This window comes from Thalassophryne amazonica, chromosome 16 (assembly GCF_902500255.1).
Source record: "Thalassophryne amazonica chromosome 16, fThaAma1.1, whole genome shotgun sequence".
Classification (NCBI taxonomy): Eukaryota; Metazoa; Chordata; class Actinopteri; order Batrachoidiformes; family Batrachoididae; genus Thalassophryne; species Thalassophryne amazonica.
In genome coordinates this window covers 68,328,259-68,616,616 of record NC_047118.1, presented here as the reverse complement: position 1 = coordinate 68,616,616, position 288,358 = coordinate 68,328,259, and the positions used below count along the sequence as shown (strand labels likewise).

The 288,358-nt window shown below is 42.3% G+C and overlaps 3 protein-coding genes across 3 annotated transcripts; 2 read left to right on the top strand and 1 right to left on the bottom strand.

The window, feature by feature from the left end:
- Positions 1-15,170: 15,170 nt before the first annotated feature.
- On the bottom strand, positions 15,171-45,766 carry emp2 (epithelial membrane protein 2). The gene is made up of 5 exons (XM_034190813.1): positions 45,593-45,766; positions 23,816-24,083; positions 23,609-23,717; positions 21,642-21,782; positions 15,171-16,282 (listed from the first exon to the last, which is right to left on the bottom strand). Exons 2-5 carry the CDS (start codon positions 23,891-23,893, stop codon positions 16,113-16,115), a joined length of 498 nt encoding a protein of 165 aa, XP_034046704.1. The 5' UTR covers positions 23,894-24,083; positions 45,593-45,766; the 3' UTR covers positions 15,171-16,112.
- Positions 45,767-100,865: 55,099 nt separating this feature from the next.
- On the top strand, positions 100,866-101,570 carry LOC117528751 (potassium voltage-gated channel subfamily C member 1-like). Its single transcript, XM_034191383.1, has one exon. The coding sequence runs from the start codon at positions 100,995-100,997 to the stop codon at positions 101,568-101,570; it is 576 nt and encodes a 191-aa protein (XP_034047274.1). The 5' UTR covers positions 100,866-100,994.
- A 24,977-nt stretch (positions 101,571-126,547) lies between these two features.
- LOC117528750 (potassium voltage-gated channel subfamily C member 1-like) lies at positions 126,548-282,518 on the top strand. Its single transcript, XM_034191382.1, has 3 exons — positions 126,548-127,134; positions 267,317-267,448; positions 281,577-282,518. Exons 1-3 carry the CDS (start codon positions 126,592-126,594, stop codon positions 282,516-282,518), a joined length of 1,617 nt encoding a protein of 538 aa, XP_034047273.1. The 5' UTR covers positions 126,548-126,591.
- Positions 282,519-288,358: the final 5,840 nt, after the last annotated feature.

The following is a 288,358-nucleotide window of genomic DNA, read 5'->3' as shown; positions in this document are numbered from 1 at the left end:
CACTGAGGATGATTTTGCTTCCATCCCTGACTTAAAACAGCTGTACCACACCCGAGATAACCTACAAGTGCTCCGTGGCATCTTGTTCTGTGCTTCTGAGGATCTCTCTTCACCTGCGTTAGTGGTTCCTCGTAACCACCGGGGGTGATGTTGATGCACGGACACAATTCAGCATGCGCAGGTCACAGAGGAACAAAAGCAACATACAATGCGATACGACAGGTGGCATATTGGCCGAAAATGCAGAAGGATGTAAGCTATTACATCAAAGGCTGCTTGGTCTGTTGCCAATTCCAACCTGTGAACCCGATTCACAGAGCTCCCTTACAAAAAAGAGATATTTCCTTCCCTTGGTCAGATCTACAAATCGACTGGGTAGGACCCCTCACGAAGTCTGCAAGAGGAAACAAATATTTCCTCACTGTCACATGTGACTTCACGAAATGGCTGGAATGTCTACCAGCGCCGAACGATACAGCCTTGATGACAGCCTGTTTGTTGATGAATCACATCTTTTCACGATTTAGACTACCTATCTGCATAAACTCGACAAGAGACACCCACTTCACCAGTGAAGTCATGCAACAACTCTGGCAAGTGCTGGGGGTGAAGGTGAACTTCCACATCAGCCACCACCTTCAGTCGTCAGGACAGGTGGAAAGGGCCAACCGAACTGTGGTGACCATCCTGAGCAAATATGTGGCAGACAACCACAGAGACTGGGATGTGAAACTTCCCCTGGTCCTCATGGCCATCCGGGCGACCCCTCACGAATCGATGGGGTTCTCCGCTTTTCAAATGATGACAGGCCGTCAAATGACGCTCCCCCTCCACCTGCTGTACCAGCCAGGGGAGGCAAACATTGCGACAGCGTACACGGCTCAACAATACATGACTGACCTGACTGAACATCTGAAAGCCACCTTCTCCTTTGCTCAAAAACACTTGAACAAAAGCGCAGAAGGTCGAAAAGCCTACTATGACCAGAAGGCGTCCCACCATGAGATACAAGTGGGGGACAAGGTGTGGTACCAGTCTTTCGGGCAACCCAGCCAGAAAACAACCAGGTTAACTCGCAAGTTGCTACCCCATTGGACCGGACCGTATTTGGTGACTGACAAACTCTCCGCCGTCGTATACCAAATCAAGGTCAGCAAGGGTATAAGAGAACCAGTTTTCAAGTGGGTACACCACACCCAAATTAAGCCTCACAAAAACCCCATGGGACTCGCCGGGGACATCACAGTAGCCGATAGAACTTAAAACAACTCATTAGGTCGAGAGGACGCAAAGAAGGAATATCGACACCTGCCGCGTCCCAAACAATCGAATCACACCGATCGAGACAAATTAAGAAAATAACTTTAACTTCCAACAGAACAAATAAAACAACTCAGGTGATCTCACCAGCACCACCATAGTGGGGGTGAACCACCACATGAATTCCGTCCTCAACATCAAAAAGAAAAAGAGGCGACAGCCTAAGACTCTATTTAACAATCAGTCAGATATCTTAAACTCTGTGCTATAAGCCAGAAAAGAAAAAGAAAAAATCTCTAACCATTTTAAGACAAATTCCTAACCATGTTTGTTGTGTTTGCCAGGATGACCTGGCTCGTGACCCTGCTGCTCCTCAGCGCAACCGTCGCCAACAGTTCCCCAGACGTGGTTGAATCCGGACCAGAATCGGGTATCGTCCTGAAGGACCAGCCCGGCTTATTGATAACAAACTGCCGCCTGCACACACAGAGGGTGTTCGTCAGGCTCGACCCCACAGAAGTGTACATGGCCAACTTCGCCAGCAGTACAGTGAAACTGGTCTCCTGGGCAGGTAGCCGGTGGACCAAGTCTGTCCTGAAGCATGCTGAGGCAGACATAGTCCACATGCTATGCCAGATGGAGAAGTTCACAGTAACGCAGACAGAATTGAGTGGACTCAACAAAAGAGAGAAGAGGTTCATTGGAGGTCTGCTAATGGCAGCCTCAGCTGTAGGATCCCTCCTCAGTTTCAGCTTATCAGCAGTTAACACCGTCACACTATCAACGGTAAAGAGACACGTTAGCGAGCTCCAAGAAGTAATCCCTGAAATACAGGTTCAGCTTAACGTACAGAGAGAAGGTCTTGAGACCATCGGACAAACTGTACGAGACACCGTGGTAATCCTTAACACCCATACCAATGTGCTCAAAAAGACCGTGTGCGTAATTGACCAACTAACGTCAATGTTGCAGGAAGACTATGCACACACACAGATGTTGAATATGTTCATGGCAGACATGACCAGGGACGTCGGATCTTCCAATGACAGCCTTGCCGTCAGTAGGATTCCACCCTACATTGTCCCTTTAACCCTGGTCCACCAACTTCTCGAGTCTGCAACCCATAGCCTAGTCACGCCGCTACAAGCTCACCTCGCGTACGCATTGGGAAGCTCAATCCCAATCTATGTAGACCCAGGGGATCTGGAAATGGTGTTTCTAATTAACTTGCTAATTGTCACTACTGAAAACATCTACAGGCTCAGAAGTGTCGTGAACGTAGGTCTCTGGCAAAGAGACAATCACCTTAAGATCCACACACCACCCGTAGTGGCTTTCAACAACGCTAATCCTGAGCTATACTTAGTGCCAAATCTCAAAATGTGCACTGTAGCAAAAGACATTCATTATTTGTGTCCCAGCAAACCGTTCATTCGAGATGACACTGCATCTGCAGTCTCAAAACATTTTCTGGGACAAATTGCTGTCCAACGACCATCACGCCGTTCCGCCAAGTCACAGACAGTCAGGTAGAGATAATAGGACAATGCTGGTTAGTCAATACCCTCGAAAAATCAGCCCTACTAGTGTACAACCCTCATGACATGTCGACACGTATCGATCTTCCACGAAAAACTTTGTGGGTCACGGTACCTGAATGCCCTGCTCTGTATTGGTGAGGTATCTCTCTACCACCTGCATCCTGACCAATACGAAGGAGCCATTGAAGTGTCTGACTGTTACAACCAAACCGCTATCGAAATAGACCAACAGACCCTGGAGAAAATCCAGTATGAAGGTTCTCAAGTCATCGACATGGCCCCAATAGACAAAACTTTGAAAGAGATTTGAAATCAAGATCTCAAACCCTACCAAGCCCTATCGTATGCTTGGTCTACTGCTGACACATTGTTGTTCGTAGCCACAATCGTCGGTTACTTGACTACCCTCGGCTTAGCTCTGTGGGTGCGCAGATACGCCAATACCCTTCAGAAAGGTATAACCAGGTGTTCTCGAACCCTTGCCAGACTAGCCCGACAAAAACGACGTGCGGCCAAACCATCCAAGAATATTGACGCTAACCCAAATTTGGACCAAGAATCCGAAACCGACCAGGTATCCGAGCTACTAAATTTGGATTAGCCAAACCTGCCACGAATAATGTAAATAAATAAGCAAATGTAGGATGTGGTACCATAGTCGGACCACTTTAGCATGTAGTAGTCACCCTAAGCCACTCTTCTAGTCTGACACTAACCCTCCTCAGCCTCACCGCCAGTGGAAGACATCACCCACCGACCGTCACAGCCTTCCTTGTCTTGGCGATTCAACGTTGGAGACCCAAAAAGTCGAATCGAGTGAAGGAATGTAGCGGAAAGCTGTGATCAAACAACCAACATCTTAAGCTTGCATTAAGATGAGGCCATTGAGTTTCTTCAAAGAAAGATAAACTCCATACAGCAAGGCCTGGTATATCTCCAGGTGTCAAAGAGGAGACGCTCTAAGCCATGCACAGCTTAGATCTGTGTCAAACCCCCCACCATATTCAGGATTTAAAACTCACCAAAGTGCATTCCCCACCGAGCTGTGAATTCCCTTATCAGTACCCCAAACCAGATGTCTCAGCTCCCCTCTTACCATAAAGAACTTAAGACTCATTCTTGTTTGGCGCACCGACAAGAATTTATTTTTCTGACAGATAACTTTTGCAACCTTTGTCAAGTTAAACGCAAAGCGCATTTAACTTCCTTTTTCGAATTTTCAAATTAAAACCTTTTTCTTCTTCAAACTCCAAATTCCTTTCACGAACATTTTTCTTCTAAAGTCAGCTATTTTTGCATTGAATTCTGATTTGACCAAGCTTCCAAAAGATGACGACGAAAGACGAATTTTGATTTTTGATAGTTGGTAGAATACATCTCTAGGATGCTCCTGAACACATCATCAGTGATGTAACCTGGGGTCCTCGGGTGTTTCGGGTCTTTCAACATCAGACACCCTCACCCAGGTGACCCAGCCATGGTTGATCAGACCCGGCTTGTGTTCAGGTGGCATTCGCTACTCCCCATGGATCACCTCTCCTGATCCAGAGCCATCTGGAGGCTTTCTCTGCTTCCTCCGTGATGTTCTTGATGGCTCTTTTCCTCTCCATCCCGGTAATGCCCAATGCACTCAAGGTTTTATAGAGTGATTGGCCCGCAAACCCTCTGCAGCCAACCTCGATGGGCATACACTTCGCCTCCCAGCCCTGCTTGCGGCAGTCTATGACCAGCTCCTCGTACTTGGTCCTCTTTCTCTCGTGGGCCTCATCCAGTCTGTCCTCCCATGGCACTGTCAGCTCCATCAGGATGATGTTCTTCGTCTCCTCTGAGACCAGGAGAATGTCTGGCCTCAGCGTGGTTGTGACAATGTGCTGGGGGAACTTCAACTGCTTCTCCAGGTCGACAGACAGCTGCCAGTCCTTCGCAGTCACCAGTAGTCCTGGTGGGTTCCTGGCTCCTGCCGTTTTCCCCAGGCGCTCGCCAGCCTTCATGAAGGCGATCGTCTGGGTGGTGGAGCGGGACCGTCTACTGCTCAAACCTTTATTCTGACAAGCCATACTCCAGAGCGCTGCAGAGAAAAACATCCAGGTCAGCTGAGACGTTCAACAGCGACTTGAACTGCCGCCGCGAAACCACAGCACAATCACAGAAATCATCCCCGCCGCTGACGAGACTGATCGGTTCGGACTGGCAGAGCCTCTTTGTCAAGGTCCCTGATGAAGCTGTGTAGCGGACAGAGCGTTGACTGAACCAGACGATTCCAGCATCAGACCTCATGGAGACCCGCTGCACTGCGCAAAGTAAGACCGGGCTATGTTGTCAGATAAACAGAGTGGCTTTATTTAACTCTATTCAAAATCATTAATCTTCTCTCAGGTTAACAATACCAAAGCAAATTACCTGTTAAATTAGGATGAATCTTACTCCTAAAACTCCCGCTACGAAACCAAATTATCTGAACATCCTATAATCATTGCTCATTGAATGTCGTCATCATTAAATTGCTCACTGTGATATGTCCTGTTATTTAACTCCTGCCAGAGTTAAATAAATATCTTAAATGTGTGAAGTTGTCTGTGATTTTTGTATGGTTTTACAGAGGGTGTCGGATCTGACCTGCAGAGCTTATCCTTTAGAAACAGACTGATTAATTAAATTGAGACTAATCAATTAATGAATGTTTAGACTAAAAGTACCTATACTTTGAACTAGGTGGTGCCCCGAGTTAAAATTATCCACAAGCGATAATTTTCAATATTCCAAAACATTATTATATTCATTCTGTGGCTTTGTCCCTACACATTATTCAAAAACAAAGGGTATTTTCTCTCTCTGTCACTCACTCATACACACACGAGTGACCACTTCCAAACCAACGAGGTTGTGCATAAAATTCTATAGGCTAGACTAATTCATGTTTTAGTCTGACTGAATAAAATGAGTACTGTAATAATTTCCTAAATTTACACTTTTGGCACATAATAATTCTAGCCAGTCATTCATTTCGCCGAGCTACTTCTTACCGGGTTGTCAGTAGCTCTTCTGACCTCCTCAATCTGTCCCATGGGTCACATCTCTCTCCTCCTCCTGGGTCACGTCTCTCCTCCTCCTCGACCTCCGTATACACCTGGATTGCTACTTCTTCCTCTCTGTTTTCCTACTACTCTGTTCCACCGAACTCTGTGCCACCTCGACAGCCTGTGCACATACTTTGTGTTTCAAATAGCATCACGGCCTGTATCACCCTGTACAAAAAAGGTCAGAGTCACCTCCACCTCTGCTTAAGACCTTCTACAACTCCGTTGTAGCCTCAGCTCTCCTCTATGCTGTCGCCTGTTGGGCCCCGGGCAGCAGAAAGAGACTGATTAAGCTGGTCAGGAAGTCCAGCTCTGTCCTGGGCTGTCCTCTGGACTCTCTGGAGGAGGTGGCTGAAAGGAGGGTGTTAATCAAGTTCAAATCCATCATGAACAACTCCTCTCACCCTCTGCTCCGGACTGTAGTGGAGCTGACCAGCTTGTTCAGTGACAGACTGAGGCACCCTCAGTGCAACAAGGAACGATACCGCAGAAACATGGTGTCTAACCAGATCCTTACTCTGGATGGCATTACCCTGACCTCCAGTAATACTGTGAGAAATCTTGGAGTCATTTTTGATCAGGATATGTCCAATGCGCATATTAAGCAAATATGTAGGACTGCTTTTTTGCATTTGCGCAATATCGCTAAAATTAGAAAGGTCTTGTCTCAGAGTGATGCTGAAAAACTAATTCATGCATTTATTTCTTCTAGGCTGGACTACTGTAATTCATTATTATCAGGTTGTCCTAAAAGTTCCCTGAAAAGCCTTCAGTTAACTCAAATGCTGCAGCTAGAGTGCTGACAGGGACTAGAAGGAGAGAGCATATTTCACCCATATTGGCCTCTCTTCATTGGCTCCCTGTTAATTCCAGAATAGAATTTAAAATTCTTCTTCTTACTTATAAGGTTTTGAATAATCAGGTCCCATCTTATCTTAGGGACCTCATACTACCATATCACTCCAATAGAGCGCTTCGCTCTCAGACTGTAGGCTTACTTGTAGTTCCTAGGGTTTGTAAGAGTAGAATGGGAGGCAGAGCCTTCAGCTTTCAAGCTCCTCTCCTGTGGAACCAGCTCCCAATTTGGATTAGGGAGACAGACACCCTCTCTACTTTTAAGATTAACCTTAAAACTTTCCTTTTTGAAAAAGCTTATAGTTAGGGCTGGATCAGGTGACCCTGAACCACCCCTTAGTTATGCTGCTATAGACTTAGACTGCTGGGGGGTTTCCCATGATGCACCCAGTGTTTCTTTTTATTCACCTCTTTTTGCTCTGTATGCACCACTCTGCTTTTAATCATTAGTGATTGATCTCTACTCCCCTCCACAGCATGTCTTTTTCCTGATTCTCTCTCTTCAGCCCCAACCAGTCCCAGCAGAAGACTGCCCCTCCCTGAGCCTGGTTCTGCTGGAGGTTTCTTCCTGTTAAAAGGGAGTTTTTCCTTCCCACTGTCGCCAAGTGCTTGCTCATAGGGAGTTGTTTTGACCGTAGGGGTTTTTCTGTAATTATTTTATGGCTTTTGCCTTACAATATAAAGCGCCTTGGGGCAACTGTTTGTTGTGATTTGGCGCTATATAAATAAAATTGATTGATTGATAGATAAAGAATGATGTCATGTTCAAAAAAGTAAACAATTAAATCCATCATGAATCACCTTGGCCACATCATCAGCCACAGTCTGAAAATAAACTTTTGTAAATAAATACAAATAAAACTACTGCATCGGAGTATTTGAGCATTAATTGTTATAAGTCAATACAATACAGAATGTGAAACAATAAAATGAAAAGTGAAATAATCAAAATGTGTAATAAATATCTTAACATGAGGAACAGCACAAGCACAGGTTTGATCATTTTAGTATAATCATACAGCACTTTTAAAAACAGAACAAAAGCACTCTGAGTACTGTACTTGATTTAAACCCAATAACTATCATGTTGCTGCTTTTTATTTTTTCATGATTTATTATATCTTCAAGTTAGTGATCTGCAATCAAGCTCAGAAAATCACCCCCCTCCCCCCACTACTAAATGGTTGCATGCTTTGTATTCCACTTGTGCATGCTGAATTGGAATTATTTATTATTGGAATTATACATGCATATTCTATTTCTACCTCATTTCTTATGTCTTGTACTGTTACAAGTATTATTATTATTGCTTATCCTTGCACACGTTGTTTGATGAACATTTTCCTCTACTTGCACCCACCTTGTGTGTTTTCTTAAGAGCTGACGTAACATGAATTTCTCCTCTGAGATCAATAAAGTTTATCTTGATCTGAGGATTCTTCAGTTCCACATCAGAAAAATCACTATGGAACTTATTTTATTCCCGAAGTTGGTCCTATTGTGGAGTTGTCCATCAGTGTAAAACACTAAGAATCTGCATCAGATGGGAAAAAAAACATGTGATGTATATACGAGGTCTGTTAGAAAAGTATCAGACCTTTTTATTTTTTGCAAAAACCTGATGGATTTGAATCACGTGTGCTTGCATGAGCAAACCTTGAACCTTCATGCGCATGCGTCAACTTTTTCACGCCTGTCGATTGCATCATTTTCTGGTAAGCAGCCTTTGTGTGAGGACGGGTGTAGTGCGCTTGGCGGATTTTCATTTCAAGGAAAAAGAACGACTGGAGCAGTGCCGCATCAAATTTTGCCAGAAACTGGGCGACAGCCAGGTGGAAACCATTCGGATGATTCAGACGGCTTTCAGTGACTTTTCAGTTGTGTGACTATTCGAGAAATTGTGGAAGAGGTGGGAATGTCACAGCATGTCCTGTGAGACTTCCAACATGGAGGCGCTTTTGCGCCGCCGTCAGCAGCAGCATGAATTTCACCATCACTCTTTTCACGGCCAAATCTTCTGTCACAGTGGAATGTACCGAAAAAGTGCTGATGTCCACCTCTTCCGCAATTTCTCGGACAGTCACACGACGGTCCCGCATCACAATGTTCACTTTGGAAATGATCTGGTCATTTCAGCATGTTGATGGCCGACCGGAGCGTGGCTCGCTCTCCACCGTTGTGCAGACGTCTTTAGACCGGTTGTACCGCTCCTTAATCTGTGTGATGCCCAAAGCATCGTCACTGAAAGCCGTCTGAATCATCCGAATGGTTTCCACCTGGCTGTCACCCAGTTTCTGGCAAAATTTGATGTGGCGTTGCTCCAGTCGTTCTTTCTTTTTCCTTGAAATGAAAATCCGCCGAGCGCACTGCACATGTCCCACACAAAGGCTGCTTACCAGGAAATGACGCAATCGACAGTCGTGAAAAAGTTCACACATGCGCACGAAGGTTCAAGGTTTGCTCATGCAAGCACACGTGATTCAAATCCATCAGGTTTTTGCAAAAAATAAAAAAGGTCCGATACTTTTCTAACATACCTCGTACGCCATCTATTTACCCAAATCCCATTGAGGTTGTGTGGTTAGGTCGGCAACACAGCTGATTGGTCTCAAAATATAAAAGAGATGCTCCAGTGAACATCTCTTAATTCAATTACCAAGGTGATGAAACAAACATGAAAACAACAAGTTAACAGTGCATCCAGAAAGTATTCACAGCACTTCACATTTACCATATTTTGTTATGTTCTATAGCCTTATTAATAAATGGAGTAAAAAATTTTTTTTACCTCAATTCTACTCACAACAGCCCATAATGATGACATGAAAGAAGTTCTTTGGAAATTTTTGCAATTTAAAAAAAAAAAAAAAAATCACATGTACATAAGTATTCATAGCCTTTGCTCAGTACTTTGTTGATGCACCTTTGGCAGGAATTACAGCCTCAAGTCTTCTTGAATATGATGCCACAAGCTCGGTGCACCTATCTTTTGGCAGTTTTGCCCATTCCTCTTTGCAACACCTCTCAAGCTCCATCAGGTTGGATGGGGAGCGTCGGTGCACAGCCATTTTCAGATCTCTCCAGAAATGTTCAATCGGATTCAGGTCTGGGCTCTGGTTTGGTCACTTAAGGACATTGACAGAGTTGTCCTGAAGCCACTCCTTTGATATCTCTTAGCTGTGTGCTTGGAGTCATTGTCCTGCTGAACGATGAACAGTCATCCCAGTCTGAGGTCAAGAGTGCTCTGAAGCAGGGTTTTCATCCAGGATGTTTCTGTACATTGCTGCATTCAACCTTCCCTCAATCCTGACTAGTCCCCCAGTTCCTGCCACTGAAAAACATCCCCACAGCATAATGTTGCCACCACCATGCTTCACTATTGGGATGGTGCCTGGTTTCCTCCAAACATGATGTCTGCCATTCATGCCAAAGAGTTCAATCTTTGTCTCATCAGACCAGAGAATTTTGTTTCTCATGGTCTGAGAGCCCTTCAGGTGCCTTTTTGCAAACTCCAGGTAGGCTACCATGTACCTTTTACTAAGGAGTGGCTTCTGTCTGGCCACTCTACCACACAGGCCTGATTGATGGATTGCTTGGTCACCTCCCTGACGAAGGTCCTTCTCCCCGATCACTCAGTTTAGATGGGTGACCAGCTTTAAGAAGAGTCCTGGTGGATTTGAACTTATATTTATGGATGATGGAGGCCAATGTGATCATTGGGACCTTCAAAGCAGTTTGTACCCTTTCCCAGATTTGTGCCTCAATACAATCTTGTCTCGGAGATCTACAGACAATTCCTTTAATTCATTTTCATTTATTTATATAGTGCCAATTCACAACAAGGTTGCCTTAAGGCGCTTCACACAAGTAAGGTCTAACCTTACCAACCCCCAAAGCAACAGTGATAAGGAAAAACTCCCCCTGAGGAAGAAACCTCAAGCAGACCAGACTCAAAGGGGTGACCCTCTGCTTGGGTCATGCTACAGACACAAATTACAAAACAATTCACAAAACGAACATACAGGAAATGTTGCCGTGCACAGGACAGTTTCCGGAACAGATACCACACCCATCTCTGGATGGAGCTGCACCTCAAACACAGAGAAAAGAAAAAAAGCAGAATCAAGCATCAGAAAGACAACAAATACAGTGTAATTTGTCAGCATTAAGTAACAAGAAAAACAGAAGAAATACTAAGGTGATCGCCGGCCACTAGCCCTAAGCTTCACTAAAAGACCCAGAATTTAGATAAAGTTGAGGCCTTTGACTTCATGCTGTCTGTGCTCTGACATGTCCCACAACTGTGGGACCTTATATGTAGACATGTGTGTGTCTTTCCAAATCATGTCCAATCGACTGAATTTACCCCAGGTGGACTCCAGTTAAGCTGTCAAAATATCTCAAGGATGACCAGTGGATACAGCATGCACCTGAACTCAATTTTGAGCTTCATGGCAAAGGCTGTGAATACTTACGTACATGTGATTTCTTTGTTTTTATTATTATTATTATTATTATTATTTTAAATAAATTAGCAAAAATCTCAAAACTTTTATTTTCACATCGTCATTAGGGGGTATTGTGCGTAGAATTTTGAGGGGAAAAATGAATTTCATCCATTTTGGAATGAGGCTGTAACATAGCAAAATGTGGAAAAAGCGAAGCGCTGTGAATACTTTCTGAATGCACTGTACCAGCAGATGATGCTTGACACATGAGCGTGCCTTCTTGTTTTCTATCAGTTCTTCATTTCAAGAGATAAAATAAGCCGACTGCCTTTAATGCAAATTATTATATATGATTATTTATGTCATACAAGCGGTTCTCATAATTGTCCAACAACACTTGGTACAAAAAACACTTTACCTCATTTAAGAAATCTCAATGCCAGTCACATGAAACTAAAAGTCAATACAGTGGTTTCAAACAATAAGCACCTTTTATTTCCTGTGAAATGTAAAAAAAAAAAAAAAAAAACTTCATTCTGATTTCAAGTTTGGATATCTCTATATTTTCATTTTCAATCTCAGCTGTCACACACATCATCTAATCACCATAAAAACACAGTAACATGATTAAAATACAAACAGGCTAAAATCCAACATATCTCAGCAACTAATTTCTAAAAGACTTGTCTGGAAGAGTGAACATAATTCTCCCCATTTTAGTATTTCACCTTTGAAATATTGTGTGGTTAATTACTTATACTACACGTACATAGCGATTATATACAAAATTAAATCCAGTAGCATCACAAAAATTTTGTGTATCTTTGGGTAGTCCAGAACCCACTGAGCCTAACCTCAAAGACCATCTAGAACTTTCTGCTTTTGTGATCAAATATGTCTCTTTCCTATAAATGGACTTAGAAGAAGGATGCAGGACACAAGGAAAGGAGACATCAGTTTGTTGGAACAGTCTTCTTGTATGGGGTAGGGGGTGGAGTGGAAGATAACGGTCATGCTGTGATTAGCCTCAAACTGAATGACAGACAGTGCCCTCTACTGGCCGCAAGATGTTCTGGCAATTGCATGAAGGATACAATTTTTATTTTTTTTCCAGAAGAGAATGGGGTGGAAGGCAGTATCCCAACTGTGTTCAGTAACCACGTATTATGGTATTATATTCAAAAAAGATACTGAACACCACTGATACATTATTATTATTAAACACAGTTAACTATTAATTCACACTTAATGTTTATTACTGCATTAGCTAACATGAACACCATTTACAAATGATTCCTAAACATTATTTAACTTGTGATGTCAATTAATGTCCACTTATTGTAAAGTGTTACCTGGAAGGGTATACAGAAAATCACCAATACATTTTGTATCAAAAGAAATGAAATTATAAATGAGATGACCGCTGAATTACCTTTGAAACATTTCCAATAACCACTGTTTTGAAACATTTTAAGGAGTGTTATCTTTCATTGCACAGACTAGTAGCAGACCCATGTACTGTAGCTATTGAAATTATTGATTAAACAGGTCTCATTCTTACAACGGCGTTTTAAAGCCACATTGAGGTTTTTCTTTTTTAGACTTCGAGAACAAAGTCATAATATTACTAGAATAAAAATCATAATTTTATGAGAGAAAAGTCGTAATTTCATCAGAAAAACTCGTAATATTATGAGAATAAAGTCATAATATTATGAGAATAAACTTGTAATATTATAAGAATGGACTTGTAATTTTACGAGAATAAAAGATGTAATTTTATGAGAGAAAAACGCCGCATCTCAAAATGAGAGTGGCACATAAGGAAAACACTGGCATCTGCTGCGGCACATAGACATGCCACCGGAAGTGCTGAGACAACATGCCGCTGTCACAAAATGCACTTGCCCCCCTCGCTGATGGTGTGCAGCACCACAGAGGAGGTTGTCACGGAAGCTGTTTTGTGTGCTCTCAATGTTTAATTTCCAGAATCAAGCTTTTTTTCTCATATAAATACAACTTTATTCTAGTTATATTATGACTTTATTCTTGTAATATTACAAGTTTTTTTTCATAAAATCACAATGTTTTTCTTGCAGTATTATGACTTTATTCTCGAAGTCTAAAAAAATAAAGAAAACTCAATGTGGCCCTAAAACACTGTTGTACATTCTAACTTTAATCTAAACTGAAAAGTGTAGTTACAAAATGTGTTTATAGTATTATCTGTTATAACTTTACAGTTTATTTAATATTAAATGCATAATTTTTGAAGAACTATGTCACATGCCATAAAGTCACTTTTGGAACGTTACAATGCCTCACATAAATGTTCAGATACTTACACGTTGTGGTCATGATAATGTGTTGCAGGACTGCACGGACAGGAAAAACATCCAGTTGTGGTTTTGTCAGTTCTGCCAACTTTATTATCACATGCAGAAACCTTTCCAATAAGATAATGTATTGAGCTCTATGTTGTTTGGCTCTTGTTGTTTTGGCTATATACAGTGAGGAAAATAAGTATTTGAACACCCTGCGGTTTTGCAAGTTCTCCCACTTAGAAATCATGGAGGGGTCTGAAATTTTCATCTTAGGTGCATGTCCACTGTGACAGACATAATCTAAAAAAACATCCGGAAATCACAATGTATGATTTTTTAAATAATTTATTTGTACCTTACTGCTGCAAATAAGTATTTGAACACCTGTGAAAATCAATGTTAATATGTGGTACAGCAGCCTTTGTTTGCAATTACAGAGGTCAAACGTTTCCTGTAGTTTTTCACCAGGTTTGCACACACTGCAGTGGGGATTTTGGTCCACTCCTTCATACAGATATTCTCTAGATCGCTCAGGTTTGGAGTTTCAGAAGATTTTCTATTGAGTTCAGGTCTGGAGACTGGCTAGGCCACTCCAGGACCTTGAAATGCTTCTTACAGAGCCCCTCCTTGGCTGTGTGTTTGGGGTCATTATCATGCTGGAAGACCCAGCCATGACCCATCTTCAATGCTCTTACTGAGGGAAGGAGGTTGTTTGCCAAAATCTCACAATACATGACCCCATCCATCCTCCCTTCAATACAGTGCAGTCATCCTGTCCACTTTGCAGAAGAGCACCCCCAGAGTATGATGTTTCCACCCCCATGCTTCACAGTTGGGATGGTTTTCTTGAGGTTGTTCTAATCCTCTAAACATGGTAAGTGGAGTTGATTCCAAAAAGCTCTATTCTGGTCTCATCTGACCACATGACCTTCTTCCATGCCTCCTCTGGATCATCCAGATGGTCACTGGTGAACTTCAAATGGGCCTGGACATGTGTTGGCTTGAGCAGGGGGATCTTGCTGCCCTGCAGGATTTTAAACCATGACAGCATCATGTGTTACTAATGTAATCTTTCTGACTGTGGTCCCAGCTCTCTTCAGGTCATTGACCAGGTCCTCCTGTGTAGTTCTGCGCTTTCTCAGAATCATCCTTACCCCACAAAGTGAGATCTTGCATGGAATCCCAGACCGAGGGAGAATGACACTCATCTTGTGTCCTGTAGTCAATCCCAGCCTTGTGCAGGTCTACAGTTTTGTCCCTGGTGTCCTTAGACAGCTCTTTGGTCTTGGCCATGGTGGACAGGTTGGAGTGTGATTGATTGAGTGTGTGAACAGGTGTCTTTTATACAGGTAACAAGTTCAAACAGGTGCAGTTCTCTCACAGTGGACATGCACCTAAGATGAAAATTTCAGACCCCTCCATGATTTCTAAGTGGGAGAACTTGCAAAACCGCAGGGTGTTCAAATACTTATTTTCCTCACTATATATATATATACACACACACACATATATATATATACACACACATATACATATATATATATATATATATATATATATATATATATATATATATATATATATATATATATATATATATATACACACACACACACACACACACACACACCTCCCCCCATCCCTGGATCTTCAAGAGCCATTTTTTTGAAAGGTGTTATTTACTGTAAATGACGCAGCAATTTATACTCTGGAAAATATGGTATATAATTTCAATTAAATGTCAGCGGCTTGTGAAGAGTCCATAAAATTTTGGCCACCATCTGGATTGAGGATTTAGTTAGCTCTTTTTTTTTTTTTTTTAATCAGATAGGCCCTTTTCAATCTTAATTATAGGTAGAGATTTTACAGTTTCTTGGCTCTTGACTGAGGTAAGTGTTCCGGTGAGTGTTTGTTTCATTAGCTTTTGAGTAACTGTGCTAACTAACAAGCTAGCGAACAAGTGATTGTAAGGGCCTCCGAGATTGAAATTTTTGTGTCCATTCTGAGTTTTTATTTATTTATTTATTTATTTTTTATAGATACTCTGGTTTCCTTCCACTGTCTGGAGAGGAGATGTGCAGAACCTTCGTAAAGAACTGACACTTAAAGTTACAGCTTGATTTTTAGTATTGGCCTGGAGGTGGAACACTGAGCCGTCAGCCTGCAGTATGGATTACTCTTACTTTAAATTGGCCAGCAGGTGTGAATGGTTGTTTGTCTGTATCTGTTTGACTCTGTGACAGTTCAGGGTCCTACACCTTCTGACACCCAGTGTATACTGGACAAGATCTAGCCACTCAATGACTCATAGTGAGATGAACACAACATTTAATGTGACCCCTCAATTTAGTAACTCGTGTGTGTGTGTGTGTCTCATCAAGAATCACAGGGGCGGGCCAAACTGGCCTGCACTGAGGGTGTTTTTTTGTATGAAATTTGAAGAAAATGATAGGAAATGTTTCACTGGTTGATGGTAAACTTGAGACTTGCATGGATGCACGACTCTCTGATCATACTGTAATATGCATGAGTGCCAATAAGAATGCAATCAGGTGCATGTATGTTGAGAAAAACTGTGTATGTATGTATTGCATGTCCCACCCACATCTATTTGCGTTTCCTGAGCACCAGGTACATGAGGCCGCTGATTAGAGTCACGGGAAAGCTGATCCAGGCTAGGATATAGGAGGAGCCGTAGGAGCCGTTCTTGAGATTACCCACATGAAATGTGTCTTTCTGAGCCGTATAGACAGACGCTGCAATCATCACACAAAGAGCTGCAAACAGAACACAAATCACAAAAACATTTGTATAATTTATGCACGTATCATGATAATTGGATGCAGATTCAACATGTAATTTGACATTACAATATACTGTGCTTTCTTTGGTTTTTGAAAAACTAGGTCAATTTCAATTAAATTTCAATTTATTAATTTATACAGCGCCATCTCACGACAGAGTCGCCCCAAGGCGCTTCACATAACACACAGTTTATAAAAACAAAGTAAATTAAAATTAAAAAGGGCACAATAAAAAGGTAAAACACAACAGAATAAAAAGATCATGACGGTATGTTAAATAATACACTTTGAGAGGTTGTAGGTCATAGAGCACATTTACAGAAACAATACACACCACATTTTTGAAATCATTTAAGACGTCCCTGCTGCAATATCTGAGCTGAGTGAAATTATTCTTTGTTGTATGCTAATGGCGTTAGCACTTTTAGCATTTATCAGCAGCCTAATCTGTTAAATCCTGTTAATGCACAATTAAGGAGAAAATAAGTGGCTCATAACTTTTAATGCCCATGACACAGTAAACCATTATGAGAACCACTGTGCAGTCCCTAAAAATATGATTTAATAAACACATGAACCGATGTTAGCCTGTTAGGTTAGCTGGTTCAGACTTAAAGACAGGAGCGCATTAAGGCTTCTTTCGTCTCACACAGTCACCCATGCGCCACCTCTTTATGCATTTATGGGTTCGCTGTGACGTAGTCAGAGTCAGCACTGTCAGTATCCCAATGAGATGATCTACCCATCAAGAGGATCTCCACCACGCAACATGCACACGCATGCGCAGTTCTCTACCCTGGACTTCAACACCTCCACCGTCAAGTTTATCTACCTCTCTTTACAGCGCAACTGCATTTCCCTGTCGCGATGAGCTCTCCGTCATCTAATGACAATATTCGGCTTTAAAGACAGTGTGTGTGTATATGCAAGTCTTTATTTTTTTTTTATTGAAAACAAACAAAAAAAAATTATATTTTTATCTTCATCAAACACCAGAAAAGACTCCTGTGATGCCAGGAATAGTAGCTAGATTTGTCGCTAGTCACTTTTGAGAAAGTAAGTCATCAAGAGTAGAGGAGGGCGGATCGATCTTAATATCGATAACATCGATACCAACGCTGGTATTGATATTGAACGATCCTCGTGTAAAAAGATTGATACTCAAGCTTTTTTTCCCTCTCCTGCACGCACTGACTGCTGCGCACGCAGATTCATCAAAGTCTACTCTCTGTCTGTAAGAGCAGCGTTGCACTGTGTCACACAACACGGAGCAGCGTACCCTCCCCCCTCTGGTCTTTTGTTCTTGCGCCGTCGTCTTGCGCGCTCAGCAGCGCCAGCCAACAGCCAAGCAGGTAGGCTCAGCCTGGCCCGCCCACTCAGCGCTCTCCTCGAGTCAGCCCTCTACCTCAGAAGAGTTTGTTTTAAGTTGTGTTGAGTGATTTTTTTTTAAACAAAAAATGTTGATTATGATAATAAAGTATTTTGTTGTCACATACAATGTTTGGCGAAATTCTATCCTAGGTCTTTTGGATCCTTTGGATCTATAAAGCTTACATATGAAAAAGTATCAGTATCGATATCGGAGATACTGGGCCTGTATTTACTTGGCATCGGATCAATACCAAAATTCCCAGTATTGCCCACCTCGAATCAAGAGGGTTTGGAAAGTTGACAGATTTAGTGAGAAAGTTTCCAAGTTGGCAACACCGGTCCCCCAAAAAATGATTTAATAAACACACGAATGGAGGTAAGGTGGTTCGGATTTAAGAGAGGGGCATGTTCAGGCTTCTTTGGTCACACATAGAGCCACGCACGCTCCACCCCTTTATGCATTAATGACTTCATTGTTTAGCTACTGTGAACATGGCAAAGCCCAGACACTGGCTTTATTTTGGCTCTTCCAGGTCGCAATAGAAAACCAGTGGGTGACGTCCATTATATATACAGTCTATGCATGGGAATAAAAAAAAAAAAAAAAAAGGCCCCCGCACCCAAGCACCACGATGCTCTAAATTTCTGGGGACAGCCCTGCTTTTAATGACATTTTCCCATGTTCAGTGTTGATGAGAGGTAATTTACTGTGAGAGCTTTTAGCTTCCCCTGTGTAATTACATTAATTAGCATATGGCAGTGTTTGCATTCTAAATAATGCACCAGTCCCCCAAGTGAAAAGATGACCCCCAAAATGTCTAAAAATAGACATCAGGGTGAAACATCATTGAGTTCCCCTTTAAACCAACAAATTTAAGATGTTTTCATCAAGACATCATTGATGTTTTTGTGTTTTCTCTCAGGGCAGATACTGGCTGCATTTATATGAAATCACAAACATTTGGTCCCAGTCTAAATAGTTAAATATATTCTCCCACAGGGCTAAATCAACTCAGCATAGTGTAAAATCAACTCTTATTGGAGTAAAACCACTTGCATTGACTAGATGGTGTCGTCGATTGAACGGCCCTCCCTAAAAATTAGTCCGCCCTGTCTTCACTGCACATGCATCATCAGCCACGGATCACCAAATATCACCTCGCTTCTGCTTAAAACTGTACTCCTAGGCATGCCAACCGTCCCTTGAAAAATGGAATCGTCCCTTATTTGGAAATAAAAGTGTGCGTTCCGTATTGACCTGAAACGGGACGCAGTTTGTCCTGTATTTCTGTGAGAATCAAAAAGTCTGTAAAATGTCAATGGAATTGACTGGCGCTTTATATGGAAACTTACGGTAAATATGATCCCAGCCTCTCTCCTGCTCTTCACCAATGACCTGACAGACACGAGTTGACGATACAGAATCACTCTTATCTCATTGGTTGAGGGACATCTGCTCGCGAGAAGATCCCAGACGAGAATCATGAGCCGACGACGGTCGTCGGACGACCATAACAAAGTAGCATGGCTGATACCGACACAGACACCGACACTGGCACTGCAGAGACGCCTACGAACAGCAATGTCTGTAACGTCGTTACTCCTCGAAAAAACAAAACAAAAAAGAAAGCAAAAATACATGGGCAAATGGGAAAAGGAAAATGGCTGGATGGAAAAGGTGCGCGACAACTGCTATAAGTATAGTAAGTATTGTTTACTTTTTCAGACTTTCACTGTTACATTGTTTTGGATGATATTTTTTTTGTTAATTTATACACTTTTAAGTTAAGCAATAACACGACAGAGAAAGATTTATTTTTAAAGAAATGTTTTTTATACTTTGAAGCAGAACAGGATGCTCATATTGAAATTGTGAGTGAAAATTTATTTTGCACTAAAAATAAATTACTAAATATTAATTTGTTTTCCGCATGTTCATATCATAACAAATGCATGTGTGCATCTACTTAAACTCAGTGTCAAGTCAATAGTCAAATGGTTAAAAATCGTTTCACACACACGCTGGGAAGGGTGAAGCCAATGGTCAGTTGGCCGGTCTATGGAAATAGAGACTGGAATGGACGTCACGTGACTAGCGGCGTGCCCCACGGCGCCCATTACTGAGGGTGGAGAGAGACCTTGATCCTGTTAAACAGAAGTGATATGAGGAGAAAAAAGGCAGCCAGTGCTTCACCATCAACTGCACGAACCACAAAAACAAATTCTCCAATACTAAAATGAACTGTACAAGAGCCTTAATGTAATTATGTAAAACAAATGTCTATTTTAAAGTCGTTATGCCGCAATTTAATATCAATATACTGAGACTATAACTCAACGCCATAAGTTCTTTTCATTAAGCTGCGTTCACATGCGGAAACAAAGATGTTTAAATATATTTATGTCTATATATATACTTGCAGCTGTTGTTTAATATGATATGTACATGGTGGTCACAGGAGCCATTTAAATTTGAACAGTGTGGTTGGAGGGGATGGAGGAGGTACTTTTTACCCTGACTGAGGGTCAAAAGTCAAATTCTGAATGGCTTTATATCTACTTGTAATAAAATGTTAGTAAAAATCATATATATGTTGTTGTCATTAAAAGACTAGCAGTAATATTACAGTGGAAAAAGCAGCAAGATAAATGAGCACAATGGCAAGACATACTTCAGATTAATATTTTAATACATAAGGATTTTTTTATCCAGACATGTATGGGTTCGTTAGACCTTTTAATTAGCATGAATACAACTTACATGCGTCATTTATAAAAATCCATCGAGAATTATGATGACAGGAAAAAAAAAAAAAATCACAGTAAATGAACAGAATGGAATATTTTCCACAAATTTCCACACTTTACATAAAACATTTTTTTCTACCCAGACATGTATGGGTTCATTAGAAAGAGCAATTAAAGGGCTTTAAAACAAGTCTACTTTTATTAAAATCTGTTAACAAATAGCGACAATAAAGCGAGAAAAGCAGCACAGTTTGTCGTAATTTCCCCAAATTTCTGCATTTTACATAAAAGTTTTTGGGTTTTTTTCACCCACACATGCATAGGTGCATTGGAAAGAGCTTTCAAAGGGCTTTGAAACAAGCCTACATTTATTAAAATCCATTAAGAAATAGTGACACTAGTGCAAAAAAAGCAGTCAGTTTATTATTGATGAGCTGCACATTTCCACCCTTAGTAATGGTGCCTTCCTGTCCTGAGTGACGCTAATAGATAGAGGCGCGCATGTCCATTCCAGTCTATATTTCCATGGGCCGGTCAGCCCTGCCAGTGAGGTATCCCTTATTTATTTTTCAGAGAGTTGGCAACCCTATGCACTCCAGTCATCATCTGTCTCAGCGACAGATATCTGAAGCTTTTGTACAACAACGATTTCCACATAAATTCAGCATTATTTCATAAGAAAAGGCAGAGGAAGCGATGACAGCACCACAGCTACAAGGCTGCTAGCTGTTGCGTTCACTGACCGTCGGTCATTTCAGAGCGTCATGGAATATCCCCTCGTTCCTGCTTAAAACAGCCTAATTTCTTCTTAAAACTGATTTTAGAATGATTCAAGAGGTTTTACCTTGTCATCTGAAGGTTAATAATCCCATTAATCCATTTGATTGCTTTGGGTGAACACAGTCCGTGAACAGAGGGGGACTGTTCGGTCGGCGACACTGGTAGAGACGATTACACTCTACAATAGTGTTTTTTACTCTATTTAGACTGAGATTAAATGTTATCCCAGCAGAGTAAATTTTACTCAGAAAAATTTCCTGTGTATTTTCTGAAATGGCCATGTTTCCATCATTCTTAATTCACTTCATTCACCATGAAGTGGTGTTGCAGAGCTGCTAAATTCCCTTCCATCTTATTTCTTGACACCACCCTCATTTCAAGAAAAAAATGTTGTGAAAAATAAGTGATGGTTGTGGACGTGCGCCTCACTCACCAGAAAATAACTGGATAATGGCAGTGAAAATGAATCGTTCTCCCTGTTTGAGTCTGAAGAGTTGAAGGATGAAGACAAAGAAGCTGATGCAACATAATATGGTGGCTAGGATCATCGTCGCCTGGACTGCCTGGAGATACGCTGAGGATAGAGCACAAGTGAACATTTAATTTCATTCATTCAACTGTGACATTCTAAACTACAGCCGTAATTCACTCACAGAGATGAGATTTATTGTCACTGTCATTACACAAGTTACATTACAACAACAAAATTATGTTTACACTCCAATTACTTCAGACAAGATACAGCAATTAATCCACAAATTATTACTTGTTTACCGTAATACTGGCACACATCAGAATTAAAGACAACACATGTACATTTGACACTGTTTATGTGCACTAAACTTGAAGCAGTCCGTCATCTGAATTGAGGCAAAGTGGTGAAGGCCGCAGCAGGAGGGGCCTGCACTGCCCAGCTTGGGGAGTTGAAGGCTGCAGCAGTAAAACCATGCTGCCTTCGAGGTGGCAGGGAGGAAGCCAGGGTGAGGGGAGTGTAGAGACATGGGGGGGGGGGGGGGTAATAGGGATGGAGAGAGGGAGACATGTGTCGTGTGCAGATGAGTCAAGTTTCTGACGCATTGGTATTAGTCCATTATATATCAGACACATTTAAAAATAAATCACTGAAAGTCAACATTCTTTCAACATGAAGATCCAAGCTTTCAGTGACTTCCTGGATTCCTGGAAGTGTATTTGTTTGCGATGAAAACTTAAAACTTATCCCGGCAATTATACTCACGCCTTTGGATTACGGGCCTTTGAAATCAGGAGATGCCTTGGAAGACCTTGTGGAGTCATGAGGTTGCTAGACAGAGGTGTTTGGAGATGCCAATACCTCTTCAGAAGAATGAAGGACCAAGTCTGGTTGTGAGATGCAGATCCTAACAAATCATGTAAGTTGAGGACCGTATGTCTTTGGCAGGAGGTGTCATTGCACTCGATTAAATGAGCAGTGACCGAGAGCGACTCGGATTAGAAGTAGCATTTCCACTGTGTGGGAATGTTAGGTCCATCATGTTGGCCATGTGGCGCAGTTCTCTGAGCATGACCCAGCATGCAGGTGCCTCAGTGTAGAAGACGTCCGATATAGTTCTTGTATAGACCCTGCGGCCTGCTGCTTCTGGTGCTTGTCTTCAGATTCTGTAGCATGAGTGGGATTCAAACCCAAGTCTTCATAATGGTTGACGAGCTCCTTGTCCACTACCTGCTCAACATTGTGGATCCCACACTCAAAAAACTGATGCACTGGATGAACTCAATTCATCTATGAGCAGGATTTCCATCTAATAAATATATACAGCCCCAACTCAAATAAAGTGCATCCATGCAAGATAATTTAATTTAATTTAGTTGAGACTACATATATTTATTCAATGGAAATCCTGCCCATAATTGAATTGAGTTTATCCAATGAGTCAGTTTTTTGAGTGTATCACTCAAAAGATTGACTTACTGGATTGGATTATAGCTAATACATATATGTAGTTCCAACTAAATTAAATGACTTTATCTTGCATGGATGTGTTTTATTTGAGTTGGGGCTACATAAATTTATTAGATGGAATTCCTTTCACATAACTGAATTGACAGAGCCATTTGTGAGTGCAGGAATTCAATGGTCAAGTAAACACACATTTAACCTGGCTCTGCTAGACAGATGTCTATTTTCAAGAGCTGAGGATGGACCAGTTGTCTTTTGCCACCCAGGACCCAATGCAGTTCTGTGTATGGTGGATGCGGTGATGTTCCCAGACCTGACTGACATTCTTCTTGCTGGCACAGTGGTGCTACATCGCTGGAGTCTACCTTGCCTCAAGGCATAGTGGTTCTACTGTGAACTCAGGAAAAAAGGAATGATGAAGTAACAGCATTAGCATGTATCCATAAACTCAAAATTCTTACCTGCATCAGCAGTGTGGCTCTTTTCAACTGGGTAGCAGGTAGCATTACAGAAGTACCACAAGTCAGAGTAGGCCACATTGCCTCCTGGTGGTGAGACAACCCACCACGCCTAGAGTAGGGATGGTGAAGGAGAGGTTGCTAACAGAAGAAAGTTACAAAATAAGGAAAACATCCACCACTATGGACTGATTTATGACTTATACTTGCATTATGTATCGTGGCAACAAAGAGCAGGGCAATTGCAGCCACATGGAAGAGGATGATAAAGGCCAAGACAATCAGCATGTTGGTCCTTCTGTTTGGGGTTGTCAGGCCACTTAAATATCAATCAGATGCTTGAGGCTGCCTTTCTCACTGATGTTCACGTTTGTTTGGGCTGTAGGTGTGTCTCACTGGATCAGACTTAATATGGTCATCAGACAGCCTGCTGTCCAAGCTGACAGTCAAGTGTGGATCAAAGTCACATCAAAGGAACCTGTGGGGAGACAACATATAGATGTAATCCCTTAATATGCTCAAATCTTAAATGTTTGGGGTGATTTGTATGACTCATTTATTCTTTTTTTGCCGCTTATCCAGGTTTGGGTCATGATAGCAACAGACCAGTCAGCTCAGCCCGCAGTTCCAAATCCTCTTCATGTGCTCATCTCTCCATGTTTTTCTTTACCTGTCCTTCCATCACCCTCACACCTTGCGTTTATTTAGTATTGTGTGTTGTTGTTTCATTTTTCATCCACTGATTCCCACAGCACAATGTGTAGATTTCTCCCTGGGTTTTAGTTTCAGTCCTCGCGCCTTCGTATTATCCCCTCCATGTCTTTATGTCTCCTTGTTCGTCTTTATCTTGTAATCTGTTTTCTGTCAGTTCTCCTCCATGTCCCAAGGTGAAATATCTATTTTCAACAAAGCCCCTCTATCAATCATTCAATCAAACATAAAATTCACATTTTAGCGGAATCTGCAGGAGGTTTTGCGTGTGTGTACATGAGCTTTTGACAAGAGCGGAAGTTGTGCAAATCAAGGAATATTTGTAGATCATCCTCTGTGCATGTGCAGGTATAAATAAGACTAATTGAACCCATAGGACATTAGCTTTGAGTTTAGGGAAGTTAGCATGCACGGTAACGTCTACAAAATGTCTTAGAAATGACTCCAGAGGTGTTATCACATTACAAAAACAGCATTTTCAGGTTTAGAAGTGTTTAATTCTTGCTAGCTTTACATAATATATGACAAAGAGGTTATACGAGCGTTGCGCCGCGCAGCAGTGCGAGGCTCATTCTACAGTAGACGGAGGCACAAACCGGAAATGGCATAAAAAATCTCCACAGAGGGTAAAAAGCCACAAACCGATGGTAGACAAATATAGACATTATAAAGAAGCGTAGATGCCGCACTGGTTGCTGTGGCGCAAGAAATGTGGCCGCCATCTTGGACCAGTCATCGTAGTGATTCTATCACACGGCCGACGGTAGATGAACCTAGACATTATAAAGAGGAGTAGACGCTGCACTGGTTGCTGTGGTGCAAGAACTGCGGCCGCCATCTTGGAGTGGTCATCATAGTGATTCTATCACAAAGCACAGTGAAGGCTTGATTTTATAATCTTATTTTCTTTCTTAATCTTTCTAACATATGTGTGAAATTTCAAGTGTTCCAATACTTTTGGAGGGCAATGTATCCTAAGATTAATCCTAATACTAAACCTAAAATGTTTTGTTTAAGAATGTTTAATTTTCACTGTTGTTGCACTTGTTGCAAAGCTCCCCCCCCAGAAGCTGAAAGGTTTTAGCCATGCTGATTTAAAAAAAAAAAAAAAGTCTGAAGAACCTAAATGACATGGTGACATGGTGATGCTAAAGAGCTTCACTTGTCATGTCCATATTATTTTACACACAAACAAAATGGGGTTTTGCAGCTAGCTACCAGCCTGTGATGTCACCATGCTTATGTCCACTAAATAACAAGTTCAGAGGTGTTATTAGGTTCTAAAAACAGCGTTTTCAGTTTTAGACATGTTTATTTCTCGCTAGCTTTCGCGTAATATATGAGAAACACGTATACGAGGTCTGTCCGTAAAGTATAGGTCCTTTTTATTTTTTTCAAAAACTATATGGATTTCATTCATATGTTTTTACATCAGACATGCTTGAACCCTCGTGCGCATGCGTGAGTTTTTCCATGCCTGTCGTGACGTCATTCGCCTGTGAGCACTCCTTGTGGGAGGAGTCGTCCAGCCCCTCGTCGGAATTCCTTTGTCTGAGAAGTTGCTGAGAGACTGGCGTTTTGTTTGATCAAAATTTTTTCTAAACCTGTGAGACACATCGAAGTGGACATGGTTCGAAAAATTAAGCTGGTTTTCAGTGAAAATTTTAACAGCTGATGAGAGATTTTGAGGTGATTCTGTCGCTTTAAGGACTTTTCACGGTGCGAGACGTCGTGCAGCGCTCTCAGGCAGCGTCATCAGCCTGTTTCAAGCTGAAAACCTCCACATTTCAGGCTCTATTGATCCAGGACGTCGTGAGAGAACAGAGACGTTTCAGAAGAAGTCGGTTTCAGCATTTTATCCGGATATTCCACTGTTAAAGGAGATTTTTTTAATGAAAGACGTGCGGACGGGACGCAGCCAACGCGGTGCGGCGGCACAGGAAAAACACCTCCGTGTTGATAACCATTTGTTAAAATCCAGTTGGCTTTTGATGGCTTTCAGTGGAGTGAGTATATGAGAAATTGTTTATCAGCTGGAGATGTTCCAACTTGTCCTCAAGGCTTCCAACAGAGGTGTTTTTCCTGTGACGGAGCGTCGCGGTGGCTGCGAGCCGACGCTGCAATCCGTCCGCACGTCTTTCATTAAAAAAATCTCCTTTAACAGTGGAATATCCAGATAAAATGCTGAAACCGACTTCTTCTGAAACTTCTCTGTTCTCTCACGACGTCCTGGATCAATAGAGCCTGAAATGTGATGGTTTTAAGCTTGAAACAGGCTGATGACGCTGCCTGAGAGCGCTGCGCGACGTCTCGCACCGTGAAAAGTCCTTAAAGCGACAGAATCACCTCAAAATCTCTCATCAGCTGTTAAAATTTTCACTGAAAACCAGCTTAATTTTTCGAACCATGTCCACTTTGATGTGTCTCACAGGTTTAGAAAAAATTTTGATCAAACAAAGCGCCAGTCTCTCAGCAACTTCTCAGACAAAGGAATTCCGACGAGGAGCTGGACAACTCCTCCCACAAGGAGTGCTCACAGGCGAATGACGTCACCGACAGGCGTGGAAAAACTCACGCATGCGCACAAGGGTTCAAGCATGTCTGACGTAAAAACATATGAATGAAATCCATATAGTTTTTGAAAAAAATAAAAAGGACCTATACTTTACGGACAGACCTCGTATAAACACACAAAACAAAGCAGTTTTGGAGAGAGCAGCCACTGACATCACAGTGCAGCTTTTCTCTGATTGGCTGTCATCGCTGCCACTCAAAAACAAACAGAATGTGACTTTTTAACCTCTTAAAATAGGTCCATGTTAGCCATTGTTGAACCTGTGCAAGGTCTGTGTCCCAAGAATGTTCCCTGTGAATTTGAAAACTCTGGCAGTAATAGAACTGGACTTGCTGAGCACAGACAGAGGGACGGACGGACACAAAGCCTTCACAATACCCAGTGGTGGGCACAGATAACCAAAAAATTAACTTCGATAACAGATAATCAGATAACCGAAAAGTTATCTTTGCTAAAGATAAACCGATAAACCACCCAAAAATGTAATAGAAGTTACAGATAACCGATAAATTCCAGTATTGTCTCTGGTACATTTGCAACCACTAATAAGCTGAATTTGAATTTTAACACCACAATCGTTTTTGGAAGCATCAAAAGCAACAAAAGACCCAAACAATGAGCCCACACTTCTATGTTTGAACATCCTGCCCCTTGCTAGAAGCTCTTGTTTACTACACGGCTTACAGCACAGAAGCAAGCTGAGAGCAGCCATAAAGCAGACTCTCTATCAATCACAACGCTCCGGTCAGGCGGAGGTCTTGGAAAATAAAGTTATACTGACTTATGGTTTGGTGTGAATACTGATAGAATAACTCCATTAATGTCAATTCTGTCATTTGTGCAAAGTTAAAATATAACATATATCTTTTAATGTTGAATAATGCACTAATTCTGAGGTTTTGTAACAAACACAGACAGATCGCAAAGGATTCTGGGTGAATGTGCCTTTGCTAAACACTGATTGGTCATTGAAGTCATTTATTATGTAAACCAACACAATGTGATGTGTCGTGTGTTGGTGTTTACAGATAAATGTGCTTTTGTAAAATATTCCATTTTCTATTTGTAAAAGCAGGCATTTTACGGAGCCCTGGAAGTGTCATCGCAAAATGTTTTGCATGTGGAGAGAATGTGCGCTCATTTTATTATATTGTAAAACGTGCACTCAATATTGTCTTGATACATAAATGTTGGCTTTACACTGTGTGAGTTTTGGTCCTTTTTCAGATGATTTTTCATTCGTGTGAGAATTTTTTGGACCAAGATTCAGGTTAATCGTGCATCCTGCAGTCCTGTAGTGAGATACGATAATTTGGCCATATTGTAGGCAGAAAAAGAAAAATGCTGAAAAAGGTGGGGGGTCTAAGCTCCCCAGAAGCTGAAAGGCAAAAATAAATAAATAAATAAATAAATAAAATAAAAGGCAGGAGTAACAATGGAGTAACAAGCTGCGTTCAACATTTCACGACCACCTCCTGATCGCCGATCGTATGGTCGAATGAAAATCAAACCTGTTTGATATTATTCTGGTTGGCCGTCGTGAGGGTTTCCTGCTGCTGAAGAGCTACAAGCATCCAACCTCTCGCACTGTGCATGTGCAAACACAGCAGAGCTGTCTTGTAATGTTTTTTTGTCGTTTTGTTTTTAAACTTTGATGTCTCCCATCGAGTTTTTGTAAATTAAGTTTGAAAAAAACTTAACTTGTGATTAAAAATATCATACAGTGTCTGCTCATCTTCAGGACGAATACTGCCATGAACACTACTGGCCAGTAGATGGCAGTAGAGACCGTGAAAACTTGCCAAACAAAATTCCAGATAATCCGTGTCTGCTACATTTAAGATGTGTGGAATTTAACAAACGCAAATACAATAACGTCTATAAACCCAGAGAATATATTCACGAGAGTTTTAGGCACTAGAGTTTAATGCTGTTATCCGTGGAGCCTGATCAGAGTGTCTGAAATGCATTTGTCCTGTCGTGAACGTACTGAGATTAGCCTATCCTACCCATAATGCACTGCTGGGCACAGTATGTGCTCACTAAAACCTTAAAAATTAGCACATTACTTTAAAACTAAAACATATATCTGATATTTCACTTTAGAAAACTTCAGACATGACAGTAATTTTAAATAACTTGTCCAAAATTAGTTTGGTTCAAATTTGAACCACAAGTTAAAAATGTATGCCTCTGAATGACTTGGGTGATATTGCCAGCATATCAGTATGGTGTTAAAGAAAATTATTATTATTATTATTATTATTTTTTTTTTTTTTTGTGACCAGTTCTCCTTTGCTTGCAGAGAATAGAGCAGTTTTTCATAGAAGCAGCTCTCTTCTATTTGCAGAGGGTGGAACTATACATCTTTTAGGAAACTTTTAACAGGTAGGTGCTCAACTGATTTTAAATTTTAAATTGTTTGCTGCTGTTCAGCTTTTTTTTTTTACTATGTTATTGGTCTAAAAGTTATCGGACAAAAATTTATCGGAAGATAATTAGTCAGATAATGGTTTTTAAAATTATTTAAAAAGATAATCCGATAATAAAAATGTTATCTTCGATAATTATCTGTTATCGGATTATCAGAACTGTGCCCACCACTGACAACGGCCATATGTGATGGTCTCGGATAAAAATGAGAATGTAGCACCAACAGACTTGAATAATTCATAACATTTTCGGTAATAGTCCATAAATCAGCCAAACGGAGGATGAACGGACTGTTCAGGTAGAATCTGTGCGAACTGCAACTGCTACATCTGCAAACAATTACTGCTGCTTTTTGAAATAACTATGAACAAGGCGGGCACCGGGAAAGAGACAAAGAAATATTTATAGTGTCAAAGTCTTCCACCAAATTACAGAAAACCTGACTGAGACAAAGCACCGTGAGGTGTCCACATGTATGTCTCCAAATCATGTGTACGTACATGTTTAATTACTACATGTAAGATTGAGAGCAGGCCTGAGTACAGACATGACACGATGATGAAAGAAGTGAAAAGTTAAGGTTACGTTTTCAAAAGAAAACCAGTTTATCTATAGAGAAAAAGATTACAGTTGTGATCTGTAGGGTTGGGTATCAAGAACCGGTTCTTTTTGAGTATCGTTAAGAAATGATTTGATCCACCGATATCAATAGCCTTTTTGCTTAACGATTCCCTTATTGGTCCTTCAGAGCAGCTGTTGTTTTTGAGGGTGTTTGTCGGGAAAATGATCATTCCTCTACGTTGATTACAGACCCTGCAGCGGCTTGTAATCAACTGTTTCTGCAGCACGACACCACTTTGAAGTGAGAACTATTGAAGCAAAGCTTCGATCCACTAGTTCGTTGGTTCTTCGATTCAATGCTCTTCAGAAACGGCAAGTCTGCTTCTTAACCCCTGTCAAAGCCATTAAAATATCGTGAGTCACTTTTGTGTGGATTAAAGTCACTAACTGGAACTCTTGTCTTGTTGCAGTCAAGAAATGAGAATCGTCCTCCATTTCATGGCACAGCTCCAAATACTGCACGGCTCTTTGTCAAGACAGAGTCCGGTCGGAATTTATAAAACGAATTGAGGCTTTAAATAAAATGACACCTTTTTACATACGTTGTAATACAGACAAGAAACTACAATAGACTAAAATGTTTTTTTTTTTCCTCCCAAAATGAGACGAGCTGCATTCTTTATTAATTACATCCTGACATGCAGTGCAGCCGGCTGCAAGAGCTCACTCAGCTCAGGTGAAAGGAAAGACATTCATGCCAATAATGTCTGAAAGGAAATGCTTTTGACAATAACTACAGATTTTGTTTATTTCTATTTATGTCCAGAGATCAAGGATCCACCATGTAGAGTTTATTATGTCCAAAGTTTAAGAATCCAGTGACCAATTTCATATTTGTTTACTTTAAGACTCAATAAAATGCTGTTCAATTTCAATTTAATCGGCTTATAAAGCACCAAATCACAACAAAAGGCGTCTCAAGGCACCTCACATAGAACAGTTCAACATAAAAAATTAAAATAAATAAATAAAAATTAAAAATTCAAATACATAATTAAAAACAGAAGTAAAAGAATAAAACAGATAAATAAAAACTATTCATAAGATTAGAGAATAAAATAGAAGAAATAAAATAGAATAAAAATAGAATAAAAAGTCTTGACTTAAAAATGTCCACGGACTCCGATTGCCTCACAGTCGCAAGAAGACCATTCCACAGAGTGGGTACATGATAAGAAAAAGCTCTTTGACCCGCTGACATAGAAAACCTGTAAAGCCTGCTTTTGGTACACAAAAAATTCTCAAGAGGTATCGATAAGGAATCAGATGGATAAGCGGAATCGATAATGGTATCGACATCGAAAAAAATCTTATCGATACCCATCCCTAGTGATGTGTGTGTAGACAAGATTAAATCCACCCTGGATTAAACAATTTTATGAAAAACTACAGGGTGTAGGATTTAGTCTGAGGTAGTAGTGAGGTTGCAGATTGTGTTATGCTGTCGCCAACTGGTCATGATTTTGTTTCCCTTCACCTGTTCATTTCTTTGGTGATGCAGATTTATAAAAATGAGGGTTTTCAAACTTGTTAGCCTGTGCTAGCAGCCAGTAGATGGGAACTTCCCACATGTCCTAGGGTCCACTGGTCCTAGTGCTAGTATTAAGGAGAGCTTGTTGAAGTTGTTTTTTTACATGTATGATGGGCTATATGTTGCACTAAAGGTGCACTAGGTTAAGTAATGTTACAAAAGTATGACAATTAAAAAAAAACATTTAATTATGGCAAATTACCATTATTACAGATTTATAGACAACAGTACAATTAAAGGTGGTGTATGACAACAGAATCATATGTTTTATTACTGTAAAGTGAACAAAACTGGTATTGGTTTGTTAACTGTTTGAAAGTATTACATTTATTTGTGAACTTTAAAAATCAGTTTGGGATTGTAATATACACCATCAAATAATATAAAGAGGTTAGGACCAGTGGACCCTAGGTCCAGTGAACCCTAGTGGACCGTAGGACTTGTGGACTCTCCCCCACTAGACAATGTTCAGGAGGCAACCATTCACCCCTCTTCTTTTGTTCTTCTTGGCCCAACCTGGGCATTGTATGGCCCCCAGGCCATATCCGGAGTTTCTTTCACCAAAACATCAAATCTAGGCTTGCATCTCAGATGTACCTTCTGGCAAATTGTAGCAGAACTTTCAGATTTTCTTTATAAGAAAATCATCCTCTATACCACTTCATCATGAAGCTGTCCAACTGGTAATACAAAATGCAAAACATGCACTATGTGCAGTTTCTCCAATCACAGCCACAGAAGCCTATAACATCTTCTGGGTTGTCTGGGTGTCTTGGTGTCTTTCCTCACTCTTCTCCTTCTTGCACAGTCACTCAGTTTTTGAGAACTATCTACTCCACACAGATTTACATAGAGTATCATACTGTTTGTATTTCTTCATAACTGATGCAAATAAAGTCCAAGACATATTCAGTAACTTGGAAATGTTCATGTATCCATCCCCTGACCTGTCTAAAGAAAACTGGCAATAAAACTGATTATTTACAGGTATTATGCCAAAGTGGCCCACTACTTAACCATCATCTTGGCTTTTATATTTTTAATTAATTTAAATCAAGTTGTAGAGATTTGCTTTGAGTTTGAGTTTAAGGAAGATAATTTTAGAAACTTTTATAATGAGAAGCCTAATTTACTTTTTGTATTTGAAACGGCATAAACAAATTCAAATATGTGAAATACCAAGGGGCAGAATATTTTTGTAAGACACTGTATTTGTTTCCAGACACAACTTTGTAGCAGTGATTTAACAGCTGCTGTGATGTCTGTGAATGTTGTGAATCTGATGCCACAACAGGTTTGTTCAGTGTACACATCACGCTTTGTCCAAAGATCCCTTTGGGATAATGCACAGAAAACCAGGTGCACACAAACGTAACTTTAGTTTCCTTTACTGCCTGAACAGCCCAGAAACTGAGACGTGCAGTCGTGGATACACAGACGAATAATAAGCCAGATGAGAAGGGAATTAGACCCCATCGCCAAAATGGATTCACAGTAAAAACAGCCACAGGAAACAGGCTACAGTAATTGTTTGCGAGTGTGTGGCTGTGGGTGGCGAGAAAACAGAGCAAGATGGGGGAAGGAGGACATCAAGGGCACAGGAACCAGGTGTCCATAAGCTTCTTCCACACACACTTCCTGACCAAAGGAGTACTGTCTGGTACACGAACTACATCTAAATTCTCTCTTACAGTGGTGCAGCTCAGCTGAAAATTATCGTAAAAATTGTGCATTTTGTGATAAAAAGCACAGAATTAGTCATGGATACAAGTGGCGGAAATGCTTAGTCTACCACCACCACGACCCACAACTGGATAAGCAGCAGAAAATGAATAAATGAAGCAATGAAAAGCAGCAGAGGCCTGATACAAAAACTGCACACTATGATATATCCATGTCTGATAGTTCATGATGAGTTGTACATTCTGGGTTTTCACGTATTCCATAATCCCTTGCGCGCCAGAGAGTCGCTGCAGTCAAACAACATAGAGAATCCACATGATGACAATTGTAATGAATATTATACTACAAAAATGTAATTTTTGATGCTTTTCATCACGTTAATAAGAGACTGCTGCATGATACCCTGAAAACTTGCTAAAACAATTATAACAAATAATCTGTGTCTGTTACGTTTAATCTGCGTGGAATTAATAAGCGGAAACCGAATTTCAGACATATTATATATATTAGTCTGGAACAAAGAAGGCAAACAGTGTTGTAAAGAACATTAATCAAGACGTTACAGAGCAAACTTCACTTTCCCCCAGTACGACGAAGTGAGCGTAGCTCACAGCAGCTCCCATTGAAAATAACAGAGAGACAGCCTGTGATTCTCGCATGTTTACATAAAACAAACGCAATAACAACGTCTATAAACCCAGAGAATATATTCACGAGAGTTTTAGGCACAATATAAAACAGTTTTACGCAGCAGTTAAAGTGCAACGTGATCAGAGCGTCTCAATGCAGTTCTCAATGTTACTGAGATCTCGCAACGCGGCGACCTCTCCGAGGTTTTGCAGGATTTGAAACCTGAAAAGCCTCAATGGAGTGGTGGGCACAGTTCCCTAATCCTCTAAACCGCTGATTAGCAAAGCTAACTTTTTCATTAGCGGATTAGCGATTCAGATAACTTTGAAAACCATCAGCAGACCAATTAGCTTCTGCTAAATTTAGTTCTGCTAACATTTTTTTTTTTTTTTTTTTGCTGGTAAAGTGAGTAAATTTTAACAGTCAAAAATGTTTGTAAACCCTAAAATCATACATGTTAGCTCCTGTTTGTGTCTGCAACAGTCAGGCCGGTGTTCTGTGAGCTACCATAGAGTAAATCGACAGTTAGTGTGTCTGCTTTAAAGACATCGTGTACATGCAAATCTTTACTTTTTTTTAAAGTGAAAAGACACTTATTGCTGTATTTTTATGTAAAGACAAATATTACGTGGGTTTTCTTCGGTGGGGAAGCTCAATGTGCGGGTGAAGTGTAGATTTTTACCAGTCGCATTGAATGCAGCACAGGTGAGCCGTTCCTGTGTTTATAAATACAATACATTGATAACTATTAATATTGTGATTTACTGCTTTTTATAAGATGATGACCGTGTTTGGGATTTTATTTTTATTTATTTAATTTTCATGCATTTGTTTGTGTTTGTGAATGCAGCTCCGTTTAACGGTTTATAAATATATAATATAGAGAAAGTGTGACTTCTAATACTGTGATTTACTGCTTTTGTTAAAGATGATGACAGTGTTTGGGGTTTTATTTTTTATTATCTATTTATTTTTCATGTGTTCTTTTGTGTTTGTGATCCTGCTGCTCCAGCAACCCCTGCAGTGCTTAAACTCAAAACCGGCTTATCAGTAGCCGACAGATGTGGCCAAGACGGAGTCACTAAAAGTAGCTGTAACTTCTGCTAAATTTTAAAAGTTAACTTTTCAGTTAGCGAATTAATGGTCATCGAAGCTAACTTTCCGTTTGCTATGCCCACTACTGTATACATGCAAGATTGTAAGTATGCACAGTTTTTTGCTTACAAAAAGCTGTGGTGATAATTCTTTTCTTAGAATCCTCTAACTTCTTGTTGAAAGGTAACACAACTTCCTATGTTACTTCATCATGATGCCACCTACACCAATAAATCACAAATATTTTGCTGATGACAAGCTGAAGTTTGATGTCAACACAGAAGCCATTGTGAAGCGAGGACAGCAAAGAATTTCTTCTCTGTAAATTGAACTCTTTCTGTCAGACCTGCAATCCTTTGTCATTTTTATCAGTCTTTTATTGAGAGACTTCTGTGTTTTTTCATTTATCTGCTGGTTTGACAGCCTCTCAGTGAAAGACAGAAACAGCCTGAAAAACATTGTTAAAATTTGTTCAAAGATTATCGGAGTGAAACAAAGAGACTTACACTCTTTTTGTAATCAACAGATCCTCCGGAAGGCTGAAATCATTTAGTCCATGTCAGGTCATGTTCTTTTAGGAGAGTTTTCCCTGCTTCCTTTAGGATGCCGTTATGCGTCCCCGGTGTGTAGAACCAACAGGTTTTTAAAGTCGTTTATATCTTCATCGACTCGACTTATAAATGCTGCGTAGGTCTGCCATGTTTTTATTTATTTATTTATTCTTGCTATTCATTTTAACTTAAGTCTGTTTTATTTGTTTTTTATTAGTTTTATTGTTGTTATCTATTATTACTGTATTTTATTTTTTCTTAAATGGACTGCTCAAATGAAATTGCCCCTTGTGGGATTGTAAAGTTGTTGATTGATCAACACGAACTATAGATCATCTCTCTAGCCCTACTGGATATAGCAAAAAGTTTATTGCATCATGTGCTTGTTGATCTTTGACCTAGAGTAAACCTTTAACCAATCCGCTCCCAAAATTAATCATCTTGACAAATCTCAGGCATGCTGCAGTATGTCATAAAAACAGCCAAATGCATATCTGCTTGAAGTAAATAGTAAAAAGTTAGTGTGACGGAGCAAAGACCTCTGGGAAACAGAGTGGCGCTCTGGTAGGACGACTATTATAACACTCGTGCTTTTCAAGCTCATGGTGTCTGAACACACTCACACCCTTTCAGCAAACACAGAAGCACACATTAAGCTCCGTCTGAAGCCTGGTATTCCTCAGGGACTTTTGGGACCGTGTTAACGTGCGGAGCTTTCACTGAAACCCGACAGGAGGTTGTGATATCAGTGTTGACAAAAAACAACAGCTGCACACTAACACACAGCAGAATCATATCCGCACGCTGTACGGCTACTTAAACCATGCGGGTGACACTTCAGATTTGTCAAAATGCTGCATTCACATTTTGATGGTAGGAGAAAAACAACACACATACAGATTCCAAACACAGACAGACACACACACACACACACACACACACACACACACACACACACACACACACACACACACACACCTTTGTCCCTCAGGCCATCAGACTGTACAACTCCCCACTCAGGGGGAGGAGGAGAAACAGGAAGACAGTGGACGGGAAGGAGAGGAACAGTAGTAGCCAGTAAACCAGTATGTCTGGTATTTATGTTGTGTAATTATATAGCAAACTGTTTTTCTTTTTTACTCTCACTTTTGATACTCTGTGTGCTTCTTACCCTGTGTGCTGCTATGCAATGCTGCTGGAACGTCAATTTCCCTAAGGGAGTCTTCCCAAGGATCAATAAAGTTCTATCTAATACAACCCCAATTCCAATGAATACACCACAAAGACAAGCTATTTAATGTTCAGACTGATAAACTTTATTGTTTCTGTGCAAATATTTGCTCATTATTGAAATGGATGCCTGCAACACATTTCAAAAAAGCTGGGACAGTGGTATGTTTACCACCTGTGTTACATCACCTTTCCTTCTAACACAATCAATAAGTGTTTGGGAACTGAGGACACTAATTGTTGAAGATTTGAAGGTGGAATTCTTTCCCATTCTTGCTTGATGTACGACTTCAGTTGTTCAACAGTCTGGGTCTCCGTTGTCGTATTTTGTGCTTCACAATGTGCCACATTTTCAATGGGCGACAGGTCTGGACTGCAGGCAGGTCAGTCTAGTACCCGCACTCTTTACTACAAAGCCACGCTGTTGTAACATGTACAGAATGTGGCTTGACATTGTCTTGCTGAAATAAACAGGGACATCCCTAAAAAAGACGTTGCTTGGATGGCAGCATGTGTTGCTCCAAAACCTGGATGTACCTTTCAGCATTGATGGTGCCATCACAGATGTGTAAGTCGCCCATGCCATTGGGCACTAACACACCCCCCATACCATCACACATACTGCTTTTTGAACTTTGCGCTAGTAACAATCTGGATGGTCTTTTTCCTCTTTTTTTCCGGAGGACACGACGTCCTTGATTTCCCAAAAAATAATTTGAAATGTGGACTCAGACCACGGCACACTTTTCCACTTTGCGTCTGTCCATTTCAAATGAACTCGGGCCAGAGAAGGCGGCAGCATTTCTGGATGTTGCTGATGTTTGGCTTTCGCTTTAAATGGTAGAGTTTTAACTTGCACTTGCAGATGTAGCAACGAACTGTGTTAACTAATAACAATGGCAATGGTTTTCTGAAGTGTTCCTGAGCCCATGCAGTAAGATCTTTACACAATGATGTCGGTTTTTTAATGCAGTGCTGCCTGAGGGATCAAAGGTCATGGCATTCAGTGTTGGTTTTGGCCTTGCCGCTTACATGTAGAAAGTTCTGCCAGAGTCTCTGAACCTTCTGATTATATTTTGGACTGTAAATGATGGAATCCCTAAATTCCTTGCAAGTGAATGTTGAGAAACATTGTTCTTAAATTGTTGGACTATTTTTTATGCAGTTGTTCACAAAGTGGTGATCCTGCCACGGCTGAGCCTTTGGGATGCTCCTTTTATACCCAATCATGACACTCAATTAGTGTCTTCAGTTCTCAAATGCTTATCGAGTGTTGTTAGAAGGAAAGGTGATGTAACACAGTGGTTAAACATACCACTGTCCCAGCTTTTTTGAAATGTGGTTGAAGGTATCCATTTCAAAATGAGCAAATATTTGCACAAAAAACAAAAAATTTATCAGTTTGAACATTAAATATCTTGTCTTTGTGGTGTACGAGGTCTGTTAGAAAAGTATCGGCCCTTTCTATTTTTTTCAAAAACCTGATGGATTTGAATCACGTGTGCTTGCATGAGCAAACCTTGAACCTTCATGCGCATGCGTGAACTTTTTCACGCCTGTAGATTGCATCATTTTCTGGTAAGCAGCCTTTGTGTGAGGACGTGTAGCGTTCTCGGCGGATTTTCAGTTGTGTGAGGTGTGTGTCGTGCACTCTGCGTTTTTTCATTCCAAGGAAAAAGATGGAACGACTGGAGCAGCGCCGCATCAAATTTTGCCAGAAACTGGGTGACAGCCAGGTGGAAACCATTCGGATTATTCAGACGGCTTTCGGTGACGATGCTATGAGCATCACACAGATTAAGGAGCGTACAAACGGTTTAACGACTGCCTGCACAACGCTGGAGAGAGAGCCACGCCTCCAGTCAGCCATCAACATGCTGAAGTGACCAGATCATTTCCAAATGTGAACGCTGTGGTGATGCGGGGGACCGTCGTGTGACTATCCGAAAATTGCGGAAGAGGTGGACATCAGCACTTTTTCGGGACATTCCACTGTGAAAGAAGATTTTGCCATGAAAAGAGTGCTGTGAAATTCTTTCCTGAAGCTTCTGACGCAGAGCAGAAAGTGCATCCGTGTTGAAGTCTCACAGGAGATATTGTGACATGCCACCTCTTCCACAATTCTCGGATAGTCACACGACTGAAAAGTCACTGAATGCCATCTGAATGGTTTTCCACCTGGCTGTCGCCCAGTTCTGTCTTTTCCTTGGAATGAAAAAACATCAAGCGCACGACACACGTCCCACCCAAAGGCTGCTTACCAGAAAATGATGCAATCGACAGGCGTGGAAAAGTTCACGCATGCGCACGAAGGTTCAAGGTTTGCTCATGCAAGCACACGTGATTCAAATCCATCAGGTTTTTGAAAAAAAATAAAAAGGTCCGATACTTTTCTAACAGACCTCGTATTCAATTGAACATACAGTGCGGAAAATAAGTATTTGAACACCCTGCGATTTTGCAAGTTCTCCCACTTACAAATCATGGAGGGGTCTAAAATTTTCATCTTAGGTGCATGTCCACTGTGAGAGACATAATCTTAAAAAAAAAAAATAATAAAATCCGGAAATCAGAATGTATGATTTTTTTAATAATTTATTTGTATGTTACTGCTGTAAATAAGTATTTGAACACCTGTGAGAAGCAATGTTAATATTTAGTACAGTCACCTTTGTTTGCAGTTGCAGAGGTCAAACATTTCCTGGAGTTTTTCACCAGGTTTGCTCACACTGCAGCAGGGATTTTGGTCCACTCCTCCATACAGATCTTCTCCAAGTCTTTTAGGTTTGGAGTTTCAGCTCCCTCCAAAGATTTTCTATCGAGTTCAGGTCTGGAGACTGGCCAGGCCACTCCAGGACCTCGAAATGCTTCTTACGGAGCCCCTCCTTATTGCCCTGGCTGTGTGTTTGGGTCATTGTCATGCTGGAAGACCCCAGCCATGACCCATCTTCAGTGCTCTTACTGAGGGAAGGAGGTTGTTTGCCAGAATCTTGCAATACATGACCCCATCCATCCTCCCTTCAATACGGTGCAGTCGTCCTGTCCCCTTTGCAGAAGAGCACCACCAGAGTATGATGTTTCCACCCTCATGCTTCATGGTTGGGATGGTTTTCTTGGGGTTGTTCTCATCCTCTAAACATGGTAAGTGGAGTTGATTCCAAAAAGCTCTATTCTGGTCTCTATTCTGACCATATGACCTTCTCCCATGGCTCCTCTGGATCATCCAGATGGTCCTGGTGATCTTCAAATGGGCCTGGACATGTGCTGGCTTGAACAAGGGGACCTTGCTGCCCTGCAGGATTTTAAGCCATGACAGCATCATGTGTTACTAATGTAATCTTTCTGACTGTGGTCCAGCTTTCTTCAGGTCATTGACCAGGTCCTCCTGTGTAGTTCTGAGCTTTCTCAGAATCATCCTTACCCCACAAAGTGAGATCTTGCATGGAATCCCAGACCGAGGGAGATTGACAGTCATCTTGTGTTTCTTCCACTTTCTAAAAAATAATCATAACAGTTGTTGTCTTCTACCAAGCTGCTTGCCTGTTGTCCTGTAGTCCCATTCCAGCCTTGTGCAGGTCTATAGTTTTGTCCCTGGTGTCCTTAGACAAGCTCTTTGGTCTTGGCTACTGGTGGACAGGTTGGAGTGTGATTGATTGAGTGTGTGAACAGGTGTCTTTATACAGGTAACAGAGGTCAAACAGTGCAATTAATACAGGTAAAGAGTGCAGAATAAGAGGCTTCTTAAAGAAAAGTAACAGGTCTGTGTGAGCCAGAATTCTTGATGGTTGGTAGGTGTTCACAATACTTCTTTTGCAGCAGTACAAGTGTTCAAATATTATTTGCAGCAGTAACATACAAATATATATATATAAATATACATTGTGATGTTCCGGATTTTTTTTTTTTTTTAGATTATGTCTCTCACAGTGGACATGCACGTAAGATGAAATTGCAGGAGGTGTTCAAATACTTATGTTCTCACTGTAGGTTGAAGAGGCATTGCAAATCATTGTATTCTGTTTTTATTTACATTGTTACACAATGTCCCAACTTCATTGGGATTGGGGTTGTAAAATAAGTAATAATCACAATAATAATAATAAATAAAAACGTGTCATGAAAAATGTGACTCATTTCATGACGGGAGCATGAAAAAAGCGTGAGACTGGGCTGATTCAGCAGTGCTCAAAATCTTTGTGAACCCCTTGAGCTGTTACATGTCTGAATTGTGTAATGACATCAATTTAAGAAACATAATTCAGTATTCTTTATATTAAAAATTCTGAAATGATGCCCTTTAAACTCACAGTGAAAAGTAAATTTTCAATTTATTTTCATTTATATAGCACCAAATCACAACAGAGTTGCCTCAAGGTGCTTCACACAAGTAAGGTCTAACCTTACTAACACCCAGAGCAGCAGTGGTAAGGAAAAACTCCCTGTGAGGAAGAAACCTGTATTTTTACACAGTGACAACAATAGTAATAACACATTTATATTTTATTATTTATTATTATTTAGATTATATTTTATTATTATTTAGATTTTGTTTTTGCTGTGAGCTTAAATGGAATCATTGCAAAAATTTTCAATATAAACCAGCCTAGATTATATTGATTAAATCTGATGTCATTACAAAATTTAAACGTACAACATCTACACGAGGTAGGATGAAATGTCTTGTTGCCAAGGCAAACTATCCAGGAATTTGTGACAATTCAACCAATATCCATGTCCATATAGCTATAGATAGATGGATATACATCTATATAGCTATGTATATAGTGATATGTTGAATTATTTGTTGAATTAATTGTTGAAATCCTGGCATCATAAATTTATGGGGGACTGCCAATGGATACTGGTGGAAACGTTTGGCTGTTTTCTTCAGATTGTGTCATTGGAAAAAAAGGAATGTGGATGAAGTTTAACGTGGATCTGACTCCACTCTATGATTGGTACGTCTTTGGGAGGCATCAGTTAGGAGCTTTTTCAGGCAAACTTGTCCCCATATCGTTGCAGATCGCTTCAGTCTCTATTACAACAAACAAGCAGCTTTTTACTTTGCACACAGTTTGTCTTTTGTTGGCACAATGTCCACTGACGGAAACACTGTCCAACAAGCACAAATGCTGTCATTCCTCCTCTCCAGTCAGCCTTATAATCAGAAGCCGGTGACTGTGTAGACCAGATCCCTTCCTGGGTGAAAAATGCTGATGGTTAATGTGCTCACCCCCACCCCACCCCACCCACTCCAGCCTGTTTCATAAAATGTAAAGTCAAATCTGCCTGTCATTACGCATGGCAAAAATATATTTTTTTCCAGTTTTTAATAATTTTTTCTCCTCGTTGAATGGCATGTTCCAGCTTTCCCCAAATTAAATATTTGTTCCATTGAAAGAATGTAAAAACATTCATTATTTGTTTTATATAAATGCTAAAATAGATGCTTGTCATTTGACATTATATGAATTTATAAACAGAAAAGGGGCGTAAATTTTGGTGTGGTGGTTTGACATCAACAGTCCAACAACAACTTTAAAATAGGAGTCCAAACTTGTTCTCAGTCAACTTAGAAAAACAGTCTGTGATACTGTGTACTTCCTCAGTCCAGTGAAAAACTGCGTCAGAAATTTGTCCAGCTTTCATCCTAACAGCTCTTCATGCCTCCAGACGGCTTATGGCATAGGTGGATTTGTTTTGTGTGTGTTTGAAGAATTAGCAGTGTCAATTAGCTCATTCAAATCGTCGTCCATCAGCAAAACAACCTCCGCCATGTTTAGCTAAACGGCGCCCCCCCTCGTAGGTGTGTGGGTGGGGTTCACAGTGTGCAATGGGACAAAAGTTATGGAACCAAAATTGGCACGCTAAATGGAACCTTATTTGCATGCTAAATACAATGCAACACAAATGGGACGGATAATCCATTTCACATGACATACAAAGCACCAATCAACGACAAGGATCCACTCAGCAGTGATATACATTCATCTATTCACACACACAGTGATGTTCATTAAAAATTTAAGTTATATTCCAATGCATAAAGATCAAATTTTATTTCCAGCTCAATATTCTCATCACCTCTCTAGACTGGATGTCTTTGGTACCAGGTGATCCTTGGGCACTGCTGGAAAGACTTTGTGTCATGTGAGGGAACATCAGCTATGGACATTCTGACCATGTGTTGTATTTCTCTGAGCACGATCCAGCATGCAGGTGCCTTAGTGGTGAGGAGCCCAGCAACTGCAGAAGGCCAGGGACATACCCACGTTTCACCAGGCTGCAGCAGATATATGGTTATTTCCTAGAAGTAGAGATGCTCCGGTTGTCTGCCTGGGTGTTTGCCATCCAAGACCCAAGGGGGTTCCATAGTGCGATGAATGCAGCCATGAGCAACACTGGTGCATGCTCCCAGATTTTATCTGATTCTATCTTTGGTGACTTTGAAGGTATCAAAGTATGACATTTTTTGAAACATTGATGATATGCCTCATGATTACAAATGTAGATATTTTCAGTAAATATATTTCAATCAGATTGTAGGCTTAGCTGAGAACGGCATGTTTCCTATTCTGTTACACAATCTGAAAATCATCCGACACATGGAGTTACGTCGTTTGCCTCACCTCCAAGTTGTTACCTTCTCCCAACACAGGATGGCGCCCTCCTTTAACTATAGCAGATCAGCAAAAATACAACACTGAAATGCTACATCAACAGTATTCATGGCTTAGAGCTACAGTGTGTACATTGATTAATGTGTGTTTGTTTCTTAAATTAGTTTGGGCTACAAAATATCCAAAATAGCACAAAAAATATGAAAAATACCATCTAAATTTTCTAAAATCAAGGTGATATCAAAATATCATTTTAAATTAGATATTTAAAATTTATAATAAAAACAGCAGCACAGTGGATTAGTGGTTAGCACTGTTGCCTCACGGCAAAAACGTCATGGGATGATTCCCACCTTTCGCCTTTCTGTGTGGAGTTTGCATGTTCTCTCCAGGGTGATCCGCTTCTTCTCACATCCAAATACTGCAGGTTCGGTGAATTGGAAACTATTATATTATCCGTAGAGGTGCATGTGGGTGTAGAATGTGTTTGTCTCTTGATATGTGGGCCTGGGTGAAATATGGTGGCGACCTGTGTGCCCCATGTCTGCTACAGTAACCATGAAGTCCCAGCAAGAAACTCTACACCAGTATGGTTACAGGGCTCTGGTGAAGCAAGAAATCCTCAACGCAGATCACACGAAGGCAGGTGATGGGCATGTAGCCCCAATGGCTGTGAAGACTGATGAAGAATGCAGCAGGTCCTCAGACCCAGATGATCTGGGTATTTCCTAGTCATCAGACCAGGCTAAGGATCTGTCAAGGACTGTGTGTATTGTCGGTGTGCTATGTATGACATTTTCTACGTAAAAAAAAACAAAAAAAACATGCACGGGCATAGATCAACCCTGGATTGTGGAATCGATCACAAGACAATCTTCCTTGCCACAAAGGGGTGCCTACTCTGTTTAACACACCTGATCCAGCCAATCATGTGTGGGTGTAACAGGGAGGAATTGGAAAACATGCAGGGGTGGAGATATGCAATGACCAAGGCCAATTTACAATAATTTTTTAGAAAACGCACCTCTGGATTTGGCAAGAAAGAATGTGGATGACCATAATATCTATTATATAAATCCACCCCTATTGAACGTTCAAGGATAGAAGTAGGGATGGGATGGGCAGTCGTAATAGTAGACTACGCCTAGCTAACATCTGACAAGTCGACTAGTCAAAAGCCATTTATTAAGTTAATTTAACCCATAAAAGAACAGACCTGCTGGAGCTGCCACCACTCCCATCACTCAATGAAGAAAGTGTGTGAACCTTGGCAGGCGGGTTAGTCAGTTCAAACGGGTCGTCTGTGCCTAGTAAATGAATGCAGGTATTGTCTTCATGCTAATGCTATTTTCTGTATTTGTGATTTTGTACTTATATTTATTAAAAGGAAGTGGCTATTCGCACGGCCGCCGTGTCCATAACTCTCATTTGGCTATTCGCATGGCAAGACTCTGGTGGTTAAAACTTGGAAACTATTTGTATAAACAAACATACTGCATTAAATGAGGTTATGGACATGGTCGCCGTTCAAATAGGGTTGGCCTTTTGCCACCAGAGTCTTGCCATGCGAATACTGAAATGAGAGTAAAAAATCATATCAAAATCAAAAAATATTAAAAAAAGTTAAGACATCTTGAATGCAGTGTTTGTTTATACAAGTAGTTCCAAGTTTTGCCACCAGAGTCTTGCCGTGTGAATAGCCAATGAGAGTTTTGGAACACGGCCGCCCGTGCGAATAGCCACAGCCTTATTAAAATGTCACATTTGACTTTCACCATGAAGATTCAAAATTGGACCACCTTATTTCATTCAAAGTCAATTTAGTGGCCAACTAGTCCACTAATGATCTTCATTAGTCGTCCCAATCCTAGAAAGCACTATCTCGTGTGAACTTTAATGCGAAATTGTGTAGTGGACTGTAAAATAATAGCTCAAAGGGCCATTTCAGCCAGTGGATATGAAACCACGATTAAACCAATAATACAGATTAATCATGAAAATAATTATCAGATGACTCAATAATGAAATGGTTGTGAGAATATTGTGAACTCATAGTTAAAATGTGAATACAGACACATACAGTGTATATATTGAATACACATAACACGCAGAGTGAATAGCTTTAAAAACAACAAAAAAACAAAAAGTCTGAAGTCTCAAACGAAATAATGGAATCTGAATTTATACACAAAGTCAATGGAAATATCCAGTTACGACCACGAGATTTACAGTGGATTTTAATACAGCATTTGAAGTTTTGTGCAGCATTAAAAACAATATGCCCTTAAAAATCCGAAGTTTACTCACCCAGTTTGGACGCACACAGCTGATCGGAAATCCACATGTATGTGTGTTTGTATATAAAGATAAAACAGCCAGAAAGAACTAAGCCACAAATTAAGTCTTAAGTGATTAAAATCTGCCTTCAAACGTGAGAAAACAACAGCTGTGGGTCCAACTATGAAGCTGTCACTGGAAAAAAAAAGAAAAAAAAAAAAAAGAAAGCGCGTTGCTGGCTGTCGGGGGCGCGCGCGATGGGGGCGGAGGGAGGCGCTGTGTGGGCGTGGTTTGTGTGACTGCCACGTGAGACGTTTCAATAGAGAAAAAAAAAAAAATAGTGTCAAAAACATGACAGTCAAACAGGAGTGTAAAAGCAGAGACAAAGAGAAAAGTGAAAAAAGAAAAGAGAACAGCAGGAAAAGGAGGTCAGCGAAGGAGGACAAAGATAAAAAGCAATGAAGAGAAATAATGAAGAATGGAGCAATATGGAAAAAAGAGAGAGATGGAAAAGAACGAGAGACAACGCAACAATGTCATATTTGAAGCGTTTTATGCTATATAAAGCAGACAACTGGAACAATGACGATCAAAATACCAGTAGAACCAGGACAAATGATATAAAATAAAAAAACTGATTCAATAGGAAATCAGGACTGATCTATTAGCAAGAACTATGAGGAGCAAAGCAAACAAACATGGCAGTCAAAATTAAAATACCATGAATCCTGCCTTGAACTCAGGTTATCTGATACTTGTATTGCATTTTTGTGTAATAAATTGTTGATTTTAAATTTACTATTATGTTTGTTTGTTTTTCATCAACAATTTGGGCTGGTAAACAAGCTGACAGTGACAAGTGATATTTAATAATGGTACTTCAATAAAAATATCCTGTGTTGCAGTATGTAACTGTTATTGATTGTCAATTAAAAGTCTATGATGTTATCGGTGATCTTCAAGTCCTCAGGGTTTCCTCATGTGTTCTGTTGTTCATGTGTCGAGTTCATGTTCAGCTGTATTGCTTTTATGTCCAAACAATGTACACAAAAGAAAATCAATTACCAAACATGGATTAAAAAATAAATAATTGTGTACATATGTCCATTGATTGATGATGTATTTGTTCATTACTCTTTTTTCGGAAAGTATAATACACATCTGGCAAAATCTTCCTTGCCACTCTGTTCAACACACCTGATCCAGCCAATTATGTGTGGGTATAACAGGGAGGAATTGGAAAAATGCAGGGGTGGAGATATGCAATGACCAAGGCCAATTTACAATAATTTTTTTAGAAAACGCACCTCTGGATTTGGCAAGAAAGAATGTGGATGACCATAATATCTATTATATAAATCCACCCCTATTGAACGTTCAAGGATAGAAGTAGGATGGGATGGGCAGTCGTAATAGTAGGACTGGCAAAAAAAAAAAAGCCTCTTGAAAAGGGGATATATATATATATATATATATATAGAGCAGAGAAGGAGAGAGAGAGAGAGAGAGAGAAGCTGCTCTGGAGTACAAGTTGCACCCTTTTTGGTGTCACTTTTTCAATTTTCCTAAGAGTGAGCTGAGCAATGGACAGGAAACCAGTGTAGCACCTGTGCACACAACAGCCTTGTTGTTACTTAACATATGGACTTTTTTAATTCTACAAATAAGCAAGATGGACAAATAAACATTAATTGGAAACATATTGGATGTAGTTGGGACAAAAGAAATCCTCAGATGCACAGATTGTATAATAATGTGTGTGTGTGTGTGTGTGTGTGTGTGTGTGTGTGTGTGTGTGTGTGTGTGTGTGTGTGTGTGTGTGTGTGTGTGTGTGTGTGTGTGATTTTTATTATTTTTTTTTTTTTTTTTGGTATATAAGTTGCATGATTACTCGTATACATCATAGAGTCTCCCAAACTGGTAAAGAAACTACAATTTATATTCCAGAAAATGCAGTAATCATTTCTTCAATCGCTGCAGGATTTTTCACGAATGGCTCTTTTCCAAGCTTTCCGTACTGACAAGTCTTTGTTCATTTCGTCGGTCAGCAGATGTTAGACTGACATGTCCGTTCATTTGACCTGAAGCTTATATGACCGACACAGCACGCCCTGTCATTGATTAATTTATTCACAAAATATTATATGATAAGTAAATAATTTTTTTCTGTATTTATTTGTATAAAAGCTGAATTAAACATGACGTTCTATACCTGCACAACCCCCTACAACATGACTGAAGGTTCAAACTGATCATCACAAAAAAAAAACAAAAAAAAACAGTTTTGTCCAGGCTCAGAAGGAAGTCTAGTTTTGGTGGATCAAAAGGTGCCGTATGTATGTCCTGTGAACATTTTCTGCAAGAGTCAAATGTCTGTTTACACAACACCACACCCACCTCTGGGGCATATCACTACTGATGCTGAACACACAAATAACTGTCTCATCAATACTATGTGAACAACTGATCACTGAATAAGATCAGCAGAAGAATGATAAATAGTGTTATGAAATTTATAACTCAACTCCTGTTTTGGACATACAATGTCATGTTGTCTGCTTGTCCCGTGTACACAGACGATCTTTGTGAGGTCACGAGGAGAGTGTTAGTTGGACAGGCACGAGGTAGTGATGTATTGTCTGTGTTAGTCTGCCGACAATTCTTGCCATTTTCCAGTCAAGCACAGCACAAGATTACCATCAGTGCTGGGATAATACGTGCAGTTTGACATTACAGCATTAAACCCTTTACGTCAGCAGAGACGTGGAATAGAATTTCTTTTCGTCACTGGTTTGTTAGTGGTGGTACAGACAGCCACAGTAGATACTGGAAATTAAACTTCATTCAAACAGTGCAATGAAATTGGGTGGTACAAGAATATTTGTGGAGCACTAAGATTTTGTTGGATCAGCTGTTTGTGTGTTCATGTGAAGGCACTCATCATTGACAAATATATAAAACTTGCCAATTACCCACCACAGGTTTGATTCTGAGACTGGAATGAAAGTTCATCTTCACCAACAAGCTATCACCTCCCACCTATCCTGGATTCCAGAGAACTATTAGGGTGCAATTAAAGCTGCTTCAAGAAGAGGCCACTGCTACAACTGTTACTTTGCTAGTGTTACAGAAATGAAGAGGTTAAAGGTTTTAAAGGAACAAGAAGAGAACAGAAAGTATGACATCAACCTTTTAGCATACCTTGCCGATGATGATCCCAGCACAAACGTGTTTCTCTCCTGAAACTAATACTGCTACTACTCAGGGCACCACCAGGGATTTTATTATTTTGTCAGTATTATAATTGTATTAGGGGCCTCTCTGGGCTCCTGTCAATCATGGGCCCAGAGAATTCTCCCTTTTTGGTGCCCATGCTACTACTGCTACTTACTATTACTACTACTACTACTGCTACTAAAGTGCTCAATAGCCTATGTCACTCCCCATATATCAAAGTATAAGTGTGGCAAGTTTGGCTCAATTCTGAGATGCCACTGATGACAGGAGAGGGACATATATATATATGCATACACACACAGTTGTCTCTTAGAATATTAATATCATAACTGACAAATTAATTAAGTAAACTTAGAATGTGGGTAGCAAACTGATGTTACCCAATAAACACACATTATCAGACTGAATTATTGCTTGCAAACAACCAAAAATTTACTTGCTAACTCAGTCATCACCTCAATTCAATGTATTTATACAGCATCAAATCACAGTATAAATAGCTCCAAGGTGCTTCACAAGACTAAGGTCTAACCTTATCCATCCCCTGAACAAGCACAATTTAAATGTTACAGTAATGGATTCCTAGGCTCTGGAAAATTTACAGTATAAAATACAGTAAGTGAATGAATGAGCCTATACTCTTCAGTTGTTTAAACAATTAATGAGATCATCCTGCTACTCATCAAGTTAAAAGGGTGTATAATGAGAATAAACTGTAACTGGAATGAATCTGAAATGTAATAGATTATCGATTATTAGTTGCTCTGTTAACAAGAAGAATTATTAATAAGAATAAGAATTAATAAGAATTTGATTAATTTTCAACAAATGTTTTAAACTAGGTAACAAAGCTGAAAAATCTTAAAAATCTAAATGTAAATTTTGCAGTGTTGACCTCATAACAATGATTATCATCAAACTTTTATATATAAAAAAGTTCTTCTGAATTAAGATTGCATGGTCAAATGCAGAGAAGATCTTCTCCTCCCCTGCATCACCCAGGGTTCCCCTCTTGTCTGTCACCCAAGCAACAACATTCCAAACAAACCTCTTTTTAAAAAACTGGCTGGTTTGTGTGGGATAAAAGTCACCAGATTTGTTGTTAGTCACTAGATAGGATTGTTTGTTGCTAGGGAAGGTCAAAAAGTTGATAAATGTTTTGACAAAGTCCCTGAATTACCAACACTTCAACAAAGGTTGCTTAGCAGACAGGATGTGGTGGTGCACATTCAAAGTAAGGACCAATCAAATTTGTAGTTGTTCAGAAATACTTTGCATCTGGAAAGTTTTCAAAGCGCTTCACTATTTCCACATTTTGTTCTGTTACAGCCTTATTCCAAAATGCATGAAAGTCCTTTCTTTCCTCAAAATTCTACACACAGTACCCCATAATCACAATGTGAAAAAAGTTTTTTTTTTTTTTTTTTTTTTTTTTTACAAAGTAAAAATAAAAAAAAATTGATATCACATGTACATAACTCTCCACAGCCTTTGCCATGAAGCTCAGAATTGAGCTCTGGTGCATCCTGTTTCCACAGATCATCCTTGAGATGTTTCTACAGCTTAATTGGAGTTGAATTTTTTATTTTTTTGGCCATTTTTCAGAGAATATGAATAATAACACAAAACCTCTTTTTTCACTTATAGTTAGTGGTTGTGTGAAGCCATGTATTGTCAAACAACTGTCTTTACTCTTTTAAATCATAATGACAACAGAAACTAACCAAATGACCCTGATCAAAAGGGGAGGTGATGGTCTAGTGGTTAAGGTGTTGGGCTTGAGTCCAGAAGATCATGGGTTCAAATCCCCACCTGACTGGAAAATCACTAAGGGCCCTTGGGCAAGGCCTTTAATCCCCTATTGCTCCCGGTTTGTAGTGAGCGCCTTGTATGGCAGCACCCTGACATCGGGGGTGAATGTGAGGCATAATTGTAAAGCGCTTTGAGCTTCTGATGCAGATGGAAAATAATAATAAATGCAGTCCATTACCATTTACATACCCTGGTGATTCTTAGCCTGATAACGTGCATACAAGTCCACACAAACGGGTTTGAATGGCTACAAAAGGTAACCATCCTCACTTGTGATCTGTTTTCTTGTAATTAGTGTATGTGTATAAAAGGTCAGTGAGTTTCTGGGGTCCTGACAGACCCTTGTATCTTTCATCCAGTGCCGCATTAACGTTTCTGGTTTCTGAGTCATAGGGAAAGCAAACAATGTTAAAGAATCTGTGGGAAAGGTAATTGAACTGTATAAAATAGGAAAGCGTTATAAAAAAATATCCAGGGGACTGAGGAATACCAATCAGCAGTGTTCAAACTCTAATTAAGTGGAAAATGATGGATTCTGTTGGAACCAAGCCACAATCAAGTAGATCAACATAAATCTCAGCAACAACTACCAGGAAAATTGTTTGGGATGCAAAGGAAAACCCACAAATAACTTCACCTGAAACATAGGACTCGCTGAAAAAAGTGGTGTGACTGTTTCAAGATGCACAATAAGGAGGAACTTGAAGAAAAAATGGGCTGCATGGTCGAGCCACCAGAAGAAAGCCATTAGGTTATATTGCAGTTACTCCCACTTGTTAACAGCACTGATGGCTGCTGGTACATAGCTGTTTTTGTAGCATTTGGCTTTACAAGCAGGTACCATGAACCTCCAACCTGAAGGGAGCAGCTGAAAGGGAGCAGATGAGGCCAAAATTGCACTTTTTGGCAACAACCACAAGCGTTGCATTTGGAGAGGAGTCAACAAGGCCTATGATGAAATATACATCATTCCTACTGTGAAGCACAGAGATGGATTGCTGATGTTTTGGGGATGTGTGAGCTACAAAGGCACAGGAAACCTGGCCAAAATTCATGGCAGGATGAATGCAGCATGTTATCAGAAAATACTCTAGGAAAAATTTGCACTCATCAACCTGCAAGCCGTTCATGGGACGTACTGGATGTTCCAACATGACAACGATCCAAAACACAAGCCCAAGTCAACCTGTCATTGACTACAGCAGAATAAAGTGAAAGTGCTGGAGTGGCCACATCAGTCTCCTGACCTCAGTATCATTGAGCCACTCTGGGGAGATCTCAAACATGCAGTTTGTGCAAGACAGCCCAGGAATTCACAGGAGCTGGAGACTTTTTCCCAAGAAGAATGGGCAACTTTACCATCAGAGAAAATAAAGAGCCTTGTCCACAACTATCACAAAAGACTCCAAGCAGTCATTGATGTTAAAGGGGGGAATATGCAGTTTAAGAACTGGGGTATGTAAACGTTTGATCAGGGTCATGTGGGTAGTTTTTGTTGTCATTACAATTTAAAAAAGAGTACACACAATAAATGGCTTCACATAACCACTAACCATGAGTGGATAAAGGATAAAGGATTGGTCTGAAGGATTCTAAGACCATGAGAAAGAAAATTCTCTGGTCTGTTGAGACAGTGATTGAACTCTTTGGCATGAATGCCAGATGTCATGTTTGGAGGAATCCAGGCACCATTCCTATAGTGAAGCATGGTGGTGGCAGCATCATGTTGTGGGGATGGTTTTCAGCAGCAGAAACTGAGGGAAAGATGATTGCAGCAATGTACAGAGACATCCTGGATGAAAACCTGCACCAGAGCTCTCTTGACCTCAGACTGGGGCAACGGTAGATCTTTAAGCAGGACAATGACCTTAAGCACACAGCCAAGATATCAAAGGATTGGATTCAGGACAACTCTGTGAATGTCTTCAAGTGGCCCAGCCAGAGCCCAGACATGAATCTGTTTGAACATCTCTGGAGAGATCTGAAAATAGCTGGACACCAGCACTCCCCATCCAACCTGATGGAGTTTCAGAGGTGCTGAAAAGAGGAATGACCAAAACTGCCGAAAGATGTGGAGGAATGGGCCAAAATCCCTGCTGCAGTGTGTGCAAATCTGGTGAAAAACTACAGGAAACGTTTGACCTCTGTAATTGCAAACAAAGGCTACTGTACCAAATATTAACTTTGATTTTCACAGGTGTTGAAATACTTATTTGCAGCAGTAACATACAAATAAATTATTAAAAAATCATACATTGTGATTTCCGTTTTTTTTTTTTTTAGATTATGTCTCTCACAGTGGACATGCACTTAAGATGAAAATTTCAGACCCCTCCATGATTTCTAAGTGGGGTAACTTGCAAAATCGCAGGGTGTTCAAATCCTTATTTTTCTCACTGTATTCAATTGTCCTTGTCAGTTTCTTTCATTTCTAAAGGCTTGTGGATTTGGGGGCCAACTGCTTGGAGCCTTGGTGGACACCAGACCTAGAAGCTGCTATTGGCTCCAAATTATACCACTGTTTTTGAGCAGTTTATACTTAGGTAGGACAGAATTTATGAAGGTAAGTGAATATCAGAACAACTTCCATTTCAACCACAATACTGTTTAGGTCAAGATGGATTGTGACTGGGTGCAAATTATTGTAACTTCTCAAACTATAGTTGATTGGTATAGTGATGATAATGATAATTATTATTATTTATTTATTTATTTTTTTGGTGACTTGGGTGGATCTACGTGAATGTAGATGTTGCTGCTGATTACCATATCTTGAAATTAACAAAAATTCTCTCCTAAATTTTGTTCTAAAATCACTGTATAATTGCGCTCCTAAAATTCCATGCTGAATGTGTTCACTTTTGCCTACAGCTGCTTTTATCATTGAAACACCTATTTATGTTGACATGTTCTTGATTTTTGAGCCAGCTGAGTGCAAGACGTAAAGTTAGTTGGAGACATGGGAGTTTCTTTCAGGCGACACGGCAACAAAGCCAGTTGTCGGTATCAGCGTATTTGTGTTGGAGAAATTGATTGAACTGTCAAATAAAAGGCCACATATGCAAAGAATGCATCTCTTGCTGATTAGATTGATTATTCCATCATGTTGATTGGTGAAAATCCATCCATTATCCATTTTCTTTTGTGACAAAAGTCTAAAAAAACCAAGCCAAACAGTCCTTGACCTCCTTTATGGAGATAACAATTGAAAAACAATCCTAGACTGTTTGTGAGTGTGGCCTAAATTGTATAACAGGTATCCCCGCACAACCGTCCGTGTATCTTTAATTTTTTTTTAATCACCTACCTGTCAGTGTGCTGCACACTTATTGATTGCGCCATCACGTCTCTGCACAACAGCATGATGTGAATAATGCTTTTTTAAGCAACAAGTTCCACCATTCTTCAAGATGTGACTCCCCACACATAGCCTCACACAAACACACACACATAGGGAGGCAGTGAAAACAGGTTTAGCCTCTTTGCCAGGTGTCAGGTGTTTGACACACACTGCAGATATTAGACATCCAGGCTCACAAATACACATGCTGTACGTCGCTGTACACACAGAAGATATTAATTACCTTCTATTATTATAAAGCTGTATGTGGAAGAATAGGAGGATACAGAGCTCCACCCAAAAACCACATGATCACGCTCTGGGCAGTTTGTCACCTCTAAGGGCCCCTTCACACATAGTGTGAAGTTTGGACGAAGTGCACACGCATGACGCAGGAATCGTTACACTAACAGGTAACACACAACAGTGCAAAATTATCCAGATAAAAGCAGGATATTGCAGAATTTGTGATCCTGTCAGGACCATCACCGGTGTAGAATTTGTGTTGGATGAAGGAAACACAATTTCCTCATTTTGGCAACGCAAGTGTGCACCGTTTATTTCACTTGTTAATTCTATATATTTGTTGTTCAGTATCGTCACCGTAGATTCTTTTTATTCACAGAAGTTACAGACATTTATATAGTTCGGCCCCGCCAGTTACCTCACAGGAGTTTGGACAGAGAAAGTCACCAGAGGGGTGTGGAGAAAAGCTTTGTCATATTACAGGAATCCCCTTTATGTGAGCAGAACAAAGAACAGACAATTGCTTGGCACCCACGCAGGGGTCCTGTCGGTAGACATCGCTTTGCACATCCTGCAGGGGCACTCATGGGAAGTCATCAATATGCACGTCTCAGCTTGTTAACACGTACGGCGGGGAGCACCCTGTAACCATGCAGCTTGTAGCCCCTGTAGCATCCTCACCCACCACTGTGAGCTGTATGCCAAAGCTGGCATGCCCTCTTTGTCTGTCAGGTGTTATACACATTGGATGACTCTGGTTTACAAAACTCTTATTGGTCTGGTTCTGACCTATTTATCCAGACACCAGCCACCCTCCTGAGGAAACCTATTTCGGCTGTTTCTGTGTAGGCTCTCAGTTGTCCAGGTGGTTTCCATAGTAGAGAAGCTTGAATCTTCGACTGGACTGGGTTGCTTGACGTGAGGACGTTTCGCTTCAAATCACAGAAGTTTCCTCAGCTAAAATTCTTGCTCTGGTACTCTGACTTCTGTCTTGACTCTTGTAGAGAAGAATAAACCAGTTGCTTGATTTTAACCCATGTGTCATCGACATATCTGAACCAGTGACTGGGAGAGATGCCCGTGAACGACGTCAAGGCTGTCTTCTCCACTCTCTCCATGTACAGATTGGCCACAATGGGGGATACCGGAGACCCCGATAGTTGTGTGATGGGGTCTCCGGTATCCCCCAAGTCCCAGAAAACAAAGAGACCAGATAGACAGGAGACGGAGACAAGAAGAAGAGGAGTGTCTCTCCCTTATTTAGCAGGAGTAGGGGAAAAACTACAGAGGATCTTCAGACAGCACAAAATCCCAGTTTACTTTAAACCAGTTAACACCTTGAGACAGAAATTAGTTCACCCTAAGGACAGGATCCCTAGTTACAAACAGAGCAATGTAGTGTATTATATCAGATGTCAGGAAAACTGTAATGAACACTACATAGGTGAGACTAAGCAACCTTTAAACAAGAGGCTATACCAGCACCGCAGAGAGGTCACCAGTGGACCTCAGTCTGCAGTTCATCTCCACCTGAAAGACACTAACCACACGTTTGAGGACAAGGAAGTTAAAATCTTAGCCAGAGAGAAGAAATGGTTTGAGAGAGATGTCAAGGAAGCATTCTTTGTAAAACAGTTGAAACCCAGCCTTAACCGGGGAGCTGGTCTCAAACACGCTTTGTCCCCTGTTTACAATGGGGTACTTAGGTCAAAGCAGTTTCAGTCTTTTGTTCATGGTAATGAATCATTCACATCATCAGGAGAGTCGTCAAGGGAGCCATCAGGGGAGGCTTCCATCCCATCATTAGGAGAGTGCTAACTAGAGCACAATAGGTGCTAATTAGAGCTATTGTTTAGTCACTAGCCTATAGCAGTCGGCCTCTCGGTAGGAGGGGTCTGGTTAGGTTAAAAACTCCAACTTTTGTTGGCTTCTGGTTTATTCTTCTCTACAGGAGTCAAGACAGAAGTCAGACTAGCAGAGCAAGAATTTTAGCTGAGGAAGCTTCTGTGATTTGAAGCAACCCAGTCCAGTCGAAGATTCAAGCTTCTCTACTATTTCGGCTGCTTTTACTCACAATCTAGTTCTTTTGGTCATGGCCCAACACTCATAACCATAGGTGAGACTAGGAATGAAGACTGACCAGTAGATCGAAAGCTTCACCTTTTGGGTCAGCTCCCTTTTCATCACAACAGTACGGCAGAGCGAATGCAATACCACCCCTGCTGCGCCGATTCTCTGGCCAGTCTCATGCTCTATCATCTCCTCAGTCGTGAACAAGACCTTGAGGTACTTGAACTCCTTCACTTGGGGCAAGGCCACATTCCCTACCCAGAGTAGGCAATCCATCGGTTTCCTGCTGAGAACCATGGCCTCAGATTTAGAGGTGCTGGTCATCCCAGCCACTTCACACTCAGCTATGAACCGATCCAGTGAGTGTTGGAGGTCACCGGCCGATGAAGCCAACAGAACCACATCATCTGCAAAAAGCAGTGATGAGACCCTGAGCCCATGAAACTGGAAACCCTCCTCCCCCAGACTACGCCTCGATATCATGTCCATGAATATTACAAAGAGGATTGGTGACAAGGCGGAGACCAACCTCCACCGGAAACGAGTCTAACTTACTGCGGAGCACCCAAACACAGCTCTCACTTTGCGAGTACAGAGATTGGATGGCCCTGGAAGGTACCCCCTCACTCCATACTCCCGCAGCACCTCCCACAGTATCTCCCGGGGTACCTGATCATACGCCTTCTTCAAGTCCACAAAACACATGTAGACTGGGTTGGCATACTCCTAGGCACCCTCCAGGATCCTTGTCAGAGTAAAGAGCTGGTCAGTTGTTCCACAACCAGGATGGAACCTGCATTAGTCCTCTTCAATCAGAGGTTCAACTATCGGCTGAACCCTTCTTTCCAGCACCCTGGAGTAGACTTTACCAGCGAGGCTGAGTAGTGTGATGCCCCTGTAGCTGGCACACACTCTCTGGTCCCCCTTTTTAAATATGGGGACCACCACCCCGGTTTGCCACTCCTGAGGCACTGTCTCAGACCTCAACGCAGTGTTGAAGAGACTTCTCATCCAAGACAATCCCTCCACACCCAGAGCCTTCAGCATTTCTGGACGGATCTCATCAACCCCGGGGCCTTGCCACTGCAGAGTTGTTTGACTACCTCAGTCACTTCCACCAGGGAAACTGATGAAAATCCTCTATCAGCTTCCAGCTCTGCCCCTACTATAGAGGGCGTTCCGGTCTGATGCAGGAGTTCCTCAAAGTGTTCCTTCCAGCATCAGATTACATCCTCAGTTGAGGTCAGCAGAGTCCCATCCTTACTGTAGACAGCTTGGATGGTTCCCCGTTTTCCCCTCCCGAGGTGCCTCACAGTCCGCCAGAAGCACTTGGTGCCACCGAAAGTCCTTCTCCATGCTTCCTCCGAACTCCTCCCACACCCCTTGCTTTGCCTTCCCCACAGCAGAGGCTGCTGCCCTTTGGGCCTATCGGTACCTTGCAACTGCCTCTGGAGTCCTCTGAGATAGCATGTCCCGGAAGGACTCCTTCTTCAGTCGGACGGCTTCCCTGACCACCAGTGTCCACCACGGTGTTCGAGGGTTGCCACCCCTTGAGGCACCTAAGACCTTCAGGCCACAGCTCCTCGCTGCAGCCTTAGCAATGGAAACTTTGAACATTGCCCATTCTGGTTCAATGCCCCCAACCTCCACAGGGATACTAGAGAAACTCTGCCGGAGGTGTGAGTTGAATATCTGTCGGACAGTGGGCTCCTCCAGATGTTCCTAGTTCACCCGCACTATCCGTTTGGGCTTACCAGGTCTGTCCAAAGTCCTCCCCCATCCTCTGATCCAACTTACCACCAGATGGTGATCAGTTGACAGCTCTGCCCCTCTCTTCACCCGAGTGTCCAGAACATGCGGCCTCAAATCACATGATACGGTCACAAAATCGATCATTGATCTTCGGCCTCGCTTGCTCTGGTAAAATGTACACTTATGAGCATCCTTATGTTCGAACATGGTGTTCGTTATGGACAGTCCGTGACTAGCACAGAAGTCCAATAACAAACAACCATTTGGGTTTAGATCAGAGAGGCCGTTCCTCCCAATCACACCTCTCCAGGTGTCTCTGTCATTGCCCACGTGTGCGTTGAAGTCCCCCAGCAGAACAATGGAGTCCCCCACTGGAGCCCCATACAGGACTCCATTCAGGGACTCCAAGAGGGCTGAATACTCCAAAATGCTGTTCGGTGCATACGCACAAACAACAGTCAGAGCCCCCCCCCCCCCGCCACCTGAGACACAAGGAGTCGACCCTCTCGTCTACTGGAGAGAAACTCCAGTACCAGTACTACTGAGTTAAGTAAAGGTTAATATTATTATTATTATAACCATAAGGGTTATGGCTTATTAGCTGGCATACAAAGATTTTCATATGCGCAGAATACACACTGCATGTCTCAGCGTGTTAACACATGCAGGACATGGGAACATTGTTTGCGCTCTGCACATCTGGACATATTAACAGATCAGAGAACAGACCGCAGATCACTCGGTTATGGTGAAGTTTGTGCAAAGGTGATGAAGTATTGCTACACTGTCATCAATTTGGTCCAGTAACTAAATGAGACCTTAATAATAGACTCACAAGTACAGAGTTGCATATAAGGAGATAAATTGTTATACACTCGCATCCATAAACTCAAAAGATGTGACACCAAATGGTTGAAATTGACTCATTCTATCTGACTCAGAGACTGCAGGCCAGGACGTGGAAACAGATTGTACTGTAATGGACTCACAGGGTGAAATGAGCACAAAAGGACTGGTTACATTATACCTTAGGTGTAGTTTTTTCAAGCTGACTAATTCTGCTCTTTTTCTCTCCGTCTGAGGTACAAATGACGGATGGATCCAAACTGAAGGGCCCGGACGGACTGTGAGGTGGAAGACCTGAGGCGCAGTCTTCATGTGAAATGCCCTCTGACGGCGTGGATGACCCCTGCCTGCGGTGCTGACGCCTACTCTCATGCGTGCAAATGAAGGTCAACTACGGTAGTTTCAAAACAGACTATGCTCGAAGAATGGATTAGAAGACCCAATCCCCACCCCCCACCCCCACCCCGCCCTCCCCTTCCCTCCACAGCCAACTGGTGCTGTCCTGGACGTCTGCGTGGACTTAATAATTCTGAAAAATTTGATGTTCTTTAGTATTATTAAAAATGTTTTATTAGTATGACCTAAGCAGAGGGTCACCCCTTTGAGTCTGGACTGCTTGAGGTTTCTTCCTCAAAATTATCAGAGGGAGTTTTTCCTTACCACTGTTGCCTGTGTGCTTGCTCTAGGGGTTGGTAAGGTTAGACCTTACTTGTGTGAAGCACCTTGAGGCAGCTTTGTATATATAAATGAAATAAATTAAATTAAATGAATTTAATTGGGGACAAATTCGATCAAATGGTTTCACTTTTCTGATTGTCATTTCTTCTATGCATGATGTACGAGGTCTGTCCATAAAGTATTGTACCTTTTAATTTTTTTCAAAAACTATATGGATTTGATTCATGTGTTTTCACGTCAGACAAGCTTGAACCCTCGTGCGCATGCATGAGTTTTTCCACGCCTGTCGGTGACGTCATTCGCCTGTGAGCACGCCTTGTGGAAGGAGTGGTCCCGCCCGTCGTTGGATTTTCATTGTCTGGAAATGGCGGAATGATTTGGGGTTTTTTTCCATCAGAATTTTTTCAGAAGCTGTTAGAGACTAGCACCTGGAAACCATTCGAAAAATTAATCTGGTTTACGGTGAAAATTTTACGGGCTTCACAGAGAATAAGGACTGTAACTACAGCTTTAAGGATGGCCCACAATGGCGCTCGGCGCGCCGTGCTCCGAGCCGCGACGACAGGCATGAACCACCGGATTATTTCTAAACGGATGGCTGTGTGGAGCTGGGACCATCGTGTGCACTTTCTCTGGCTATCACAAGAGCTGGACATCAACCATTTTCCGGCAGATTTCACTTTTAACAAGAGATTTTGTCGTGGAAAGCCGCGCGGAGGCTTTGTGCGTCACGACCGATTCACTGTTTGAGCGAGACAAAGAACGCCTCCGTTTCGGCATGTCAGAGGACAAGTTCAGACATGCCCAGCTCTCCAGAATTTCTCTTATAACTCACTCGACTGGTAAGCATTGAAAGCCGAGATAGGCATGTCCCTCCACTGAATTTTGGAGGTTATCTGGATCCGGATTGGCAGATGTCAGAAATCTCTGATTGCTCTTGTTATGAATGGGTTGGTAGCAGGAACAAATTGCCCTTTTGGGATTAATAAAGTGCTCTGAATCTGAATGTGAAGACAGTTTATGTCTCTGGCTCATAGGTGTTATGTGCAGGCACAGGTTGAGGAGCGGACCAACGTCTGACCGAACCCAGCGCTAAATAACCAGAAAGCGGTTCCACAAACAAAATGGTTTTATTTCCCCTCCAGTGCAATAATTAGTGTACAACATAAATATTTGGTTTGTCTGGCGGAGTGAAGGACGGCGCGCTCTCCAGCGCCCAAAAGGATCGAAGCCTCGGCGCTTCTGGACTCAGATTCACCGCCAAACACCCCCCAGGTGGACACGACAAACTGACTCTGTGAAGGATGGAAAAAGGTGAGGTAAGTCAACAGAGCTACAGCAAATATCTTTCAGAGGCACACACTATCAGCAACACATTCAGGTCTGAATTTAAGCTTTATGTAAATGAGCAGCTTCTCACAACAGGTGGAGGATCATCAGTCCGTACGCCACGGCAGTGAGAAGCAAACTGCACAATTCTCATCAATGTTCAAATATACTGCGTAACAGAATGCCAAATTACTATTAGCAATCATTCAGACAATAATCACATCTGATGTGTGCTGACAGCATGTGTCCCTCACCCGTCCTCCTTCACAGGCACGATGTGTCAAACCCTGGCGCGGTCCTCAGCGTCTCACAAACGAACGTCACAAGGTCGAGTTCCCGGCAATTCTGCTTGAACCACTCATGGCTTAAATGCAGAACGCCATCTCATTATCTGCTTCAGCTGAAAGTCTTTAAGTTTGCACGTGAGCATCATCCACAGGTGCTTCGAGTCAGTAGGCCTGCACGTGAACATCCTCCACAGGTGCAGCTAATAATGCTGATGAGGGCGAAGGACTATTCTGCCAGCACCTTCTCCACAGACAAAAACCAGTTTGCATACCACCTGGAGAGCAAAGAAAAGAAAACAACACAAAAACATCCAGCCAAACCCCCCAACACACAACAATAGGAATATAATGTTTGATAAACTTGGCAGTAATTAGAACTGCTGCTCCCTGGTGAATATTTCTTCCTGTGTGATCATTCAAATGAAAGTGTCTCTGCCAGCTTTCATACAACCCTTGGAAGTATTTTACATGGGCGGATCTGCATGTCAACAGGAAGCACCCCGCCTTCCCTGTTCCTGTTTCTCATGCATGAAACAGCAGTTACTGCTGGCAGATTCATCCTGCAAACAGGGCAAAAAAAAAAAAAAAAAAAAATCCTAAGTATTATTTGACTAAAAACCTAAAGTGTGATGAGACAAACACTTCCACAAAGGCACATTAAGAAAAGAAAAAAAGATGAAATTGGCCTTTCAGAGAGACTGTAGGACAACAGTTGCACCCCGACACCTCGTTTCCTGCCCTTCCTCTCCTCCAGTTTGGAGGCTGATGTGTTCACAACAGTATAGGCAATGTGAAAATGCTGTATATGTTGACGGTGCTTTCTGTCCACCCTGCAAACAAGATGAATGAGAGACTGAAGAATGTAAGTCGTGACAAATTTACCAATAGGTAGATCTATCATTTTAATGCAACAACAGCTCCAAGTGTTTTTTTTTTGTTGTTTTTTTTAAGACTAGTGCAGTGGAAGGAAGTTTGTATTACTATAGAAAATTGGTAGCTAAAAAACTAAATTAAAAAAGACCCTGACCACATCAATACTGCATAATAATGCCAAATACCACCACCAGACTAAATGAATTCTAAATAAAGTGTCGTGAAATGCCATCCGCAGAATGCAGCGCTTTCAAATGCCACCAGTTCTAATATAAAGAATAAAAATCAAATAATGAATATACCTGTACAGCATTTAGCACAGTGCTTTCATTTTACCGCAAAATATTTTAATTTACAAACTATATCTTGTCATTTTTGAATGGTTTATCTATTAAAGAGTAAAAACTGAAGGAAATAAATTGAAAGTGTTGTATGGCTGGGGTGCCTGGCTGCCTTTTGTTTCTGTTTATGTTATTAAATTCTGTTATCCTTTGTACCGTGCTCTGCTTATTTTATACTGGGTCCTGTCAAACGCTGGTCGGTTCTCCGCCCGCGACCGACACAAAACAGTAATCTCTGGCCAATACATCATGGACCCAGCGGTAGCAGAGGTGGTTTTGCGCCGGGAAGGCAGCAGCAGACGTCAGAAGTTATCCGGATCAGTTGCGGGTGCTCTCCGCCCGGATGGTGCGTGTCGGAGAACCCATTATGGAATAGTGATTTGAGCTCTCTTGCAGCCGTTTTCCTGTGGTGTTGCCTTATCCGTGGGTTGTTGTGGAGTGTGAATAGCGATGGCTTCGCGTCACACTTCGACCGGATAAGATGTAAAACGGGAGCTGCATGAGTGTGTCTTTAATGGGTGAATGCGCACGGCGGAGTTCTGTGGCACGGGTCGCTGTGCTTCCTGTTGTTACAGTTGTAGCCCCGTCTCCCCGGGTGAAGATAGCTACTGCGTCTGTTGTGTCAGCTCCGGCGTAATTTAGTTGAAGCACATTTGGTTGTGTGTTACACGTAGCTGCGCACAGGGAAAGCAGCATGAGTTGTTTTCTCGGTTACCAAAGGGGTTTTTTATTTTTAGCACTTTGACTCCCCCTGTTGGTGACTGAGTCACATTACCGTCATAGCTCTTAAGGTGGAACAGGTGTGTTCCATTTGTTTGAGCTTGACGGTATAAGTCACTTATTAGTTTTGTGTTGGTTCATTTTTTGTGGGTGTTTTTTTTAGTTGGTTTTTGTGTGGGATTTTCTACACTATTAGTGTTCTGGGGTCGTGACCTTGCAGGCTGTCTGGAGTATGGACAGGACTCAGGTTACCTTGTGTTGGTCTGTTAGTCTTTCTTTTTATTTCTTTTGGTTTCACCTCCCAGGGTTTGATGGGACAGTCCTCTGGGGGGTGATGGGGGGGGTAATTGGGTTGTTTTTTCTTTTTTCTTTGTTTTGTTTTTTTTGTTGTGCCCTCTCCTCTCCTCTGGCTCCAGCAGTGTGAGCCGTAGGTTGTCGGCATTGCTGGAGTGGTGCAGTTCGGTTATGCTGGGCGTTTCCCAGATAACCTCTGCACCCGGGAGGGGGGGGGGGGGGGTTCAGGGTGTTGTTTATTTTTTTTGATGATTCCCTGTTCCACCTCCGGCTTCAGCGTGCCTTTGAGCCGTCTGCCATCGGCGTAGCTGAGGTTTGGGGCAGTGGAATATACCCGCAGCTGGTGGCTGGTTTGGAAGTCGGAGGGGTGGCGCCATTTTCTGCCGTCTGCCATTACCGCTGTTCCACTCCTCCCGGTTGACTTCTGGGGTATAGTCGTGGTTGGTGACACTGGACGTACTTCCAGTTTCCACTGCGCCGAGGGGGTGGGGTTGTCTTGTTTGTATGTTTTTTTTCTTTTGTTTTTCCCCCCAGTTTCCGCCCTCAGGGTGTGACTGTGGTGTCCTCTGGGGGGGAAAGGGCTGTGGGTCCATCTAGCCATAGACGGCCGGGGCTGGGTCTGTTAGTCATGAGGGGGGGGCGTCTCCTGGGGTTTGATGGAACGGTCCTCTGGGAGGCGCTGGGAGTCCCCGTGGGTGACTTTGGATCCCAGAGGGACCTCGGCTGTGGTTATTACTCCTGGAGCTGGCGGGATGTCCTCTGGGGGGTGCGTCCAGGGGGGGGGGGGTGTTGATTGCAAGCTTAAGTTTGGGTTGTGTTTTTCTTTTCTCCTCTCCCTAGGGTTTGATGGGACGGTCCTCTGGGGAGGGGGGGGTGGTTTGGTTTTTTGTGTTTGTCTTTTTTGTTTTATGACTAATCAGACTTTAAACAAGGTCGGACAAAGGCTGACCGCACAGGTTCAAGAACTCCTGGCCACACCTGTGCAAATTGAATGACAGAAACAAAGGCAAAGATGCAGTCAGAGGAGATGACGTCAACAGTTCTGTTAAATGAAGATTCAGTTGGAAGATGAATGCAGATACTGTTTCCAGCCATGGTCCCTGGAGGGGGGTGTTTTTCCTGGGCCAGGTTTGTGTGGTCGCCGGGAGGCTTCCCGTGAGGGTGGGGTGCTGTTGTATGGCTGGGGTGCCTGGCTGCCTTTTGTTTCTGTCTTCTGTTCTGTCTTTTGTTTTTCCTTCCAGGTGGCATGCGTTCAGGACTGAGTGGCTGTGTGGCTGAGTTATTAGGACCTCACCCTGATCACCTGAAGCTTGTCATGTGCAGCTCGTCAGGACTCACAGCTGTGGTGCATCTTTATGGATTGGGGCATGGTTGCATTTAAGTCTGGAGTACACAGTGTGTATTTGCCAGAGACTCGACCTTGTGACCAGACGGGTGAGATCAACGTTTGGAGAACCATCTCATCATCATGGACGCAGAGACCGTACCAGGTTTGATGCCATGGTCTGTGAAAGAGGAGGGGGTGAGGTCTCACACTCGTCAGCACACTTCCTGAGGTACTTTAGGTTTTGTGACTAACATGAGTACAGTCAGTAAATGTGGTGTCCCTCACACCTTATTATATTGAGCTGTTATGTTAGTCGTTTAATCAGCTTCCACTGCAGTGGAGAATTGAACTGGGTGTTCCATGCCTGCAGGGTGGGAAGCTGATTGGTGATTAAGCCAGGAAGTGTTTGCTGTTTATGTACACCTTTGAGTGGTCTCTCTGTGTGTGGAGTGGTGGACTCACATGATGGTTTCTTCTTTCACAGACTCGGTTGGCCGCGGCCACCTGGGGGGTGTCGGCGGGGTCCTTGGGTCTGAACTGTTCTGGCTCCGGACCGTTTGTGCTGCTGGGAGCGCACTGTTATTCCACCTCGCCAGACCGCGCACTCATTTGTTATTATTCAGCACTCACTGTTATGTTATTAAATTCTGTTATCCTCTGTACCGTGCTCTGCTTATTTTATACTGGGTCCTGTCAAACGCTGGTCGGTTCTCCGCCCGCGACCGACACATAACAGTAAGGCCCGAAAGAAGTTTCTGTAGAAAGTATTTTAGGAAGTGTTGGCTTTTTAAAGACTTGAAAGACACTGAACACATCGAGATTATTTAGTACTGCTATAATGGACTGCTGCAGCAGGTGGCAGCAATGCAACAATAAGGATGCCGGCTGCCGTTATACGCCATTGACGAAGAAGAAGGGTGAGTTTGTTTTTCCCCACTGGATCACGTTTTGAGAAAAAGCACATTTCGTGTTAAAATAAACCCATAACACACACACACACACACATATATATATATGTATATATATATATATATATATATATATATATGTATATATATATATATATATATATATAGCCCTGCACGCTTGGCGTCTAGGAAACACCTGACATGGCTAATCAGCTGTGGTTGCAGCAGGTGGTGACAGGACAAAATCCCAATGGACAAAATTCCAACGGACATAATCCCAGTGGATAGAATACCAACTCCATATTACAAAAGTGGACAAAATCCCAGTCTCATGAATAAATATAAATATAAAATATAATAGGGTTAGGGTTAATGTACTACATTAATGTAGGGTTAGGGTTATGGTTAGGGTTCAAGTGAGATTGGACTTTGTAATGAGACTGGGATTTTGTCCATTTTTGTAATAAGGGGTTGGGATTCTGTCCACTGGGATATTGTCTGTTGGGATTTTCTCCTCTGGGATTTTGTCATGGATCCACAACAGAGAGACATGGAAAACATGCAGGTCAGATGATCTCCAGGAGCAAGGTTGGTAACCCCTAATCCATACCCCTAGCACTCTGACATCATCTTTGACATAACACACAGTTCCTGCTTCACTTTCATGGTGGTGCAACTTGAACTATGAACTGAGAGCGATTTGGGTGACACATGTCGTGGTCTAACCAGACCAGTCAGGCTGAGATAAGAGATCGCAAACAGTCACACAAATACACGCTGATTTGCATTGGTTTTGCATCAGCAGATTTTCATTCATTTGCTTAAGCACGTAGCTGAAGGCAGGAGAGACAAAGGAAGACTTCTGTGAGACCTGCACTTTATTCCATCTATGAGAAACCATGATGTCAGCTTTGAAAAGACAGTAACATTGTTGTACAAGCAATTTTTGGAAGCCAGAGGCATTTTGTCGTACTGTCTTTACACCTGGAGTTTGGAGGTGTGACTGCTGACATGAACGTGAGATATTTTAAGTCTGCATGAGATAATCAAACAGCATACAACATTTTGAAATGTCATGAATTTGGAGACCTGCTCTTCATCCATGTCAAGAACTGTATTTTCCAGAGTATGAATTGCATTTTGTGGTTTTCACTAGTCTCTGGGGTCTTATGATTTATACTCTAGTGACATACAGTACTTTCAGAAAAATGGTGCCTTAATTATTAATAACAGTAATAATAATAATTTATGTCTAGATGTAACTAGGGATGGGTATTGATAAGATTTTATCGATATCGATCATCATATGTTCTTTTAATGTGGTGACTTAAAAGATAATATTTACAAGATATCACTGAACACTAGACAAACTGCTGGACATTATGGACGATGTCAGACACCCTCTGCACACCGTCATCAGCAACCAGAGGAGCCTCTTCAGCCACAGACTGCTCCTTCCCAAGTGCAGGACCAACAGACTGAAAAACTCCTTTGTCCCTCAGGCCATCAGACTGTATAACTCCTCACTCATGGGGAGGAGAAGTAACAGGAAGACAGAGGACGGGAAGGAGAGGAACAGTAGTAGTCAGTAAGCCAGTAGTAGGCAGTATTTCTGGTATTTATGTTTGTATTTACAACGTGCAAATTGATTTTTACTTCTACTTTTGATACTCTGTGTGCTTCATACCCTCTGTGCTACTATATAATGTTGCTGGAACCTCAGTTTCCCTGAGGGAGTCTTCCCAATGGGGTTACTAAAGTTATTTCTAATCTAATTTCTTGTTGTTTTTGAGTTATTGTCTACAAAAGCTGGATGGGATGGACTAACTTGCTTACTCAACCACTCATTTACAGTTTTGCTGTACGAGTCCAATACCGTTACCAGTAAAACGCCTGCATAACTGCACTCAGAAAGTGTCGATTTCATTACTTCAAATTGACATGAGACAAAAGCGTGGGGATGGGGAGGCTCAGCCAGAGTTTGGCTCTTAGTTCAAAGTTAAAAACTTTAGGGTGTGTGCATGTGTTTGTGCACACACAGTGGAAAAAGCTTGAGTGTGTGACCTGAAATAAGCTGCACATACTAAAATAATCTTCCTTCCTTTACACAGACAAATATGCAGTGATACAATGACACACTCACCCTGGCTTCCCTTCTTTGGAGCGAAGATAGTTTTACTATTGTCACAACACACACACACACACACACACACACACACACACACACACACACACACACACACACACACACACACACACACACACACACACACACACACACACACACACACATCTCTCTCTCTCTCTTTTTCTCTCTCTCTCTCAGACAGTTTGACAGTAGGGTCATTATGTTCTGGCAGCGGGTTGTAGAGGTGGGCGATACCGGGAATTTTGGTATTGATCTGATACCAAGTAAATACAGGCTCAGTATCGCCGATATCAATATCGATACCGATACCGATGCTTTTTTCATATTTAAGCTTCATAGATCCAAAGGATCCAAAAGACCTAGGATAGAATTTCGCCAAACATTGTACGTGACAACAAAACACTTTATTATCACAATCAATATTTTTGTTTAAAAAAATATCACTCAACATACCTTAAAACAAAATCTCGTGAGGTAGAGGGCTGACAAACCACAATACAAAGGTGCGCTGCTTCGTTTTGTGTGACACAGCGCAGCGCTGCTCTTACAGACATAGATTTTAGTCAGTGTGTGCGGGAGAGAAAAAAAGCTTGAGTATCAATCTTTTTACACAAGGATCATTCAATATCAATACCAGCATTGGTACTGATATTATCGATATTAGGATTGATCCGCATACCTCTAGCGGGTTGTGAGGTGTGCATCGATCGCCGGCTCATGATTTCTAATGACCCCTGACACACTATGTGTGTATGTGCTTGTTGTCAAAGGTCATGTGAGGACACTAACACGTCATTTACACAGCAGATGTGGGTTTGATTGGCATCAAATGAAGGTGGGTTGAACTCAGATCAGAGGAACGTGTGACATGTTCTAGTTGACAATCTGAGCAGGAAAGGAGTGAAGCTAATGAAGCGTATTATCCAGCCAGCGTTCTTCAGCATTCTTGCTAGAGCAGGTTGTTATGTGGGATCAGAGTGCAGCAATCAATATGTAAACTGAGGTTGGATTCCAGGTGTGTGTGTGTGTGTGTGTGTGTGTGTCAGACTACAGAGAAAATTTTGTGAGTAAAATATACTCTGCCGGGGTAACATTTGGTCCAAGTCTACAAGTAAATCGAGTTAAATACACTCTATTATAGAGTGACATCAGCTCTACCGTCTTGTCAAATCAAGTGTTTCTACTCCAATTAGAGTTGATTTTACACTGTGGCAGAGTTGATTTAGCACTGTGATAGAGTATATTTAACTCTATTTGGACTGGGACTAAATGTTATCCTGGCAGAGTAAATTTTACCCTGTAAAATTTACTGTGTACTTGTCTGTGTCCTTGGGCAAAACGTTTCATCTCCATCTCACCAATTCTTCCAACTGTAAATTGATACCTTGTCTGCACAGTAAATTTTGTAGAGTAAAATGTACTCTGCCAGGGTAACATTTGGTCCCAGTCCAAATAGAGTTAAATACACTCTATTATAGAGTGAAATCAGCCATACTGTCTTGTGAAATCATGTTTTTCAACTCCAATAAGAGTCTTTCACAGCATGATAGAGTTGGTTTTACACTGTGATAGAGTTGATTTAGCACTATGATAGAGTTGATTTAGCACTGTGATAGAGTATATTTAATTCTATTTGGACTGGGACCAAATTTTATCCCAGCTGGGTAAATTTTACTTTGCAAAATTTACTGTGCATGTTGGGGTGGATGTGATGATGCGTGGTGGCACCAGCGCATGCTCCCAGACCTAGTCTGACCCGACCTTAATTAGGCAAATGAAAGCAGGTTTTTATGAAGCACTGGGACAGCACGTGCTGCCAAAACACCTTCTGTGCACCATGGTGTTGATTCTACAGGTGTCTGGAATGGAACACCAATCTTTTAAAAAGCTATTTTGTCATTTAGTGTTTTGATGGAGACCAAAAACCTCACACACTTTTTCACGGGTTTGAGATCTGGGCCCATATCCTCAGTGCATCTGAAAGTCCTCTGAAAGAGCTCCTAACTTAGCCTAAGATATCCTGGCAAGGACTCCCAGCCTAAGAGACACCCAAGAGGTGTCTGAGAGCAGGTCCGAGCAAGGAGGGGACAGAAGCTCCTATCTTTGTAAGGAGGCGGGGTTGACCCCATTGCTAGGTACAGTAGTGTTCAGAATAATAGTAGTGCTATGTGACTAAAAAGATTAATCCAGGTTTTGAGTATATTTCTTATTGTTACATGGGAAACAAGGTACCAGTAGATTCAGTAGATTCTCACAAATCCAACAAGACCAAGCATTCATGATATGCACACTCTTAAGGCTATGAAATTGGGCTATTAGTAAAAAAAAAAGTAGAAAAGGGGGTGTTCACAATAATACAACCCCTGGCAATAATTATGGAATCACCGGCCTCGGAGGATGTTCATTCAGTTGTTTAATTTTGTAGAAAAAAAAGCAGATCACAGACATGACACAAAACTAAAGTCATTTCAAATGACAACTTTCTGGCTTTAAGAAACACTATAAGAAATCAAGAAAAATAATTGTGGCAGTCAGTAACGGTTACTTTTTTAGACCAAGCAGAGGGAAAAAAATATGGACTCACTCAATTCTGAGGAATAAATTAGGGAATCACCCTGTAAATGTTCATCCCCAAAACTAACACCTGCATCAAATCAGATCTGCTCGTTAGTCTGCATCTAAAAAGGAGTGATCACACCTTGAAGAGCTGTTGCACCAAGTGGACTGACATGAATTATGGCTCCAACACAAGAGATGTCAATTGAAACAAAGGAGAGGATTATCAAACTCTTAAAAGAAGGTAAATCATCACGCAATGTTGCAAAAGATGTTGGTTGTTCACAGTCAGCTGTGTCTAAACTCTGGACCAAATACAAACAACATGGGAAGGTTGTTAAAGGCAAACATACTGGTAGACCAAGGAAGACATTAAAGCGTCAAGACTGAAAACTTAAAGCAATATGTCTCAAAAATCGAAAATGCACAACAAAACAAATGAGGAACGAATGGAAGGAAACTGGAGTCAACGTCTGTGCCCGAACTGTAAGAAACAGCCTAAAGGAAATGGGATTCACATACAGAAAAGCTAAACGAAAGCCATCATTAACACCTAAACAGAAAAAACAAGGTTACAATGGGCTAAGGAAAAGCGATCGTGGACTGTGGATGACTGGATGAAAGTCATATTCAGTGATGAATCTCGAATCTGCATTGGGCAAGGTGATGATGCTGGAACTTTTGTTTGGTTCAGAGTTTGGGGGTCGTCTCACAAACTGTCTGCGGCCCTTGGACCCAAAAAGAACAATTTTACTCTCATCAGTCCACAAAATATTCCTCCATTTCTCTTTAGGCCAGTTGATGTGTTCTTTGGCAAATTATAACCTCTTCTGCACATAGTAGAGAAGCTTGAATCTTCTACTGGACTGGGTTGCTTGACGTGAGGATGTTTCGCTTCAAATCACAGAAGCTTCCTCAGCTAAAATTCTTGCTCTGGTAGTCTGACTTCTGTCTTGACTCTTCTAGAGAAGAATAAACCAGAAGCCAACAAAAGGTGGAGTTTTTTAACCTAACCAGACCCCACCTACCGAGAGGCTGACTGCTATAGGCTAGTGACTAAACAATAGCTCTAATTAGCACCTATTGTGCTCTAGTTAGCACTCTCCTAATGACAGGACGGAAGCCTCCCCTGATGGCTCCCTTGACAACTCTCTCCTGATGACGTGAATGGCTCATTACCATGAACAAAAGACTGAAACTGCTTTGACCTGAGTACCACATTGTAAACAGGGGACAAAGCGTGTCTGAGACCCGCTCCGCAGTTAAGGCTGGGTTTCAACTGTTTTACAAAGAATGCTTCCTTGACACCTCTCTCAAACCATTTATTCTCTCTGGCTAAGATTTTAACTTCCTTGTCCTCAAACGTGTGGTTAGTGTCTTTCAGGTGGAGATGAACTGCAGACTAAGGTCCACTGGCAACCTCTTTGCCATGCTGGTATAGCCTCTTGTGTAAAAGTTGCTTCATCTCACCTATGTAGTCTTCATTACAGTTTTCCTGACATCTGATATGATACACTACATTGCTCAGTTTGTAACTAGGGATGCTGTCCTTAGGGTGAACTAATTTCTGTCTCAAGGTGTTGACTGGTTTAAAGTAAACTGGGATTTTGTGCTGTCTGAAGATCCTCTGTAGTTTTTCCCCTACTCCTGCTAAATAAGGGAGAGACACTCCTCTTCTTCTTGTCTCCATCTCCTGTCTATCTGGCCTCTTTGTTTTCTGGGACTTCTGCACTTTGTCCAGGGACCAACGTGGGTACCCACATACTGTGAGGGCTTTCCGTACAAGTTGTTGCTCTTTAGCCCTTCCCTCTGCAGTTGTGGGCACCTGTAGGACTCTGTGTTGAAGAGTCCTGATCACCCCGAGCTTGTGTTCAAGGGGGTGGTTTGAGCCAAAGCGCAGATATTGGTCAGTGTGAGTGGGTTTTCTGTAAACCTCTGTCTGGAGCTGCCTGTTCTCTCCAGTCGTAACATCACAGTCCAAGAAGGCTAAATGGTTGTTTCTGGCATCCTCACGTGTGAACTTGATATTGGAGTCCACCGAATTGATGTGTTCTGTAAAGTCCTCGACCTCTTGTTGCTTGATTTTAACCCATGTGTCATCGACATATCTGAACCAGTGACTGGGAGAGATGCCCGTGAACGACGTCAAGGCTGTCTTCTCCACTCGCTCCATGTACAGATTGGCCACAATGGGGGATACCGGAGACCCCATCGCACAACCATGGATCTGCCTGTAGTAATTCCCCCTAAACAGGAAATACGTGGTGTTAAGACAGATCTCCAAGAGTTGGCAGATGTGGTCTGGTGTGAGTTTGGTCCTTTCAGGTAGAGACACATCTTCCAGCAGTCCCCGCCTCACAGCTGAGATGGCCTCAGCGGTGGGGATGCAGGTGAACAACGAAGCAACCCAGTCCAGTAGAAGATTCAAGCTTCTCTACTATGGAAACCACCTGGACAACTGAGAGACTACACAGAAACTCTTCTGCACATCTTTTATTTAACAGAGGGATTTTGCGGGGGATTCTTGCAAATAAATTAGCGTCACACAGGCATCTTCTAACTGTCACAGCACTTACAGGTAACTCCACACTTTGTCTTTGATCATCCTGGAGCTGATCAATGGGTGAGCCTTTGCCATTCTGGTTATTCTTCTATCCATTTTGATGGTTGTTTTCTGTCCACGCATCTCTGTTTTTTTTTGTTTTTTTGGCCATTTTAAAGCATTGGAGATCATTGTAGATGAACAGCCTATAATTTTTTGCACCTACGTATAACTTTTCCCCTCTCCAATCAACTTTTTAATCAAACTACGCTGTTCTTCTGAAAAATGTCTTGAACGTCTCATTTTCCTCAGGCTTTCAAAGAGAAAAGCATGTTCAACAGGTGCTGGCTTCATCCTTACATAGGGGACACCTGATTCACACCTGTTTGTTCCACAGAATTGACAAACTCACTGACTGAATGCCACACTGCTATTATTGTGAACACCCCCTTTTCTACTTTTTTACTAATAGCCCAATTTCATAGCCTTAAGAGTGTGCATATCATGAATGCTTGGTCTTGTTGGATTTGTGAGAATCTACTGAATCTACTGGTACCTTGTTTCCCATGTAACAATAAGAAATATACTCAAAACCTGGATTAATCTTTTTAATCACATAGCACTACTATTATTCTGAACCCTACTGTATGACGCAGTCCTCTAAGAGCTGTGATTGGTTGTCACGGAAAGGGGAGGAGAAATTAAAAAAACAAATGCGCTCTGTGCTCCTAGTTATGAATGGACAGTGAAATTATCCGATCATATAACCTGAACTGCATTAAGACGTGTTGTTGTTGTTCATTCGGCTGCTCCCAGTTTTGTTTGGGGTCGCCACAGCGGATACAGCCAGATCCGCATTGGTAAATGGCACAAGTTTTATGCCGGATGCCCTTCCTGACGCAACTCCAGTTTTACCTGGAGAAACACACACAGCCGCTGGTGTTCCAAAGAGGTCTCCCATCCAAGTACTAACCAGATCCCGCTCTGCTTAGCTTCTGAGATCTGACGGGATCAGGCTGACACAGAGCAGACCGGCTGCGCTTTAAGATGTGTAATCGTGAAAATAATTTAATGTCATGATGATGAACTCAGCAAAATTAAATGAATTGTTACACAGCTTGAAAATGTTTGAACGTATTTCACTCACCTATATCTATATCTATTTATTAAAAGCGTGAGTGCATGAGTTTATTTCGTAAGTTCATTGTAAGTACATAATATAAGTGTAAATACATTAAAAATACATGAGTGACACAAGAAAGTGAAAAGATTTATTTCCATTGTGGTCCATTTAAAAATCAACTGACAAAATAGAAGTAAAAATAACAAAAATAACAATATAATAATCAGAATCAGAATCCGATCAGAATCAGAATCGCCTTTATTGTCATTGTAATTTGCATTGCAACAAGATTTGAGTGCAACTCCAAAAAGGTGCTTTCTGTGGTGCAAGTAATTTTTAGCTAAATAAAAGATAATAAAATTAAACAATAAATTATTCAGAGTATATGTACAACTAAATAAGCATAAGATAAAATAAAATCTTATGCTTATTTAGTTGTACATATACTCTGAATAATTTATTGTTAAATTTTTTAATAATAAAAATATAAAAATAATAATATTAATAGTGCATATATGCTAACAAGAACCTAAACAATCTATAAATACATTAAGTAATTGCGTAGATCAAGCAAGTAGCGTGTTACTGACTTGTTCTGCTAGACCTCAGTGCTGCTTTTGATACTGTTGACCATAAAATTTTATTACAGAGATCAGAGCATGCCATAGGTATTAAAGGCACTGCGCTGCGATGGTTTGAATCATATTTGTCTAATAGATTACAATTTGTTCATGTAAATGGGGAATCTTCTTCACAGACTAAAGTTAATTATGGAGTTCCACAAGGTTCTGTGCTAGGACCAATTTTATTCACTTTATACATGCTTCCCTTAGGCAGTATTATTAGACGGTATTGTTTAAATTTTCATTGTTATGCAGATGATACCCAGCTTTATCTATCCATGAAGCCAGAGGACACACACCAATTAGCTAAACTGCAGGATTGTCTTACAGACATAAAGACATGGATGACCTCTAATTTCCTGCTTTTAAACTCAGATAAACTGAAGTTATTGTACTTGGCCCCACAAATCTTAGAAACATGGTGTCTAATCAGATCCTTACTCTGGATGGCATTACCCTGACCTCTAGTAATACTGTGAGAAATCTTGGAGTCATTTTTGATCAGGATATGTCATTCAAAGCGCATATTAAACAAATATGTAGGACTGCTTTTTTGCATTTACGCAATATCTCTAAAATTAGAAAGGTCTTGTCTCAGAGTGATGCTGAAAAACTAATTCATGCATTTATTTCCTCTAGGCTGGACTATTGTAATTCATTATTATCAGGTTGTCCTAAAAGTTCCCTAAAAAGCCTTCAGTTAATTCAAAATGCTGCAGCTAGAGTACTAACGGGGACTAGAAGGAGAGAGCATATCTCACCCATATTGGCCTCTCTTCATTGGCTTCCTGTTAACTCTAGAATAGAATTTAAAATTCTTCTTCTTACTTATAAGGTTTTGAATAATCAGGTCCCATCTTATCTTAGGGACCTCGTAGTACCATATCACCCCAATAGAGCGCTTCGCTCTCAGACTGCAGGCTTACTTGTAGTTCCTAGGGTTTGTAAGAGTAGAATGGGAGGCAGAGCCTTCAGCTTTCAGGCTCCTCTCCTGTGGAACCAGCTCCCAATTCAGATCAGGGAGACAGACACCCTCTCTACTTTTAAGATTAGGCTTAAAACTTTCCTTTTTGCTAAAGCTTATAGTTAGGGCTGGATCAGGTGACCCTGAACCATCCCTTAGTTATGCTGCTATAGACGTAGACTGCTGGGGGGTTCCCACGATGCACTGTTTCTTTCTCTTTTGCTCTGTATGCACCACTCTGCATTTAATCATTAGTGATCAATCTCTGCTCCCCTCCACAGCATGTCTTTTTCCTGGTTCTCTCCCTCAGCCCCAACCAGTCCCAGCAGAAGACTGCCCCTCCCTGAACCTGGTTCTGCTGGAGGTTTCTTCCTGTTAAAAGGGAGTTTTTCCTTCCCACTGTAGCCAAGTGCTTGCTCACAGGGGGTCGTTTTGACCATTGGGGTTTTACATAATTATTGTATGGCCTTGCCTTGCAGTATAAGGCGCCTTGGGGCAACTGTTTGTTGTGATTTGGCGCTATATAAAAAAATAATTGATTGATTGATTGATTGCTGTCATCCTACATATGGAGAATATCTCTGCTTCCTCTTCACTACTCTTACCAGTTTGGCACCTTAAGAGTTCTCTTAAGACCTACGGTGCATTGCAAACAACTTCCATCTTACCAAGGGAAAATTCTAAGAAATGTTTAAGAATTTGAGGAATTCTGAGATGTTTCTTAGAATAACACCACTAGGAGCTATTTTTGGCCTTAGGCTGCTTTGTGGATACGGGACCTGGTTACTGTGAAGGTCATAAGGTGATTTACATCATTTTCATCATTAGTGTCCCCTTGTGCCCTACTGATGGGGATGTTTGTCCACTCATGTGTTCAGGTTTTGCTTTAATTTCTCTCCTATTTGACCTATAATGACTTGACTTTAGTGAGAATTTTCATCTCTCACACATGTGCTTATTTGAATAATTCATAAAGACGACATACGTTTGCACAGATCACTGATACATTACATTAATTCGCTGTTGCAGAAATGACTGTTTCAAGTTGAATGCATTTTTTTAAATTAATTCCTGGTGTTCTCTCTTTAAATGCATGGAGCTGACAGAGATATGCATAAACACAAAATGCATGTAGACACACACACACACACACACACACACACACACATTTCCCTGCGATGATCCCGCTGGTTTTGCATATACCATTATGAGCCCGTGTGCGATGCTTTGCATGTTTCTTGCATGCAGACAAAATGGAACAACAACCCTGCTTGTATAAACTGCAAACTGAAGTTCAAGTCCAAAGACCTTCTGTGTCTGTCTGACTGGAGAGACAGACAGGTAGTTGAAAGGCGCACTGTGCACAGTTTCTCCAGTCACAACCACAGAAGCTGATAACTTATTCAGTTGTACGGATGTTTTGGTGGCTTCCCTCACTAGTCTCTTTCTTGTGCAGTCATTCCATTTTTGAGAACTGCCTGCTCCATAAAGACAGAAATGAAGTCCAAGACATATTCTGTAATTTGTAGATATTAATGTCCCCATCTGACTTGCCGAGATAAAACTGGCTGTAAAAGTGGTGATTTGTTATCTCAGAGTAATAACCCCTACACGCACACGTCTCACCCATAGGTCGGCTTTTTGCCTGTAAAAATTATCCTCACATTTAGTCTGTCCAGTTACTTCTGAGCTGTGAAAATAGAGTCACCATGTATAAAAATAGTTGTAATTTCAAAATGATTAATGTGATGTTTTTGTTAAACCCTTCGATTTAAATATAAAAGTTGGCATTATTCAGAAACATCTAGATAGTTTCCTTTAAACTTCATTGTGGTGCTGAGCAGTGCCAAAATGACAAAAACAGGCACTGTTCAAATTATTACACAATGTGGGTCAGTGGGTCTGCAAAATTTCCGTAAGTATGAATGAGTTCATAAAAAATGCTGCATAGTCAGCGCTGAAAGGTGAAGTTCTGATATGTACCGATGGGTCGCAGCAAACCTGTTTAGGTTCGTGATGGCATCTTTCATTATACAACTTTTATTTGATTGCGTTTGAAGCCTTGTTGCTGATTGCAAGGTCCTAGTGGCCACTAGGGGCCACTGTTGCTTGTTAACAGTGGCGATCCCTCGTACATCTCTGCCGAGTCCAGGTGTTGCAGGTTGTAATGCAGATCCATGTGGACTGCATCCACAACTGACCTGTTTGCCCTGTAGGCAAACTGCAGGAGGTCCACCAGGGTCCTTTGATGTCCTTCAGATAGCTCAACACCAGCTGTTCAAAAGACTTCATGACTACAGATGTCAGAGTGACAGCCTGCAGTCATTTAGTCGTGTTATGGAGGGTGTCTTTGGGATTGGGATAATAATGGAGCATTTGAAGCTCCTTAGAGGGGACCTCACACAGCTCCAGAGATCTGTTGAAGATCTGGGTGAAGATGGTTGCCAGCTGGTCAGTACATGCTCTCAGACATGAGGAGACACCATCAGGTCCTGGATTCTTTTTGAGGTATGCCTTTTTGAGCCTGTTTGAACCATTTTGAGTGTATGCCTCTGACACAGGCAGAGGCATACACTCAAAATGATGAGGGGTGCTGTAATGTCTTTCACAAAAAGAACAGAGTTGAATTATTCTGTTTTTATTATTACTGTCAGTTTGATGTGCAGTGACTGACTCTACACTCACCACCAGTGGACAAGAGTGAAAGACAACTGAGTGCCTGTAAAATGTTGAAGGTATTGATCAAGTAAAATAAATCCTGAGTCCTAAGACTTTGTTTAAACTTGTCAGTTATTCCACAGCACGTTTACTGCAAAATCCATGTCACACCCATGATTAGTTTTATTTTCCAAGAACAACTTACTTCCTCTTTTCTGTGTAACAGTTTGACATATTTTCCTGACACAGACACATTTTTGTTCATTAATTACTGACCACATCTTATAATAACCATAAAACACACACACACACACACACACACACACACACACACACACACACACACACACACACACACACACACACACACACACACACACACACACACACACACACACACACACACACACACACACACACACACACAGAGAGAGAGCTAAAGGAATGGAACCACAGACCTTTTGGCTGTTGGCTCATAGTGCCCACAGTGGTCTCTCATCACAATCCAGAGCATCTGTAGGTCAAATTTTAAGATGTTTTAAATGCTGCTACTTAGAAAAAATTGAAGGCAGATAGCCACATAAAAACAAAAATGTCCAAAAAGTTCACAATGATGGCTATACATTTGGTTTAGTTGAAATTTTGCATGTGATTTTTTTTGGGGGGGGGGGATATTATTTTTCATTTTCTGAGTCCAGTCAGACACTAGTAAGTTATATTTTGCACATTGTTAATCGAATAAAATTCACAACAGTCTTCAAATCTGATCCTGAAGTTTGCAGATATAAACACTGGACGCTGGTGTGATACATCTTCAGAATGAAACTAGAATAATTCAGAAGGCTGATGTATACGAGGTCTGTCCAATTTTGCACGTCGGCACGGTGCCACTCATGGCGCACAACAAAAAGAACACCTCCGTGTTGGAAGCCTCACAGGACATGTTGTGGCATGTCCAGCTGTTACACAATTTCTCGGATACTCACTCGACTGAAAAGCCATCGAAAGCCGTCTGAATCTTCTGAATGGTTTCCAACACGGAGGTGTTTTTTTTGTTGTGCGCATTGAGTGGCACCGTGCCGACACAAAATCCTCCACACGTCTTTCATTACAAAATCTCCTGTAACAGTGGAATGTGCCGCAGAAGTGCTATGTCCAGCTCTCTTGCCATTTCTGTGGTAGTCACACAATGTCCCGGATCAACACAGCGTTCAGTTTAGAAATGATCTGGTCGTTCCAGCCTGTCGATGGCCGCTCGGTGCGCCGCGCGCCCTCCGCCGCTGTGGGCCGTCTTTAAAAAGGTTTTAACACTCCTTAATCCATGTGATGCCGACAGAATCTTCATCGAAATCCATCTGAATCTTTCGAATGGTTTCCAACTGGCTGTCTCTAACAGTTTCTGAAAAAAATTTCATGGAGCAAAGCGGCAGTCTCTCAGCCATTTCACTGACAATAAAAATCCGACGAGGGGGCTGGACCAGTGCTCACTCAAAGCCTGCCCACAGGCGAATGACGCAACCGACAGGCGTGAAAAAACTCACACATGCGCACGAAGGTTCAAGCTTGGCTGATGCAATCACACGTGATTCAAATCCATATGGTTTTTGAAAAAAATAAAAAGGTCCGTTACTTTTTGGACAGACCTCGTACTCTGCATGCTTTATACGTACATACTCCTATATATCTGTAATGGTGTTTCTGATCAATTATGACTTCAAAATTTTTTGACTTCTGTGTGACTTCATTATGAAGTCACTCATATCAATCATATGGTAATCAATATATGGTTAAGATCATAGTTTTGTTGTTGTTGTTGTTGAGATATACAAAAGTGTTTTCCTGACCAGTTTTTCCTTGACCTTGACTTTTGACCAAACTACTCCAGAATTGAACCATTTATAAATATCTACCCAAGTAATATTCTGACCAAGTTATTATTATTCTGCCGGAATATATAAAAGAAAGATCACGATGATTGAGCTGCCATCAGGTCTTTATTTACAAAATACATCCCCTGTCTGATTTGGCTGCAGAATTGTGACAGACATTAGATACAAGCCTCTGTCCAAGCTGCTGAAAGCAGAGCGATAACACCTGTTGTGGGTCTCTGCTGTGTTACAGCTCTGTGCTACAACACTCATATCACTCACTCACACATCTCCTCTCTTTAAAAAAAAAAAAAAAAACAGTACATCAATAGCTTATCCACTGTTTACTTTTTGCAATAGCGACTGATTGGTTGGATGAATTTCATTTGCCTGTGGTAACCTATATTGTAAGTATAACAACAACAACAACAGGGCTTTATAATTAACTTTATTCAGTAAAATCATGGCAGTGATCATTCATTCAGCATCCGTTGGCCAACCATGGCGTCGTCTGTGCCTTCTTTGTGCATCATCTGTACCTCCTTCGAGCATCTTCCAGCCTCTGTATCTCTTCTGTGTTTGTTTGGAACATGCTCAAACATTCACTATGTCCATGGCGTTCTGTTTGTTTCCACTGAGTATGACCTAGGTGTGCGCTGTGCCTGTTGGGGGAGGGGGGGGGGGGGGTTTACATATGGTTTGTCTGCTACCTGCTGTGGTTGTGGGAACGTGTCTTCATATCAACTAGCATGTTAAGCTAGCAGCCACGGGAAGAAACATGATGTCCATTGCACTACGTGGACTACCAGACAAAATATCCAACAAAAGAAGAAAGTAAAGCTGAAATTAAAGAATAGATAGAATGTGTGACTTTAGATGATACCAAAAATTTTCTGCAATTCAAAAGACTGCACTGGAAGTTTTGAAACCTTTGCAACACACATTTCTGAGCAATGCTCCAGGGTACGTGTCACAGGGAAGACATCAGATGCTTTGAACCAGATGTTTTGAAACTTTCCACTTAATTTGCACCCTCTGGTGTTGAAACATAATATGAGCGAAGCACTGCGAAGCTTGCTCATGGCACAGGGAGTCCCAAACAGGAAGTGCCAAATTTGGAGTCCACAGTGAAACAGGAAATGTCAAACACTTCCTGGATTGACATTAGACTGGATCTCATGGAATCCCAATGGAATTCAGTGGCAAGTTCAGAATGAAACAGAAAATGCCAATTTTTGAGCCCACACGGAGACAGGAAATGTCAAATGTTGAACACTTTCTGGATTGACAATACAACAGATCTCGTGGGATCTCGCGGGAATTCAGTGGGAGGTTGAGACTGAAATAGGAAGTGCCAAATGTTGAGTCCACAGTGGAACAGGAAATGTCAAATGTTGAACACTTCCTGGATTGACAAGACATCTCATGGGAATATAGTGGCAATTTGAGACTGAAACAGGAAGTGCTAAATTTTGAGTCCACAGTGAAACAGGAAATGTCAAATGTGTTGGAATTTTTTTTTAAATAACACCCCCCCCCCCCCCCCCCCCCGGTTTTGATCTTTTTTTTTTTTTTTTCAAATTAACCTGTTCTTTGGTATATTGTTTTTACTGTTGAATTTAACCCTCTCTAAGGTTTCTGTGTAATTTTGTGTTTGTCTCATTAAACAATGAAAAAGTCAAATGTTGAACACTTCCTGGCTTGACAATAAATGAGATCTCGTGGGATCTCACGGGAATTCAGTGGGAGGTTGAGACTGAAATAGGAAGTGCCAAATGTTGAGCCCACAGTGGAACAGGAAATGTCAAATGTTGAACACTTTCTGGATTGACAATACAACAGATCTCGTGGGATCTCGCGGGAATTCAGTGGGAGGTTGAGACTGAAATAGGAAGTGCCAAATGTTGAGTCCACAGTGGAACAGGAAATGTCAAATGTTGAACACTTCCTGGATTGACAAGACATCTCATGGGAATATAGTGGCAATTTGAGACTGAAACAGGAAGTGCTAAATTTTGAGTCCACAGTGAAACAGGAAATGTCAAATGTGTTGGAATTTTTTTTTAAATAACACCCCCCCCGGTTTTGATCTTTTTTTTTTTTTTTTCAAATTAACCTGTTCTTTGGTATATTGTTTTTACTGTTGAATTTAACCCTCTCTAAGGTTTCTGTGTAATTTTGTGTTTGTCTCATTAAACAATGAAAAAGTCAAATGTTGAACACTTCCTGGCTAGACAATAAATGAGATCTCGTGGGATCTTGCGGGAATTCAGTGGTAGGTTGAGACTTGAAACAGGAAGTGCTAAATTTTGAGTCCACAGTAAGTTGGTTCCACTCCTCCAGCCAAGGCAAAGGAGTCGGTATCGGGTTAATTGGTCATGTGACTTTTAGTCAGGATTCTGATATTTGGCTGATTGGCTCAGACACGCCGCTCTCTGATTGGCTGCAGCCTTTGTTTACAACGTAGCACTGGTACCACAGTCTCTGGAGGAGTGGAACCAACTTACGTTTTTGGCGGTTACGCCACAGCCAATCCCAGAGCGTGGCGTGATAGCCAATAGCGGCTGACGTATCAGAAGGACAAATCGCAGCCATGTTTTCAAAAACACTTCCTGTAGAACACTTCCTGGCATGGGTGTAGCTGGGTTGCGCTGAAATCTGATTGGACACTCCAGATGCCACCCAGATGATTGACATGTCACAACACCACACATCTGGTTGAAAAGAGCTATTTTGAAATCAGTGACACATATTGACTGCCCGGTCCCTCCTGTAAAGTAGTTGGTGCCGTGTTCCTCAAAAAAAATTCTAATCCACCTTCGTAGAAGAAGAAAAATGTTTGAGCCAGTTTTGAATTTGAACACATCGTGTGAACCACAGACTTAGTTACTATACTGGTGAGTAAACAGCCATTTTCTAATGTCTAAAATTATCGTCCTTAAACTCTCTACAACTTGGTATAAATTGAATTAAAAATATAAAATACAGCTTCCTGTTGGAGTGATGTAGAGGAGGTTTTTCTTAAAAAGACGACCTGGAGGTTCTGCTAATTTGGCCATATTGTGCAGCCGTCAGTGGTGGCACCAGGAAATTTTTGTTGGGGGGGCTGAGGGGGGCTGGGGTAAAAGTTGGAGGGGCTCCACAAAATGTCGTCAAAATGAATGAAATATAGTAAATTGCTTTATACATATCAAGGTATATGTTTTAGTCACCTGTGCTCCTCTAAAATGACACACATCACTTAGAATGATTACAAGTTCAGTAAACTTGCACATAGGTATAAATAAATATAAGTGAAGTCTTAAAAGTGGCTGTAATAAATATTTTGGAAACCTAAATTTTTGCAGTTTGGAGTTTTGTCTCATTAATACTTGCAAATGCACAGAGGGTGATTTACAAATATCCTTTGATTTGTACATGTGCTTTGTGAGCCACAAACACAAATTTCTGATTTGTAACTTGTGTGTGGGTTTTTACAAATAAATGTTTATTTGCAAAACTGAAAATTCTGTTTGTGAAGGGTGATTCAGTATTGGTGGATCACCGAACACACACATTCATCACTTTGCTCAGTTACACAATATTGAGACATTCTTAGCGCAAAACTGCAGTATTCACATTATTGGTAGAATTTTATTGGGGGGCTGAGGGGGGAGCTTGGCTCATTATTGGATGGGCTTAAGCCCACCTCAAGCCCCCCCTTGGCACTGTCACTGGCAGCCGTACTGTAAAGTAGCTTGAAAAGTTAGAATCTGAATTGACATCAACATAAAAAAAATGCTTAAAGTGGTAGGGGTTAACAGGGGCAAAACTGGGGGGTCTGGGGGGGACGAAGCTCCCCAGAAGCAGAAGATTTCTAACCATGCATATGCTCCTCAGAAGCATTTACTGAAAAAAAAAAGTTTGAAGGACCTAAATTACATGGTGAGGACTCTTTTTCCAGGCATGTGAGAATGTAAATAAAGAAAATGCTTAAAGTGGCAGGGGGTTAAGAGGGCCGTAGTGGGGGGTTTGGGGGGCAAAGCCCCCAGAAGCTGAAGATTTTTAGCTATGCATATGCTCCTCAGAAGCATTTCTGAAAAAAGTCTAAAGGACCTAACTGACATGTTGAGATGCTGAAGAGCTTTGCTCGTTCATGTCCGTGACACATGCATATTAACGTGATGGAATGGCTGCAGTATGTGCATGATTATGTGTGTTGTCGGGTTGTTTTTTTTTTTTCCTTGACAGTGATGGAGGAAAAGGATATATAGTGAGAAAGATTCTGCACTTCTTGCTTGTGCAAAAAGTACTGTGCGTGTAAGTGTGTGTGCATGTGTGAGAGAGAGAAAGATAAAACTGCACTGCGGCTCGTGGATAGTGACATCTAACGGTCAAACACAGTACTACAGAAAGATTACAGCAGTCGCCCTCCTCCTCTGTATTTCTCTCCACCTGTCATCCTCATTTACTTCATGTCACTCCTGCCTTATTTTTTCAAATTTGTTTGCCAAAAAATATTATAAAGAAAAAAAAAAAACTCAGAACAGATGAAGCTATTTATTCAACAGCTAAAATCATATTTGATGCAAAATCATCACTGAACTAATCGTGGTTACATCACTAAAGAAAGCTTCTGCTGCCCTCTGTAGGCCAACATTGAAAACAGCAGTTACATTCAGGCACTGAGGAAGCTGCAGTTTTTGGTTTCCACCGTACAGAGGCAGTATTTTCACCGGCACCAGAGACATGTTTAAAGCAGCAGATGAAAAAAAAAAACTTTCTTTTAGGGAGATACAACCCGATCAATGCATGAATTGATCTTGACCTATGACCAGTTAATTTGCATGTATCGTGGATCCACAGTGTCATTCTGGACTGGTTGTGCAAACACGACCTTTGACACAAACAATGCATTGAATAAATCTGCATTGTGTTGTTGTTGAATACAAATTTGATGAAAGATTCAATTCTTTGTCAAGCCTGACTTCACTTTTCAGCACAGTACGCCTCTGTGTGGTGACCTCCTGTCATCACAAGCTCCGCCCACACACACAATGTCACAGCAAAAGGTGCGTGATGAACTCAGTCACTTTAATGCTTGATGACGTGTCAGTACAATTCCAATTCCAGAAAATCATGAAAGGCATCAGAGGGCGGATGCACACTGTGCACTTTACACAACCACAAGAGAATTGTACAATTAAATATGCATACAGTGGGGAAATAAGTATTTGATCCACTGTTGATTTTGCAAGTTTTCCCACTCACAAACAATGGAGAGGTCTGTAATTTTTATCGTAGGTACACTTCAACTATGAGAGACAGAATCTTAAAAAAAAGATCGAGAAAATCACATTGTATGATTTTTAAATAATTAATTTGCATTTTATTGCATGAAATAAGTATTTGATACAATAGAAAAACAGACCTTAATATTTGGTACAGAAACCTTTGTTTGCAATTACAGAGGTCAGACGTGTCCTATAGTTGTTGACCAAATTTTCACATACTACAGAAGGGATTTTGGTCCACTCCTCCATGCAGATCTTCTCCAGATCTTTCAGGTTTGGAGTTTCAGCTCCCTCCAAAGATTTTCTATTGAGTTCAGGTCTGGAGACTGGCCAGGCCACTCCAGGACCTTGAAATGCTTCTTACGGAGCCCCTCCTTAGTTGCCCTGGCTGTGTTTGGGGTCATTGTCATGCTGGAAGACCCAATCACGACCCATCTTCAATGCTTTTACTGAGGAAAGGAGGTTGTTTGCCAAAAACTCAAGATACATGACCCCATCCATCCTCCCTTCAGTACAGTGCAGTAGTCCTGTCGTCTTTGCAGAAAAGCTGTTATGTTTGTATGTTCAAACACAGTCAAAATTGAGTTCCCAAAAATGCAAGCAGCCAAACACAGGAGGTGGGTGCAAAAATTCAAGGTCATTTAAAATATTCGACAGTTTCACATTTGGATGTATTACTCCGCGACTGGATTGAGGACAGGTGAGGACTTAAATACAAAAAAACTAATAAGCAACAGATGTGTGTGAACAGAAACTAAGACAGACATCTGCAGGTGAGTAGAACATAATAAACATAATGATTACAAACTCAAGAGGGGAAGTATAGTGCAGCAGATAACTGAAACAATTGTGCAAATGGTGATACAAGCACCAAAGTCTCACTCCTTAGATATTACTCTTTTGAACAAACCGACTGGCCACTTGAATTTTCACTTGGCGGCCAGGTAGGGGTCAGTTGAAGAATTACACAGGGGCCAAAATTAAAAATGCTCAAATCATTTTGAAAACTACACCACTTTATTTGTCTGATCATATAGATTCCAAAAAGGTATAGCTTGGACTATCTATGACTGAATGATCAGGAGTTATGGGGTAAAAACAGCAAAATGGTGACAAAGCTCAGTTTCCGTTTGTACAGGGGTCAAAAGTTAAAATTCCTCCAATTTTGGTAAAAAGTCATGCAACTTATTGGTTGAGCTAATAGGATTAATAAATGGAATAGTTTTGATTGTGTTGAATGTTTGGTCTCCAAAATAAAGGTCAAACAATGTCAACGTCCACTGGATTCTCTGACATGTGACATATGTTACCTCATAACATGATAACTAAGCATGATACATGGTCCAAACTATTCCTTTTTAAAACCCTGTTAACCCAACTATTAATTTGCATCATGTTTTACCAAAGTTGGAGCAACTTTAACTTTTGACTCCTGTACAAACTGGCACTGACCTTTGTCACCATTTTTGCTTTTTTTTACCCAATAACTCCATAACATTCAGGCATAGATAGTCCAAACTATACCTTTTTGAAATCTTTACGATCAGACAACTAATGTGGTGTAGCTTTCAATATGATTTGAGCATTTTCAATTTTGACCCCTGTGTAATTCTTCAATTGACCCCTACCTGACCGTCTATTGAAAATTCAAGTGGCCAGTCAGTTTGTTCAAAAGAGTAATGTCTAAGGAGTATTTGTGCCAACTTTGGTGCTTGTATCACCATTTGCACGATTTTGCTCTAAATGTGCTTTTAGCTGCTGCACTAGTAAGAAAACTAGCTTAAAACTCAGAGTAAATAAGATGCTAGAGTGAGAACTAACATAAAGACAGCAAGAAGTGATCAGAACATAAAGACTAGAAGAACTAATGAAGACTAAACCCAAAAACATAACAAAAGCAGAAAAGCAAAGTGGGACTCAAACATGAGAAGAAGTGCAACAGGAGACATAACAAGACAGACAGGTGAGAGTATGCAGGAGTGAAACATGGGGGACCCAGATCAGACAAGTATAAATGAACCTATCCAGAAAATACACTAAAAGAGAACGCAAACAATTGAATTAACAGAATACAGCATAAAATAACACCTAAGTGCACAAACAAGCATACCCACAACAAAAGCTCCTCCAAAGTATAATGTGTCCACCCCATGCTTCATAGTTTGGACGGTGTTCAATTTCAATTTTCAATTTATTTTCATTTATATAGCGCCAAATCACAACAGAGCTGCCTCAAGGCGTTTCACACAAGTAAAGTCTAACCATACCAACCCCCAGAGGAGCAGTGGTAACAAAAAACTCCCTCTGAGGAAGAAACCTCAAGCAGACCAGACTCATAGGGGTGACCCTCTGCTTGGGCCATGCTACAGACACAAATTACAGAACAATTCACAAAACAAATATACAGGAAATGCTGTTGGTGCACAGGACAGGAGGGTCTCCAGCACAAATACCACACCCATCTCTGAATGGAGCTGCACCTTAAACAGAGAGAAAAAACAAAATCAGGCATCAGAAAGACAAGAAATACTGTTTAATTTCCCAGCATTAAACAACAAAAAAAGCAGGAAATACGAAGGTGATCGCCGGCCACTAGCCCTAAGCTTCACTAAAAGACCCAGAATTTAGGTAAAGTTGAGGCCGCGGCACGCTCTGTTTCCTAATAAAATGAATTAAATTAGTAAAAAGCATAGAACTATAATATGCCAGTATGCTAGCCATATGCAAGGGAAAATACGAGGTCTGTCCATAATGTATCGTACCTTTTTATTTTTTTTAAACTATATGGATTTGATTCATATGTTTTCACATCAGACAAGCTTGAACCCTCGTGCGCATGCGTGAGTTTTTCCACGCCTGTCGGTGACGTCATTCGCCTGTGAGCACGCCTTGTGGAAGGAGTGATCCCGCCCCGTCGTCGGATTTTCATTGTTTGGAAATGGCGGAATGATTTGGGGTTTTTTTCCATCAGAATTTTTTCAGAAGCTGTTAGAGACTGGCACCTGGAAACCATTCGAAAAATTTATCTGGCTTTCGGTGAAAATTTTACGGGCTTCACAGAGAATAAGGTCTGTTAGTACAGCTTTAAGGACCCCTTTAAGGACGCTTGGCGCACCGCGCTCCGAGCTGCGACGACGCGGCACAAGTCACCGGACCATTTCTAAATGGATGGCTCTGTGGATACGAGACATTTGTGTGCTCTTTCTCTGGTTATCACAAGAGCTGGACATCAGCCATTTTCTGGCAGATTTCACTTTTAACAAGAGATTTTGTCATGGAAAGCCGCGCGGAGGCTTCGCACGTCACGACCGATTCGCTTTGGAAGCGAGACAAAGGAACACCTCCGTTTCGGCGTGTCACTGGCTTCCACAGAACAGGGGCTGTTCTGTGGAAGCCAGTGAAGGGATGCCAAAATGGGTGCAATGTGGTCGAACTTTCTGCTTTGTGTCAAAAGTCTGGCTGCAGCATTTTCATTTAATTTAATTTATTAATTTATATAGTGCCAAATCACGACAAAGTCGCACCAAGGCGCTTCACATAATTCACAACACAAATTAATCTAAATTCAAAGTTAAAAGCAAGAAAAGCACAGTTAAAAGATAAAACACAGTAGAATAAAAAGAAATTACAAAGCAAACACAAACAGATTAAAAAATTAATGATAAGACAGTCTAAAAAAGTGGGTCTTCAGTCTTGATTTAAAAATCTCCACTGTGTCAGACTGCCGAATAACAGCAGGTAGATCATTCCAAAGAACCGGACCACGGTAGGAGAAGGCTCTATACCCCACAGACTTTTTGTTCATCTTCGGAACACACAGAAGCCCTGCACCCTGCGAACGCAAAGCCCTCGCAGGTACGTAGGGCTTAACCAAGTCCGCCAAGTAGGAAGGCGCCAGTCCATGAACAATTTTATAAACCAACAATAAAACTTTAAAATCCAATCTGGCAGAAACCGGTAGCCAATGAAGGGATGCCAGAATGGGAGTAATGTGGTCAAACCTTCTACTTTGTGTCAAAATTCTGGCAGCAGCATTCTGCACCAACTGAAGTCCTCGAATGCTAGACTGCGGCAGACCAGAAAATAAAGCATTACAATAATCCAATCTAGAAGAGACAAATGCGTGAATCAGAGTCTCAGCATCAGCCATAGACAGGATGAGGCGAATCTTTGCTATATTTCTCAGATGAAAGAAAGCAGTCCTCGTAATGTCCCTAATGTGGAGGTCAAAGGACAACGTAGGATCAAAGATTACCCCAAGGTTCCTCACTTTGTCAGTATGATGTATAACACATGAACCTAGGCTAAGCGCCAGCTGATCAAATTGGTGCCGATGTCTTGCTGGGCCAAGAACCATCATTTCAGTCTTATCAGAGTTCAAAAGTAGAAAGTTGCAGTCCTGTAAAGATTTTATGTGGACAGGATTTCCAGCAGCTATCGGCATATACAACTGAGTATCATCAGCATAACAATGAAAAGCAACCCCGAAACGCCGCAAAATGTTCCCAAGGGGTGCCATATACAGGGAAAAAAGCAAGGGACCCAGAACGGATCCCTGCGGAACCCCGAACTTCATGCCCTTAAAGTCAGAGGTAGTGTCATTGCACAAAACACAATGGGAACGACCAGACAGATAAGACGTTACACAAGAGCAGTTCCAGTAATCCCGAAACAGTTTTCTAGCCTATCAAGTAGAATATGATGATCAACTGCGTCAAACGCAGCACTGAGATCCAACAACACCAATGCTGTAGTAGTATCCGAGTCCATTGCTCGCAGAAGATAGTCCACAAGCTGCCGTGAAACCACCTTTTCCAGAATTTTAGAGCAGAATGATAGATTTGATATCGGCCTATAATTTTTCAATTCACCAGGATCAAGATTAGATTTCTTGAGTAGTGGTTTAACCACTGCAGATTTAAAACAATTTGGAACAGATCCAGAGTTTAAAGAAAGGTTAACAATTTCCAGCACAGTCGGCCCAAGAATGGGCCAAAGATCCTTAAACAGTTTTGTTGGTATAGGATCAAATAAACAAGTTGTGCTTTTAGTAGACATCACGAGTTTCGTCAGCACACCTTGTGAGATACTGTTAAATTCCGTTAATCTAGGTAGCACCTCAGTAGTAGTCTCCAGCTCAGTAGCTGGATACAATGATTCAACCAAAGTATGCTGAGATGTGCTCAACCTAATATCTTCTATTTTCTTTTCGAAATAGTCCAGAAAGTCCTGTGCTGAAAAAGGAGAACAACCAACAGGTGGCTGTCCATGAATAAGAAATGCCATTTTGAACCAATTGGAGAGCCCTCATGCTGGACTGCGGTAAACAAGAAAATAGAACATTGCAGTAGTCCAATCTAGAAGAGATAAATGCATGGATCAGGGTCTCATCATCAGCCATAGACAGGATGGGACGAATCTTCGCTATATTTCGCAGGTGGAAGAAAGCAGTCCTCGTAATATTTCTAATGTGGAGGTCAAAGGACAATGTAGGATCAAAAATTACCCCAAGGTTCCTCACTTTGTCAGTGTGATGTATGACACACGAGCCTAGGCCAAACATTAATTGGTCAAATTGATGCCGATGTCTCACTGGACAAAGAACCATCATTTCATTCTTATAGAGAGTATAAAAGTATGAAGTTTCTAGACATCCAACTTCTCACTGATGCAAGGCAATCTTTTAAGGACTATATGTGAATGAGATTACCAGCAGTTATCGGCATATATAACTGAGTATCATCAGCATAGCAATGAAAGGTAATCCCAAAATGCCACAATATGTGCCCAAGGGGTGCTATATAAAGGGAGAAAAGCAGGGGGCCTAAGATGGGCTCCTGTGGAACCTCAAATTTCATGTCACTAAGGTTAGAGGTAGTGTTACTGTACAAAACACAGTGAGAACGACTGGTATGACGTCAGCCATGCAAGGGCACTCCCAGTATCCCAAAAATGATTTTCCAACCTATCAAGTAGAAAATGATGATCCACTGTATCAAATGCAGCACTGAGATCTAACAGCACCAGAACCGTAGTGGTGTCCGAATCCACTGAAGCAGAAGATCATTCACCACAGACGTCTCTGTGGAATGATATTTTCTAAAAGCAGACTGCAGTGGCTCAAAAAGATTATTCCCAGTAAGACAGTCCACAAGCTGCAGTGACACCACTTTTTTCAGAATTTTAGAGCAAAATGATAGATTTGATATCGGCCAATAGTTTTCAATACACTATGGTCAAGATTAGGTTTCTTAAGTAATGGTTTAATCACTGCAGATTGAAAACATTTAGGAACAGATCCAGAAGTTAATGAAAGATTAATCATTTCCAGCACAGTCGGCCCAAGAGTGGGCCACAGGTCCTTAAATAGTTTTGTTGGTATAGGGATGTCCATGAATAAGTGTTGCCACTGTGTCGAACAAGAGCTTTGAGTTATGCTTGTTTTGTTGATCAAATCAGAGTAGTAAGTCCGCTTTGTAGCCAGTAATGCATGCTTATAGTCTAAGATAGCATCACGCCACGCAAGGTGGAATATTTCTAATTTTGAACTATGCCATTTCTGTTCTAGACCTCCAGCCTTATGCTTGAGGTCATGCAGGTAATCACTGAACCAAGTTGACTGTGTTTTGGGGAGCATGGTTTTAACACAGGTGGCGCAATCATGTTGAGTGTAGTTTTGACCACTGACTTTAAACTATCCACAAGACCTGTCTACTGATTGGGTATTGCCAAATGTGAAGCTAAGACATCGGGCAGTCTAGCTTCAAGTTCAGTCTTAGTTGAGGAGTTGATGTGTTGCTGTAGTGATAAATAATGTTGTTGTTCTACTAAACAAGGCAGCGAAACTGTAACTTAATAAGTGAGTGATCAGAGGACCACTGATGTAAGAGGCATGATGTCAGTATTCGTGACAGCAATACCACATGCAAGAACCAAATCCAGGGTATTTCCACTAATGTGCATCGAGTCCTGAATGCATTGCCGAAATCCTAATGCATCCACAGTTTCCATAAATGATTTGCAGAGGGGATCGGAAGGCTTATTTTACGAACATTAAAGTCACCAATGATCAGAATGTTATCTGCATTAGTTGACAAATAGAGATGAACGCACCAAATTCTTCTAAGAATTCAGAATATGGGCCAGGAGGCCGATATACAGTGACAAAGTAATACGGCTGATTTTTATTCTTCTGACCTTGGCAATGCTGAATATCCTGAGCAGAGTGGAGAAATCAGATGCTCATATGAAGGGCAGTTCTGCTTGCCTGGTCTGACAAAGAGCAGTTTCCCCAAAACTTACGTTTGTTAAATAAAGCTTTTTTGTATTGGAGCGCTGCGGCTGTGTGGATCATTCGGTTTCTATTTTTGGAACAACCACTGGCCATCCTCAATTTCAATATCATCTAATGTAGTAATGGGTATTAAGTTTGCAAAGCATATCCCTCTATGTTTTTAATGGACACATCTACGGAAGCAGGCAACAGTCTCAACTTGTTGAATTTCCCTCCCTGGTAGATAAACTGCACTATCACCATAGTGGATTTTTCTGCACTAATTTCCCAGCTAAGCTAATGGATTTCCACACCCACATTTATCATAAGCCTTGCAAGGGTCTCTAATGACCTGCTCCGTGGCCTGTTGTAAATTCCTAATGTTACCCTCCCCTAGAGCTCTATGTTCAAATACAAAATGGCGGCGCCTTCCCCAGTAGGGTGGATGCCGTCCGGCATCAAGCAAGCCACGGTGGCCCCAGAATGAAGGCAGTTGCTGTCTACAAAATTGCGCTAGCCACGGATTCAATGATGTCAGCCTGCTAAACGCCTCATCAGTACCCCAGGAGGGGAGGGGACCAGAGACTATTAATCGATGCCGACGCATCTTCCTGGCAAGGTCACAAGTCCTCTCTATGTTCCATTTTTTGTAACCTTTGAGTGCTTCTTCCTGACATCATTGGTGCCGACATGAATAACTATGTGACTATGTCTCATGTCAATGTTCCTTAGTCTGTCTTCCCTTCTGCAGTGTCAGCACCATAAGATAGGATGCAATGTCGGGAGCTCTGGCCCCAGGAATACATTTAACGTCAGCTGGTGTCTGTAACCTGACTTGTGGGTGATAGATCCCCTATCACTAAAGTCCGGCGTTTTGGTCTGGAGACAGGAAGTGGAAGTCACTCATGGGTTCAGAAAATTCACATCAGGCAAATCCAAGGGGAGAACTGATTCACAGTTCGCAGTGGCAAGTGTGATCAGGGTACCACAAACTGGGCACCAAGCCCTACGGGTTTCCTCCACCTAGCCACAGTCTGAAAGCTGTCCTCCATGGCTGGCATTTCTAGGCTGATGCTAATGGGCACGCTAGCCGCCCACACTAACCTCATCTAGAGTGCCCATAATATCTAACTCCCACTGAGCTAAGAAGCTGCTCTAACTTATGGACATGGCTCTCTAAGAGCCACCCTATCTTCCAACATCACACAGGACTTACAGAGGGTGTAAAGTAGTATACTTTGTGCACTAGGAAATTCAGAGTAATGCCAGCAAGCACGAGCTAACCAATAATGAATAAGCTAAGCACTCCTAAGGCTCACACAGGATTCACACACAATTAAATAAATGAATTAAAATTCACAGCAGTTACATTGAAAAAGTAGCAGAAGTATTAGACTTGTAGAACAGTAAAAAAAAAAATCCTATGAGTAAACCACTCCTAAGATTTACACAGGAGTAAAATATGACCATAAATTCACAGCAGTTACACTGAAAAACTAACAGAAGTATGAAACAGGTAAAAAAGAAACAGCTATAAAAGTAATGGTGAGGGGACCTAGCTAGCTAGCAAAAGCTAACTGCTAGTGAATGCTAACTGCTAGCGATTCACAAAAGGACTGTAGTTAAATAAGATTTTGAGCAGATACACTTAACAAGCAGAAGAGTGCTAAACAGAAATAAAAGAAACATATACAACCATGCAAAGTTCGGAGGAGCATCACAACAGCAACAATCCACTGGAAGCTACTGGTACGGTGCTGGGAAGTGCCAAAAAGTGAAGTCTTGGGGTTCTTAGGGTTGTTCTCATCCTTCTTCTTCCTCTAAACACGCAAGTGGAGTTTGATACCAAAAAGCAGTATTTTGGTCTAATCTGACCACATGACCTTCTCCCATGCCTCCTCTGTGATCATCCGGATGGTCAAACTGGCAAAATTCAAATGGGCCTGGACATGTGTTGGCCTGAGCAGGTCGACCTTACTTGCCCTGCAGGATTTAAACCATGATGACATAGTGTGTTACTACTATATCTTTGTGACTGTGGTCCCAGCTGTCTTCAGGTCATTGACCAGGTCCTCCCGTGGAGTTCTGGGCTTTCTCAGAATCATCCTTCCCCCACGAGGTGAGATTCTTGCATGGAGCCCCAGAACCGAGGAAGATTGCCGGTCGTCTTGTGTTTCTTGGTTAGGTAAGGTGATGGTCTAGTGGTTAATCATTGGGCTTGAGACCAGAAGATCCTTGGTTCAAATCCCAGCCTGACCGGAAGGGACCTTGGGCAAGTCCTTAATCCCCTAGTTGCTCCCTGTGTGTAGTGAGCGCCATGTATGGTAGCACCCTAACTTCTGGTGAATGTGAGGCATCATTGTAAAAGCACTTTGAGCATCTGATGCAGATGGAAAAGCACTATGTAAATGCAGTCCATTTACCGTTTCTTCCATTTTCTAATATACTGCCAACAGTTGTCTTCTCACCAAGCTGCTTGCCTGTTCTCCTGGAGCCCGTCCCAGCCTTGTGCAGGTCTACAGTTTTGTCCCTGGTGTCCTTAGATAGCTCTTTGGTCTTGGCTATGGTGGACAGGTTGGAGTGTGATTGATTGAGTGTGTGGACAGGTGTCTTTTATACAGGTAACAAGTTCAAACAGTTGCATTAATACAGGTAAAGAATGCAGAATAGGAGGGCTTCTTAAAGAAAAACTAACAGGTCTGTGAGAGCCAGAATTCTTGCTGGTTGGTAAGTGATCAAATACTTCTTCATGCAATAAATTGCAAATTAATTATAAATCATACAATGTGATTTTTTTTTTTTTTTAATATATTCTCTCTCTCACAGTTGAAGTGTACCTCCAGTAAAATTACAGACCTCTCCATTCTTGTTGGTGGGAAAACTTGCAAAATTGACAGTGGATATGTCTGTAATGGTTGGTTGTGACTACGTATGACTTCATAATATGGCTTCTGTGTCAATTCATTATGAAGTCCATCATACCCCTCAACCATCAATGTTTTGCTGATCAATATAAGCTTAGAACATTTATCTATGCCTGTCAGTATTGAAATATACAAAAGGTGTCTTGTTGCTGCTGCTGTTGATTTTGTTGTTGTTGTTGTTTTTGGACCAGGTTTTCTTTGATCTATGAAAAAAAATAATCAAACTTAATTTCTGCTCGATATCGATCCAGTTATATTCCTACCATGACTGATCCATCCAGGTTTCTTGATTGTTGAGATATACCAAAAAAAAGGTGTCTTTTGGACCATATTTTCCTTGACCTTTGACCAAAGTACTCCAAACTCTAATCAGCACTACATATTGATCCAGTTAATATTCCTACCATGATTGATCGATCCAGGGTTCTTGATTGTTGAGATATATCAAAAAAAGGTGTCTTTTGGACCATATTTTCCTTGACCTTTGACCAAAGTACTCCAAGCTCTAATCAGCACTAGATATCGATCCAGTTAATATTCCTACCATGATTGATCGATCCAGGGTTCTTGATTGTTGAGATATACAAAAAAATTTGTCTTTTGGACCATATTTTCCTTGAGTTTTGACCAAAGTACTCCAAACTCTAGTCAGCACTAGATATCGATCCAGCTAATAATACTACCATGATTGATCGATCCAGGTTTCTTGATTGTTGAGATACATATTAAAAAAGTTGTCTTTTGGACTGTATTTTCCTTGATTTGACCGAAGGACTCCAACAATCTAATCATCTGTAGATATATAAGTAATATTCACACCAAGTTTGAAGGAAATCTGTCAGGCTGTTTTTTGAGTTATCTTGTCTACACCCACACACACCACACACACACACACACACACAACACACACACACACACACACACACACACAACACACACGCACCGGTGCCACAATACCCTGCTATTGCTGCTTTGCTGACGTGCAGAGTGTTAAAGAGGAGAAGATCCACACAAATCGGTATGAGAATCAGGACCTGCTGCAGTGAAATATCCATGCAGACAGAAGGGACATCACTGACGTTGCTGAACTATGGTTGCAAACATGTAACTAAGGATTGTTTCGGCTTGGCGCATGTATGTGCTGCCGGAGTGCCCTTCTACGTGTAATCTGTGGGCGCATCGCGTGCGGTTGAGGTATTCCAGAGACGTAGTCCTCAGCAACGGAGTGTGATGCAGTGACGTCAGAGCAGACCAAGCTCAATGCTGCAGACTGTTCGCAATGGACTAACACAGCACTCTGCTTGGAGGGAGGGAGGGATAGAGAGAGAGAGAGAGAGAGAGAGAGAGGCAGGAGTATTTGCTGAGCTCCACAGAAAGGGGAGAAACAACTGCAGACCATCAGATAATTAGAGTTCCCTCCTCCCTCTCTCTCTCTCTCCTCTCTGTACAGACGTGTAGAATGGATGGTGGGCGTGAAACACTCCATCATATCCCTTCTGCACCAGCCTAATTGAGCCAAGTGTTTTAGTAGATTAGAAGGCAGTGTGCAGTAAGAGAGGGATGCAGCAGAGAGAGAGAGAGGGGGGGGGGGGGGGGGGGGCAAGAAAAGGACGTTTTATGCAGAACTCTGTTTAAATTTGAGTACGCCTGCCTAAAGGGCCGTACTAGACATTTGAGCAATGCACTCCTCAGATTTGGAAAACAATAAATGCTGCCATCTTACACATCTTCAAATTAAAAGCACCATTGGTGACGAGAAACAGTAAAATTTGCTGAACTTTGATGTGCTGGTGCAGCGTGTTGCTGCATCTACCACAGAACTGCCCTGGGTCCTGGATGGTAACCATCCAGGTAGACAACCTGTCTATACTCATCTCTCTGAGGTAGCCTCTGTCTGCGGCAGTCAGGTGAAATGTGGGCGTGTCCTGTTCCTACTCCGGCTGCTGGTGTCTTATCACTGAGGCGCCTGCATGCTGGATCAGAGAAACATGCCACATGGCCAAAATGTCAACTGACATTCATTTAGAATGCAAGTGATGCTCCTCATCTGAGTCTACCCAAAGAACCTTCCATTTGACACATTCATTCCAGCGGCATTTGAGCATCTTCAGAAGCAGCATAGTACCAAAAACTTCCAGCCGTCGCTTCTTCCCAAGTGTGTCTCTGTCACAACGGCTGAATATGACTGCTGACAGAGACAATTTACAGATAAACTTCTGATTGCTGAGTTCAAGAAGTCACTGAAACACTTAATCTTCACCTGGGATGATCACAAACTCATTTGCACCCATCTATATGGGTCACGGGCTAGAGGCTGGCGATCACCTTAGTATTTCTTCGGTTTTTCTTGTTGATTAATGCTGGCAAATTGTACAGTATTTTTTGTCTTTCTGATGCCTGATTCTGTTTTTTCTCTGTTTAAGGTGCAGCTCCATCCAGAGATGGCAGTTGTGTTGTGTTGGCGACCCTCCTGTCCTGTGCACCAACAGCAATTCTTGTATATTTGTCCGTGAATTGTTCTGTGAATTATTTCTGTAATTTATGTTTGTAGCATGGCCCAAGCAGAGGGTCACCCCTTTGAGTCTGGTCTGCTTGAGGTTTCTTCCTCAGAGGGAGTTTTTCCTTACTACTGTTGCTCTGGGGGTTGGTAAGGTTAGACCTTACTTGTGTGAAGTGCCTTGAGGCAACTCTGTTGTGATTTGTCGCTCTATAAAGGAAAATAAATTGAAATTGAAATTGTCACGGCGGGGCCAGAACCTAGCCCAGCAGTCATAGGGCAAGAAATGGCGTACACCCTGGACAGGACGCCAGTCTGTCGCAGAGCACAAACCCATTTGGTTGATGCAGTTGATCCACTGAATATGATTTTGTAATATCTCAAAGACCTGCCTGCTACCTGCTGAACACTGCCACCTGCTGATTGATTTGTGGATGCTGGATGGATGATGGAAATTGGTAGCAGCAGGTTCTGTTGAATTTACATATGTGCTCCCTGTTGGATCCCCTTGGGATTGTTGCAGGGAATAATACACAATGGAAAATAGGAGCAAGTGTGTGTCAGTTTCTTTAAGTTATGAAGCCTTGATCTGGTGGTAACTAAAACAGACTTGTTGACACTTGAAACTACTGTTGTAATATTCAAATCTGGTCTTGGTCTTCACTCAGTCCCCACCTCCAAAGACTTGGTCTTGACTCAGTCTTGACCATTCCAAAATCCCAAAGTCAAGGCCAATCTTTGGGATCCTTGGAATGGGCAAAACCGAGCCAAGACCAACATCAGAGCTGAATACTACAGCTCGACTTGAAGTGTGTTAAGATAAGGTTTTTTTCAGTGCCATGTAAGTGTCATATACAAATATTTAAATAAAATAATACGAGCGATGCACCGAGCGATGCGCCGAGCAATGCGCCGAGCGATCGACGAGTGATCCGACGAGTGATCCGATGTGCAATCGGTGCAAGCCTGGTCATGGTACAGGGAGTTGCAAATAGGAAGTGCCAAATTTTGAGTCCACAGTGAAACAGGAAATGTCAAATGTTGAAGACTTCCTGGCATGGGTGTAGCAACCCCATTTTCCAAGGGAAGATGGAGGCTGTTCATCATGCAACATGGCTACTACAGATGCCAACTTGATTTTTGTTTTTGCGCATTATGGAAAGAGCACCTGCTCTGATTATAACCAGCCAATCCTACAAGCCAGAAAAGATCACATGGTCAGTTGGCGCGTGTGTGCGTCTGTGTCTTTACAACTGCTACAGTGTCAGTCAGGGGTTCTCAGTAAAACATTTAAATAAATGCTCAGCAAACCTTTCCACTGACCTGAAGACAGTCTTATTTTAGTTTTTATTCTTCTACAGAAAGAAAACACATTATTTTCAAGATTGGCACAGCAATTATTTATTTTTTTCCAACACGGCAATTATGGACATTTTTGCGATGTGGACATGTTTTCATCATAGAGGTATTTAATTCAAGCAATAAGGATTTATTTGAAAACAGAATACATTTAGCTGATGGTGGGATGTGATTTTAGGTCCCTGCTGTGCAGCTCACAATGGGCAGTGCTGCTACACTGCATGGCACATATTTTAATTTTGGACATTTATTGCACACATAGTCTTTTTAATATATTTCACTGTGACCAAAAGACTTTGATAAACTCGTTTTTAAGACCAAAACCCTTCATCTACAAGGTGTATTTTCACTTAAGATTTGAAAAAATTCTGTAAACACATTTCAGATTTTCAGATTTAGAGCCAAAATATATCATTGCACAGTGTTCTAGACAAATATTTGTCTCATATTTGGAAAACAATAAATGCTGCCATCTTACACATCTCTAAATTAAAAGCACCATCGGTGATGAGAAACTGAGTAAAATTTGCTGAACTTTGGTTTACTGGTGCAGCGTGTTGCTGCATCTACCACAGAACTGCCCTGGGTCTACCCAAGATTATTCTGAATATTTTGATATGCAGCACATGGGTATTATACTCAAAGAAAGTGCTTTAAAAGATGAAGGTAAAATTACCTGGATGTTCCAGCTGCTGGAGAAATTTATAACTTACATTTGGAGTTATAACAATTCCCTTATCAGTGTTTCAGTTAATTTTATCATTGCTAATCTGGTACTGATAAAAGTGCACTGTCACAAAATTGTATACACTGGGTTGCTTTCTTTCAACCCAGTTTATTGATACTAGAAATGTTCTTATTTTATCTGATCCTTCAGACCAGTGACAAAAAAAAAAAAAAAAAATGGGAGTCTTGTCAGTTCTTTACTGCAGTTTGGGAATGCACCATAACCCATCCATCCATCCATCCATTTCCTTCCGCTTTATTTCAAACGTCACCAAACCCTCTTTATCGTGCTGCATATAGTCTATGACTGAAACACCAAAAATATGTAATTTACAGGAAAAACCAGTTGATAAATTAGTGAGTGCTTATGTATCAACAACATTTCGATTATTAAAAGTTGAATTTTAACACACTGGTACTCTGGTCTTATAAGGTTGTTGTCTTCTAAAATGGTAGAAGTGGATAAATAATAAAATGCCATTTGTGAGTCAGAAGCATTGAGGTCTTTTTCCACTCCATTTTTAATTACATTTTAAAAACTCCACAAGTGGCCTTTAAAAAAGAGAAGTGGTCATTCTAGAAGAGCAGTTTTGGTGAGGATCCAGATTGTTGGTCCTCGGTGAAGGAATGCGCTCTCCCTTCTCTCTCCATCCCTGACTCCTCCTTTCTCTCATCCTTGCTCTCTCTCTCTCTCTTCTCCTCCTGCCCCTCTCAGTTGGACCTGGTACTCTTTGCCGGGACGGTGCCACAGCAGAGCGCGGGCCGGCGGTGGATGGGGACGGGCAGTAGTAGCAGCAGCAGTCGGGCGCGCCGTCCGAAGCATGCCCCAGCGCAGCCATGACTTGCTCGGCGTCAGATAGCGAGAAGATCGTCATCAACTGCGGGGGGATTCGACACGAGACCTACCGGAGCACCCTGAAGACGCTGCCGGGCACGCGCCTGTCCTGGCTGACTGAGCCCGACGCCTACAGCAACTTCGACTACGACCCCAAGTCCGACGAGTTCTTCTTCGACCGCCACCCGGCCACCTTCGCCTTCATCCTCAACTACTACCGCACCGGGAAGCTGCACTGCCCCAACGATGTGTGCGGACCGCTGTTCGAGGAGGAGCTCGCCTTCTGGGGCATCGACGAGACGGACGTGGAGGCGTGCTGCTGGATGAACTACCGGCAGCATCGCGACGCCGAGGAGGCACTGGACAGCTTCGAGACCCCGGAGCCGGACGCACCTGAGGATGACCCGGCTCTCACCGGGGGCGCGGACGGCGACCTGAAACGGCTGTGCATGCAGGAGGACGGCCGCAGGGCTACGTGGTGGGAGGTGTGGCAGCCCAAGATGTGGGCGCTCTTTGAGGACCCCTACTCATCCAAATACGCACGGGTGGGTGTCTGTTCTATTCTATTATGTGCGTAATTGCGCATAAAATGCTACACTTTCTTTCTTTCTTTCTTTGTTTCGCGTGCGTGCGTGCGCGCGCACTCAAGTTTGACACTACTTTGCCTGTGCGCATTGTTGTGCGTAAAGATGTTGCCAGCCAGTTTTGTAATAACAGAACGATGCGGCGTTTCACTGAAACGTAAATTGCGATCTTCCAAAAAGCAATTTCAAATAAGGGAACATAATGATATAAAATGTTAAAAGAATCAGAATCCTGCGCATTGAATATATACTAAACTTTGAAGGTAAAACTGTAACAATCCTTTAAGTTTGGGCAATTTAATGCCGTTTTAACATTCATGAGTCAGTCCTGGACCTCCCAAAACTGAGGAATATTGTGGATCTGTAAAGTGGTCTTGTCATTTCGCTGCTTCTCCCCTTCACTATACACACGTGGCCAATGTGCCCCACAGTATCCCTTGTTCTGGAGTTTAGTGACTTGTTCAAGGACATTCCAAACAAGTAGGGACATGCAAATTAGATATAAGGAATAGATAATCACTTTTACAGCCAGTTTTCTTGATACAATTTATCAGATGGATACATGAACATTTCCAAGTCACTGAATAGGTCTTGAACATCCTTTATATAAATCGTTGATGAATGCAAACAGTATTGCAAATTTGTGTCAAGTTCTCAAAAACTGACTGACCATGCTGGAAGCGCACAGTCTCTTGTATTGTTTTTGATAAACAAGATAAATGAAATGTCACTTTTACTTTTATCTTTAAGTTAATTCTGTAAATTATGAAACAATGAAAAACTCAAATTATTCTTCTGCCAAGGTCCAACAGTCCTGTGTATGAGTGTTCTGTTCACATTTTCCTTTTCTATGTTAGAGCTATTCCTTCTGTCTGTGATCCTGATTGTTCAACTTTGATCCTCACCTGTGATCTGGATCACTCATCTTTAATCTTTTGATGGTGATACTGGTGCTTGTCTTTCATCCTAACCTTTGATACAGAACATCAATTTGATCCTGATTGTCGAGCTTTGATCCTGATCACAGATTTCTTCTTGGAATCAGAATCAAAGATGAATAAAGATCAAATGCAGGACCAGGATTAAAGATAGGAGCCCCTTGTCCAGATCCACACCAAATTTTCTGGTTTCTTTCTTGACCCAAGAACTTTTTCATGAGTAAGTTCTTTCAGCTTTCTCCTGTTTTAGTTGGGGTTGCCACAGGAGATCTGTATGTTCATTTGCATGTTTGACACCAGATGCCCTTTATGACACAACTCCACATTACATTACATGGAGAATGGGCAGGGGTGGTCTCAAACCGGGAAACATCTGCGCTGAAAATAAGTACACTTACCACTTGACTACCACATTGCCTTTTGCTCAGTTTTCATTGAGATCCATTAATCTCCTTTTAAAATATCCTGTTGAAAATAAAAAGAAGCATCTGGCAACAAAATCAAAGCATCTTTGATGGAAGTAAACATTTTAAGATTGAAAATAAGATGAAAGTACACTGGAAGATTTTTTTTTCTTGTCTGTGTTAAAAACCTAATAATGGTGAAACTTCCAAGCATTTAAAATATTTCCGTCACTCATCTTCCATATGAGCCCCATTGAGGTCACCAGGAGCTATCTGTATTTCTGTGCTGATTGTGATGGCATCTTTCATTATACAACTTTTATTTGATTGCGTTTGAAGCCTTGTTGCTGATTGCAAGGTCCTAGTGGCCACTAGGGGCCACTGTTGCTTGTTAACAGTGGCGATCCCTCGTACATCTCTGCCGAGTCCAGGTGTTGCAGGTTGTAATGCAGATCCATGTGGACTGCATCCACAACTGACCTGTTTGCCCTGTAGGCAAACTGCAGGAGGTCCACCAGGGTCCTTTGATGTCCTTCAGATAGCTCAACACCAGCTGTTCAAAAGACTTCATGACTACAGATGTCAGAGTGACAGCCTGCAGTCATTTAGTCGTGTTATGGAGGGTGTCTTTGGGATTGGGATAATAATGGAGCATTTGAAGCTCCTTAGAGGGGACCTCACACAGCTCCAGAGATCTGTTGAAGATCTGGGTGAAGATGGTTGCCAGCTGGTCAGTACATGCTCTCAGACATGAGGAGACACCATCAGGTCCTGGATTCTTTTTGAGGTATGCCTTTTTGAGCCTGTTTGAACCATTTTGAGTGTATGCCTCTGACACAGGCAGAGGCATACACTCAAAATGATGAGGGGTGCTGTAATGTCTTTCACAAAAAGAACAGAGTTGAATTATTCTGTTTTATTATTACTGTCAGTTTGATGTGCAGTGACTGACTCTACACTCACCACCAGTGGACAAGAGTGAAAGACAACTGAGTGCCTGTAAAATGTTGAAGGTATTGATCAAGTAAAATAAATCCTGAGTCCTAAGACTTTGTTTAAACTTGTCAGTTATTCCACAGCACGTTTACTGCAAAATCCATGTCACACCCATGATTAGTTTTATTTTCCAAGAACAACTTACTTCCTCTTTTCTGTGTAACAGTTTGACATATTTTCCTGACACAGACACATTTTTGTTCATTAATTACTGACCACATCTTATAATAACCATAAAACACACACACACACACACACACACACACACACACACACACACACACACACACACACACACACACACACACACACACACACCACACACACACACACACACACACACACACACCACACACACACACACACAGAGAGAGAGCTAAAGGAATGGAACCACAGACCTTTTGGCTGTTGGCTCATAGTGCCCACAGTGGTCTCTCATCACAATCCAGAGCATCTGTAGGTCAAATTTTAAGATGTTTTAAATGCTGCTACTTAGAAAAAATTGAAGGCAGATAGCCACATAAAAACAAAAATGTCCAAAAAGTTCACAATGATGGCTATACATTTGGTTTAGTTGAAATTTTGCATGTGATTTTTTTTGGGGGGGGGGATATTATTTTTCATTTTCTGAGTCCAGTCAGACACTAGTAAGTTATATTTTGCACATTGTTAATCGAATAAAATTCACAACAGTCTTCAAATCTGATCCTGAAGTTTGCAGATATAAACACTGGACGCTGGTGTGATACATCTTCAGAATGAAACTAGAATAATTCAGAAGGCTGATGTATACGAGGTCTGTCCAATTTTGCACGTCGGCACGGTGCCACTCATGGCGCACACAAAAAGAACACCTCCGTGTTGGAAGCCTCACAGGACATGTTGTGGCATGTCCAGCTGTTACACAATTTCTCGGATACTCACTCGACTGAAAAGCCATCGAAAGCCGTCTGAATCTTCTGAATGGTTTCCAACACGGAGGTGTTTTTTTTGTTGTGCGCATTGAGCGGCACCGTGCCGACACAAAATCCTCCACACGTCTTTCATTACAAAATCTCCTGTAACAGTGGAATGTGCCGCAGAAGTGCTATGTCCAGCTCTCTTGCCATTTCTGTGGTAGTCACACAATGTCCCGGATCAACACAGCGTTCAGTTTAGAAATGATCTGGTCGTTCCAGCCTGTCGATGGCCGCGGTGCGCCGCGCGCCCTCCGCCGCTGTGGGCCGTCTTTAAAAAGGTTTTAACACTCCTTAATCCATGTGATGCCGACAGAATCTTCATCGAAATCCATCTGAATCTTTCGAATGGTTTCCAACTGGCTGTCTCTAACAGTTTCTGAAAAAAATTTCATGGAGCAAAGCGGCAGTCTCTCAGCCATTTCACTGACAATAAAAATCCGACGAGGGGGCTGGACCAGTGCTCACTCAAAGCCTGCCCACAGGCGAATGACGCAACCGACAGGCGTGAAAAAACTCACACATGCGCACGAAGGTTCAAGCTTGGCTGATGCAATCACACGTGATTCAAATCCATATGGTTTTTGAAAAAATAAAAGGTCCGTTACTTTTTGGACAGACCTCGTACTCTGCATGCTTTATACGTACTCCTATAATCTGTAATGGTGTTTCTGATCAATTATGACTTCAAAATTTTTTGACTTCTGTGTGACTTCATTATGAAGTCACTCATATCAATCATATGGTAATCAATATATGGTTAAGATCATAGTTTTGTTGTTGTTGTTGTTGAGATATACAAAAGTGTTTTCCTGACCAGTTTTTCCTTGACCTTGACTTTTGACCAAACTACTCCAGAATTGAACCATTTATAAATATCTACCCAAGTAATATTCTGACCAAGTTATTATTATTCTGCCGGAATATATAAAAGAAAGATCACGATGATTGAGCTGCCATCAGGTCTTTATTTACAAAATACATCCCCTGTCTGATTTGGCTGCAGAATTGTGACAGACATTAGATACAAGCCTCTGTCCAAGCTGCTGAAAGCAGAGCGATAACACCTGTTGTGGGTCTCTGCTGTGTTACAGCTCTGTGCTACAACACTCATATCACTCACTCACACATCTCCTCTCTTTAAAAAAAAAAAAAAAACTACATCAATAGCTTATCCACTGTTTACTTTTTGCAATAGCGACTGATTGGTTGGATGAATTTCATTTGCCTGTGGTAACCTATATTGTAAGTATAACAACAACAACAACAGGGCTTTATAATTAACTTTATTCAGTAAAATCATGGCAGTGATCATTCATTCAGCATCCGTTGGCCAACCATGGCGTCGTCTGTGCCTTCTTTGTGCATCATCTGTACCTCCTTCGAGCATCTTCCAGCCTCTGTATCTCTTCTGTGTTTGTTTGGAACATGCTCAAACATTCACTATGTCCATGGCGTTCTGTTTGTTTCCACTGAGTATGACCTAGGTGTGCGCTGTGCCTGTTGGGGGAGGGGGGGGGGGGGGTTTACATATGGTTTGTCTGCTACCTGCTGTGGTTGTGGGAACGTGTCTTCATATCAACTAGCATGTTAAGCTAGCAGCCACGGGAAGAAACATGATGTCCATTGCACTACGTGGACTACCAGACAAAATATCCACAAAAGAAGAAGTAAAGCAAATGAATAAAGAATAGAATGTGTGACTTTAGATGATACCAAAAATTTTCTGCAATTCAAAAGACTGCACTGGAAGTTTTGAAACCTTTGCAACACACATTTCTGAGCAATGCTCCAGGGTACGTGTCACAGGGAAGACATCAGATGCTTTGAACCAGATGTTTTGAAACTTTCCACTTAATTTGCACCCTCTGGTGTTGAAACATTATGAGCGAAGCACTGCGAAGCTTGCTCATGGCACAGGGAGTCCCAAACAGGAAGTGCCAAATTTGGAGTCCACAGTGAAACAGGAAATGTCAAACACTTCCTGGATTGACATTAGACTGGATCTCATGGAATCCCAATGGAATTCAGTGGCAAGTTCAGAATGAAACAGAAAATGCCAATTTTTGAGCCCACACGGAGACAGGAAATGTCAAATGTTGAACACTTTCTGGATTGACAATACAACAGATCTCGTGGGATCTCGCGGGAATTCAGTGGGAGGTTGAGACTGAAATAGGAAGTGCCAAATGTTGAGTCCACAGTGGAACAGGAAATGTCAAATGTTGAACACTTCCTGGATTGACAAGACATCTCATGGGAATATAGTGGCAATTTGAGACTGAAACAGGAAGTGCTAAATTTTGAGTCCACAGTGAAACAGGAAATGTCAAATGTGTTGGAATTTTTTTTAAATAACACCCCCCCCCCCCCCCCCCCCGGTTTTGATCTTTTTTTTTTTTTTTCAAATTAACCTGTTCTTTGGTATATGTTTTTACTGTTGAATTTAACCCTCTCTAAGGTTTCTGTGTAATTTTGTGTTTGTCTCATTAAACAATGAAAAAGTCAAATGTTGAACACTTCCTGGCTTGACAATAAATGAGATCTCGTGGGATCTCACGGAATTCAGTGGGAGGTTGAGACTGAAATAGGAAGTGCCAAATGTTGAGCCCACAGTGGAACAGGAAATGTCAAATGTTGAACACTTCTGGATTGACAATACAACAGATCTCGTGGGATCTCGCGGGAATTCAGTGGGAGGTTGAGACTGAAATAGAAGTGCCAAATGTTGAGTCCACAGTGGAACAGGAAATGTCAAATGTTGAACACTTCCTGGATTGACAAGACATCTCATGGGGAATATAGTGGCAATTTGAGACTGAAACAGGAAGTGCTAAATTTGAGTCCACAGTGAAACAGGAAATGTCAAATGTGTTGGAATTTTTTTTTAAATACACCCCCCCCGGTTTTGATCTTTTTTTTTTTTTTTCAAATTACCCTGTTCTTTGGTATATTGTTTTTACTGTTGAATTTAACCCTCTCTAAGGTTTTCTGTGTAATTTTGTGTTTGTCTCATAAACAATGAAAAAGTCAAATGTTGAACACTTCCTGGCTAGACAATAAATGAGATCTCGTGGGATCTTGCGGGAATTCAGTGGTAGGTTGAGACTTGAAACAGGAAGTGCTAAATTTTGAGTCCACAGTAAGTTGGTTCCACTCCTCCAGCCAAGGCAAAGGAGTCGGTATCGGGTTAATTGGTCATGTGACTTGTTAGTCAGGATTCTGATATTTGGCTGATTGGCTTCAGACACGCCGCTCTCCTGATTGGCTGCAGCCTTTGTTTACAACGTAGCACTGGTACCACAGTCTCTGGAGGAGTGAACCAACTTACGTTTTTGGCGGTTACGCCACAGCCAATCCCAGAGCGTGGCGTGATAGCCATAGCGGCTGACGTATCAGAAGGACAAATCGCAGCCATGTTTCAAAAACACTTCCTGTAGAACACTTCCTGGCATGGGTGTAGCTGGGTTGCGCTGAAATCTGATTGGACACTCCAGATGCCACCCAGATGATTGACATGTCACAACACCACACATCTGGTTGAAAAGAGCTATTTTGAAATCAGTGACACATATTGACTGCCGGTCCCTCCTGTAAGTAGTTGGTGCCGTGTTCCTCAAAAAAATTTCTAATCCACCTTCGTAGAAGAAGAAAAATGTTTGAGCCAGTTTGAATTTGAACACATCGTGTGAACCACAGACCTTAGTTACTATACTGGTGAGTAAACAGCCATTTTCTAATGTCTAAAATTATGTCCTTAAACTCTCTACAACTTGGTATAAATTGAATTAAAAATATAAAATACAGCTTCCTGTTGGAGTGAGTAGAGGAGTTTTTCTTAAAAAGACGACCTGGAGGTTCTGCTAATTTGGCCATATTGTGCAGCCGTCAGTGGTGGCACCAGGAAATTTTGTTGGGGGGGCTGAGGGGGGCTGGGGTAAAAGTTGGAGGGCTCCACAAATGTCGTCAAAATGAATGAAATATAGTAAATTGCTTATACATATCAAGGTATATGTTTTAGTCACCTGTGCTCCTCTAAAATGACACACATCACTTAGAATGATTACAAGTTCAGTAAACTTGCACATAGGTATAAATAAATATAAGTGAAGTCTTAAAAGTGGCTGTAATAAATATTTTGGAAACCTAAATTTTGCAGTTTGGAGTTTTGTCTCATTAATACTTGCAAATGCACAGAGGGTGATTTACAATATCCTTTGATTTGTACATGTGCTTTGTGAGCCACAAACACAAATTTCTGATTTGTAACTTGTGTGTGGGTTTTTACAAATAAATGTTTATTTGCAAAACTGAAAATTCTGTTTGTGAAGGGTGATTCAGTATTGGTGGATCACCGAACACACACATTCATCACTTTGCTCAGTTACACAATATTGAGACATTCTTAGCGCAAAACTGCAGTATTCACATTATTGGTAGAATTTTATTGGGGGGCTGAGGGGGGAGCTTGGCTCATTATTGGATGGGCTTAAGCCCACCTCAAGCCCCCCCTTGCACTGTCACTGGCAGCCGTACTGTAAAGTAGCTTGAAAAGTTAGAATCTGAATGACATCAACATAAAAAAAATGCTTAAAGTGGTAGGGGTTAACAGGGGCAAACTGGGGGGTCTGGGGGGACGAAGCTCCCCAGAAAGCAGAAGATTTCTAACCATGCATATGCTCCTCAGAAGCATTTACTGAAAAAAAAAGTTTGAAGGACCTAAATTACATGGTGAGGACTCTTTTCCCAGGCATGTGAGAATGTAAATAAAGAAAATGCTTAAAGTGGCAGGGGGTTAAGAGGGCCGTAGTGGGGGGTTTGGGGGGCAAAGCCCCCAGAAGCTGAAGATTTTTAGCTATGCATATGCTCCTCAGAAGCATTTCTGAAAAAAGTCTAAAGGACCTAACTGACATGTTGAGATGCTGAAGAGCTTTGCTCGTTCATGTCCGTGACACATGCATATTAACGTGATGGAATGGCTGCAGTATGTGCATGATTATGTGTGTTGTCGGGTTGTTTTTTTTTTTTTCCTTGACAGTGATGGAGGAAAAGGATATATAGTGAGGAAAGATCTGCACTTCTTGCTTGTGCAAAAAAGTACTGTGCGTGTAAGTGTGTGTGCATGTGTGAGAGAGAGAAAGATAAAACTGCACTGCGGCTCGTGGATAGTGACATCTAACGGTCAAACACAGTACTACAGAAAGATTACAGCAGTCGCCCTCCTCCTCTGTATTCTCTCCACCTGTCATCCTCATTTACTTCATGTCACTCCTGCCTTATTTTTTCAAATTTGTTTGCCAAAAATATTATAAAGAAAAAAAAAAACTCAGAACAGATGAAGCTATTTATTCAACAGCTAAAATCATATTTGATGCAAAATCATCACTGAACTAATCGTGGTTACATCACTAAAGAAAGCTTCTGCTGCCCTCTGTAGGCCAGCATTGAAAACAGCAGTTACATTCAGGCACTGAGGAAGCTGCAGTTTTTGGTTTCCACCGTACAGAGGCAGTATTTTCACCGGCACCAGAGACATGTTTAAAGCAGCAGATGAAAAAAAAAACTTTCTTTTAGGGAGATACAACCCGATCAATGCATGAATTGATCTTGACCTATGACCAGTTAATTTGCATGTATCGTGGATCCACAGTGTCATTCTGGACTGGTTGTGCAAACACGACCTTTGACACAAACAATGCATTGAATAAATCTGCATTGTGTTGTTGTTGAATACAAATTTGATGAAAGATTCAATTCTTTGTCAAGCCTGACTTCACTTTTCAGCCAGTACGCCTCTGTGTGGTGACCTCCTGTCATCACAAGCTCCGCCCACACACACAATGTCACAGCAAAAGGTGCGTGATGAACTCAGTCACTTTAATGCTTGATGACGTGTCAGTACAATTCCAATTCCAGAAAATCATGAAAGGCATCAGAGGGCGGATGCACACTGTGCACTTTACACAACCACAAGAGAATTGTACAATTAAATATGCATACAGTGGGGAAATAAGTATTTGATCCACTGTTGATTTTGCAAGTTTTCCCACTCACAAACAATGGAGAGGTCTGTAATTTTTATCGTAGGTACACTTCAACTATGAGAGACAGAATCTTAAAAAAAAGATCGAGAAAATCACATTGTATGATTTTTAAATAATTAATTTGCATTTTATTGCATGAAATAAGTATTTGATACAATAGAAAAACAGACCTTAATATTTGGTACAGAAACCTTTGTTTGCAATTACAGAGGTCAGACGTGTCCTATAGTTGTTGACCAAATTTTCACATACTACAGAAGGGATTTTGGTCCACTCCTCCATGCAGATCTTCTCCAGATCTTTCAGGTTTGGAGTTTCAGCTCCCTCCAAAGATTTTCTATTGAGTTCAGGTCTGGAGACTGGCCAGGCCACTCCAGGACCTTGAAATGCTTCTTACGGAGCCCCTCCTTAGTTGCCCTGGCTGTGTTTGGGGTCATTGTCATGCTGGAAGACCCAATCACGACCCATCTTCAATGCTTTTACTGAGGAAAGGAGGTTGTTTGCCAAAAACTCAAGATACATGACCCCATCCATCCTCCCTTCAGTACAGTGCAGTAGTCCTGTCGTCTTTGCAGAAAAGCTGTTATGTTTGTATGTTCAAACACAGTCAAAATTGAGTTCCCAAAAATGCAAGCAGCCAAACACAGGAGGTGGGTGCAAAAATTCAAGGTCATTTAAAATATTCGACAGTTTCACATTTGGATGTATTACTCCGCGACTGGATTGAGGACAGGTGAGGACTTAAATACAAAAAAACTAATAAGCAACAGATGTGTGTGAACAGAAACTAAGACAGACATCTGCAGGTGAGTAGAACATAATAAACATAATGATACAAACTCAAGAGGGGAAGTATAGTGCAGCAGATAACTGAAACAATTGTGCAAATGGTGATACAAGCACCAAAGTCTCACTCCTTAGATATTACTCTTTTGAACAAACCGACTGGCCACTTGAATTTTCACTTGGCGGCCAGGTAGGGGTCAGTTGAAGAATTACACAGGGGCCAAAATTAAAATGCTCAAATCATTTTGAAAACTACACCACTTTATTTGTCTGATCATATAGATTCCAAAAAGGTATAGCTTGACTATCTATGACTGAATGATCAGGAGTTATGGGGTAAAAACAGCAAAATGGTGACAAGCTCAGTTTCCGTTTGTACAGGGGTCAAAGTTAAATTCCTCCAATTTTGGTAAAAGTCATGCAACTTATTGGTTGAGCTAATAGGATTAATAAATGGAATAGTTTTGATTGTGTTGAATGTTTGGTCTCCAAAATAAAGGTCAAACAATGTCAACGTCCACTGGATTCTCTGACATGTGACATATGTTACCTCAAACATGATAACTAAGCATGATACATGGTCCAAACTATTCCTTTTTAAAACCCTGTTAACCCAACTATTAATTTGCATCATGTTTTACCAAAGTTGGAGCAACTTTAACTTTTGACTCCTGTACAAACTGGCACTGACCTTTGTCACCATTTTTGCTTTTTTTTACCCAATAACTCCATAACATTCAGGCATAGATAGTCCAAACTATACCCTTTTTGAAATCTTTACGATCAGACAACAACTAATGTGGTGTAGCTTTCAATATGATTTGAGCATTTTTCAATTTTGACCCCTGTGTAATTCTTCAATGACCCCTACCTGACCGTCTATTGAAAATTCAAGTGGCCAGTCAGTTTGTTCAAAAGAGTAATGTTAAGGAGTATTTGTGCCAACTTTGGTGCTTGTATCACCATTTGCACGATTTTGCTCTAAATGTGCTTTTAGCTGCTGCACTAGTAAGAAAACTAGCTTAAAACTCAGAGTAAATAAGATGCTAGAGTGAGAACTAACATAAAGACAGCAAGAAGTGATCAGAACATAAAGACTAGAAGAACTAATGAAGACTAAACCCAAAAACATAACAAAAGCAGAAAGCAAAGTGGGACTCAAACATGAGAAGAAGTGCAACAGGAGACATAACAAGACAGACAGGTGAGAGTATGCAGGAGTGAAACATGGGGGACCCAGATCAGACAAGTATAATGAACCTATCCAGAAAATACACTAAAAGAGAACGCAAACAATTGAATTAACAGAATACAGCATTAAAATAACACCTAAGTGCACAAACAAGCATACCCACAACAAAAGCTCCTCCAAAGTATAATGTGTCCACCCCATGCTTCATAGTTTGGACGGTGTTCAATTTCAATTTTCAATTTATTTTCATTTATATAGCGCCAAATCACAACAGAGCTGCCTCAAGGCGTTTCACACAAGTAAAGTCTAACCATACCAACCCCCAGAGGAGCAGTGGTAACAAAAAACTCCCTCTGAGGAAGAAACCTCAAGCAGACCAGACTCATAGGGGTGACCCTCTGCTTGGGCCATGCTACAGACACAAATTACAGAACAATTCACAAAACAAATATACAGGAAATGCTGTTGGTGCACAGGACAGGAGGGTCTCCAGCACCAATACCACACCATCTCTGAATGGAGCTGCACCTTAAACAGAGAGAAAAAACAAAATCAGGCATCAGAAAGACAAGAAATACTGTTTAATTTCCCAGCATTTAAACAACAAAAAAGCAGGAAATACGAAGGTGATCGCCGGCCACTAGCCCTAAGCTTCACTAAAAGACCCAGAATTTAGGTAAAGTTGAGGCCGCGGCACGCTCTGTTTCCTAATAAAATGAATTAAATTAGTAAAAAGCATAGAACTATAATATGCCAGTATGCTAGCCATATGCAAGGGAAATACGAGGTCTGTCCATAATGTATCGTACCTTTTTATTTTTTTTTAAACTATATGGATTTGATTCATATGTTTTCACATCAGACAAGCTTGAACCCTCGTGCGCATGCGTGAGTTTTTCCACGCCTGTCGGTGACGTCATTCGCCTGTGAGCACGCCTTGTGGAAGGAGTGATCCCGCCCCGTCGTCGGATTTTCATTGTTTGGAAATGGCGGAATGATTTGGGTTTTTTCCATCAGAATTTTTTCAGAAGCTGTTAGAGACTGGCACCTGGAAACCATTCGAAAAATTTATCTGGCTTTCGGTGAAAATTTTACGGGCTTCACAGAGAATAAGGTCTGTTAGTACAGCTTTAAGGACCCCTTTAAGGACGCTTGGCGCACCGCGCTCCGAGCTGCGACGACGCGGCACAAGTCACGGACCATTTCTAAATGGATGGCTCTGTGGATACGAGACATTTGTGTGCTCTTTCTCTGGTTATCACAAGAGCTGGACATCAGCCATTTTCTGGCAGATTTCACTTTTAACAAGAGATTTTGTCATGGAAAGCCGCGCGGAGGCTTCGCACGTCACGACCGATTCGCTTTGGAAGCGAGACAAAGGAACACCTCCGTTTCGGCGTGTCACTGGCTTCCACAGAACAGGGGCTGTTCTGTGGAAGCCAGTGAAGGGATGCCAAAATGGGTGCAATGTGGTCGAACTTTCTGCTTTGTGTCAAAAGTCTGGCCTGCAGCATTTCATTTAATTTAATTTATTAATTTATATAGTGCCAATCACGACAAAGTCGCACCAAGGCGCTTCACATAATTCACAACACAAATTAATCTAAATTCAAAGTTTAAAAGCAAGAAAAGCACAGTTAAAAGATAAAACACAGTAGAATAAAAAGAAATTACAAAGCAAACACAAACAGATTAAAAAATTAATGATAAGACAGTCTAAAAAAGTGGGTCTTCAGTCTTGATTTAAAAATCTCCACTGTGTCAGACTGCCGAATAACAGCAGGTAGATCATTCCAAAGAACCGGACCCACGGTAGGAGAAGGCTCTATACCCCACAGACTTTTTGTTCATCTTCGGAACACACAGAAGCCCTGCACCCTGCGAACGCAAAGCCCTCGCAGGTACGTAGGGCTTAACCAAGTCCGCCAAGTAGGAAGGCGCCAGTCCATGAACAATTTTATAAACCAACAATAAAACTTTAAAATCCAATCTGGCAGAAACCGGTAGCCAATGAAGGGATGCCAGAATGGGAGTAATGTGGTCAAACCTTCTACTTTGTGTCAAAATTCTGGCAGCAGCATTCTGCACCAACTGAAGTCCTCGAATGCTAGACTGCGGCAGACCAGAAAATAAAGCATTACAATAATCCAATCTAGAAGAGACAAATGCTGTGAATCAGAGTCTCAGCATCAGCCATAGACAGGATGAGGCGAATCTTTGCTATATTTCTCAGATGAAAGAAAGCAGTCCTCGTAATGTCCCTAATGTGGAGGTCAAAGGACAACGTAGGATCAAAGATTACCCCAAGGTTCCTCACTTTGTCAGTATGATGTATAACACATGAACCTAGGCTAAGCGCCAGCTGATCAAATTGGTGCCGATGTCTTGCTGGGGCCAAGAACCATCATTTCAGTCTTATCAGAGTTCAAAAGTAGAAAGTTGCAGTCCTGTAAAGATTTTATGTGGACAGGATTTCCAGCAGCTATCGGCATATACAACTGAGTATCATCAGCATAACAATGAAAAGCAACCCCGAAACGCCGCAAAATGTTCCCAAGGGGTGCCATATACAGGGAAAAAAGCAAGGGACCCAGAACGGATCCCTGCGGAACCCCGAACTTCATGCCCTTAAAGTCAGAGGTAGTGTCATTGCACAAAACACAATGGGAACGACCAGACAGATAAGACGTTACACAAGAGCAGTTCCAGTAATCCCGAAACAGTTTTCTAGCCTATCAAGTAGAATATGATGATCAACTGCGTCAAACGCAGCACTGAGATCCAACAACACCAATGCTGTAGTAGTATCCGAGTCCATTGCTCGCAGAAGATAGTCCACAAGCTGCCGTGAAACCACCTTTTCCAGAATTTTAGAGCAGAATGATAGATTTGATATCGGCCTATAATTTTTCAATTCACCAGGATCAAGATTAGATTTCTTGAGTAGTGGTTTAACCACTGCAGATTTTAAAACAATTTGGAACAGATCCAGAGTTTAAAGAAAGGTTAACAATTTCCAGCACAGTCGGCCCAAGAATGGGCCAAAGATCCTTAAACAGTTTTGTTGGTATAGGATCAAATAAACAAGTTGTGCTTTTTAGTAGACATCACGAGTTTCGTCAGCACACCTTGTGAGATACTGTTAAATTCCGTTAATCTAGGTAGCACCTCAGTAGTAGTCTCCAGCTCAGTAGCTGGATACAATGATTCAACCAAAGTATGCTGAGATGTGCTCAACCTAATATCTTCTATTTTCTTTTCGAAATAGTCCAGAAAGTCCTGTGCTGAAAAGGAGAACAACCAACAGGTGGCTGTCCATGAATAAGAAATGCCATTTTGAACCAATTGGAGAGCCCTCATGCTGGACTGCGGTAAACAAGAAAATAGAACATTGCAGTAGTCCAATCTAGAAGAGATAAATGCATGGATCAGGGTCTCATCATCAGCCATAGACAGGATGGGACGAATCTTCGCTATATTTCGCAGGTGGAAGAAAGCAGTCCTCGTAATATTTCTAATGTGGAGGTCAAAGGACAATGTAGGATCAAAAATTACCCCAAGGTTCCTCACTTTGTCAGTGTGATGTATGACACACGAGCCTAGGCCAAACATTAATTGGTCAAATTGATGCCGATGTCTCACTGGACAAAGAACCATCATTTCATTCTTATAGAGAGTATAAAAGTATGAAGTTTCTAGACATCCAACTTCTCACTGATGCAAGGCAATCTTTTAAGGACTATATGTGAATGAGATTACCAGCAGTTATCGGCATATATAACTGAGTATCATCAGCATAGCAATGAAAGGTAATCCCAAAATGCCACAATATGTGCCCAAGGGGTGCTATATAAAGGGAGAAAAGCAGGGGGCCTAAGATGGGCTCCTGTGGAACCTCAAATTTCATGTCACTAAGGTTAGAGGTAGTGTTACTGTACAAAACACAGTGAGAACGACTGGTATGACGTCAGCCATGCAAGGGCACTCCCAGTAATCCCAAAATGATTTTCCAACCTATCAAGTAGAAAATGATGATCCACTGTATCAAATGCAGCACTGAGATCTAACAGCACCAGAACCGTAGTGGTGTCCGAATCCACTGAAGCAGAAGATCATTCACCACAGACGTCTCTGTGGAATGATATTTTCTAAAAGCAGACTGCAGTGGCTCAAAAAGATTATTCCCAGTAAGACAGTCCACAAGCTGCAGTGACACCACTTTTTTCAGAATTTTAGAGCAAAATGATAGATTTGATATCGGCCAATAGTTTTTCAATACACTATGGTCAAGATTAGGTTTCTTAAGTAATGGTTTAATCACTGCAGATTTGAAACATTTAGGAACAGATCCAGAAGTTAATGAAAGATTAATCATTTCCAGCACAGTCGGCCCAAGAGTGGGCCACAGGTCCTTAAATAGTTTTGTTGGTATAGGATGTCCATGAATAAGTGTTGCCACTGTGTCGAACAAGAGCTTTGAGTTATGCTTGTTTTTGTTGATCAAATCAGAGTAGTAAGTCCGCTTTGTAGCCAGTAATGCATGCTTATAGTCTAAGATAGCATCACGCCACGCAAGGTGGAATATTTCTAATTTTGAACTATGCCATTTCTGTTCTAGACCTCCAGCCTTATGCTTGAGGTCATGCAGGTAATCACTGAACCAAGTTGACTGTGTTTTGGGGAGCATGGTTTTAACACAGGTGGCGCAATCATGTTGAGTGTAGTTTTGACCACTGACTTTAAACTATCCACAAGACTGTCTACTGATTGGGTATTTGCCAAATGTGAAGCTAAGACATCGGGCAGTCTAGCTTCAAGTTCAGTCTTAGTTGAGGAGTTGATGTGTTGCTGTAGTGATAAATAATGTTGTTGTTCTACTAAACAAGGCAGCGAAACTGTAAACTTAATAAGTGAGTGATCAGAGACCACTGATGTAAGAGGCATGATGTCAGTATTCGTGACAGCAATACCACATGCAAGAACCAAATCCAGGGTATTTCCACTAATGTGCATCGAGTCCTGAATGCATTGCCGAAATCCTAATGCATCCACAGTTTCCATAAATGATTTGCAGAGGGGATCGGAAGGCTTATTTTACGAACATTAAAGTCACCAATGATCAGAATGTTATCTGCATTAGTTGACAAATTAGAGATGAACGCACCAAATTCTTCTAAGAATTCAGAATATGGGCCAGGAGGCCGATATACAGTGACAAAGTAATACGGCTGATTTTTATTCTTCTGACCTTGGCAATGCGGAATATCCTGAGCAGAGTGGAGAATCAGATGCTCATATGAAGGGCAGTTCTGCTTGCCTGGTCTGACAAAGAGCAGTTTCCCCAAAACTTACGTTTTGTTAAATAAAGCTTTTTTGTATTGGAGCGCTGCGGCTGTGTGGATCATTCGGTTTCTATTTTTGGAACAACCACTGGGCCATCCTCAATTTCAATATCATCTAATGTAGTAATGGGTATTAAGTTTGCAAAGCATATCCCTCTATGTTTTTAATGGACACATCTACGGAAGCAGGCAACAGTCTCAACTTGTTGAATTTCCCTCCCTGGTAGATAAACTGCACTATCACCATAGTGGATTTTCTGCACTAATTTCCCAGCTAAGCTAATGGATTCCACACCCACATTTATCATAAGCCTTGCAAGGGTCTCTAATGACCTGCTCCGTGGCCTGTTGTAAATTCCTAATGTTACCCTCCCTCTAGAGCTCTATGTTCAAATACAAAATGGCGGCGCCTTCCCCAGTAGGGTGGATGCCGTCCGGCATCAGCAAGCCACGGTGGCCCCAGAATGAAGGCCAGTTGCTGTCTACAAAATTGCGCTAGCCACGTATTCAATGATGTCAGCCTGCTAAACGCCTCATCAGTACCCCAGGAGGGGAGGGGACCAGAGACTATTAATCGATGCCGACGCATCTTCCTGGCAAGGTCACAAGTCCTCTCTATGTCCATTTTTTGTAACCTTTGAGTGCTTCTTCCTGACATCATTGGTGCCGACATGAATAACTATGTGACTATGTCTCATGTCATGTTCCTTAGTCTGTCTTCCCTTCTGCAGTGTCAGCACCATAAGATAGGATGCAATGTCGGGAGCTCTGGCCCCAGGAATACATTTAACGTCAGCTGGTGTCTGTAACCTGACTTTGTGGGTGATAGAATCCCCTATCACTAAAGTCCGGCGTTTTGGTCTGGAGACAGGAGTGGAAGTCACTCATGGGTTCAGAAAATTCACATCAGGCAAATCCAAGGGGGAGAACTGATTCACAGTTCGCAGTGGCAAGTGTGATCAGGGTACCACAACTGGGCACCAAGCCCTACGGGGTTTCCTCCACCTAGCCACAGTCTGAAAGCTGTCCTCCATGGCTGGCATTTCTAGGCTGATGCTAATGGGCACGCTAGCCGGCCCAACACTAACCTCATCTAGAGTGCCCATAATATCTAACTCCACTGAGCTAAGAAGCTGCTCTAACTTATGGACATGGCTCTCTAAGAGCCACCCTATCTTCCAACATCACACAGGACTTACAGAGGGTGTAAAGTAGTATACTTTGTGCACTAGGAAATTCAAGAGTATAGCCAAGCAAGCACGAGCTAACCAATAATGAATAAGCTAAGCACTCCTAAGGCTCACACAGGATTCACACACAAGTAAATAAATGAATTAAAATTCACAGCAGTTACATTGAAAAAGTAGCAGAAGTATTAGACTTGTAGGAACAGTAAAAAAAAAAATCCTATGAGTAAACCACTCCTAAGATTTACACAGGAGTAAAATAATGACCATAAATTCACAGCAGTTACACTGAAAAACTAACAGAAGTATGAAACAGGTAAAAAAGAAACAGCTATAAAAGTAATGGTGAGGGGACCTAGCTAGCTAGCAAAAGCTAACTGCTAGTGAATGCTAACTGCTAGCGATTCACAAAAGGACTGTAGTTAAATAAGATTTTGAGCAGATACACTTAACAAGCAGAAGAGTGCTAAACAGAAATAAAAGAAACATATACAACCATGCAAAGTTCGGAGGAGCATCACAACAGCAAACAATCCACTGGAAGCTACTGGTACGGTGGCTGGGAAGTGCCAAAAAGTGAAGTCTTGGGGTTCTTAGGGTTGTTCTCATCCTTCTTCTTCCTCTAAACACAGCAAGTGGAGTTGATACCAAAAAGCAGTATTTTGGTCTAATCTGACCACATGACCTTCTCCCATGCCTCCTCTGGATCATCCGGATGGTCACTGGCAAAATTCAAATGGGCCTGGACATGTGTTGGCCTGAGCAGGTCGACCTTACTTGCCCTGCAGGATTTTAAACCATGATGACATAGTGTGTTACTAATATAATCTTTGTGACTGTGGTCCCAGCTGTCTTCAGGTCATTGACCAGGTCCTCCCGTGTAGTTCTGGGCTTTCTCAGAATCATCCTTCCCCCACGAGGTGAGATCTTGCATGGAGCCCCAGAACCGAGGAAGATTGCCGGTCGTCTTGTGTTTCTTGGTTAGGTAAGGTGATGGTCTAGTGGTTAATCATTGGGCTTGAGACCAGAAGATCCTTGGTTCAAATCCCAGCCTGACCGGAAGGGACCTTGGGCAAGGTCCTTAATCCCCTAGTTGCTCCCTGTGTGTAGTGAGCGCCATGTATGGTAGCACCCTAACTTCTGGGTGAATGTGAGGCATCATTGTAAAGCACTTTGAGCATCTGATGCAGATGGAAAAGCACTATGTAAATGCAGTCCATTTACCGTTTCTTCCATTTTCTAATAATACTGCCAACAGTTGTCTTCTCACCAAGCTGCTTGCCTGTTCTCCTGGAGCCCGTCCCAGCCTTGTGCAGGTCTACAGTTTTGTCCCTGGTGTCCTTAGATAGCTCTTTGGTCTTGGCTATGGTGGACAGGTTGGAGTGTGATTGATTGAGTGTGTGGACAGGTGTCTTTTATACAGGTAACAAGTTCAAACAGTTGCAATTAATACAGGTAAAGAATGCAGAATAGGAGGGCTTCTTAAAGAAAAACTAACAGGTCTGTGAGAGCCAGAATTCTTGCTGGTTGGTAAGTGATCAAATACTTCTTTCATGCAATAAATTGCAAATTAATTATAAATCATACAATGTGATTTTTTTTTTTTTTTTAATATATTCTCTCTCTCACAGTTGAAGTGTACCTCCAGTAAAAATTACAGACCTCTCCATTCTTTGTTGGTGGGAAAACTTGCAAAATTGACAGTGGATATGTCTGTAATGGTGGTTGTGACTACGTATGACTTCATAATATGGCTTCTGTGTCAATTCATTATGAAGTCACTCATACCCCTCAACCATCAATGTTTTGCTGATCAATATAAGCTTTAGAACATTTATCTATGCCTGTCAGTTATTGAAATATACAAAAGGTGTCTTGTTGCTGCTGCTGTTGATTTTGTTGTTGTTGTTGTTTTTGGACCAGGTTTTCTTTGATCTATGAAAAAAAAATAATCAAAACTTTAATTTCTGCTCGATATCGATCCAGTTAATATTCCTACCATGACTGATCCATCCAGGTTTCTTGATTGTTGAGATATACCAAAAAAAAGGTGTCTTTTGGACCATATTTTCCTTGACCTTTGACCAAAGTACTCCAAACTCTAATCAGCACTACATATTGATCCAGTTAATATTCCTACCATGATTGATCGATCCAGGGTTCTTGATTGTTGAGATATATCAAAAAAAGGTGTCTTTTGGACCATATTTTCCTTGACCTTTGACCAAAGTACTCCAAGCTCTAATCAGCACTAGATATCGATCCAGTTAATATTCCTACCATGATTGATCGATCCAGGGTTCTTGATTGTTGAGATATACAAAAAAATTTGTCTTTTGGACCATATTTTCCTTGAGTTTTGACCAAAGTACTCCAAACTCTAGTCAGCACTAGATATCGATCCAGCTAATAATACTACCATGATTGATCGATCCAGGTTTCTTGATTGTTGAGATACATATTAAAAAAGTTGTCTTTTGGACTGTATTTTCCTTGATTTGACCGAAGGACTCCAACAATCTAATCATCTGTAGATATATAAGTAATATTCACACCAAGTTTGAAGGAAATCTGTCAGGCTGTTTTTGAGTTATCTTGTCTACACCCACACACACACACACACACACACACACACACACACACACACACACACACACACACACACACACACACGCACCGGTGCCAACAATACCCTGCTATTGCTGCTTTGCTGACGTGCAGAGTGTTAAAGAGGAGAAGATCCACACAAATCTGTATGAGAATCAGGACCTGCTGCAGTGAAATATCCATGCAGACAGAAGGGACATCACTGACGTTGCTGAACTATGGTTGCAAACATGTAACTAGAGGATTGTTTCGGCTTGGCGCATGTATGTGCTGCCGGAGTGCCCTTCTACGTGTAATCTGTGGGCGCATCGCGTGCGGTTTGAGGTATTCCAGAGACGTAGTCCTCAGCAACGGGAGTGTGATGCAGTGACGTCAGAGCAGACCAAGCTCAATGCTGCAGACTGTTCTCAATGGACTAACACAGCACATCTGCTGGAGGGAGGGAGGGATAGAGAGAGAGAGAGAGAGAGAGAGAGAGGCAGGAGTATTTGCTGAGCTCCACAGAAAGGGGAGAAACAACTGCAGACCATCAGATAATTAGAGTTCCCTCCTCTCCTCTCTCTCTCTCTCTCTCTCTCTGTACAGACGTGTAGAATGGATGGTGGGCGTGAAACACTCCATCATATCCCTTCTGCACCAGCCTAATTGAGCCAAGTGTTTTAGTAGATTAGAAGGCAGTGTGCAGTAAGAGAGGGATGCAGCAGAGAGAGAGAGAGGGGGGGGGGGGGGGGGGGCAAGAAAAGGACGTTTTATGCAGAACTCTGTTTAAATTTGAGTACGCCTGCCTAAAGGGCCGTACTAGACATTTTGAGCAATGCACTCCTCAGATTTGGAAAACAATAAATGCTGCCATCTTACACATCTTCAAATTAAAAGCACCATTGGTGACGAGAAACAGTAAAATTTGCTGAACTTTGATGTGCTGGTGCAGCGTGTTGCTGCATCTACCACAGAACTGCCCTGGGTCCTGGATGGTAACCATCCAGGTAGACAACCTGTCTATACTCATCTCTCTGAGGTAGCCTCTGTCTGCGGCAGTCAGGTGAAATGTGGGCGTGTCCTGTTCCTACTCCGGCTGCTGGTGTCTTCATCACTGAGGCGCCTGCATGCTGGATCAGAGAAACATGCCACATGGCCAAAATGTCAACTGACATTCATTTAGAATGCAAGTGATGCTCCTCATCTGAGTCTACCCAAAGAACCTTCCATTTGACACATTCATTCCAGCGGCATTTGAGCATCTTCAGAAGCAGCATAGTACCAAAAACTTCCAGCCGTCGCTTCTTCCCAAGTGTGTCTCTGTCACAACGGCTGAATATGACTGCTGACAGAGACAATTTACAGATAAACTTCTGATTGCTGAGTTCAAGAAGTCACTGAAACACTTAATCTTCACCTGGGATGATCACAAACTCATTTGCACCCATCTATATGGGTCACGGGCTAGAGGCTGGCGATCACCTTAGTATTTCTTCGGTTTTTCTTGTTGATTAATGCTGGCAAATTGTACAGTATTTTTTGTCTTTCTGATGCCTGATTCTGTTTTTTCTCTGTTTAAGGTGCAGCTCCATCCAGAGATGGCAGTTGTGTTTGTGTTGGCGACCCTCCTGTCCTGTGCACCAACAGCAATTCTTGTATATTTGTCCGTGAATTGTTCTGTGAATTATTTCTGTAATTTATGTTTGTAGCATGGCCCAAGCAGAGGGTCACCCCTTTGAGTCTGGTCTGCTTGAGGTTTCTTCCTCAGAGGGAGTTTTTCCTTACTACTGTTGCTCTGGGGGTTGGTAAGGTTAGACCTTACTTGTGTGAAGTGCCTTGAGGCAACTCTGTTGTGATTTGTCGCTCTATAAAGGAAAATAAATTGAAATTGAAATTGTCACGGCGGGGCCAGAACCTAGCCCAGCAGTCATAGGGCAAGAAATGGCGTACACCCTGGACAGGACGCCAGTCTGTCGCAGAGCACAAACCCATTTGGTTGATGCAGTTGATCCACTGAATATGATTTTGTAATATCTCAAAGACCTGCCTGCTACCTGCTGAACACTGCCACCTGCTGATTGATTTGTGGATGCTGGATGGATGATGGAAATTGGTAGCAGCAGGTTCTGTTGAATTTACATATGTGCTCCCTGTTGGATCCCCTTGGGATTGTTGCAGGGAATAATACACAATGGAAAATAGGAGCAAGTGTGTGTCAGTTTCTTTAAGTTATGAAGCCTTGATCTGGTGGTAACTAAAACAGACTTGTTGACACTTGAAACTACTGTTGTAATATTCAAATCTGGTCTTGGTCTTCACTCAGTCCCCACCTCCAAAGACTTGGTCTTGACTCAGTCTTGACCATTCCAAAATCCCAAAGTCAAGGCCAATCTTTGGGATCCTTGGAATGGGCAAAACCGAGCCAAGACCAACATCAGAGCTGAATACTACAGCTCGACTTGAAGTGTTGTTAAGATAAGGTTTCTTTTCAGTGCCATGTAAGTGTCATATACAAATATTTAAATAAAATAATACGAGCGATGCACCGAGCGATGCGCCGAGCAATGCGCCGAGCGATCGACGAGTGATCCGACGAGTGATCCGATGTGCAATCGGTGCAAGCCTGGTCATGGTACAGGGAGTTGCAAATAGGAAGTGCCAAATTTTGAGTCCACAGTGAAACAGGAAATGTCAAATGTTGAAGACTTCCTGGCATGGGTGTAGCAACCCCCATTTTCCAAGGGAAGATGGAGGCTGTTCATCATGCAACATGGCTACTACAGATGCCAACTTGATTTTTGTTTTTGCGCATTATGGAAAGAGCACCTGCTCTGATTATAACCAGCCAATCCTACAAGCCAGAAAAGATCACATGGTCAGTTGGCGTGTGTGCGTCTGTGTCTTTACAACTGCTACAGTGTCAGTCAGGGGTTCTCAGTAAAACATTTAAATAAATGCTCAGCAAACCTTTCCACTGACCTGAAGACAGTCTTATTTTAGTTTTTATTCTTCTACAGAAAGAAAACACATTATTTTCAAGATTGGCACAGCAATTATTTATTTTTTTCCAACACGGCAATTATGGACATTTTTGCGATGTGGACATGTTTTCATCATAGAGGTATTTAATTCAAGCAATAAGGATTTATTTGAAAACAGAATACATTTAGCTGATGGTGGGATGTGATTTTAGGTCCCTGCTGTGCAGCTCACAATGGGCAGTGCTGCTACACTGCATGGCACATATTTTAATTTTGGACATTTATTGCACACATAGTCTTTTTAATATATTTCACTGTGACCAAAAGACTTTGATAAACTCGTTTTTAAGACCAAAACCCTTCATCTACAAGGTGTATTTTCACTTAAGATTTGAAAAAATTCTGTAAACACATTTCAGATTTTCAGATTTAGAGCCAAAATATATCATTGCACAGTGTTCTAGACAAATATTTGTCTCATATTTGGAAAACAATAAATGCTGCCATCTTACACATCTCTAAATTAAAAGCACCATCGGTGATGAGAAACTGAGTAAAATTTGCTGAACTTTGGTTTACTGGTGCAGCGTGTTGCTGCATCTACCACAGAACTGCCCTGGGTCTACCCAAGATTATTCTGAATATTTTGATATGCAGCACATGGGTATTATACTCAAAGAAAGTGCTTTAAAAGATGAAGGTAAAATTACCTGGATGTTCCAGCTGCTGGAGAAATTTATAACTTACATTTGGAGTTATAACAATTCCCTTATCAGTGTTTCAGTTAATTTTATCATTGCTAATCTGGTACTGATAAAAGTGCACTGTCACAAAATTGTATACACTGGGTTGCTTTCTTTCAACCCAGTTTATTGATACTAGAAATGTTCTTATTTTATCTGATCCTTCAGACCAGTGACAAAAAAAAAAAAAAAAATGGGAGTCTTGTCAGTTCTTTACTGCAGTTTGGGAATGCACCATAACCCATCCATCCATCCATCCATTTCCTTCCGCTTTATTTCAAACGTCACCAAACCCTCTTTATCGTGCTGCATATAGTCTATGACTGAAACACCAAAAATATGTAATTTACAGGAAAAACCAGTTGATAAATTAGTGAGTGCTTATGTATCAACAACATTTCGATTATTAAAAGTTGAATTTTAACACACTGGTACTCTGGTCTTATAAGGTTGTTGTCTTCTAAAATGGTAGAAGTGGATAAATAATAAAATGCCATTTGTGAGTCAGAAGCATTTGAGGTCTTTTTCCACTCCATTTTTAATTACATTTTAAAAACTCCACAAGTGGCCTTTAAAAAAGAGAAGTGGTCATTCTAAGAAGAGCAGTTTTGGTGAGGATCCAGATTGTTGGTCCTCGGTGAAGGAATGCGCTCTCCCCTTCTCTCTCCATCCCTGACTCCTCCTTTCTCTCATCCTTGCTCTCTCTCTCCTCTCTCCTCCTCCTCCTGCCCCTCTCAGTTGGACCTGGTACTCTTTGCCGGGACGGTGCCACAGCAGAGCGCGGGCCGGCGGTGGATGGGGACGGGCAGTAGTAGCAGCAGCAGTCGGGCGCGCCGTCCGAAGCATGCCCCAGCGCAGCCATGACTTGCTCGGCGTCAGATAGCGAGAAGATCGTCATCAACTGCGGGGGGATTCGACACGAGACCTACCGGAGCACCCTGAAGACGCTGCCGGGCACGCGCCTGTCCTGGCTGACTGAGCCCGACGCCTACAGCAACTTCGACTACGACCCCAAGTCCGACGAGTTCTTCTTCGACCGCCACCCGGCCACCTTCGCCTTCATCCTCAACTACTACCGCACCGGGAAGCTGCACTGCCCCAACGATGTGTGCGGACCGCTGTTCGAGGAGGAGCTCGCCTTCTGGGGCATCGACGAGACGGACGTGGAGGCGTGCTGCTGGATGAACTACCGGCAGCATCGCGACGCCGAGGAGGCACTGGACAGCTTCGAGACCCCGGAGCCGGACGCACCTGAGGATGACCCGGCTCTCACCGGGGGCGCGGACGGCGACCTGAAACGGCTGTGCATGCAGGAGGACGGCCGCAGGGCTACGTGGTGGGAGGTGTGGCAGCCCAAGATGTGGGCGCTCTTTGAGGACCCCTACTCATCCAAATACGCACGGGTGGGTGTCTGTTCTATTCTATTATGTGCGTAATTGCGCATAAAATGGTACACTTTCTTTCTTTCTTTCTTTGTTTCGCGTGCGTGCGTGCGCGCGCACTCAAGTTTGACACTACTTTGCCTGTGCGCATTGTTGTGCGTAAAGATGTTGCCAGCCAGTTTTGTAATAACAGAACGATGCGGCGTTTCACTGAAACGTAAATTGCGATCTTCCAAAAAGCAATTTCAAATAAGGGAACATAATGATATAAAATGTTAAAAGAATCAGAATCCTGCGCATTGAATATATACTAAACTTTGAAGGTAAAACTGTAACTGTAACAATCCTTTAAGTTTGGGCAATTTAATGCCGTTTTAACATTCATGAGTCAGTCCTGGACCTCCCAAAACTGAGGAATATTGTGGATCTGTAAAGTGGTCTTGTCATTTCGCTGCTTCTCCCCTTCACTATACACACGTGGCCAATGTGCCCCACAGTATCCCTTGTTCTGGAGTTTAGTGACTTGTTCAAGGACATTCCAAACAAGTAGGGACATGCAAATTAGATATAAGGAATAGATAATCACTTTTCCAGACAGTTTTCTTGATACAATTTATCAGATGGATACATGAACATTTCCAAGTCACTGAATAGGTCTTGAACATCCTTTATATAAATCGTTGATGAATGCAAACAGTATTGCAAATTTGTGTCAAGTTCTCAAAAACTGACTGACCATGCTGGAAGCGCACAGTCTCTTGTATTGTTTTTGATAAACAAGATAAATGAAATGTCACTTTTACTTTTATCTTTAAGTTAATTCTGTAAATTATGAAACAATGAAAAACTCAAATTATTCTTCTGCCAAGGTCCAACAGTCCTGTGTATGAGTGTTCTGTTCACATTTTCCTTTTCTATGTTAGAGCTATTCCTTCTGTCTGTGATCCTGATTGTTCAACTTTGATCCTCACCTGTGATCTGGATCACTCATCTTTAATCTTTTGATGGTGATACTGGTGCTTGTCTTTCATCCTAACCTTTGATACAGAACATCAATTTGATCCTGATTGTCGAGCTTTGATCCTGATCACAGATTTCTTCTTGGAATCAGAATCAAAGATGAATAAAGATCAAATGCAGGACCAGGATTAAAGATAGGAGCCCCTTGTCCAGATCCACACCAAATTTTCTGGTTTCTTTCTTGACCCAAGAACTTTTTCATGAGTAAGTTCTTTCAGCTTTCTCCTGTTTTTAGTTGGGGTTGCCACAGGAGATCTGTATGTTCATTTTGCATGTTTGACACCAGATGCCCTTTATGACACAACTCCACATTACATTACATGGAGAATGGGCAGGGGTGGTCTCAAACCGGGAAACATCTGCGCTGAAAATAAGTACACTTACCACTTGACTACCACATTGCCTTTTGCTCAGTTTTCATTGAGATCCATTAATCTCCTTTTAAAATATCCTGTTGAAAATAAAAAGAAGCATCTGGCAACAAAATCAAAGCATCTTTGATGGAAGTAAACATTTTAAGATTGAAAATAAGATGTTAAAGTACACTGGAAGATTTTTTTTTCTTGTCTGTGTTAAAAACCTAATAATGGTGAAACTTCCAAGCATTTAAAATATTTCCGTCACTCATCTTCCATATGAGCCCCATTGAGGTCACCAGGAGCTATCTGTATTTCTGTGCTGATAATTCTCTATTTGATCAGTAATTTTATATCTCAGCTGATTGTACTTAATTCTATTTTGATTAAACAATGTGATGTTAATTAAAGATTTTTAAAAATGTCAAATCATTGCACCTCTGGTGGAGTTTAACACAGTTTTCATTAATAGAAAATATTCTATCTTTATGACATCACAAAGCTCAGTCAGAATGCTGACTGCTGGTTTCTGAACAGGTCCAATCAGATCTCGGTTATCGATGATGTGATATGTTACTCTGTATAGCTCAGTTAAAGTGGGTTGTCCACCCACCAACTGAAGGATTTGTATGTTTGATTCTCAGTGATGGACACAAAACCTGAAAAAATAAGTTAATTACATCCCAAATTCAGTTTTTCTGAAGACACTTAAGAAAGCATTCATGATCCAGGGCTGTCTTGTTTCTTGTTTTCTCCCATCCCTTCTGCGTTCCACCAATTAATTGCCTCTAAAATCAATTTTCAGAACCCGCTCTCAGTTCTGAGGTGATCACTGGGTGGTTTTGTGCACTCTCTGACACACACACACTGTATCAGTTCAGTCATACTGTGTCACTCATGGCAAGACACAAGATACACACACTGATAAACGTGTGCACATGAAGATAGCAGTACGACACAGATGAGCATGGACCAGAACTAGTGATGATTTTCATGACTGCTGGTTGGTGCTGTGTTCAATAAAATGGATAAAAATGTTTCCATTCTTTTTCCTCTGACATTACTCTTTGAGTTTCTCTTGCTCACTTTCGCTGTGCTCATTAAAACCTGTGCAAAGAGTTTGTCATCAAATGTGATTAAGTTACACTGAGGAAAAAAATGAATTCACCCCACTCGGAATTTAAGTTTGTATTTTAAAAGGAGGGTTCTTGATGCAATAATTTAAAAAAGAATCCTCTTAAAATCCAAAGTAAAACTACATCTCTACAACAGGATTTAAATCAAATAAAAAAGTATTAAACACACAATAATCACCCTCTTTAATGTCACACGACTGAATTATCACTTTTCAGGGGTGGATCTAGATTCATTTGTAGGGGGGTTGCGAGTAAGTTGTGTCAAAGGCATGGTGGTGGTGGTGGTGGGGGGGTAAGTAAGTAAGGTTTATTTATATAGCACCTTTCAAGATAGAAGTCACAAAGTGCTTCACATAAGAAGAGAGAAATTAAAAACAGCAGAAACATAAAACCATAAAAACTAGGTAAAAGCCAGCCTATACAAAAGGGTCTTTAGCTTCACTTTAAATGTTTCATCAGAGTCCACAGAGCGGAGGTCCAAAGGCAATGCATTCCACATTTTAGGTGCCACCCAGTGATTACCTCAGGGGGGTGTCATGCTCCCGCATCACCACCACCTCAAAAATTTTTACAAATCAATCAATCAATCAATCAATTTTTTTTATATAGCGCCAAATCACAACAAACAGTTGCCCCAAGGCGCTTTATATTGTAAGGCAAGGCCATACAATAATTATGTAAAACCCCAACGGTCAAAACGACCCCCTGTGAGCAAGCACTTGGCTACAGTGGGAAGGAAAAACTCCCTTTTAACAGGAAGAAACCTCCAGCAGAACCAGGCTCAGGGAGGGGCAGTCTTCTGCTGGGACTGGTTGGGGCTGAGGGAGAGAACCAGGAAAAAGACATGCTGTGGAGGGGAGCAGAGATCGATCACTAATGATTAAATGCAGAGTGGTGCATACAGAGCAAAAAGAAAAAGAAACAGTGCATCATGGGAACCCCCCAGCAGTCTACGTCTATAGCAGCATAACTAAGGGATGGTTCAGGGTCACCTGATCCAGCCCTAACTATAAGCTTTAGCAAAAAGGAAAGTTTTAAGCCTAATCTTAAAAGTAGAGAGGGTGTCTGTCTCCCTGATCTGAATTGGGAGCTGGTTCCACAGGAGAGGAGCCTGAAAGCTGAAGGCTCTGCCTCCCATTCTACTCTTACAAACCCTAGGAACTACAAGTAAGCCTGCAGTCTGAGAGCGAAGCGCTCTATTGGGGTAATATGGTACTACGAGGTCCCTAAGATAAGATGGGACCTGATTATTCAAAACCTTATAAGTAAGAAGAAGAATTTTAAATTCTATTCTAGAATTAACAGGAAGCCAATGAAGAGAGGCCAATATGGGTGAGATATGCTCTCTCCTTCTAGTCCCCGTCAGTACTCTAGCTGCAGCATTTTGAATTAACTGAAGGCTTTTTAGGGAACTTTTAGGACAACCTGATAATAATGAATTACAATAGTCCAGCCTAGAGGAAATAAATGCATGAATTAGTTTTTCAGCATCACTCTGAGACAAGACCTTTCTGATTTTAGAGATATTGCGTAAATGCAAAAAAGCAGTCCTACATATTTGTTTAATATGCACTTTGAATGACATATCCTGATCAAAAATGACTCCAAGATTTCTCACAGTATTACTAGAGGTCAGGGTAATGCCATCCAGAGTAAGGATCTGGTTAGACACCATGTTTCTAAGATTTGTGGGGCCAAGTACAATAACTTCAGTTTTATCTGAGTTTAAAAGCAGGAAATTAGAGGTCATCCATGTCTTTATGTCTGTAAGACAATCCTGCAGTTTAGCTAATTGGTGTGTGTCCTCTGGCTTCATGGATAGATAAAGCTGGGTATCATCTGCGTAACAATGAAAATTTAAGCAATACCGTCTAATAATACTGCCTAAGGGAAGCATGTATAAAGTGAATAAAATTGGTCCTAGCACAGAACCTTGTGGAACTCCATAATTAACTTTAGTCTGTGAAGAAGATTCCCCATTTACATGAACAAATTGTAATCTATTAGACAAATATGATTCAAACCACCGCAGCGCAGTGCCTTTAATACCTATGGCATGCTCTAATCTCTGTAATAAAATTTATGGTCAACAGTATCAAAAGCAGCACTGAGATCTAACAGAACAAGCACAGAGATGAGTCCACTGTCCGAGGCCATAAGAAGATCATTTGTAACCTTCACTAATGCTGTTTCTGTACTATGATGAATTCTAAAACCTGACTGAAACTCTTCAAATAGACCATTCCTCTGCAGATGATCAGTTAGCTGTTTTACAACTACCCTTTCAAGAATTTTTGAGAGAAAAGGAAGGTTGGAGATTGGCCTATAATTAGCTAAGATAGCTGGGTCAAGTGATGGCTTTTTAAGTAATGGTTTAATTACTGCCACCTTAAAAGCCTGTGGTACATAGCCAACTAACAAAGATAGATTGATCATATTTAAGATCGAAGCATTAAATAATGGTAGGGCTTCCTTGAGCAGCCTGGTAGGAATGGGGTCTAATAAACATGTTGATGGTTTGGATGAAGTAACTAATGAGAATAACTCAGACAGAACAATCGGAGAGAAAGAGTCTAACCAAATACCGGCATCACTGAAAGCAGCCAAAGATAACGATACGTCTTTGGGATGGTTATGAGTAATTTTTTCTCTAATAGTTAAAATTTTGTTAGCAAAGAAAGTCATGAAGTCATTACTAGTTAAAGTTAATGGAATACTCAGCTCAATAGAGCTCTGACTCTTTGTCAGCCTGGCTACAGTGCTGAAAAGAAACCTGGGGTTGTTCTTATTTTCTTCAATTAGTGATGAGTAGAAAGATGTCCTAGCTTTACGAAGGGCTTTTTTATAGAGCAACAGACTCTTTTTCCAGGCTAAGTGAAGATCTTCTAAATTAGTGAGACGCCATTTCCTCTCCAACTTACGGGTTATCTGCTTTAAGCTACGAGTTTGTGAGTTATACCACGGAGTCAGACACTTCTGATTTAAAGCTCTCTTTTTCAGAGGAGCTACAGCATCCAAAGTTGTCTTCAATGAGGATGTAAAACTATTGACGAGATACTCTATCTCCCTTACAGAGTTTAGGTAGCTACTCTGCACTGTGTTGGTATATGGCATTAGAGAACATAAAGAAGGAATCATATCCTTAAACCTAGTTACAGCGCTTTCTGAAAGACTTCTAGTGTAATGAAACTTATTCCCCACTGCTGGGTAGTCCATCAGAGTAAATGTAAATGTTATTAAGAAATGATCAGACAGAAGGGAGTTATCAGGGAATACTGTTAAGTCTTCTATTTCCATACCATAAGTCAGAACAAGATCTAAGATATGATTAAAGTGGTGGGTGGACTCATTTACTTTTTGAGCAAAGCCAATAGAGTCTAATAATAGATTAAATGCAGTGTTGAGGCTGTCATTCTCAGCATCTGTGTGGATGTTAAAATCGCCCACTATAATTATCTTATCTGAGCTAAGCACTAAGTCAGACAAAAGGTCTGAAAATTCACAGAGAAACTCACAGTAACGACCAGGTGGACGATAGATAATAACAAATAAAACTGGTTTTTGGGACTTCCAATTTGGATGGACAAGACTAAGAGACAAGCTTTCAAATGAATTAAAGCTCTGTCTGGGTTTTGGATTAATTAATAAGCTGGAATGGAAGATTGCTGCTAATCCTCCACCCCGGCCCGTGCTACGAGCATTCTGACAGTTAGTGTGACTCGGGGGTGTTGACTCATTTAAACTAACATATTCATCCTGCTGTAACCAGGTTTCTGTTAGGCAGAATAAATCAATATGTTGATCAATTATTATATCATTTACCAACAGGGACTTAGAAGAGAGAGACCTAATGTTTAATAGACCACATTTAACTGTTTTAGTCTGTGGTGCAGTTGAAGGTGCTATATTATTTTTTCTTTTTGAATTTTTATGCTTAAATAGATTTTTGCTGGTTATTGGTAGTCTGGGAGCAGGCACCGTCTCTACGGGGATGGGGTAATGAGGGGATGGCAGGGGGAGAGAAGCTGCAGAGAGGTGTGTAAGACTACAACTCTGCTTCCTGGTCCCAACCCTGGATAGTCACGGTTTGGAGGATTTAAGAAAATTGGCCAGATTTCTAGAAATGAGAGCTGCTCCATCCAAAGTGGGATGGCTGCCGTCTCTCCTAACAAGACCAGGTTTTCCCCAGAAGCTTTGCCAATTATCTATGAAGCCCACCTCATTTTTTGGACACCACTCAGACAGCCAGCAATTCAAGGAGAACATGCGGCTAAACATGTCACTCCCGGTCTGATTGGGGAGGGGCCCAGAGAAAACTACAGAGTCCGACATTGTTTTTGCAAAGTTACACACCGATTCAATGTTAATTTTAGTGACCTCCGATTGGCGTAACCGGGTGTCATTACTGCCGACGTGAATTACAATCTTACCAAATTTACGCTTAGCCTTAGCCAGCAGTTTCAAATTTCCTTCAATGTCGCCTGCTCTGGCCCCCGGAAGACAATTGACTATGGTTGCTGGTGTCGCTAACTTCACATTTCTCAAAACAGAGTCGCCAATAACCAGAGTTTGATCCTCGGCGGGTGTATCGTCGAGTGGGGAAAAACGGTTAAAGATGTGAACGGGTTGGCGGTGTACACGGGGCTTCTGTTTAGGGCTACGCTTCCTCCTCACAGTCACCCAGTCGGCCTGCTTTCCCGGCTGCTCGGGATCTGCCAGGGGGGAACTAACGGCGGCTAAGCTACCTTGGTCCGCACCGACTACAGGGGCCTTGCTAGCTGTAGAATTTTCCACGGTGCGGAGCCGAGTCTCCAATTCGCCCAGCCTGGCCTCCAAGCTACGAATAAGCTACACTTATTACAAGTACCATTACTGCTAAAGGAGGCCGAGGAATAACTAAACATTTCACACCCAGAGCAGAAAAGTGCGGGAGAGACAGGAGAAGCCGCCATGCTAAATCGGCTAAGAGCTAGTAGCTACGCTAAGCTAGCGGATTCCTAAAAACACGCAAAGCGAATAATGTGTAAATAATTTAGAGGTGATTCAGCAGAAGGAGTGCTTTAGTTAAGGCACGTAAAGATTACACTGGGAAACAAATCGTAATCTAGATAACTAGATCAGTCTAACTGCGCAGATCAAACAGCTAACAGATACAGAAAAACACCGCTGTGCTCCGGAACAAGAAGTGATACAATACCGCAGTGAGAGCCGACCACCAGTAGAGTCAAGTAAAAAAGTAAAAAAAAAAAAAAATAAAAAGGTAAAAAAGTAAAAAAGTCTTGAAAAAGACTATTAGTTCAAAGTCCAAAGCAGCAGGTAGCAGTCTCTGTGTAAACAGTCCCAACAGAGAGCCAAAATTAACAGATACAGCAAAACACCGCTGTGCTCCGGAACAGGAAGTGAGCCTGAGCCTTTCTTGCATTTTAAGGTAATATGGGAAGCTAAATACTGACTCTCTTTGTTTTGAACACACATATACTGTATTTTTTAATTTTAAATGCTGGAAATCTTCTAATTCTATGCAGCAGCATTCATCAATTAGCCTTTGTTTATGCAAGACCCTTCCCATATTTTATCACACCTTTGGTCAGTGGGTCGGATTGACGTGGGGGGGTTGGTTGCGCCCCCCCCAAACCCTCACAACTCCCCTCTGGATCTGCCACTGCTTTTGTAGCCAGTTGTCTTTTGACAAGTCAGTAAGTGAATACAAGAACATTTTCAAAGCTCTTTGATTTCAGTTTGAATTTGAGAGATGGCAGAGAAGGAGTGGAGGTTATGTCTTTGTCTCGGTTGTCTGTCTGTCTTTGTACACTATTGCACAAAAACTCATGAACTGCTTTTGAAGAACGTTTGTGGAGAGATGGCCCAACTCTCCGGAAAAAGCTGTTGAAACTTAGGTGTTTATCCAGATCTACTTGATAAAGTTTCCTTTTATCTGTCTTTGCTCTCTTGCCTTATGATGTCACATTATGACATTGTAAAGATGTAATGGTGGGCGGGGAGCGGGGGGTGGGGGGCTGTAACTTTTGCATGTTACTTCACCAATCACAGCTTTGAACAGACTGGCACAGAGAAAGACTTAAGTTTTTTTGTTTGTTTGTTTTTTTACTTGTGCCAAGCTGCCATGAGGCTGTGATGAGGTTGGGCAACAGTTTCTCCAGTCACTTGAGTGGCTGTGATTGGAGGGGATGAAGGGGATGGAGGTGACACAGTAAATGTGGACATGTTATGGTGGGTTAGGGTGGAGGAGTGGTGAGATTTGGTATGACAGCTGAGGTGACTTTGAAAGTGTTGCAGTCAATAGTTTCAGTGCCAGCAGAGTGACATAAAGCCTGGAGGTGGGGCCAACGCAGCAAAGCGTAGGTGGGCCGAGGTCAGGGATCCGGATCAGTTTTAGCTGATTAGAAGGAAAAAAAACTCCTCCTCTTCCCTTCTGACATAAGTTGGATATTTCCAAGGAGGGGGTGGGGTTGTTTAACATCCCTGTCCCATCCATAATGTGTCAGTGTCAACAGTAAAAGGAGACACTCCTTCCAAACTTCTTGCAGCATCAACAGAAGTGTCCTTCTTTCCTTCCTCTCCTCCATCCTTTCTTCTGATTATATCCACCAATAGGGCGTTCTGCTGTATTACCACGACATCAGAGCCAAGTGGCGGATTGCTTCTTATGGCCATCCAGACTCCCACCCTCATCATCCCCCCATCCATCCATGCCCCCCCCCGTGCTTGTGCTATAGCGTAGCACTGCGGTGCTCATAGAAGCTGACTGCGCTCCGTTCTGCACTGTGCTGCAGAGAAAGAGACTGAGAGAGAGGGAGTGTGAGGAGGGAGGAATTGTACTAGGGTGGTGGTGGTGGTGGTAGTGGGGGGGGTGTCACTTTTTTGCACCCTTGGTTTTCTTGCCTCCTGTACCCCCTTTTATTCTGCTGAGCTCCGCAACCTGGGATGCTCGTATCCGTTTATCGATCGGCCTGCTCGTCTCGCTCGGCTCATTCAGGAGGATGCCTCAGCTGAATGGTGTTCCTTTGTAAGCAGAACCTTCATTCTTCCTCCTCCTCCTCGCACAGCGTGTGTGATGGCAGTTCCGAATCCCTGATAGAGAGAGAGAGGAAAAAAAACTCACACTGGTGCACAAATGGCTGCTACTTTATGATGTCATAATGACCTCAGTTTGAGAGGCTGTTTATGAGTCATTAGGGTTTCATCACCAAAGTGGTAACAAACAGTTTTGTTCTTCTTTGTGGTGTTTTAGCTGTCCAATAGACAGGCTGTGATCAGATCTGTCTGTCTGTCTGCGGATGGATTTTTATACAGAAAGACTTTATTCTTTGGTCAGGGAAGGGTTGATTAAATGTAAACTCTGCTTTTGTTGGTTTTTCATCAGATCTTATCAAATTTAATGTCATCATACTGGAACACATCAACGATACACATTCCACTGGTGGTTGATATCCTTCTTGTCGTTTCGTTTTTGATATTGGTTAATGCTTGACAAAAAGGCTTGAATGCCTTTTTCAAGATTAGTAAATGTATCAAAAAATACAGAAACCATTGTTTCATATTTCTATGGTGAAATGTCCTCCAGAGGGAAGCAGCAGACCTGTGGAACACTCAGATAACACAAACAAACATTCAGCGTGGTGAATGGTGCCGAGCGTGCTGGAGTGCCTGTCAGACTACAGCAGCTAGTTCATTCATTCATTCAGTTTCTACAACTACTTATTCCAATTAAGGGTTGTGGAGGGGGTGGGGGCGCTGGAGCGTATCTCAGTGGTCATTAGGCAAGAGACAGGGTACACCCTGGACACACTGTCAGTCTGTCGCAGGGCCACATATAGACAGGCTCATTCACACTTTCACTGTTATCAACAGTCAATTTAAAGTTCCCAATTCACCTAACCTGCATGTCTTTGGAAGAGGGAGAAGCCGGAGCACCTGGAAGGAACCCACGCAAACACGGGGAGAATATCCAAACTCCATACAGAAAGGACCAAGTTGGATGCAAACCTGGGAACTTCTCATTGTGAGGCAACATTACTACCCAGTAAGCCACTGACAACAGTTTCATAGTGAAACTGACTTCACATATTTTTGGAGCCATCTGCTACATTTGTGACACAAGCAGCTAAATAAAAGGAAAGTGAGAGACTGAAAGTATTTTAACGGCAACAATACGATTTTAATGCATTGTCATAATGTACAGAATGTTAGAACAGTCTTTGGATGTAGGTCCCCATCATGATGGAACATAGAGGTACTTAGATCTCAGATCTTGCCTTCAGAAGAAGGCAGGGGTGGAGTCTACCCTCAAGCATCAGACACACTGAATGATGGTGATGGGGTGGAAGAGGTGGTGTCCTGGTCAGCAACTGCAAGCAGCAGAGAGATGAGTTAGAACTGATATATTTTAAAGAACATGCATATTTCATATTGGCTTTGAGTTGATGACTGAAAGAGGGACCAGTTGCTTCCTATTTGGGATTATAGCTGTTACTAATTAGGTGACTCTAAATCAAATCAAATCAAATCAATTTTATTTATATAGTGCCAAATCACAACAAACAGTTGCCCCAAGGCGCTTTATATTGTAAGGCAAAGCCATACAATAATTACGGAAAAACCCCAATGGTCAAAACGACCCCCTGTGAGCAAGCACTTGGCGACAGTGGGAAGGAAAACCTCCCTTTTAACAGGAAGAAACCTCCAGCAGAACCAGGCTCAGGGAGGGGCAGTCTTCTGCTGGGACTGGTTGGGGCTGAGGGGAGAGAATCAGGAAAAAGACATGCTGTGGAAGAGCGCAGAGATCAGTCACTAATGATTAAATGCAGAGTGGTGCATACAGAGCAAAAAGAGAAAGAAACACTCAGTGCATCATGGGAACTCCCCAGCAGTCTAAGTCTATAGCAGCATAACTAAGGGATGGTTCAGGGTCACCTGATCCAGCCCTAACTATAAGCTTTAGCAAAAAGGAAAGTTTTAAGCCTAAACTTAAAAGTAGAGAGGGTGTCTATCTCCCTGATCCGAATTGGGAGCTGGTTCCAGAGGAGAGGAGCCTGAAAACTGAAGGCTCTGCCTCCCATTCTACTCTTACAAACCCTAGGAACTACAAGTAAGCCCGCAGTCTGAGAGTGAAGCGCTCTATTGGGGTGATATGGTACTATGAGGTCCCTAAAATAAGATGGGACCTGATTATTCAAAACCTTATAAGTAAGAAGAAGAATTTTAAATTCTATTCTAGAATTAATAGGAAGCCAATGAAGAGAGGCCAATATGGGTGAGATATGCTCTCTCCTTCTAGTCCCCGTCAGCACTCTAGCTGCAGCATTTTGAATTAACTGAAGGCTTTTCAGGGAACTTTTAGGACAACCTGATAATAATGAATTACAATAGTCCAGCCTAGAGGAAATAAATGCATGAATTAGTTTTTCAGTATCACTCTGAGACAAGACCTTTCTAATTTTAGAGATATTGCGCAAATGCAAAAAAGCAGTCCTAAATATTTGTTTAATATGCGCATTGAATGACATATCCTGATCAAAAATGACTCCAAGATTTCTCACAGTATTACTAGAGGTCAGGGTAATGCCATCCAGAGTAAGGATCTGGTTAGACACCATGTTTCTAAGATTTGTGGGGCCAAGTACAATAACTTCAGTTTTATCTGAGTTTAAAAGCAGGAAATTAGAGGTCATCCATGTCTTTATGTCTGTAAGACAATCCTGCAGTTTAGCTAATTGGTGTGTGTCCTCTGGCTTCATGGATAGATAAAGCTGGGTATCATCTGTGTAACAATGAGAATTTAAGCAATGCTGTCTAATAATACTGCCTAAGGGAAGCATGTATAAAGTGAATAAAATTGGTCCTAGCACAGAACCTTGTGGAACTCCATAATTAACCTTAGTCTGTGAAGAAGATTCCCCATTTACATGAACAAATTGTAATCTATTAGATAAATATGATTCAAACCACCGCAGCGCAGTGCCTTTAATACCTATGGCATGCTCTAATCTCTGTAATAAAATTTTATGGTCAACAGTATCAAAAGCAGCACTGAGGTCTAACAGAACAAGCACAGAGATGAGTCCACTGTCTGAGGCCATAAGAAGATCATTTGTAACCTTCACTAATGCTGTTTCTGTACTATGATGAATTCTAAACCCTGACTGAAACTCTTCAAATAGACCATTCCTCTGCAGATGATCAGTTAGCTGTTTTACAACTACCCTTTCAAGAATTTTTGAGAGAAAAGGAAGGTTGGAGATTGGCCTATAATTAGCTAAGATAGCTGGGTCAAGTGATGGCTTTTTAAGTAATGGTTTAATTACTGCCACCTTAAAAGCCTGTGGTACATAGCCAACTAATAAAGACAGATTGATCATATTTAAGATCGAAGCATTAATTAATGGTAGGGCTTCCTTGAGCAGCCTGGTAGGAATGGGGTCTAATAGACATGTTGATGGTTTGGATGAAGTAACTAATGAAAAACTCAGACAGAACAATCTGAGAGAAAGAGTCTAACCAAATACCGGCATCACTGAAAGCAGCCAAAGATAACGATACGTCTTTGGGATGGTTATGAATAATTGTTTCTCCAAGAGTTAAAATTTTATTAGCAAAGAAAGTCATGAAGTCATTACTAGTTAAAATTAAAGGAATACTCGGCTCAATAGAGCTCTGACTCTTTGTCAGCCTGGCTACAGTGCTGAAAAGAAACCTGGGGTTGTTCTTATTTATTATCTTTATTATTTATTATCTTATTTATTTATTACTCTAAATGAAAGCTTTGAAATCTGAGTCCTCCTGGCAGAACTTATGCTATGCTCCATTTCCTACAATGTATTGCTCATATTCTACAGTATCTTGTTTTTTTGTTCGTTTTCTTTTTTTGGGGGGGGGGGGGGGGGGTCGAAGGGGTGCTTTAGCATTTTTCTTTGTTGTTTATGGTTGACAGAGTGGCTGTAAAAATGATTGTGACTTAAGTGTGTATGGAGTCCAACACACCTGGAGAAGCAGAAATCAAACTTTTTATCTTCAGCCTTTCAGATTGGTTATGTCTGGGATCATGCACTGGTGCCTTACATTCTCAAATTCACCATGCTATGGAACTGATTTGGACCTTGGATGGCTAATATCCAGGCAGCCATCCAGTCCATCCACAATTCTCTTAAATAGCCATCTATCTGCTGCAGCCAGGTGAGATGTGTGTACTTCCTAGGTATTCTCCAGTTGTTGAAGGCAATGTCATAGCTGACATTTCCTCGCCAAGCACATGATATTTCTCACCTTAGTCTCCATAAGGAACAACTTGCTTGACACAAAAAACATTCCAATGGCAGCAAAGAATCTTCTGAAGGGACCTGGCACCTTTGATTACTATTTAAAGTCCAAGTCTCACAACCATACATTTAGAGAGGAAACACCAGGTCCACAAAGACTTGGACCTTTGTTGTACTGCAAAGATATTGGCATCACCAAACATCTTTGGCCAGTAAACTTATGACTCCACGAAAGGACAGACTGTTGGGTCGTGGTCAAGTGTCACTGATTTTGAGAAAACCCATCAGTCTTACATATCCCATGACAGTTAAGTAAATTTTAATCAGTGATACTGTAAGTTTTTAATAATGTTGTTAATCTCAAAGACTAATTTGAGGATTGTTCAGATTCATTTTCACTGTATTCTAAACCAGTCATTTATCTCTCTGTTGTCACCTTCCTTTTCCCACTCCGCTCCGGTGGTTTCCTTGCGCTATGGGCAATATATTTATCAGTGATCCCTTCCCCCTCAGTGCTTTTCAGGATAATGCTGCGACAGAGCTTTCCTTCTCTGTGTGCTGCCTGGTGACACAGTAACGGGGGAATGCAGCGAGAAAAAGTGACGCTGTGCTATAGTTGATGACATGTCAAAAATAAAGCGTTTAACCTCTGAGTGAGCGTCCTCCTCCTCACGCCTCGCTCAGGGCTCGATGGCTCAGCCATCATTAGCCATGAATGTGCAGTAAGCTGCTGTCCCTGAGATATACAGAGCAGAAAGGCTCACTGCAGAATCCTCAGCTATGCTCTGTGTGGGATGGAGGTGTGCATTGCAGCTCATCCATCTACCAGCTACCCTTTGACACCCTCATCGTACTGAGTGGCAGCTCCGCTATATTAGTGCCCACTGAAGACCGGAGACATTATGGGGGTTGTTTGTCTGTCACTTAGCAGCAGGTTAAGGTGTAAATCGGGATATGTGAGGTGATCTCTTCAACCCGAGCACTGTGTCTTCAGAATCCGTAGTTTGGGACTCCAAACCTGGTTTATGTGTTTCCAAGAAATCCCCTAAAAGTGATGAACATGATGTGTAAGAACCCATAATTGTGTTTAAAGGAAGAGTTTTAAAGAGTTCTGAGAAGTAAAACTCCCTCAGCAGCTTAAAATGTGTCGGATCTTCTGATTTTACAAACCATTGAAAGACGTTTTGTGTTTTTGTGCATGATGCAGGTTCATTTTTTGGAAGGTATTTTAGAAGACAGTATCCACATTGACTAATTGTTATTTTAGAACAATAAGTTCCTCCAGTTTTGTAATGTGGGAATTGATTTCTATAGAAATCTCGATCAGGACTCATTAGAGTGCTGTTCTAATGAGGCCCCGTTGTGTTGTGATGCCCTGATTTAATGAAAACACACACACAAAAAAAACTATGAATATTTTTGTCTATTTAAAGAGAAATACTGGGACTTCAAAGTGCAAGTGACTCATAAATTCCAACAATATACAAGACAAACATGGACATGGATCCCAAAGCAGGTTAGGTACCCAATTTGGTTTGTCAAACGCTCTCACAGGCATGCTGTCTGAGTATTAAACAATATTTTTAAATCAGATTTTGTCTTTTCTGATACAAATATTTGAATCCCATCTGCCATCACAAATGCTGTCCATGGTGCTGAAACTTAAATGAGTGTACAACAATGTTGGAGTCATTACTCAATAAAAATAATTTATTACACATTGCTTGCTTCTTTAAAAAATGTAATAAAGTATTTCTTTACTGTCCATTGAAAGTAACTTATAAGATCACTCATGACTTTTGTGTTCTGCAACAATAGCTTAAAGTCAACAAATTCCTATTATTATTATTATTATGAGGAACTGTGTGATAAGATTGCTACTTAAGATAAGTTTGCTACTTAATACACACACACACACACACACACACACACACACACGCACAGTAGATATTTCTACTGCAGTTATTAAAGCAAGTGATTTGTATAAAAAAGTATTCAACAGGCATTTAACAGTAGGAAAATGAACACAGCTCTTTAATCCCAGCCCGGTCTCACATTTTACTTTTTTTTTCGTGCCTCCGTCATGAAAAGTGTCCACTTTTCATGACACTTTTTTTTTTTTTTTTTTTTGCTATTTACAACCCCAGTTCCAATGAAGTTGGGACGTTGTGTAAAATGTAAATAAAAACAGAATAGAATGATTTGCAAATCCTCTTCAACCTATATTCAGTTGAATACACCACAAAGACAAGATATTTAATGTTCAAACTGATAAACTGTTGTTTTTGTGCAAATATTTGCTCATTTTGAAATGGATGCCTGCAACACATTTCAAAAAAGTTGGGACGGGGCAACAAAAGACTGGGAAAGTTGGTGAATGTTCAAAGAACACCTAATTGGAAACAAGTTGAGTGTCATGATTAGGTATAAAAGGAGCACCCCCAAAATGCTCAGCCATTCACAAGCAAAGATGGGGCAAGGATCACCACTTTGTGAACAACTACATGAAAAAATAGTCCAACAGTTTAAGAACAGTGTTTCTCAATGTTCAATTGCAAGGAATTTAGAGATTCTATCATCCACAGTCCATAATATAATACGAAGATTCAGAGAATCTGGAGAACTTTTGACACGTAAGCAGCAAGGCAAAAAAACAATATTGAATGCCTGTGACCTTTGATCCTTCAGGCGGCACTGCATTAAAAACCGACTTCATTGTGTAAAGGATCTTACCACGTGGGCTCAGGAACACTTCAGAAAACCACTGTCAGTTAACACAGTTCATCGCTACATCCACAAGTGCAAGTTAAAACTCTGAGATGCAAAGCAAAACCCATACATCAACAACATCCAGAAATTCTGCTGCCTTCTCTGGGCCCGAGCTCATTTGAAATGGACAGATGCAAAGTGGAAACGTGTGCTGTGGTCTGATGAGTCCACATTTCAAATTGTTTTTGGAAATCATGGACGTTGTGTCCTCCGAACACAAGAGGGAAAAGACCATCCAGATTGTTACCAGCGCAAAGTTCAAAAGCCAGCATCTGTGATGGTATGGGGGTGTGTTAGTGCCCACGGCATGGACAACTTAAACATCTGTGATGGCATCCACAATTTTGAAAGGTACATCCAGGTTTTGGAGCAACACATGCTGCCATCCAAGCAACATCTTTTGTCAGGGACATCCCTGCTTATTTCAGCAAGACAATCCCAAGCCACATTCTGCACGTGTTACAACAGCGTGGCTTCGTAGTACAACACCTGGGAAAAATTATGGAATCACCGGCCTCGGATGATGTTCATTCAGTCGTTTAATTTTGTAGAAAAAAAGCAGATCACAGACATGACACAAAACTAAAGTCATTTCAAATGGCAACTTTCTGGCTTTAAGAAACACTATAAGAAATCAGGAAAAAAGATTGTGGCAGTCAGTAACGGTTACTTTTTTAGACCAAGCAGAAGGAAAAAAAATATGGAATCACTCAATTCTGGAAGGAAGGAAAGGTGATGTAACACAGTGGTAAACATACCACTGTCCCAGCTTTTTTAAAACAAGTTGTAGCCATCCATTTCAAAATGAGCAAATATCTGAACATTAAATATCTTGTCTTTGTGGTGTATTCAATTGAATATAGGTTGAAGAGGATTTGCAAATCATTGTATTCTGTTTTTATTTACATTTTACACAACGTCCCAACTTCATTGGAACTGGGATTGTAGAATCTTCCCCTTCTCCTAACACTAACCATAGCGTAACTGTGTACCCTCCCCAAACGTTAACCATGACCCCGCCAGACTCTCCCCCTTTCACCTCACATTTTGTGCCCATCACAAAATGAATTTGTGCCCCCGTTACATAAAACACCCCATTTTTGTACCCCCGTCATGAACCCATAGGTTAATGTACTTTTCATAACTCAGTCCCACAAACTGAATATTCCATCAGGATGAGCAATGACAGACTAACACTGTTGAACTAAAAAAAGAGTTAAATTGTTTTTTCACCTGTTGCGAGAGCAAGCAAAGTTTTGGCCTGTCAAGTTTTAGTCCAGTCTCGCACGTTTTTTTTTTTTTTTTTTTTTTTTTTATACTGTTACGAAATCCATCACATTTTCGTGACATGGTCAAGTTTCAGTGATTGTTTTTAACCCTAAGCCTAACCACAACTTTTTTGTGATTGTTTTTTTAAGAGGTAGGCTTAAGTTGAGCAGAAAGTATTTGGGTTGAGTCTTCTTTTTTTACTTTGCCATGCTCCATGAGTCTGTGACTGAAGAATCAACACACACATATTGTGTGCACACTCATTCAAATTATAAATATTTTTTCTTTATTAATTTGTCAACTGAATTTGAGTGAATTAACCTACTTGACTTGTATGTTTTGGTCTGCTGTTGTGGCTTTAAATTCAGAGTTTATATGAATTCTGGGGGTTTTCTTCCCCATGAACATCCTTAGCTGGATGAGTGGAATAAAGTGCCTGTGTAGTTATTAATCTCAGACTTAAACACTGTGGTCAGCAGGTCTTTACTTATTCATGATAAACATGACATTTGAAGAGCTTTCTCATAGGAAATACTTCTCACACATTTGCCCAAAAGCAATGTTTCCTTAACAGCTCAAGGTAACATATACAGCTAGAGTTTCATGTTTTGAGTTTTATGGAACATTTTTTAAACCAGATTTCATTATCTGAGTTTTGCGACGGCAGATTGAGAGGTGAGATTGAGGGAGATGCAACCCCCTCCAGACTTGAGCTGCTGACAAAAGGTGTAATAAAATATAGCAAAGGTTTTGAATGAACAAAGGGTGAGATTCATGGATGCTGCGGCATGCAGAATTAAATGATTTCCAATGTTTAAAATAAAAATTGTGGATTGTGACCTGCGCCATTGAACTGGGAGAACCGCTACAACATATCTTCAACCTTAGCCTGCAGCTTGGGACAATGCTCACCCTCTGGAAGACATCATGCATCGTTCCAGTTCCTAAGAAGAACCGGCCCAGCGACTTGAATGACTTCCGACCAGTGACACTTACTTCACCCCTGATGAAGACGTTGGATTGGCTCTTCCTCTGCTTCCTCAAACTGCAGGTGCAACACACCCAGGACTGTCTGTAGGTTGCATATAGGGCAGGTGTTGGCGTTGAAGATGCCACCCTCTACCTGCTACACAGAGTTCATTCGCATCTGGATAAGGGAAGCGGCACCGTGACGATTCTCTTCCTGGACTTCTCGTGTGCCTTCAACACCATCCAGCCCCTTGTGCTTCAAGACAAACTGAACAGGATGCAAGTGGATCCGTGCCTGGATCTCCAGCTACCTCACCGACAGGCTGCAGTATGTCAGGATGAGGGACATCACATCTGACCCTGATCAGCAGCACCGGTGCACCCCAGGGCATGGTGCGGGCCGCTCTCCTCTTCACCCTGTACACCTCCGACTTGAATTAATGAATTAATTTTTTTGGCACACACAGGTCCAGAACAACAAAAAACATACAATGAAAGAGGGAAATAAAATAGTCCAACAATGCACCCAAGTGCCCAAAAGGGTGTCAGGCAGAAGCAAAAGCTTGTAAATGCTACCCCTTTAACCAAAATAAAAAATTATACATATGCATATAAAATTATACATATACCATCATAACTACTACAAAGTATACATTGATCCATGAATTTGAATTTAAAAACACAAACATGCAAGCAGCAGTGCACAACAGAATCAGAACACAATCAATCATAACACAACAGAATCAATAAACCTAATTTAACATGCCATAGCAAATAATCACATAATTTTTATAGAGCCTTTTAAAACCACCCATACCACTGAGTGATTTTATATTTTCCAGGCAATTATTCCAAATATTTACACCTTTGACAGAAATACGACTTTTTACGGTTGTTCAAATCTTTGATTTCTGAAATAATAATGTTCCTCATTAATTGTAACTGGAGTCGCTCATTCCAAACAGGTCATGGACGTGTTGTGGCAGAAGTCTATTTTTCACTTTGAACATAATTTGTATTATGATGTAATCAATCAAGTCCCAAAATTTCAAAACATGCAAACGGACAAACAAAAGATTAGTTGGCTCACGACAAGGTTTCTTACTAATAATTCTTATAACTTTCTTTTGAAGTAAAAATATGGGATTTGTGTTAGATTTGTAGGTGGTTCCCCAAATGTCAATACAGTAGGTCACGTATGGAATAAGTAGTGACTGATATAAAGTACCTAATGAGTGTTGGGTGCTGTAGCAGACTAATGAGTCTGCTACAGCTCTGAGCTATGTCACATCCAGAAGTTTGCAGATGACACAGCCATTGTTGGATGCATCAGGGATGACAGAGAGGAGGAGTACAGCAGTCTAGTGAAGGACTTAGCTGTCTGGTGCCACACAAAAAAATCTCCAGCTCAACACCTCAAAGACAAAGGAGCTGGTCATTGACTTTGGGAAGTCCAGATCAAGATCACAACCAGTTCTGACTGAGGGAGTTGAGGTGGAAGCTGTGGATTCCCACAAGTACCTCGGGCTCTGGCTGGACAGCAAACTGGACTGGCGAACCCACACCAACCACCTGTACAGGAAGGGACAGAGCAGGTTGTGCTTTCTGAGGAGGTTGCGGATGTTTAACATCTGCAGGAAATTCCTACGGATATTCTACCAGCCTGTGGTAGCCAGTATCCTCTTTTACACCATGGTGTACTGGGGGAGCAGCACATCCAAGAAGGATGCATCCAGGCTGGACAAACTGATCAGGTGGGCTGGCTCTGTGGTTGTCATGAAGCTGGACTCTCTGGTGACAGTGGCAGAGAACACTGGACAAACTACTGGACATTATGGATGATGCTAGTTACCCTCTGCACACCGTCATCAGCAACCAGAGGAGCCTCTTCTGCCACAGACTGTTCCTTCCCAAGTGCAGAACCAACAGATTGAAAAACTCCTTTGACCCTCAGGCCATCAGACTGTACAACTCCTCACTCAGGAGGAGGAGGAGTAACAGGAAGACAGAGGACGGGAAGGAGAGGAACAGCAGTAGCCAGTAATCCAGTAGCAAACAGTATATCTGGTATTTATATTTGTGCATTTATATTTATATTTGCAAATTATTTTTTTACTTTTGCACACTTTGCTCTGTGTGCTTCTTACCCTGTGTGTTGCTATACAATGCTGTCGGAACCACAATTTCCCTGAGGGAGTCTTGCCAAGGAATTAATAAAGTTCTGTCTAATCTAATCTGATCTGATTAAAAATGACTAGCACGTTGCCCATGGGGATCCACGGGCTCTAGATTGGGTAGTGTTTATAAAATAGGTAGCTACCATTTTTCAAGGGTGGTAATAAATTGTGCAAAATTTCTATAACGAGTTGGAATGGTGTGTGATTCCAGAATGTTTTTGAAACTTAGACCTCAACAGGTTTTAGAAGAACTGAACCCTTTTATTTCCTGTTAATTATGTAATTTTTAAATGTTAATTTACTATTTTAATGTATTTACAAATTGTTTAGGTTCATGATATCATATACACACTATTATTATTATTTTTATTATTATCAGTGTTATTATTTTATTTTTACTTCTATTTTGTCATTTGAATTTTAGATGGACCACAATGGAAATAAGTGTTTTCACTTTCTTGTGTCATCCATGTATTTTTAACATATTTACAATTATATTATGTACTTAAATTGAACTTACTAAATAAAATCATGCCCCCCCCCCCCCCCCCCCCCACACACACACACACACTCACGTTTTTAATATTTAGGTGATTTTACCACCCCCTGCTGGATTGCAGTGTGAGTCTAGAATGTAAATATCAATGTCCATTGTTCAGTGTTGATAAATAATATATGTACGAGGTCTGTCCATAAAGTATCGTACCTTTTTATTTTTTTTTAAACTATATGGATTTGATTCATATGTTTTCACGTCAGACAAGCTTGAACCCTCGTGCGCATGCGTGAGTTTTTCCACGCCTGTCGGTGACGTCATTCGCCTGTGAACACGCCTTGTGGAAGGAGTGGTCCCGCCCCCTCGTCGGATTTTCATTGTCTGGAAATGGCGGAATGATTTGGGTTTTTTTTCCATCAGAATTTTTTCAGAAGCTGTTAGAGACTGGCACCTGGAAACCATTCGAAAAATTTATCTGGCTTTCGGTGAAAATTTTACGGGCTTCACAGAGAATAAGGTCTGTTAATACAGCTTTAAGGACCCCTTTAAGGATGCCCGGCGCACCGCGCTCTGAGCTGCGATGACGCAGCACAAGCCACTGGACCATTTCTAAGCTGATGGCTCTGTGGATACAAGACCGTCGTGTGCTCTTTCTCTAGTTATCACAAGAGCTGGACATCAGCCATTTTCCAGCAGATTTCACTTTTAACAAGAGATTCGCTTCGCGCATCACGACTGATTCGCTTTGGAAGCGAGACAACGGAACACCTCCATTTCGGCGTGTCAGAGGACAAGTTTGGACATGCCTATCTCGGCTTTCAATGCTTACCAGTCGAGTGAGTTATAATAGAACTTGTGGAGAGCTGGGCATGTCCGAACTTGTCCTTTGGCACGCCGAAACGGAGGCGTTCTTTGTCTCGCTCGAACAGCAAATCGGTCGTGACGCACAAAGCCTCCGCGCAGCTTTCCACGACAAAATCTCTTGTTAAAAGTGAAATCTGCCAGAAAATGGCTGATGTCCAGCTCTTGTGATAACCAGAGAAAGAGCACACGACGGTCTCGTATCCACAGAGCCATCCATTTAGAAATGGTCCGGTGGCTTGTGCCGCGTCGTCGCAGCTCGGAGCACGGTGCGCCGAGCGTCCTTAAAGGGGTCCTTAAAGCTCTACTAACAGACCTTATTCTCTGTGAAGCCCGTAAAATTTTCACCGAAAGCCAGATAAATTTTTCGAATGGTTTCCAGGTGCCAGTCTCTAACAGCTTCTGAAAAAATTCTGATGGAAAAAAACCCAAAATCATTCCGCCATTTCCAGACAATGAAAATCCGATGACGGGGCGGGACCACTCCTTCCACAAGGCATGCTCACAGGCGAATGACGTCACCAACAGGCGTGGAAAAACTCACGCATGCGCACAAGGGTTCAAGCTTGTCTGACGTGAAAACATATGAATCAAATCCATATAGTTTAAAAAAAAAAAAAGGTACAATACTTTATGGACAGACCTCGTAGTTTCTCTAAAAATATTAGTTCTATCAACATTCAGTTTTGGCACTATTCATCCTTTAACCAAAAATACATAATCATACCAAACGGCAAATGTCAGCTCTCTCCAGTTTGTACGTGATCAAAGTTGCATGCACTCATGCAGAGCTTTGTGTCTTTTCTGGATTCTGATGTAAGCAGGTGCTTTTAATTGGATATACACAGACTGTGGTGGAAGACATTAAAAGCACTACACTTTTCAGTAATGGTGCCAACATGACACTTAAATTACTTGTGGTAATAGCAACATACCACTTAACTAAACTCACTAAACCAACTGAACTAAAAAACACACTAAATCAATGACACTAACCACACTGTTAAACTAACATGAACCACAATAACAACATTTAAAACCCCAAACTTCCATGGTTCATTGCAGAACAATGTCCATTGTTGACTATTTCGCTGAAATGGCTAATTTCTCAAAAAAAAAAAAAAAGTCCTATCAACTTTCCGTTTTCACAACGTTCATCCTTGACCCAAAATACATAAGCATGCCAAACAGAAAATGTCAGCTGTCCCTGGTTTCACCATGATCACATGCATGGCTATTATAATATATTATACCATGGTCAGTGAGAATTCCATGTCTAACTGGCTTGCATTATTTTCATATATATACACACACATAGTTCGGCGAGTTAAGTCACTGTAATATCACTCCGCTTTGGTCGTCACCATAGCAATGCGCAAATCAGTTGGTGCAGATCAGCTGTGTTTTGACAGGTGAATGACAGAAACGTGATGAAACATGGATTTCCAAGTGAATTTTAATATTTTTGGCAAAAATAAAATGTTGAGGAATAGGAAGAGGAGGAGAGCAAATGAGAAGAACAGCAAAATCAACAGCATAAAGATTTAACATCGGACAAACTGGACAAGACTGAAGATGGGAAAGAAGAAGAGAACGGTTGCCAAGGATGAAAATATCTTGAGACTGGCATAAAATAGTCCCAAATACTTACAAATTTTTATCAAGTTCTGTTAACTTAAATAAATATTTGTGTGTTAGCTCACTGTGTGGGACCATGGTATAAGCGGATTAAATAACTCGAAGCTGTGCATTATGCGGTTTGAATGCACTTCGCAAAGTAACACCACTCCGCTTCATGTCGTGGTGGCTTAGACTCTGGGTCATGCATTCAAACCATATAATTCACGGCTTCTTGTCGTTTAATCCTTACGTATACACATGTAATGAAGGCCAGCAGGTGTCGCTGTGCATATGTAGTTAGTAAACCTCACTCCCAACAGCTCAACAGAATTCTCTGGTCACAAGGCCAGAGCCCTTGGTTTTAGCCTTCTGGTTACAGAGTACGACTCCCATGCCAAGGATCATGAGTTCGGGTCCTGAGGGGAGCGAATGGGCGGAGTCATAACAACACAATGCAGCGTGCAGCCGCTACACACATAATGAATGTTTATGAGTTCAGTGGCACAAATATTTCATGAGGTGAAAACTGGAATCTTCCATTAGACGAGGCGAAGCTGAGGTGGATGGTACGTTCCAGCTTTGACATAACAGTCCAACACAAACTTTAAATAGGAGTCCAAAATTGTTCTCAGTCAACTTGGAAAAACAGAAAGTACAAAAATAATTCTGACATTGTAGACCGTGATACTTCCAAAAAACAAACAAACAAACAAAAACATATGGAACCATATTTGCACGCCAAATGCAACGCAACACAAATCGGACAAATAATACATGTCATGTGACACACAAAGCACCAATCCAATGACAAGGATCCACTCAGCCGTTATATAAATAATAATGATGACTAGAGAGTCAGTATTTAGTTTCCCAGATTGCTTTAGAATGCAGGAAAAAGGCTATGGAGTCTTCAAATTTTCTGGATCAGCATGCCCCTGGACATCCCCCGCAGTAGGGGCATATTTCTGGCAGACCCAGCCAAGTCAAAACCCACCCCCTACCCCTGAAGCTAGCTCCAACCCTGTTTTGACCCCAACATATCACATACGTAGTCCTACACAGCAACATTTTGGAGGTGGTGCAGAGGTGGTGCTGCCTGATGGCAACAAAGGAGGCAATCATTTCTGAATAGCTGTTTCCGTGATGACACAAATGTAGCTTTACTCCTCCTTCATCATACGAGGGCTGATTGAGAAGGTTTGAGCCTAACCCAGGAAAAGTAGGGAATGATCCATCTTTTGCATTCTGAGAAACAGTTTTGACTCACTGTGTGCAATGTTGAGAAATGTTGGCTTCTACTTTTTCTGGGTTGAAATTATATATGAAATTTCTTCAATTCTTCTCCTTTATTTGAGATGATAAGAACATTTTTATCATCACCTTCTTTTACGCAGTCATTTTAAGGCACATCTTGAAGCACAGGAGCTGCAGCACTTTTGTGAAGGTTCGTGTTGTGCTGTAGGAGCACTTCCCCGTGGATCTCCTCCTGACTCAGTAAGGACAAATGCCCTGTGGTGTGTGTTCATGTTGAAGCTCTGCAGGTGGCGCTGTTGCAAAGAGCAGGTGTACAGGAGCTGTTGCAGCCTCAGTCTTTGAAGTCCAACAATCAAGTAAACAAAGTCAGTTTTTGGGGAATAGATTTCAAAGTATGGTGTCCTTGCATAAAAATATACTTTCTCAAGCAAAATATGTTTTGTGTATTTTCTCGTATGTCACATAACCTTTGTTTTACCTCGTGAGTTTTATTCACTGGCAACAGATTTGCATTTTCTTGCAGAAACTTTGTTATACTCTAGTTTTGCCTTATGTTTGCCTTCCCTTGCAATAGTTATGAGTTCCCTTGTTATATTTTTGTTTTCCCTCTAAACAATTTTTCCATTGCTTCACTGAAATTTTGCAGTGCAATCAGGTTTTGATCCATCATTGCAGTTTTATTTATCTCACTATACCTTCACATTTTGACTCTATACCTTAGTGTTCTCTTTAGCAGGGGTGGTGGCCAAGTGGTTAATGGGCTTGGTTTCAGTGCAGAAGGCTCCGGGTTCAAATCCCACCCCTGCCACATTTCTCCATGTAATGTGGAGTTGCGTCAGGAAGGGCATCCGGTGTAAAACCTGTGCCAATTCAACATGCAGATCCACCTTGGATTTGCTGTGGTGACCCCAAGTGCAAACAAGGGAGCAGCCGAAGGGACTTACTTTTACCTTAGTGTTCTCTTTGTGAATTGAAACAACAAAATACTTTATATGGCTTGCATAGCAACAGACATAAACTTCGCTATCCGCCAATTGCAAGATAAGTGTCAAGAACAAGTCCAGCTGTTGTATCTCACCTTCATTGTCTTGATAGAGACATTGGATAGCATGTAACACCCACTTCTGTGGAAGACCCTGAGCCAAACGGCTGTTCAGTGAAATTCAACTTCCTGTGGATTTTCCAAGATGACATTCCCGACACAGTTCCGGTAAATGGCACAAAAACTGAAGCCTTCAGTGTTCAATCCAGAGTAAAGCAGGGCTGTGTCATCACCCAAATGCTCTTCATCATCTTTGTGGTTACAATCTTCCACCTTACCACTTACAAGTTGCCACCATTGGTTGACATCATATACAAAATTAATGGAAAGCTCTTCAACTGAGCTGACTGAAAGCCAAGACGTAAATCAAAACCACTTTATTCCTGGACTTCCAATATACTGATGACAGCAGTGTTTCTTCAATACTGTTCACTCCAACCAAGTTTAAAGAGTGGGCTGCACAGGGGACATAATACATCAGTGGGTTCTTCTTTTTGAGATGGGCTTGTAATCCATTTTATTATATGGCTGCAACGCTACGCATGCTCTGATTGGCTGATAACCGGTCGGCTATTTTCTCATATCAGACCAGTTTCCATGACAGTTAGTCCAAAACACGTATTTTCTTTACAAACCAGAAGCTAAAAACGCGATTAGAAAAAGCATATATATATATATATATATACGAGGGCTGTCAATAAAGTAGCGGTCCTTTTTATTTTTTTCAAAAACTATATGGATTTCATTCATATGTTTTTACGTCAGACATGCTTGAACCCTCGTGCGCATGCGTGAGTTTTTCCACGCCTGTCGGTGACGTCATTCGCCTGTGAGCACTCCTTGTGGGAGGAGTCGTCCAGCCCCTCCTCGGAATTCCTTTGTCTGAGAAGTTGCTGAGAGACTGGCGCGTTGTTTGATCAAAATTTTTTCTAAACCTGTGAGACACATCGAAGTGGACATGGTTCGAAAAATTAAGCTGGTTTTCAGTGAAAATTTTAACGGCTAATGAGAGATTTTGAGGTGATTCTGTCGCTTTAAGGACTTCCCACGGTGCGAGACGTCGCTCAGCGCTCTCAGCCGCCATCGTCAGCCTGTTCAAGCTGAAAACCTCCACATTTCAGGTTCTATTGATCCAGGATGTCGTGAGAGAACAGAGAAGTTTCAGAAGAAGTAAGTTTCAGCATTTTATCCGGATATTCCACTGTTAAAGGAGATTTTTTTAATGAAAGACGGGACGCGGTGCGGCGGCACAGGAAAAACACCTCCGTGTTGATAACCATCCAGGCGGCTTTTGATGGCTTTCAATGGAGTGAGTATATGAGAAATTGTTTAACAGGCAGGACATGTTCCAACTTGTCCTTAAGGCTTTCAACAGAGGTGTTTTTCCTGTGGCGGAGCGTCGCGGCAGCTGCGTCGCGGCAGCTGCGTCCCGACGCGCGGACCCGTCCGCACGTCTTTCATTAAAAAAATCTCCTTTAACAGTGGAATATCCGGATAAAATGCTGAAACCGACTTCTTCTGAAACTTCTCTGTTCTCTCACCACGTCCTGGATCAATAGAGCCTGAAATATGGAGGTTTTCAGCTTGAACAGGCTGACGACGGCGGCTGAGCGCGCTGAGCGACGTCTCGCACCGTGGAAGTCCTTAAAGCGACAGAATCACCTCAAAATCTCTCATCAGCCGTTAAAATTTTCACTGAAAACCAGCTTAATTTTTCGAACCGTGTCCACTTCGATGTGTCTCACAGGTTTAGTAAAAATTTTGATCAAACAACGCGCCAGTCTCTCAGCAACTTCTCAGACAAAGGAATTCCGACGAGGGGCTGGACGACTCCTCCCACAAGGAGTGCTCACAGGCGAATGACGTCACCGACAGGCGTGGAAAAACTCACGCATGCGCACGAGGGTTCAAGCATGTCTGACGTAAAAACATATGAATGAAATCCATATAGTTTTTGAAAAAAATAAAAAGGACCGTTACTTTATTGACAGCCCTCGTATATATATATATATATATATATATATATATATATATATATATATATATATATAATATCCTTATAATAACAGTGTGAGTTGTATGAGTGGAAAATATTAAAGAATTATTGACCTCACTTGCTCAGTCTGTATGGGAATATCAGACCTCTGTGTTTTTCACACGGACCTCGTGGCGATCGGTCCGTACTTACACCTCAGTCTGATTTTCCCCATACAGACCTCACAGTCGGTTAATAATCCTTTAATATTTTCCACTCATACAACTCGCACTGTTGTACGATTGTCCACAGAAGTTTGCAAGATGTAATCCAAGGTGATGTACCATTGTGATAACACAATAAACTAAACTTTGCCCTCTATGACTGTAATTATGCCCTCGATTAATTGTCTGAAATCCAAGAAAGCACTTGACAATGTCTCCCGTTTGCTTCACAAATGTGAAAATAAAACTAAGCTGGTCTCCATGGGACAAATCCAGGGTAGAGTCAACTATTACAAGGAAATACTTAGCATCACGTAATCCCTTAATAATAGTTTGCTGTATTCTTCTGCCATGAGTTCTATGAACTCTCCACACACTGCTGAGGACAAACAGAAGACAGTGTCACAACCCCTTTGTCCATATTTTCTTATGTGTTGTGCCAAGAAAGAGTCAAATTGCGTTAACAATTGTGAAATGCCCAAGTAGTTCCCAAAATGTGTTGAACCTGGTAATTTGTCTTGAACCCTATATACAAGGCCCTTCTTCTCAAAAATTTCATTACAGAGACAACTCTCCTGAGCTCCAATACTGCTTCTTCCCATTCCCGTTTATCAGTCCGCTGTCCACGGTAGCAGCTTTCGTCCGACTATAAGACAGGAAGCACCAGGACCATAAAAAGGCTTGGACATTTCGGGTTGTGGTGCTTCCTGTCATACTCCACTGTCAGAAAGAGGGCGCTATAATACTCACATACCAGATAAACTTCTGGATTCAAACCTTTGGATAGTTTCATATAATCTGTCATACTTTTCATCTGCTGCTGACAGGAAGCTCCCCTGAAGCTGCTCCAGAAGACTCATCAATACAGTGGACAGACAAAGAACAGAACAGATATTAATCATGAAAAAACTATCCACCTTAACATGCAATTACTACTTGTATTTAATTTTTAACATTTGCTCTTTGGCAGCAGTTTCATGTTTCTAATGAGGCTTTTACTGCAGCAAATGCTTCAGCCACATTTTTTTCCTGCTGTGCATTGGATAAAGTAAAGATTACTCAAACACTTTTAGGCATCATGTTCCCAAAAAAATCCACACATTCGACACTCACCCCAATAACATAGACTGGTTTACAGGAAAAGAAAAGGAAAAGGAAAGTGTGCCATAAATATCAAAGGGTCTACTGCTGTTTTTTAAAGCCAGTACAACTGAAACTGGAAAAGTGATGCTGTTTATGAATTTTGGCTTTGGTCCTGGTAATTTGGAATTTTGGCCATGCATTTTGGCTTTAGAATTTTGGCCATGTCTTGATCACAGTCTTGTATAAAGTACCACAAAGTGATACTTGAGTGAAAGTAAAAGTATCTCACCATAAAATTCCTTTGGTAAAAGTTAGTCTCCTTTAAAAATATTACTTGTGTAAAAGTCTTAAAGTATCTGACATTTACTGTACTTAAGTATCAAAAGTAAATGTCTCATATAAAATGTACTTTAAGTAAAAAATATTGAGTAAAAGTGAACGGTTAGAATTTTGCATGCTCGCATTATATTAAAGAGTGCTCTGAACTAGGGCTGGGCAAGTTAATGCATTATTATCACATTAACGTATTAACGCAGACAATTTTTTTTATTGCACGTTAACACAGTTTTTTTTTTTTTTTTAATTGTAAGAGTCTATTGTTCACAAGGTTTTGTTTTGCAAGTCTGTCACTGACTGCTGATGCGCTCACTGGAACTGGTGTGATGAGTCCCCGACACTGGAGAAGAAAAGAATTGGCGGATAAACCAACCAACATGGAGAAGGGTACGGAACTTTTACATGGCCATTTTCATTTTAAAGTGCTTCCAGGCGGTGTAGTCGACAGAACCAAAGTTATTTGCAGCAACTGCAAAGTTGCATTTTCTTATCAGTGGAGTACTTCGAGCCTTAAATATCACCTGAATGCAGCACACACAGCTGATACCAGCAAATCACAACGCAACATACTGCGGCGCGTTAGATGCAGCGTGCGACAGCAAAATAGATTGCTACAGACTGCAGGCCGATTAGTGTTGTGTTGGACGTCGGGCTGTTGCGATTGTGAGAATCACAACAAATGACGGCATGTATGAGATTCCCTTATGGTGCACCATAAAGGAGAGGACAGCAAAAGCCACAACTTTACAACATGCACCCGCTATTGCTCTCACTGGGGACTACTGGACATCACTGGGTAGCCATAATTTATTTTTATTTAACTGCAACTGCATAAACAAAATGTTGTTATTGTTTGTAGAACAAACATTATGGCACTTTAATTCATCTGGCAGAACAATTAAAATTGTGCTATGCACTACTTTTGAATCGATTTTTGGATTTTGTGTATAACAATGCAATTAAATCGTGATTAATCATGGAAATCGATTTCCATGATTAAAAATTTAATTTTAAAATTTAAATTAATTTTAATTTTTAATTTTAAAATTTAAATTTAACGATTAAAAATTTTAATCACGATTAAAATTTTTAAGCATTGCCCAGCTCTGCTGCTAACCCATCTGTGGCATTGTGCAGAGATGCTCAACAGGGGAAGTCAATTATTATCAGGTTTAGGGTGCAAACAGGATCACTTTATCCAAAACCTTCCAGCCAAACTGGAATTATGAGCCAGGCAGACCAAGGCCAAGTATTCATCTGGTGCCCCTTGATCTGTCTCTGCTGTCAGGTAAAAACCAAAACGATTGGAGAGAGAAATGGCCACACTCTTGTCAAACAGAACAGTCATTTATAGGTACACAGTTGTGCCAAATTTAAGGAAAATTAGAAAAAAAAACCAACTTTGCTAGCATCACCATTCACCACCACCAGTCACTGCAAAGCTCAATGCGGTGGTCTTTGCGCTCTTGAATCCAAAATGCGCTGCTACTTTTATGTAGCCCTTCTCTGTGAAAATTTCCAATAAAATAAATAAAATGAAACAGCCAGTCCACCAGTTTTGTCAGTACTGAAGTTTTCCCCTTAGGCAGGGGTGAAAGTTGCTCTTTCGTGGCGTACCCCTGCGTACCGGCTGTAGAGGACTATATATCTCTTCCCCGTCACTGGTAGGCACACTAATCAAAAAGTTAGCTTTGATAACAGTTAATCCACTAATTTAAAAGTTATCTTTTATAAAGCTAAACCAATAAACCCCTAAAAAATTTAGCAGAAGTTACAGATAAAAGCTAAACCGATAACTTTCAGTGTTGACTTCAGTACACTAGCAGCTACTGACACAACAACGAGCCAGTGCTTCTGTGTCAGATCAGCCTTCTGATCTGAGAAGCGAAAGAGGGATAATAAAGACAATTTCTCTTCACACCATACACACTTGCTGGCATATCACCCAAGTCATGCGCAGGCAGACAGTTTTGACTTATGTTTAAAACAAATTAATTCCGGACAAGTTATTTAAATTAATGTTACGTCTGTCATTTTATAAAATGAAAATATCAGCTGTATGTCTTAGTTTTAAAGTAATGCACTAATTTTGAAGGTTTTAGTGTTTAGACACACATGCCGCAATGCATTATGGGTAAATTAGTTTCCTGACAGACATGAGTGGTTGGTTGGTCGGTATAGCACACACAACTTACTTATGTGTGCCTTATGTGTGGTGGGTTTTACAAATAAATCTGTATTTGTAAATATGTAATTTTTTTCATTTGTTAAAAAAAAGGCAATTTGAAAACTGACATTATTAAACATAAATCTCACCTCTGGCACAGAACCAGGAATGTTTCACAGCGCAGGGCGGACAGGAGCCAGTGACCACAGCCTGTGGTGAAAAGCCTGTCACCCGGCTGCTATGTGCTGCAAACAACCACGGCATAAATAAATCCCATGTAATAATCCAACCGGACATCACCGTGTACAGAGTTGCGCACGTGCAAATGCGTGCACACACAGCAAAGTTTAGCACGCAGCAATGTTTAACAGCAAACGGTGTCCAGTTGCTGACAGCGGCGCACACGTGCCCTTCGCACACTCGCCACGCGCATGCTTAGCGGCTCATTCAGATGTTATGAACACACACACACACACACACTGAGTGAGCACTTCATTTTTTCAGCACCTGTTCTACACACGCACAAGCATGTGAAGTCAGTGAGTGCTGGGAAGTGGACGACGAGTGATTGCATGAGTGAGTGAGTGAGTGACCGCACCGATGCCGGCTTTGACACTTATGGCGTGAGTCCGGGCCATACGTTGGTTGTACTTCAGTGTCCAGTACCGGCAGGTCCTGTGCAAATGGAGGAACACAGCGCTGCCTCCCACTCTGTTCCTGTGTTTGCCATCCAGACATTTGGACATCGGGCAGTCTTCAGGGCCTTTTATGGTCATCTGACAGCAGTCTGTGTCGTCTGTTGTCTAAATATGCTTTGGATGCGATTGTGCAGGTGTGGACAAGGTCATCTGGACAGGATCCACCCACAGTCTACATGCCTCTTTCCCTCTCAACTGCGTCTGGATTATGGCCATTTTTGCCGTGTCTGCTTGGTTCCTGCACACTCTTGCTATGTGTGACAGGGGCTTTAAGGTCTTTAGTTACTCTCCACAAATTGTAGACTATTTTTTTAAAGATCAATTCCTGTATTTGTTGTAGGAATCCAAAGGACAAGGCGATGCCATCATTTTTGTCCAGAGGTTTGAATTTGGACAAATGCAGCTTGATTTTAATGTCCATGTGGGTGGAAATAAATTGGGCTGAAGACAATTTATCCTCCTGAGTTTGATGGCCCTGCTGCAATTTTACAGCCTTGATAAGAAAAAAGTCAATAATAATGTGCTGCATACAGATTATCATCACAGCCACAGAATATATGCTTATTGATCATTTGTCTAATATTTGCCCATTAATCATGTGCTCAATACTTCAGTGGAGGCATGCACAGACACATATTCAACTTCAGGAGAGAGCTGGATTGAGAGCTGCTTTGTTTAGATACACCATCCTTTGTTTCTGTCACAAACTGACTTTTCTACTTAAAAAAAAAAGAAGCAAGAAAGGAGGAGGAAGAGGGTCCACTTTACTCCTGCTACTGATTTTCTTTCTTTCACACGTTCATATGTCAGCAGTCATGTGCAGCATCATTCAAACTTTTTATTTCTGTGGTGTGTTCACATGTGGCCTCAAATGAAAATGCATGCTAAAAAAAAGTGTTCCTCCACCAAAGAAGTTGGTCGGAGGTTACCGTATTTTCTGCACCATAAAGCGCACCAGATTATAAGGCGCGCCCTCAATTAGCGGGTACTTAACCCTTACAAAAGGCGCACCAGATTATAAGGCGCAGCCTCAATTAGCAGGTACTTAACCCTTACAAAAGGCGCACGCTAAAACATATAGTCTACAAAAAAAAAAAAAAAAAAGGTCACGGAAGCAAAACAGTGAGTTTATTTGAACTTTTTAACAGCTTTGAACTACCGGTATTTAACAATATGGTACTCACATTATTTTTTATTATGGTTCTGTCACAAATCCATCGAAGTCCTCATCTTCTGTGTCTGAATTGAACAGCTGGTCTTCTAGCTTTGGTCACCTCGCTTTGTTTCTGCGGAAACTCCGTTTGGTCTTTTTAACTTGGCGCAGTTCATTTTCTTGTTTCCTCTCGCAGCTGCTCTATTCCCATGAACAACCGCGTAACTGATAGCCTGTAATTTGAATTGTGCCTCGTAAGCATGTCTCTTCGCTGGCGCCATTTTCGGGGGTCCTTAGACAAACAAATGTTGTTTTGCAGGATACCTGTAGTATACGGTAACTACCGGAGGAGTGGCGGAGGTAAGTGTACGTACCACGGACTCACGGACTCTTCTCTGATTGGTTTATCGCTGGCAGCGTCCGTACTCTACGCTACCAGCATACATACTTTACGTATTACGTAATGTTCTCCGATTGGTTTATCGCTGCCAGGGTACGTACTCTACGCTGCTAGCGTACGTACTTTACGTATTACGTCCTTGTGTCAGCGGGAAATGGTCCGATATTCCGACGGTCAAAGACAACGTCGGTCGTTTTTACAGATTTTGGAATTCAGTGTGCACATAAGGCGCACCGGATTATAGGGCGAATGGCCGATTTTTGTGAATATTTAAGGCTTTTAGGTGCGACTTATGGTGCGGAAAATACGGTATGTTTTCATCCCTGTTTATATGTTTGTGAACAGCCTGTAATCCATATTTTTTCACTTAACAAAAATATAAACGCAACACTTTTGGTTTTGCTCCCATTTTGTATGAGATGAACTCAAAGATCTAAAATTTTTTCCACATACACAATATCACCATTTCCCTCAAATATTGTTCACAAACCAGTCTAAATCTGTGATAGTGAGCACTTCTCCTTTGCTGAGATAATCCATCCCACCTCACAGGTGTGCCATATCAAGATGCTGATTAGACACCATGATTAGTGCACAGGTGTGCCTTAGACTGCCCACAATAAAAGGCCACTCTGAAAGGTGCAGTTTTGTTTTATTGGGGGGGGATACCAGTCAGTATCTGGTGTGACCACCATTTGCCTCATGCAGTGCAACACATCTCCTTTGCATCATCCGTGAAAAGAACACCTCTCCAACGTGCCAAACACCAGCGAATGTGAGCATTTGCCCACTCAAGTCGGCTACGTCGACGAACTGGAGTCAGGTCGAGACGCCGATGAAGACGACGAGCATGCAGATGAGCTTCCCTGAGACAGTTTCTGACAGTTTGTGCAGAAATTCTTTGGTTATGCAACCCGATTGTTTCAGCAGCTGTCCGAGTGGCTGGTCTCAGACGATCTTGGAGGTGAACATGCTGGATGTGGAGGTCCTGGGCTGGTGTGGTTACACGTGGTCTGCGGTTGTGAGGCTGGTTGGATGTACTGCCAAATTCTCTGAAACACCTTTGGAGACGGCTTATGGTAGAGACATGAACATTCAATAAACGCGCAACAGCTCTGGTTGACATTCCTGCTGTCAGCATGCCAATTGCACGCTCCCTCAAATCTTGCGACATCTGTGGCGTTGTGCTGTGTGATAAAACTGCACCTTTCAGAGTGGCCTTTTATTGTGGGCAGTCTAAGGCACACCTGTGCACTAATCATGGTGTCTAATCAGCATCTTGATATGACACACCTGTGAGGTGGGATGGATTATCTCAGCAAAGGAGAAGTGCTCACTATCACAGATTTAGACTGGTTTGTGAACAATATTTGAGGGAAATGGTGATATTGTGTATGTGGAAAAAGTTTTAGATCTTTGAGTTCATCTCATACAAAATGGGAGCAAAACCAAAAGTGTTGCGTTTATATTTTTGTTGAGTATATATCTATGGCATTTTAACAGAGGATTTATATTGTGATAGGCAAAAACTGATTAAATTTTCAAAGTCATAGGTCAAAGGTCAAAGGTCAAAGTCAGGAGAAATATTCTTGCAAAATTTGAAAAATTCCTATTTTTTTTTTTACATTGAATGAATTTAAAAAAAATTCGTAACCGTGTCAAAAATTTTTCACATTTGAAAGTGTTACGTAGAAGGTGAAATTTATTGACAGACAAAGTTTGATCCGGATCTGATCCGCATTACAGATTTTGTGGCCATTTAAATTTAACATAGAAAACCTCATTTAATATATATTTTACATCATATCTTAATCAAATGTACCCCAGTCACTCTCATATTGAAAGTGAGGTGCAGACTGGCACTCGCTATCATCTGACAAAGTTTGATCCGGTGTTCTGTCAAGATGAGGTGCATCGTTGAGATGAGGTGCGTGGCACATCATCTCAACGATGCACCTCATCTGGACAGATAAGTCTGTCCAGATGAGGTGTGTTGTCAAGATGAGGTTCCTCGCATAACTGCAGATGCGTGCACTGAAAAAATTACTTGACGAAGTTCGCTTATTTTGATGGGCAAGTAAATGTATAAATTGTTCATCCGAACGTAGTAATGTATAAAATCTACTCACTATAAAATGATAAGTATTTTTAACCTGGAGTTAGCTTATTTCGACAGGCAAAATATACATATACATACATTTATGCTCCTAACATAAAATACAGAAAACGTTTTACTTACTAGGCTATGAATAAATAAATACATAAATAAATAAAACTTACGTGAATTCTTCAAAAAAACAAAATACGCATGCGCAGTTGCACGTTGAGCGAGTTACATCATCTCCACATGTGCAGTTGAGTTCGGGGTAGAGCAATGTGCGCATGCACAGTAGTGCGACGCACCTCATCTCGACGTTCACCTCATCTCGACAGGACACTGGGTCTGATCCGGATTGTGGATTTTGTGGACATTTGAATTTTATATTGAAAGCTCATTTGATGTCAATTTTGCAGTATATCTCAATAAAAAGTGTCTCAGTCACTGTTATTTGTGACAAGGAGGTGCAAACTGGCACTCTCAATGAACAGACTAAGTTTGATCAACATCTGGCCTGTATTGCGGATTTAGCGGATATTTGATTTTAACATTGAAAAGCCTTTTGATCAATATTCTGTATTTTAGCTTATGAAAAGCCACTTCTAACAGGACTTTGACCTTGACAATGTTTTCCAAGGTAAACATTTGTGGAATTGGAAACTAGTCTTGGTGGAGGTTTGCGCTCTACGAGCGCGGTGCTTTCGTTTACTGTTTTTGCCTATTTTGTCACATTTATGACACAATTGTCAATATATAATGAAAAAATGTAAACTATTTTATCAATGATGCTGTATTGCTCAAACCATTCTCTGTGCAGCGAGTAAAGAAAAATCTAGAACTCTCTAATAATATCATGGGGAAACCCCAACAACAAAAACATCAATATGAAAAATTCTCAGGGATGCCACACCCACATTTAGATATCAGAGATTTTAGAAAAAAAAAGTTACATGGGCTTTTAAACAGCCAGAGTCACAAACAAAACAATTATCTGAGTTTATTTCAATAAAATGAGCTATTTTCCTAAAGCCTACAGAAAGGGCATATATTGAGCTGTACGTGAAGTTGAACACTAAGAAAGGAGAAAAGGACTTGTATAAATTGGCCAGACAGAGGGACAAAGCTGGAAAAGACCTGCTGCAGGTTAGGGTGATAAATGACGCAGATTGTAATGTGATGACAACAAGGAGAGTGTTTTGAGAAGGTGGAGGGAGTATTTTGAGGAGCTCATGAATGAAAACAACGAGAGCTACAGCAGGCTGGGTGATATGAAAAGAATAAATCCAGAAGTGCAAGGGAATATTAATAATGGATTGAGGACAGCTGTGAAGAGTGGAAAGGCAGTTGGTCCAGATGACATACCATTTGATGGAGGGCCCAGGCAGGAGTACAGGGAGGCCAGACAGGAGGTTTATGGATGTGATGAGGGTGGATATGCAGGTGGTGGATGTGACAGAGGAAGCTGGAGATAAGAAGAAGAACCCTATGGTTTGAAATTTGACCTTGACCTCGGTCGTTGACTGATCCGTACACCCATTGTACCTGACAAGTTTGATCAGTGTCAGATAAGGTGATGTAAACAAATCGAATGTATGCTAACATGCAAACGTAGTCGTGCGTTCACAAGACAATACGCAATCACAAGACTGTACCGCTCCAGTGGCATCGCCAGAGAGATATGACTGATGTTACGCTTGGAGCTGCGTCATGCCTGTTAACACCTGGAGGAATCTGCAATGTCTTCAGTCATCCCACAAAAGTCTTAGCCTAAGGAACGGTGTTAAATCACAGGTCTTAACCAGGTGGTGCAGTTTGTCTTCAAGCCAGCTCACTGAAACCTGCAGGTGAGTGAAGCTGGAGGGACGGGCCAGGAGTATGGAGGGAGGGGAGAGGAGAGCAGTGTAGCAAGGACAAATGTGCACGGTGCTGTGGAGCACTGCAGCAGTGAGCGAGAGAGAGAGAGGAAAAAAAACACCACAACTAAGCAGAAAAAGAGCCTTGGTTTGCCCGTGTCACCTCACTGCGCTGTGTGCAAGAAAGAGGAGAGCTACAGAATTCAGTGAACGCCAACAAAAACAGAACGCTTCCATGGAAACAACAGGTGTGTGGCATGAGCGCACAGTTCTGTAGCTGGGATCAGTTCATTAATGAAATGTGGTTGGAGTGTTCAGAGAACATATTTTCTGGCTTTATTCCTGTACTCACTGTGTGTCAAACCATCCAGGAGACCCATCATATGGATACCGCTTACTCCCTGTGATGAATCTGTGCTTTCTTCTCTCATGTAGCCCAGAACTCCAAAAACACACGCGCACACACACACACACACACACACACACACACACACACACACACACACACACACACACACACACACACACACACACACACACACACACACACACACACACTCATCTTCAACCGCTTAGTCCAATCAAGGATCATGGGGGGCTGGAGCCTATCCCAACAGTCATAGAGCGCAAGGTGGGGTACACCCAGGACAGGACGTCAGTCTGTCGCAGACTCCAGAAACATCATATATATATATATATATACTATATATTAATAGCCAAGTGGCCTCTGTGTATGTGTATGTGTGCATTCGTGTGTGCGTGCGTATAACTTTGATCACAGACAAACGGGAGAGACGACATTTGCTCTATGGTGTGCTTATGTATTTTGGGGCAAGGATGAACGCCACCAAAATGGAACGTTGATAGGACAAATATTTTTGGAGAAACTATGGATATTAGCAAACAACACTGAACAAGAGATTACATTCTGGACTCACACACCATTGCAGCAGTTGGCGGTAAATCATCTATAAATTAAACGCTAAGTGGCCTCTGTGTACGTGTATGTGTGCGTGCGTGTGTGCGTGCGTGCATGATTTTATTTAGTAAGTTTAATGTAAGTACGTAATATAATTGCAAATACATTAAAAATACATGGATGACACAAGAAAGTGAAAACACTTATTTCCATTGTGGTCCATTTAAGAATCAAATGACCAGTGTCACTTATCCTCCAGAAAATACAGTATACTGTTGTTGTTGACAAACTTTTTTTTTTAACTTATGCAGCCAGTCTGCTGTCTGTAAATCCACCTTGACACTTGCATGAATTTGTTCCCTGCACTGGCATGCAAGATTGCATGGCAGTGAGCAAACCCATCATAAACTGTTGTAAACTGTGCAAGGTTGCATGCCAGAGTGCAATTTTTTTTTTTTTCTAAATTTTCTAAATTTTTGGCACGCATAAATTTTGTGCCACTTGCGTCAACTAGTCATCAACATTGTGCAATCTATTTGCAAACACTGTGCGTCACTGCATGTCATTGTGCACAGGGTAATTCTCAGGTAATTCCTGTAGCCTCTTGGATCTTCCTTGTGAAGTTCTGTCAATAACTGGTCATGATGTCCAAAGTGATGTCTTCTTGTCAACCATTCCCTCACCCACACCATCCTTGCTTTCCTGTTTCTAGATGGTGTTATGCCTTCTTCTTTGGCCTGCTCTTTCTATATTTTCTCCTGCTCTTGAAGAAGTAGTGCTGCAGCTGCGAGATAATATAGAGGCCTTTTCTTGCTTTTAAGAGCTTCATCTCTGGTGTTCAAAATCTGGTAGGGTTGACAACAAATCAAGGAATGAATGGAACAATGTGATGCCTGATATACAAAGCGGGATCAAATAATGCCACGACTGCTTCACATGTGCCAAGTGGTTGTGGCAATGTATGCCTTTGCAGAAGCAATGTGCATGGTGCATATCATGTTGCATACTTACGTAAACAATGCATCAACAATATTTGAACAAGGAGTAACTGTCATGCGATAGCATGCCATTGCATGCCAATGTGCACCACTTTCAGTCACACACTACATGAAAAGTGCTCAACTTATGCGTAAACATGATGTGAACAGTGCATAAACTAGGATTCAGGCTTTCAAGCAAACCATCTAAATGACACACACTGGCACGATGTGCATTGGCATTGTGCAGCAGTACGGAACCAAAATTCATGCAGGTGTCAAGGTGGCTGGATGGGCGACCTCTTCAAAAGACCAGGGGTTGTATCTGTTTCTCTATGAGATACTGGAGTTGCGTCAAGAAGGGTGTCTGGTATAAAATCTGTCAAATCCCAATGTGGCTCTGAACTGGATTTGCTGGGGTGGCCCTGTACACACACGAGGTTATTACGGTGTGTGGCATGAACCAAATAAAATAAAATAAAATCACTTGCTTGTGCTCACTTAGGCATGAACGCTGGCACATAATTGAGCATATTCACGCGCTGGCAATTTAAAAAACAAACAAACAAAGCAATCTCTTATTTCAAACATTTAATTATTGTTCCATTGATGGTATTTAACCCTCTGGGGTCCGAGGGCATTTTTTGGACAGTTCACTCACCTGGCATAAATGTTTTATTATTGCTGTTAACAGCTCTCTCTGCATCCCGCAATCAAGTTTTATGTCTCTTTTTTCAGGACAACCTGTGCTTTCAGAATATATATGTTTTTGTTGTGTTTTATAAGTGTAATAAAGGTTTACAATCAAAAATAGGCAAGGAAAAAATACAGCGAAAAATAATTTTCCACACACATTTATTCAAAACACACAGCAAACTATAATAAACAACTGTTTTGACACTTTATAAAGGTAATTTGAGGTCTTGTGTGAAAGGCTGTACAACAAAAAGGTTCAAACAATAAACAAAAATGCACATTTTGAACAATATATACAAAATGGTCTATGCATTTTTGTTGTCCATTGATATGGTAAACAGTGCTTTAGGCAGAGAAAGCAACAGAGTTATCCAGTAACATTCACATGCAAACTAGTGGAGCAATCCTGATAGTTGCACACTCTTTGTTTGAGCATGTGAGATTGTCATCAGAGGCTCTCCGTGTGTGCCTGCTTTCACTGATCGCTGTGTGTAATGGCGCAGGTGCACTGAGTATGTACAAATAGTATGTACTCATTGGAGCTATTCAAACAGGCCAACTAGTAACACATCACTCCTGAAAACGATCTTTGGCTTTTCACGTGAGGTAAATCTGCCCTACGATTGGATTTTGGAAAACCATGTGATGGTGAACCAATTCAATTCAATTGGACACTCACATTGCGCACGTCATCACACAGCTTCTATGAGGAGTACAAAGATGGCCGATGGCTGGCTCGAAGGTCCGTGGAGTTAATTTTTCAGCAAAAAAGAGTACGTTTCTATCTCATATCATTCAAAAGTTATTTATAATTAGTAAAGCTTGGTCTTAGCCATCGTATATGACGGCGTCAGCCCCAGAGAGTTAAGCAAACTGGTGGATAATTATATTGCATTCTGCTGATGGAACACACAAAGAACTCTATGACAAACAGAACGGATCATATCAGCCATGATCATCGAGGTGTGTGTGTGTGTGTGTGTGTGTGCCTGTGTGCGTGTGTTCTGTGCACCAAATTAGGGAAGCATTTTTACACTTGATTTCATGAAATTTATTGCAGGCTTCACATGAAAGTGACTTTTAAAGTATAACATTGCCAACAGTTATCAGCAGACACATTAAAATGTACTTTGCGATCAGCACAGAAAAGTGCAGGACTATGGTCCATCAGTTGTGCAAGGAGTCATTTCTTCTTACCGCAACAAACAAAACATAAACCGTTAACACTTTAAATATGCCAGACGTTTACAATGAATGATTTTTATTCTGCCTCTGAGATGGTAGCAGCGTCTGAGCAGCTGAATCAGCAGTCTGTCAAGGACAATAAATTATCAGCCAGGTTTCAAACACTCTAAATACAGATGCTGTCAGAAATCACTAAATCTCATTTTGATCTTCATAAATCTCATTGTTTGTGCAAACCTCACCAGTATGCATGTTCACATCTTCCAATTTTGAACACTCGGGTGGACTCACCTGAAATTGAACATTCATGAAGGCAAATGTGAAATGGGCAATACATGCTAGTTTGTGTATTTGAAGGACGCAACCATCAGTTTGCACCATTAGTAGAAAAAATGCACATTTTTTCCCACGCAAAACTTTTCCATTAAAAGTTTTAACAATAAGTCATGTACTAGTGCTGCGCTTTGCTGCATCTATGGCACCACTGAACTGCCTTGGGTCTTGGATGGCAACCACCAAGACAGACAGGTGGTCCATTCCTACACCTCTAAGATAACATGTAACTGTGGTCCTCAATATTCATTCACAGAGAAACGGGCCAATATTGAAGCTGACATCCTCTCACAATGCAAGTGATACTCCTTCTCTTAGTAACCACTCAATGCAAAGTCATTCCAGTGGCACCCAAAGATCCATCCTAGTACCAAAGACATCCAGTCTACACATAAGGTCACTGGCTAACATCCAAGTCTCCCAACCATATGACAAAATGGGCAGGATCCTAAAGACTCGGACCTTTGTTTGCCTCCAAAGATATCCAAACACCCAGGCCCCTCATGATCTAAAAGGCAGAGGACCCAAAGACATACGTCACAGCCAGTTCAACACTTTCACCACTTACACTTCTGATGGCTGAGTCCATGAAGCTGTTAAAAGCTTGAATGTTAGTCTTGATCCAGGACAATCTCAAACCCAGAAACTCCAATTTCTCACTCAGCTTCTCAAGTGCTGCAATCAGAGTATCCATTGATTCCACAAAGATCACAATCAATGTCTGCAAAGTCAAGGTCAGTAAAGCTTTCCTTGCCAAGAAAAGTATCCGAGTCATGGCTTCCACAAATCTACCCAACACCCAGTCCATTATACAATGAAGGAGCAAGAACAGTCCCCTGAAAAAAATGTAGTTTTCAGTGGGAAAAACTCAGAGTTTCAGCCTCCACTCCACACAGCACTCTCAGTATCTTTGTATAGGATGCTATGATGTCCAGTAGCTTCTTGGGGATCCCACAAATTCTCAGGATGTCCCAGAGAGCAGTCCAATTAGCTGAATCAAACACTTTTCAAAAATCAACATAGGCTGCAAAGATGCGTTCTATGAGTACTCGCAGTCTATAGTTGACTTGTTGGATATGGAGCCTGACTCTTCTGGTCAGCAAGTAGCTGGAACTGAATCTTATTAACTATATCTTTGAAAGCACGTTCCCAGGCACAGAGGACACTGTGATACACCTATAGTTGTTGGAATTCACATGATCACCCTTCCCTTTCCAGACGGACAAGTCCATTCTTCCCATCTGTAGGGATGATACTTTGATTCCACACATCCCGTCTATTCCATGACCATAAAATTTAAATTTGCCACATCCTTCAACTGTAACAACCTAACAAACAACAAATAAATCAAAACACTGAAGGCATCTCCACCACCTTTGCATCAATCCCAAAAGATCTACTTCATTCATCATGAAGAGCAGATGAGACTAGAGTGAAACAGCACCCTCACATGGCGCTTTTCTGTTTCTGCAGTGTGCATCTACACGTTGACTTGTGTGATCATTTCATAAAGTTAAAGTCACATGCAAACATCACAGGCCAGTAAAGTATTCATGAGACTGTGAAGCATCTGAAGGATTTCAGCTCCTTTTAAATCTGCACCAAGTGCATACAAATCAAATGTCACACGCTGTGTTCTTCATGTTACATCTCTAAAATGAGCATTCTGAAGTCCGTCTCATGCTTCTCTAAGGCAGTAAAATTCTATCTGTGTTTATTAAGGGCCAGCAAGCTGCTTTTAAGTGAAGTGTAAGACGCTCGGCGGCAGCGTATTACGTTCCATTATCCTGCTCTCATTCTCATCATCCCTCAGGTCTTGTGCTTTTCTTAAATCACTCAAGGGACACACACACACTCACACACACACAGAGAAAGAGAGAGAAATACACGCACTTCCACATTGCGAAAGGTCCTGAACCTTTGTTTTTTTAATCCACACAAAGTTTCAGAAGTTAAAATATTTCTACAGACCAGTGAGCCAAATAGGGTAAACGGGTAAAATTTCAGCCTCACATTCAGTGCATCAAACACTAACATATTCAGGATCTCGTGTTGACGTGAGGAATTTTGTATCAGTCACAGAATTGTCTGTCAAACTTTTGTGAAGGTTTGCTTATTAATCTCACCTTAAACCTGCACCCTCAGTCGTTGCACGCGATGTAGACTTCAGCAAACCTAAAGACAAGCGAAGCAATCCAAATCTGGCTCTAAAGCTTCATGTTACTTCACCACACCTGCTCCTAATTTCCATCATACATGTGAGAATAAGGTTGTTCCCTGCAACAGGGTCAGCAGGTGGCACCAGGTGCTAACGTATTTTATATAAGCACAAAATAGTTGCTTTTTGTGCACACAATGAAATAACACTGTCTGGTGCGTTAAGACATACAGATAGACAAACAGCAACTAGGGCTACAACTAACAATGACACTTGTCAACAACAACAACAACAAAAAATTCCTAGCATGGGCTTTGAGAACTGATTTAGGGCCATTTTGGGGGTGTTGAATCTGAATCTCAGCGCAGATTTCCTCTATCACATCACTTTTTTTTTTTAAGAATCTGCATGTCCTGTATTGGATTATGCAACAGCTGCAGATTCACTCACGAGTTTGACGCCACAAATCAAGCAAGAAAGCGGCTTCAAAAGCATAGTTTTTAAACCACGTTCACAAAATGTGAACAAGAGCTGTAATCTCATTTACGGTGCTGAATAGGTGTGTGAGACTGCAGCTTTTGGTTCAATGCTTGATACAAGAAATGTGTTTTCATATCTTAAAAACGTGATGTAATTGGCAAAAAGTAACACCAGATTCGCATTCAGCATCCAGTTATCCAAAACCTCCATGCAAGAAAAATCGTGTTGACCAGTGTTATTTTCATGATCAGTTTGTGTGTTGATTATGTTTAAAATAACTGATTGGTTGTTTGGTCTATGAAATGCCAGAAAATGGTTCATGCCAATGCTGATCATAAAATCTTATTAAATATCTTATTTTGTCCACAATCCAATGACAATCAGAATGTGACATGGTCACATTCAAGAAGCCAAAATTAGTGAAGTTGTAGATTATTAAAAAAAAGACTGAATGATTAATTGATTTATCAAAATAGTTGGCAATTAAACATCTATGAATAACTGATTATTAGATTAAAACAGCAACTAAATCAGCACTTGTTATACAAATCATAAACCTTAAATATATATACAAACTTTGTGTATGTAAGTGTGCAGTGTGAAGCATTTATCTGTTATGAGTAGCCATTATACTCCACGTAATGTAGAGCTGCGTCAGGAAGGGCATCCCGCTTAAAACTTGTGCAAATTCAACATACACATCCACATCCGATTTGCTGTGGCGACCTTGAGTGAAAAACAAGGGAGCAGCCGAAGGGATTTACTTTAGTAGCCATTATACTAGATTAGATTAGATTAGATATAACTTTATTAATCCCTTGGGAAGACTCCCTCGGGGAAATTGAGGTTCCAGCAGCATTGTATAGCAGCACATAGGGTAAGAAGCACACAGAGTATCAAAAGCAGAAGTAAAAAACAATTTGCAAAATGTAAATACAAACATAAATACCAGAAATACTGCTCACTACTGGTTTACTGCCTACTACTGTTCCTCTCATTCCTGTCCTCTGTCTTCCTGTTACTCCTCCTCCACCTGAATGAGGAGTTGCCTGATGGCCTGAGGGACAAAGGAGTTTTTTCAGTGTGGTGGTCCTGCACTTGGGAAGGAGCAATCTGTGGCTATAATAAAGACTATGTATGAGTAGTTGTTATACAGCAGTATTTCACAACCAGCAAATCGGTTAAGTAGTACACAAGAATTTAATATTCAAAAATAATACTAAAAAATAATTAAATATTAAGTAGCACAAGTAAGTGATGCACAGAAAAAAATCCAAATTTGTGCTTAAGTGCAGTGCCTGAGTGAATACGATACGATACGATACGATACGATACACTTTATTGTCCCCTCAGGGAAATTTGTCTTGGACTCATGCTAGTCCAAGACAGTTTGCTACTTTTCATTACTGTACATACACCGATGACAATAACTTCATTATCCAGCCCTCAGCAGCTGGAGGAGGAAAGACGTCAGTAAATAAAGAAACTAGGCAGAAGAGTTCAAAAACAGGACCTTATAAAAGCTAATGTATCTGCAGGCAATTCTTTGCATCAGTGTGGTTAAAATGTGGAAAGAACAAGTGTACCAGGAAAAAAAAACCTGCAGTCCATTTCCTTCTGTCTCAGGAATCCTGAGTGAACTATAACCTTGGAGCATTTTTGCTAAAATATTCTTTCATTCAGAGAAACTTTACTTCAACCTCAGGGCCAAATCAAATTAAACCTCTTTCTTCTATTTTCTGCTTTTTTTTGGAGCGTTCACGGAAATCGCTCAGCTTCCCCCTGAGGATGTGTTCTTACTTTCTTATGTATCATGAAGCTTGGGTCTGACCCACAACCAACATGACCTGAACATCGATGAATGGAAACTGTTCGTTCGTGGTGACATCTGATTCTATGAGTCAGTTTGTTTGACAAGAAATACGACAATTCTCACAAGCAAGATGATTTCTCTCCACCAAAACCCACCTTGATCAGGGACACCACTATTTTATCAAATCAAATGTCAAGCAGAATCTAAGGACTCGATCTCAGTGATTTATGGGACACAGTCTAAAGTATACTTTGTTGCTTTCTCAGTGCCTAATCTGAGCACAAAGTAAGGCATCATCTGTCACTGCCTTTGAGACTCTTTAACCTGGTGCATTGCTATTTTGGCAACGCATTGAGCAGGTGACAGAAATGATTGAGATGAGATTTACTATGACACATTTGATGTCTGCATTCTCAACATTGCCTTAAAACATGTTCCTTTTGGGTTTTGGACTCCATCAGGCCTGCTCCTGGTTACCAATCACGTTTATGATTTTCATGGACAAGATTTCAATGCATTGTCAAGGTTCGTAGGGTGTCCAGCTTGGTGACCACAGAATTGCATCTCTGCTTTTTGTGGATGATGTGGTTTTGATGTGTTTTTGAGACAGTGCTTCTTGATGTGCACTAGGCAGGTTTGCCGTCAAGGGTGAGGCGACTGGGATGAGAACATCAACTCCAAATCTGAGACCGTGGTCCTGTGTTGGAAAAGGGTGGCGTGTTCCCTCTAGGTGAGGGTAGAGTTCAAGTATGTCAAGGCCTTGTTCACGAGTGGGGGAAAGATTGAGCATGAGAAGAATAGATGGAATTGGGTCTGCATCTGAGGTTGTGTGTATGCTGCAACAGACTGTCGTGGTGAAGAAAGACCTGAGCCAGTAGACCAGGTTCTTGACTTACTAGTGGATTTACACTCCTATACTCTTCTGTGGTCATTAGCTTTGGGTAATGACTGAAAGAACAAGTGGCAGAAATTAGGTTTCTCTGTTGGGTGTCTGTGTGGGTAATCAGTTTTATTGATTTATTTTCAGTTATTCAGTTATGACTATCAAACAATCATTTGAGTCATATCTCAAAATGCCAAAGTCACTCACTCATATTGAATGCAGTAACAAGCCAACTGCAGGCTATAATGAAGGGTTGTCAAGGCAGGTCCCGCTGTAAACAGAGTGCATGATAATGTAATGTCATTACCAATCATAAACACTATTGTTGGGTATTTTCTCCTCCAAACATTTTTAAAACCTTTAACAAGACAAACAGAGTCAAGAAACACCAGTGAGACAGAAAGTCAAATTTTACGCGCGGAGTGCAGTCAGGCTGTACACCAAGGCTACACTAAAGTCTGGCCTGCTTTTCCGCTCTTTTTATTAAGAGACGCCCTCATCACATAAACAAAAAACTTGTCCTAAGGGTGGGGGTGATGACGCAAGACAAGTTTCTTCCCATAACATAAACGCATACGTCAATAAGTGCAGCTGTAAGGAAGAACACTTTCTTTTACACAGGTCAGCACATCTCGTTCGTCTGTTGCAGGTATCAGCTGTTCTGCATCTGCCTGAAGTGTCCTGTCCTTCACACTCCTTCACACTAAGCACCACATCACAACAGTCAAAACGTTCTCTTACTCCCAGTCGTTAGAGGCTGTGAAAACAAAGTTATATTATAATAATAAGTACATCCAGCCCTTCATTCCCAGCTCAGATTGACCCCAGAGTGCTAAAACAAAATTGAATTCTCAGGATTGCGTTAAGACAGGTGCAAAACAGCACAACACCGTTCTCATGAGAAAGAAGACAAAGCTAAAACAAGGTTGAATAACACGTACATTCTCAGGGTGAAGTGCAAAACAGTACAACACCGTTCTCATGAGAAGAAGACAAAGCTAAAACAAGGTTGAATAACACGTACATTCTCAGGGTGAAGTGCAAAACAGCACAACACCGTTCTCATGAGAAAGAAGACGAATGTACAAATGTTTAACAGTGATAACATATATACAAAATCTTTAACATTCCCCTCCTGTTTATCGCCTGTTAAACATACAGTAGGCATCACTCAGCTTAGCACTTCTTTTTGAGATTTTCACTAAGAGGTTCATCATGGTATGTTCTCTCTATAGGCTTACACCCCAGAGGTGATGTCGTCATTGTCACCATCATCGGTGTCTGGGTCATCATACTTCCATTGGTCTGGGTACAGGTCAGGAGAGCCATCGTCCTCCTCGTCATCGTCTGTCTCCAGAAGTGGATATGATGCCGGACCCCCTCCTGGTCCTGGACTTATTGCTGTGGTTATCATTCTATTTACAAGGCCTCGGAGACATGGAATACAACAACATCCACACAATGTTAGAATTGCAGCAAATACTGCTATAGACACTAATAGTGAAGAAATCAAAGACCTCCATTTTCCCATCCCTTCCAGCCACCAATCCCAGCCTTCGGTGTTTACTCCACTGTGCTCTTTCATCTTCCTGTTCAACGTCCTCAGCCCGTCAATGGCTTGAGTGAGACTGCCGTCTGCAGCCGTGTTGTTGGGAATGAATGTGCAGCATTGTTCTCCGAACATGGCACAAACACCTCCTTTCTCTGCCAACAACATATCCAGAGCAATACGATTCTGGAAGGCCATAAGGGACGTGGCTTCTAACTGTGAATGGACAGCCTTAAATCCTTCCTCAGTCCAATTTCCTAATTTCTGTACATTGTAGTGGATGTAGTTTATTCTGTCCACGTTTTTATTAATTGAACACCACCAACAGATGGAAGATTCGAATCCAGCTGCTATTTGATTAACCAGTTTATACTCGTCAGGCACTCCCCTGGGGACTCCTATTGCGTCAATATATGTTGGATTTCCCACTCCTTTCCAATCTCTTTTTACTCTATGTCTGGCTATGCCTTTCTGCCAATCTTCAGGAATAAGAGAGGCTGCATATGTCGTAACGTCTTCAGGGGTCATGGGTATGGCTTCAACTGGTAACAATAATGATATTAATGCACAATAACCTGACACATTTCGTGGCAGTCTGTCAAAGATTCTGTTATCCCCACACCACCACCATACGTCACTCCTCCCGACAGGTTTGAATGTGGGAGTACTGTGGACCACATTCTTACACCAGGCGGTGTGGTTTAAGCTACCCAAAGTCTTACTTGTCCCTGTCAAGTGTACACATGTATGGTTAGCATGCCCAACTTTGCTTGAGAATAAAGGTTTAATCTTAGTCAATTTGGTCACTGGATAGATCTTGTCCCACTTAGAACAATTGTTGTTTGCCGCAATGTATGTCTGTGTCATAGCAGTCAGTAGACAGTCTTTGGGTAATGCTGCCGGTATTACCTGTAATATAGGTCTGGGTCCCATACATACAACACAGTCCTTCTTTGCTGCTAGTCCTGCTTGTTCTGCCATTAAAAGCCAATTGTTATTTTGTCCACTAATTCCTGTAGTTACTAGGAACCAGTCATCTGCCTTCATGTCTTTTGTGCCTTGTACAGACACCCCCTTTGCTTGTATGGGCACCCCCTTTGCTTGTATGGACACCCCCTTTGACGTACTTAATTCGGTCAATATTGGTTGCTGTACTCTATCTGTTTCACAGAGGAAGAAATGGAAATACGGATCTTTTCCTTGTTTGTATACCCAAAGGAGGAACAACCAACAGTCTCCCTCTATATCAGGTGGGAATATGGTTCCTTTTTCTGTGGTATTCACCACTATAGACAGCTTATCATCTGTTTGATACATTTTGAGAATTTGACTCTGGTACTTAGCCCACTCGGTTTGTGCCCATCTTGGTGTCCATCTACTCCATTCATCGGCTACCAACGTTTCCCATCTCCTATCTTGTTGATCGTTGGTCATATACCATGAGAAACTATTTCCGTAATTAGTCCCTCTGTCACCATCCGGCATTCCATGGGTAAGAGCACTATATGGTACAGAGATGATCACAGAAGTATTTCTAGGAATGCAGGCTTGTACACCAAATCGGTACGCATTATTCCCATCACAGCTATGTACTGTGGCATTTATTATCGGACTGGGGTCTTCGTTACTTCTTTTTGGTCTCTGCAATCTGCGGATGTGATCCTTATTATCATGTCCCGTGCTCATGGCTTTTAATAATAATCCCAATTCAAAAAAGAAAAGTAGCATCACAAGGACTGTCCGTGGGGTCCAGAAACCCTCGTTCTTTTTATTTTTTTCTTTCGCCATTTCTGCACACTACAGCACACCTATGTTCAGAACAGTGGCTTCTAGCTTTCGTGTCTAACCTGGATCTTAACACCAAGCTCACACACTATTACTAGTCTTGTCCTACTGTTCTTACTGTTTGTCTGTGTCTGCAGAAATGACTTTCTTACAGTGAGTCAAATGAATCCATGTACTTCTTTCCCCAATTTTCAAAGCTGTGGGTGTTGTGAGTAGTACTTGATAGGGCCCTTCCCATTTAGGTGAATGCCAGTGTTTTCTCTTGATGTTTCTTATCAACACCCAGTCTCCAGGTACCACTTTAGGGTCCTCCTGTGGAGAAATGGGATCATCAGTGTTTGGAACTCTCCCTCGTTGTCCTTCTAACATTTTTCTCATGTAATCTGCCAAATTGGCTTCCTCAGGTACATCCCAAATTTGTCCATAATATGGCAATCGATATTTTCTGCCAAACAATGTTTCATACGGTGTCAACCCCATGGTACTAGTTATGTTTATATACATTTTTACCAAATCTACACAATGCGTCCATGGTCTGCCTGTTTCCTCCATTGTCTTTCTAAGTCTGTTTTTTACTGTTCCATTCATCCTTTCCACTAATCCGGCACTTTGTGGATGATAAGCACAATGATTTTTGAGATTAACCTGTAGTGCTTCTCCTACGTATTGCACTATTGTATTAACAAAATGCGCTCCATTATCTGAATAGACTGTTTCTGGTATTCCAAATCGTGGGATGATGTCTTTGCATAATGCTTTAGCCACTGTAAGTGAATCTGCATGTTTTGTAGGGAACAATTCTACCCATTTTGAGAAGGCATCAATTATGACTAAACAAAATTCCTTCCCTTCATGTTTACTCAGCTGTATATAATCCATATGAATCACTTGAAAGGGGTATTGTGGTGTTGGAAATTTACCTCTTTGGGGTCTCAAATTGCCTTGTGAGTTGTGTTTTGCACATATCATGCATGCTCTACAATGCTGTTTTGCATATGCATCAAACCCATAAAGACAAAAAATAGATTGCAATTGCGATATCATACCCCCTGATGAGACATGCGTCACGCCATGGCTCATAATAGCTGCCCATTTAAACATATTTTTTGGCAATATGGGTTTCTTTTGTGGTCATACGTACAAGCCATTCGCATACGTAGCTCCTTTAGCTATCCACATTTGTTTCTCTCTACATCAAGACAATTGTGCGGCTCACCATCCTCAGGTAAAGGTAACAATGTGGAGGGATTCAATGTTGTACATCGCTCTATCGTAAGGTGTGGCTGTGATAATAGCAAGGACATGCACGAAAGATGTCTTGCTGGGGACAAAAGGCTCATGTTTGTCTGCAACAGAAGTGCAGAGACTGCATGTGGAACTTTCAATGTCAGCTGATGGAATAGAACAACATTACTGCTACTTTGAACAGCCATAGAGGCTGCAACAACAGCCTGTACGCATGGTGGTAAAGCACTTGCTACTGCATCCAATTTAGATGAGTAGTAGGCAACTGGCCTCAATTTTGAGCCATACACTTGAACCAAAACACTAGTCATGAACTTATTCTTACAATCAACTGTTTGAATGAATGGTTTACTATAATCTGGTAGTGCCAAAACTGTGGATGACACTAATGTTTGCTTTACTTTTACAAAGGCTTCCTCAGGATCTTTGTTCCATTCCAACACAGTTGACATTGAAATATCATCTTTGTACATCAAATCAGAAAGTGGACTAGTCAACTCTGCATAGCAGGGAATCCATGCCCTGCAGTAATTTGTCAATCCAAGAAATTACATCATCTGCTTTTTGGTTTGTGGTTTTGGAGCGTGCAAAATTGCTTCCTTCCTGTCAGACAGGATCGTGCGCCCTGTGGCTGATAACTCATGTCCTAAATATTTTACTTTATCCCTACACAACTGAACTTTGTTTCTACTCACTCTGTGGCCATTGTCAAATAAGAAACATAATAATGCTACTGTGTCAGTTATGCAGTTTTCTCGTGTGTCAGAGGCAATCAAAATGTCATCAACATACACTAATAGTTGGCTATCTGCCGGTGGAACGAAATTGGCTAAACATGCTGACATGACTTGAGAATAAATAGTTGGACTTTCTGCGTAACCCTGCGGTAATCTGGTAAATGTATATCGTTGTCCTTTAAAGGTAAAAGCAAACCAGAATTGACTATCTGGATGTACTGGCACAGAGAAAAATGCATTACTTATGTCAATTACTGAGAAACTATTAGAATTTGGTCTCAGCGAATTTAACAAGGTGTGTGGATCTGGGACACATGGTGCTCTTTTAATCACAGCAGCATTTACTGCCTGCAGATCTTGAATCATTCTCCACCCCACTGAGGGCGGAGCCTTTTTTACAGGAAATATGGGTGTGTTACATGGTGAATCTGGACATGGCACTATTACTCCTGCTGTTAATAAATTCTCTATTACTGGCCTGATTCCGTCAGTTGCATCAGGTTTCAATGGATACTGTCTTACACATGGTCTGTATTCTGTTTTTGGCCTTATAACTACAGGTTGTGCATTTTTTATCAGTCCTACGTCTGAAGGACCTGTTGTCCACAATCCTGACGGTACTGAAGAGAGAAGATCATCTTCTTCAGGACTCAACTGAAACACTCAGGATTGTGAAGTGGACGCATCAATGTGTGTTCCAGCTGTCAGCACCAATGAGACATTAACTGGCACTTTATACAACTTGGTTGATGGACTGAACTCCGTTCGTGGTCCAACTCTACTCCAATCAGAGGCTGACAAAGCTGTTATGACTGTCAGTCCCAATTCTTGCCATTCTGTCAAATATGGCTTACAAAGTGACATATGTAATGGCATACCTGTGAATTTCAATTTTGATACATCTTCAGTGGCGCCTGTTACCGTTATGACAGCTGTTGAGTTGCCATCATGAATCAAATCGGTCATTGTCAGCTTCACAGGTGAAACATTTTTCAGTTTAGTTTCATAGTCACCATCCGGACCTGGAGGATCTTTATGCCACATTGTGACATGCAGGTCAGGTGGTGACATCTGTTGTTCAGGATTTTTTAGTAGGGCTGTCGCTTGCAAGACGACATCTTTACCCCATCCTGCAGCATCTTCTTCTGAAATGTCAAATGTATAGTAATAGTGGAATGTGGGGTCATCCCTTTCTTCTCTTACCATGTTAACGCCTCCTGTGCGTTCAACAACTAATTTCCCTTGTTCCACAATTATGGACAAGCCCAATGCAGTCAATCCGTCTCGTCCTAGGAGGATAACTGGACATTGTGGCATGCTCAACACTGACATAGTACACGTCAGGCCAAATGGATCTGTCAACGTTATGGGTTTGGTGATAGGGACGTCTGATGTTTGTCCATTTGCAGAGCGAACCCTAAAGATTTCGTTGCTTAATTGATGGACAGGTATGTTGTCATTACATGTGGTTCTACATGCTCCTGTATCACAAAGGAATGTCACTGGTCGTCCATTTACCAACAAAGTCACTTCTGGTTTTGGTACCGGATTTCCCAGCAAGGCACACAGATCCATATCACAATCAGACTGCCTATCTGATGTGGAATCATGGATTATGGATTCTAGTCATTGTGGATACTGTGGCTGCGGATTATTCCGTTGTGGAATTCTCCCTGCTGCTCCCTCAGTAGGTGGATTCGGACAATTTCTATACATATGTCCCTCTCTTCCACAGTTCCAACAAATCAGGGGACCACGTGGTGGCCCTCCCTGTCTGTGCTGCTGTTGTGGTTGCCATGGTCCTTGACGTTGTGGCTGTTCACCTTGTCTATTTTGCCATGGCTTTTTGGGGCGTTTGCACTGCTTCTGCTGTCTTAAGTTACCCTGCTGGTAATATATTTCATCATCTCCATGTGCTACATACACTCCTTTGTCGCTGTTTCTTGTCTTTTTCTGTTTTAAGACTTCTTCTGCATGACAGCAGTGTGTATGTGTTTCTTCCAATGTGCCTGTAGGCAATCCAATCCAATGTTTCTGTATCCAAGCTTTTATATCCTTATTGGAATGTTGGATCAGAGCGTTTTTCAATTGTTGTTCATACACAGGTGTTCCTGGCAATATGCCACTATGGACCCTAAATACATTCTCAAATCTGCATCTAAACTCTGTCCATGGCTCTCCTTCTTTCTGAGTTGTCCTGGTAATTTCAGTATAATTTATCTTTGGTCCTAACACTCCTTTTGCACGTGTAATCATAGCTTCCACTCTTGTTTCTAAGACTAGATCATCATGTGTCAGTGGTACGCCTTGTTGGTCTGCAGGATTCCAGTCTCCGCGTACCTGACTCCATTTAGGGCCACATGCTTTCATCCACACCTGTTGGACTTCAGGTCCATTAAGGTGGTAAGATGTTCTAATGTTTTCTATATCCTGCATAAAGCCCTCGATATCGACATGTGGCGATGGTATCATGTCGACTGCTGCTTTGATATCATCAGCATTCCATGTCCGATATACGAGCATGGTTGATAGCTGTCCTGCTGTTCCTGCACGAGGATTTGGTACTTCTATCATAGGATAGGCACCTCCCTGATCACTATGTTCCACCATGGGAGGGGCTGTAGGCACTTTCGCTTGACTGCGTGTTTGTGGTTTTTCTGGTTTTTCTCTTTTTACCTTAGGTTTTACTGCCAAATCATACTGTGGTGGTGGTACATCGTCATCCTCTGGTAGAGGAGATAAAGGTCTCTTTGTCACCGACGATCCAGCCGGCGGTGATTGTTGAGGCTGTTCTGGCTCTCTGTGCTGAATTATCACATCTTCTTCTGCCTTACCTACAGCTTTCTTTTTCCTTGCTTTCTCTAATCGTCGCTTCTCTGCTCCTTTCTGTCTGTTCTCTGCTTCTTCCTCCCAAAATGCCACTAAATCTGCCCCTACTTTCTGCATCTTTTTCTCATCACCTTTATGTTCCCGTTCTAACTCCTTCTTCAGCTTTTGTATGCTGATCAGGTTCAGTCGTCCGTCAAAGTCATGTTTATTTATCCAGGTCTCCAATTTCTTTGTTGCTTTTGGATTTTTTGCCTCCATAAATTTCCAGTCGTCAGTTGATAAATTTTCCTTATTTTTAGACGTCTTACCCCCCATTTTTATTATATGTTTTATCCCTTGTTATAATTTGGACTTCAGACGGGGGCACACCTAGGGTGTTCTAAATCTGAAGTTTTCACACTTTCTTTGGACGTGACAATTAATTTGCCGTCGTGTGGTTGATTCCTTTCACCTCCCCGTAGGAAGCGGAATCACTTGCCTTTGCTTCCACACGCACGGTTGTCACTAACGTTGTCCAAAGTATTACACTTTCACACAGTTATTTACACTTACACAAAACACTATTTACACATAGAAACACTTTTAATAATCGTACGCGTATTCTTATGCCAGGGGAGCTCGCCCTCCCGTGAAATTTAACTAATGTCCTGCATTAGGGGACTCCGCCGTCCCTGCCAGATTTAACTGCTTTTTTACAGTGCACGTATTTCTACCCGGGATTTCCTTTACGTATTAAAACAGAGGAGTCCGTATCCTCCTTCCGGAATTTAACTACGTGCGTCCCTCGCAACCGTAGAGGAGTCCGCCCTCCTTACAGAGTTTAACTGTGTTTCATTAACAGACGATTCTGTATCATCGCTTACGGAGTTTAACTGTTTTATGTGATCACTTTTATCCCCTACCGGTACGCGTATACAAACAGAGGAGTCCGCACCCTCCTTACAGAGTTTAACTGCTTTGCATTAACAGACGATTCTGTATCATCGCTTGCGGAATTTAACTGTTTATGTGATCTGATCACCACTCACTCAGTACTGTTTACAAAGAAATTTTACTCACTGACTCGACTTCCTGTCTGTCTTCTTCGGGAAAATCTCGTCAACCAGACGATGCCAACGGTGGTCGACAATTGCAGACACGATCAATCGATCGATCGGACCTTGGCCAAGGATTTACGTCTGGACTTGACGACCTCCGCCGGACACCTCCGGTGTTGTTGAGCTCCCGGACGAGCCCCCAGTCAATGTTGGGTATTTTCTCCTCCAAACATTTTTAAAACCTTTAACAAGACAAACAGAGTCAAGAAACACCAGTGAGACAGAAAGTCAAATTTTACGCGCGGAGTGCAGTCAGGCTGTACACCAAGGCTACACTAAAGTCTGGCCTGCTTTTCCGCTCTTTTTATTAAGAGACGCCCTCATCACATAAACAAAAAACTTGTCCTAAGGGTGGGGGTGATGACGCAAGACAAGTTTCTTCCCATAACATAAACGCATACGTCAATAAGTGCAGCTGTAAGGAAGAACACTTTCTTTTACACAGGTCAGCACATCTCGTTCGTCTGTTGCAGGTATCAGCTGTTCTGCATCTGCCTGAAGTGTCCTGTCCTTCACACTCCTTCACACTAAGCACCACATCACAACAGTCAAAACGTTCTCTTACTCCCAGTTGTTAGAGGCTGTGAAAACAAAGTTATATTATAATAATAAGTACATCCAGCCCTTCATTCCCAGCTCAGATTGACCCCAGAGTGCTAAAACAAAATTGAATTCTCAGGATTGCGTTAAGACAGGTGCAAAACAGCACAACACCGTTCTCATGAGAAAGAAGACAAAGCTAAAACAAGGTTGAATAACACGTACATTCTCAGGGTGAAGTGCAAAACAGCACAACACCGTTCTCATGAGAAAGAAGACGAACGTACAAATGTTTAACAGTGATAACATATATACAAAATCTTTAACAACTATAACAAATTAAAAAAAAAAAACATTGGAGATGACGCACCAAGGCACTGACGTAACACACTGCTAACAAGGACACTCAGTGAACTAGTGACTGAATAATCTTTTACTTTTCAAAATACATTGTTATTATTGTTGTTGATGTTTTATGTAAAAAAAAAAAAAAGTCTTTAAAATGTCTCCAGAAGTGGATCTTCATCAAGGAATAAAACATATGACAATGAGAAAATCTTCTGTGTGTGTGTGTGTGTGTGTATGTGTTCGCTACCTGATTGGCCAGGAAGAATCTTCCATCACATGTGCCTCCCATCAGAAACAGATTTGGTTCATATTTGAAGTGAAGGAGAGCAAAATGTGTTTTTTAATCTGGCACAGTGGAAGCACCATCTGTTAGGCTGACACGCACTGTTGATGATCTGTATGAATAAAATAGGTATGTTGCATATTTATAACAGACTATAAAGCTGCTTTCCATAGAGAAGCACCAGCAGCCAGGACTCTCATCAGTCACTGTCACCAGAATTCCAAAGTGTAGCAGACGAACACATGCTGTGGGGACTCAAGTTTAATCGGGTTACTGATCACTCAAAAAAACACCTTTATCAGGCCAATTCTGATTGGATTTGATCAGACTGGGATGTCTGTAGTTGTAAGATTGAGCTGCAACACAACATAATGTAGAAATGCAGCCACGCAACTGCTGCTGGCCATGCACGTGTGTCTGGTGCCATTCCAGTGGAGCCAGAGATACGGCGACATGATGCTCCACAGCTTGTTTGTTTTTTTTTAAATATGCATCTCCACTTTCCAGCTAAAAGCTTTTCTGTCATCAAGGAGATGCTCGGTACAGTTAGTCACATAATTATTTGAAAGAGGGCCTCATTCAGTCCTGGGCCATAATGCAGTCACATTACCTGCAGTTCATATTCACTCTGTCGTAGCTGTTGATTGAGGTGCTGTACTTACTGTCTGTGACTGTCGTTGGGTTGTGTGCTGATCTTTGGCCAGATTTTGTCAAACGTAATGAAGGTATTGTTTCCGATTGCTGTGGTGAGCTTCAGAAGGCAAAGCTCCAGAGTTACCTGCTGATTCATGTTACAGCCCTCAGTGAGATCTCAGATTCATAATGATTGAATTTCGTTTCATTTTCAGGTTGTAGGTGTAGTTTAAAGAGGAGGTGATGGTCTAGTGCAGGGGTAGGCAACCTGTTCCAGAAAGAGCCATGAGGGTGCAGGTTTTCTTTGCAGCCACTGACTCCACCAGGTGATTTTACTGATTAATATCACTTTGAGCAGATGGAATCAGTTAATCAGTGAAATCACCTGGTGGAGTCAGTGGCTGCAAAGAAAACCTGCACCCTCATGGCTCTTTCTGGAACAGGTTGCCTACCCCTGGTATAGTGGTTAAGCGTTGGGCTTGAGACCAGAGGATACTTGGTTCAAATCCCAGCCTGACTGGAAAATCACTAAGGGCCCTTGAGCAAGGTCCTTAATCCCCTAGTTGCTCCCGGTGTGTAGTGAACATCTTGTATGGCAGCACCCTGACATCAGGGTGAATGTAAGGCATTACTGTAAAGCGCTTTGAGCGTCTGATGCAGATGGAAAAGTGCTATATAAATGCAGTCCATTTACCATTTAAAGGTGTGATTAATGGTTGTGAAAATAAGATCAGTTTGATGGTGCAGCAGCTCTCAAATTCTGTACAGTAACTTTAATGGCTCAAAATATGACTGTTATGTATGTGAGAAGGTTCGTCCCTGCAGCAGAAACTGTAAGATGGCATCAAGTTCCACGAATATGCAGCACCCACTTTTTATTAGAAGCCACTTTTGGCCCCTCACGCTGCGCTTTGGCAGCCCGGGGTTCTATTTGGCAGAGTCTGTACTTCTACATTAGTACGCTGGAGTCATTTCTGCACTGAGCCAAACACTGCAGCATGCTGCAGGCTGCAGCACGGCTACACACAGCAGCAGAGGGATGCTTGCTTTCCTTCTATATGATTCCTCTGTGCTCTTTTAGGACTTTTGTGAAGAACTCATAAAGGACTGACTGAAAACTATGAGTGTATCAGTTGTGTAACTGATTGTTCACAAACAGTATCTGGGCACCCTCTCCTCATTAACAATGCATCACACCGAGCTGCTCCTCGCTCAGCAGTTTTTGTTATTCGCACCATTCCCTGTGAACATTTTACACAAAGATCTTCAGAAATTTGCAGATACTCAAACAATCCCGTCTCATACCAAGATTAATTTCAGAGTCAAACATGTTTCAAATATTCTGACTAACTGAACCTTTTAACCATGTGAGCAATATATATTTTTAATGCATCAAGTTGTAATTGCAAGTAGTTGTTAGAGGTGTACCTAATAAAGTGGCCATTGCCATTTACATGTTTATCTTTTTGGATTTGATTGTTCTTTAAGGCTTGTTAGTAACTTTTTCTGCAAATTTTCTGACATCACAGAAGTGTTAATTATTTTTGCCAAGGGCACTGACACAACCCCATACCATGATAGACCCTGGCTGTTGGACGTGTTGCTTATAACAGTTTGGAAAGGTCCTTTTTGCAGTCTGGATGGTCCTTTCACTTCTGGACAAGGATAACGTGGGGCTTATTTTTTGCACAATATTTGTGAATGTGCCTCCCTATTAAAGTGCTTGGCAAAGAGTTCCCAAAGTACAAAGTAATGCCTTGGCCTTGTGGTTATAGCGGCTATTGATGAATAACAGTTCTTGATGTAGTACGATCCAAGTGATTGGAGATCACTGCTGTTCATCTTAGGCTTGCACCCATGCCCTTTACACACTGAAATTCCTTAAGATTCATTGATTCGTTTAATGATATTTTGGGCTATAGAGGGAGAAATACGCAAATCCCTTCCAATCATTGTTTGAGGAACACTGCTTTAAAACATTTCAATAATTTTCTTTCATACTTGTTAGCAATTGGAGATCATGTGCCCATCTTTGCTCCTCAAAGGCTCAGCGTTTTGCGTAGTCTGCATTTGTACCAAATCCCAATTACCTGACATGATCACTCATTAATATTACCAGTTTGAAATACGTCATTATTTAATTTGCTGACCTCATTACTATAGTATACTGTCCTGTCCCAACTTTGTTTGGAATATCTAGGTCTGAAATGCAGTAATAGATGTACGTATGTTAACAAATGAAACGAAGATGCCCAAAAAAACAAAATTTTGTTTTGTTATGGTTTTTCATTTTTAATTTACATATTTAAAATCATCCTATCTTTTTCTGATTTAGAGTTGTACATCAAATGTGCATTTCTGCATCAAATACTGTGCACTTAATAAACACAATGAAGCAGTCTGTTCAGGACTTACGGCCACATCGCTGCACAAACCGGCTTCTTGTTGGCCAGTTGGTTATTTTTCTGCATGTGACATATGTGACGCCCCGGTCACATGGCACTAATGAAGGACAATGAAACCCAAACAAAACAAGAAATCTGGACTTTCAGCAACTTTTGGATGCATTGTTTAACCTTCGTTCAGCTTTGTTCCTGCAGCTGGCGCTTCGTCTGGATTTTTAAACTGTTGAAAAATTTGAACAAATACCACCAGCACCCTCAATTCTTCTGTACTGTACTTCATTTTGCTTTCGTTCTTGACAGTTTTTTATTGTTTGCTTAGTTTTTGTAATGTTAACGTTTCGTTTGACTTTTGTCCAGCTTGCTCAACATCCCAAGTCCGACGTATTGAACAAAGGTTGACGAACGAAATGATATCAATAACAAATCAATAACTAAAGCTTCAACGAGCTGAACGAAAAATCCTTGTATCACTAATGAATCGTTCATTTTTGGGATGAAAAAGCAGCGTTTTCATACAGAAACAATAGCATTAATACATTAGCGTTGGTCTGCATGTGCGCATCTTTGGAAGTAGCCTTCGTCTGACACGGACAGTTCTCCATGACTGATACCAAGGACTCGTCAAAGGTACTCATCAGGACAAGTGCTATCACAGATAAAGTGTACAACAAGGTACCGACACGCCGCAAGAACTCAGAATGTGAAGACAAAGAAAACTTCTTTGTCTCTCACCTGTCTCACCTTCAAACAAAATCTCGCACCTGCAAGTACAGCGAAAATGAGGGCATGGCTGGCTGAGCTTGGTCTCATACCCGCTTTCGGTCACGTCATCATGAATGTTTCATTTTGATTTTGTTTAAAGTGTCAAGGTCGACGTTTGCTTTGTCTGTCTTTCATTAGTTTCAATTCCGTTTTATTCCTTTCATTCATTTCTTTGTTGACATCTTCACAGACATTGTCATTGAATTTTGCTTTAAGTTCTGTTTGAGTTTGCTTCATTCACAGGCTTTTGGGTGATGCTTTGCAGGATCTTTCCTCCACTTTTGCTCAATGATTTTTGACTTTTTATCCTTCGTCCAGCTATCTCGTTATCATGTGACCGCAGCATTAAAGGTTGCCTTTGGTGCGGACATGAGACGTCATTTAGAAAGTATTGCAATTTGAGGTTGAAGCAGAACTCAAACTGCCCTCCTCATCTCACTCAGCCTCCACCAACTCTTTTTCTCTTCAAACATGCACAAACTCCTTTGCTTAGCTAATTAAATTAGCCAGAAAACCATGTTTTTCCCCTCCAAATGCAAGCTTGTTGTTCTCAGAACCGCCTTGGCGCAGCAGCAATAAGCTCTGCACTGGAGATGTGCTGTGACTGATGAGGTTTAATCCATTGATTTATAATGAATAGACATTGAGGCTGTTTTGTTTTTGATCCAAATCAATTCTTTGCCTTCCACCAGCACCCCCTGCTTGCTGAATTAGTGCAGTCTAGCTTTGCTTACGCATACGTCTGGTGAAGGCCGGATGACAATTATTATCAGAGTGCTTGGCCGCCTTGTCATTCTTGACGTTGCAAAAAAAGGAAGAAACTAGGTAGTAAGCAGCCGTCTTCAGGAAATGTTTGTGTGTTTGCCTGTAGGCTTCACTGATGCTGCAGAAGGATGCAAACACACCAGTGTTCCATCATGACGCTGTACGACTAATTATGCAAAAGTGCACTATGTACGCTTTCTACAGTCACAGCCACAGAAGACTTTAACTACTTCAGCATTGTCATTGGAGTCTTGGTGGCTTCCCTCACTTGTCTCCTTGCACAGTCACTCAGTTTTTTATGAGAACTGCCAAGTCCAAACAGATTTACGATACAGTACTATACTGTTTGTATTTCTTCATGATTAATGGAAATAAAGTCCAAAAACACATTCAGTGACTTGTTCAGGTATCCAACCCTTGAGTTGTACTATAAGGTCATCAGTATTACAAAATACCTCTCATGAATTGTGAGGATGAATCGGCTGTCTGCCTGGGTGGTTGCCATCCGGCACAAAAGGAAGTTCCGCAGTATAGAGCGGTGGATGCAATGATTCATGTTGCAGATCTGTGGTTGCTCAGTAGTCTTGGACATTTTAATAAATATCCTGATGCTGCAAAATTGGTTAATTTGCATTTATGTCTGAATATATTCTAAACTCTAGACTTAAAATTCAGGAGGGCCAGCATTACCTAACAGGACTATGTCCTCTTCATGAAGTCCAAAACAGACTGCCATGGTGTCTTTTCTGTTTTATTCCCAGTCACAAAGTATTGCTTATCCACAACTCAGATTCACACCTCGAGCTAGCTTTGTCTCCATAGCAACAGTGACTGATGCTCATCAGTGGTTCATGTAGATCCAGTCATCATGCAAAACACATGTTTAAAGCATGTGTATTTATAAAGACACAAGGAGCAGCTTCTGAAGCTCATAGTTGTATCCATTCAGCTGTGGCTCATGCAGCAGTTTGTGAGGATTACCGTCCACTCCAAACTGCATTTAGGGATGGTAGTTCTCCACAGCGCATCATCATCATCGGTCATGTGGCACACAGGGGCTCCGAATTTTGTCACATTGAACAATAAAAGGTACCAGAGGGCTGACGCGTACCCTGCAGACCACAATAGATAAGTACAAGCAAATCTGAATGTTTTTTTTTTTACTAGTAATATAATGAAGTGCTAAAATACTCTTGACCATGTGAGCATGTAGTCAGTGAAAGAATGTGTAGAAAGAATCTGACCTTTTGATGCCTTAGAAAAGGTCAAGGTTAGCCATCTTTGAACTTGTCCAAGGTCTGTGTCCCAAGAATATCCCCTGTGAATTTGAAGACCCTGGCAGTAATAGGACTGGACTTATGCTGAGCACAGGCAGATGGACAGATGGATGGACAGACGTAAAGTTTAAACGTAAAAACGAAAAAGCGTAACGTTTTAGATGTAAAAGAATTGGCCCACCCTATCTTCACTGCACATGCATCATTTTGGACCACAGCACAGTCTGACTCTCTACACCCAAAGCGATCAAAGGGAATAATGTGATTATTAACCATCAGATGACAAAATAAAACCTCTTAAATCATTCTAAAGTCAGTTTGAAGCAGAAGCAAGCAATATTCGGTGAGTCACTTCTGATGCTCTGAGATGACATATGCACTGCAGCATCACCACGTCAGACTCAGACGTGCTGCTGGGATGCTGTGATCGGTTCCCTCTTTTATTATGAAATAATGCTGAATTTATGTGTAAATGATTGTTGTACAAAAACTTCAGATATCTGCCGCTGAGATAGATGATGACTGGAGTGCAGTTTTAAGTAGGAACGAGGTGATAATTGGTGAACCGTGGCTGACACTCCGAAATGAAGCATGCGCAGAGGGTGGGCCAATTTTTAGGGTGGATCGTTCAGTCAGCAACACAGGATGGCCATATTTTGCCCTCAGGTAATGACTTGTTTAATTTTAAATAATAATAATAATAATAATAATAATAAAACTATTTATATAGGACTTTCCCAGGAATCAAATCACTAAAAAAAATAAACTCCAATGATGTTGGTAATAATTTGAACCCACCTTGAAGGTGGGTTCAAATCCCCACCTTATCCTTATCCTAATCCTCAAATAACTCGTTAGCTTTGAGTTAGCGAAAGTTAGCGTGGAAGCTAACGTCCGCAAAATGTCTTAGAAATGACTCTAGAGGTGTTATCAGGTTTCAAAAACAGTATTTTCAGTTTTAGAAGTGTTTGTTTCTCACTAGCTTTAACATAATATACCAAAAACGAAGCTGTTAGCAAGTAGCTACACCAGGAAGTGACATCACCATGCTAACCTCTGCAAAATGTCTTGTAGATAAGTTCAGAGGTGTTATTAGGTTCCAAAAACAGCCTTTTCAGTTTTAGAAGTGCTTATTTCTCTATAGTTTTACATAATATGAGAAACCTGTATATAAACACACAAAACAAAGCAGTTTTGTAGAGACCAGTGACTGACCTCATGGTGCATCTCTACTCTGATTGGCTGTCAACTGTGTCACTAAAGAAAAAAATGGATGAGATTGAAACAGAATGTGACTTTTTAACCACCCTGCTCAGAGTGCCGCTCTCATTGGAACTGTGGGATAGCTCGCGCCCACAGATTGAGCTCGTCAGACTACTTTTGCCACCCTGCTCCGTTGGAGCAACAACACACAGAATGTGTCTCTTCCCAGATAGATCTCTTTCGGTGCAGCTTCTTGTTCTGACTTTAACACAAAGTTAACACCCAAGTCTTTCTTCGCTAACTGTAAATGGTAATAAAACCATTGCAATCGTATCTTTCTGAACTCTTCCGCATCAAATTCCATCGTGTCAATGTTTACAATGTGCTTGAGCAATAACAGGTGAAGGTGCTCATAAATGTTGAGTTAAATATTTATTATGGCCACTCTTAAAACTTCAGTTATCTTTATAATTTTATTACTGGTAAATTTTTGAATTAATTTAGATGAGATATACTCATTATCTCACAGGAATATATCACAATTATAAGGGAACTTTTTTTGTGGCGGAATTCATCAAGCACGTCGGCCGAGGGCGCGTACTAACACAGAATACCCAGAAACTGGCTAGAAGTTCAGCCAAAACGAGAGCGTCCACTTTTAGCTTGTCATAAGCTAAGCTCGTGGCGCTCGTGAGAGTGTGATTTTTAACCTCTTAAAATACATCATGGTTAGCCATCTTTGAATTTGTCCAAGATCTGTGTCCCAGGAATGTTCCCTGTGAATTTCAAGAGCCATAATAGGACTGGACCTATGCTGAGCTCGGATGAAAGGCCGTGGCTACAGGTACAGACCCATATCTACAGAGACCATTCTAAAGATACGGAGGGTATTCCCCGGTGATGTCATGTCTTACCGACCAATCAGAATGCGCAAATATGTCCGTACCCGTGCGCACCTGTCATTATTGTATGCGTCACTTAAGGCTTAAAGTCTTTGAAACAATCCCTGTAAGCCTTAACTTTCACAGTCCGCTAATGCTACTGTATACAAAATTCAATGGGAGTGATGTGAGTTTGGTAGTTGGAATTTTTGCCCCCGCTTGACCTGCGCATGTGCAGATGCGTTGCGCACTTCGTTTATTCTCCTGTAGTCCGTACCTTTAGCAGTCCCACAGAAGATCAAATCAAATCAAATCAATTTTATTTATATAGCGCCAAATCACAACAAACAGCTGCCCCAAGGCGCTTTATATTGTAAGGCAAAAGCCATACAATAATTACAGAAAAACCCCAACAGTCAAAACGACCCCCTGTGAGCAAGCACTTGGCGACAGTGGGAAGGAAAAACTCCCTTTTAACAGGAAGAAACCTACAGCAGAACCAGGCTCAGGGAGGGGCAGTCTTCTGCTGGGACTGGTTGGGGCTGAGGGGAGAGAATCAGGAAAAAGACATGCTGTGGAAGAGAGCAGAGATCAATCACCAATGATTAAATGCAGAGTGGTGCATACAGAGCAAAAAGAGGTGAATAAAAAGAAACACTCAGTGCATCATGGGAACCCCCCAGCAGTCTAAGTCTATAGCAGCATAACTAAGGGATGGTTCAGGGTCACCTGATCCAGCCCTAACTATAAGCTTTAGCAAAAATGAAAGTTTTAAGCCTAATCTTAAAAGCAGAGAAGGTGTCTGTCTCCCTGATCCGAATTGGGAGCTGGCTCCACAGGAGAGGAGCCTGAAAGCTGAAGGCTCTGCCTCCCATTCTACTCTTAAAAACCCTAGGAACTACAAGTAAGCCTGCAGTCTGAGAGCGAAGCGCTCTATTGGGGTGACATGGTACTATGAGGTCCCTAAGATAAGATGGGACCTGATTATTCAAAACCTTATAAGTAAGAAGAAGAATTTTAAATTCTATTCTAGAATTAACAGGAAGCCAATGAAGAGAGGCCAATATGGGTGAAATATGCTCTCTCCTTCTAGTCCCCGTCAGTACTCTAGCTGCAGCATTTTGAATTAACTGAAGGCTTTTCAGGGAACTTTTAGGACAACCTGATAATAATGAATTACAATAGTCCAGCCTAGAGGAAATAAATGCATGAATTAGTTTTTCAGCATCACTCTGAGACAAGACCTTTCTAATTTTAGAGATATTGCGCAAATGCAAAAAAGCAGTCCTACATATTTGTTTAATATGCACATTGAATGACATATCCTGATCAAAAATGACTCCAAGATTTCTCACAGTATTACTAGAGGTCAGGGTAATGCCATCCAGAGTAAGGATCTGGTTAGACACCATGTTTCTAAGATTTGTGGCGCCAAGTACAATAACTTCAGTTTTATCTGAATTTAAAAGCAGGAAATTAGAGGTCATCCATGTCTTTATGTCAGTAAGACATTCCTGCAGTTTAACTAATTGGTGTGTGTCCTCTGGCTTCATGGATAGATAAAGCTGGGTATCATCTGCGTAACAATGAAAATTTAAGCAATGCTTTCTAATAATACTGCCTAAGGGAAGCATGTATAAAGTGAATAGCACAGAACCTTGTGGAACTCCATAATAAACCTTAGTCTGTGAAGAAGATTCCCCATTTACATGAACAAATTGTAATCTATTAGATAAATATGAGTCAAACCACTGCAGCGCAGTGCCTTTAATACCTATGACATGCTCTAATCTCTGTAATAAAATTTTATGGTCAACAGTATCAAAAGCAGCACTGAGGTCTAACAGAACAAGCACAGAGATGAGTCCACTGTCTGAGGCCATAAGAAGATCATTTGTAACCTTCACTAATGCTGTTTCTGTACTATGATGAATTCTAAAACCTGACTGAAACTCTTCAAATAGACCATTCCTCTGCAGATGATCAGTTAGCTGTTTTACAACTACACTTTCAAGAATTTTTGAGAGAAAAGGAAGATATAAGGAAGATATAGATGTACTTATCCTTAGCCACTTCGCGGATGAAAAGCTTTCACAATACCCAATGGCCATATATTTGCTGGCCTCGGATAAAAACTGGTAATGCAAAAAGAAGGTGTGACTTATTTTTTTCCTCCTCAAGAGTCATTTTTCTGACAAGTGTGACTTACATACCGCAAAATACAGCAACCATGTTTCAGGCTCACTTTATTATTATTATTATTATTATTATTATTATTATTATTATTATTATTATTATTATTATTACATCTTTTGTTTCTTGATATTTTGGGGAGTTGCACTTAACCTATAACAGGAATGCCTTCAGAAGGTCCTGCTGATGTTGACCTCATTGATATTTCTTCATGCTGGTAGTAGGGGTCAAAGTTGAAAACATCTGAATAAAGATGAGAGTGCAAACATGCTGAGTGAGTCAGAAAACCCAAAAGTACTGCAATCACAATGCCAGTGGTAGATAAACAGCAAAACATAAATTAGAACAAACAGAAAACATGAAGTGTTAAAAATGGAAAATCCATAGAGGAATCTGTGCTCCGAAGTAAAAAAAAAAAAACTCAGAACAGAAAAACACAGAGTGTTATCTCATATGATCTATTTTCTATCTATTCTTATTTGTTTTCTTTCTGTCTTCCAACTTTTTGCTATTTTAATCAAAACTATAACCGTTATCTAATTAAAATATCTATTTTAAATGATGTTAAATTAAATATTTTTATTATTCATAATTTTTTATAAATTTGGTTGAATTTTTACATTTAATTATCAAGACTAAATTCATATAATTTTGTTATAATCCATTCACAGTCTGTATAAATGCAAGTAAAGGAGTCTGGATCATATTCCGTAACATTTTCCATTGCTGAGACATGGCCAAGGCCCCACTTCCCACCTCACCCATCCTCCAGCTCCACCTGCATTCCCCGGACATGCTTGGAAAACTTCCAAATGGAGCCCTTCAGGTTGGATTCCAGTCAATCAAGTTTAACAAATGCACTGTAGTGAAGAAATTCTCCAGCTATTGACTGAGACAACATGATGTGAGAACACATGCATTCACCAGGATGCAGGAAAAATGGTTGAGGCTTTTGTCTTGAACAGATTAGTGACATTGCATGTGCAGAGGCTGCAGCACAGGCATGTCCAGAAACAGACACCTGGATCAGAAATTCAGATGTGGAAAAATGAAAACTGCAACAAAGCTTTTGAAAAGATGAAATATGTACAACAGCGACCTTTATGTAGCATTCACATGGTGGGTGACAGATGATAAAACAGATGTTCTTCTGTTTCCAATGAGAAAAATATTCCTAAATAAGCCTTGAGGACCGTTGGTGCCAGTGTTTATGTTCAGACTAGCAGGGTATCAGGGTGATGGTCGGGCATGAGAGTTTGTAGACATTTATGAGATTATAGATTAGATTAGACAGAACTTTTTTAATCCCTGTGGAAGACTCCCTCAGTGAAATTGAGGCTCCAGCAGCATTGTATAGCAGCACACAGGGTAAGAAGCACACAGAATATCAAAAGCAGAAGTAAAAAAAAAAATTTGCAAAATATAAATGCAAATATAAATACCAGAAATACTGCTCCCAACTGGTTTACTGGCTACTACTGTTCCTCTCCTTCCCGTCCCCTGTCTTCCTGCTACTCCTCCTCCCCCCAAGTGAGGAGTTGTACAGATTGTGTCACCTCCGACAGCCCAGGCTTGTAGATGATAGGTTCATGGATTCAATGATATAGCACCATTTAATTTACCATATTTCTTTGTTTATGGTTGCTGGCAATGATGAGTCCACAAATATTGGGCATTACCCAGTTCCACTTTGCTTTCTAGGTGAATGATTGCTAGGCAACTTTGAGCTTGACTGATCAAAGTTGCTAAAGACACTGAGCTCTTTAATTAAAGCAGTCAATAGCATCAAAATGAAGCTGAGTCATATTAAAGGCAATTTTAATCTTTTACATTCAATTTTCATATCAAACGATCAATACTTACAATGTATATAACAACTGGATATGCTTAAGTACATGCTGATAGACAGGAAGGAAGGAAAGAGGGAGGGAAGGAAGGAAGTGTGCACATGGAAGAGTTGTGAGTGGGGGGATTTTTATTTGCGGGGTGTTGCTGTGGTTACTGTTGATAGGCAACAGGCCAGTCATCTGTGGACACACCCATATGTGACTTTTACAGATAAGATTTTGTAGTGTGCTACATATAGGACTCTATGACTCCTACAGGACGGTACTCCAGCCCATCACAGATTGCTTCCTCAGCCAAGGGAGGCACTCAGTTACAAATGAAGGGCCTGAGAGAATGAAGAAGTGTTTTGTCCGAGGACACAGACAGGTAGCTTTGCTAGGAATCAAACCCGGGTGTACAACATATTGGTGGTGCAACTACTAATCCACATCTCCAGAAACAATGAGGAAAACAGCAAAACCACTCCAGAAATGGTGGTGATACTGTACATTGTAATACTGCATGATATAAAAGTTCAACGTTTAAAACATGTGCTTGTCACTGCAGCTGCAAGGACAAACCAAATGTTGATTTCTCCTCGATGAAATATGAATTTGTTTCATGCAGAGGCAGTTTTCCATCCAGTCAAGTCAACTCTGGGAAACAGGTGCTGGTACTGCGCTTTGTTGCATCCACAACACCACAGAACCACCCTTGGTCCTGGTTATTAACCACCCAGGGAGACAGTCGGTCCATCCCCACATCCCTAAAACATAACCATCTATGTGTTGCAGCCTGGTGAATTGTGAACGTCCCCTTGGCCTTCTCCAGCCACTGGTGTCCTCAACAGGCACTGGATCATTCACAGAGAAATGTGCATGTAGTCAAAATGCTGAAGCTAATGCCCCTCACAATGCAAATGATACTCCTCATCTCTTTCGAAGTAACCGTTTTCCATCAGATCAACAGAGATGACTTCAGTAACATCACAGAAACAAATTAAGATGTAACATCACAAAAAGCCAAATCTTTCATACGTTCTATTTTAGTACATTGTGAAAAACACTGAAACACTGTTGCATCTGCCATTTAAGTACAAGTAGTGCATGTCTAATTGACACTGCGAAAGTCCTGCATCTGCAGGAGGCAGTAATTGCAGCATTATGGTCTGTGCACATGCAGTGCGTCTCTGCAGCTTCTTCACTAAATGGGCTGGTTGAATAGCTATGAATGTCAATGAACTGCTCATTGTACAGTTTACTGTACCCCAAGAACACACATAGAGAACCATTGTGGAAAACACTATAGCTCACTGAATCTTCATTCTTCATTATTCTCCACTTGTTTCCTGTCATGTCAGTGGAGTTCACTTCCTCCAGACCTCAAACAACGTGTGGTGGTCAGGTGGAAATTTAAGTTATAACAGATAAATGTCACATCATTCATGAGAGAGGAAGGAAAACTGAGGTATAATTTGGAACAAACTGAACAAACTGTTGTGCTGTACGGGTCTTAAATGTTCTGTATCTTCCATCGTGTCTTCCTCTCTTTTTTGATTTTTTTCTTTCTTTGTCACTGTGAGTGTGTTTGTGCCCGATCACAGTCAGCATTCGAATGTTTTGTCCTCCTGCTGAGCAAAGTTTGTTCTAAGCTCCCGCCGGGCAATTTGTTATAAAGTCACCTTTAAAAGAGATGTTGTCTGTACACGTGTGTGTGTGTGTGTGTGTTTGTGTGTGTGTGCGTGCGTGTGTGTGAACATCTATTCTGCAGCGTAAGCGAGGACATCCCAACTGCTGCGACACTGCACAATCCCACAGAATGTGTGATGTATTGCCAAATTTCTAAAATACTAAAACTGTGTGCAAATTAATAATCTGAAATTTGTACAGCTGGGCGATTGTATTCATGTTTTAGGAAAACACTGAGCTTTGTTTCTTTTAAGTTTCTGTGTTTTACTTTATTTAATATCATTCTGTGTGTGTGTGTGTGTGTGTGTGTGTGTGGTGTGTGTGTGTGTGTGTGTGTGTGTGTGTGTGTGTGTGTGTGTGTGTGTGTGTGTGTGGTGTGTGTAAAGCAAAAAAATAAGGACAGAGAAGGAAAGGGGAAAGGAGCAATTTGGAAAGAAGAAAGCAATGAAGCAAGGATAATTAAAATAGGAGGCAAGGGAAAAAGGACATAAGTGAAGAAGGAAAGGAAGCCAGAAAAAGGGAGGAACAGATGAAAGGAACATCTGATGCAAAGCATTTTTAAAAAATGAAAGGAAAGAAAGAAAAATCAAATAACACAAGAACCATACTTTAAACAGAGAAAAAGGAAGAAAGAGAGAGGGAGGGAGAATGGAAAATGAGGTGGAAGAATGTAAGGATAGAAGAAAGAAGGAAGGAATTCAATTTCAATTCAGTTTTTTTCATTTATATAGCACCTAATCACTACGAAGCTAGCTCAAGGTGTTTCACAGCCCTCCAGGAACCAAGCAGGAATCCTGGAGGCCCACCAACAACGAAGGGCCCACAGGGTTGGTGGCCATACAGTGACAGAAAATGGAAAAAATGCCCACAAAGTGACCAGGTGGCAGGCAAAGGACAAAGTGAAAGGGTGGACTGTAAAACATAAAGAACACAGGGTGACCATGATGATAGTGGGCCACTGTGGAGGTTATGTGGGCCGCCATGTAACCCACCAGGGTCTGCAGCAATGACCATACGACATTCACCTGGCCGGGGAGGTTGAAGGCAAGCCAGTCAGGAGGCTAGCCAATAGGCCTAACTTAACTGCTCAGGTACTCCCGGGGGTCAGCCTTGTGAATGGACGGGGACCGTGGCAGAACCAGAGGGAGAACAGGGGTCAGGATCATTATGGGACATCACTGGAACACGTCATCCAATGGCTTCACCAACCCGGCACCGATGAGTGGGGCGAGACTGGCAAAACAAAATGGTAACCAACAGAAGACAATTAACCCAACAGAGCAACTGAAAATAACCACAAACTGATGAAGAACACTGTGAACTAAAACCAAGCAATCCCAGAACTACAAGGGCCATTGATGGACACCAGACTAGAACAAGATCTGCATGAGGGAAGAGACTGTGTAATAGAAGAATGCAAAAAGCAAAAAAACAAAACAAAAAAAAAAACAACACAAACCAATCTCAGAGACTGAGCCAAGACTGACAACCAGATGCTGGGTTTGGCTGAGGAACTAACCAACACATGCGTGGGGTCGACTTGTCTCATAAATGAATGCACTCAGTGCGGGGGAAAAACAGGGAAGAGCCCCAAAGAGCAAGCTAACTGAAATAACAAGTATATAGAAGGGGAAGCAACAAAGCAAAACAGGACCCAGGAAGACAAATGCAGTAAGAAAAGCATTACATGGGGCGAAACACTGTTTGACAAATGTATGTAAAAAATGAAGAAACCAAAACAAATCTTAGAAAGAAATGTGTTAACACAGCCACGGTGTGAGGGTGATGATGGTGATGTGCTCACTGATGTTCTTTTGGCTAGCTGGACGGTGAACACGAGTGGCAGCTCCTCTGAATGTATGGTGTGCTCGCTGAAGTCATTTCAGCTGGCTGGGTGAGGGACACGAGTGGCAGCTCCTCTTGAATGTGTGGTGTTCTCGCTGAAGTCATTCAGCTGGCTGGGTGAGGGACACGAGTGGCAGCTCCTCTTGAATGTGTGGTGCGCTCACTGACGTCTCAGCCGGCGGATGAGGGACAAGAACAGCAGCTCCTCTTGAATGTGTGGTGTGCTCGCTGACATTATTTCAGCTGGCTGGGTGAGGGACACGAGCGGCAGCTCCTCTTGTATGAGTGTTGTGCTCGCTGACATTGTCTCAGCCGGTGGGACGAGGGACAAGAACAGCAGCTTCCTCTTGAATGTGTGGTGCGCATCATTTTGGCTGGCTAATTGAGGGACATGCACGACAGCTCGTCTTGTATGTGTGACACGCTCGCTGACATTGTCTCGGCCGGCTGGACAAGGGACACGAGCGTTGGCTCCTACTGAATGTTTGGCACACTCGCTGGCATCATTTCGGCCAGCTGGGTGAGGGACATGAGCGGCAGCTCCTCTTGAAGGTGTGACGCGTTCGCTAATGTCATCTGTGCTGGCTGGGCGAGGGACATGAACAGAAGCTCCTCTTGAATGTGTGGCGCGCTTGCTGATGCTGTCTCAGCCGGCTGGATAAAGAACACGAGCAGCAGTCTGAATCACTATTTGAGCTTGGTGGGCTGGATGACAGATGCAGTTCGGGCTGCCATACCCAGACCGGGAGGCTCCCTGCAGCAAACAGGGCTGTCCAAATCTCCAATTCTGGAAAAAAAAACTCATACAGCCAGGTGTTGGCCCTCCACCAGGTCCCAGGCTTTGTCCAGAAATCCAAACTTTTTCTTCGGGACGTAACGGGTATTGAAACAGTTGAAGGAAAAAATAAATTTCAGAAAAAAAAATGTCTCTCATGAGAGCAGATCTGGCTTTGTGGTGAAGTGGAGGCTGTCAGACATGGTGAGCTTGCTTCGTTCTGGTATGGCCAGTTTCTTCTGTCAGGGTCCGAATAGGCATGGCACAGAAGGTGGATGGACACATATGCAAAACTCACTGAGACAGGCGTGAGAGGATAAGGCCAGGGTCAAAAAACATGCACTGGTCAGAACACCAAGGCAGCAAAGGTCATGGGCTGAGGCGAGTAGAGAGCAAGATCAAAAACAGAACACGGTCAAAAAACACAACAGAGCAAAACAGAGCAAGACAAAAGGGCTGGAACGTGAACTAGAAAGCACAACATACTGGGAGGGAGTGGAGAGAATGAGGGGCTTAAATAACAGGTGCAGTAATTAGGAAAACAAGACACAGGTGTCAGGGAATGGGCTGGAAGGTGTGTGGTCAGACAAGACAGAGGTGAGACAGGAGTAGAGTGACAGGTGGGCTTGGCTAATAGAAGCAGACTCAGAGTGACTGAAAATCAAACCCCAGCCAACTGTGATTAAAAACTGAAATGCCTAACGCAGAGAAGAGAAGCAAATATTAAAGACAGAAAAGAATACCAACATGAACAGGACAGTGATCAACAAAAAAATAAAGGCAGAGACCAAACTAGAACAGGACTAAACAAGTGGCAACAGTATAACAGAAAACACAACTAATGACCTCCAGAAAATAATGATAAACAGAGCATAAAGCCTAGTGACAAAGTAATATGCACAGAAAAGAGGATAATCAGAAGAAATCCAAAACAAGACTTAACAAGTGACTAAAATACAATGACCAGATATATATCCATAGACTGAATCATGATAAACAGAAAAGCCCAAAGGACAGAAGTCTCACAAAAACAGGACATGAGAAGGCCAAAACAGGAAATGAGCTCAGATCAGGGCAAATCATGACATTACAAACCCCTAGTGTAAGCCCACAAGGTGACAGCTAAGGAAAAACTCCCTCTGATGATGTTAAGGAAGAAACCTCAAGCAGACCAGACTCAGAGGGGTGACCCACTGCTTGACAGTTACAAGGTTTTATTACAACATTTTTTAAAAGCTGAAGAAGTAGGAAACCGAAAACCCATTATTGAGGTGACCACACAAGGGGGTGTATCCAGCACCTGGGATGCAGGGCCAGCCTCCATCTCTCATGCCATCAATCAAACGCAGCACTAAGATCCAGAGGTGGCACGAAGTCATTGTCCAAGTCATTCTCAAGTCCTGAATCGGCAAGTCTCAAGTCTCACAGTCAAGTCTCAAGTCAGCTTGCAAACAATTGGTGGTCATTATGACTTGAGACTTGACCTTGATTTGAGAATGACCTGTGGTGAATCTCCCACTTCTGCTAAGATCTAACAGCCCAAACCCTAGTGGTATCTGAATCATTGCAAAGCAGAGATCATTTACCACTTCAGTGAGAGCTGTCTCTGTGGATATGTTCTAAATGCAGATTGCAGTGGCTACAAAGAGATTATTCTCAGTAAGGTGCATTTAGAAACAGATCTGAGGTTAATGATAGATTAAGGACCTGTGGCCCACTCTTGGGGCCTATTGTGTTATTATTAACAGTTTTGTTGGTATTGTGTCGAACAGACAGGTTGTGCTTTTAGCAGCAAGTTTCATCAGCATGCCATTGAAATAATCAAATTTGGTAAATCTAGGCAATGGTACCGTGATGGCACCCACCCTTAATAACAGGGTGTAGTGGTCGGACTCAAGACATGCTGGGATATATTAACCTAATATCATCTATTTTCTTCTCAAAGTAATCTAAGAAACCTTGGCTGTACTAAAAGGAGATCGACTTACACGTGGTTGGCCATGAATAAGTGTTGCCACCATGTCAACAGGAACTTTGAACTGTGCTTGTTTTTGTTCATCAAATCAGAGTAGTCAGCCTGTTTCATAGCTTATAGTGTAGAACAGGGGATTTCAAAGTGTGGAAGAAGTGAGCGCCCCCATCAGAGAACAAATGAAAAGCTGCACTCCCCCACCACACCACCAACACACAATACACACAGTTTCAAATCTTTGTGTGTTTCTTTTTATTCTTTTACATATGGTGACCCCGAACACAAAACGGGAGCAGCCCGAATGGACAAACAACAACACACATCTTAAATACATTTTAAATATTTTATGTGCTTTTAAGGAACTGTCTATGCATTTACACATTTTACAGCCTATGTAGCATTTTAAATGCATTTTTAGAACTTTCTATTCTTTCACACATTTTACACCCTTTTCCAAACATTTTAAACATGTTTTTTTTTTAAACTTTCTATTTTGTATTTTTACCTTTTGTCATATTTTAAACATTGTTTTGTTTAACATTTTAACATCTCTGCGTGTTTTTAAACATCTTTGGCATAGCTAACACATTTTACATAAATAATATTAATTAAACTTTATACACCTGTAGCAGGATCCAGAATAATATAATATGTGTTTTAGGTTATTTGAAATTATCACTTGTAGATAATTTACCTCGAATACTGGGGGCGCCACCTATGACTGAATGATATTATAACAAGGTTATAATATCACTGATTTAGGGTTAGTCCAATAGGAAATATTAAAATCAGTCTCTAATTTTCAGGAGTAAGTGCCACATGTCAAGTCCAACCCCCTTTGTAAAACCATACAAATCACAGACAACTTCACACGTTTAAACATTTATTTAACCTCAGTGAGGAGTTAACCTCTGGGGCAGACGCCATTGTATACGATGGCTAAGACCAAGCTTTACTAAATTATAAATAACTTTGAATGATATGAGATAGAAACTTACTCTTTTTTTTGCTGAAAAGTTAACTCCATGGACCTTCGAGCCAGCCATCGGCCATCCTTTGTACTCCTCATAGAAGCTGTGTGATGATGTGCGCAATGTGAGTGTCCAATCGGAATTGGTTCACCGCCACATGGTGTTCCAAAATCTAATCGTAGGGCAGATTTACCTCACGTGAAAAGCCAAAGATCGTTTTCAGGAGTGATATGTTACTCGTTGGCCCTTTTGAATAGCACCCTGGGTGCTCCAATGAGTACATACTATTAGTACATAACTCAGTGTGCCCTGCGTCATACGCACAGTGATCAGTGAAAGCAGGAGCACACGGAGAGCCTCTGATGACAATCTCACATGCTCAAAGACTGTGTAACTATCAGATTGCTCCACTAGTTTGTATGTGATGTTACTTGGATAACTCTGTTGCCTCTCTCTGCATAAAAGCACTGTTTACCATATCAATGGACAACACAACGCATAGACCATTTTGAATATATTGTTCAAAATGTGCATTTGTGTTTATTGTTTGAACCTTTTTTGTTGTACAGCCTTTCACACAAGACCTCAATTACCTTTACAAAGTGTCAAAACAGTTGTTTATTATAGTTTGCTGCTGTTGTTTTGAATAAATATGTGTGGAAAATTATTTTTCGCTTTATTTTTTCCTTGCCTATTTTTTGATTATAAACCTTTATTACACTTATAAAACACAACAAAACATATATATACTGAAAGCACAGGTTGTCCTGAAAAAAAAAGACATAAAACTTGAATGTGGATGCAGGGGAGAGCTGTTAATAGCAATAATAAAACATTTATGCCAGGCGAGTGAACTGTCCAAAAATGCCCTCGGGACCCCCAGAGGGTTAAATAACAGCTAGGCCGTGTCTATGGGTCCGGTACTGGTCAAGTAGGTTGCTCTGCTATTGACACGGGAACATTTCCATGACTTCTAGTGGATTTATTATTGGTCTGGAAATGATTTCCGTACCCATACCAATAATACCCTACCTACCGGCGATGCAATTGGCTTGTATGAAGCCAAATGACATAATGCAATCATCAGATGTTGCTCACTTATGGACAGGTACGGTAGAACACGTTATTACCCATACTGACATGGAAATCCTCTTGCTGTACCTTTTATTCACGCTCTGAAGGTACTGGAAAATATGCTGTATCTTTAAGTTATTGCCAATAGGCTATGGGAATTGTTCTGTACCTATTATCTTGATGTATTGGTATGGGAAAATATGCTGTATCTTTAAGTTATTGCAATTAATACGGAAATTGTTCTGTACCTATTATCTTGATGTTATTGGTCCGGGAGTGGGGAGGGGTACTCTTGCTTTATGAAACCATGTTGTGATCATTATTGTACTTCAATATTTACTTTACCATTTTGCATTTATTATAACGTGTACTCTATATGTTAAAGTTCTGAATAATAAATCAATCAATCTTGCATTCTTCCTGTTAAAAGGGAGTTTTTCTTCCCACTGTCGCCAAGTGCTTGCTCACAGGGGGTCGTTTTGACCGTTGGGGTTTTTCTGTAATTATTGTATGGCTTTTGCCTCACAATATAAGCGCCTTGGGGCAACTGTTTGTTGTGATTTGGCGCTATATAAATAAAATTGATTTGATTTGAATTGATTTGATCTTTTCATTTACTTTTCGTTGTGCATATATGCTAATAATAAAGTTAAGATTGGTAATCAAATGCCAAAAACAAAGAAACTCTGGAATTTACTTTTTATTCACGAATATAGTCAGATTCTACATATCTAGATCTAATAGGACAATATATAACTATAAAGTAATCATGAATATCCTAAACAACAGGTAATAATTTCCAGTCTAGGTATACATATCAAGTGAAAAACATCAATGGAAAATGTCATGACACAATATAAACACAGAAAAACATTAAAAAATCAAGATCTATGAAATAACAAGTATCATAAACACTTCACCTTAAAACAATGCGGCATAAATAACTTACAAGTTAACTTAGGTTACAGTCTGCAGGCGCCTGGATGAATATCACGAGATCTTTAATTTTTAATCGTAGATCACTAGCCAAACTTAACTAACTGACAAACTACTACTGCTAATACATACTGCAAGTATGTCCAACACTATGACTAGCTTCTACTGCTAATACATATTACCAGATTACAATGATAATTAACTCTATACTTAATAATTAAATTATGATTTACAACAATATGTGAACAGAACATCATTTTCCGTGAACACCTCCATTGCAGCTTCCAATTCACTTAATTGTGCGAAACTTCACCTTCACTTCTAAACAAGGCGCCATCATGCGCAAAGTTACTGTAGCATGAAATTTGAATTTGAAAATATTCCTGTAGCATGAAATTTTAGCATGAAATTTGAAAGTTGTCACATGACTGCGCATGCGCAAATATCCCGTAGCCTTTCGCGGAAGGTGGTATTGATACAGTACTGTATCAATAATTACCATTCCTATTGGGCTGGTACCATCCCTACAGACACTCCGATAACAGTACATATCACAGTCAGGCAATTTGATGATGATGAATTTCACTGACCAGTTATTATAATGACGTTCAGATAATTGGTTTAGTTGTGGGAATTTGAGAATGAATTTTGTCCTCATCAGCAGGGGAATTTACTTTGGTATTTATTAACGTGAGATGGTTAGTGAAGGTGAATAGGATTAAATAAAAGCCACTCTGTTTTATCTGACACCGTAGCCCGGTCTTACTTTGGAGGCGCTGTGCATATTGGTCCTCCGTAGGTCAGGTGCAGTCGATGATCCGTCCATCACACAGCTGCTTCAGGGACCTTGACAAAGAGACTCTGTTGGTCACCACGCTTGGTTTTGTTGGTTACTGGGACGCTTTCCGTTGTTAAGCGGTGACTTGCGGCGGCAGTTTCAAATCGCTGTTGACGTCTCAGCTGACCTGGATGTTTTTATCTCTGCAGTGCTTGTAGTCTGGGCTCATCAGAATAAAGGCTTGAGTGTCTTTATTTATTCTATTCGTCAAAACAAAAATTCGTCTTTGGAAGCCAGATCAAATCACAAAACTCGATACAAAAATAGCTGACTTTGTAAGAAACTGTTTGCGAGATGAATTTGGAGTTCAAGAAGAAAAAAAGGTTTTAATTTGAAAAAATCGCAAAAGGAAGTAAAACGTGCCTGCGCATTTAACTTTACAAAAGTTGAAAAGTTATTTGTAGAAAAAAGGAAAAGTAATTTTTTGTTGGTGTGCACAAACAAGAAATAAGTTTACACAACTTGTGATTGCAGACAAGGGGTCATAAAAATTTTAGATGGCTAGGCCCACATCTCGAAAAGAGTAAGAGGTCGGCACGTAAGAGAGAAGAGCGCATTTCCCCGGGGACGCAGGCTTTTAAAGGGTTAAAAGCTCCACCCCCAAGAATTCTTGGGACTGTAGTACCCAGGTGGCTCGGGCATCTTTTCCGGATACCCCTGGACCCTTGCTGGAGAGATGTTCCGGGCATGTCCCATCAGGAGGAAGCCCCAGATCACGCTGGAGGGACTACATCTCTCAGCTCATCTCTCAGTAGACAATTTCCTTAGGACTACCACACAAACAAATATGAAAAACACACTTGATAACCTTCCTATAATCTATAATCAGAACACAAGACACATATATATAATAATATAAATATATAAAACTCTGTCAATTTGGGGTCGATTTTGACCAGAAAAACTGGACTGTGATCAACAAGTTGATGGCAATTCTTCAGTGAGATGTACTTACTGGAATCTTGTTTTAAATGCATATTTATGGGACTCTTGGGGGCAGATATGTCTTTCTGTGGTCTGTTTTTTATGAGAAAGGAGTTAGCACATCTGGTTTCGGGCTGATAAGGGAATTCACAGCTCCGTGAGGAATGCACTTTAGAGAATCTTAAATCCTGGAAAGGGTGGGGGTTTATGACACTGAGCCATCCTGTGTTTGCTCGGAGGGTCTCCCTTTGATGCCTGGAGATTTGAAGAAATTTCATGACCTCTGCTTGATGCAAACTTAGGATGTTGAATGTTGGTACAGCTTTCCGCTACACACCTCTTGTTTAGTGCGAGCAATGAGTCGGGGTCTTTGACGCGCACAGGCGGCTAATGTCGGGATGCACGCTGGAGAGGAGCAAACAAAGATTGTCCTCTACTTTCTTTTTTGGGTTGCCCCAAACTCTGTCTTCTCGCTGGTAGTTTTGGGGTACGGACAAAACCTCCTTAGGACAAAACCCCCCTAGGACAAAACCCCCCTGACAAAAGCCCCCTAGGACAAACCCCCCTAGTTAAAGTGCATTCTAGGACAAAACCCCCCTGGCTCATACAAGTTTTACTGAAAACTACTCACCAAAGAGATAAGTGTCAGGTGCAAAAACAATTATATGGAGTAGGCATTAAACTACTCAGCAAAGGGATTAGTGTCATTGCCAAAACAGCTGTATGGAGTAGATGTGAAACTACTCAGCAGAGTACTACTCAGCAGAGTTTCAGCATGCTTAAGGGGTTTTGTCCTAGGGAAGTTTTGTCCTAGGGGGTTTTCGTCCCAGGGGGTGTTTTGTCCTAAGGGGAGCTTTTTCCTACACCTGGTAGATTTACACACTAAAAATGTATCCATTTTGCTCCTGGCATGTTAACCAACAATGTTTTTTCCCCTTCTTTTTGTTGGTTAATAGTGTTTACAGTTATTTTTTGCCCCCCCGAAGAACTCTGTGGGGCGTGCTCCCCCAGGGAGAGCACGCCTCACAGTTTGAAAACCACTGGTCTAGAATAGCATCACGCAACGTGAGGTGGAATAATTCTAGCTTTACACTAGACCACTTCCATTCTAGACCTCTAGACGTATGCTTGAGGCCACGTAAGTAATCACTGAACCAAGGCGAGTGTTTTTTTTTTGGGGGGGGGGTGGTTTTAATGTAGGTGGAGCGATCGCGTCGAGTGTGGTTGTGAGCGCTGAGTTTTCACTGTCCACAAGACTCTCTACTGAATGGTCATTTTTTGAAAGTGCTTAGAAATCAGGCAGTCTGGCTCCTTGTTCAATTGTTGTGGAGTTGATATGTCGCCGTGATGATAAATGAGTTTCTCGTTCCAGTGAACAAGGCAAAGAGTCCGAAGGAAGGAAGGAAGGTAAAATGGAATGGAGGAAGGAAGGAAAGAAAAATCAATGAATGGAGGAAGGAAGGAAGGAAGGAAGAGAGGGAGACAAGAAGGAGAAAATGAGGGGATAAGGAAGGAAGGAAGGAAGAAAGAAGTAACTAAGAAGGAAGGAAGGAAAAAAGAAAAAAGAAAATGAATGAATGAATTGAGGAAGGAAAGAAACGAGGAAAAACTGAATAAGGAAGAAAAGAAAAACAAAGAACACAACAACCATTCTTTAAAATGAGGAGATAAAGAAATAAAGGAAAGAAAGACAGAGAGAGAGGGGGAAGGAAGGAAGAAAGGAAAGAATGAATAGAGGAAGGAAAGAATGAATGGAGGTAAGAGGGATGCAGGAATGGAGAAAATAAGGGAGAAGGAAGGAAGGAAGGAAGGAAGGAAGGAAGGAAAGGAAGGAAGGAAGGAAGGAAGGAAGGAAAGAAGGAAGGAAGGAAGGAAGGAAGGGAGTAAAAATTGAATGGAGGAAGGAAAGAAAGAAAAACAATACAAGAACCATTCTTTAAAATTAGGTGATAAAGAAAGAAAAAAGAAGAAAGAGAGGGAGGGGGAAGGAAGGAAAGAATGAATGGAGGTAAGAGGAATGCAGGAATGGAGAAAGGAAGGAAGGAAGGAAGGAAAAATGAAAGAATGAATGAGGAAGGAAAGAAAAAAGGAAGGAAAAGAGGGAGGCAGGAATAGAGGAAATAAGGGGTCGGACGTAAGGAAGGAAGGAAGGAATGGAGGAAGGACAGCAAAGAAAGAAAGGAAGCAAATTTTGTAAAACCAGTTTTGTAAAAGAGAAAAATCTAGAGAGATCAACGAAAGATGGTTATCAAGCAATGACAGATAAAGAAGCAACACAAAGGAGAAGGGAAAAGGAAAAGAAGGAGTGAAAGAGGAGAACATGTAGGCAGGGGGAGTAGTGAAGAGAGCTAAAAAGAAATGTCGAGGGGAGGATGTGAGATTTAGGTCGGTGTGAATGACTGACAGCAGAGAAAGAGATGAAGAAGAGGCGTGAAGGAGTGATTTAAAAGTGTGAAGCAGGAAAGACAGAACACAGGTATTCTACGTGACCTCATTTGTTTGTTTTTTTAATTTCACTGTTTTGAAAATGATCCAAATCGATCACAATCTTCAGCTGGAGACTTTGGGATCAGGTCTGTGCGTCTGTCTGTGTCCGTTCTTCTATTACTCATAAAGCACTCAAATCACTGGCTTGAATTTTGCTTAAAACGTAGAGTGTAGTGCAGATCCAGACCTCTACCATGCTGGATCTGGATCCAGGTTGTACTATTTTCATGCATTGTTCATTAATTTCCTGCCACTTCGTGGTGACAGCAGACCAAGCAGCTCATCCTACACTTTCCTGTCCTGGACCAAGTCCTCCAGCTCTTTCTTGGAAATTATTGAGGCCTTCCCAAACCAGCTGGGAAGTATAATCCCTCCAACATTTCCTGGGTTTTCCCTTGGGCTTCCATCCAGGTGGACATGCCTGGAACCCTTACCTCCGGAGACGACCGGGGGCATCCTCACCAGATACCCAAACCACCTCAGCTGGCTCCTATACATATGAAGAATCAGTGACTTTACTCTGAGTCACACCAGGATGTCGGAGCTTCTCACCCTATCTCAGAGTGCAAATCCAGACATCTGATGGAGGAATCTCATTTAAAACCCCATCACACATATGCCGTTTGAGGCCGAAATACGTCAGAATGGCCACAGTCGGGAAATATTGAGGTACAGTTGTAGCGCCTGCACTCTGCGTTGTGTTGTTATGACTCCGTCCATTCACTCCCCTTGGGACGCGAACTCACGATCCTCGGCATGGAAGACGGACCCTCTAACCAGAAGGCTAAAACCCAGGGCTCTGGCCTTGTGAACAGAGAATCCTTTTGAGCTGTTGGGCGTGAGGTTTACTAACTACATAGGCACAGTGACTCCTGCTGGCCTTTGTTACACACACCCCCCAAACTCACTCTCATCCGGGTCACGGCAACTCCTGCTGGCCTCTGTTAAATGGTCTGAAGACAGACAGATGGCAGTTTCAGAGCAGTCTACATAGTTGGTCCCATTCACTTGGGTGTCCGAGTGTGTTGCACATGTTCAAAACACTCTTGGCGCCGTTGAAATGTGCAATTTTTGCACCATCTGATCTCAGTCTACGTATTCTGATGGCATCATAACAGCATTTGAAACGATCTGATCGCAGTTGATTGAGCTGTGAGATGGATCGTCATGGCAAAGCCTGTGGGCATGTTGTACCACGTTTGCCACCTGTGCCTTAATATCCTGCCCATGAACATCACAAACAGGATTAATGACAAGGGCAGTCCTGGCAGAGTCCAACCCCCACTGGGAACAGGTCGAATGTAATGTGGAGAATGTGGACACAGCTACTACTTTGCTCATATAGAGAACGGACTGCACATTGCAGCAATTCTGGTACCCCATACTCTGCGCCCCCCTAAGGACACCTCAAGGGACTCGGCCGTACACCTTTTCCAAGTCCACAAAACCCATTAGATTGGTTGGTCATAAATCCAAATCCCTTCTTTTATCCTTGCAAGGGTAACAAGCTAGTCCACCATTCTATTACCAGGATTCCACCTTGCTTCTCCTGATTCTGAGGTTTGAGTCATAGTCTAGGCCCAATCTCAGTTCTCTTTTGTACCCCTTCCCCTTCCCCTTGGCCCTACCCCTACGCCTACCCCTTTAAAGCAAGGGGTAAGGCGTAGGGGTATGCCTCTAGCCCTATGAATTGAGACTTCCCTCTGCCTTAGGGGAAAAAAAGACTGCCCATCTCATGAGTTTGACGTCATGTTGCATCGCTTAAAGTGCTGTCTTCACTGTTTATCAACATGGCAACCGAAGCGCAACTTCTTGCAGTAGCCTGTTTGCTCTTTTTATTTTCTTGCCTTTCTGCATCAATGCAAAGAAATAGAAGTCACAGATTTCTTCGACGCATTGCAATCATGTCGGAGAATTTTGTGGTATTAATAATTAATTAATTAATTAGTAATTGATAATAACAATAATAATTAATAGTATTAATAATTAATTAGTTAATTAATAATTACTTAATGAATAATACCAACAATGATTAATAATTAATAATAGTAATAATTAATATTGTTTAATTCATAATTAATTGATTAATTAGTAATTAAAAGAAATAAACACCTGAACTATATCAGTCTGTGTGGAATGAATGTACACATTATACAAGTTTCACTTTTTGAATGGAATTACTGAAATAAATCAACATTTTCATGATATTCTAATTATATGACCAGCACCCATATGTATATTATGGGCTGCATCTAGTTCTGTTAACCTTATATTTCTTTTTCAAATTCTCCCATTTTTTGCATCCAGCCCTATTTCCTTTAGAAATTTCCTTGACAATAATAGCAGTCTATTAGGACATCAGGTTATGTGTTACTTATATACATGGGTGTATATATTTTCCAACTTACTCTCATTGGTGAAACTTCTCCTCATTTTCTGCCTGAAAGCTTATTAGGAGACGAGTGTGTTCAGGGCTCCCTGTTTGTTTACAAAATACACACGTTACAGACCTTGAAATCCACCAGCAGGGATCGCTATTATCCAAAGATTTATGAACACTTTTTTTTTTGCCTTCTTGCTCTCGGTCGGGACGGTCGCATTTTTCTCTCCTCCTCCCTCCCCAACTTTCCTGCTACTGTAGCGTGTTTTGTCTGTGAGGCTGCCAGCCCTGCTCCTCTGGAAAATGGCAAAATGGATCTGATCAAGTGGTCTCTGAACGCAATTGATACTATTTTTTCCACAAGATACTCAGGAGCGGAGGATCCGACCTGTCCTGCCGGGACATGTGGCAGGTTACGTGATGGACAGCTGGCGGAGGTGGCAAGTCATGTGCCTGTACACGTTGTCTGTGGAGGACGTTGAAGATGTTTACTTATTTGAAGCTGTGGTGACCGAGTTTCTGCTGTGTGGGGCCACCATAGCACTGGTTTACCAGAAAATTAAGAAGGTGGAGGTGGCATTAATTGGCCCGTCCAGGCTGCCCCACATGATTGATTCGATTGGAAGGGCAGTGTCAGCTCAGTCGGCGGATGTCAACCGCACGTTGGAATCCATCTCGGGAGAATGGCTGCACTGGAAAACTGCTTTGATCGTCAGTAAGACCACATCTCCTCTATTCAGATGTATTTGGGAGCCACTCTGAAGTTTCAGACTGTGGAATCTGCCAGGCGTCTGTTAATCTGGATATCTATTTGGTTTCCAAACACCAGCTGTCCTTCAAGGCCGCTGGGATAAAATCCTCCCCCCAAGGAACACTCCTGATAGCCTTGCTCCTCTCTCCCCCCTCCCTCCCTCCCTCCCTTCCCAGTCCTGAGATGTTGACTGTGGGATCTTGAGACTCTGGTGGACTGATTCAGGACTGGGATCCCCCCCAGGATGGACAGATAAGGCCTGTCGATGGCGCCTCACGAGCGGCCTTCTGGGCTGTCTGTCTGGACATTGGACACATCCAAGTCTCGGCTGTCGTCTGTTGTCTGTTGTGATTTGTTTTTTGTTATGACTGTTTTTCTATGCTTTGTGTTTTTTTGCTCTCCAGTGGGGCTGCGTGAGTTCAACACAGCAGCAATGGAGGTTTTTCTTTTCCCAATTCTTTCCTTGTGTGTGTTTGTTGTGTGTCATGAGGCCGGTCAAGGTTTGCTCAGCCCTGCTCGTGACCTAGGGCAGGGATATACATTTGGAGCTGGGTCCCCGGGTGCCAAAAAAGGCGACCTCTGCTCCTAACTGGCAATTAGGATGGGTAAAAATGCAGTAAACACATTTCATTGTGCAGGGAACATGTTCCTATGTGCATATGACAATAAACCCCTTTTGAATCCTTGGATCCTTGGATCCTTGAACATACAAATTAACGTACTTATCCTTTATCATGATTTTCTACATAGTGAGATCTAAATTGTCTTATCGTAGCGTTTGTGTGTATGTGCATTTTAACGCCTCAGCGCACGAGCGAAGTTACGATATTCTTCAAAATGACAATATACGCAACATGCATCCAGCAGCATACACGTTGCTGTCATAGGCAATTGCCTGTAAAGTTTTTTGTCAAGTTATAACTGTCTAAACAGTGTAATTTGTAATGAAAGCAGCTTACATTTGTGCGACTCTTTCTGCACCATGTTTTTTTTTGGAGACAGCGGTAAGCTCCTCCACCCCTCCAAATGGAGTGTGCATCCAGATTCACTCCATTTGAAGGGGTTTGAAGCCCTCCGCCTACCCCTCTGCCTTGCTCCAAAAGAGAATTGAGACACCCTTCTGTTTCTCCCCTCTGTACCCACGCAAAATGGAGGGAAGGGGTAAGGGGAAGGACCGAGGGGTAGCATTGAGATTCAGCGTAAGTCTCTCTCTCTAGCACATGTTTTCCCAGAGAGGCTGAGAAATGTGATTCCTCCATAACTGGAACACGCTGTCCTGCCCCATTTTTTAAAGATGGGGACCAGGTCCCCAGCTTGCCAAATTGTCATGTATTGTCACTTCTTAAATGATCTTCTGCAATGCTTTCATTCCTAACTCCTCCAGTGGAGCTGCTCATTGGTCAGCATGCAGGTTGATGTAACTCATTAAGCATGCACAGCAGTAAAAGTAAAACCTGGCCCTGACTGTGTGCAGCTAACTTGAGTGAAAAGCAGAACTAAAACCAAATGCCTCTTTGTGTCTCTCAGCGCATGTCACTCTCACCATATATTCGGTAATGCCAGGGTCCCCAACACCACTGACCCTATCAACAGGTGATGTCACACATTAACTCCTCCCTTGACTACTCAACAGTAGCGATCGTGAGTCACACTCTTACGTCTGGACTTGACGACCTCCGCCGGACACCTCCGGTGTTGTTGAGCTCCCGGACGAGCCCCCAGTCAATGTTGGGTATTTTCTCCTCCAAACATTTTAAAACCTTTAACAAGACAAACAGAGTCAAGAAACACCAGTGAGACAGAAAGTCAAATTTTACGCGCGGAGTGCAGTCAGGCTGTACACCAAGGCTACACTAAAGTCTGGCCTGCTTTTCCGCTCTTTTTATTAAGAGACGCCCTCATCACATAAACAAAAAACTTGTCCTAAGGGTGGGGGTGATGACGCAAGACAAGTTTCTTCCCATAACATAAACGCATACGTCAATAAGTGCAGCTGTAAGGAAGAACACTTTCTTTTACACAGGTCAGCACATCTCGTTCGTCTGTTGCAGGTATCAGCTGTTCTGCATCTGCCTGAAGTGTCCTGTCCTTCACACTCCTTCACACTAAGCACCACATCAACAGTCAAAACGTTCTCTTACTCCCAGTTGTTAGAGCTGTGAAAACAAAGTTATATTATAATAATAAGTACATCCAGCCCTTCATTCCCAGCTCAGATTGACCCCAGAGTGCTAAAACAAAATTGAATTCTCAGGATTGCGTTAAGACAGGTGCAAAACAGCACAACACCGTTCTCATGAGAAAGAAGACAAAGCTAAAACAAGGTTGAATAACACGTACATTCTCAGGGTGAAGTGCAAAACAGCACAACACCGTTCTCATGAGAAAGAAGACGAACGTACAAATGTTTAACAGTGATAACATATATACAAAATCTTTAACAACTATAACAAATTAAAAAAAAAAACATTGGAGATGACGCACCAAGGCACTGACGTAACACACTGCTAACAAGGACACTCAGTGAACTAGTGACTGAATAATCTTTTACTTTTCAAAATACATTGTTATTAGTTGTTGATGTTTTATGTAAAAAAAAAAAAAGTCTTTAAAATGTCTCCAGAAGTGGATCTTCATCAAGGAATAAAACATATGACAATGAGAAAATCTCTGTGTGTGTGTGTGTGTGTATGTGTTCGCTACCTGATTGGCCAGGAAGAATCTTCCATCACATGTGCCTCCCATCAGAAACAGATTTGGTTCATATTTGAAGTGAAGGAGAGCAAAATGTGTTTTTTAATCTGGCACAGTGGAAGCACCATCTGTTAGGCTGACACGCACTGTTGATGATCTGTATGAATAAAATAGGTATGTTGCATATTTATAACAGACTATAAAGCTGCTTTCCATAGAGAAGCACCAGCAGCCAGGACTCTCATCAGTCACTGTCACCAGAATTCCAAAGTGTAGCAGACGAACACATGCTGTGGGGACTCAAGTTTAATCGGGTTACTGATCACTCAAAAAACACCTTTATCAGGCCAATTCTGATTGGATTTGATCAGACTGGGATGTCTGTAGTTGTAAGATTGAGCTGCAACACAACATAATGTAGAAATGCAGCCACGCAACTGCTGCTGGCCATGCACGTGTGTCTGGTGCCATTCCAGTGGAGCCAGAGATACGGCGACATGATGCTCCACAGCTTGTTTGTTTTTTTTAAATATGCATCTCCACTTTCCAGCTAAAAGCTTTTCTGTCATCAAGGAGATGCTCGGTACAGTTAGTCACATAATTATTTGAAAGAGGGCCTCATTCAGTCCTGGGCCATAATGCAGTCACATTACCTGCAGTTCATATTCACTCTGTCGTAGCTGTTGATTGAGGTGCTGTACTTACTGTCTGTGACTGTCGTTGGGTTGTGTGCTGATCTTGGCCAGATTTTGTCAAACGTAATGAAGGTATGTTTCCGATTTGCTGTGGTGAGCTTCAGAAGGCAAAGCTCCAGAGTTACCTGCTGATTCATGTTACAGCCCTCAGTGAGATCTCAGATTCATAATGATTGAATTTCGTTTCATTTTCAGGTTGTAGGTGTAGTTTAAAGAGGAGGTGATGGTCTAGTGCAGGGGTAGGCAACCTGTTCCAGAAAGAGCCATGAGGGTGCAGGTTTTCTTTGCAGCCACTGACTCCACCAGGTGATTTTACTGATTAATATCACTTTGAGCAGATGGAATCAGTTAATCAGTGAAATCACCTGGTGGAGTCAGTGGCTGCAAAGAAAACCTGCACCCTCATGGCTCTTTCTGGAACAGGTTGCCTACCCCTGGTATAGTGGTTAAGCGTTGGGCTTGAGACCAGAGGATACTTGGTTCAAATCCCAGCCTGACTGGAAAATCACTAAGGGCCCTTGAGCAAGGTCCTTAATCCCCTAGTTGCTCCCGGTGTGTAGTGAACATCTTGTATGGCAGCACCCTGACATCAGGGTGAATGTAAGGCATTACTGTAAAGCGCTTTGAGCGTCTGATGCAGATGGAAAAGTGCTATATAAATGCAGTCCATTTACCATTTAAAGGTGTGATTAATGGTTGTGAAAATAAGATCAGTTTGATGGTGCAGCAGCTCTCAAATTCTGTACAGTAACTTTAATGGCTCAAAATATGACTGTTATGTATGTGAGAAGGTTCGTCCCTGCAGCAGAAACTGTAAGATGGCATCAAGTTCCACGAATATGCAGCACCCACTTTTTATTAGAAGCCACTTTTGGCCCCTCACGCTGCGCTTTGGCAGCCCGGGGTTCTATTTGGCAGAGTCTGTACTTCTACATTAGTACGCTGGAGTCATTTCTGCACTGAGCCAAACACTGCAGCATGCTGCAGGCTGCAGCACGGCTACACACAGCAGCAGAGGGATGCTTGCTTTCCTTCTATATGATTCCTCTGTGCTCTTTTAGGACTTTTGTGAAGAACTCATAAAGGACTGACTGAAAACTATGAGTGTATCAGTTGTGTAACTGATTGTTCACAAACAGTATCTGGGCACCCTCTCCTCATTAACAATGCATCACACCGAGCTGCTCCTCGCTCAGCAGTTTTTGTTATTCGCACCATTCCCTGTGAACATTTTACACAAAGATCTTCAGAAATTTGCAGATACTCAAACAATCCCGTCTCATACCAAGATTAATTTCAGAGTCAAACATGTTTCAAATATTCTGACTAACTGAACCTTTTAACCATGTGAGCAATATATATTTTTAATGCATCAAGTTGTAATTGCAAGTAGTTGTTAGAGGTGTACCTAATAAAGTGGCCATTGCCATTTACATGTTTATCTTTTTGGATTTGATTGTTCTTTAAGGCTTGTTAGTAACTTTTTCTGCAAATTTTCTGACATCACAGAAGTGTTAATTATTTTGCCAAGGGCACTGACACAACCCCATACCATGATAGACCCTGGCTGTTGGACGTGTTGCTTATAACAGTTTGGAAAGGTCCTTTTGCAGTCTGGATGGTCCTTTCACTTCTGGACAAGGATAACGTGGGGCTTATTTTTTGCACAATATTTGTGAATGTGCCTCCCTATTAAAGTGCTTGGCAAAGAGTTCCCAAAGTACAAAGTAATGCCTTGGCCTTGTGGTTATAGCGGCTATTGATGAATAACAGTTCTTGATGTAGTACGATCCAAGTGATTGGAGATCACTGCTGTTCATCTTAGGCTTGCACCCATGCCCTTTACACACTGAAATTCCTTAAGATTCATTGATTCGTTTAATGATATTTTGGGCTATAGAGGGAGAAATACGCAAATCCCTTCCAATCATTGTTTGAGGAACACTGCTTTAAAACATTTCAATAATTTTCTTTCATACTTGTTAGCAATTGGAGATCATGTGCCCATCTTTGCTCCTCAAAGGCTCAGCGTTTTGCGTAGTCTGCATTTGTACCAAATCCCAATTACCTGACATGATCACTCATTAATATTACCAGTTTGAAATACGTCATTATTTAATTTGCTGACCTCATTACTATAGTATACTGTCCTGTCCCAACTTTGTTTGGAATATCTAGGTCTGAAATGCAGTAATAGATGTACGTATGTTAACAAATGAAACGAAGATGCCCAAAAAAAACAAAATTTTGTTTTGTTATGGTTTTTCATTTTTAATTTACATATTTAAAATCATCCTATCTTTTTCTGATTTAGAGTTGTACATCAAATGTGCATTTCTGCATCAAATACTGTGCACTTAATAAACACAATGAAGCAGTCTGTTCAGGACTTACGGCCACATCGCTGCACAAACCGGCTTCTTGTTGGCCAGTTGGTTATTTTTCTGCATGTGACATATGTGACGCCCCGGTCACATGGCACTAATGAAGGACAATGAACCCAAACAAAACAAGAAATCTGGACTTTCAGCAACTTTTGGATGCATTGTTTAACCTTCGTTCAGCTTTGTTCCTGCAGCTGGCGCTTCGTCTGGATTTTTAAACTGTTGAAAAATTTGAACAAATACCACCAGCACCCTCAATTCTTCTGTACTGTACTTCATTTTGCTTTCGTTCTTGACAGTTTTTTATTGTTTGCTTAGTTTTTGTAATGTTAACGTTTCGTTTGACTTTTGTCCAGCTTGCTCAACGTCCCAAGTCCGACGTATTGAACAAAGGTTGACGAACGAAATGATATCAATAACAAATCAATAACTAAAGCTTCAACGAGCTGAACGAAAAATCCTTGTATCACTAATGAATCGTTCATTTTTGGGATGAAAAAGCAGCGTTTTCATACAGAAACAATAGCATTAATACATTAGCGTTGGTCTGCATGTGCGCATCTTTGGAAGTAGCCTTCGTCTGACACGGACAGTTCTCCATGACTGATACCAAGGACTCGTCAAAGGTACTCATCAGGACAAGTGCTATCACAGATAAAGTGTACAACAAGGTACCGACACGCCGCAAGAACTCAGAATGTGAAGACAAAGAAAACTTCTTTGTCTCTCACCTGTCTCACCTTCAAACAAAATCTCGCACCTGCAAGTACAGCGAAAATGAGGGCATGGCTGGCTGAGCTTGGTCTCATACCCGCTTTCGGTCACGTCATCATGAATGTTTCATTTTGATTTGTTTAAAGTGTCAAGGTCGACATTTGCTTTGTCTGTCTTTCATTAGTTTCAATTCCGTTTTATTCCTTTCATTCATTTCTTTGTTGACATCTTCACAGACATTGTCATTGAATTTGCTTTAAGTTCTGTTTGAGTTTGCTTCATTCACAGGCTTTGGGTGATGCTTTGCAGGATCTTTCCTCCACTTTTGCTCAATGATTTTTGACTTTTAATCCTTCGTCCAGCTATCTCGTTATCATGTGACCGCAGCATTAAAGGTTGCCTTTGGTGCGGACATGAGACGTCATTTAGAAAGTATTGCAATTTGAGGTTGAAGCAGAACTCAAACTGCCCTCCTCATCTCACTCAGCCTCCACCAACTCTTTTTCTCTTCAAACATGCACAAACTCCTTGCTTAGCTAATTAAATTAGCCAGAAAACCATGTTTTTTCCCCTCCAAATGCAAGCTTGTTGTTCTCAGAACCGCCTTGGCGCAGCAGCAATAAGCTCTGCACTGGAGATGTGCTGTGACTGATGAGGTTAATCCATTGATTATAATGAATAGACATTGAGGCTGTTTTGTTTTTGATCCAAATCAATTCTTTGCCTTCCACCAGCACCCCCTGCTTGCTGAATTAGTGCAGTCTAGCTTTGCTTACGCATACGTCTGGTGAAGGCCGGATGGACAATTATTATCAGAGTGCTTGGCCGCCTTGTCATTCTTGACGTTGCAAAAAAAGGAAGAAACTAGGTAGTAAGCAGCCGTCTTCAGGAAATGTTTGTGTGTTTGCCTGTAGGCTTCACTGATGCTGCAGAAGGATGCAAACACACCAGTGTTCCATCATGACGCTGTACGACTAATTATGCAAAAGTGCACTATGTACGCTTTCTACAGTCACAGCCACAGAAGACTTTAACTACTTCAGCATTGTCATTGGAGTCTTGGTGGCTTCCCTCACTTGTCTCCTTGCACAGTCACTCAGTTTTTTATGAGAACTGCCAAGTCCAAACAGATTACGATACAGTACTATACTGTTTGTATTTCTTCATGATTAATGGAAATAAAGTCCAAAAACAACATTCAGTGACTTGTTCAGGTATCCAACCCTTGAGTTGTACTATAAGGTCATCAGTATTACAAAATACCTCTCATGAATTGTGAGGATGAATCGGCTGTCTGCCTGGGTGGTTGCCATCCGGCACAAAAGGAAGTTCCGCAGTATAGAGCGGTGGATGCAATGATTCATGTTGCAGATCTGTGGTTGCTCAGTAGTCTTGGACATTTTAATAAATATCCTGATGCTGCAAAATTGGTTAATTTGCATTATGTCTGAAATATATTCTAAACTCTAGACTTAAAATTCAGGAGGGCCAGCATACCTAACAGGACTATGTCCTCTTCATGAAGTCCAAAACAGACTGCCATGGTGTCTTTTCTGTTTTATTCCCAGTCACAAAGTATTGCTTATCCACAACTCAGATTCACACCTCGAGCTAGCTTTGTCTCCATAGCAACAGTGACTGATGCTCATCAGTGGTTCATGTAGATCCAGTCATCATGCAAAACACATGTTTAAAGCATGTGTATTTATAAAGACACAAGGAGCAGCTTCTGAAGCTCATAGTTGTATCCATTCAGCTGTGGCTCATGCAGCAGTTTGTGAGGATTACCGTCCACTCCAAACTGCATTTAGGGATGGTAGTTCTCCACAGCGCATCATCATCATCGGTCATGTGGCACACAGGGGCTCCGAATTTTGTCACATTGAACAATAAAAGGTACCAGAGGGCTGACGCGTACCCTGCAGACCACAATAGATAAGTACAAGCAAATCTGAATGTTTTTTTTTTTTACTAGTAATATAATGAAGTGCTAAAATACTCTTGACCATGTGAGCATGTAGTCAGTGAAAGAATGTGTAGAAAGAATCTGACCTTTTGATGCCTTAGAAAAGGTCAAGGTTAGCCATCTTTGAACTTGTCCAAGGTCTGTGTCCCAAGAATATCCCCTGTGAATTTGAAGACCCTGGCAGTAATAGACCTGGACTTATGCTGAGCACAGGCAGATGGACAGATGGATGGACAGACGTAAAGTTTAAACGTAAAAACGAAAAAGCGTAACGTTTTAGATGTAAAGAATTGGCCCACCCTATCTTCACTGCACATGCATCATTTTGGACCACAGCACAGTCTGACTCTCTACACCCAAAGCGATCAAAGGGAATAATGTGATTATTAACCATCAGATGACAAAATAAAACCTCTTAATCATTCTAAAGTCAGTTTGAAGCAGAAGCAAGCAATATTCGGTGAGTCACTTCTGATGCTCTGAGATGACATATGCACTGCAGCATCACCACGTCAGACTCAGACGTGCTGCTGGGATGCTGTGATCGGTTCCCTCTTTTATTATGAATAATGCTGAATTTATGTGTAAATGATTGTTGTACAAAAACTTCAGATATCTGCCGCTGAGATAGATGATGACTGGAGTGCAGTTTTAAGTAGGAACGAGGTGATAATTGGTGAACCGTGGCTGACAATCCGAAATGAAGCATGCGCAGAGGGTGGGCCAATTTTTAGGGTGGATCGTTCAGTCAGCAACACAGGATGGCCATATTTTGCCCTCAGGTAATGACTTGTTTAATTTTAAATAATAATAATAATAATAATAATAATAATAAAACTATTTATATAGGACTTTCCCAGGAATCAAATCACTAAAAAAAATAAACTCCAATGATGTTGGTAATAATTTGAACCCACCTTGAAGGTGGGTTCAAATCCCCACCTTATCCTTATCCTAATCCTCAAATAACTCGTTAGCTTTGAGTTAGCGAAAGTTAGCGTGGAAGCTAACGTCCGCAAAATGTCTTAGAAATGACTCTAGAGGTGTTATCAGGTTTCAAAAACAGTATTTTCAGTTTTAGAAGTGTTTGTTTCTCACTAGCTTTAACATAATATACCAAAAACGAAGCTGTTAGCAAGTAGCTACACCAGGAAGTGACATCACCATGCTAACCTCTGCAAAATGTCTTGTAGATAAGTTCAGAGGTGTTATTAGGTTCCAAAAACAGCCTTTTCAGTTTTAGAAGTGCTTATTTCTCTATAGTTTTACATAATATGAGAAACCTGTATATAACACACAAAACAAAGCAGTTTTGTAGAGACCAGTGACTGACCTCATGGTGCATCTCTACTCTGATTGGCTGTCACTGTGTCACTAAAGAAAAAAATGGATGAGATTGAAACAGAATGTGACTTTTTAACCACCCTGCTCAGAGTGCCGCTCTCATTGGAACTGTGGGATAGCTCGCGCCCACAGATTGAGCTCGTCAGACTACTTTTGCCACCCTGCTCCGTTGGAGCAACAACACACAGAATGTGTCTCTTCCCAGATAGATCTCTTTCGGTGCAGCTTCTTGTTCTGACTTTAACACAAAGTTAACACCCAAGTCTTTCTTCGCTAACTGTAATGGTAATAAAACCATTGCAATCGTATCTTTCTGAACTCTTCCGCATCAAATTCCATCGTGTCAATGTTTACAATGTGCTTGAGCAATAACAGGTGAAGGTGCTCATAAATGTTGAGTTAAATATTTATTATGGCCACTCTTAAAACTTCAGTTATCTTTATAATTTTATTACTGGTAAATTTTGAATTAATTTAGATGAGATATACTCATTATCTCACAGGAATATATCACAATTATAAGGGAACTTTTTTTGTGGCGGAATTCATCAAGCACGTCGGCCGAGGGCGCGTACTAACACAGAATACCCAGAAACTGGCTAGAAGTTCAGCCAAAACGAGAGCGTCCACTTTTAGCTTGTCATAAGCTAAGCTCGTGGCGCTCGTGAGAGTGTGATTTTTAACCTCTTAAAATACATCATGGTTAGCCATCTTTGAATTTGTCCAAGATCTGTGTCCCAGGAATGTTCCCTGTGAATTTCAAGAGCCATAATAGGACTGGACCTATGCTGAGCTCGGATGAAAGGCCGTGGCTACAGGTACAGACCCATATCTACAGAGACCATTCTAAAGATACGGAGGGTATTCCCCGGTGATGTCATGTCTTACCGACCAATCAGAATGCGCAAATATGTCCGTACCCGTGCGCACCTGTCATTATTGTATGCGTCACTTAAGGCTTAAAGTCTTTGAAACAATCCCTGTAAGCCTTAACTTTCACAGTCCGCTAATGCTACTGTATACAAAATTCAATGGGAGTGATGTGAGTTTGGTAGTTGGAATTTTTGCCCCCGCTTGACCTGCGCATGTGCAGATGCGTTGCGCACTTCGTTATTCTCCTGTAGTCCGTACCTTTAGCAGTCCCACAGAAGATCAATCAAATCAAATCAATTTTATTTATATAGCGCCAAATCACAACAAACAGCTGCCCCAAGGCGCTTTATATTGTAAGGCAAAAGCCATACAATAATTACAGAAAAACCCCAACAGTCAAAACGACCCCCTGTGAGCAAGCACTTGGCGACAGTGGGAAGGAAAAACTCCCTTTTAACAGGAAGAAACCTACAGCAGAACCAGGCTCAGGGAGGGGCAGTCTTCTGCTGGGACTGGTTGGGGCTGAGGGGAGAGAATCAGGAAAAAGACATGCTGTGGAAGAGAGCAGAGATCAATCACCAATGATTAAATGCAGAGTGGTGCATACAGAGCAAAAAGAGGTGAATAAAAAGAAACACTCAGTGCATCATGGGAACCCCCCAGCAGTCTAAGTCTATAGCAGCATAACTAAGGGATGGTTCAGGGTCACCTGATCCAGCCCTAACTATAAGCTTTAGCAAAAATGAAAGTTTAAGCCTAATCTTAAAAAGCAGAGAAGGTGTCTGTCTCCCTGATCCGAATTGGGAGCTGGCTCCACAGGAGAGGAGCCTGAAAGCTGAAGGCTCTGCCTCCCATTCTACTCTTAAAAACCCTAGGAACTACAAGTAAGCCTGCAGTCTGAGAGCGAAGCGCTCTATTGGGGTGACATGGTACTATGAGGTCCCTAAGATAAGATGGGACCTGATTATTCAAAACCTTATAAGTAAGAAGAAGAATTTTAAATTCTATTCTAGAATTAACAGGAAGCCAATGAAGAGAGGCCAATATGGGTGAAATATGCTCTCTCCTTCTAGTCCCCGTCAGTACTCTAGCTGCAGCATTTTGAATTAACTGAAGGCTTTTCAGGGAACTTTTAGGACAACCTGATAATAATGAATTACAATAGTCCCAGCCTAGAGGAAATAAATGCATGAATTAGTTTTTCAGCATCACTCTGAGACAAGACCTTTCTAATTTTAGAGATATTGCGCAAATGCAAAAAGCAGTCCTACATATTTGTTTAATATGCACATTGAATGACATATCCTGATCAAAATGACTCCAAGATTTCTCACAGTATTACTAGAGGTCAGGGTAATGCCATCCAGAGTAAGGATCTGGTTAGACACCATGTTTCTAAGATTTGTGGCGCCAAGTACAATAACTTCAGTTTTATCTGAATTTAAAAGCAGGAAATTAGAGGTCATCCATGTCTTTATGTCAGTAAGACATTCCTGCAGTTTAACTAATTGGTGTGTGTCCTCTGGCTTCATGGATAGATAAAGCTGGGTATCATCTGCGTAACAATGAAAATTTAAGCAATGCTTTCTAATAATACTGCCTAAGGGAAGCATGTATAAAGTGAATAGCACAGAACCTTGTGGAACTCCATAATAAACCTTAGTCTGTGAAGAAGATTCCCCATTTACATGAACAAATTGTAATCTATTAGATAAATATGAGTCAAACCACTGCAGCGCAGTGCCTTTAATACCTATGACATGCTCTAATCTCTGTAATAAAATTTTATGGTCAACAGTATCAAAAGCAGCACTGAGGTCTAACAGAACAAGCACAGAGATGAGTCCACTGTCTGAGGCCATAAGAAGATCATTTGTAACCTTCACTAATGCTGTTTCTGTACTATGATGAATTCTAAAACCTGACTGAAACTCTTCAAATAGACCATTCCTCTGCAGATGATCAGTTAGCTGTTTTACAACTACACTTTCAAGAATTTTTGAGAGAAAAGGAAGATATAAGGAAGATATAGATGTACTTATCCTTAGCCACTTCGCGGATGAAAAGCTTTCACAATACCCAATGGCCATATATTTGCTGGCCTCGGATAAAAACTGGTAATGCAAAAAGAAGGTGTGACTTATTTTTTTCCTCCTCAAGAGTCATTTTTCTGACAAGTGTGACTTACATACCGCAAAATACAGCAACCATGTTTCAGGCTCACTTTATTATTATTATTATTATTATTATTATTATTATTATTATTATTATTATTATTATTACATCTTTTGTTTCTTGATATTTTGGGGAGTTGCACTTAACCTATAACAGGAATGCCTTCAGAAGGTCCTGCTGATGTTGACCTCATTGATATTTCTTCATGCTGGTAGTAGGGGTCAAAGTTGAAAACATCTGAATAAAGATGAGAGTGCAAACATGCTGAGTGAGTCAGAAAACCCAAAAGTACTGCAATCACAATGCCAGTGGTAGATAAACAGCAAAACATAAATTAGAACAAACAGAAAACATGAAGTGTTAAAAATGGAAAATCCATAGAGGAATCTGTGCTCCGAAGTAAAAAAAAAAAAAACTCAGAACAGAAAAACACAGAGTGTTATCTCATATGATCTATTTTCTATCTATTCTTATTTGTTTTCTTTCTGTCTTCCAACTTTTTGCTATTTTAATCAAAACTATAACCGTTATCTAATTAAAATATCTATTTTAAATGATGTTAAATTAAATATTTTTATTATTCATAATTTTTTATAAATTTGGTTGAATTTTTACATTTAATTATCAAGACTAAATTCATATAATTTTGTTATAATCCATTCACAGTCTGTATAAATGCAAGTAAAGGAGTCTGGATCATATTCCGTAACATTTTCCATTGCTGAGACATGGCCAAGGCCCCACTTCCCACCTCACCCATCCTCCAGCTCCACCTGCATTCCCCGGACATGCTTGGAAAACTTCCAAATGGAGCCCTTCAGGTTGGATTCCAGTCAATCAAGTTTAACAAATGCACTGTAGTGAAGAAATTCTCCAGCTATTGACTGAGACAACATGATGTGAGAACACATGCATTCACCAGGATGCAGGAAAAATGGTTGAGGCTTTTGTCTTGAACAGATTAGTGACATTGCATGTGCAGAGGCTGCAGCACAGGCATGTCCAGAAACAGACACCTGGATCAGAAATTCAGATGTGGAAAAATGAAAACTGCAACAAAGCTTTTGAAAAGATGAAATATGTACAACAGCGACCTTTATGTAGCATTCACATGGTGGGTGACAGATGATAAAACAGATGTTCTTCTGTTTCCAATGAGAAAATATTCCTAAATAAGCCTTGAGGACCGTTGGTGCCAGTGTTTATGTTCAGACTAGCAGGGTATCAGGGTGATGGTCGGGCATGAGAGTTTGTAGACATTTATGAGATTATAGATTAGATTAGACAGAACTTTTTTAATCCCTGTGGAAGACTCCCTCAGTGAAATTGAGGCTCCAGCAGCATTGTATAGCAGCACACAGGGTAAGAAGCACACAGAATATCAAAAGCAGAAGTAAAAAAAAAATTTGCAAAATATAAATGCAAATATAAATACCAGAAATACTGCTCCCAACTGGTTTACTGGCTACTACTGTTCCTCTCCTTCCCGTCCCCTGTCTTCCTGCTACTCCTCCTCCCCCCGAGTGAGGAGTTGTACAGATTGTGTCACCTCCGACAGCCCAGGCTTGTAGATGATAGGTTCATGGATTCAATGATATAGCACCATTTAATTTACCATATTTCTTTGTTTATGGTTGCTGGCAATGATGAGTCCACAAATATTTGGGCATTACCCAGTTCCACTTTGCTTTCTAGGTGAATGATTGCTAGGCAACTTTGAGCTTGACTGATCAAAGTTGCTAAAGACACTGAGCTCTTTAATTAAAGCAGTCAATAGCATCAAAATGAAGCTGAGTCATATTAAAGGCAATTTTAATCTTTTACATTCAATTTTCATATCAAACGATCAATACTTACAATGTATATAACAACTGGATATGCTTAAGTACATGCTGATAGACAGGAAGGAAGGAAAGAGGGAGGGAAGGAAGGAAGTGTGCACATGGAAGAGTTGTGAGTGGGGGGATTTTTATTTGCGGGGTGTTGCTGTGGTTACTGTTGATAGGCAACAGGCCAGTCATCTGTGGACACACCCATATGTGACTTTTACAGATAAGATTTTGTAGTGTGCTACATATAGGACTCTATGACTCCTACAGGACGGTACTCCAGCCCATCACAGATTGCTTCCTCAGCCAAGGGAGGCACTCAGTTACAAATGAAGGGCCTGAGAGAATGAAGAAGTGTTTTGTCCGAGGACACAGACAGGTAGCTTTGCTAGGAATCAAACCCGGGTGTACAACATATTGGTGGTGCAACTACTAATCCACATCTCCAGAAACAATGAGAAAACAGCAAAACCACTCCAGAAATGGTGGTGATACTGTACATTGTAATACTGCATGATATAAAAGTTCAACGTTTAAAACATGTGCTTGTCACTGCAGCTGCAAGGACAAACCAAATGTTGATTTCTCCTCGATGAAATATGAATTTGTTTCATGCAGAGGCAGTTTTCCATCCAGTCAAGTCAACTCTGGGAACAGGTGCTGGTACTGCGCTTTGTTGCATCCACAACACCACAGAACCACCCTTGGTCCTGGTTATTAACCACCCAGGGAGACAGTCGGTCCATCCCCACATCCCTAAAACATAACCATCTATGTGTTGCAGCCTGGTGAATTGTGAACGTCCCCTTGGCCTTCTCCAGCCACTGGTGTCCTCAACAGGCACTGGATCATTCACAGAGAAATGTGCATGTAGTCAAAATGCTGAAGCTAATGCCCCTCACAATGCAAATGATACTCCTCATCTCTTTCGAAGTAACCGTTTTCCATCAGATCAACAGAGATGACTTCAGTAACATCACAGAAACAAATTAAGATGTAACATCACAAAAAGCCAAATCTTTCATACGTTCTATTTTAGTACATTGTGAAAAACACTGAAACACTGTTGCATCTGCCATTTAAGTACAAGTAGTGCATGTCTAATTGACACTGCGAAAGTCCTGCATCTGCAGGAGGCAGTAATTGCAGCATTATGGTCTGTGCACATGCAGTGCGTCTCTGCAGCTTCTTCACTAAATGGGCTGGTTGAATAGCTATGAATGTCAATGAACTGCTCATTGTACAGTTTACTGTACCCCAAGAACACACATAGAGAACCATTGTGGAAAACACTATAGCTCACTGAATCTTCATTCTTCATTATTCTCCACTTGTTTCCTGTCATGTCAGTGGAGTTCACTTCCTCCAGACCTCAAACAACGTGTGGTGGTCAGGTGGAAATTTAAGTTATAACAGATAAATGTCACATCATTCATGAGAGAGGAAGGAAAACTGAGGTATAATTTGGAACAAACTGAACAAACTGTTGTGCTGTACGGGTCTTAAATGTTCTGTATCTTCCATCGTGTCTTCCTCTCTTTTTTGATTTTTTTCTTTCTTTGTCACTGTGAGTGTGTTTGTGCCCGATCACAGTCAGCATTCGAATGTTTTGTCCTCCTGCTGAGCAAAGTTTGTTCTAAGCTCCCGCCGGGCAATTTGTTATAAAGTCACCTTTAAAAGAGATGTTGTCTGTACACGTGTGTGTGTGTGTGTGTGTTTGTGTGTGTGTGCGTGCGTGTGTGTGAACATCTATTCTGCAGCGTAAGCGAGGACATCCCAACTGCTGCGACACTGCACAATCCCACAGAATGTGTGATGTATTGCCAAATTTCTAAAATACTAAAACTGTGTGCAAATTAATAATCTGAAATTTGTACAGCTGGGCGATTTGTATTCATGTTTTAGGAAAACACTGAGCTTTGTTTCTTTTAAGTTTCTGTGTTTTACTTTATTTAATATCATTCTGTGTGTGTGTGTGTGTGTGTGTGTGTGTGTGTGTGTGTGTGTGTGTGTGTGTGTGTGTGTGTGTGTGTGTGTGTGTGTGTGTGTGTGTGTGTGTGTGTAAAGCAAAAAATAAGGACAGAGAAGGAAAGGGGAAAGGAGCAATTTGGAAAGAAGAAAGCAATGAAGCAAGGATAATTAAAATAGGAGGCAAGGGAAAAAGGACATAAGTGAAGAAGGAAAGGAAGCCAGAAAAAGGGAGGAACAGATGAAAGGAACATCTGATGCAAAGCATTTTTAAAAAATGAAAGGAAAGAAAGAAAAATCAAATAACACAAGAACCATACTTTAAACAGAGAAAAAGGAAGAAAGAGAGAGGGAGGGAGAAATGGAAAATGAGGTGGAAGAATGTAAGGATAGAAGGAAAGAAGGAAGGAATTCAATTTCAATTCAGTTTTTTTCATTTATATAGCACCTAATCACTACGAAGCTAGCTCAAGGTGTTTCACAGCCCTCCAGGAACCAAGCAGGAATCCTGGAGGCCCACCAACAACGAAGGGCCCACAGGGTTGGTGGCCATACAGTGACAGAAAATGGAAAAAATGCCCACAAAGTGACCAGGTGGCAGGCAAAGGACAAAGTGAAAGGGTGGACTGTAAAACATAAAGAACACAGGGTGACCATGATGATAGTGGGCCACTGTGGAGGTTATGTGGGCCGCCATGTAACCCACCAGGGTCTGCAGCAATGACCATACGACATTCACCTGGCCGGGGAGGTTGAAGGCAAGCCAGTCAGGAGGCTAGCCAATAGGCCTAACTTAACTGCTCAGGTACTCCCGGGGGTCAGCCTTGTGAATGGACGGGGACCGTGGCAGAACCAGAGGGAGAACAGGGGTCAGGATCATTATGGGACATCACTGGAACACGTCATCCAATGGCTTCACCAACCCGGCACCGATGAGTGGGGCGAGACTGGCAAAACAAAATGGTAACCAACAGAAGACAATTAACCCAACAGAGCAACTGAAAATAACCACAAACTGATGAAGAACACTGTGAACTAAAACCAAGCAATCCCAGAACTACAAGGGCCATTGATGGACACCAGACTAGAACAAGATCTGCATGAGGGAAGAGACTGTGTAATAGAAGAATGCAAAAAGCAAAAAAACAAAACAAAAAAAAAAACAACACAAACCAATCTCAGAGACTGAGCCAAGACTGACAACCAGATGCTGGGTTTGGCTGAGGAACTAACCAACACATGCGTGGGGTCGACTTGTCTCATAAATGAATGCACTCAGTGCGGGGGAAAAACAGGGAAGAGCCCCAAAGAGCAAGCTAACTGAAATAACAAGTATATTAGAAGGGGAAGCAACAAAGCAAAACAGGACCCAGGAAGACAAATGCAGTAAGAAAAGCATTACATGGGGCGAAACACTGTTTGACAAATGTATGTAAAAAATGAAGAAACCAAAACAAATCTTAGAAAGAAATGTGTTAACACAGCCACGGTGTGAGGTGATGATGGTGATGTGCTCACTGATGTTCTTTTGGCTAGCTGGACGGTGAACACGAGTGGCAGCTCCTCTTGAATGTATGGTGTGCTCGCTGAAGTCATTTCAGCTGGCTGGGTGAGGGACACGAGTGGCAGCTCCTCTTGAATGTGTGGTGTTCTCGCTGAAGTCATTTCAGCTGGCTGGGTGAGGGACACGAGTGGCAGCTCCTCTTGAATGTGTGGTGCGCTCACTGACGTCTCAGCCGGCGGGATGAGGGACAAGAACAGCAGCTCCTCTTGAATGTGTGGTGTGCTCGCTGACATTATTTCAGCTGGCTGGGTGAGGGACACGAGCGGCAGCTCCTCTTGTATGAGTGTTGTGCTCGCTGACATTGTCTCAGCCGGTGGGACGAGGGACAAGAACAGCAGCTCCTCTTGAATGTGTGGTGCGCATCATTTTGGCTGGCTAATTGAGGGACATGCACGACAGCTCTTCTTGTATGTGTGACACGCTCGCTGACATTGTCTCGGCCGGCTGGACAAGGGACACGAGCGTTGGCTCCTACTGAATGTTTGGCACACTCGCTGGCATCATTTCGGCCAGCTGGGTGAGGGACATGAGCGGCAGCTCCTCTTGAAGGTGTGACGCGTTCGCTAATGTCATCTGTGCTGGCTGGGCGAGGGACATGAACAGAAGCTCCTCTTGAATGTGTGGCGCGCTTGCTGATGCTGTCTCAGCCGGCTGGATAAAGAACACGAGCAGCAGTCTGAATCACTATTTGAGCTTGGTGGGCTGGATGACAGATGCAGTTCGGGCTGCCATACCCAGACCGGGAGGCTCCCTGCAGCAAACAGGGCTGTCCAAATCTTCCAATTCTGGAAAAAAAACTCATACAGCCAGGTGTTGGCCTCCACCAGGTCCCAGGCTTTGTCCAGAAATCCAAACTTTTTCTTCGGGACGTAACGGGTATTGAAAACAGTTGAAGGAAAAATAAATTTCAGAAAAAAAAATGTCTCTCATGAGAGCCAGATCTGGCTTTGTGGTGAAGTGGAGGCTGTCAGACATGGTGAGCTTGCTTCGTTCTGGTATGGCCAGTTTCTTCTGTCAGGGTCCGAATAGGCATGGCACAGAAGGTGGATGGACACATATGCAAAACTCACTGAGACAGGCGTGAGAGGATAAGGCCAGGTCAAAAAACATGCACTGGTCAGAACACAAGGCAGCAAAGGTCATGGGCTGAGGCGAGAGCAAGATCAAAAACAGAACACGGTCAAAAAACACAACAGAGCAAAACAGAGCAAGACAAAAGGGCTGGAACGTGAACTAGAAAGCACAACATACTGGGAGGGAGTGGAGAGAATGAGGGGCTTAAATAACAGGTGCAGTAATTAGGAAAACAAGACACAGGTGTCAGGGAATGGGCTGGAAGGTGTGTGGTCAGACAAGACAGAGGTGAGACAGGAGTAGAGTGACAGGTGGGCTTGGCTAATAGAAGCAGACTCAGAGTGACTGAAAATCAAACCCCAGCCAACTGTGATTAAAAACTGAAATGCCTAACGCAGAGAAGAAGCAAATATTAAAGACAAGAAAAGAATACCAACATGAACAGACAGTGATCAACAAAAAAATAAAGGCAGAGACCAAACTAGAACAGGACTAAACAAGTGGCAACAGTATAACAGAAAACACAACTAATGACCTCCAGAAAATAAATGATAAACAGAGCATAAAGCCAGTGACAAAAGTAATATGCACAGAAAAGAGATAATCAGAAGAAATCCAAAACAAGACTTAACAAGTGACTAAAATACAATGACCAGATATATATCCATAGACTGAAATCATGATAAACAGAAAAGCCCAAAGGACAGAAGTCTCACAAAAACAGGACATGAGAAAGGCAAAACAGGAAATGAGCTCAGATCCAGGGCAAATCATGACATTACAAACCCCTAGTGTAAGCACACAGGTGACAGCTAAGGAAAAACTCCCTCTGATGATGTTAAGGAAGAAACCTCAAGCAGACCAGACTCAGAGGGGTGACCCACTGCTTTGACAGTTACAAGGTTTATACAACATTTTTAAAAGCTGAAGAAGTAGGAAACCGAAAAACCCATTATTGAGGTGACCACACAAGGGGGTTATCCAGCACCCTGGGATGCAGGGCCAGCCTCCATCTCTCATGCCATCAATCAAACGCAGCACTAAGATCCAGAGGTGGCACGAAGTCATTGTCAAGTCATTCTCAAGTCATGAATCGGCAAGTCTCAAGTCTCAAGTCAAGTCTCAAGTCAGCTTGCAAACAATTGGTGGTCATTATGACTTGAGACTTGACTTGATTTGAGAATGACCTGTGGTGAATTCATCCCACTTCTGCTAAGATCTAACAGCCCCAAACCCATAGTGGTATCTGAATCCATTGCAAGCAGAAGATCATTTACCACTTCAGTGAGAGCTGTCTCTGTGGAATATGTTCTAAATGCAGATTGCAGTGGCTCAAAGAGATTATTCTCAGTAAGGTGCATTTAGGAAACAGATCCTGAGGTTAATGATAGATTAAGGACCTGTGGCCCACTCTTGGGCCTATTGTGTTATTATTAAACAGTTTTGTTGGTATTGTGTCGAACAGACAGGTTGTGCTTTTAGCAGCAAGTTTCATCAGCATGCCCATTGAAATAAATCAAATTTGGTAAATCTAGGCAATGTATCAGTGATGGCACCCACCTTAATAACAGGGTGTAGTGGTCGGACTAAGACATGCTGGGATATATTTAACCTAATATCATCTATTTTCTTCTCAAAGTAATCTAAGAAACCTTGGGCTGTAAAAGGAGATCGACTTACACGTGGTTGTCCATGAATAAGTGTTGCCACCATGTCAAACAGGAACTTTGAACTGTGCTTGTTTTTGTTCATCAAATCAGAGTAGTCAGCCTGTTTCATAGCTTATAGTGTAGAACAGGGGATTTCAAAGTGTGGAAGAGTGAGCGCCCCCCTCAGAGAACAAATGAAAAGCTGCACTCCCCCACCACCACCACCAACACACATACACACAGTTTCAACATCTTTGTGTGTTTCTTTTTATTCTTTTACATATGGTGACCCCGAACACAAAACGGGAGCAGCCGAATGGACAACAACAACAACACATCTTAAATACATTTTAAATATATTTATGTGCTTTTAAGGAACTGTCTATGCATTTACACATTTTACAGCCTATGTAAGCATTTTAAATGCATTTTTTAGAAACTTTCTATTCTTTCACACATTTTACACCCTTTTCAAACATTTTAAACATGTTTTTTTTTTTAAACTTTCTATTTTGTATTTTTACCTTTTGTCATATTTTAAACATTGTTTTGTTTAACATTTTAACATCTCTGCGTGTTTTTAAACATCTTTGGCATAGCTAACACATTTTAACATAAATAATATTAATTAAACTTTTATACACCTGTAGCAGGATCCAGAATAATATAATATGTGTTTTAGGTTATTTGAAATTATCACTTGTAGATAATTTTACCTCGAATACTGGGGGCGCCACCTATGACTGAATGATATTATAACAAGGTTATAATATCACTGATTTAGGGTTAGTCAATAGGAAATATTAAAATCAGTCTCTAATTTTCAGGAGTAAGTGCCACATGTCAAGTCCAACCCCCTTTGTAAAACCATACAAAATCACAGACAACTTCACACGTTTAAACATTTATTTAACTCAGTGAGGAGTTAACCCTCTGGGGCAGACGCCATTGTATACGATGGCTAAGACCAAGCTTTACTAAATTATAAATAACTTTTGAATGATATGAGATAGAAACTTACTCTTTTTTTTGCTGAAAAGTTAACTCCATGGACCTTCGAGCCAGCCATCGGCCATCTTTGTACTCCTCATAGAAGCTGTGTGATGATGTGCGCAATGTGAGTGTCCAATCGGAATTGGTTCACCGCCACATGGTTTTCCAAAATCTAATCGTAGGGCAGATTTACCTCACGTGAAAAGCCAAAGATCGTTTTCAGGAGTGATATGTTACTCGTTGGCCCTTTTGAATAGCCCCTGGGTGCTCCAATGAGTACATACTATTAGTACATACTCAGTGTGCCCTGCGTCATTACGCACAGTGATCAGTGAAAGCAGGAGCACACGGAGAGCCTCTGATGACAATCTCACATGCTCAAAGACTGTGTAACTATCAGGATTGCTCCACTAGTTTGTATGTGAATGTTACTGGATAACTCTGTTGCTCTCTCTGCATAAAGCACTGTTTACCATATCAATGGACAACAAAACGCATAGACCATTTTGAATATATTGTTCAAAATGTGCATTTGTGTTTATTGTTTGAACCTTTTTGTTGTACAGCCTTTCACACAAGACCTCAAATTACCTTTACAAAGTGTCAAAACAGTTGTTTATTATAGTTTGCTGTGTGTTTTGAATAAATATGTGTGGAAAATTATTTTTCGCTTTATTTTTTCCTTGCCTATTTTTGATTATAAACCTTTATTACACTTATAAAACACAACAAAAACATATATATACTGAAAGCACAGGTTGTCCTGAAAAAAAAAGACATAAAACTTGAATGTGGGATGCAGGGAGAGCTGTTAATAGCAATAATAAAACATTTATGCCAGGCGAGTGAACTGTCCAAAAAATGCCCTCGGACCCCAGAGGGTTAAATAACAGTAGGCCGTGTCTATGGGTCCGGTACTGGTCAAGTAGGTGCTCTGCTATTGACACGGGAACATTTCCATGACTCTAGTGGATTTATTATTGGTCTGGAAAATGATTTCCGTACCCATACCAATAATACCCTACCTACCGGCGATGCAATTGGCTTGTATGAAGCCAAATGACATAATGCAATCATCAGATGTTGCTCACTTATGGACAGGTACGGTAGAACACGTTATTACCCATACTGACATGGAAATCCTCTTGCTGTACCTTTTATTCACGCTCTGAAGGTACTGGAAAATATGCTGTATCTTTAAGTTATTGCCAATAGGTATGGGAATTGTTCTGTACCTATTATCTTGATGTTATTGGTATGGGAAAATATGCTGTATCTTTAAGTTATTGCCAATTAATACGGAAATTGTTCTGTACCTATTATCTTGATGTTATTGGTCCGGGAGTGGGGAGGGGTACTCTTGCTTTATGAAACCATGTTGTGATCATTATTGTACTTCAATATTTACTTTACCATTTTGCATTTATTATAACGTGTACTCTATATGTTAAAGTTCTGAATAATAAAATCAATCAATCTTGCATTCTTCCTGTTAAAAGGGAGTTTTTCCTTCCCACTGTCGCCAAGTGCTTGCTCACAGGGGGTCGTTTTGACCGTTGGGGTTTTTCTGTAATTATTGTATGGCTTTTGCCTCACAATATAAAGCGCCTTGGGGCAACTGTTTGTTGTGATTTGGCGCTATATAAATAAAATTGATTTGATTTGAATTGATTTGATCTTTTCATTTACTTTTCGTTGTGCATATATGCTAATAATAAAGTTAAGATTGGTAATCAAATGCCAAAAACAAAGAAACTCTGGAATTTACTTTTTATTCACGAATATAGTCAGATTCTACATATCTAGATCTAATAGGACAATATATAACTATAAAGTAATCATGAATATCCTAAACAACAGGTAATAATTTCCAGTCTAGGTATACAATATCAAGTGAAAAACATTCAATGGAAAATGTCATGACACAATATAAACACAGAAAAACATCTAAAAAATCAAGATCTATGAAATAACAAGTATCATAAACACTTCCCTTAAAACAATGCGGCATAAATAACTTACAAGTTAACTTAGGTTACAGTCTGCAGGCGCCTGGATGGAATATCAAGAGATCTGTAATTTTAATCGTAGATCACTAGCAAAATTAACTAACTGACAAACTACTACTGCTAATACATACTGCAAGTATGTCCAACACTATGACTAGCTTCTACTGCTAATACATATTACCATATTACAATATAATTAACTCTATACTTAATAATTAAAATTATGATTTACAACAATATTGTGAACAGAATCATTTCTCGTGATACACCTCCATTGCAGCTTCCAATTCACTTAATGTGCGAAACTTCACCTTCACTTCTAAACAAGGCGCCATCATGCGCAAATGTTACTGTAGCATGAAATTTGAATTTGAAAATATTCCTGTAGCATGAAATTTTAGCATGAAATTTGAAAGTTGTCACATGACTGCGCATGCGCAAATATTCCCGTAGCCTTTCGCGGAAGTGGTATTGATACAGTACTGTATCAATAATTACCATTCCTATTGGGCTGGTACCATCCCTACAGACACTCCGATAACAGTACATATCACAGTCAGGCAATTTGATGATGATGAATTTCACTGACCAGTTATTATAATGACGTTCAGATAATTTGGTTTAGTTGTGGGAATTTGAGAATGAATTTTGTCCTCATCAGCAGGGAATTTACTTTGGTATTTATTAACGTGAGATGGTTAGTGAAGGTGAATAGGATTAAATAAAAGCCACTCTGTTTTTATCTGACACCGTAGCCCGGTCTTACTTTGGAGGCGCTGTGCATATTGGTCTCCGTAGGTCAGGTGCAGTCGATGATCCGTCCATCACACAGCTGCTTCAGGGACCTTGACAAAGAGACTCTGTTGGTCACCACGCTTGGTTTTGTTGGTTACTGGGGACGCTTTCCGTTGTTAAGCGGTGACTTGCGGCGGCAGTTCAAATCGCTGTTGACGTCTCAGCTGACCTGGATGTTTTTATCTCTGCAGTGCTTGTAGTCTGGGCTCATCAGAATAAAGGCTTGAGTGTCTTTATTTATTCTATTCGTCAAAACAAAAATTCGTCTTTGGAAGCCAGATCAAATCACAAAACTCGATACAAAAATAGCTGACTTTGTAAGAAAAATGTTTGCGAGATGAATTTGGAGTTCAAGAAGAAAAAAGGTTTTAATTTGAAAAATCGCAAAAGGAAGTAAAACGTGCCTGCGCATTTAACTTTACAAAAGTTGAAAAGTTATTTGTAGAAAAAAGGAAAAGTAATTTTTTGTTGGTGTGCACAAACAAGAAATAAGTTTTACACAACTTGTGATTGCAGACAAGGGGTCATAAAAATTTTAGATGGCTAGGCCACATCTCGAAAAAGAGTAAGAGGTCGGCACGTAAGAGAGAAGAGCGCATTTCCCCGGGGACGCAGGCTTTTAAAGGGTTAAAAGCTCCACCCCCAAGAATTCTTGGGACTGTAGTACCCAGGTGGCTCGGGCATCTTTTCCGGATACCCCTGGACCCTTGCTGGAGAGATGTTCCGGGCATGTCCCATCAGGAGGAAGCCCCAGATCACGCTGGAGGGACTACATCTCTCAGCTCATCTCTCAGTAGACAATTTCCTTAGGACTACCACACAACACAAATATGAAAAACACACTTGATAACCTTCCTATAATCTATAATCAGAACACAAGACACAATATATATATATATATATAAATATATAAAACTCTGTCAATTTGGGGTCGATTTTGACCAGAAAAACTGGACTGTGATCAACAAGTTGATGGCAATTCTTCAGTGAGATGTACTTACTGGAATCTTGTTTTAAATGCATATTTATGGGACTCTTGGGGGCAGATATGTCTTTCTGTGGTCTGTTTTTTATGAGAAAGGAGTTAGCACATCTGGTTTCGGGCTGATAAGGGAATTCACAGCTCCGTGAGGAATGCACTTTAGAGAATCTTAAATCCTGGAAAGGGTGGGGGTTTATGACACTGAGCCATCCTGTGTTTGCTCGGAGGGTCTCCCTTTGATGCCTGGAGATTTGAAGAAATTTCATGACCTCTGCTTGATGCAAACTTAGGATGTTGAATGTTGGTACAGCTTTCCGCTACACACCTCTTGTTTAGTGCGAGCAATGAGTCGGGGTCTTTGACGCGCACAGGCGGCTAATGTCGGGATGCACGCTGGAGAGGAGCAAACAAAGATTGTCCTCTACTTTCTTTTTTGGGGTTGCCCCAAACTCTGTCTTCTCGCTGGTAGTTTTGGGGTACGGACAAAACCTCCTTAGGACAAAACCCCCCTAGGACAAAACCCCCCTGACAAAAGCCCCCTAGGACAAACCCCCCTAGTTAAAGTGCATTCTAGGACAAAACCCCCCTGGCTCATACAAGTTTTACTGAAAACTACTCACCAAAGAGATAAGTGTCAGGTGCAAAAACAATTATATGGAGTAGGCATTAAACTACTCAGCAAAGGGATTAGTGTCATTGCCAAAACAGCTGTATGGAGTAGATGTGAAACTACTCAGCAGAGTACTACTCAGCAGAGTTTCAGCATGCTTAAGGGGTTTTGTCCTAGGGAAGTTTTGTCCTAGGGGGTTTTCGTCCCAGGGGGTGTTTTGTCCTAAGGGGAGCTTTTTCCTACACCTGGTAGATTTACACACTAAAAATGTATCCATTTTGCTCCTGGCATGTTAACCAACAATGTTTTTTCCCCTTCTTCTTTTGTTGGTTAATAGTGTTTACAGTTATTTTTTGCCCCCCCGAAGAACTCTGTGGGGCGTGCTCCCCCAGGGAGAGCACGCCTCACAGTTTGAAAACCACTGGTCTAGAATAGCATCACGCAACGTGAGGTGGAATAATTCTAGCTTTACACTAGACCACTTCCATTCTAGACCTCTAGACGTATGCTTGAGGCCACGTAAGTAATCACTGAACCAAGGCGAGTGTTTTTTTTTTGGGGGGGGGGTGGTTTTAATGTAGGTGGAGCGATCGCGTCGAGTGTGGTTGTGAGCGCTGAGTTTTCACTGTCCACAAGACTCTCTACTGAATGGTCATTTTTTGAAAGTGATGCTTAGAAATCAGGCAGTCTGGCTCCTTGTTCAATTGTAGTTGTGGAGTTGATATGTCGCCGTGATGATAAATGAGTTTCTCGTTCCAGTGAACAAGGCAAAGAGTCCGAAGGAAGGAAGGAAGGTAAAATGAATGAATGGAGGAAGGAAGGAAAGAAAAATCAATGAATGGAGGAAGGAAGGAAGGAAGGAAGAGAGGGAGACAAGAATGGAGAAAATGAGGGGATAAGGAAGGAAGGAAGGAAAGAAAGAAGTAACTAAGGAAGGAAGGAATGGAAGAAAAAAGAAAGAAAGAAAAATGAATGAATGAATTGAGGAAGGAAAGAAACGAGGAAAAAACTGAATGGAGGAAGGAAGAAAAGAAAAACAAAGAACACAACAACCATTCTTTAAAATGAGGAGATAAAGAAATAAAGGAAAGAAAGAGAGAGAGAGAGAGGGGGAAGGAAGGAAGAAAGGAAAGAATGAATAGAGGAAGGAAAGAATGAATGGAGGTAAGAGGGATGCAGGAATGGAGAAAATAAGGGAGAAGGAAGGAAGGAAGGAAGGAAGGAAGGAAGGAAGGAAGGAAGGAAGGAAGGAAGGAAGGAAGGAAGGAAGGAAGGAAGGAAGGAAGGAAGGAAGGGAGTAAAAAATTGAATGGAGGAAGGAAAGAAAGAAAAACAATACAAGAACCATTCTTTAAAATTAGGTGATAAAGAAAGAAAAAAAGAAGAAAGAGAGGGAGGGGGAAGGAAGGAAAGAATGAATGGAGGTAAGAGGAATGCAGGAATGGAGAAAGGAAGGAAGGAAGGAAGGAAAAATGAAAGAATGAATGAGGAAGGAAAGAAAAAAGGAAGGAAAAGAGGGAGGCAGGAATAGAGGAAATAAGGGGTCGGACGTAAGGAAGGAAGGAAGGAATGGAGGAAGGACAGCAAAGAAAGAAAGGAAGCAAATTTTGTAAAACCAGTTTTGTAAAAGAGAAAAATCTAGAGAGATCAACGAAAGATGGTTATCAAGCAATGACAGATAAAGAAGCAACACAAAGGAGAAGGGAAAAGGAAAAGAAGGAGTGAAAGAGGAGAACATGTAGGCAGGAGGGAGTAGTGAAGAGAGCTAAAAAGAAATTGTCGAGGGGAGGATGTGAGATTTAGGTCGGTGTGAATGACTGACAGCAGAGAAAGAGATGAAGAAGAGGCGTGAAGGAGTGATTTAAAAGTGTGAAGCAGGAAAGACAGAACACAGGTATTCTACGTGACCTCATTTGTTTGTTTTTTTAATTTCACTGTTTTGAAAATGATCCAAATCGATCACAATCTTCAGCTGGAGACTTTGGGATCAGGTCTGTGCGTCTGTCTGTGTCCGTTCTTCTATTACTCATAAAGCACTCAAATCACTGGCTTGAATTTTGCTTAAAACGTAGAGTGTAGTGCAGATCCAGACCTCTACCATGCTGGATCTGGATCCAGGTTGTACTATTTTCATGCATTGTTCATTAATTTCCTGCCACTTCGTGGTGACAGCAGACCAAGCAGCTCATCCTACACTTTCCTGTCCTGGACCAAGTCCTCCAGCTCTTTCTTGGAAATTATTGAGGCCTTCCCAAACCAGCTGGGAAGTATAATCCCTCCAACATTTCCTGGGTTTTCCCTTGGGCTTCCATCCAGGTGGACATGCCTGGAACCCTTACCTCCGGAGACGACCGGGGGGCATCCTCACCAGATACCCAAACCACCTCAGCTGGCTCCTATACATATGAAGAATCAGTGACTTTACTCTGAGTCACACCAGGATGTCGGAGCTTCTCACCCTATCTCAGAGTGCAAATCCAGACATCTGATGGAGGAATCTCATTTAAAACCCCATCACACATATGCCGTTTGAGGCCGAAATACGTCAGAATGGCCACAGTCGGGAAATATTGAGGTACAGTTGTAGCGCCTGCACTCTGCGTTGTGTTGTTATGACTCCGTCCATTCACTCCCCTTGGGACGCGAACTCACGATCCTCGGCATGGAAGACGGACCCTCTAACCAGAAGGCTAAAACCCAGGGCTCTGGCCTTGTGAACAGAGAATCCTTTTGAGCTGTTGGGCGTGAGGTTTACTAACTACATAGGCACAGTGACTCCTGCTGGCCTTTGTTACACACACCCCCCCAAACTCACTCTCATCCGGGTCACGGCAACTCCTGCTGGCCTCTGTTAAATGGTCTGAAGACAGACAGATGGCAGTTTCAGAGCAGTCTACATAGTTGGTCCCATTCACTTGGGTGTCCCGAGTGTGTTGCACATGTTCAAAACACTCTTGGCGCCGTTGAAATGTGCAATTTTTGCACCATCTGATCTCAGTCTACGTATTCTGATGGCATCATAACAGCATTTGAAACGATCTGATCGCAGTTGATTGAGCTGTGAGATGGATCGTCATGGCAAAGCCTGTGGGCATGTTGTACCACGTTTGCCACCTGTGCCTTAATATCCTGCCCATGAACATCACAAACAGGATTAATGACAAGGGCAGTCCTGGCAGAGTCCAACCCCCACTGGGAACAGGTCGAATGTAATGTGGAGAATGTGGACACAGCTACTACTTTGCTCATATAGAGAACGGACTGCACATTGCAGCAATTCTGGTACCCCATACTCTGCGCCCCCCTAAGGACACCTCAAGGGACTCGGCCGTACACCTTTTCCAAGTCCACAAAACCCATTTAGATTGGTTGGTCATAAATCCAAATCCCTTCTTTTATCCTTGCAAGGGTAACAAGCTAGTCCACCATTCTATTACCAGGATTCCACCTTGCTTCTCCTGATTCTGAGGTTTGAGTCATAGTCTAGGCCCAATCTCAGTTCTCTTTTGTACCCCTTCCCCTTCCCCTTGGCCCTACCCCTACGCCTACCCCTTTAAAGCAAGGGGTAAGGCGTAGGGGTATGCCTCTAGCCCTATGAATTGAGACTTCCCTCTGCCTTAGGGGAAAAAAAGACTGCCCATCTCATGAGTTTGACGTCATGTTGCATCGCTTAAAGTGCTGTCTTCACTGTTTATCAACATGGCAACCGAAGCGCAACTTCTTGCAGTAGCCTGTTTGCTCTTTTTATTTTCTTGCCTTTCTGCATCAATGCAAAGAAATAGAAGTCACAGATTTCTTCGACGCATTGCAATCATGTCGGAGAATTTTGTGGTATTAATAATTAATTAAATTAATTAGTAATTGATAATAACAATAATAATTAATAGTATTAATAATTAATTAGTTAATTAATAATTACTTAATGATAATAATACCAACAATGATTAATAATTAATAATAGTAATAATTAATATTGTTAATTCATTCATAATTAATTGATTAATTAGTAATTAAAAGAAATAAACACCTGAACTATATCAGTCTGTGTGGAATGAATGTACACATTATACAAGTTTCACTTTTTGAATGGAATTACTGAAATAAATCAACATTTTCATGATATTCTAATTATATGACCAGCACCCATATGTATATTATGGGCTGCATCTAGTTCTGTTAACCTTATATTTCTTTTTCAAATTCTCCCATTTTTTGCATCCAGCCCTATTTCCTTTAGAAATTTCCTTGACAAATAATAGCAGTCTATTAGGACATCAGGTTATGTGTTACTTATATACATGGGTGTATATATTTTCCAACTTACTCTCATTGGTGAAACTTCTCCTCATTTTCTGCCTGAAAGCTTATTAGGAGACGAGTGTGTTCAGGGCTCCCTGTTTGTTTACAAAATACACACGTTACAGACCTTGAAATCCACCAGCAGGGATCGCTATTATCCAAAGATTTATGAACACTTTTTTTTTTGCCTTCTTGCTCTCGGTCGGGACGGTCGCATTTTTCTCTCCTCCTCCCTCCCCAACTTTCCTGCTACTGTAGCGTGTTTTGTCTGTGAGGCTGCCAGCCCTGCTCCTCTGGAAAATGGCAAAATGGATCTGATCAAGTGGTCTCTGAACGCAATTGATACTATTTTTTCCACAAGATACTCAGGAGCGGAGGATCCGACCTGTCCTGCCGGGACACATGTGGCAGGTTACGTGATGGACAGCTGGCGGAGGTGGCAAGTCATGTGCCTGTACACGTTGTCTGTGGAGGACGTTGAAGATGTTTACTTATTTGAAGCTGTGGTGACCGAGTTTCTGCTGTGTGGGGCCACCATAGCACTGGTTTACCAGAAAATTAAGAAGGTGGAGGTGGCATTAATTGGCCCGTCCAGGCTGCCCCACATGATTGATTCGATTGGAAGGGCAGTGTCAGCTCAGTCGGCGGATGTCAACCGCACGTTGGAATCCATCTCGGGAGAATGGCTGCACTGGAAAACTGCTTTGATCGTCAGTAAGACCACATCTCCTCTATTCAGATGTATTTGGGAGCCACTCTGAAGTTTCAGACTGTGGAATCTGCCAGGCGTCTGTTAATCTGGATATCTATTTGGTTTCCAAACACCAGCTGTCCTTCAAGGCCGCTGGGATAAAATCCTCCCCCCAAGGAACACTCCTGATAGCCTTGCTCCTCATCTCCCCCCCTCCCTCCCTCCCTCCCTTCCCAGTCCTGAGATGTTGACTGTGGGATCTTGAGACTCTGGTGGACTGATTCAGGACTGGGATCCCCCCCAGGATGGACAGATAAGGCCTGTCGATGGCGCCTCACGAGCGGCCTTCTGGGCTGTCTGTCTGGACATTGGACACATCCAAGTCTCGGCTGTCGTCTGTTGTCTGTTGTGATTTGTTTTTTGTTATGACTGTTTTTCTATGCTTTGTGTTTTTTTGCTCTCCAGTGGGGCTGCGTGAGTTCAACACAGCAGCAATGGAGGTTTTTCTTTTCCCAATTCTTTCCTTGTGTGTGTGTTTGTTGTGTGTCATGAGGCCGGTCAAGGTTTGCTCAGCCCTGCTCGTGACCTAGGGCAGGGATATACATTTGGAGCTGGGTCCCCGGGTGCCAAAAAAGGCGACCTCTGCTCCTAACTGGCAATTAGGATGGGTAAAAATGCAGTAAACACATTTCATTGTGCAGGGAACATGTTCCTATGTGCATATGACAATAAACTCCTTTTGAATCCTTGAATCCTTGAATCCTTGAACATACAAATTAACGTACTTATCCTTTATCATGATTTTCTACATAGTGAGATCTAAAATTGTCTTATCGTAGCGTTTGTGTGTATGTGCATTTTAACGCCTCAGCGCACGAGCGAAGTTACGATATTCTTCAAAATGACAATATACGCAACATGCATCCAGCAGCATACACGTTGCTGTCATAGGCAATTGCCTGTAAAGTTTTTTGTCAAGTTATAACTGTCTAAACAGTGTAATTTGTAATGAAAGCAGCTTACATTTGTGCGACTCTTTCTGCACCATGTTTGTTTTTTTGGAGACAGCGGTAAGCTCCTCCTACCCCTCCAAATGGAGTGTGCATCCAGATTCACTCCATTTGAAGGGGTTTGAAGCCCTCCGCCTACCCCTCTGCCTTGCTCCAAAAAGAGAATTGAGACACCCTTCTGTTTCTCCCCTCTGTACCCACGCAAAATGGAGGGAAGGGGTAAGGGGAAGGACCGAGGGGTAGAATTGAGATTCAGCGTAAGTCTCTCTCTCTAGCACATGTTTTCCCAGAGAGGCTGAGAAATGTGATTCCTCCATAACTGGAACACGCTGTCCTGCCCCATTTTTTAAAGATGGGGACCAGGTCCCCAGCTTGCCAAATTGTCATGTATTGTCACTTCTTAAATGATCTTCTGCAATGCTCTTCATTCCTAACTCCTCCAGTGGAGCTGCTCATTGGTCAGCATGCAGGTTTGATGTAACTCATTAAGCATGCACAGCAGTAAAAGTAAAACCTGGCCCTGACTGTGTGCAGCTAACTTGAGTGAAAAGCAGAACTAAAACCAAATGCCTCTTTGTGTCTCTCAGCGCATGTCACTGATCTCACCATATATTCGGTAATGCCAGGGTCCCAAACACCACTGACCCTATCAACAGGTGATGTCACACATTAACTCCTCCCTTGACTACTCAACAGTAGCGATCAGTGAGTCACACTCTGGTACCAATAAAAAGCTGCTTCTGGACCCGGTTTGAAACAATCAACAATATGTCTAATATATTTCATCATGTCATTGCCATGACAACCAGGCGTCTGATATCCATTACTGCTGAGACGGTCTGCATCGATTTCCTCCCCGTGTGTCCAGGTTTGTTGAATTTTGTTTAAAGTAGACTCTGGATCTAGTAGGTAGAAATGCATTTCCACATTTTGACATAATATCAGTAACAAGATATGCTGAGGTAAGAAACCAAATGGGCAAAAATTAGAAGATGTTAGTTTGTTTGATTTAAGAAATATGAGACTCAGTGAGACGTGCGACGAGAGAAGTTGAAGCTAAGGGCCCCTTCACACATAGTACGAATAAGTACAACTCAGGGCGACTCACAGCGAAACAGCTCATATGAGTGAACCACGCGAATGTCAAGGTGACGGGCAAGTGTGCACGTTCCTGGTGTGACGGTTCATGCACGTGACGGTGTCTTTCGAGCAGGCGTACAGTGCGAGCAGCTGCACCACATCACACCGCTGATGTGGAGAACAATAAAATAAAAACCAACTGTATAATTAGTGAATATCACTGGGTTGATATAAATATTACATTAAAGGGGACGCAATATAGAACCCCGCGGTTAAATAACCCTGGTTGAAAAAATGTCACTCACGGGATTGAAACCCATAAGCTATCATTACCAGACATAAACTTTACCACTGCACTACCATCGCTGGCCTGTAATCAGTGCAGAAAAATGCCTGAAATCAACAAAGACATGGACGAGGTGCACTGTGTCTGGCCTCTGCAGCCTGGCGCAAAGGAGAAAGATGTTTTATATATTTAAGATAAGCTAAAACTTTATTGATCTCACAGAGGAAAAATTCACAATATTTCCATGTGAGGACAGCAAGCAGAGACACGTGCCTCACGGAGGAATGTTGTAAGTTCATATCCTTCCAAACACGGAACGTGTCCTCCAGCTGGGACGTCCAGGAGAAGAGAGCTTTACAACTGCGGCTGTGAGCAGACACCCCCTCCCCCTTGTCCGTTCAGTGCCCAGACCAACGTGTCACTCTGTGTTATGTGGTCTTTCATTTTTATTATTTGTTATGTAATTGCGTTTGTAGGTATTGTTGTAATTATTTATATAACTGTCCTGGTGGTGGTTTCTGTGTTTTTAATGTGTGCACTGAGCCATCATCCAGCTGTCTGTGTGCTGTGATCAGCTGACAGGCCCCTCCCCGTGCTGTGTGCGATCAGACCTTGCTGTCCGGCCCCCATGTTATCAGATCTGTACATACATATAAGCATTTTATGCAGGTGTGCTCCAGACACACGCACATGCACCACGTGTGTGGCTTTTTGCAACTCCACAGTCGTGGGGCACTTAGATAGATTTCACATCCAGCTCGACAGTGATTGTCTGCTGACTGTTATCGTGATGATAGTATGAATGGCCACACATTTTCTAAGTGCCAAACAAGTGGTGTTAGATGTTCATGTGTGTCAGCTGAAATTTGGCCGACACCTGCCGCGAGAGGGTTCAATGGGTTCGCACAGTGCCCACTCTGTCTTTCAGTCGCAGGTGTGCGCAAATAGTTATAGCAACCGGTGTATGAGACGTTAGAGGCAGCTACAATTTTACACGTTTTGCATACAATTCCTGCTTCATGCGCACCTCATGCGCAATTCAACTAAATTTGCATTATGTGTGAAGGGGCCCTAAACAAGGGACTGAATGTATTCTACACCACGTTGTATCTGTCATTGATAAATCCCCTCAAAGTGTGTGTGTGTGTGTGTGTGTGTGTGTGTGTGTGTGTGTGTGTGTGTGTGTGTGTGTGTGTGTGTGTGTGTGTGTGTGTGTGTGTGTGTGTGTGTCCGTCCAGGGCAGCTCCATATAGCAGTGTTAAATTAGATCATGATAATAAGCTATGGGACTTGATTTCCTCCCTGAGGACTACCAGAAGACTTCATCTGTCTGTCTTCATCACTGACCTCTCTCTCTCTCTCTCTCTCTCTCTCTCTCTCTCTCTCTCTCTCTCTCTCTCTCTCTCTCTCTCTCTCTCTCTCTCTCTCTCTCCCCCTCTCCCTACAGGATCCAGGACATAAGTAGTAACAGAACTTCTATTTCATTGTAGACTGCATGGACTCTGTACTTCATGTTTTGTGGGGTTAACTTCATTTAATTTGCTAATATACATCATTTCAGGCCTGCAACACATTCCAAAAAAAAGCTGGGACACTCAAGTATTTACCACTTTGTAACATTGCTATTTTGGCATTGAGTAAACAAGCAATGAAATGTTTCAGGTGCTTTTTTATCTTCATTCTTCCTGCAAAAACATCTTAAGGTGTGCAACAGTATAGGGTCATCATTGTTGCACTTTATTAATTTTTTTTTAAGTTCTCCAAGCATTCTCTATTGGGGACCTTCTTTATCAGGGCCGTGCCCTCTTCTTCTGTAGCCAAGCCTTTGTAATGTGTGCAGAATGTGGTTTTGCATTGTCTTATTGAACCAGGCATGGACATTCCTGGAAACGATATCATCTGAAAGACAGAGTATGTTGCTCTAAATCTTAATTAGATGATATTAGATTCGACAGAACTTTACTGATCCCTTGGGAAGACTCCCTCAGTGAAACTGAGTTTCCAGCAGCATTGTATACCAGCACAGAGGGTAAGACGCACACAGAGTTTCAAAAGTGAAAAAAAAAAAGAAAAACAGTTTGCAAATATAAATACAAATACACAATACGAGGTCTATTAGAAAAGTATCCGACATTATTTTTTTCAAAAACCATATGGATTTGAATCACGTGTGATTACATCAGACATGCTTGAACCCTCGTGGGCATGCGAGAGTTTTTTCACGCCTGTCGGTTACGTCATTCGCCTGTGGGCAGTCTTTGAGTGAGGAGTCGTCCACCCGCTCGTCGATTTTTTTCATTGTTTAGGAATGGCTCAGAGACTGTTGCTTTGTTTGATAAAAATTTTTTCAAAACTGTAAGTCACAACTGAGTGGACACCATTCAATAAGTTCAGCTGGTTTTCGGTAAAAATTTTAACGGCTGATGAGAGATTTTGGTCTGGTAGTGTCGCTTTAAGGACGGTCCACGGCGCCTGACGGCGATCTGCGCTTCGAGGCGGCAGCGTCTCGCCGTTTCAAGTTGAAAACTTCCACATTTCAGGCTCTGTTGACGCAGTAAGTCGTCAGAGAACAGAGAACTTTCAGAAGAAGTCGGCATGAGGAGTTTATTCGGACATTCCATTGTTAACGGTCATTTTGTAATGAAAGAACGTGCGGGCAGAGTCGCATGTCGGGCTGGACCCGACCGCGGGGGGTCGCGGCAGAAAAAACACCTCCGTTGGAAATCTTAACGGGCAAGTTGGAACATGCCCAAGCTGTTAAACAATTTCTCAGTTACTCACTTGTTGAAAGCCATTAAAAGCCGCCTGAATTCTACAAATGGTTTTCAACACGGAGGTGTTTTTCCTGTCGCGGCGCACACAGATTTGCCGAGTCGTCACGGAAACGACTCGGCGAATTTGCGCGTACGTCTTTCATTAAAAAAATGTCCTTAAACAGTGGAATGTCTGCGTAAATTCCTCATGCCGGCCTCTTCTGAATCTTCTCTGTTCTCTCACGATGTCCTGGGTGAATTAAGCCTTAAATTAGGATGTTTTCAGCTCGAAACAGGCCGACGACAGCGCCTGGAAGCGCTGCAGGACGTCCCGCTCCGTGGGAAGTCCTTACACCAACAGAAACACCCCATAATCTCTCATCAGCCGTTAAACTTTTCACAGAAAACCAGCTTAATTTCTTGAATAGTGTCCACTCGGATATTCCTCACAGGTCCAGAAAAATTTTTGATAAAGCAACGCGCGCCGTCTCGAGCAGCGTGTGAAACAAAGGAATTCAGCCGAGAGGGCGGGACCACATCTCACTCAAGGCCTGCCCACAGGGAAATGACGTCACCGACACGCGTGAAAAAACTCACGCATGCGCACGAGGGTTCAAGCATGATTGGTGTAATCGCATGTCATTCAAATCCATATAGTTAAAAAAAAAAATAAAAGGGTCGGTTTATTATCTAAGAGACCTCGTATACTGTAAATACCAGACATACTGATCAGTACTGGTTTACTGGCTACTAATGTTCCTCTCCTTCCCGTCCTCTGTCTTCCTGTTACTCCTCCTCCCCCTGAGTGAGGAGTTGTACAGTCTGATGGCCTGAGGGACAAAGGAGTTTTTCAGTCTTTTGGTCCTGCACTTGGGAAGGAGCAGTCTGTGGCTGAAGAGGCTCCTCTGGTTGCTGATGACGGTGTGCAGAGTGTGACTGGCATCATCCATAATGTCCAGCAGTTTGTCTGGTGTTCTCTTTGTCACCGTCACCAGAGAGTCCAGCTTCATGCCAACCACAGAGTACTTTTCTGCATTAATGCTGCCATTATTCATTTATTTATTCATTTTCTTAACCTGCTTATTCAAATTAAGGGTCACAGAGGTATGCGTGTATGTGTGTGTGTGTGTGGGGGGGGGGGCAGTGTAAAGCCTATCCCAGAGATTATTGGGCAAACAACAAGGTCCACTGTGGACATGCAGCACATTCACACACTCAGACCTACAGTCAGTTTAGGCCTAATCCCCAAGAGGGCAAAGGAAAAGGGAGGATATTGGGGTTGGGCCTAAGAATCACCAATGCTGCCATCACAGAAGTGTAAATTACCTTTTCCATGAGCACTTACACAACTGCACACCATGACAGATTCTGGATGGTCCTTTTCATCTCTGGGTAAAGATTTAAGTGGCATTTGTGACTGAAACTCCATACTGTTGTACCTAACAAAGGTTTCCCAAAGTAATCCCATGCTCATGTGGTTATATCAGCTATTGATGAATGAGTGGCATCTCAGGGATAAGAGATCACATGGTGCTCAACCTAAGCTTGTACCCTTGCCCTTTCACACTGAAATTCCTCCAGATTCCTTAATTTTCCTTGTTTAATGATATTATCCACTGTAGAGGGAGCAATATGCAAATTCATTCCCATCTTTCTTTGAAAAACATTATTTTAAAACATTTCAATAACTTTCTTACACATTTTTTGACAAACTGGAATTCTTCCCATCTTTGTTCCTCAATGAAAAAGCAGTCAAAGTAAATGTAAGGATCACTGTGAGGGTTATAAAATACTTTTAAGTTTGTGTTTTTTCACATCATTAATAACTGTGGCATTTATTCTTGTCCCAACATCATGCTTCTTCTCCAAATCTTTCAGGGAGTTGATAAATTAATGCGGTTCACTGTGTTCTGCTCAGGAGCCACATTAGCACGAGACAGAGCTGCTGAGAAACAGAGCATCAGTGCAAAAGTGAGTCTTGATATCACTGGTGATCTGATTCAATTCGGTTTCATTCTCAAAGATTTGGTTACAGCTGGAAAAGGGCATCTATCTCTCACCAGGCTCACAAAGCTCTGCATAACGCAGTGGAGATGTCAAATTCAGACCGAGCACCTGAGTCCTTTAAATGGAATCACAATACTGCTTTTTGAACTGAGGTTATAAATAAATACAATTCCTGTTTATTGTAATTTCCCCCAGTTCTTTATGTAACTTACTGCCCCTTACAAAGAACCACATCGATATATTCCACATTTTGAATTAATTGAAGGTCACGTTGAAACCGGACCAGCGTCTGGTTTCACAATTCTAATGTTACTGGCTCTCACAGATATTTGGAGCCCTCCCTGTATCTGAAACCTGCACATGCATGATGGAAGTGAAACTTAACTCTTATGTTTAAACTTTAAACCAGATCTCAATCAAATACCAAAAGCAAATACTTGATCACTAACATAAAATAAGGAATTAGCACAGATATTATCAAACACTGTCTACAATAACCTCATTATTAACGCTTCATTGAAGATGACATCATTATGCAAGTAGCTTGGCATCTTTCTGCCACCATAGCTTATATTGCACACATTGGAAGGGCAGAGAGGTAAGAGATCTGTGTTCTGTTGTGAAAGTGTAGGAACACGGACCCACAACAGGGGGCGCAAATGAACGGACAATGGAGAAAGTCAAATAACAAAGCTTTACTGTTGTGAATACGCACAACAAACACAACAGATTACAATTGTGGTTATAACCAATTCTAATGGTGTCGTGTGGGCAGGCTCGACGATAGGAGACGTCTGTCCGAGTCGAACCGGAACCACCCGATTTTCTCCGCCACCGGAACCCGGGAATACTGGAGCCGCCAAGTCCCGAACTCCCAGGTGGCCACTGCCTCCGCTCGTCGGATCCGGTACTGCTGGCGAGGAACAGAAACAGTCAGATGTGGGTGCGGCTGCACCCAGCAACACGTAGGGTGGAAACACCACCTCCACCTCTAATCAACAACAACACTGTAGTGCAGGAATGCGAGTACTTATCCCAAAATACAGTCTCCTGCTGTTCTTCTCTCTTTCTGTGCAAAGCAACAAAGTATTACTGTCAAGAAAACAACACAATACTGAGTACGTTACCTCCTTGGTAGAGCGATATCTCGGCAATGAGGTGGAGATGCCGTCCAGCTGATATACCCTTCAGCTGATGGATGTCAGCTGTTTTGGTTGATGGGTGACAGCTGTCACCTTGGCTGCTCCTGTGAGGCGGCAGCGCCCTCTGGTGCCTGGAGCCCGCACTCCAGGCAGGGCGCCCTCTGGTGGTGGTGGGCCAGCAGTACCTACTCTTCAGCGGCCCACACAACAGGACCCCCCCCTCAACGGGCACCTCCTGGCGCCCGACCAGGCTTGTCCGGGTGGCGGCGGTAGAAATCGGCCAGGAGGGCTGGGTCCAGGATGAAGCTCCTCTTCACCCAGGAGCGTTCTTCAGGGCCGTACCCCTCTCAGTCCACCAGGTATTGAAAACCCCGGCCCATCCGTCGAACATCCAGAAGCCGGTGCACAGTCCAGGCCGGCTCGCCATCGATGATCCGGGCAGGAGGTGGTGCCAGACCCGGAGTACAGAGGGGTGAGGTGTGATGTGGTTTGATCCTTGAGACATGGAACACAGGATGGATCCGCAGTGAGGCCGGAAGCTGAAGCCTCACTGCGGCGGGATTGATGACTTTGAGGATTCTGTACGGTCCTATGTATCGGTCCTTTAGCTTCGGGGAGGTTACTTGCAGTGGGATGTCCTTGGTGGACAACCACACTTCCTGCCCGGGACGATACGTAGGAGCCGGGGTCCGCCGCCGGTCTGCATGGGTCTTCGCCCTCATCCGGGCCTTCAACAAAGCAGAACGGGCGGCACGCCACACCCGACGGCACTTCCGCAGGTGGGCCTGGACCGAGGGCACACCGACCTCTCCCTCAACCACCGGAAACAATGGGGGCTGATACCCCAAACACACCTCAAAAGGGGAGAGGCCGGTGGCTGATGACACTTGACTGTTGTGGGCGTACTCGATCCAGGCCAGATGAGTACTCCGTTGTCACACAACGTAGGGTCTGTTCCATCTCCTGATTGGCCCGTTCTGCTTGCCCGTTGGTTTGGGGGTGATACCCGGACGAGAGACTGACCGTGGCCCCCAGTTCCCGGCAGAAGCTCCTCCAGACGTGCGAGGAGAACCGGGGACCGCGATCGGAGACGATGTCTGATGGTATCCCATGCAGTCGGACGACGTGGTGGACCAGGAGGTCCGCTGTCTCCTGGGCCGTTGGGAGCTTCGGGAGGGCCACGAAGTGGGCCGCCTTGGAGAATCGGTCCACTATCGTGAGGATGACGGTGTTTCCCTGGGACGGCGGGAGGCCCGTGACGAAATCCAGGCCGATGTGAGACCAGGGGCAATGAGGTACGGGCAGGGGCTGTAGCAATCCCGATGTTTTGCGGTGGTCGGCTTTGCCCCTGGCGCAGGTGGTACAGGCCTGGATATAATCCCGGACGTCGGTCTCCAGGGACGCCCACCAGAAGCGCTGCCGGACGACTGCCACGGTTGTTTTCACCCCAGGATGACAGGAGAATTTAGAACCGTGACAGAAGTCCAGGACCGCAGCCCTTGCCTCTGGTGGGACGTAGAGTTTATTCTTCGGCCCGGTTCCGGGGTCCGGGTCTCGTGCCAGGGCCTCCCGGACGGTCTTCTCCACGTCCCAGGTGAGGGTGGCCACGATAGTGGACTCCGGGATGATGGGATCCGGGGGATCCGACGGCTCCGTTCTGACTTCGTCTTCATGTACCCGGGACAAAGCGTCCGATCTCTGGTTTTTGGTCCCGGGACGGTAGGTGATCCGGAAGTAAAAATGGCCGAAGAACAGTGACCAGCGGGCTTGCCTGGGATTCAGCCGCTTGGCGGTCCTGATATACTCCAGGTTCCGGTGGTCAGTGAAAACCGTGAATTGCACGGACGTTCCCTCCAACAGATGTCTCCACTCCTCAAGAGCCTCTTTCACCGCAAGGAGTTCTCGATTGCCGACGTCATAGTTCCGTTCGGCCGGGGTCAACCTGCGGGAAAAATAGGCACACGGGTGAAGGACCTTATCGGTCTTTCCGCTCTGGGACAGCACGGCTCCTATCCCTGAGTCCGAGGCGTCCACTTCAACCACTAACTGGCGACTAGGATCGGGCTGCACCAGAACGGGTGCAGACGAGAAGCGCCGTTTCAACTCCTTGAACGCGGCATCGCAACGATCCGACTAGGTGAAGGGAACTTTTGGCGAGGTCAGGGCTGTCAGGGGGCCAACTACCTGACTGTAGCCCTTAATGAACCTCCTGTAGAAATTAGCAAAGCCGAGGAACTGTTGCAGCTTCCTACGGCTTGTGGGTTGGGGCCAGTCTCTCACCGCCGCAACCTTGGCCGGATCGGGAGCGACGGAGTTGGAGGAGATGATGAACCCCAGGAAGGACAAAGAAGTGCGGTGGAACTCACACTTCTCTCCCTTCACAAACAGCCGGTTCTCCAACAACCGCTGTAGGACCTGACGTACATGTCGAACATGGGTCTCAGGATCCGGAGAAAAGATGAGTATATCGTCTAGATATACGAAGACGAATCGGTGCAGGAAGTCCCGCAAGACGTCATTAACTAATGCTTGGAACGTCGCGGGAGCGTTTGTAAGACCGAACGGCATGACCAGGTACTCAAAATGACCTAACGGGGTGTTAAATGCCGTCTTCCACTCGTCTCCCTTCCGGATCCGAACCAGGTGATATGCATTCCTAAGATCAAGCTTGGTGAATATCTTGGCTCCATGCAGGGGCGTGAACACCGAATCCAACAAGGGTAAGGGGTATCGGTTACGAACCGTGATTTCGTTCAGCCCCCTGTAATCGATGCATGGACGTAATCCGCCATCCTTTTTCCCCACAAAAAAGAAACCCGCCCCCATCGGGGAGGTGGAATTCCGGATCAACCCGGCAGCCAAAGAGTCCCGGATGTAGGTCTCCATTGATTCGCGCTCAGGTCGTGAGAGGTTGTACAGCCTACTGGACAGGAACTCAACGCCTGGAACCAAATCAATGGCACAATCATACGGGCGGTGCGGGGGAAGGGTGAGCGCCAGATCCTTGCTGAACACCTCTGCAAGGTCATGGTACTGCACCGGCACCGTCCCTAGATTGGGCGGGGCTCTGACCTCCTCCCTGGCTTGAGAACCGGGAGGAACCGAGGAACCTAAACATACCCGATGGCAGGTTTCGCTCCACTGAACCACTACCCCGGACGGCCAATCGATCCGGGGATTGTGTTTCAACATCCAGGGGAACCCTAAAATCACACGGGAGGTGGTCGGAGTCACAAAAAACTCGATCTCCTCCCGGTGATTTCCTGACACCACCAGGGTTACTGGTGGTGTCTTGTGAGTGATTGGAGGGAGTGGGGAGCCATCTAGTTCCCGTACCTGCACAGGCGAGGTAAGCGCCACCAGAGGGAGCCCCACCTCCCTGGCCCATTTGCTGTCTAGCAAATTCCCTTCTGAGCCCGTGTCCACCAGTGCTGGGGCCTTCAGGGTTAAATCCTCATACAGGATTGCCACTGGGAGACGTGTGGCGATGTGGGTGTGTCCCACGTGAATGTCTTGGCCCACCCCTAGCCCAGTTTCTAGGGGCGGGCATTGTGTGTTTAACCGCTCGGGGCAGTCTCTTGATTGATGCTCTATCGAGCCACAAACAAAACACGCTCCGTAGGCCAGCCTCCTTTGTGTAACTGGTGCCCTAAATGTTGCCCTACTCGTGTCCATAGCTTCGTCAGCAGGGGGGGCTGTAACCGCACGGAGCGCAGGGGCCGTGGAGCGTGGGGAGGGCGGAACGCGGTCGGAACCGGAAGGGAGAGGGACGACGCGTGCCCGGCCACGCCCTTCATCTCGTTCCCGACGGCGCTCTTCTAACCGATTGTCTAATCGTATGACAAGATCGATGAGCCCATCTAGATCCCGCGGTTCGTCCTTAGCCACCAGGTGCTCCTTGAGGACCATCGACAGTCCGTTTACAAAGGCGGCGCGGAGGGCAGTGCTATTCCAGCCGGACCTCGCAGCCGCGATGCGGAAGTCGACTGCATAGGCAGCTGCGGTCCGGCGCCCCTGTCTCATTGACATCAGCACGGCTGAAGCGGTCTCTCCTCTGTTAGGGTGATCGAACACTGTTCTGAACTCCCTCACAAACCCATCATATGTCTGAAGGAGCCGTGAATTCTGCTCCCAGAGCGCTGTAGCCCAAGCGCGTGCCTCACCACGAAGCAGATTTATCACATAAGCTACTTTGCTAGCGTCGGTCGCGTACATGACGGGACGCTGTGCGAAGACGAGCGAACACTGCATAAGGAAATCTGCGCACGTCTCCACACAGCCTCCGTACGGCTCTGGGGGGCTTATGTATGCTTCAGGGGAAGGAGGGAGGGGTCGTTGAACGACCAGCGGAACGTCACTAGTACGCACAGGGTCGACGGGAGGGAGAGCCGCAGCGGCGCTTCCACCTGCGCAGCGAGAGCCTCCACCCTGCGGTTCAGGAGGACGTTCTGCTCGGTCATCAAATCCAACCGAGTCGTGAAAGCGGTGAGGATCCGCTGCAACTCACCGATCACCCCTCCTGCGGACGCCTGTGCGCCCTGTTCTTCCATTGGCCGTTCAACAGCCGGTTGACGCCCCTCGGGATCCATGACGCTGGCCGAGATATCCTGTTGTGAAAGTGTAGGAACACGGACCCACAACAGGGGGCGCAAATGAACGGACAATGGAGAAAGTCAAATAACAAAGCTTTACTGTTGTGAATACGCACAACAAACACAACAGATTACAATTGTGGTTATAACCAATTCTAATGGTGTCGTGTGGGCAGGCTCGACGATAGGAGACGTCTGTCCGAGTCGAACCGGAACCACCCGATTTTCTCCGCCACCGGACCCCGGGAATACTGGAGCCGCCAAGTCCCGAACTCCCAGGTGGCCACTGCCTCCGCTCGTCGGATCCGGTACTGCTGGCGAGGAACAGAAACAGTCAGATGTGGGTGCGGCTGCACCCAGCAACACGTAGGGTGGAAACACCACCTCCACCTCTAATCAACAACAACACTGTAGTGCAGGAATGCGAGTACTTATCCCAAAATACAGTCTCCTGCTGTTCTTCTCTTTTTCTGTGCAAAGCAACAAAGTATTACTGTCAAGAAAACAACACAATAGGCTGAGTACGTTACCTCCTTGGTAGAGCGATATCTCGGCAATGAGGTGGAGATGCCGTCCAGCTGATATACCCTTCAGCTGATGGATGTCAGCTGTTTTGGTTGATGGGTGACAGCTGTCACCTTGGCTGCTCCTGTGAGGCGGCAGCGCCCTCTGGTGCCTGGAGCCCGCACTCCAGGCAGGGCGCCCTCTGGTGGTGGTGGGCCAGCAGTACCTCCTCTTCAGCGGCCCACACAACAGTGTTCAGTTGGTTGCAATCTGCAACCTCACCACTAGATGGCACTACATCCTACAAACTGTAGCTTTAAAGAGCATAGCACTCACGATGAAACATACAAAAGTTGCACGTTGCAAAGTTTAGCCTATGACTTCAAAAGAGTTGTGGTGGGTGGCTCCTCTTCATCTTGCACAGTCACTCAGTTTTTGAGAACTAAATACTCCAGACACATTTACCACACTGTTTCTTAGTGACGGATGTAAGTGAAGTCCAAGACATAGTCATTGACTTATAAATGTTCATGTATGCGCCACCATTTCTTGGCTTTTATGAAAGTTTTTATTGAAGGTTTAATCTGTTTTGATTTAACCTTTATTTAACCAGGTAAGTTATTAAGGAAAAAAAAATCTTATAATAATGACATGTTTTCAGTTGTGTATAATTTTCTAAAATGAATTTTTCTGGTCAAAAATAGGGTATGCATGTCTATGCATTCCATTACTGTGGCTTTGACATTTTTATTATTTCCTTGGTGGACGAAATAAAATCGTCGGTGTCTGTCTGTCTGTCTGTTAGCAGGATTACGCCAACACTACTTCACGGATTTTGATGAAACGTTCACCACAGAGAGACATTAGGCCTTGGAAGTGAGGTGATCTGGACCCGGATTCTGGATCAAGATTTCTGCATCAAAATTCATTTTATATAGGCTTTGAAGGAATACATCAAAACTGTTTCATGCATTCTCACCAAATTTGTACCACAGATCAATATTAGGGCATGGAAGACTCCACTGAATTTTGAGGTGATCCAGATCTGGATTCTGGCTTAGGATTTCAGTTTATAGGCTTTAAAGGATTACGTCAAAACTACTATATAGATTTTGCCGAAGTTTTAACAACAGATAGAAGACACGAAAGACTCGATTAAATTATGGAGTGCACCAGGATCAAGTCCTGATTCTGGATCATTTCTGCTTGATGGATCTTAACAAAATTTTAATCACATGTAGCTGTTGTACAAAGGAAGAGCCTGTTAGTGTTGGATGTTGGGAGTGATCCGGATCAATATGCAGGTTCTGCAGCAGAAAGATACAAGATCACGATGTAAAACCAAGATCAGGAAGATACTTTTTTGTTTCAGCTTGTAAATCAAATATCAGATTGCAACATCTTGATCAGTTGGACCATTCTGGATCAGTATGCAATTACTGCATTGTGTTGTGGAATCCAGCTCCAGGTAAAGTCCGGGTCACGATGTGAATCACATATCTTTTATTTTGAGTCCTCGTCAACCCTTGGCAGATGTCAAGAATCTCTGATTGTTTGATGCAAGAAGCAGTAGGAGACCAATGCAAAACAGACATGGTTAGTTGTGGAGGATAAGTAGCTTTATCTCATGACCAGGCAGTGGGTTCGGTACACATGAAGTCAGATATACAGGCAGAGGTATCAGACATGGAACAGGCAGGGTCGTGGCCAAGAAAGAGCAGTGTTCGTACCAACGGCGTCAAGGAGTATAGCAGGTAGAGCAAAGACAGAGTCAAAAAACAGGCAGAGTTCAGGGCTACGGCAAGGCGGAGGACAGAGTACACAAGCAAGGTCAAAAATACTAGAGCGCAAACTGGACAAGACAAGAAGCGAGAAAGTGATCAAAGTCAACAATCAGGCAGTGAGCGGTGGAACTGTGAGGGTTTTAAAGAGGAGCAAACTAATCAGGTTGATGTGAAGCAGGTGTGTGGAATGTTCTGGAAAGGGGTATGGTTATGTGAACAAAGAAGAGAGAAGAACGGCAAGAGAGTGTGAGAGGGCAAAACAAAGTGGTGCAAAACAAGAGAAGAGAGTGACCAAAAAACTAACTGTGAAAAACATGACGTGTTCAAAAATGAATGTTAGCAAAACAAAAGGGGAAAACCTAAGAACTACCGTAACAAGAGGAAAACCAGGAAACTAATGATTAAAACTAAAACTGGAATGGAACTAGTCCAATAAAAATGGCAAAACAAACTATGGAATGAACAAAAGGCAAAACAGGTGAGAACTGAATAATACAATAAATGACAAATGGATTGTAAACTGATAAGCAACATCAAAGATAAATAATAACAAAAACCTGTGACCAAGCATATACAATAATTGTGATAAACAGAAGAAAACTAAAGAAACCTAAAGGACCATGACAGAACAAATGCAAAAGCCAACTATAGAGTAAATAAATGCGAAACAAAATGATAAGATAAAGAATGGAACCAGTGACTACCTAGAAATCAAAGAAAAGCAATAAACAGAACCAAACTGAGATTTACAAGAGAAAGAATAAACAAATGAAAACAAAACTATAAAACCATAAAGAACATAGTGCCAAAATTGTTGTGTGGGCCGCTGAAGAGGAGGTACTGCTGGCCCACCACCAGAGGGTGCCCTGCCTGAAGTGCGGGCTTCAGGCCCGAGAGGGCACCGGAGCAACCGGGAGTGGCAGCTGTCACTCATCAACAACGCCAGCTGTCACTCATCATCATCATCCACACCTCCATAAGAGCCGGGCAGCATCTTCACCTCACTGCTGAGAAATCATGTACTGAACTGGTAAACGTCTCAGCCTTTTTGGTGCCATACAATTGTAACGTCTTTACTTCTGTGCTTGACTGACATTAATTCTGAGTTTGCAGACATACCTCTTGTATACTACGAGTACGTGGCTGTGTTTGGGGAGGTGGCGTATCATCGCTCCTCATTCCAGTCTCTGTTTAGTGTGACATCAGGATCTGCACGAGCTCCGAGAGAATTGTGATTGAGAGGTGGAGGTGCTTCCCACCTTTATATTGAACTGTTTGCTGGGTGTTCACGCACCCACCATCACCTGTCTGTTCTTCCTGCCAGCAGTACCCTATCTGACAGCCGGAGGCAGTGGCCACCTGGGGACCCAGTGCTTGGTGGCTCCAGGATTGCTTCAGGTCCGGTGGAGTGGAAGGCGTGTGGGATCTGGCTCTTTTCTGGACGGGCGTCTTCTATGCTCGAGCCTGCTCACACATCACTGTAACTAATTAGACTGTTGATCTCAGTTGTGTTGTCTGTTGCTCTGTTGTGCACATTCACAACATTAAATTGTTATATTTGGCTTATTCCATTGTCCGTTCATTTGCGCCCCCTGTTGTGGGTCCGTGTTCCTACACTTTTCACAACAGGATTTCTCGGCCAGCGTCATGGATCCCGAGGGGCGTCAACCATCACTTGAACAGCCAATGGAAGAGCGAGGTGCACAGGCGCCAGCAGGATGCGTGTTAGGTGAGCTGCAGCACATCTTAACCGCTTTCACTGCTCGGTTGGACTTGGTAACCGAGCAGAATGTTATTCTCAATCGCTTCTCACCGCCCAGGTGGAAGCGCGTGCACAGGGCGCCGCTGCAGCACCTCCTCCTGCTGACCGAATGCCAGACACAGACATTCCAGTGGTCGTTCAACAAACCCCCCCTCCTTCCCCTGAAGCATACATAAGCCCTCCGGAGCCGTACGGAAGTTGTGTCGAGATGTGCGCAGACTTCTTAATGCAGTGTTCGCTCGTCTTTTCACAGCGTCCCGTCATGTACGCGTCAGACGCTAGCCGGGTGGCTTACGTTATAAATCTGCTTCGAGGAGAGGCACGCACCTAGGCTACGGCGCTCTGGGAGCAGAATACACGGCTCCTAACGACATATACTGGGTTTGTGAGGGAGTTCAGACAGGTGTTCGACCACCCTCATAGAGGCGAGACCGCTTCAAGCGTGCTGCTGTCGATAAGACAGGGGTGCCGGAGCGCAGCGAAGTATGCAGTCGACTTCTGCATCGCGGCAGTGCGAGCCGGCTGGAATGCTGTTGCGCTCCGCGCCGCCTTTGTAAACGGACTGTCTCTGGTCCTTAAGGAGCACCTGGTGGCGACGGACGAGCCGCGGGATTTAGACGGGCTTATCGACCTGGTAATACGGTTAGACAACCGATTAACAGAACACCGACGGGAGCGAGATGAAGGGCGTGGTCAGGCACAAGCCGTCCCTCTTCCTCCCGGGTCCGAAAGGGAGCCGTCTTCCCCACGCTCCACAGCCAGGGTACTCCACGTGACGACAGCTCCCCCTGCTGCCATTGTTAGGGAAATGAGCAGGGCCAAAAAGAGATCAGATCAGAGACAAAGGTGGCTGGTCCGTGGGGAGTGTTTTCTCTGCAGCTCAACCGAGCACATGCAGAAAACTGCCCCAAATGGTCTAAACAGCAGCACTCGTCCTTAGAGACTGGGCTAAGGGTGGGTCATAATACTCACGCGGGGCAACCCCGACGATCTGCACGCATCCCAGTTACGATCCTGAGTGGGGATCTAACCCTTCACGCCCCAGCACTGGTAGACACGGGGTCGGAGGCGAATCTGCTGGATAGCAGATGGGCAAAGGAGGTTGGGCTCCCTCTATTGGCCTTACCGTCACCATTGTCGGTACGGGAATTAGATGGCACCCTTCTTCCACTAATCACACATCAGACACAGCCAGTGACATTGGTTGTGTCTGGAAATCACAGGGAGGAGATTGTGTTTTATGTAACACCTTCTACCTCCCGAGTGATTTTGGGTTCATTATCTCCTCCAACTCCATCGCCCCTGATCCGGCCAAGGTTGAGGCGGTGAGAGATTGGCCCCAACCAACAAGCCATAGGAAACTGCAACAGTTCCTCGGCTTTGCAAATTTCTACCGGAGGTTTATTAAGGGCTATAGCCAGGTAGTTAGCCCCCTGACGGCCCTGACCTCCACTAAAGTCCCCTTCACCTGGTCGGATCGGTATGAAGCCGCGTTTAGGGAGTTGAAACGTCGGTTCTCGTCTGCACCCGTTCTGGTGCAGCCCGATCCCAATCGCCTGTTTGTTGTTGAAGTGGATGCCTCTGACTGAGGGATAGGAGCCGTGCTGTCCCAGAGCGGAGAGTCCGACAAGGTTCTCCATCCATGTGCCTATTTTTCCCGTAGGTTGACCCCGGCGGAGCGGAACTATGATGTCGACAATTGGGAACTTCTTGCAGTGAAAGAGGCTCTTGAGGAGTGGAGACACCTGTTGGAGGGAGCTGCGGTACCATTTACGGTTTTTACGGACCATCGGAACCTGGAGTACATCCGGACGGCGAAGCGTCTGATCCCCAGGCAAGCCCGCTGGTCACTGTTCTTTGGGCGTTTTGACTTCCGGATTACCTACCGCCCCGGGATCAAGAACCAGTGATCTGACGCCCTGTCCCGGGTCCATGAAGAGGAGGTCAAGGCCGAGCTGTCAGATCCACCGGAACCCATCATCCCCGAGTCCACTACCGTGGCAGCCCTCACCTGGGACGTGGAGAAGACTGTCCGGGAGGCCCTGGCACGGAACCCGGAGCCAGGGACTGGCCCAAGGAACAGACTCTACGTCCCACCGGAAGCCAGAGCTGCTGTCCTGGACTTCTGTCAGGGGTCCAAGCTGTCCTGTCACCCAGGGGTGCAAAGAACCGTGGCAGTGGTCAGGCAGCGCTTCTGGTGGGCGTCTATGAAAGCCGATGACCGGGAGTATGTCCAGGCCTGCACCACCTGCGCCAGGGGAAAGGCAGACCACCAACGGGCACAGGGTCTCCTCCAGCCGTTACCTGTGCCCCACCGCCCCTGGTCCCACATCGGCCTGGACTTCGTCACGGGCCTCCCGCCGTCCCAGGGCATGACCACCATCCTCACGATAGTGGACCGGTTCTGCAAGGCGGCCCACTTTGTGGCCCTCCCAAAGCTCCCGACGGCCCAGGAGACTGCAGACCTCCTGGTCCACCACGTCGTACGTCTGCATGGGATTCCATCCGATGTCGTCTCTGACCGTGGTCCCCAGTTCTCCTCGCAAGTCTGGAGGAGTTTCTGTAGAGAACTGGGGGCCACCATGAGCCTCTCGTCTGGGTACCATCCCCAGACCAACAGACAGGTAGAGCGGGCCAACCAAGAATTGGAACAGGCCCTTCGCTGTGTGACCTCGGCGCACCCGACGGCCTGGAGCAACCATCTGGCCTGGATCGAGTACGCACACAACAGTCAAGTTTCGTCTGCCACCGGCCTCTCCCCGTTTCAGGTGTGTTTGGGGTACCAGCCCCCATTGTTTCCGCTTGTGGAGGGAGAGGTCGGGGTGCCCTCGGTCCAGGCCCATCTGAGGCGGTGCTGTCGGGTGTGGCGCTCTGCCCGCTCTGCCCTGCTCAAAGCCCGGACGAGGGCCAAGGCCCATGCAGACCTCCGGCGATCCCCGGCCCCTGCATACCAGCCCGGGCAGGAGATTTGGCTATCGACAAAAGACATTCCTTTACAGGTGGACTCACAAAAACTGAAGGATCGGTACATCGGCCCCTTCCCCATCATCAAGGTCCTCAGTCCTGCCGTGGTGAAGCTGAGGCTGCCAGCTTCACTGCGGATACATGCTGTCTTTCATGTCTCCCGGATCAAGCCTCACCACACCTCATCCCTCTGTGCCCCCGGACCGGCGCCGCCTCCTGCCCGGATCATCGACGGGGAGCCCGCGTGGACAGTTCGCCGGGTCCTGGATGTCCATCGTAAGGGCCGGGGGTTCCAGTATCTAGTGGACTGGGAGGGTTATGGACCCGAAGAGCGCTCCTGGGTGAAGAGGAGCTTCATCCTGGACCCGGCTCTCCTGGCCGACTTCTACAACCGTCACCCGGACAAGCCTGATCGGGCACCAGGAGGCGCCCGTTGAGGGGGGGGGGTCCTGTTGTGTGGGCCGCTGAAGAGGAGGTACTGCTGGCCCACCACCAGAGGGCGCCCTGCCTGAAGTGCGGGCTTCAGGCACGAGAGGGCGCCGGAGCAACCTGGAGTGGCAGCTGTCACTCATCAACAACGCCAGCTGTCACTCATCATCATCATCCACACCTCCATAAGAGCCGGGCAGCATCTTCACCTCACTGCCGAGAAATCATCTACCGAACAAGTAAACGTCTCAGCCTTTTTGGTGCCATACAGTTGTAACATCTTTACTTCTGTGCTGGACTGACATTAATTCTGAGTTTGCAGATGTACCTCTTGTATACTACGAGTACGTGGCTGTGTTTGGGGAGTTGGCGTATCTCCACTCTTCTTTCCAGTCTCTTTTTAGTGTGACATCAGGATCTGCACGAGCTCCGAGAGAATTGTGATTGAGAGGTGGAGGTGCTTCCCACCTTTATATTGAACTGTTTGCTGGGTGTCCACGCACCCACCATCACCTGTCTGTTCTTTCTGCCAGCAGTACCCGATCTGACAGCCGGAGGCAGTGGCCACCTGGGGACCCAGTGCTTGGTGGCTCCAGGATTGCTTCAGGTCCGGTGGAGTGGAAGGCGTGTGGGATCCAGCTCTTTTCTGGACGGGCGTCTTCTATCCTCAAGCCTGCTCACACATCACTGTAATTAATTAGACTGTTGATCTCAATTGTGTTGTCTGTTGCTCTGTTGTGCACATTCACAACATTAAATTGTTATATTTGGCTTATTCCATTGTCCGTTCATTTGCGCCCCCTGTTGTGGGTCCGTGTTCCTACACTTTTCACAACAAAAATCAGGACTTAAACCCTGAGCCGGGGCCAAGCATGACAATATCATGTTGTATGGATTTATTTTCATTGTGATTTTGAATGATATGTTTTCTTTCTTTTTCTTTTTTTTTTTTATAGAATTTTTAATAAAAGATGCCTGAATTCCTTTGTTGTTGTTGTTGTTGTTGTTTTTTTAGTGTTGTTTTAGGTTTTTTTTTAATTTGAGGTCATTAAAATTTTTAAGTGTAAAAGCCCAACAGTTTCCTGCTTGTGCCTCAAATTAACAAGACAGTGTCAAACATTATAAGAAACATGCTCCTTTAAAAAAAAAAAAAAAAAAAAAGCCCATGAGTGAGAGTCCTGCAAAGCGCAGTGTGCCAGAAAGAATCATATGCTGCAGAGAAGTCGCATTAAAGACACCATCCACAACACAAGTGACACTACACCACAATAAATGACGAAGTAATTTGCTGGATGGAGGGAGAGCTGCAGTATTTGTGTGTGAGTGGACAGATAGACACACACACACACACACACAAAATCATTGATCATTTGCAGATTGAAAGCGTGTCTCTGAGTGGCCGATCAGCCAATACATATCAATAAACAGTGATCAAAGCCGGAACACATACGACATGCATGTTTTCACTGTAATGCTGCTATTTAATCTTTCTCTGAATCTTTTTCTTTTTTCTTTCATCAGTTTTTGAGCATTCACTTATCAGATGTGCATCTACCTAGTTTTCTTTTCACATGCTGTGTATCTATCATCTGCACACCTCTTTGCTCTGTTTTCTCTCTTTCTCTGTCTTCACTGTTATCAGTGAGATTGCAGTCTTAATATTATTTGCACTAATTTAATAGCACGCCTCCATTCTTCTCTATGTGTTTGTGGTGCCACCTATGTGCAGTGTGCTGTTATAACCAGTGATTTCCAAATGCCGCAGTGGCTCCAACACCTCCTCTGTCAGCCGGACACCAACGCTGATGTTGATTTGAGCTCAATTACATGTCTACAGTCTGTTCATACTGCATTTCTAATTATTTCCATGTCAGATTTTTCTGTCTTTCTTTCTCTTTTTTTGCAGTATGTGGCATTCGGCTCACTCTTCTTCATCCTCCTGTCCATCTCCACCTTCTGCCTAGAGACCCACGAAGTCTTCAACACCATCTACAACAAGACGGAGAACGTCACTGTTGGCAATGTGACACACGAAGAGGTACAATGAATCGCAGAATCAGAGGCGCTGTATAAAAAACACCACGGTGGATGAAGGTCACTGAGGGCTGTATAGTTAATGTTTTTCTTCTTCTTTTCAAAAGCCATATTAATACAGAAGTAAAAACAATGGGCAGCTTCATACATTCATCACTCAAGCTCATTGCAGGGTCTAATTCTTTCACGACATTATAGAAATAATGAATGTTTATGAGTTCAATGGAACAAATATTTAATTCACCCAATTAAATATTCGTTCCATTGAAGGAATGAAAAAACTTTCATTATTTGTTTTATATAACACCTAAAATAGATCCTTGTCATTTGATGTTGTATTCATTTATAAACACCAGAAAAGGGACATTTTGGTGTTCCACTGGTGCTTTGACATCAACAGTCCAACACTAACTTTAAATAGGAGTCCAAAATTGTTCTCAGTCAACTTGCAAAAAACAATCAGTACAGACTGCCGCCTGCTTTGCTCACTGCAACAAAAAAATTTTGTCAGAAATTTGTCCAGCTTTTCATCCTAATGTCATCCTTTTCATCTGAACAGCTGTTCATGCCTCCAGACGGCTTACAGCGTAGTGGGTTTGTTTTTTGTGTTGGAAGAATTAGCACCATCAGTTAGCGCCTTCAAATCGTTGTCCGCCACCAAAACAAACTGCGGCGTGTTTAGCTAAACGCTGACCCCGGTAGTGTGAGCATGCGCAGTGTTGGGGGCATGCAATAGCACATTTCATATAGCACCAAAATTGCACGCTGAAAAGAGCTATTGCACGGTCAATGAAACACAATGGGAAATGGTACGAATAATCCATGTCACATGATGTGAACCCACCAGTCAAATGACAAGAATCCACTCAGCTGTTATATAACACCAGATAATTTGATCCTTGATCTTAGTCCTAGAGAAGATTCAGGGGTTTCATGTCACTGACATCACATGTTGAACCATTGTTGTGGAGGACTTCTCAGGGGGTTCTGAGTGTTTAGAAGGTTGGATTGTCACCAGCATAGAAGGGAGGACACACAACAGACTTGTCCAAAGCGTAGAGGCTTGTTGGCGCTCCGCAGTAATGATGCCACTTCTTTATAGCCACCGACACTCTCTGAAGTTGCCAACAGTTTCCAGCTGATGGCCAACAAATAGTAAATTAGAAGACAATATCTGAACAGTAACACATCCCATCTGCTGTATAATGAAAAAAAGCAAAATGTGTTCATGCGCGTAACTCACAAAAATTCTAATCCTAAGGACTTTCCACAGGAAAACAAAATTCCATTAGATTTCAAAAAAGCTACTGGAAAACTTAGATGAGCCTGTGAGATTGCAGACTAAATTAAATAGCATATATATATATATATATATATATATATATATATATATATATATATATATATAGCAGGCACGCGAGCGCCTGGTGGTCGGGCCTTAGCCCTCCTGTGGGTTCACCACCTGCAGAGGAGGCCATGGGGGTCGGGTGCAGAGAGGATTGGGTGGTGGTCGAGGGCGGGTGGCCCGGCGGCCCGGTCCATGCTCACAGCCCCTGGCTGTTGGGATGTGGAATGTCACCTCGCTGGGGGGCAAGGAGCCTGAGCTTGTGCGAGAGGTTGAGAGATACCGACTAGAGATAGTCGGGCTCACCTCCACACACAGCATGGGCTCTGGTACCCAACTCCTGGAGAGGGGCTGGACGCTTCATTTTTCTGGCGTTGCCCACGGGAAGAGGCGGAGAGCTGGGGTTGCATTGCTTATTGCTCCCCAGCTCAGTCGCCATGTGTTGGAGTTCACTCCGGTGAACGAGAGGGTCGCGTCCCTACGCCTTCGGGTCAGGGACAGGTCTCTCACCGTTGTCTCGGCCTACGGGCCGAGCAGCAGTGCAGAGTACCCGACCTTCCTGGAGTCCCTGGGAGGGGTACTAGATAGCGCTCCGACTGAGGACTCCATTGTTCTCCTGGGGGATTTCAACGCCCACGTGGGCGGCGACAGTGAGACCTGGAGGGGGGTGATCGGGAAGCACGGCCTCCCCGATCTGAACCCGAGTGGTGTTCAGTTGTTGGACTTCTGTGCTAGTCACAGTTTGTCCATCACAAACACCATGTTCGAGCACAAGGGTGTCCATAAGCGCACGTGGCACCAGGACACCCTTAGCCGGAGGTCGATGATCAACTTTGTAGTCATATCATCTGACCTTCGGCCACATGTCTCGGACACTCGAGTAAAGAGAGGGGCATAGCTGTCGACCGATCACCACCTGGTGGTGAGTTGGAGCCGCTGGGAGGGGAGGAAGCCGGTCAGACCTGGCAGGCCCAAACGTATCGTGTGGGTCTGCTGGGAACGACTGGCGGAACCCTCTGTCAGGGAGGTTTTCAACTCCCACCTCCGGGAGAGCTTCTCCCAGATCCTGGTTGGAGACATGGACTCCGAGTGGACCATGTTCTCCACCTCCATTGCTGATGCGGCCGCTCGTAGCTGTGGTCGCAAGGTCTCTGGTGCCTGTCGCGGCGGCAGTCCCCGAACCCGGTGGTGGACACCGGAAGTAAGGGATGCCGTCAAGCTGAAGAAGGAGTCCTACTTATGTTTGTTGGTAGGTGGGACCCCAGAGGCAGCTGACAGGTAGCAGCAGGCCAAGCGTGCCGCAGCCCGTGCGGTCGCAGAGGTAAAAACTCGGGTCTGGGAGGAGTTCGGGGAGGCTATGGAGGAGGACTATCGGTCGGCCTCGAAGAGATTCTGGCAAACCGTCCGATGCCTCAGGAGGCGGAAGCAGCTCTCCACCGGCACTGTTTAAGGTGCGGGTGGGGAGCTGTTGACTCTGACTGGGGATGTTGTTGGGCGGTTGGAAGGAGTACTTCGAGGATCTCCTCAATCCCATCGTCACGTCTTCCGAAGAGGAGGCAGAGACTGGGGACCCAGAGGCGGACTCATCCATTACCCAGGCAGAAGTCACAGAGGTGGTTGGAAAGCTCCTCGGTGGCAAGGCTCCTGGGGTGGATGAAATCCGTCCTGAGTACCTTAAGTCTCTGGATGTTGTGGGACTGTCTTGGCTGACACGCCTCTGCAACATCGCGTGGCGATCTGGGACAGTGCCTCTGGATTGGCAGACCGGGGTGGTGGTCCCTCTGTTTAAGAAGGGGGACTGGAGGGTGTGTTCCAACTATAGGAGATCACACTCCTCAGCCTCCCCGGTAAGGTCTATTCCAGAGTACTGGAGAGGAGAATTCGACCGATGGTCAAACCTCGGATTCAGGAGGAGCAGTGTGGTTTTCGTCCTGGTCACAGCACACTGGACCAGCTCTACACGCTCCATCGGGTGCTCGAGGGTTCATGGGAGTTCGCCCAACCAGTCCACATGTGTTTTGTGGATCTGGAGAAGGCATTCGACCGTGTCCCTTGGGGCACCCTGTGGGGAGTGCGCCGGGAGTACGGGGTCCGGGGTCCTTTGCTGAGGGCTATCTGGTCCCTATACGACCGCAGCAGGAGCTTGGTTTGCATTGCCAGTAGTAAGTCAAACCTGTTTCCAGTGCACGTTGGCCTCCACCAGGGCTGCCCTTGTCACCGGTTCTTTTCATTATTTTTATGGACAGAATTTCTAGGCGCAGCCAGGGTGTAGAGGGGGTCTGGTTTGGGAACCATAGAATCTTGTCTCTGCTGTTTGTGGACGATGTGGTTCTGTTGGCTTCGTCAAATCAGGACCTTCAGCGTGCACTGGGGCGGTTTGCAGCCGAGTGTGAGGCGTCCAGGATGAAAATCAGCACCTCCAAATCCGAGGCCATGGTTCTCGACCGGAAAAAGGTGCTTTGCCCTCTTCAGGTCGGTGGAGTGTCCTTGCCTCAAGTGGAGGAGTTTAAGTATCTCGGGGTCTTATTCACGAGTGAGGGACGGATGGAGCGTGAGATCGATAGACGGATTCGTGCAGCGTCTGCAGTGATGCGGTCGCTGTATCGGACCGTCGTGGTGAAGAGAGAGCTGAGTAGGGGGGCAAAGCTCTCGATTTACCGATCGATCTACGTTACGATCCTCACCTATGGTCATGAGATTTGGCTCATGACCGAAAGAACGAGATTGCGGGTACAAGCGGCCGAGATGAGTTTCCTCCGCAGGGTGGCTGGGCGCTCCCTTAGAGATAGGGTGAGGAGCTCGGTCACTCGGGAGGAGCTCGGAGTCGAGTCGTTGCTCCTCGACGTTGAAAGGAGTCAGTTGAGGTGGCTCGGGCATCTTTTCCGGATGCCCCCTGGAGGCCTCGCTGGAGAGGTGTTCCGGGCACGTCCCATTGGGAGGAGGCCCCGGAGAAGACCCAGGACACGCTGGAAGGATTACATCTCTCGGCTGGCTTGGGAACACCTTGGGGTCCCCCCGGAGGAGCTGGGGGAGGTGTGTGTGGATCGAGAGGTCTGGGCGGCTTTGCTTGAGCTGCTGCCCCCGCGACCCGACTCCGGATAAAGCGGAAGAAAATGGATGGATGGATGTATGTATATATATATATATATATATATATATATATATATATATATATATATATATATATATATATATATATTTATTGTGGGCAGTCTAAGGCACACCTGTGCACTAATCATGGTGTCTAATCAGCATCTTGGTATGGCACACCTGTGAGGTGGGATGGATTATCTCAGCTAAGGAGAAGTGCTCACTATCACAGATTTAGACTGGTTTGTGAACAATATTTGAGGGAAATGGTGATATTGTGTATGTGGAAAAAGTTTTAGATCTTTGAGTTCATCTCATACAAAATGGGATCAAAACCAAAAGTGTTGCGTTTATATTTTTGTTGAGTGTATATGTGTGTGTGTGTAAACATATATATAAAATACACACAGATGTGGTCAGAATTTACATACACTCATCATGGACATGAATGTCATCGGAATTTTGGGCTTTCAATGAAGTCTGAAACTTCTCTTTTGCTGTGGTGGAATGATTGTATGGCATATATCATTAATGACTAAAAAACAAGAACTGGGTGCAGAAGTCTGAATTTATTTTGGATCTTCTCCAGTCAACACAGGGTCAAAATTACACATACAGGCTCAAATAAATACAAATATCCCTTAGCAAGCTGGACCTCAGCCAGACACTTTTGGTAGCCGTCAACAAGCTTCTGGCATAATTCTGACTGCATATTTGAGCACTCTTCTTGGCAGAATTGGTAGAGTTCTTTTAAATTGGTTGGTTTCCTGGCACAGACTCAGCTTTTAAGTGTAGTCTATAAATTTTTAATAGGGTTGAGGTCGGGGCTTTGGGAAGGCCACTCCAGAAGCTTAATATGAGTCTGATTTATCTAACCCACAGCAGCTTTTGTTTTGTGTTTGAGGTCATTGTCCTGTTGGAACACTGAGTTGTGGCCAAATTTCAACTGTTTAGCTGTTGATTTGAGGTGATGTTGAAGAATCTGGTCTAGTCCTCCTTCTTCATTATCCCACCACTTTGTGCAATGCACCAGTACACACCTTTACTCCTCCAAACATACATCTTGTCATTGTGGCCAAATAGCTCAGTGTTTGTCTTGTCTTAACATAAACGTTTTCTACAGAAGGCATTTGGCTTGTCCATGCAGCAAATTTCAGTCTAGCTTAAAGTTTTCGATTTTGAAGCAGGGGCTTCTTTCTTGGTCAGCACTCTCTCAGTTCATGGCGATGCAAAACTCACTTCAACCTGGACAGTGACACTGATGTTCCAGCAGTTTCCAGCTGATGGCAGACCTGAGTCTTGGTGGGTCTTGAGTTGTTCCAGAACATCCTAGCCATTTCTTGCTCTTCTCAGTGTGACAGTTTGGGTCTTCTTCCAGACCTTGGCAAAGTGGTGAGACATCTGACTAACTTGTCTTTAATTTACAGTTGTTTGAACAGATGATCTTGGAATGTGCAGTTGTTTCGAAATGGCTCCAAGAGACCTTCCCAACTTGTGTAGATCTCCAATTCTCCTTCTTAGAGCTTCCCTGAGTTCTTTGGACTTTCCCATTGTTCTGAGTATTGGTCAGTGAAATGAGTGCTATCAAACACATCCTTTACATGCTGGCATATTCTACTCAATCGGCTGGAGAATCATTTTAGGATTACTGGGAATGCCCTTGCATGGTTGACATCATACCTGACCAGTCGTTCTCACTGTGTTTTGTACAGTATCACTACCTTTAACCATAGTGACATGAAATTTGGGCTTCCGCAGGGGTCCGTCTTAGGCCCCCTGCTTTTCTCCCTTCATATAGCACCCCTTGGGCACATACTGTGACATTTTGGGATTACCTTTCATTGCTATGCTGATGATACTCAGTTATACATGCTGAAAACTGCTGACAATCTCATCCACATAAAATCCTTAGAAGATTGCCTTGTATCAGTGAAAAGCTGAATGTCTAGCAATTTCCTACTTTTAAACTCGGACAAGACTGAAATGATGGTTCTTGGTCCAGTGAGACATAGGCATCAATTTGACCAGCTAACGCTTAGCGTAGGCTTGTGTGTTACACATCACACTGACAACATGAGGAACCTTGGGGTAATTTTTGATCCTTTGTTGTCCTTTTACCTGCACATTAGAGATATTACGAGGACTTCTACTTGTGAAATATAGCGAAGATTCGTCCCATCCTGTCTGTGGCTGATTCTGAAATCCTGATTCATGCATTTGTTTCTTCTAGATTGGACTAGTGAAATGTTCTATTTTCTGGTTTACTGTAGTCCAACATTAGGGGTCTCCAATTGGTTCAAAATGCTGCTGCCAGACTTTTGACAGAAAGCAGAAAGTTTGACGACATTACACCCATTTTGGCATCACTGGCTTCCTGTCCCTGTGAGATCAGATTTTAAGGTTCTGCTACTAGCCTATAAAATTGTTCACAGACTGGCACTTGCCTACCTAGCTGACCTAATTAAACCCTATGTACCGGTCCGGGCTTTGTGTTCTCAGGGTGTAGGACTACTCTGTGTCCCTAGGGTAAATAAAAAGTGTGCAGGTCACAGAGCTTTCTCTTATTGTGCCCCTGTTCTGTGGAATGATCTCCCTGCATCAATAAAACAGTCAGATTCTGTAGAGATTTTCAAATCCAGACTTGGTATGGCTAACATACTGGCATAGTATGATACTATGCGTTCTACCCTTTTAAATAAATTTTATTAGTAAAGAGAGTGGGTCACGGTCTCAACTATATCTAAAGTCTGGGTCTTTTAGTGAAGCTTAGGTCAGTGGCTTAATACTGACAAATGATCCTGTATTTGTTGTCTTTCTGATGCCTGATTCTGTTTTTCTCTCTCTCTCTCTCTCTGTTTGAAACTTTAACAAAGATTTTCTAAATCCTCATAGTCAAATGCAAATAGTGGAGTTTTTAGATTCTGTGTTTTGTATGGGATTGTATCCTGTGATAACACATCCAAGCAGGATTACTATGAACACATCAACACTCACTGACAATATATTAACAAATGTTATTGTTGGTAATTTAATGGGTGGGTTACTTATTAGTGACATCAGTGATCACTTGCCTGTCTTTGTTGCTTACAATTCCTTAGGACCAAGGTAGCTTAGCCGCCGTTAGATCCCCCCTGGCAGATCCCGAGCAGTTGGGAAAGCAGGCTGACTGGGTGACTGTGAGGAGGAAGCGTAGCCCTAAACAGAAGCCCCGTGTACACCGCCAACCCGTTCACATCTCTAACCGTTTTTCCCCACTCGACGACACACCCGCCGAGGATCAAACTCTGGTTATTGGCGACTCTGTTTTGAGAAATGTGAAGTTAGCGACACCAGCAACCCTAGTCAATTGTCTTCCGGGGGCCAGAGCAGGCGACATTGAAGGAAATTTGAACTGCTGGCTAAGGCTAAGCGTAAATTTGGTAAGATTGTAATTCACGTCGGCAGTAATGACACCCGGTTACGCCAATCGGAGGTCACTAAAATTAACATTAAATCGGTGTGTAACTTTGCAAAAACAATGTCGGACTCTGTAGTTTTCTCTGGGCCCCTCCCCAATCGGACCGGGAGTGACATGTTTAGCCGCATGTTCTCCTTGAATTGCTGGCTGTCTGAGTGGTGTCCAAAAAATGAAGTGGGCTTCATAGATAATTGGCAAAGCTTCTGGGGAAAACCTGGTCTTGTTAGGAGAGACGGCATCCATCCCACTTTGGATGGAGCAGCTCTCATTTCTAGAAATCTGGCCAATTTTCTTAAATCCTCCAAACTGTGACTATCCAGGGTTGGGACCAGGAAGCAGAGTTGTAGTCTTACACACCTCTCTGCAGCTTCTCTCCCCCTGCCATCCCCTCATTACCCCATCCCCGTAGAGACGGTGCCTGCTCCCAGACCACCATAACCAGCAAAAATCTATTTAAGCATAAAAATTCAAAAGAAAAAATAATATAGCACCTTCAACTGCACCACAGACTAAAACAGTTAAATGTGGTCTATTAAACATTAGGTCTCTCTCTTCTAAGTCCCTGTTGGTAAATGATATAATAATTGATCAACATATTGATTTATTCTGCCTAACAGAAACCTGGTTACAGCAGGATGAATATGTTAGTTTAAATGAGTCAACACCCCCCGTGTCACACTAACTGTCAGAATGCTCGTAGCACGGGCCGGGGCGAAGGATTAGCAGCAATCTTCCATTCCAGCTTATTAATTAATCAAAAACCCAGACAGAGCTTTAATTCATTTGAAAGCTTGTCTCTTAGTCTTGTCCATCCAAATTGGAAGTCCCAAAAACCAGTTTTATTGTTATTATCTATCGTCCACCTGGTCGTTACTGTGAGTTTCTCTGTGAATTTTCAGACCTTTTGTCTGACTTAGTGCTTAGCTCAGATAAGATAATTATAGTGGGCGATTTTAACATCCACACAGATGCTGAGAATGACAGCCTCAACACTGCATTTAATCTATTATTAGACTCTATTGGCTTTGCTAAAAAAGTAAATGAGTCCACCCAAACTTTAATCATATCTTAGATCTTGTTCTGACTTATGGTATGGAAATAGAAGACTTAACAGTATTCCCTGAAAACTCCCTTCTGTCTGATCATTTCTTAATAACATTTACATTTACTCTGATGGACTACCCAGCAGTGGGGAATAAGTTTCATTACACTAGAAGTCTTTCAGAAAGCGCTGTAACTAGGTTTAAGGATATGATTCCTTCTTTATGTTCTCTAATGCCATATACCAACACAGTGCAGAGTAGCTACCTAAACTCTGTAAGGGAGATAGAGTATCTCGTCAATAGTTTTACATCCTCATTGAAGACAACTTTGGATGCTGTAGCTCCTCTGAAAAAGAGAGCTTTAAATCAGAAGTGTCTGACTCCGTGGTATAACTCACAAACTCGTAGCTTAAAGCAGATAACCCGTAAGTTGGAGAGGAAATGGCGTCTCACTAATTTAGAAGATCTTCACTTAGCCTGGAAAAAGAGTCTGTTGCTCTATAAAAAAGCCCTCCGTAAAGCTAGGACATCTTTCTACTCATCACTAATTGAAGAAAATAAGAACAACCCCAGGTTTCTTTCAGCACTGTAGCCAGGCTGACAAAGAGTCAGAGCTCTATTGAGCTGAATATTCCATTAACTTTACTAGTAATGACTTCATGACTTTCTTTGCTAACAAAATTTTAACTATTAGAGAAAAAATTACTCATAACCATCCCAAAGACGTATCGTTATCTTTGGCTGCTTTCAGTGATGCCGGTATTTGGTTAGACTCTTTCTCTCCGATTGTTCTGTCTGAGTTATTTTCATTAGTTACTTCATCCAAACCATCAACATGTTTATTAGACCCCATTCCTACCAGGCTGCTCAAGGAAGCCCTACCATTATTTAATGCTTCGATCTTAAATATGATCAATCTATCTTTGTTAGTTGGCTATGTACCACAGGTTTTTAAGGTGGCAGTAATTAAACCATTACTTAAAAAGCCATCACTTGACCCAGCTATCTTAGCTAATTATATCTCCAATCTCCAACCTTCCTTTTCTCTCAAAAATTCTTGAAAGGGTAGTTGTAAAACAGCTAACTGATCATCTGCAGAGGAATGGTCTATTTGAAGAGTTTCAGTCAGGTGTTAGAATTCATCATAGTACAGAAACAGCATTAGGGAAGGTTACAAATGATCTTCTTATGGCCTCGGACAGTGGACTCATCTCTGTGCTTGTTCTGTTAGACCTCAGTGCTGCTTTTGATACTGTTGACCATAAAATTTTATTACAGAGATTAGAGCATGCCATAGGTATTAAAGGCACTGCGCTGCGGTGGTTTGAATCATATTTGTCTAATAGATTACAATTTGTTCATGTAAATGGGGAATCTTCTTCACAGACTAAAGTTAATTATGGAGTTCCACAAGGTTCTGTGCTAGGACAATTTTATTCACTTTATACATGCTTCCTTTAGGCAGTATTATTAGACGGTATTGCTTAAATTTTCATTGTTACGCAGATGATACCCAGCTTATCTATCATGAAGCCAGAGGACACACACCATTAGCTAAACTGCAGGATTGTCTTACAGACATAAAGACATGGATGACCTCTAATTTCCTGCTTTTAACTCAGATAAATCTGAAGTTATTGTACTTGGCCCCACAAATCTTAGAAACATGGTGCCTAACCAGATCCTTACTCTGGATGGCATTACCCTGACCTCTAGTAATACTGTGAGAAATCTTGGAGTCATTTTTGATCAGGATATGTCATTCAAAGCGCATATTAAACAAATATGTAGGACTGCTTTTTTGCATTTACGCAATATCTCTAAAATCAGAAAGGTCTTGTCTCAGAGTGATGCTGAAAAACTAATTCATGCATTTATTTCCTCTAGGCTGGACTATTGTAATTCATTATTATCAGGTTGTCCTAAAAGTTCCCTAAAAAGCCTTCAGTTAATTCAAAATGCTGCAGCTAGAGTACTGACGGGGACTAGAAGGAGAGAGCATATCTCACCCATATTGGCCTCTCTTCATGGCTTCCTGTTAATTCTAGAATAGAATTTAAAATTCTTCTTCTTACTTATAAGGTTTTGAATAATCAGGTCCCATCTTATCTTAGGGACCTCGTAGTACCATATCACCCCAATAGAGCGCTTCGCTCTCAGACAGCAGGCTTACTTGTAGTTCCTAGGGTTTGTAAGAGTAGAATGGGAGGCAGAGCCTTCAGCTTTCAGGCTCCTCTCCTGTGGAACCAGCTCCCAATTCAGATCAGGGAGACAGACACCCTCTCTACTTTTAAGATTAGGCTTAAAACTTTCCTTTTTGCTAAAGCTTATAGTTAGGGCTGGATCAGGTGACCCTAAACCATCCCTTAGTTATGCTGCTATAGACGTAGACTGCTGGGGGGTTCCCATGATGCACTGTTTCTTTCTCTTTTTGCTCTGTATGCACCACTCTGCATTTAATCATTAGTGATCGATCTCTGCTCCCCTCCACAGCATGTCTTTTTCCTGGTTCTCTCCCTCAGCCCCAACCAGTCCCAGCAGAAGACTGCCCCTCCCTGAGCCTGGTTCTGCTGGAGGTTTCTTCCTGTTAAAAGGGAGTTTTTCCTTCCCACTGTAGCCAAGTGCTTGCTCACAGGGGGTCGTTTTGACCGTTGGGGTTTTACATAATTATTGTATGGCCTTGCCTTACAATATAAAGCGCCTTGGGGCAACTGTTTGTTGTGATTTGGCGCAATATAAAAAAAACTGATTGATTGATTGATAGTTGACAAAACTGATCATATTGAAATTACGAATTTCAAAAAGAAAATGACATAGGAAACTATGACAAAAAAGAAAATATTATTGATTGTGTTGCTAACCCTTTAACCTATATTTGAAACTGCGAGATTTCCTTCCAAAATGAAAATAGCTTAAGTAATACCGCTGTTCAAATCTGTTGACAAACATGCTTTTTCAAACTACAGGCTTCATTGGTGGTAATTGATTTTGTGGAACATATTATAAATGCAATTGAAACAAGCAATATACTGTAGAGTTTTTTTTTTTTTTCAACTTACAGAAAGCACTGATATCATAGATCACACCTTATTACTGGATAAATTATGGAAGTATGGTATCAGAGGATTAGCTCACGACTGGATAGCACGTTGGTGGGATAAATTCTGAATTTTGGAAGTGCACTTGTGGGGTGCTCTAGGGCTTAGTCCTTGTGCTTTTGTTGTTTCTTTTACATATTAATGACATATGTTTGGCTTCTAAGTTTGTGAGTTGCATTTAATTTCCTGATGACACAACTGTGTTTTGTAGTGGGAATCATTTGGGAGAGGTTCTGGACATGATGGAGAGGGAACTACAATTGTTTAAACAGTGGTTTAATTTTCCAGTTTCTAACAACTTTCCAGGCTTGTGGTATTCATCTTGTGGTAAAATGAGGCAAATAAAGGAAAAATGAATAAGTTGATCACTAATATATGAAGATTCAGGCTAAGATTCAACAATACAAAGTAATAATGCAACCTATGATTATTTTCAAAATTTTTCAAAATCAATTAATTGATCAATTATTTTCTCAATTAGTCTGTTAGTTATTGTATCCATGAAATGTCAAAAAATGTTGAAAAATGTTGATCTGTATTATCCAGAGCCCAAGATGATGCCTTCAAATGTCCTGTTTTGTCCACAGCCCAGAGATATTCAGTTTACTGCCAGATAGGAGTAAAGCAGCAAATTCTCACATTTTTTAGAAGCTAAATCTAATATGTTAGATATTTAAAAGAAAAACAACTCAAAATGATTAATCAATTACCAAATAATGGTTGATTCATTTTAGTTGATAAGCCATTGATTAATCACTGCAGCGCCATAATAAAAAAGATTTCAAAGTTTAACCAGTGTTGTGCAAATTGTGAAAACAGATGAGACTATTCTTGCAGAGCAATAATTATAATTTTAAAATTCTGATCATATTAATTTAGACCATTAGACATATGGATTGGATTTATGATTGCTATGGGTTTATTGGGTAAAAAATAATTAAAAAATAGATCAAACAATTCACAATATATATAAAGAACTCATGCGCTAATAGTAATTAAATTAAGGTAATATAGCTGTCTACTGCTAAAGCCCCAGTCACACTGTGACTGATAAAGGAAACATATGAAGAACTGATAATATAAATTTGTGTTCATTTTTGTCTGAAAAAAGTCCTTTTCCCATCTGCAAAATGAGTTCCTTGACAGCTGATGTCTGCCAAGTTCATCAGAAAGTTTTGTGCGTGTTCAAAACAAGCTTTCCTGCTGCCTGGACGTTTGTTTTGTCCTCTGCTTGTCTTTTATTTGTCCTGCAGCTGTCCGATGGTTTATTCTCAGCTTCTGATTGGCCAAAGCTCCAACACAAGCAGAGAATGGATGTTGCAGCAACATCTCTCTCTCTCTCTCTCTCTCTCTCTCTCTCTCTCTCTCTCTCTCTCTCTCTCTCTCTCTCTCCCTCTCTCCCAGATACGAGGCATGGTGGAGTTGTTTGATGTCCTGATGTATAAACAGTGAGGAAATATGACATCATGCTTTCAGACCAGGGCAAACTCCGCTCAAACCTAGCATATTTTTCCATTAACATCCCAGCTTCACAGGAGACTCACAAATTTGCCAATGGACAAAATATTTAAATACGTAACTAATCCTTTTGTTCTGTCAGTGTGTTCAGAGTGTGGCACAGCCTTAACAATTTGGTTAATGTTAGCCGAAAAATACTAAAACAGGCTGGCTCTGTCTAATTTGTCCAAATCAGGGAGAATGTCAGATTGTCGTCCCCACAGGCCTCCACACCTCCTCTAGCTGTCCTCACAGCATGCTGATGCCAAGCCTCGGTCAATGAAGGGCAAAGCTCCTGCTTCCAGCAGCCAAGTTGTTGCTTTGCTTTTCATCTTCTGTTTATTGCTTGCAAGGCGAGTGCTCACCTTTTGTCTACAAACCAAAAAAATAATAATAATAATTGCTTTCAACTTAAAAGGTCCAGACTTGATATTGTCCAGGTTGTTCAAAACAGAAGCATGAGCTGTTTCAAATAATTGGTTCACACCAGCAGCAGCCATGTTGGTTGTTGAGCAGGTTATGTCCAGGGATATGCATTAGAAATATTAAGCAATATATGAAAGTGAAAAAGTAACTGAACTAATCCCTCTGCCATCCTGCAGGTTGTGTACGAGGTGGTCACAGATGATTGGCTGACATATGTGGAGGGCGTCTGTGTCATCTGGTTCACCATCGAGGTGATGCTACGCGTCATCTTCTGCCCTGACAAGGCAGAGTTTTTCCGTAGTGCCCTCAACATCATAGACTTTGTGGCCATTGTCCCCTTTTACCTGGAGGTGGCGCTGAGTGGCCTCTCTTCCAAAACAGCCAAAGACGTGCTCAGCTTCCTGCGTGTGGTGCGATTTGTCCGTATCCTGCGTATATTCAAGCTGACCCGCCACTTTGTTGGTCTGCGGGTTCTGGGCCACACTCTGCGGGCGAGTACCAATGAGTTTCTTCTGCTCATCATCTTCCTGGCGCTGGGCGTCCTCATCTTCGCTACCATGATCTACTATGCCGAACGCATTGGTGCTTCTCCAGATGATCCAACAGCTTCTGCCCACACCAACTTTAAAAACATCCCCATTGGCTTTTGGTGGGCTGTGGTGACAATGACAACATTGGGCTATGGTGATATGTATCCTGTGACGTGGTCAGGAATGCTGGTGGGGGCCCTGTGTGCCTTGGCTGGTGTGCTAACCATTGCCATGCCGGTACCCGTCATTGTCAACAACTTTGGCATGTACTACTCCCTTGCCATGGCCAAGCAGAAGCTTCCCAAAAAAAGAAACAAGCACATTCCACGAGCACCACAACCAGGAAGCCCCAACTACTGCAAACCAGATGCCCTTGCTATGGCAACTGCCTCACCACATCACCTGATGGGCAACGTACTTGGGCCTGGAATGGTGGGCTCCGGGAGCATGATGGGTACTGGAGACTGTCCACTCGCACAGGAGGAGATCATTGAGATCAACAGAGCAGGTGAGAGGGACCAGTCACTTGGGTTATATAATAATAATGAAAGGCATCAGAAGACTATTGCATACCCTGTGTGTATGTGAGACACATCACAGTACACAGTAAAATGTACAAGTTAATATACAAACATACAACCCAGTTCCAGAAAGTTGGGGCATTGTGTGAAATGTAAATACAAACAGAATACAATGATTTGCAAATCCTCTTCAACCTATATGTAATCGAATACACCACAAAGACAAGATATTTAATGTCAAAGTGATAAATTTTATTGTTTGGGAACTGAGGACATTAATTGTTGAACCTTTGTTAGTGGAATTCTTTCCCATTCTTGCTTGGATTTTCTAAATCCAATCAAAAATGGGAAAATGTCACTGATTAACTGATTCCATCTGCTCAAAGTGATATTAATCAGTGAAATCACCTGGTGGAGTCAGTGGCTGCAAAGAAAACCTGCACCCTCTTGGCCCTTTCTGGAACAAGTTGCCCACCCCTGCTTTAGTTCATCCATCAAGGCATGTTTGTTGTCAAGGTGCACAAAAAGGGTGTTATTCAGACCATGTTTTCCTTGACCTTGACCTTTCAGCTTTCACCAGACTGCTCCAAAATCTAATCACCTCCAGATATCTATCCAAATAATATCCCCACCAAGTTTGATCCATCTAGACTTCCTGGTTGTTGAGATATACAAAAGAAGTATTTGACCAAATGCCCCCAAAATCGAATTACTTCTCGATTTCTATCGAAGAAGTATTTCCACCAAATTTGAAGGAAATCCATCTGGCCATTTTTGACACACATGTGCCAGTGAAAGCAATATCCTGCTATCACTGCTTCACCGATGTGCAGAGTAACAAACAAATTTCAAACAATAATGTGTACAGAAGGTGCAAAGTTACTTGGCTGCTCACATGTAAAACAGCCAAGACTCAGAGTAACATTTTGTTTGCTAAAAGTACAGAAGAAAAATCATTCATCCATTGGAATTGCCTTGTCCTGATGGGGGTCGTGGTGGGTGCAGGAGCCAATGGAGCCAAAGTGTTCTTGAGGCAAGTCACCGAACTTTTGCTCTTTTATCAAACTGTAAACCTCATAAAAATGAGTTGCAGGAAGATCAGCCTGCACAGGCTGGTGGAATAGTTTGATATAGCAGAACGAGGTTTTACAGCAGGGAGTGTTTTGACATAATCTAAATGCAGTTATCAGTACTTTACAGTACTACAGTTTATTTGCTGGTACAGCAGAATGTAAAATTGTGACATGTGTGCATGTCATGTTATGTGTCTACTGTCAGCAGTTTGAGTTTTACTTTTGACTGCTGTTGTTTCACTATCATGTCTGAGTTCACAGAAGTAGGAATGAAACGGTTATTGGAGACAGTAAATTACACTGAATTGTACAGAAATGTGCTCAGAATTGTCAACACTAATCTCATTTATTTAGTAAAACTGCCCTGGGTGTTAAATACCATACTTGGTTTTGAAGAGTCTGATTGGGAAGATAATCCTCTCCAATCACAAGCACTGAACCCTGAATTCCTATAGAGTTGTTGTGGGTGCCTTGGTGGCTTCCGTCATTAGTCTCTTTCACAGCCTGCTCTACATGTGCCATAATCTTAAATTTTAATGATGTGACACTTGAAATCCACTCCAGAACTTTTATCTGATTCCTCATCTGATTTCGATGTAATTTCCCTCACATTAAATCTGCAATTTTTATTTTATAGTTTTGCTATTTGCTTTCAACTTAAGAAGATGTGAAGGAAAGCCAAAATAACAATAGTGATGAAAAGTTACACACTGTAGATTTGTAACAGGATTATGGTTAGGTTAATGTTATGTTTGGGGTTAAATTTAATATTGGGGTTTAAAGCTAGATTTAGGGATTAAGATAGGTATGGGGTTAGGTTTGGGTTTGAGGTTACATTTGGGATTATGGTTAAATTTGGGGTTAAAATTCAAATTGGGTTTAAGGCTAGATTGGTTACAAATGGAGTATGGATTCAGATTAATTTTGGAGGTAAAGTTAAATTGGGGTTAACTGTTGTTTGAGATTAGCTCAAATTGTGGTGTGAAGATTAGTTTTTGGTTTAGGTTACTTTTGGGATTGTGGCTAGGATTGGGGTTAAATCTAGATTTGTGATTCAGACTCAATTTGGGGTTAAGGCTAGGTATGGGGTTAAGATTAGTCTTGAGTTTTGGGTCTAAAGTTAAATTTGGGTTTAAGAGTAGGTTTGGAATTACATTCTAGGTGTGCTATTAAGATTAGGTTTTGGTTTGAGGTTATATTTGGCATTACAGTATAGGACTAAAACTAAATTTGGGATTAAGGCTAGGTTTGGGATCAGGATTTGCATTTGATTAAAATTATATTCTGTCTTTTGGTTTGCATTTGTAATATGTCTATATTAGGAGTTAAATTTAAATTTGGGATTAAGGCCATGTTTCAGATTTAGGATAGATTTGCAGTTACAGTTTGGTTTGGATTTTGAGATAACGTGGTATTAAGGTAAATGTTTAGGATTATAGCTAGGTTGGGATTAAGATTAGGTTCAGGTTTGAAGTTATGTTTGGGATTATGACTACGCGTGGTGTCAAAATTCCTTCTGGAGTTATGGCTCAGTATGGTATTAAGGCTAGCCTTTGGGTTTGAGGTCAAATTTGGGGCTAAAATCATGTTTTGGGGGAAGCCACGGCGCTTAGTGGTTAGCACTGTTGCCTCACAGCAAGAAGGTCGTGGGTTCAATTCCTGTGGCCTTTCTGTGTGGAGTTTGGATGTTCTCCCGTGTTTGCGTGGGTTTCCTCCGGGTGCTCCGGTTTTCCTCCCACATCCAAGGACATGCGGGCTAGGTGGATGGACTCTTTAAATTGTCCGTAGGTGTGTGTGTGGGTGTGTCTGTGTTGTTGTCTATTGGTGGCCCTGCGACAGACTGGCGTCCTGTCCTGGGTGTACCCCGCCTCGCGCTCTATGACTGCTGGGATAGGCCTCCAGCCCCCCGCAACCCTTAATTAGACTAAGTGTTGTGTAGGCCGCCAGAAGAGGAGGTACTGCTGGCCCACCACCAGAGGGCGCCCTGCCTGAAGTGCAGGCTTCAGGCAAGAAGAGGGCGCTGCCGCAGCTGTCACCCATCTCCACTATCATCATCCACTCCATAAAAGCCGGACGTCATCTCCACCTCGCTGCCGAGATATCATCTACCGGTGAAGGTAATTGTCTCTGCTGATTTAAACCTTGAGTAATAATCTGAACTTCTTTGCAGCCGTATTCCTGTGGCGTTTCCTTATCTGTGGGATTGGCATAAAGTGTGATCAGCGGCGTCGCTTCACACTCCAGCCAGATAAGTGATTTAACAGGACGCTGCACGAGTGTGTGATTTAGAGGTGGAGGTGACTTTCCACCTTCTGACTGTTTTTGTTACTGGGTGTGCACCCCCCACATCTCACTGTTTGTGCTCCTCGCCAGCAGTAACCAGATCCGACAGTCGGGACGGTGATCCACCTGGGAATTCGGGAACTTGGCGGCTCCAGTATTCACCAGGCTTGGTGGCGGTGGAAAATCGTGTGGTTCCGGCTCTTCTCGGAAGAGACGTCTTCTATCCTCGAGCCTGCCCACACGTCACCTTTGTGTATTGACTGCTATCAGATTCTGTGATTGTCTGTATAATCGTTGTGCACATTCACAACATTAAATTGTTACCTTTGGGCTCATCTATTGACCGTTCATTTGCGCCCCTGTTGTGGGTCCGTGTCACTACACTTTCCCCAACAGGATGTCTCGGCCAATGTCATGGATCCCGAGGGGCGTCAACCATCTCTGGACAGCCAATGGAAGAGCAGGCTGCACAGGCGTCGGCTGGAGGCGTGATTGGTGAGTTGCAGCACATCCTCACCGCCTTTACCGCTTGGCTGGACCCGATGACCGAGCAAAACATCATCCTTAATCGCAGGATGGAGGCTCTCACCGCGCAGGTGGAAGCGCGTGCTCAGGGCGCTGCTGCAGCTCCTCCTCCTGCCGACCCGGTGCCGAATACAGACATTCCAATGGTCATTCAACAACCCCTCCACCATCCCCTGAAGCATACATAAGCCCCCCAGAGGAGGTTGTGTGGAGACGTGCGCGGACTTTCTTATGCAGTGTTCGCTTGTCTTTGCACAGCGTCCCGTGGTGTACGCGTCTGACGCCAGTAAGGTGGCTTACGTGATTAATTTGCTTCGAGGTAAGGCACGCGCTTGGGCTACAGCGCTTTGGGAGCAAAGTTCACGGCTCCTTGCCTCTTATACTGGGTTTGTGAGGGAGCTCAGAACTGTTTTTGATCACCCTAATAGAGGCGAAACCGCGTCTACCGTGCTGCTGTCAATGAGACAGGGGCGCTGGAGCGCAGCCGAATATGCAATCAACTTCCGCATCACGGCTGCGAGATCCGGCTGGAACATGACTGCACTCCGCACCGCCTTCATAAACGGACTGTCGTCGGTCCTGAAGGAGCACCTGGTGGCTAAGGAGGTACCGCGGGATTTGGCTGAGCTTATCGATTTGGTTATACGATTGGACAATCGGTTAGAAGAACACCGACGGGAGCGAGGCGAAGGGCATGGTCAGGCACAAGCCGTCCCTCTTCCTCCGGGTCCGAAAGGGAGCCGTCTTCCCCACGCTCCACAGCCACAGCGCTCCGTGTGGCTACAGCTCCCCCTGCTGACGATGCTAGGGACACGAGCAGGGCCACATTCAGACAGAGGAGGGGAGTGCTTTGTCTACGGCTCGAGTGAGCATCAGCAGAGAGACTGCCTCAAACGGTCAAAACACAAACGCCCGCCCTTAGAGACTGGGCTGAGGGGGGTCAAAACATTCACGTGGGTCATACACATCTTTCAACACGACTCCCAGTTACAATCCTGACCGGGATTTTAACCCTTCAAGCCCCAGCACTGGTGGACACGGGGTCAGAAGGGAATCTGCTGGACAGCAGATGGGCAAGGGAGGTAGGGCTCCCTCTGGTGGCGCTTTCTTCACCAGTGAAGGTGCGAGCACTAGATGGCACTCTTCTCCCTTATGGTCTAAACAGCAGCACTCGTCCTTAGAGACTGGGCTAAGGTGGGTCATAATACCACGCGGGGCAACCCCCGATCTGCCGCATCCCAGTTACGATCCTGAGTGGGGATCTAACCCTTCACGCCCCAGCACTGGTAGACACGGGGTCGGAGGCGAATCTGCTGGATAGCAGATGGGCAAAGGATTGGGCTCCTCTATTGGCCTTACCGCACCATTGTCGGTACGGGAATTAGATGGCACCCTTCTTCCACTAATCACACATCAGACACAGCCAGTGACATTGGTTGTGTCTGGAAATCACAGGGAGGAGATTGTGTTTTATGTAACACCTTCTACCCCGAGTGATTTTGGGTTCATTATCTCCTCCAACTCCATCGCCCTGCCGGCCAAGGTTGAGGCGGTGAGAGATTGGCCCCAACCAACAAGCCATAGGGAAACTGCAACAGTTCCTCGGCTTTGCAAATTTCTACCGGAGGTTTATTAAGGGCTATAGCCAGGTAGTTAGCCCCCTGACGGCCCTGACCTCCACTAAAGTCCCTTCACCTGGTCGATCGGTATGAAGCCGGCGTTTAGGGAGTTGAAACGTCGGTTCTCGTCTGCACCCTTCTGGTGCAGCCCGATCCCAATCGCCTGTTTGTGTTGAAGTGGATGCCTCTGACTGGAGGGATAGAGCCGTGTCGCCAGAGGCGGAGAGTCCGACAAGGTTCTCCATCCATGTGCCTATTTTTCCCGTAGGTTGACCCCGCGGAGCTAACTATGAGTCGACAATGGGAACTTCTTGCAGTGAAGAGGCTCTGAGGAGTGGAGACACCTGTTGGAGGGAGCTCGGTACCATTTACGGTTTTTCGGACCATCGAACCTGGATACATCCGGA

Coding starts and splice junctions, on each gene's coding strand:
- emp2 (XM_034190813.1), bottom strand. CDS start 23,893: ATGCTGATTGTCTTGGCCTTTATCATCCTCTTCCATGTGGCTGCAATT. Junction 21,783..23,608: donor GAGCCACACTGCTGATGCAG/GTAAGAATTTTG, acceptor CTCTATCCTCAG/CGTATCTCCAGGCAGTCCAG. Junction 16,283..21,641: donor CATTATCCAGTTATTTTCTG/GTGAGTGAGGCG, acceptor TTCTGTTTGCAG/CTCTTTGTGTGATGATTGCA.
- LOC117528750 (XM_034191382.1), top strand. CDS start 126,592: ATGACTTGCTCGGCGTCAGATAGCGAGAAGATCGTCATCAACTGCGGG. Junction 127,135..267,316: donor ACTCATCCAAATACGCACGG/GTGGGTGTCTGT, acceptor CTTTTTTTGCAG/TATGTGGCATTCGGCTCACT. Junction 267,449..281,576: donor GCAATGTGACACACGAAGAG/GTACAATGAATC, acceptor GCCATCCTGCAG/GTTGTGTACGAGGTGGTCAC.
- LOC117528751 (XM_034191383.1), top strand. CDS start 100,995: ATGACTTGCTCGGCGTCAGATAGCGAGAAGATCGTCATCAACTGCGGG.